This window comes from Lissotriton helveticus, chromosome 8, assembly GCF_964261635.1.
Source record: "Lissotriton helveticus chromosome 8, aLisHel1.1, whole genome shotgun sequence".
Lineage (NCBI taxonomy): Eukaryota > Metazoa > Chordata > Amphibia > Caudata > Salamandridae > Lissotriton > Lissotriton helveticus.
The window spans coordinates 573,907,764-574,196,121 of record NC_136069.1 but is presented as its reverse complement, the minus strand read 5'-3'; positions in this window follow the sequence as shown (position 1 = coordinate 574,196,121).

Genomic DNA, 288,358 nt, shown 5'->3' with positions numbered 1-288,358 from the left:
AGAGCCATCAACCTAACAGGTGCCAGCGCGCTTAACTCAACGGAGCTGTAACATTCAGTATAATTTCTTCATTTGTCTTTGAAACTCTGACACTCACCGTCCTGTTTGGAGATGACGGTTAAGTTGTCAGTTGGTTTCCAGAGATCCTTGCATTTCCCCTGCTTCACGCTGTATGATGACGTCTTCAGAGTGTCCCGAGGAGTTGGCGAAAGGGAGCTCTCCTCGTGTTCTATTTCCGTGATGTCAGCCTATGACTCACCACCTTTATTTCAACACATCTTCTCAGCCTATGAGTCATTGCCTTTCATCAAGAGCATTTTCATTGTGAGCCATCGGGGCGAAGACATGACAGTGTGAAGGTAGCTGCGTGCCATCATCATTTTCCAAGAGTTTTCCGATGTAAAAGACAATTAATACGCTAATGAGTCATGGATCGAGCTTTTCATTTCCAACAGCATTTCTGACATGAAGTTTTTCCTTATCTGGGTGTCTGCTTTTGTTTTCATCATCGTGTCACAGCGATTGACACGCTATGCTAATTTAAACCCTGCAAGTACCTGAGATATTTTCATTTATAATTCAAGTGACAAGGTACTGTTAATATTCAAGCCTCGCAATTCATTACAATTAATATGACAACGGTGACTACTTTTATTATTTTAAATTCTTATTTTCCTTCAGTCACTGTTATATAAACATTAATGTACATGTTATGTTCTGGTAATTTATGGAATAGTTATGTACTGCAATTGAGAAATTGGTTTATTGGTTAATTTGAATTCTAAATGATTTATTTATTTATATACAACTTGGATAGTTGAGTACTGAAATTGATAAATTAGTTTATTTATATTATTTTATATAATGCTTGATTTTAAGAGTCAGGTTTACTATGCTGAGTTCTGACAAAGTTTGAATTTATTGATGTAAATGAACCACATTAGTGCTCAATTAATTTGAGGTGTTCATTAAGTTATTGAAATTTATTGATGAACCACTTAATTAATAGTGCTCTATTATAAAAATAGAGGAGTTCACAATTTACTGCAAGTTATTGAAATTTATTGATGAACCACTTAATTAATAGTGCTCTATTATAAAAATAGAGGAGTCCACAATTTACCGCAAAATAGTACAAAGTCTATATATATTGCTTAAACATTGAGGAATTCAATATATATAAAATTTTGTTGTGGAGCCACATAAGTGCTCATAGATTGAGGAGCTCCTATATTTACAGAAGTTTAGTTCTCCAGTTGGAATTATATGATACATATGTTACGGAGCCACATACGTGCTCATGGTTTGAGATGCTCCATTTCTTAGTGATCGAAATATATGAGGCTACAGAGTCCTCAGTTATGTTTATTATATGAGGCAACAGTGTCCTCAGTTAAAATTATTCTCGTTTTTATTATTGAACCACACAAGTGCTCTTTTCAAAAAGAGGTGTTCAATTACAGAGAGTTGTTAGGAAACCATATACCCATGCATTAGGTGTTATGCGTAATTTTCATTATACTTTATATAAAAGTGTTTGAATAGCGTGATAACTCCTACGTCCTAAAAATGTTATTCTATAGGGACGTCACCTTGTTTAGTTTATTTCCCTTTTGTTGCTGTTCATGACAGTCTGGCCAACTGCCGTGATTAGTGATAAGTTGGGTTTTTATTTGTAATGAGGAATGGTTGTATATGATTACTCTCTGGTTTTATACGAGAAGATTTCACAGTTATTTATTTATATGTACTGCTAATTAGTAATCCTGATATGATATAATTTCACAGTTATTCATTTTCTATGTATTGCTAATTAGTAATCCTGAATTTACCACCATCAGGACATATTGTAATTAATTTCACTTTCTCTCTTTTATTTTCATTGTTATGAGAGAGGGAGATGTGTTACATCCTGATAATATTATTCCCTGCTGCTCAGCCTAAGTATGTATGATGTCATTGGAATGTTACTGTGTGCATGATTTGAATGTGTGGTCAGTTTTGATTGAGTGGGCTGAGCAGCTGGATGCTGCTCCCGGTGGGGCCTAATTCCTACTCCTAATTCTTCCTTTTAACCTAATTATAATTAATAAATACCTTCTTAAGGACACCTACGTCTACAGGATTTTATTCATTATAAAATACATCATCAACATGCAATACACTGGTTAGCTTGATTTGGATCAATAACAGTGGTTACATTCTGTACAAGTGGGGAATCAACCTTATTAGTACTGGGTGCAGCCTGTGCTTCCTAACCACTAACATTCTCGTTCCCCCCTGTTAGTACCACTCAATTGACTACCTAAGTCTCAAGCGGCACTGCCAACTTATCAACCCGTTCTATCAACAATTTGTGTTCATCCTTCACAATAGCCCTTACTTGGGTTTGTAAATCCGCCACTAAATTTGTGACCCATGTTGGTTGTTCGCTGTCCATCATTAGGCTACTAGATGTTCCTCCCTCCCCAGTGTCACTGGGGACCCCTATTTCCTCAACACCCTCCAATTGTTGTACCCCTGATCTCACAGGTGCCTTAGGTTTTCCTTTTTTCAGGGGGGCGTGTTGAAGCAACCCCCATATGTACATCAGCGTTGGATAATTCATCTGCAGTTGTCTGTGCATTGGGTAGATCACTAGCCAGGGTTGCTGAAACGTGTGTGGCATTCAAATCTGTCAGGGGGAAGTCTAATTTCATGGTTAGTGGCTACCGAAGTCAATTCAACTTCTGTAGCCGTCCACTCCTATTGCTCTCTGTAGGATCCGGTCAATAGAAGTGGGACGAGCTTTGGACATTGGTTGCAGGATTGTCATTTGTTTCTCATCAAAGCATGTTCACTTCCACATTATTGTACTTGTTTGGGGTGTTCTACTTGTTTTATGTTCGTAGATAATGTAGGGTCACCATTTTTATTCCAAAATGTCAGCCGGGCCCGCCCTTGGCCAGGGCTTTGCCTGGGCACGCCCACACGCGTCCCGCACTGCGGGAGCCCTGAGCAGTTTTTAAATGCCTCGTCCTATGTCCAGGCCGCAAGCTTGGTGTCCCTGGCGCTAAACTTGCTGGGAGGTGTAGTTTCCTACCTCCCAGCAGCGGTAATGTGGATGATGGTAGCAGTGTTGGCTGGGGAACTAAGTGCATGGGTGGGAGCCCTGAGCAGTTTTAGAAACCCCTCCCAGGGTGTCCCGGCCGCAAGCACAGCGTCACTGCTACTAAGCTTTTTGGGAGGTGTAGTCTCCTACCTCCCAGCCGCGGTGATGTGGATGCTGGTAACAGCGTTGACTGGGGGACGGAGAGCACGGGCTCTGCCGGCTTCCCTGTAGTGGCGGCTGGTGGCGGGATCAGGCAAATTAATCAGAAGCAAGGAGATTCTACAGCCTGCCCCCTCTTGTGATGACTAACAAATTGTTCGCACCCACTACCACATTGTCCTCTTGGCCTGCACCGCCAGAGCCATTGAAATTAATAGAGTTTTGTTAACTCCTCCCAGAGCCACGGTAAAGGCACTCTAAAAGCAACCCTTTAAATGGCATTGTTTCTAATTCCCCACAGACTATGATATGATGTCATTGCTGTAAAGTGTGCCTGCATGTCGAAGAACACTTCGCCCGGCTTGCACATGTGCAGCAGGACATTTCCAAAATTCATCTCCCTTCCCTACTAATAAAAACACTCAAATTCAGCTTACTTTATCACCGAACAAGTAGTCATTTCTTTCTAGCTGGTATGTCTTTTTTCTCCTCTTATGGCCTCTTCTTGCCTTAGGGTGGTAGGGCAATGCCTGTTACACCAATCAACACCAGCCGTCCTGTCCCAGGGCCATAAATTAGGGGTGGGCAGAACTTGCTGAGTTTCACTTCACAGAGTTTCATGAAGTTAAAATAAAAACTCTGCAAGTTTCTGCAAAAGTCCACTGTAATGAAGTTGACAGTCTAGTAGTTGGGGGGGCGGAGCTAGTTGGGCTGAGGGGGAGAGGAGGGGTCAGGACAGGATGAGGGCGGATAGAGTAGGGACAGGGAAGGTACTGGGCGTGTGCAATAAAGCTCCAGTCACATACCAAGCAGTGTCTGTATTTATTTGTAGCACGATGCTACAACTGGCGACGAGGGTGGGATGCTAGACTCACTGCGTGCAACACCCTGAGAGAACACCCTGTCCCAGGCAGCGTCGAGGAAAACGCTGCCGCGTGGAGCCAAGCTGCCGCCTGAAAAGACGAGGCCAGCAGCCGGTGACCCTGCCCCTCCAGAGACTGGGAGGGAGCCGAGAGGGGCCGCAGGAACGAGCGCTGAACCGCTCGAAAGAAAAGAAGCTGATCGCGCTGAAGCGCGTCTCACGCTGGAAGCGTGTGCCCTGGGTGAGTGGTACGAGTACAGAGATTGGGAGCCCACTCCGACCCTGTGTTGCGCCCAAGAACGAAGAAGAAGTGCCCCAGCGCAGTGGACATCGTCCGTGAAGTGCTGCTGGCAAGCGCCGCTGAGAGCGCTGAAGTCGGGGCTCGAGTGCTCACCGACGGTGAAAACCTCACGCCTGATGCGTGAGTCGTGGCATGCTGTCGGCGAAGAAGCGCGGGAACCTGCGAAGTAAGGTGGGAGCCCACCCCGACCTCACCTGGTGGCAGCAGTAGTTGAAGAGAAGTGTACCCTGACGTGCGCCGCTACCTGAAGTCGCCTGCCGGTGAGTCCAGAGGAGATTGGGACTGAGTGAGCCGAGAGAGAAAGCCTCGTGTGCATGCAGTGACGGCGGCCATCTTGGAGTCAGGCACCTTTCGAGACAGACCCCTTAGTGATTGTGGGGCGGCCATTTTGAAGTCAGGCATCCTGAAATTTCACCAAGCACTGACAAGAACAAATAAACAAGCATTGGCAGAAAGAAGCAAACAAGCATCGACAGCGGCAAACGTGAGTGAACTACCGGAACAAACGTTGGTAAGCGACAGCCGCATAGTGAAAAACAAGCAGAGGCATAGGAAAGAGTGAGAAAGAAACAGCAACACGATGGTGACCCCCAACGTTTCACCGCAGCGGAATGAAGTTAAGCCCCTCGTTGCGGGAGGATCACACCTGCGAGCTCCAGAACCACTGACTGTGACCACGGGAGGGAGCATGGGCCCCAAGTGGCAAGAATGGCTAGAAGACTTCGAGGACTATGTCGAGGGATCCAAAGTGGCAGTCGACAAAGAAAAGCTAATTGCCCTCCGCAACCTAGCAGGCCGAGAGATAAGCAAGATTATTAAGGACCTTCCGCCTGCTGATGCGGGAACATACGACAAAGTACGTGATGCATTAAACAAAAAGTTCCTCCATAAAAGGAATGTGGACAATGAACGCCATGCATTTCACCAGGCACGTCAAGGGAAAGAGGAAGCGATGAGTGCATTCATTACCCGGGTACGACGGCTGTCCAGACACTGCGAATTTGAAACCTTCTCGCCTGACGCCGCCATCAAATCACAAATCATAACCGGCTGCCACTCAGAAACGCTCAGGAGGCGACTGCTGAGGAAGCCCCTCGGATTGGAAGAAATAGAAGAAATGACTTGTGTCTACGACCAAGCGGAGGAACATGCCGCCACCATTGAAACAGGACACAGTGTCAGTCATGAGCAAGCACACCGGGTTCAAGAGCGACCCAGTAGCAGACGCAAGTACTTGCAAGAGAAACAGTGGAAGCCAAGACATTCACCTCGCCAACGACGCCCGGAATATAAGAGGAGAGATCCAGGGCGAAGGGACCGAAAGCCAGAAAGAACTAGACGATGTTATCGATGTGGGTATGACTATCCTCATATAGACACGTGTCCAACAATGGGTCAACGATGCAGGAAATGTGGGTGATCAAATCACTTCGAAGCAATGTGCGGAGACTATCACAAAGAAAGGCGAAGTGAAACAGCGAGACCGTCTCGCTCTGATACAAGGAAGCATCACATACGAGCTGTTCAAGGAGAGCCCATGCGGTCCCCAGGCTCATCGCATTCCAGCCGGGAATCACGCAGGTCACGTTGGGAACGCAGATCCCCGTCGCGTGACTCAAGATCATCTTCGTCCAGGGACTCTGCCTACACTGTAGAATACTTAAACATGATAGCCGATCCTGATCAACTCAAAAGGTACCCACGCCTACACATTAAAGTGGGAAACCACGACACTAAATTCGTAATGGACAGCGGGGCTTCGCTGAACTACATCCCGGTCACAGAACACGAGAAAATGATCCCGAAGCCCCCATTGACTTTTGCACCAGTCCGTGTCTTCACGTGGATGTCCAAAAAACCACTCCCTTGTCTGGGCAAATTCCACACGACACTCACCCACGACAATATCACCATACCTGCGGTCATACACGTCATCAAGGGGCCTGAAGCCGACTGCCTACTCAGCCTCCCCACCGCAGAGCGTCTTCGTCTGGTGGAAATTTTGTTCAAGGTCTCCGACAACCAGAACTGCGTCAGCAAATTTCCCAAGCTATTCCAGGGCCTGGGCAAGCTGAAAGGGCGTCAAATCCATCTGCACATTGACGAACAGATCAGACCCGTTGCACAGCACCCGCGACGGGTTCCATTTCATCTCCAAAGTGCCGTCGAGGACGAACTTCAAGAGCTCCTAGCAGCGAACATCATAGAGCGCACAGATGGCCCGACCCCATGGGTGTCACCGGTGGTCATCGTACCTAAGAAAGGGACTCCCAACAAAGCGAGACTGTGCGTTGACATGCGCCTACCCAACACTGCGATTGCAACGAGGCAGTATGTGAATTTCCAGAAAAATCAGTGTGAACGTCGCAATGCATTGTGCCAAGTTGTGACCATTCTAGTTAGTTTTGCTGTCACTCGAGTAGAAAATCTACTTGAACGTTAGCTAATCTCACTCTCCAGCTCACATTTCGTAGAGCCTCCTGGAAGAAGAATTCTGCAACGTGATGATTGGCAGAATTGGGCCAGAAATCCATGGTACAGAGACATGCAGATGACCATATTTCCACCAATTCCATGGGAGGAATGGAACTTCAACTTGAATGGTTGTGCGCTATTGTGCATTGAATGGTGCAGTTTTTGCAGATTTTTTGGTGCTGCTGGCACTACTGTAGCTCAATTGCAAGGCAAGCAGCATGACATTCATATTTTCTTCCCATTGGCAGAACTCTGTGGAAGCTCGTGGAATTTTGATGTTACTCTACAGAATTTCATGGAGTGAAATTTTGCAACATCGCTAATTTTCATGTAAATCTGCAGAATTTCATGGAGTGAAACTACGCTAAGTCCAACCCCCCCTCCTCCTCTGGAAGTCTATAATTAATAAAAGTCACCAGGCAGTGAGATTTCTAATATATCTTATTCAACAGCTGCTGAAGAGATAGATGCCTTTATGATCTGCTCAAAATACAGAAGTTAACATGAGTTTTTATAGATTAAAATGCATATTTCACATATTACACAAATGGGGTTATCCCACTCATTTATACAATCATTAAACCGATAAGTTCTTTAGCTGTAGATGGGCATTCATTTATTAAATCAGCAAGAGAAGCATAGCAACAGCTTGTCACATACAGTTGTGACATGGTCATTTTTCAAGTCTTTGTGGTTACAGCAAAAGAACAGACAGTTCAAAATCCGTTAGGTGCCAATGGGCCTGTGCATCTTCTGCAAGCTTGCTCTTATTGAGTGTCTCAAAATGGAAAGCTGAAATAAAAATAGATTCCACATTTTCTCCTCTGACACTCAATAGTGTCATTTAGTCAAGTTCAATTTCCATCATTTTCCTGGTTTCCTGCTAATTTGGAAGCTTTTCTCTTTGATTTCTGGGCCTACACACTATAGTTGGGATGCACTGTGGTACAGCTGTCATTATTATGTAAGGAAGTACCAAGATACCATGTCCCATCGGTATTTCTTCCAATAAGCATTCTCCCCATTCGCCCAACCAGGCAGCCATGGAAACCTAGGGCCTTATTTATGAAGGCCTTGCACCGCCGGTGCGCCACTTTTAAAATGGATACAGCTGAAGGTTTTACCTTCCCAGGTTTTGTGCCAAAAGTCCCGCTCATGTTGTAGAAGGCTGCAAGGAGCAAAGAGAGCATCATGGAAGGCTGTCGGCATGGTGCGAAGAGTATGATGGGCCTTATATACAGGCAGGCTGGGGCTTCAAATTGGCAGTAAACATTCTATGGCACTGCATACACACAAGTCATGCTCCTTATCACTGATCACCAATGTGACAAATTGGGATACTGGCTGACTGAAGTGGGAACCCTGGTCAAGCAGCAGCAACAATCCCTTTCAGGGCAAGGCACAAGCAAACCCCAAATTAACCTGTGCTCAACCCCCTGGTAGCTTGGCACAGAGAAGTCAGGTTTAACTTAGAGGCAATGTTCAAAGTATTTGTGTAACACGTCGAACAGTAAAACAGTGACAACACCACACAAAAAGAATCCCACACCAAGTTAGAAACATTAGACCAAAAATGTGATAAATACAACAAGAACAAAATGACAAAAATGTCATCAGTAAAACCAGAGTCATCTTCATCTGGTGGCTAGGAAGAATAGGAAAGAAGAAGGACAGGGGTGAAAGATTAGGAAAGCAGTGGGTAGGGGTAACGTGGAAGAAGGAAATAAGCAATGTTCAAACAAAGGGAGAGGCCAATTCATCTCTACTAGTGCTTGATCGGTCTGTTATATGGTTCCTATGAATTTAGTATGACTGTGTATTAAGTAAACAAAAGTTCACAATGTAGAGGCTGAGGGGTATATTTATAATGAAATTGTGCTGCAGTGCTGCAGCAAATTTAGCAGCGCTGTGCTGCGTAATTTAAAAAATGGAAGGATGCACCATACTTTCAAGAATACAACGCACCACAGTGTTTTGCCATGCTCTATAAATAGCTGCCTAGTGCCAACACAGACACCCATGCGCCAAAGTGCAAGGGTGTTTGTGTTGTATGATTGTTTATGTGCAGGAAGAGACACCTTCCTGCACATAAATAATCTGTAAAGGTGATTTGCTCTTTCTATGTGTGCTGCAGAATGCCACTGCTCGTACATACGGGGAGGGCGAACGGCCGGGTTCGATCATAGCTCGCCTCCTTAAAAAACATTCGGACAATGCCATAGTAACTGAGATCAAGTTAGCTGAGGGAGACATACTGACAGAAGAAACCGCTATTGTGAGCAAGTTTCAGCAATATCATTCTGACCTACACTCCACTCACAGTAGCGGCACAGAGGCGGAAATCTTGAACTACTTAACACAGATAAAGTTACCTTGGCTGATGAACAAGCACCGTGAATGTCTTATGTGGCCTTTGGAAGTTGATGAGATCACCACGGCGATAGCGGACATTAAATCCGGCAGCACGCCCGGAGTTGATGGCCTCACAGTAACTTTTTATCAAGCTTACAAGGACTTGCTAGTGCCACATTTAGCTACACTCTTTGACGAAATGTGTGTGACAGGTAGTATGCCTCCCTCTATGAGAGAGGCGATAATAGTCACTATCCTGAAGCTGGACAAGCCGCCCGACGAGCGTGCCTCCTATCGCCCGATCTCGCTGATTAACGTTGAAACTACATTTTTTGCAAACCATCTTGTCCCTCTTATCCTGCTGCTGGTTGCACCGGAGCAGGCTGATTTTGTTCCAAGTAGAAATTTAACTTACAATCTCAGGATGGTGTTTGGTGCGATACAGCATACCCGCCCGGAGGTACCGGGGGTAGCGTTTTTTCTCCCCATGGAAAGAGCTTTCAATTCTGTTGAATTGCCCTTTATGAAGGTGGTCCTAGCTAGGATGGGGATGAGGAGTGTTTTTCCTACATTTGATAGGGGTGCTATATAACAAACCCAGAGCTAGAGCCAAAATAGGCAACCTAGTGACAGATACGATTCGCGTTACTAGAGGCACGCAACAAGTTTGCCCTCTGCCGCTGATATTATATGCCCTAGTGGCCGAACCTTTGGCCTGTCCATTGTGTGAATACCACAGATAACGAGGTATATGTTTCCCTGGTTATGAGCTGATCGTTTCAACATACGCATATGATACACTATTATATGTTCGGGACCCGGAACGCCACCTTTCCCCAGTATTGCGCGAAGTGGTGAGATTCGGGGTGGTGTCTGGCCTTCGCGTTAGCTGGCCAAAATCTATAATATATCCCTTTATGCAGGCCACGACCCAGTCGACCGTGACTATCCATTGTGGTGGTCCACAGATCCGTGAGGTACTTATGTATTAAGATACATACGGTCTCAGAAGTGGTGTTCAGGGAAAACTATAGAGTGGCATTCAGCAAGTTGGAAGATGATGTGGAACGATGGAGTCTGCTGCCGCTGTTCTTGCTGGACAGAGTTTCCCTTTTGAAAATGGTAATATTGCCCAGTTTTTTCTTTTTCTTTACTAATATATCTTCATGCTCACAAGGGTGATGACCAAGTTGGCTTGGGCTGGAAAGCAAGCGCGGGTCGGCTGGAATTTGCTTACGTTGCCATACAATATGCAGGGGTTGGGGGCACCTGACTTTGACCTGTATTACAGAGCAGTGCAGAGCACACACGCTTTCCACTGGATGCACGGCTCGCCAGACACGCCCCACCTCCGCATAGATCGAGTTGTGGCATCCCATCTTCCACAGCCAGCACTCAGGTTTACGCCCGTGGACCGGAGAACGGGGATACTAGACTCAGTTAATGCGACAAAGCATGCTTGACCCACCTTCTAAAACTACAGCCGTCTTATATTCCCCACTCACGCCGCTAGATTGGTGTCGCTGGCTACCCCCGTGCAGGGAACAGGGAGTTACACGAGCTCTTCATTACATATGGGTCCAGACAATAAGGAACCTGTTTGAGAAGAGCTGGGAGGAGATGGAGATAGATGAATCTGGAGTACCTCTCCTCACTAAATTTCAATTTCATAGAACACAACAGGACTGCTGAATATTCTAAATAGCGACTTGGTGACTTGGCAGAGCCTCCGGAGCTAGTCTCCCTTACCTATTTCATCAAAACCGACTCGCCGACCCGGATTGTGTCTAACATTTACAAGCTAACCATAGGGAAAATCATTACATTACAGTAAAGCCCACCTCGCCTGACAGAGGGACTTTGATAGAGACATTGATGACGCTATGTGGAAATATTGCTGTGACAGCACGAAGCAAATTTCTTTAAATGGAAGGCACAGACTGGTCCACTTTAAATATCTAAATAGGACTTATTACACCCCTGAGAGACTATGTTGGTATGGTCTGCGGAACAGGGCGGACTGTGAATATTGTGGTGCGCAGTTAGTTGAATTTTTACACTTAGCTTTGCTCTGTCTGGGGATCACTACCTTTTGGGACTTAGTCTTTAAAGAGCTGGGACAGGTGATTGACTTGCCACTCTCCCCAGATCCAGCGCTGACTCTATTGGGCTACTCTAAACCAATACCGAAGGCGCTGGGTGGCGATGTGCTGGATGCGTGGCCTGACTCATACTATTACCCAGTGGTCGAGAGACATGGTGTACTGCAGCATGCAAACCGAAAATGTCAGTGATCTTCTTCTACCGCGTACAAAACATATATGGCAAATAGAGAAGAGGTCTCTACATCATATGAGACTGGTGACCAGGAAATGAGTGCAAGCGGTTCCACCGAATAGTTAAATGAGGTTTGGTCTGGTCTCTTCAAGCCATTTTGAGGATTATATGCTGATCAGTTGGGGGCGAATTTGTCTGGTTACTTCTGGATTTTACTGTTTATAGGTTCACCCTGCTGTGTAGGTAATGGAGAGGTAGAAAATATAAGACCATTGACAGGATGATATCTGATGTATTTAGCGTACTAAGCTTTGAAACTGTGCACTGTGTTGTCTGAAAAGCATATGTCATAGCAATTGCCATGTAAAAAGAAACAAGGTCTCATGTTTGTATTGTAAAATCAATAAAGACAATTTATAAAAAAAACCTCCTTGGAATGACACCTGGTGGCTAAGCATGGGCGTAAAATCCGTTCCGCTCGCGGATTTTGCGGATTTTCGGTAAATTTGCAATCCGCGAACTCTCGCGAACTTGCCAAAAATTCGTAAAATCCGTGCGAAGCGGATTTTTTGCTTGGTCGCACTTGCAACTAGAATACTATACAATTTTGCGGGAGTAAACACTTGCGAACACGTAGATGCGGCGGGCAGGAACAATCTCACAATTGCGAGATTGCAAAATTTGCAATTTCGCACAAGAAATCCACCAGCAGGCAGCATAAACCTTGAAAATTATGATTTTTATCAGAATAACTCCTCAGGTTGACATTTGCCTGCACTTTTTCTTTGCAAGGAGTCCATTTTAGGGGGTGGGGGTGGGAGGAAGGAAGTGCCCCACAGTCTCCAACTTCCTGTTCCTGTCCACCAGGCTCCTCCCAGTGCTTTCTTCATGTGCTGGTCACTTTGATTTGGATCTTGACCTGGAAGGATTACTTTTTGTGGATGCTGCTGGATATTTGGATTTTTGCAAAAATGAAAGCACTCAGCAGGTGCAAAAGTTCAATCTTATCATTAGTAACCATTCCCTGTAGTGCTTCCTGACGGGCCCCTTCAGGGGTCATTTGCCTACTTGCAACTATTCTATGACCCTGCTCTGACCCTCACAGCAGGCTCAGAGAATAGCTACAAGTATACAACAAAGGTCCTGTTAAAAAAATTACACTGCAACAGAAAGCAATTACAGACCAAACTGAAAGCACTCAGCAGGTGCAAAAGTTCAATCTTATCATTAGTAACCATTCCCTGTAGTGCTTCCTGAGGGGCCCCTTCAGAGTTCAGTTGCCTACTTGCAACTATAGGCCACAAAGGTCCTGTGAAAAAAAAAGTGCACTGCAACAGAAAGCAAATTACAGATAAGGAAGCAGGTGCCAGCCAGACTGGAAGTTTAAATTCAGTGACACATTAATCAACCCCAAATTAATTCATGTCAGTTGAAGCAGGGCAGGTGTGCTTGCTTTTTTTCACCCCCATAATCTACAGTGATAAACCAACCAGAGGGTGGCAGTGATGTACCTGAGGGTGGCATGGGTTACCAGAGGGTGGCAGTGGTGAAACAGAGGGTGCTGTGAACCTGTGATGATGAACCAGATGTAGAAACAACATAGTCGCGGCCGTTGCGAGCCGACAAGTAAGTTCGCAATTGCGAACTGGTACAGAACCCTCGCGAACTGGCAGAAATCCTTGCGAACACAAAAAAAAAATCCGCAAATTCGCGAGAGTTCGCGGATTTTGCGGATTGCGAATCCGTAAATACGCAAGTTCGCGGATTGCCAATTCGCAAAATCCGCCCATGCTTACTGGTGGCCCTCCGAACTTGTACTCACACTTAAAACAAGAGACCATGTCTGCAACCCAAGCATTAACCTGGAGAGCAAACTCATCATGAAATGCCAGATTAACTCAGTCTCCTACACCTCCTTTCACTCCCTCCGCCTGCTCTGAAAGATTTTCAGATGGCTCCGAGTCAGCACCAGGAAAACAATCACTGAGTCACTAGTCAGCTGGACTACTGTAATGTGCTCTACATAAGAATCAACACCCAAACCCTGAAGAGACTCCAAACAATAGGGAACTCATCGGCCAGACTCATTCTCGAGCTCTCCAAATTTGACCCACATCACCCCTCACATCAGAAACCTCCTCTGGGTCTCTATTCAGAAAAGATGGCAATTCAAGATGCTGATACACGTCTACAAGGCCCTCCATGACCAAGGACCAGCATACATCAACCTCTATCCAAACTTCCACAAGTCCTGTAGACACCTGCGCTCTGCATCCCTCTCCCTCGCACACACTCTCTGCATCCACTGAAGCTACAGTAGAGGACACTTCTTCTCCTACTCACTGACAAGTCCTGGAACGACCTTCCCCTCCACCCCTGAACATTGTCCTCTCTTACATTATTCAAACAGGAGCTTAAGACCTGGCTTTTCAACTCAACCTACCAAGATTATCGCATCTGATACCTGTTCAGATGATTAGCTGTGTTTTACAAATCTTACTTGATTGATTGCATGATATATATTATCTTAGGGAGAACGGTAATTTTTATAGCAGCTATGCAGCCCAGCCAACATCGACCTTTACCCCTCCAGGACTGTAGATCAGTTTGACCACAGTTAAAAGTCTACATGGTTGTGTTATATGGTTGCACCGACTCTGGCACAAATATTTAGCCCTAGATAGGTGACCCAGGAGTCCTCCCATGGAAAAACAAATTGGTGCTCCATGGGAAGCTAGTCATTCTTTGGAATCATAAACCTGAGAACCTGTAACTTCTGAATATTGATTTTGAATCCAGTGCTGAGCCAAGCTCTCCAACTGCCCCACCAGAGCAGGCAGGGATGCGAAGGGCTGTGTAAGGGTCACTGTGACATCATCGACGTATAGTGCCAGCTTGTGTTCCTGGTGCCCGAAATTGATACCAGTAATCTGTGGGGCTGTCCAAGTCTTCTCCTGGAGGGGCTCCATGTCCCTGCCTCCTACCTCTGGTCATACAGAATGCATGCAAGGTCAAGCTGTTAACTCTCCCCTGGGCCATGGGTCTTGCATAGTTACATTGTACCCAAGTGCACAACCTTGGGCCCAGGCCTAGTTCCTCAAGAATCCACCATAAGAATGACCAGAAAACCATCAATAGGTGCATGTGTGGGAACACCCCCACACCATCCATGGACAGCCTCCCTGGGGCAGAGTAACGCAATACAGCTTTTTTTCACAGTGTTGCATTACTTTAGCTTTATTAAGTCAGTCAAGGCCATGCAAGGTGGCCTTCAGAGGCTTGATTAATCTCACTTTAAATTTGTGTCGCTCTTGTGCCCCATTGCATTGCACAAGGGTGACCCACGACTTTAATATACATGCCCCTAAGTCTGTAAGCATGGACAACAACACCAGGTTTTTTAGGGGTGCATTCAGGCCTCAGACATTGAGGCTAAGTATTTGAACCACAGGCAGAGCAAGAGGGTGCTCATTCAAAGGTACGGATGAGAAGAATAGGACTTGCCTAGGTGAGGGCCCTATGGCCTAAGTGCAAAGAGTATGGCACTGAACAAATGTGTGGCCTGATTTGGAAAGGGGGGCAAACAACAGAGTTAAAGTGTGAGGTAACTGCTCCCTGGGGTTCAAGGAGAAGTGAATTCTAGTAGGGTAGGAGGTGGGTGAGTATTGGACCCTTACCGGCCCAATGCTGTGGTGTGCATAGTGAAACTGCTGTCCCTGTCCTCCAGAAGTGGGAATCGTGGCACCAGGTGATAGCGAGCACTGGAGGTTATCAAGACCAGTCATCTTCCCATTGGTGGCACCAGACAGGCAGGGCAAGGATGCACTGTGTCAGGCTGCGTGCATTGAAGCAGGTCTGAGCATTCTTTGTGGCGTTCATATGCATGTGGTTTGTGTATATTTCTCTTGAATACCTGCCATTCTCTTCTGTTGCCTTTCTACCACAGTGTAAGGACTCGGGTCCGGGTGACGGCTCCTTTCGTCGAGGGGGTCTTCCAAACCCAGGATTGTCTGAGCTTTTTCCATAGTGCGGGCCAACCATTTTTTATTGTTCCACACAAAAACAAGGCAGAAGAGGGTTACATTTCCGTACTTTACTCCCCTTTCACGCAAGAAGGTTGTGGTTGCTTTAAGCTAGCAAAGTCTCTGGAGAGTGAGTGATGACAAGTTTAGGTAGAGCCACACCTAGCCCACATTTATGTTGGCCTATTTATGAATGCAGTGGTGGACACATGTACGCACGTCTTGGGTGGTCCCTTTGGCTGTGGTTTGATGGCCAGCTCTATGAGTGCAGTCTAGTTCTAGATCTTTGATCTTGAAATCTGGCAGACTGTGGCGGAAGAGTTGGATGACATATCCATCTGTTTCACCAGAACCTGCCAAAAGTGGAATTCCCCTGATGTTGAAGAAGTGAAATTTGTTTTCTAGGTTCTCCAGGTATAGTTGAAGGTCCTCATTTAGATATTGGAGCTCCAGCAACACCTGTCTGAAGGTGTTGAGTTCCTCCTCTTTAGCATCACTGATCTGTTCCAAAGTGTGTACCCAGTGACCCAGTTCCACCATGTCATTCTTCACTTCAAGTTCTGGTAGTGAAACCCTTCTGGAGTGCCTCAATGTCTTCTCTGAGGTTCTTAAAAAGAGCTTCCATGTATGCGTGGGTGAGCGGCCCCTCAGTGCCCATCTGCCCAGGGCAGGAGGTCTGCCCCGCGGTTTTGTTTTGGCTCTGCAGGTATGTTGTCTCCTGTGTCGTGTTGAGAAGAAGATCTCTGAGTGAAGTGTCTTTTGTGTCTCTAGGTGGACACCGCGTGGGCGAGGCAAGTACTGGACCTGAGGGACAGGTACGCTTTTAAGTGTATGGGGCAGAGTGAGTACTCATCTATCATGGAGTTGTTTGGCCCCTCTCAGCACAGGTCAGTGTTCCTTTCTCATCCAAAGCAGTGGGGAAGTGCATTCTGACGACAAGTGTCCAACTATACCCATAGCCCTCTGGACACAGTAGGCCAATATCTACTGGATGTACTACCCCAGAGAGCCAACCCGCTTCCCATGTGGGTCCCCTCTGATATCCCTCCCAACAGTGAGCTCTCACTCAGCGAGGGCTGCGATATGAGATGCATGGTGACAGGACAAGGTACTTATGATCCTGGGGCAGCTGGGTCAAGGCAAGAGCTGTGGCAGGCATGTGTGTAGGAGACCTTGTCAGAATTGATGGGCTTGTTGAAGGTGATCGAAGAAGGTATGGTCAGGGCACCTCATCCATTGATCAGGGTCCCCTGATGCCAGTCCAATAACATGTGGTGCCCTGGTCAAATTAAGTTGCGCCTCATGGATTCAGGTTTTTTGGGGAGTGCTTTGGTTCTCTGAGGGCCGGGGCAATGGGTTTTACATACCAATGCCGACTATGGTCAGGGGGGAGACTGCAAAGGGCATTACCAGCAAGGTGACCGACTTCGTTTCCTCATGCTGTGAGCGTTGGAGGCTTGCTCTTCTCTCTGGTGTGTCGTGTGAACCATCCTGCTCATGGCTGGTTCAGGGTCATCCCCCAATGGATAGCTGCACAAGAAAGAGGTGCAGGGGACCACCAGGACTGCTGTTCTTTGTAGTCAGGGGTGTAGCATCAAAGGAACGCTCCTACTTGACCGGCATCTTGGTAATGCACTGAGTTAACAATTTTTAAAGAATGAAGTGTAAATTGGCACCCAAAATCACAATGCGCCAACTGCCAAAATCACAAAGTGCAAACTCCAACCTGTACCAATTCAAAGTCAACAGTTCAGGCTGACCGCAATGAAGCGCAGGTCAGACACAGCCCCAGGTTAGTCCCGGTGAAGATTTTACCTTCTTACGTTTTGTGCCAAGGGTCCTGTTTCCATTGGAAAGGGCTGTAAAGAACAACAGACAGCCAGCATGGTGTGAGAAGCATGCTGGGGGTCTCGGATAAGTGGTCTGGAGCTTCGCGTTGGCGGTCCCCTGAAAGGGGTTGATGTTGCAATGTGAAGAAGATGGCTGGCGGTGCTTCGCAATACTTTTTGGTGTGAGTGGCACAGTCTTGGTGTGAACGTGCCCATTTGCGGCCATAAAAAGCCCAAAAGCTTGATTTCACTGTCCTTGAGCCACACCAAGGGTCCAGAACCTGAAAGGCACCACTTGGGGATCAGGAACTCCTGCAGCTGGGACCAGGAGCTTTTTGATTAGCCGGCTATGTCATTGAGGAATGGATAGAAGGCCAGCAGACCAGCCCTTGAAGTCACTCTGGGGTCCTGGGTTCAAGATGAGGTTGAAGGTCCAGTTTTTCTCCCCAGGAAAGAGAGCAACAGACAGCAGGTCATCACAGCAAGACAGTAGCTCCTTCAGAGTAGCAGTCCAGAAGAGTGGCATTCTTTTCAGCAGCACAGCAGTCCTTCCTCTTTGCAGAGGTTATACAGGTCCTGACGTTTACTGAAGAGTTGGTGCTTGAGTTCCAGTATTTATACACAGATATGCCTCTGATGTGGGCAGAAGCTTCTAAAGGCATGCCTTTGAAGTACACAGATGCCCTGCCTTCATGGCTTCAGACAAACTACAGGGGGTGTGTGGAGACAGGACACAGCCTATTCAAGTGCGCCCAGCTTCTACCACCCATCCTGCCAGTGATGTCCCATCCAAAGCTCCCCACTGTGTGTGGCTGTCGATTTATTTATTTTAAAGGTTTTATATAGCGCTGGCTAGACCCGGAGGTATCAGAGCGCTTTACATGAGTTTCAGATCATAGTTACAGGTTACATCGTTACAAAGGTTACACAGTGTAGTGTAGTTCCTATATTCCCAATTGGCTCTGTGCATTTTGAATAATCTATCCTGTAGCTTAGACGTAGGACTGAGGTCGACTAGGTCTCTACCGAAAATATTAGACTTAATTGTGAGTGCCAGCTAGCTCAGAGGTCACTAGAAACTTTCTCGAATTCACAAGAAGCGATTCGTTTCTGACAACCGCATAAACATGACAACTTTGTTTCCCAAGAATAAGAAATCAATCTCTAGAGTCGCAGAAACTATAGATATCTATTTTACTCAGTCAATCATGTATGCTACGTTTCACCAGCGGTGCTGAGAAATAGAGAGACGGGCGTTTTCAATAAAAAGTATTTATTGAACAGTCTTCTTTCTCAAGCATAAGAAATGTACTGCTACAATCGTAATACTGGTTATAAAGTACAAGGCATATAATACGAAAAGTATTATAAAGTAGTACTGTAAAAGCATGGTATGGTTTCTAAGCCATATAAAATAACATATAATACTAAATACATTCAGTGATAACTAATGACTAAAAGTACTCAACTGGTGCTTCTAAAATATGCCTACCCCGGTGTACCTAACCTAAGTCTAGTACAAGGGAAGAAGTAAGTGAGGTGTAGCTTAAGTTTTAGTATTCTTTGCCAAGAATCTATTCCATGAATTCTCTAGGGGTTTAATCAGCTCCGTACCTTGGTTTTAGAATGAAGGAGGCCTTGTATCTCTCTCTTAGGACTCGATTTCCCAGCAACCCGCAAGGGTAGCCTGGAAACACTGGAGCTGGATTTCTCAGCACGAGAAAAGACAGCATCTCTCAGTGCGTCAGCTGGAGGGTCGGCTTCCTTCGTCACTTGCTACTTCAGGGCGCGTCGGGCAAGTAGATAGTCGAACTGCTCCAAACCACCGTGGTATATAAATAAATAATACCGGATCTATTTTTGACTGGATATAGTAATAACAGATAGCTCAATAAATAAGAGTCAAGATTCGAGGTAGTAGGAGTTTGCAGGTTTAATACAGCATAAAGGACAGGAACAGGACAACCTGCACAGGAATAGAATGGCAGCGCTGCCGGGGGCAGGATCGGCGTAACATTTAATAATAATGCACAAGTATATATACTAAAACAATTGCATTACAGTACATACGGTAGGCGGAGCAGTGGGTGTGGTCAATAGCAGTCGCGAAAGATAAGGATGAAAGTAGGTGTAACAGGAGGCGTATACATAGACATGTGATGTAAACGTAACAGAATATGTCATAAATGGGGCGGAAACATGGAGGGGGCTACCTAAGGAGCCGGGACCTCTAACCTAATGGTGCGCGCAAACTAACAATGACGTGTTACTAGGAGGAACTGGGGGCTATGACTTCTGCGCTAGGAGCAGAGACTGAAGTCTGGAGAGTCAGGGCGACATGTACCTAAACACTATCTAGTATCTGATGTTTAGAGAACATGTTGATAGAATCCAAAAGTTATCGGGGTAAAGGCTAACAGACTCTAAGACTGGTGCATGCATTATTCTACATGTAGTGCGTGTTGAGGAATATTAAATGACCATTAATACAGTATTTCTCTTACATGGAGACGTAAAGGCTAGACGATGACGGAAACTATTGATGCGATTCAGTAGCTTAGGAATGCAGAGAAGGAGGGCTGGACTGATAACTAGAATCATAACATACTCTTGGCAGACTGGCAGGCAGAGCCAGGCCGAGCCGGGCACTGTGAGGCAGGAAGTAAGTGAAGGGTCAGGAATACAGGTGGGGGCTGTATCGCTCCTCAGCGAGGGCTCAGGAGACAGGAGCTGAATCTGGTGTCCGGGCCCTTTTGAGGCCTAGAAACGGGGACTTTTCAATGAAATACCGTGCACACTGAGAAACGTGGCAACGTAACTTTACATAGGCCTAATACTCGTAGCTTTCACGAGAACTGGAAACTGGCATACTAGAGATGGACACAACTATAATTGCGTCTTTAATCGAACATGGGGAATACATATGCATATTAATCATGCACACATAACATAAGATGGGGGACACGTAGGGACACAGAACATGGCAAAATTTACTTTTCCACATTCCCTCCTTGTCACTACGTTTCCATCAGGAAACATCAATATTCATGATACCATCTATCATTTCATATAGTATCATTTGCTCGTCTCGAAATTTCTTGGAACTGGATTTAGAACGAGACTTGGGACTAGGAATACAAGAGGTAGCACAAATGCCGCAAATCGCAGGGCCACATTGTATACAGAGGCAGCAACTGAATATGATCGCTACTGCAATACCTAGAAAGGACAATACTTTCCATCCCCAGGCAGAAATTATATTCCAGAACCAACCGGACCATGTCCAGGTGCCTGGATTTTGGTGTAACATATGGGCAATTTTATGGAGTCTGGTTATAGCTGAATAAACAGACGGCGCGTTATTAGGAATGAAAATGCAGCAACTAGATCCGATGACTCTACATGCTCCTCCTCTATCGGCCAGTATGACGTCAAGAACGAGACGATTCTGGAGCACGACAATTCTCATAAAAGATTGCTCTTCGGTTAAGTTACCTAGAGCAGAGGTAGTCTCAATCACTACTGCTTCAAGGGTTCTGGTTAATCTACGTATCAGTTTACTATTCACGACAGTACCTAAGTAGGGAAAGAAACCTTTATTGAGATCTATATATTGTTCTAGAGCAGTTTCAGTATAATCGACAATCGGGAGGTCTCTCTTGTGTCTAGTATGTACTAGGTGGGAATTCCTATGATAGTCAGGTGGGGCTAGAAAAACTGGTGGCAGAAGGAATGCAATGTAACAGGTTCCCTCCCAATCAAGGGGCAGACGAACATATGCGGTCTGACCACAAACAAAATAAGAATGACGTGAAGCTTTGAAAATAGATTTCCTACTGTCACTATACTTGACAATAGTAGTACAATCACTATGGCCTACATGTACGGAACCATTATTTCTGACACATAATTCACCTTTGACTGGTAATACTGACATAGCAGGTAAGTCTGGAGTAGAATCAGACTGAACATTCAGGACCATGAAATTCGAAGAATAATTACCCAAATTATAAACTTCATTTTCTAGATCTAACCCTGTTCTGTGGGGAAGACCTTGCTTGTCTGGAAAACATGTACTGTTCAGAAAGGACATATCTGTTAAGGATGACGTTAACGTGGACCATGCTCCACACGAACCGTTATGTGAAAATGGATAAGGAAAGAGTGGCAGAACTCCCTTAGGTGTCTGGAAAGGGGGGAGTCGGCCACACACCCAACAATTAGTGGCATTGCTGGTCTGGTGTGAATAATGTAACATGCGGATAAAGGAATTATTTCGCATAGCAAGACGATAAGATAGTTCATGAGGAGGCAGATCACTAAACGTGTGCTCTACTGTAGCATTAGAAGTCTTATTTACATGAGAAACCGGAAAACATAAATGCAATGCATAACTCGTGCAGGTAATCATAAGGCTGAAAAACAATATGAAACTTAGAAAAACGATACATCGGATTGAGTTTTGACTAACTCTCTCACTATGGGGGTCTATTTTATACATGTCAGAAACCGGTCTAACCGTTTCACCTAGGGGAGGACTTAGACAATCAAACTGGCTGACTTATTTTACTAGACCTTAATTTCTTCTTATACTCCTGCTGCGGAGTTTTCTCTAACAGGGAGGAATTTGTATCAATGTCTTTTGCGGGACAGTCCTTAAGAATAGTACTTTGGCAGTCTTTAAAATCCTCGGAAATGTTCTTGGAAACAGTCTTTAGTCCATAAAATTTCTTTACGTGAGACAGATGGACCCACCCCTTCCTGCCTTCCAGCTTGACGGCAGTACGGGTGGCCAGGAGGACCTGCTTTGGCTCCTTCCAGCGAGGCTCCAGCGGACTTGAACGATCAAAGTTCCTTACAAGAACCAGACTTCCGGGAACGATTTCATGCGGTGCCACCTCGGTATTGTCTGGAAATGCGGCGGCAACCTGTGAACGACAAGAGTGTAGGGCAGACATCAAGGAAGCTAGGTAATCTGTCAGCATATTACTTGAAACATCTGTAATACTTCGGGGTCTAGGTGTACCCCACATATTAGGGGGGCGGCCCTAAACGACCTCATACGGGGACAGACCTGATCTGGAATGTGCGACCATGCGCATATAAAACAGAGCGACTGGCAGAGCTACCAGCCAGTCCACACCTTTCTCTTTACAAACTTTAGCAATGCGGATTTTCAGGGTTTGGTTATGTCTCTCTACTAGACCGGCTGCTTCAGGATGGCGTACACAATGGAACTTCCACTGGTATCCTAACAAAAGGGAGATATGTTTCATGAGCTCAGATGAGAATGGCTGGCCGTTATCAGAATATACGACCCTAGGGAGTCCATAGCGGGGGAAGAATTCACGAACCAACTGCTTGGCAGTGGTCGCGGCTGTGTAATCTGGAACTGGGTATGCTTCTGTCCACCTGGACAAAGCGCATACAACTACAAGGACATACTTGAAACCTCGACATCGCTCCATCTGAATATAATCCATCTGGAGGACTTCAAAAGGGTGGTCAGGGGGCTGGAATCCACCTTGTTCCACCGGGACACTTTTACCTGGATTAAACTGGCAACATATCATACAGGTACGGACTTTCTGCTTGGCTGCAGCTCGTAAATGCTGGTTAAACCAAATGTTCTGGATACTGTCTAACATAGCTTTTTCTCCTAAGTGTGCTGGACTATGTGTGGTATTGATAATGACTTGAACCATTGAGTCGGGGAGAAACCATGTGGCTTTTCCCTTCGTCACCCATCCCTGATCTGTCTGGACCCCTCCTTGTTCGGACCATTTCTTGGTTTCATCGGGAGTAGCATGTAACTGGATATCTATGACATCTTGAGTAGGGTCCTTAACTGTCATACATGTAATCGGATCTGGAGTATGTGCCTGTGTCGGATTAACTGAAATGTCTAGAGTCTGTGCTGTAAGCTTGGCTGTGCGATCTGCTAGATCATTACCCTGGGAAATAGTGTCAGTAACTTTCGTATGTGCTTTGCATTTCATGATAGCGATAGATGTCGGTAAATGTATAGCATCTAACAGAGCTTGAATAAGGAGACCATGCTGAATCTTGGTTCCATGAGAAGTCATGAAACCTCTCTCCTGCCAGAGCACTCCAAAGTCGTGTACGACTCCAAATGCGTAGCGTGAATCTGTGTAAACATTGACTTTCAGGTTCTTGGCGTGTATGCAGGCTTGTGTCAGAGCAACTAGCTCTGCTGCTTGAGCAGACAGGGTGTCAATACGGTGTGTTTCGATAACTTCAGTGTCAGTAGTCACTGCATACGCGGCTACTAGATCTCCTGTACTTGTTCTCATACATGAACCATCCACATAAAGTGTCAGGTCAGGATCTGGTAATGGAATATCTGTCAGATCTTGTCTTGGCTTAGTCATGGTATTAACTACTTCCACACAGTCGTGTGTGGCAGGATTCGAATTAACTGACGGTAACAGTGTAGCAGGATTTAGAACGTTGCAGCGTCTGATTTCTATGTGTGGCTGGAACAGTGTCAGTTCATAACCTGTCAAACGTGCAATTGTCAAGTGCTGAGTCTGTGTTCGGTTTAAAAGAACTTCCACGGAGTGTGGAACTTGTACTGTCAGGGAGTGTCCTAATACTATGGAATCACTTTGTCTGATAGCTAGTGCTGTGGCTGCAACTGACTTGAGGCACGCAGGCAGAGCCTGGGCTACAGGATCTAATGTGCTAGAAAAATAAGCACAAGGCTTGTATTGTCCTGCTTGATCTTGCGTGAGAACAGATAATGCTGTACCATCACGTTCTGTAACAAAAAGTGTAAAAGGCTTACTGTAGTTCGGTGTAGCTAGAACAGGAGCTTGGCATAGAGCTTTCTTTAACTCATTGAAACTAAGTGTATGTTCAGATGTCCAAGGGAGGACAGTCGATACGGCTGCCTCCTGTGTCGTTAACTGTATCAGTGGCTTAGCTAGAAATGCATACTGAGGAATCCATTGTCTGCAGTAAGAAGTGAGGCCAATAAAAGCACGCACCTCCTTCTGTGTCTTGGGCTGAGGAAGACTCGCTATTAACTGGATACGGTCTGGTGTCAACTGCCTACCCCACTTGGACAGTAAGTGGCCTAAGTAGATCACTTGCTGGACACAGAATTGAAGCTTCGAAGGGGACACCTTGTGCCCCATCTCGGCTAGGAAATACAGAACCGTAAGTGACGCTCGCTCGCAATCACGTTCAGAACAGGCTGTGATCAGTAGATCATCGACATACTGGAGCAGGGCAGTATCAGTTGGCATGTGAATGTTGTCTAGTTGTCTCTTAAGTGCTTGACTGTAAATACTAGGACTTTCTGTGAAACCTTGAGGAGCTCGTGTGAATTTATAGCTCCTTCCATTTAAACAAAAACCGAAAAGGTACTGGCTGTCTGGATGAATGGGGACACTGAAAAACGCGTTCTTGAGGTCTATGACTGTGAAAAATGAGGCTTCGGAATCAATGGCTGTCAATAGGGAAGAGATATCTGGAACAACTGGGTACTGGGGAATAATACATTTATTGAGTTCTCGAAGGTCAATCACTAATCGATATACTGGGGGTGCATTTGGATCAGTACGTTTCATGACTGGAATGATCGGAGAATTACATACATTGGAGTCAGTTTCTACAACTACTCCTTGAGCAATGAGCTCGTCAATTATTTTGGATAAGGCTGCTACAGCCTCAGGTGGTAATCTGTACTGTCTGATTCGTGGTAACACTACACCTGGTTTGAGAGTCACACGGTGGGGTGTGATTTGCATGAAACCAACATCAGTTGGACCTTGCGCCCATAGATGCTGCGGAACATTTGACAATCTTGGATCAAAATCTCGTAATACATAGTGACCCTTGAAGTCACGTAAAAACAAACGTATTCCCTCTGGGGAACAGCAAATAACTGCACCTAATTCTTTCAGTGTCTTAATGCCTAACAGATTTTCTGGACATGACTTCGTAAGTAATAGATCAGTAGTGCGGGACAATGGACCTACGTCTAGAGTAACTGGCTTAGATATCTCGTTTACAATAGGCTTTCCTGAAAATCCAAGGGAAACATTTCTAGAGCCTGAGAGCGGAGCCCCTGGAACTTCGGCGTGACTTATGGTAGTCCTACTTGCCCCTGTATCAATCAGAAACTTTCTGTCTTTCCCTAGTACTTGACTATGAACATAGGGACCTTCTTGATCTACAGGAATCTCGATGAGAGGCAAACCTACCTCCCTCTCTAGGCTGTTTCATGAATACTGTTGGTACTCTGGATACTCTGTCTGAGCATACTGGTACATCTGCTGTGTAACATGCTGTGTTGCAGCAATAGGCTGCGGTGCTGTAACTGTCTGTTGTGCATTCTGTGGCTGAGAAGTCTGTGAAACTTGTTCTTGTCTAGGCGGACGTGGTCTTTCTTTAGTCTTACCAGTAGCTATATTATGTTTCAGAACTGCACACTCGTTTATGAAATGACCTGGCTGTTTACAATAATTGCATGTCCCTTTAACGGGAGCTGCAGGATGACTGGCTTGATTCGGACCCCTCTTCTGACTGTCTTGTGGAACAGATTGTGCAACTAGTACTTTCATTTTCGTGTCTTTCATACGTTTTCTCTCGTGTTCTTGCTCTTCTCTGATTCTATTCTGGTGGTACTGGAGCATCTGTAACATCTGGGACGGGGTACTAGCTTGCCATGTACTTTCGACTTTTAAAACTCTATTCTTAACTTGTGGACTGGAATTCTCGACTAATTTAGTAACAAAAAGATGAGGGTATGACTCGCTACTCGTCTTCAAGCCACTGTTTATAATGAAACATTTCTCAAACCTAGAATAAAAATCACTAGTGTCTTCGTCTTGTTTCTGTTTACAGGCTGAGATTGCATCCCAGTCTTCCTTTTTAGTGGCTAATAATCTAGGTAAAACTTGTATTAACAGTTCTGGTAATTCTTTACATTTCTCTCCAAGACCGGTACCTGGTACTCGTATCTTATCTTCAGCTTCTAGAACTGCCCAATCGATCTTTTTCTCTCCCACCTCCCATTCTTTTTCCTTGAGTTTTTCGTATACCCCTGCGGGCAACAGGACTTTCAACATTTTAATAATATCCGGATACGTGTATTCTCCCATACGGAGCATGTCCTTTAATTCTCGGTGGAACCCTGCTGGATCTTTGTCATGACAAGGAATTAATTTCTTCATCTCTAAGAGTTCCATTTTGGTAACTGGGGTGTAAACAAATACTCGTTGCATTTCACCATCTGCTGTCCTGACTGGGTGTACTTCTCGTAACGGATTCTGTCTATCTATGTAAAACGGTTTACTTTCTGGAGGTGAGACATGAACAAAATGCGGGTTCAAAAACGTACTATATTTGTGACGCTGTTCTAGAATGACACTAATTAAATCGGTACCTAAACCTTTCCATCTATACTGGAGTAACTCGTTCAGGACATCATGTAACGGACCTGGATCAGAATGTTGACCCTCATACAATGTAATGAGGTGCTGGATCATATACATACCCACCAGTCGCTGCTCGGCTGGGGGCAGTTTCAGAAACATTTGTGCCACTATTTCGTCTGGAAAAGTGGTAGAATCGGTAGTCCATCGGACTGCTGATCGGACTAGTTCTTGTTCATGCATAGTACTTAACTCACTATAACCAATTCGTGATTTCAGGATATGATCGGTAGCTTGAAATACTTGTTCTAGAGAGCCTTGTTCTGGTGCTGGATGATGAAAGACTTTCTTGTGTTCCAGACGTGAATGTCGGTCGGAAAGTCTAGTTCTACCTACATACGCTATTCTGGCGGGATTCTCGTCCTCTACCTCTTCTGTAGGAGAGTCATTCTCTTTCCCGCTTACTTGTGCTGTTTTACGTTGTTCGTGTAACCTTATTATTTCCTTACGAATTTTCTTGTACATACTCTCTATACTACTGATGGTTCTGTGCTTACCCTCGGCTATATTATCACTCCACCTTGTCAGGGTTCTCATTTCTGTCGGATCTTTGGACGGGTAATCTTGTTCCCTTATTAAACAATTAATCAGAAACTTTAATATCATGAGCTGGATCTCAGCTTTCCTTTGGGACATGGTTTCGCCAATACTTTCTGGATCATCCCCTGTACGGATGAAACGATATATTCTGTCTAGATCTTCTTTCATATCCGGTAGGGTGTCCAAATACCCAGTCACCCGTCTTACACGTATGGAATATATAACCGTACTATCATCGCCTGGGACTGGATCATAGCGGCATTCAGTAAGGGCTCGTCGGATTTCTGCAACGGACTTATATTTGGGCGTACGCTGTAACGCACGTTCATGTAACTCGACTAACGTTACACGTTGGTGTGGTGGCGGGGTACCAGGAGGACCTCCTCCTGCGGCCCCTAAACTAGAATCATCGACTGATACTCTTCGTGCTGGCGCGGCGGGAAATTGTAATGTGGGCTGGACCGGGGGTACCGTAACAGGTACTGCAAAAGGTGCCCCGGTGTCTGGAGGAGGATTTACAGGAGCTGGTGGGACTGGTAGAACAGGATTTGCATATTCTGGGACTGTGTCGTCCAAATAGGACGAAATAAAAATATCAGCTGCGGTCGGTTTGTGACGTAGCTTGATCGGAACTAATGGTGGCGGAAAATTACTGGATGCCTCCGGGGTTGCTTTTGGCAAGCCCTCGGCAAGAAGAGGATACATACCCTTAATGAGGGCATTCCTCTGTCTGTCTGACTGTTCGGTTTTAACTCGTTCACCTATCTCGATTAATTCCCTTTCTTGGGCTCTTTCTATGGATTCTCTACTTAATTCTGACTTTCTGATTTCTTTTTCGGTTCTTTTATGAGATTCTTTGCGCCATAACTCGATGGCATCTTTCTGTGACTGTCTGGCTTTCTTTTTCCATAATGCTTCTTCTACTCGCATGATGCACTCGGCATCCCACGTACCTGATACGGGCCATCTATACTTTTCTTCTAACTCTTTGGTGTACTCTACCCATAAATCTAGATACAATATGGCACTTATGCCATGTTTCTGATACATAAAATGACCTGGACTGTCCCTAGGCGGGACAGGAACTGCTGCTTCTAACAGACCTTTTCTGGTTTTTAACTGACGTAATTTGGAAAACAAAGGCATGACTGAACTGTAATCTAGACACAATACAATACACAATGAACACGATAATTACACCACTTTCATACCACGACATTAAAATACATGAAGAACATTTAAGATAACAGTTTTGACAAAATACTACCTGGAATACTGAAAACAGAATACATGAATTTTCTCAAGAACAGAACTGACTAGAACAGAAACTAGATGCACTGCTAAAACAGTACGAAACTTACCGGTCTCATAAAGAGACACGTCAGGACCCGCATCCACTGGAGTGGACACTTCGTGTTGGGTCTGTGTACCACCAAAACCCACGGACCAGAGTCAATTAGATTGACCCTGTCTAGATACTACCCCAGCAACGGTACTCACCGGGCAGCAAGAACGGAAGGCCTCGGACTGGACTGGACTGCTTCGACGCCGGACGGACGAACTTCGGACTTCAGTTACGGGTGGGCCTCCGGATACCTCGGACCTTGGACTCTCGGCTTGGGCTCTGGTCGGGACTCGCCGCGTTCCTCCACCGCCTCGTCTGGATGCTGGACCGCAACCTCCGTCTCCTCCGTGGGCCTGAGGGATACTTGAAGCAGAAATATCTGCCGGTGCGCAGAAGAGTTCCGTCACGGCTGCAGAGGGTCAGGGGGCATACGTGGCTTCACCGGCGCGTGGGGAAAGGGCAAGTCCCTATTCGGGCGCCATTATGTGGTATATAAATAAATAATACCGGATCTATTTTTGACTGGATATAGTAATAACAGATAGCTCAATAAATAAGAGTCAAGATTCGAGGTAGTAGGAGTTTGCAGGTTTAATACAGCATAAAGGACAGGAACAGGACAACCTGCACAGGAATAGAATGGCAGCGCTGCCGGGGGCAGGATCGGCGTAACATTTAATAATAATGCACAAGTATATATACTAAAACAATTGCATTACAGTACATACAGTAGGCGGAGCAGTGGGTGTGGTCAATAGCAGTCGCGAAAGATAAGGATGAAAGTAGGTGTAACAGGAGGCGTATACATAGACATGTGATGTAAACGTAACAGAATATGTCATAAATGGGGCGGAAACATGGAGGGGGCTACCTAAGGAGCCGGGACCTCTAACCTAATGGTGCGCGCAAACTAACAATGACGTGTTACTAGGAGGAACTGGGGGCTATGACTTCTGCGCTAGGAAGAGAGACTGAAGTCTGGAGAGTCAGGGCGACATGTACCTAAACACTATCTAGTATCTGATGTTTAGAGAACATGTTGATAGAATCCAAAAGTTATCGGGGTAAAGGCTAACAGACTCTAAGACTGGTGCATGCATTATTCTACATGTAGTGCGTGTTGAGGAATATTAAATGACCATTAATACAGTATTTCTCTTACATGGAGACGTAAAGGCTAGACGATGACGGAAACTATTGATGCGATTCAGTAGCTTAGGAATGCAGAGAAGGAGGGCTGGACTGATAACTAGAATCATAACATACTCTTGGCAGACTGGCAGGCAGAGCCAGGCCGAGCCGGGCACTGTGAGGCAGGAAGTAAGTGAAGGGTCAGGAATACAGGTGGGGGCTGTATCGCTCCTCAGCGAGGGCTCAGGAGACAGGAGCTGAATCTGGTGTCCGGGCCCTTTTGAGGCCTAGAAACGGGGACTTTTCAATGAAATACCGTGCACACTGAGAAACGTGGCAACGTAACTTTACATAGGCCTAATACTCGTAGCTTTCACGAGAACTGGAAACTGGCATACTAGAGATGGACACAACTATAATTGCGTCTTTAATCGAACATGGGGAATACATATGCATATTAATCATGCACACATAACATAAGATGGGGGACACGTAGGGACACAGAACATGGCAAAATTTACTTTTCCACAAGGGGAAATGTAGGCATATTTATACCTTGAAGGTGCCAAGTTTGACGTATGATTGGACATAATAACGCCATCAAAGACTCAGTTCTTTGAAAACTCCATGATTTCCTAGATAAATTAGTATTCAGGCAAGGGGGGAGTCCCAAGCTGCTGAAGGCGGGTTTTTCTAAGAAATCATTGTTGATTCTCGGAACTTAGTGGAAGTAGCCATGCCGTATTTGGGCTGCATAGGCTCAGTCTAAATATAGTAATGATTTCTATGCCTATATAAGGATCGGGTCATTTATACCTGTATATGGTCATGAATCGGGAAAATTACACTAGGGTCCTAGATTCCTACACAACACCCACTCCACGATATTAAGTTCAATAAAACTAAATGTATAAGCACTGAACATATCTAAGGAAAGTGTTTACAATCCCACCCAAAATACAAACTGCATTTGAAAGGTTTGTTCACATGAAATGAGTATAAACCGTATGAAAAAGTAGGTCTTAACTGATATGAAGCATAGTATGAGAGCATCCATTCTAACATTTATGAACAACGAAATTACATTCATGAAATGTCTCTTTAAGGTACAGAGAAAAACAAAAGTTGAGACCATCCCATAGCAAAATATTTAAACTGTTTCATTTTTTAGGACAAGGCCAAATATTGCCATTAGGAAGTTTTCAAAAGAAATATTGTTCTCTAAGAATAGTTCTAATTTAAGCAGATTTACTCTGTGCCAACAAGTTCTATTTTGGAAAAAGTTCAAATTTGTTAGACGGTTTGTTTTGAAAAAACGAAGGCCGAATCTCAGAGTTCAGGGAACGCTGTGTGAATTAGTCAAAAGTTATTCTCTGTGTCAGGAGAAAATATCAGATCGTCTAGGCTGGCAAATAAACTGTCTACCAAAGTAGGCGAAAGTGGAACCACTTCAGTTAGCAGGTCATAGGTGCATAGATGAGGATCATCACATCAGTGTTTGATGCATTAGCAATGTCTGCAGTAGGTAGTACCTGTGTGCCTGTAGTGTCACGTATCTCATCCTCAGTTAGACTTGCCGGTGAGACCTCAATGAATGCCGTCATCAGAATGGGTAGCCGTTGGGGGCAACACGATGCATGAGTCGTTACCGAACCTAGCAAAGCGTCAACATCCGATGGCAGGACTGATGGGAGTGCAAGACAAATGTCCAATAGGTATTCTTCTCCGCAAAGCAGGCATCTCAGAACAGGTAAGATGCAATCTTGCCAGATTGGTCTGAACGAAAGGAACCAAGTTGTGTTCAGATCCCTTAAACGAGCCAAGCCAAGAATCTGTGTAATTCTCTCACGATACCTCATGGCAAGGAGGGCTTCTTTCATGGTAATCTGGGTATTGCTGGTCACTGGACTTGCCATATCAGAGCAGAAGGAATAAAACCAGAATTCCTGCTACGAGTCCCAAGATGAGAGGCAGGCCGCCGAACACAGATTGCACGAAATTTGGAAAAATGCAGAGGACTGCTTCAAATGGTGCTAACAGTCCTGAAAAAAGTGTCTTAAATACATGTGCGATGTCACTGGTATCAGACATATTTAAGATTTGACTTAACATTTCTGCGAAATGTACTGGCCAGTTTGTTGATAATAATGAATGTATCTCTGCAGAAGTCCTTGCAACTTGCAGATCATACGTTTCTCTAGACGAGGTCAGTGGCACATTTTTTTGTAAAAGAATGACTTTCATTCTGCTTAGAGTATCAATTTGTATAGAAGAGATATTCAGTGAAGGCCATAACGCCGTCTCTCTTTCTGTCTTACTTTTTGGATACAATACTTGCATACAACAAGTGACCCTGGATGACCCACCAACTAGATACGCTCTTCCTGGCAACATGCCACAACAGCTGTGGTCATTGAGCATAACGTAGCTGCCATTGGATAGCTGCCTGAAAATTGGTTCTATTACTGTGGAGGGTGAACCGTGCCGGTGGCAAGAGAGGTTATTTGCAGAACCTTTGCAGGCTCCGTATAAATTAATACCTTGGCACAAAAGTGTACCACTTAGTGAGTTCTTACAATTTTTACCACTAAGGAATACCTCCTTTCCCCATTCCAACATTTGTGTGTGTAGGGTAAATGCCAGGTCGACTTAATGTATTCTTTACAGAAACCTTGCATACAGGCCCGCTGGTATATGCTGTAGACAATACTGAAATTGGAAAATCGTCACTGGTATCGTGATGGTGCCATGTATTATCCATTCAATGACAGGCTTCTTGGAAACTGTCAATGGTAATATTTCCAGTTTCTCAATGCTCAGTACCGTATAGTCTGCTCCTCTTTGTGCCAAAGAGATTTGTTTATCTGTAAGGTTAAACACAGTAAATAATGACATGGTATTGATTAGACGCCATGGCATGTAGCCTGAACTGAGATTTTTTAACGTCCAGCCTAGCAGCACTATAGAACGTAATTGAGACTGGCCATTTTGTAAAATTAGCAAGTCTTGCTCTATTATGTCAATTGCAGATGATATGATGCTGTCCAAAGAATAAATTCTGGAGGACAGAGTCGTTGTCCCATTGTCCACTACAGACAGGCTATTCTCTAAATGAATACGATCAATTTCTCGTATTATTTCTGCAGTTTCGATTTGCGTTATTTTCCATGCTTCATAGTAAGTAGCGTATATACCGGCGTATATGAAACGTTTTTGACGTGATTTGCGAGGCCCCATTAAGAAATCTCGCAAATCATTGCCTTCTTTAAGTAAAGATAAGTGTTGTTTGATTTCTGGAAGTGTAGATTTATGTAGCCACTCAAGGCTTAGCTTTCCTATACTGTAAGTAGTTACTATCCCTGGATGTTGTCTCTGGTAAGCATGGGCGGATCTAGCGGATCTCGCGTACGCGAACTTGCGGATTTACGGATTCGCAATCCGCGAAGATCCGCGAACTCTAGCGGATTTGCGGATTTTCCCGTTTTTTGTGTTGGCGCGTGTTCGCGCCGATTTTGGGACAAGTTCGCAATTGCGAACTTACTTTTCGGCTCGCAACGGCTGCGACTATGTTGTTTCTACGTCTGGTTTATCATCACAGGTTCACAGCACCCTCTGTTTCACCACTGCCACCCTCTGGGACACCCATGCCACCCTCTGGTACATCCTCACTGCCACCCATTAGGTTTATTTATCACTGTAGATTATGGTGGTTGAAAAAAGCAAGCACACCTGCCCTTCTTCAACTGCCATCAATTAATTTGTGTTTCATTAATGTGTCAGTAATTTTGAAAGTTCCAGTCTGGCTGGCACCTGCTTCCTTCCTTATCTGTAATTTGCTTTTTGTTGCAGTGAATTTTTTTTTTCACAGGACCTTTATGGTCTACTTGTAGCTATTCTATGAGCCTGCTGTTTGGGTCATAGCAGGGTCATAGAATAGTTGCAAACTCTGGAGGGGCCCATCAGGAAGCACTACCTTGAATGTTACTAATGTTAAGTTTGAACTTTTGCACCTGCTCATTGCTTTCAGTTTAGCTAAAATCGTTTTTTTCTGCAATTTCGCGCGTTTTTTGGGGCGCGAATCCGTGCGAGATCGATTTCGCAAGCCGCGAATACGTGCGAATACAAAATTGTTTTTTTTGCGACGTGTATGTTCGCGTGATCTTGCGCGTGTTCGCGAGGCGCTTCTAGCTATACGTTTGCCAAGTTACCCTATCGGTCGTACCCGGGCGCGGCCATCTTGTTGGCGTGACGTAATTCCGTTTCCGCCCGCTATGTGTAATCTCGCAAACTGTGCTGCTCGCTAGTACAATTTCGCGCGTACTCGCAAGGAAAATCTCGCGCGAACTTACCCACGCGGTCGTGAACGGGCGCGGCCATCTTGTTTCTCATTCATTGCTATGGTTCTGGGCATGCTTTCTCTATCCTCTCTCAATCTCTGCCATCCTTTGCTTGTTTGAAGTTTTTTTGATCTAATTTTACTTATTATCTATCCCTCTATTTTTCTAGCTCTATATTTTTGTGTTTTCTGCAGCTTTTAGTTACTTTTAAACTACTTTTTTAAACTCTTTTCTTTTCTTCTTCACTATTCTATTTCTTGTTTATCATTTAACTCTATTTCTGCCCAGACCATGGTAAAGGGAGCCGGGAAGCACCCTGAGAAGGGGAAGGGTCCCGCACCCCGTGCCCGGCTCCCGTGCGGGCGTTTAAGGGGGGAGCAAGTGGTCCCGAGGGAGATCTTCAGCGCGGAGGAAGTGGCGGCACTGATCTTCCACGTCCAGCGCCGCCTCCCCAAGACGATCCTGGGAGGCGGCAAGATCGCGACCGGCTATGGCATCCGGGAGCGTCGCAAGCGGTGGGAGAAGGTGTGCCGGGCCATGTACAAGATCTCTGGGGTCCGGCGCACATATAACCAGGCCACCCACCGCTGGACCGATGTCATGGACCGGGAGCGGGACTTGCTGGACGCGCTCGGCGTAGAGGTCCCCGGGCTTGGTGAGTAGTAGTAGTAGTACATTTACTACTCTGTTTTATCCTGCTCTGTTATTTGCAAATCTTTGTTCTTTACCAAGAGCAATAATGCTGCCGATTACATTGAGGTAAATTATATTTCAAAATCTTCTATGCATTTCAGGTGCACTGCTCTCCTTCTCAGTAGCCTTGCTTGCTACTATGCTTCTTTGTTTTGTATGTTGTGTTCAGAAGCATTTCATTGGCCTGAGAAATTATGTATGAGTGTACTGTAATTAAGAAAAGAACTGCGTAATGCTAGACAGTAAGGGTCATATTTTCAATTACCGGCGCATCCCTGCAAAGTAGCAGGGATGCGGCAGTAATTGTGTGCCACCATGCCACCACCACCCATTGGCAAATAAACGTCACAGAAGCCTTACGCATCTGTGCCGTAAAGGCAGCGCATTGCTGGAGTTGCGTGCCAACGATGGCGCAGCTCCAGCAATGCTCTGGGGTACCCTATCTCCCCAATGCTGCATCAAGCCGTACGTCGGCTTCAAGCGCGCAGGGTTTGAGTCATGCATCATTGTCCTAAAAGTGACTGATTGACATCTTGTAGATTTCCCTCAGCCACTTTTAGGATTCGTTCCTGCGCAGGTACGCCCTCCCTTGCGCCGGAACGCCCCCTGATGGCGCAGGGCTTTACAACGTGATGCATCGCCCATATGCCCATATGTGGTTTTTTTTTAATATATACGCCGCACCAACACCATGGCGAGTCTTTTGTTCTGCCGCTGCGTCATAAAAGACACGCAACAATGGAGGAAAATGAGCCGCAACTTCCGCAAGGGACTTCTAAATCAGCCCCAACAGACTGAAGTCCAGTCCTTCCTTTAGACACATGGCTATAAGAAGAAATAGTGGCGGTGGTGGCGGGTGGATTGATAGTTTGAGTATTCACTGATCTGCAAGCAGGATGGACTTTGTCTGTCACGTGTTGCGCACTGCTGCCTGCAGTGCCAGGCCTAGGCAAACCTCTTTAGTAGTCTGTTTATTGAGTTACATAGGAACTTTCTAAGTCAACGTTCCGCAAATCAGGCAATACGAATAACGTAGTATACCACATGAGATAGATCCCGTGGAATAGTTGTCTATCTATTTGCTATTTTTCCAAAATATGTTGTTATTGTTCTTTTGAAATGTTTGATTTGGTTGAAAAATCTCATCCATGTTTTCTGGTTTTTCTTTCTTTCATGTTGTACATCAGCTCCCCCCAAGGGCAAGAGGACACAGGAGGAGGGTGCTGAGGATGCAGGCCAGGATCGGGCAGGCGAGGGCTCCTTTGCTGGCCCCAGTAAGTTTACATTTTAATAAACAGTACCTATTTTTTCCTAGCGTTCCTCATTCGATTTTTTCTAACTCGTCTTTGATCTTCTTGTAGACTGGATATAAATTCTTATCCTGCCTCGAATATGACTCCCTGTGGTATTACTAGACTATTCTTATTAGTCTGTCTGTGTAGCTAACTAAGATTGGACATTTGGCAATTCCATTGGACTCCCATTATATTCAGCAATACCTCTATGCACTGTCTCCTTACTGACTAGATAGTGTGGCAGAGTCATTCAGCTCCCGAAGTCACCGATTATAGATCCCCAATGATCTCTAGATTATCGTACGCAGGACAAGAGAGTAGTACGGAGTCACAGCTAAGTCAAGAAGTGTCAGAGGCACTCATGCTTGCAAAAATTCCAAAACCTTTAGCTCATCCACTCTAGTCTAGAGGAACAAAAACCACAGAGTCTATTTAAGTTTAAAAGCTTTATTAAAAGTAAACACATTTATTAAAATCTACTTTGTCATAAAACTATTTAACTGTAAACGGAAAAGTGGTTAGTGCTGACGATTAATTGGACACATTTCTTGTGGTCGAGCCGAACTCTCACCTGGTTTGAACTTGATCCTGGTCGTGTTCTTAGGACTCAGGAGTCAAGCTTCTGTCTGTTAGGAGAAAAAGTGGTGCGTGTTAAAAATCAAAAGCAAGCATTCATCAGTTGTGCATAAAAGTGCAGCAAGACAACAGCCTTCCCTGGAAAATGGGACATTTTTACTATGGAGTAGACAGTCACAAATTATTACATTGTATTCTGTTTTTTTAACATTTCTCCTAGACCAAATATTATATAGTAGTGAGTGGTGTATTCTAACATTCTTAAATGTACTTTGTAGGTGTAACATCTGGTGACGGGGCCAGCGCGGAGGTGGCTGTGTTGGACCAGGACTCGGAGGCCTCTGGGGAGGAGGCGGTACAAGAGCCGGCAGACGTTCCTGTGGGGGATCAAACGGTGGTGGCGGAAACAGGTAAGCTATATATTCCTTACTTATTGAGATTGAAGACTGCATAGTGTGCTTTCTGCACGGGTGTATTACAATTACAAATCAACCAGGTAGTAGCCTCCTCGAAATGTACTTCGACTTAGCTGTGAAGTTTTTGGTGAGAAGAATCCCAATAAGTTCTTAGACGAACGTGATGGATGGGATGAACGAAAAGCGAAAGAAGGGTGTAAGTAAGTGGGACGCGAACTTGTATGATGGCTGGCAAAGAAGAACGATATGTGTTTGCTTGGCCCCCGAGGTGGCTGGGAAGGAAAGAATATGGTATGGTGCATGGCTGGGTCAATGATGAAGCAAGGATGGGTGGAAGGACAGCAGCCTGGGTGGGTGAAACAGAAACTGTATGTGTGCGTATACTTTGACTGAATGGATGCCTGGAGCATGGTATTCTCTGACTCTTAGATAGCACATGTGTATCTAGAGAGAGTAGATGGTCGCCAGGTGAAGTAAGTGTTACCTTGAAGAGCATGTACCACCGCACCCGCACGTCCGTTCCAGTGCAGGGAAGGCAAGGAAAAGAAATTGTAAATGTGTCCAATACTACCATGAATAGTAGCAGTACTTTGTATTGCGTTTGCATTCACAGCATATATCTGGTTATTACGGTGGACACTCCGTACCTCTCTTAATAACTTTAGTTTACTTGTAGTACGTCATTCATGTGTGGGTGTATCACTGTTCACTCAATATTAAGCAAAGCACCTAAAGTCATCTCATCTGTCATTAAATACGTCCCATGTGAAGTGATAGATAATCAAATTAGTTAGCTTCTTCATTTTCCTTTTCTAGTACTCATTTGCACTGTAGGGTGAAAGGTAAATTAATTAAGCAGTAGCCCTTGTAACAGAGTATTCTCAGTGCCACCCGTAATAGAAAAGTAATAGCTTCACCACCTGCATGTACTGGACCGGTACAGTAACGCAAGTCTGTCTCACTCATCATGGTGTGCAACTTTTTTTCCCGGGTGCAAGTTCACTGTGCTGTCCATGTCATTCTGCCGGCTTGCATAAGATAACGTACCCATTTCCCTAAACAAGAGAGAAGAAGAAGAATAAGACTGGTGTACTGTCATAGTCGACTGTAATGGAAGTCCATAGTGGTCGTAGAATTAGTTCATTAAACTACCACTACTGTTAGAGCAAGGATGCAGAAGTGGGAGGTTACATAGATACTGTCCTCAATAGTTATGTACTGTGCTTTCAATTTGCTACTTGTACTCTGTGAGTGACCCAACTTTCGGCTCAATCACTTTGTGTTATTAATAAGGAGCATTGGTTACAGACTATGTCTTTCTTTCTTCATATAGTTGCTCCTTCCAAATCAACAACAAGGAGGGAGCAGGCTAGATTGGCCCGGCAACGGAGGCTGGAGGCCACAGTCGCCGAATATCGGCGGCTGGTGGCCCTGGAGGAGGAGGAGGACACGCAGTCGAGCGGGGCAACAACGACATCCTCGACTGTGACCACTGCATCCTCCTCCGTGACTAAGCCAGCGGGACCGAGCCGGGCTAAGAAAGACGACCGCCACCGCCAAGCAACCGAAATACCAGCTGCCCCCCACAGGAGCTGCAAGGAACGCCAACGCCGCCTACGAGTCCGCATGTCCAACCTGGAGCAGGAGGTCCTGAGGTATAAGAACTTGGTTAAGGGCCTCCGCTCCGAGCTTGCCACCCTCCGCAAGGAGTATGATGCCCATGCCGCATCATGCACCAGCACCAGCACCCTCCAGTAGTGGAGTGTCCCTTGCCCTTTTTTTATAGACTTTTGGGGGGTGGGATTTGGGAGTTGGGATCGTTTTGGGACGTTTCAGAGACAATCGTTGGGGTTAGGGTGGGTGAGGGAGATTATTTTGTTAGGGCTAAATAAATATATTTTTCAACTTTATATGACCATACCTGTTTTTTACTGCTTTTCAGTCTGGTGGGTGGGGGGCGGGGGTGTAACAGTAACTTTGTTTTCCTGAACAGTCGTAGGACTTTAGTAGTACAACCGTCAATCTCTTGTCTACTCCGAAATAATACTCCATTATACTACCTCCCACCAAACGCTTATCTTACCTGTAATTTGTGTTAGAAATTAGGGCTAGGCCCAGGGCTGGCTCCAGGTGAAATGGGGATTAACGTTGTCAATCCTGGGTGGGTGACATTTCCTCATTGCGGTGGTACTAGTGGTGTGACACAGTGGCAGTTGCATGCCTATGGAAAAAAAGAAAACGAAACCTTGTTTGTCCTCCTTACTGTAGCATTACAACGGTTACGGTACGATCGAGAAAATAGCAGGTGACAGTACACTAGAACAGTGCCATAATGTAGCCTAACAAATGGTAAAGTATTTGCTTGCAAGTATAACTAGTACTTGCGTTGAATTTATTTGACATTGGCTACTACTACTAGAAGATATAGTACTGAAGCTGAGTAAGTCTAGAAGATATCCTCGTATTCCTTCACCAGCCTGTTGCTGCTATGACCTTATCCTCCCCAGCAAGTGTGTGGAATTATTGATGTCATTTTAGTCAGACATCAAGCAAAACAACACAGCCCGGGGGAAGAGGGTTAGGGTTTGTAAAATGGATGGGAATGGGGGTTTCTTTTTGGGTAGGTTTTGTTGAGAGAAGAAAAAAAAAGCAGAGCATGGACAAACAATAATTGAAGATACAGACAATCTTTGGTTACAAACTAAAGGTAAGCACATGCAGTCACACTCATAGAATAAAAGACAACAATGGATACTGTATCTGTATTGCGTATGTTGTTGGAGTTGTCCTGTTGAATTTGGTAAGTAATAAGCATGCAGCAAACAATTCCTCTTATTGGCGGCACTCCTCCATTCCAGCTGACGCTTCGTCCATCAATGTGGTGACCACTGACAGAAGACACCCTGTCCACTGCCTGTCTGGCGGATGTTGACTGAAACCCGGCCTGTAATTATTGAACGGAAAACAGGAAGTGCTATTACAATACCACTGATAAATAAATAAAAGGTATGTACGCTGTGTGGTGCAAAAAGTCACACTTTGATTTCCCTAATAGACAGTACAATATTTTTGAAATTGCGTGCTCTGTCTGAGTCACCTTTTTAAGGATCAATAAGTATGGCCAAAATATTATAGCGGATCTTTCCCCTCAAGGTAGGTGTACTACTGTGTTTTAGAACAAAATTTGACCTTGAAAAAAAGGCTGTTCCTTATGGATTTTGTCCAAAACACTTCTATCCGGTATTAGACCTTCCCAGGAATGCCCCAGGCAAGACCCGCCGGCGCCAACCCACCCGCAAAAAACCACCCGACAACACCCCCAAACAGCGAAAAAGCTAAATCTCATACTTACAATATCTCTCGGCCTTCGGTCCAAATGCGGCGCTGTTCAGCTAGGTCATCATCATCAATCATCATAACTCCTGTTTTCCACCACGGATTTCCTGAAAAGCAAATGCAATCAAGATTAGACTGTCGCAGCAGTGCTTCGACAGAGACCCCGGCCGCAACCCACCCACGAACAGCAGGAAGCCCCCCAAAACGCTACATTGAGCAAGATGTCAGAAGAAATAGCAAAAAAAAGGCTGTTCCTTATGGATTTTGTCCAAAACACTTCTATCCGGTATTAGACCTTCCCAGGAATGCCCCAGGCAAGACCCGCCAACCCACCCGCAAAAAAACAACCGACAACACCCCCAAACAGCGAAAAAGCTAAATCTCATACTTACAATATCTCTCGGCCTTCGGTCCAAATGCGGCGCTGTTCAGCTAGGTCATCATCATCAATCATCATAACTCCTGTTTTCCACCACGGATTTCCTGAAAAGCAAATGCAATCAAGATTAGACTGTCGCAGCAGTGCTTCGACAGAGACCCCGGCCGCAACCCACCCACGAATAGCAGGAAGCCCCCCAAAACACTACATTGAGCAAGATGTCAGAAGAAATAGCAAAAAAAAGGCTGTTCCTTATGGATTTTGTCCAAAACAATTCTATCCGGTATTAGACCTTCCCAGGAATGCCCCAGGCAAGACCCGCCAACCCACCCGCAAAAAAGCACCCGACAACACCCCCAAACAGCGAAAAAGCTAAATCTCATACTTACAATGTCTCTCGGCCTTCGGTCCAAATGCGGCGCTGTTCAGCTAGGTCATCATCATCAATCATCATAACTCCTGTTTTCCACCACGGATTTCCTGAAAAGCAAATGCAATCAAGATTAGAATGTCACATCAGTGCTTCGACAGACACCAAAAATTACCCACAAACACCCGGAACCCCGCCAAAGAGCACCTCAAAGGCAAGCAAGTCAGCAAAAACGGCAAGAAATTTCCACCTCATATTTGGTCCAAAACACTTTTGTCCATTATTAGAGCTTCACAGCAATGGGCCCAAATCCGTCAACTCACCCGCAAAGAAGTACAACACCCCCACAAGTGCTGAGTCTTTCTTCATTGGGCGTAATCCAGCACTCTGCTTGGAGGGAAATCGCAGTCTGGAGGAGGAGGATAGAGGAGCATGTTCTTCAGAACTTGTGAACCTGAGGAATGTAGACTGCGGCACCTTCAAATCAATAAGCAAACAAGTGAAGACAGTTCTGATGATGGTCTTGTTTTTGGGATTAGGTGATTAAAGTTTGAATTAAATTAACTGTGCAAAACAAAGAAAGAGAGACACAAAGCACACAGGAATAAAAGTGAATAAGGACGAAAAAGAAAGTTCTTGATTGATTGTCTCATTTTCAGGGCTCGGTGTCAGGGAATAAGAACAAGATTTCGTCATCATACTCTGCGAATTCAGGCTGGATGAGGTCAGTGCCACCGAACAGAGAACAAATCCCCTCATCTACGTTGCCGTCCTCCTCGTCTTCATGCGGCGTGCTTTCTCGTACTTTGTAATCTGGTGGTATGAGGTGCTGATTCATCTTGATCATTGTCAGCCGCTCCACATTTTTGGGCGAGAGGCGGCTCCGTTTGGGAGTTACAATGCCACCAGCAGCACTGAAAACACGTTCAGAAGACACACTTGCGAGTGGGCAAGACAAATAGTTTATAGCCAGGTTGAAGAGCTGTGGCCACAATTGTTTTTTGCCATGCCAATACTGCAATGGCTCATCATTAAGAAAGACCACTGTTGAGTCATTCAGATAGTCCTGCACCATCGACTCAAGGTCAGCAACGGTTCCTCCACTTTGCTTACTTTTTGCCGTGCCTGTGACATTTTTTCGAGAACCATACCCCATCAAACTTAGCCAATCCTCCTCCGCAGCCACTGTTAGTGTTGTCATTGTGTGTGGTGCAGATGATCCACTTGCCGGTGTCTTTAACGGCTGAGAGGTCACTTGTGCCCCAGCCACAGGTGCAGAAGTGGATTCTTGTGACTGGGGATGGCCTGCTGATGCTGATGCTGATGTACTGGCTTCTCCTTCAATAACCTGCCGTTCTTTTTCAAACCTCTTGGCTGACCAGGCTAACCAATGTTTGTACTTTTGAACATCTGCATCAGCAAAAGGAAAGAATGCTTCGCCTGCCAGCGCCTTTTTGTAGCGTGGATCCAGAATAGTAGCACAAATGTAATGCTGATCTGACTTGATCTTTTGAAGACGTTCATCACCACGTAGGCGCTCTAATAATTTCTCAGACAAAATGAAATGGTCTTTTTTTTTGCATCTTTTTCAAACTCAGAAGACACCGCCATCAGTTGGTGCTCCAGCATGCACAACAATGGGATAGCTTTTCCCAAATTACAGTCCTCCTGGCTGACTGCACGCGTGAAGAACTCAAAAGGACGAAGCATGTCTGTCAGGCTTTTAACTATGTCCCATTGCGCCGCACTCATCCGCAGGTCCTCCTTCTGAGATGTACCCTCTGTGAAGAAATAGTGATCGAGTACCGTATACTGCTCATACAGACGCTCAAGCATGTAGAAGGTTGAGTTCCAACGTGTTGCCACCTCCTGGATGAGTGCTTTCACTGGCATTCCACGTATAAATAGCAGTCTCCGCAGATGCTTCCGGGCCTTAAAAGAATGGCTGAAATGGTTGCACATTTTGCGGCAGGTGGCCATTACCTCGAACGCTGTACTGTCTTTATCACTCAAGAATTTTTGAACTACCAGGTTGATACAGTGCGCCAAACACGGCACTCTAACATGGTCACCCTTCTGCATGGCCTTAACTACATTGGCGCCATTATCCGTGGAAACATAACCAATCTTGAGTTTTAGGGGGGATAGCATTTTCAAGACCTTTTTGTTAAACTCTTCCAAAAGGTTTTCTGCTGTGTGACTTTTCTCCAAGCCAAACATGGCTAGTGTTGCATGCTTCCGATCAGCTTTGAAAACTTTGTCCGGGTCAACACCTGCGTTTAACTTTGCTAAAACACCTGAAAAAGAGACCCAGTGTCCAGTGATGCGCATGTAATCAGCGCCTGCGCCACTGGTCCACATGTCTGTTGTCAGATGTATTGTGTGAACAGCACTCTTCTGCAAAGCTGCCCCAATCGCCTGCAGCACATCTTCATGTAGTGCTGGAACCGCAACTCTGGCAAAATAGAACCGGCTCGGAACCTTCCATTTAGGGCAGAGCGTTGCCACTAATTCAAGAAAACCTACCGCTTCTACAAAAGAAAAAGGTAGAAGGTCCACAGCTAGCATTTTAGCCAGCTTAGTGTTATACAGACGCGTCAGTGGGTGGTTGCGTTCATATGGCACGTCTGAAGTAAGCATTGTTCTAATGTTGCCCTGGACCAAGCATTTACGGGCTGATAATGACTTCGTTGACCCAATTTTGCTCGCTGGTGAACTTTTGTGCATTGGTGTCTCACTCGCTCCAACACTCTTAGTGTGCCTCACATTGGGTGTGCTGCTGACAGGGGTACTGGGTGTAAGGGAAGTGTTTGACACGTCTTCTTCCTGCTCGTCATCATCAGATGAAACATCAACGTTTCCTTGAATTTGGCCTTTCTTGATCGCATCTAGGTGCGCAAACCATTTGACAGCGTGCTGTCTCCTAAGATGACCTCTCTGGCCTCCGGTACCATAGTTGGTACCTGGCTTACCACGACTAACTGCTTGCTTACAAATGGTACAAATGGCAAACTTTGGATTTTTTGGACAAACAGTAAAGAAGTCCCAAACTGGGGACTTGAAGTGTCTGTGGGACATGGAGGAGGCGGCGATACTGGTGGTGGTGGTCATGAAGCTAATGCCAGATGAAGTGGAGGATGTGGATTGCCCAACTTTTGTACGTTTTGCACTTTCACCGCCACTAATTAAGGTCGAGGTTGACGGAGGTCTCTTCTTGCCAGAAAGAAATATGGAAGCGGGACGAGTTGGTGTACTACTTAACTCCAATGATTGTGGTGTTTCCACTGCCTCCTCATCGACAACATCATCATCACGCTCAGCAGCTCTTCGGGCTAGGGTCAAAATGTCTGTTTGCTGCATGCCCGCTGGGGCTGCAGTGACCTTTATGATGACTGGGTCGTCGTTGGCAGAGTCTTCATCAGCAGCAGTATCCGCCACTTCTTGTTGAGACTCATCCCACTCCATAACTCTGAGACTTTGGACGAGCTTCCTTTTACGCTTAACTACCTTTGTTTGTTCCCAAGTTTGATCCGTATCATCAGAAGGAGGTGTGCTTGAAGAGGATGTAGACACCACCCTTGATCTCTTCCTTGCTAGGGGTGTGGAAGACAATGAAGGATCATCAGGAGGAGTGGCTTCCTCAAATGATACCTCGCCTTGATTGTCGATTTCCTGATGTGCCCCTACTTCGGGAGGAACAACTATTGTGGGCACTTGTTGTGACCCTCCATGCACCTCTGCTTGCGCATCTCCTTGCGCTGCCTCTCCTTCCACATGTACTTGGGCTTGTACTTGCACATGTGATTGTTGTTGCGGCTGTGGTTGTTCAACACTCGTCAGATGAGCTACAACAACCTGTGTTGATTGAGGGACATTGCTGCTGCTTTCTTGCGATGAGCCAACATCACTGGTCGATGGTGATTGAAGAAGTATACTGGCTGCCTCTGCAGCACTCAAGGGCTTGGACTTAAGTTGGCGTGGTGGTGGTGGTGGCACTGAGCCCAATGGAGCGGGGGTGCTGCTGCCAGCTTGGTCCCCAGCAGATCCCGCTGCAGCTGCTGCAGGCATACTTTTTTTTTTACTCCCAAAAAAAGGGGCGGGCGGCACACCAGTGTCCTTGGTAACTTGCTTCTTCTGCTCCTTACTGGCACCTTTCTTGCTAGAGGAGCTACGGGTTACTTTTTTTGGGGCCATCTTCTTCAGAGCAGGTCAGCAGGCAGCAGTTGCACGAGTTGCAGAGGGTTCTGTGTCCAGATGTGACGTCGCGTGACGTTATGCTGCACACACCGCTGCAGGACTTCTTCCTGGCACTGGTGGTTCTATTGAGTCTTCTTGTGCACCTAAAAGCAATGGAAGACAGAGGAACATCAGTTCAGTTATACACCCCAAAAAATCGACAAAACACAGAAAAATGAGCACAATCCCATGCCATCCATGATGTTTACATTGAAGACACCCCACAGAAAGACTAGGGACATGCAAGTATGCAACACTCACTACCCCTGGGCATAAGGGATGGAAAGTAGGCAAAATAAGTGCAGGCCTCAGACACTGCCTCTCCTCAAAATGGCCCCCTTACACCCCAAGCACATGTTGCCTGTACCAGCCAGCACTCAAGATGGCCACCACCACCACCCACATGGCCAGTCCACATCAACAGTACACCCCCAAAAAACAGAAAAACAGCCAGAAATCACCACAATCCAATGCCATCCATGATGTTTACATCAAAGAGAGTGAGACCACACCACAGGCACACTCAGTCCATGCACCACCACCACCCCTGGGCAAGCAAAAGGCCACACCAGCAGCCCCCCAAAAACGACAAAAAACAATAAAATAAGCACAATCCCAGCCCATCCATGGCCTCAATTATGTTTAAATTCAAGAAGACACCCCACAGAAAGACTAGGCCCATGCAACACTCACCACCCCTGGGCAAAGGGCCACACCAGCAGGCCCAAAAAAACGACAAAAAACAATAAAATCTGCACAATCCCAGCCCATCCATGGCCTCAATGGTGTTTAAATTCAAGAAGACACCCCACAGAAAGACTAGGCCCATGCAACACTCACCACCCCTGGGCAAAGGGCCACACCAGCAGGCCCAAAAAAACGACAAAAAACAATAAAATCTGCACAATCCCAGCCCATCCATGGCCTCAATGGTGTTTAAATTCAAGAAGACACCCCTCAGAAACACTAGGCCCATGCAACACTCACTACCCCTGGGCATAAGGGATGAAAAGTAGGCAAAATAAGTGCAGGCCTCAGACACTGCCTCTCCTCAAAATGGCCCCCTTACACCCCAAGCACATGTTGCCTGTACCAGCCAGCACTCAAGATGGCCACCACCACCACCCACATGGCCAGTCCACATCAACAGTACACCCCCAAAAAACAGAAAAACAGCCAGAAATCACCACAATCCAATGCCATCCATGATGTTTACATCAAAGAGAGTGAGACCACACCACAGGCACACTCAGTCCATGCACCACCACCACCCCTGGGCAAGCAAAAGGCCACACCAGCAGCCCCCCAAAAACGACAAAAAACAATAAAATAAGCACAATCCCAGCCCATCCTTGCCCCAATGGTGTTTAAATTCAAGAAGACACCCCACAGAAAGACTAGGCCCATGCAACACTCACTACCCCTGGGCATAAGGGATGAAAAGTAGGCAAAATAAGTGCAGGCCTCAGACACTGCCTCTCCTCAAAATGGCCCCCTTACACCCCAAGCACATGTTGCCTGTACCAGCCAGCACTCAAGATGGCCACCACCACCACCCACATGGCCAGTCCACATCAACAGTACACCCCCAAAAAACAGAAAAACAGCCAGAAATCACCACAATCCAATGCCATCCATGATGTTTACATCAAAGAGAGTGAGACCACACCACAGGCACACTCAGTCCATGCACCACCACCACCCCTGGGCAAGCAAAAGGCCACACCAGCAGCCCCCCAAAAACGACAAAAAACAATAAAATAAGCACAATCCCAGCCCATCCATGGCCTCAATGGTGTTTAAATTCAAGAAGACACCCCACAGAAAGACTAGGCCCATGCAACACTCACTACCCCTGGGCATAAGGGATGAAAAGTAGGCAAAATAAGTGCAGGCCTCAGACACTGCCTCTCCTCAAAATGGCCCCCTTACACCCCAAGCACATGTTGCCTGTACCAGCCAGCACTCAAGATGGCCACCACCACCACCCACATGGCCAGTCCACATCAACAGTACACCCCCAAAAAACAGAAAAACAGCCAGAAATCACCACAATCCAATGCCATCCATGATGTTTACATCAAAGAGAGTGAGACCACACCACAGGCACACTCAGTCCATGCACCACCACCACCCCTGGGCAAGCAAAAGGCCACACCAGCAGCCCCCCAAAAACGACAAAAAACAATAAAATAAGCACAATCCCAGCCCATCCATGGCCTCAATGGTGTTTAAATTCAAGAAGACACCCCACAGAAAGACTAGGCCCATGCAACACTCACTACCCCTGGGCATAAGGGATGAAAAGTAGGCAAAATAAGTGCAGGCCTCAGACACTGCCTCTCCTCAAAATGGCCCCCTTACACCCCAAGCACATGTTGCCTGTACCAGCCAGCACTCAAGATGGCCACCACCACCACCCACATAGCCAGTCCACATCAACAGTACACCCCCATAAAACAGAAAAACAGCCAGAAATCACCACAATCCAATGCCATCCATGATGTTTACATCAAAGAGAGTGAGACCACACCACAGGCACACTCAGTCCATGCACCACCACCACCCCTGGGCAAGCAAAAGGCCACACCAGCAGCCCCCCAAAAACGACAAAAAACAATAAAATAAGCACAATCCCAGCCCATCCATGGCCTCAATGGTGTTTAAATTCAAGAAGACACCCCACAGAAAGACTAGGCCCATGCAACACTCACCACCCCTGGGCAAAGGGCCACACCAGCAGGCCCAAAAAAACGACAAAAAACAATAAAATCTGCACAATCCCAGCCCATCCATGGCCTCAATGGTGTTTAAATATCAACAAAACAGTTGTATCATGCACCCATAACCAACCCTGGTCCTACTGGATACTGTGGCTACCCACAATATAGTTTATTTAATTTTCTGAAAAAGTTCCAAAATTGTACTTGCAGCAACTGTAATGCCCCAAACAAACTTACTTGTGAAAGTTGATTTCTAATCCAAAAGTGATCCAAAGACAGTCAAAAAGGCCTCAAATCCAAATATCCAGCAGCACCCACAAAAAGTAATCCTTCCAGCTCCAGATCCAAATGAAAGTGACCAGGAGATGGACAAAGCACTGGGAGGAGCCTGCTGGACAGGAACAGGAAGTTGGAGACTGTGGGGCACTTCCTTCCTCCCCCCCCCAAAATGGACTCCTTGCAAAAAAAAAGGCCATGCAAATGTCAACCTGAGGAGTGATTCTGATAAAAATCATAATTTTCTGAAGGTTTATCCTGTTTGCTGGTGATTTTCTTGTGCGAAATTGCAAAATCTCTATTTCGCAAGTGCGAGATTGTTCCTTTCCGCCGCAACTACGTGTTCGCAATTGCGAACTCTCGCGAGGTGTGCTGTGCAAGGTGGCAAGCCGCGAGTACGTATTCGCGGGCGACAAACTCCCGCGGGAACACGCAGCAAGATCTAAAATGGCGCGTCACTCGCAAAGAAAAACAACTCGGCAAACGCTAAAATGACGGAAAGTGAATGCCGTGCACCACGCCGCGCGCCGCAACCAAGCAAAAAATCCGCCGCGAGCGGATTCACGGATTTTCGACAAATTCGCGAGCGTTCGCGGATTGCGAATTTGCCGAAAATCCGAAAAATCCGCGAGCGGAGCGGATTTTACGCCCATGCTTAGTCTCTGGGAATATCTTGGATCTGGCCTATTCACTGTGAACCCCTGTGTTTTGTTCAGGAATCTATCTTGAGAATTATTCGTGTATGTGGGCCAGATTAACCATTTTTTCCAATCAGGATTAGTTCTGTTTTGTTTAACCCCTTCGAGGCTGATGACGAGCTGGGCTCGTCATGGTGCACACTGGTCGTGTGCTGATGAGGAGCCCAGCTCGTCATGAGCCCCACCCTCGGGGGAAGCGCTGGCGCTCCCCCCGAGGGTCTTCGATCTCGCTTGTAAGTACGGGGATGGCAGCGGAAGAGTTTCCGCTGCCCCCCCGCCCCTCCCCATGGGAATCCCTGATGACGTCAGCGCGCACAGCACGCGCTGACATCATCAGGGATTCCCAGGCGCTCGGGAAGCCATTTGCTTCCTGCGCGCCGAGGAGAAAGGGAGGTTTCTCGTATCTGGGGGGGTTTGGGGCCGCAAAGAGGCATCAGGGGAGAGGAAAGAGATTTTCCTCTCCCCTGATGCCTCTTTGCAGGGTATTTCTGCCTCACGATCTCGCACAGCGGCGGGATCGTGCGGCGTAAATGCCCCCACTAGCACCAAGGATTTTCAATTTAGGTAACAGGAAGTGACCCCTTGGGCAAGGGTCGCTTCCAGGTGGGCTCACCTTGACTTTTTCATTTTATGCCCCCCCTGGGGGCAAATTGGCCCGTTTTTTCTGCCGTTTTGCTCCCAGGGGTGGCAGAAATTCCCCACTAGCACCAGGGATTTTTGTTGGGGGAATTTTTTTTATTTTGGAAGCGACCCCTTGGGTAAGGGTCACTTCCAGGTGGCCATAAATTATGTTCATGATTTTCTGTCCCCCCTGGGGGAAAATCGGGCCTTTTTTTGGCCGTTTTGCCCCCAGGGGGGCAGAAAATCCCCACTAGCACCAGGGAATTTAAATTTCGTTGGGCAAGGGTCGCTTCCAGGTGGGCTGTGATTATTTTTTTGATTTTCTGCCCCCCTTGGGGCAAATCGGGCAGTTTTTTTTGGCCGTTTTGCCTCCAGGGGGGGGGCAGAAAATCGCCACTAGCACCAGGGTTATTTTTTTGCAAGGTTAGTATTGACCCCTTGTGCAATGGTCACTTCCTGGAGGGGGCTTAATTTTTTATGTATATTTTGTGCCCCCCCCGGGGCAAATAGGCCAGTTTTTTGCCCTTTTCTGCAGAAAATGCCACTAGGCACCAGGGATTGTTTTTTTTGTAATGGCGGCTACCCCTTGGGAAAGGTTTGCTTCTAAGAGGGAACTTGTTTTAGGATTGTTTTTCTGCTTCACCCCCACCCCCCTGGGGGCGAATTGGCCCTTTTCTTTTCTGTTTTTTGGCCACTAGGCCCTAGGAATTAATTTTTGTAGGGTGTGGAAGTGAGCCCTTGGGCAAGGCATGCTTCCAATGGTGGTTATATTTTTTGTTGTTTTTTACTGGCCGCCTCCCTCGGTGCCAGTTGGTCTTTTTTTGTTCTTACTGCCCCCGTGTGAGGAGGGTACTGTTAGGACCAAAAGACCGACTGGCACCAAAGGGGTCAGGCAGTAAAAAACTTTCAAAAAATTAACCAGTGTCTTGATGGAAACCCTCACCTAATCCCAATTGGTCTAAGCCCTATTTGATGGCCCATCTGGGTGAATGTAAATTTGGGGTGCAAATTTGTGTGTTGTTTTTTTATTGTTATATTGTTTGTGAAATGTTGTAGTAATTTTTTTTCTTCTCTATTTTTGTCTCGTTCCAGGCTTTTGCTGTTTGGATTGTTGTAGGTTGTTACTGCTGTTTTTGCAGCTTGTGTAGTTGCATGTGCTTGGTAAGTGAATGTTTTTTGTACTACTTTCCCTAGACGATTGTCTTTTTGAAAAAGATGTACTTATACAGTTTTGGTGGCTCTGTGTTTTTTGTTTGTTTATTTCTTTTCGGCATTAGTGCTTGATGTGCACTTTGTTTTCTAATGTGTAATTTCTTTTTCTTTCTAGTGGGATATCATTTCTTTTTGCTGTGTCTCAGCAGAGTAGGTGCTGGTGAGTGTAGCTATATTTTGTAATAGTGAAATTGTTTTGGATTGTATTGATCTTTGTGTGAAATCCTTACCTTGTTTACTTCCTACTTTGCACAGTGTAGGTTGTTGTTCACTTGTGTGTGCAGTCTTCTTGCTTTGTAAGGATAATGGCTAGTCGCAGGATTACTGCTCAGCAGGTTCTTGGTTTGCTTTTTGAGTCTTCCTCTGACCATGGTTCAGAGACTGACTCCGATTCGGACCCAGAGGTAGGGGAAGAAGATTCAGGCAGTGAGTTTTCTCTTCGCATGGAATCATCGGATGATGAATCTTCTTCTAATGATGATGAAGTGCCTATGGTAGAGGAGGACATTGATGTGCCGGTAGTGGGCCAAGAGGCATCTGGGCTGCTGCCTAGGGCCGCAAGGTTTCCCTTTTTTTTACGTCGGCAAGAGGCATGTGGGCTGCAGCCTGCGCCCAAAAGGCTTCACATTGCTGTGGTGTGCCAAGAGGCATCTGGTGCTGTTCGTCTTCCTGTGGTGTAGTGCAGCAAAAGGCATCTGGGGCTGTTAGGCTTCCCATTGGTGTAGAGCGGCAAGAGGCATCTGGGGCTGCTTGGTTTCCCGGTGGTGTAGTGCAGCAAGAAGCATCTCAGGCTGCTAGGCTTCCCGTTGGTGTAGTGCAGCAAGAGCCCTCTGGGAATGCTATGTTTTCTGTTGGTGTTGTGCAGCCAGAAATATCTGTGGATGTAAGGCTTCCCGTTGGTGTACAGCAGCAAGAGGCTTCTGGGCTGCAGGCTAGGGTGGCTGCTCCTTCCGTTGATAGGGATGACCTCTGGGTTCCCCCTGGCATGGTGCAGCTGTCATTGCCAGATTTCACTGGTGTTCCTGGGAGTAGAGTGAATACTGAGAATTGTCTGCCTATACATTTTTTTCAGTTGTTTTTTGACGATGTGTTTTTGCAAGAGATTGTTGAGCAAACTAATTTGTATGCAGAACAGTTTTTGACGGACAATAGTGCCAGCCTTAAGCCCCATGCTAGAGCTACCCGGTGGACTCCCACAAATGTTGAAGAGATGAAGAGGTTTTTGGGATTAACTTTTTTGATGGGCTTGCTAAGGAAGCCATCAATGTCTTCATATTGGTCCACTAGTCCCTTGATGGCAACAGCTATATTTCCAGCAGTCATGAGTCGTGATCGGTATATGCTTCTTCTTCGGATGATGCATTTTGTTGATAATGGTTTAGCGTTGCCAGGCGATCACCCTGATTGTGACCGTCTATTTAAGATTCGGCCTGTCCTTGATCACTTTGCTGATCGTTTTTCTGAGATCTTTGCTCCTGGTAAAGAAATTGCAGTGGATTAGTCTTTGCTATTGTTCAAGGGCCGCTTGGTTTTTAGGCAATACATTGCTAGTAAGAGGGCACGCTATGGAATCAAACTGTATATGCTGTGTGACAGTGAGACTGGATATGTCTACAATTTCAGGGTGTACACTGGTAAGGAGTCCAGCATTAACCCTCCTGGTTGTCCTTCCACTTTTGGAGTGACTGAGAACATTGTGTGGGAACTAGGTAGAGGATTATTTTACAAAGGCCACCATTTATATGTAGATAACTTCTACACTGGTGTGCGGTTGTTCAAGCAATTGGCCAAAGTGGGCACTGTTGCTTGTGGCACAATGCGCTGTAACCGTAAAGGTTTCCCAAAGGAACTTGTTTGCAAAAGGCTTGTGCGGGGACAGTCTAGTGCATTGCGATGTGGTGAGATTCTAGCTGTGAAGTTTTCAGACAGGAGAGATGTGTACATGCTGACCACTATCCATGATGAAAGCACTGTACCTGTGCCTGTTTGGGGTCAGGGTGCTGAAGTGCGCAAACCTGCGTGCATTTTAGCTTACAATAAGTACATGGGTGGTGTTGACAGAGTAGATCAGAGGTTGGAACCTTATGCTGCTCTTCGAAAGGCTTACATTTGGTACAGGAAGTTGGCTATCCATCTTTTCCACTTGGCATCCTTTAATGCTTTTGTTGTGTTCCAGAAGTCTTGTCCTGAGTCGAAGATGACTTTTGGTAAGTTTCAGGAGTCTATAATAGGCAGCCTTGTACTAGTGGAACAGGCAAGTGTTCCTAGATTTGGAGTGGTGGAGGATGTGGCTAGATTGAAAGATCGCCACTTTCCTGAATACATTCCTCCCACATCCGCAAGAGACTTTCCGACTAGAAGATGCAGAGTCTGTTGGCGAAGAGGCGTGCGGAAGGAGTCTCGTATGTACTGCCCTGACTGTCCTTCTAAGCCTGGATTGTGTGTGTCTGCTTGTTTTAAATCATACCACACGCAAAAGAAGTTTTGGGAGTTTTAATAAGCTGTAAAGTGAATTGCCTGGTCTGTATTCTGTAAAAATGTTTTGTTTGTTTCAAGGATTGGCATTAGTGCAATGTGTTTAGTTTTAGAATTTGTGTTAGCTGATTTGTAGGTATTTCCATTTGATTAGCGTTATTTTGAAAAAAAGAATTCTAAATGTGATTGTGGTGTGTGCAGGCTGGTGCTTGGCTGGCGGTGTGAGTGGATGGTGCTTGGCTGGTGGAGTGCAAGGATTGGTGCTTGGCTGGTGGTGTGCGTGCACTGGTGGTTGGCTGGCGGGCTGTGTGGACTGGCGCTTGGCTGGTTGTGTGCGTGGACTGGTGCTTGGCTAGTGGTGTGCGTGGAGTGGCACTTGACTGGTGGTGTGTGTAGACTGGTGCTTGGCTGGCAGAGTGCAAGAATTGGTGTGTGGTTGGCGGTGTGTGTGGACTGGTGCTTGGCTTGCGGTGTGTGTGGAGTGGCGCTTGGCTGGTGGTGTGCGTGGAGTGGTGCTTGGCTGGTGGTGTGCGTGGAGTGGCGCTTGGCTGGTGGTGTGTGTGGAGTGGCGCTTGGCTGGTGGTGTGCGTGGAGTGGCACTTGGCTGGTGGTGTGCGTGGAGTGGCGCTTGGCTGGTGGTGTGTGTGGAGTGGCGCTAGGCTGGTGGTGTGTGTGGAGTGGCGCTTGGCTGGTGGTGTGCGTGGAGTGATACTTGGCTGTCTGTGCACGGAGTGGTGCTTGGCTGGCGGTGTGTGTGGAGTGGCGCTTGGCTGGATGGTGTGCGTGGAGTGGTACTTGGCTGTCTGTGCATGGAGCGGTGCTTGGCTGGCGGTGTGTGTGGAGTGGCGCTTGGCTGGATGGTGTGCGTGGAGTGGTACTTGGCTGTCTGTGCACGGAGAGGTGCTTGGCTGGCGGTGTGTGTGGAGTGGCGCTTGGCTTGCGGTGTGCGTGGAGTGGTGCTTGGCTGGTGGTTTGTGTGGAGTGGTACTTGGCTGTCGGTGTGCGCTGAGTGGTGTTTGGCTGGCGGTGTGCATGGTCTGGTGCTTGGATGGTGGTGTGGGTGGACTGGCGCTCGGCTGGCGGTGTGTGAGTAGTTACTTTCTGTTGGTCACTACACACACCGCTAGTTGAGTGACACTCCACGCAGTCCATCATTTTGTGTAGTTGCAGTGTCACAAATGTGGGCGTGTGTAAGTGATGGGCCCTTGAATTGTGCTGTCTGCTGGTGTGAGTGTTGCAATGTGATGGGTCCGCGGCTGGCGGTGTGAATGTTTTGTATGTGTCACACGTACGAAAGGTGTATGAATGGCCTGTAAAGAGGTTGGTGCCTTGACGTGGCTTTACAGCTCACGAGATGTGAGTTAGTGGTTCAGTTTATCATACTTTCAATTATACGCAGTGTATTTCATTTTTGTGAAATTACCTGCGAATACAATTGTATGTACTGAATCATCACTCACCCTCGTGCCAAATCCAACCAGTATGTGTGTGTGATTGCGGATTAGATGGCTGTGCAGTAATATTTGTTTTTTTTCTCTCTCTGAAGTAGGGTGTACCTTGTCCCTTTTTGTGAATGTTGTATTGTGTTGCTTTTCCTTCCGGATGGTGTCAATGGTCTGGTGTGTATCAGGTATGAAAGGTGCGTGAATGGCCTGTAAAACGGTTTGTGCCTTGTCGTGGCTTTACAGCTCACGAGTTGCGAGTCACCAGTTCGGATTTTATGCATTTATTTATTGACAGAGCATTTCATTTTGTTGAAATATCTTGTTAATAAAATTTTATGTACTGAACCATCACTCGCCCTCGTGCCAAATCCAACCTGAATGTGTGTGTCTTTGAGGAATAGATAGCCGTGCTTGAATGTTTGACTTTTGAGTAACTCTGTTAAGGTGTACATTATAGCTAAAAATACCTTACTAAATTTAGATATTATTGTTATACCATGGGAGTATATGGTCATGTCTTTATGGTGAATTCTATTGTTTTTTTTATCCACAATCTCCTGCAAACTTGAAAATGTCTGTCACAATTTCCATGCAATATTGTCCCAAGAATCGCACGCTCTCAAATTGAAAATGTAATTCATTCAAAACAATTTGGTTTTGCAAGGGGGTTGCCATGAGTTTTTGGCCCGGGGCTCGGTGGGCATTTTTGGTAACTACCAAACCCAAACTGTTCTGAAAACTAGACACCCGGGGTAGTTCAGGGAGGTATGGCATGCGTGGGTCCCCCAATGTTTTTATACCCAAAAATCCCTGCAAACCTTAAATTTAGGTTAAAAAAACACTTTTCCATACATTTTGGCGTGGGAAGGTTTGCTAGGTTTTCCTAGGTGCCGTCAGAGCTAGGGTTAAAAAACAAAAGGTAGGCTCTTTGCCAAAAAAGGGCACGATTTCACTGCGAAATTGAGGTGCGACCACGTTGTGTTTTGCGCTGTTTCCTGTCGCATGCACTAGGCAGACCCAGGCAAGTGAGGTACCATTTTTTTCGGGAAACCCGGGGGAACGCTGGGTGGGTGGAAATGTGTTGATCCACGCAGATTCCAGAACTTTCCACCACAGAAATGTGAGGAAAATGCGTTTTGTTTGTCAATTTCTTAGCTTTGCAAGGGATTCTGGGTAACAGTACCTGGTGGTAGGCAGTCGATTCATCCCATCCTGAATTCCCCTGTGTGTCTAGTTTTCAAAAATGTATAGGTTTGCTAGGTTTCCCTAGGTGCCGGCAGAGCTAGGGTTCAAAAACAAAAGGTAGTCTCATTGCCAAAAAAGGGCACGATTTCACTGCGAAATTGAGTTACGACCACGTTGCGTTTTGCACTGTTTCCTGTCGCAGGCACTAGGAAGACCCAGGCAAGTGAGGTATCATTTTTTTTGTGAGATCCAGGGGAACGCTGGGTAGGTGGAAATTTGTTGATCCACGCAGATTCCAGAACTTTCCACCACAGAAATGTGAGGAAAATGCGTTTTTTTGTCAATTTCTTAGATTTGCAAGGGATTCTGGGTAACAGAACCTAGTGGTAGGCAGTCGAGTCACCCCATCCAGAATTCCCCAGGGTGTCTACTTTTCAAAAATGTATAGGTTTGCTAGGTTTCCCTAGGTGCCGGCAGAGCTAGGGTTCAAAAACAAAAGGTAGGCTCTTTGTCAAAAAAGGGCACATTTTCACTGCGAGATTGCGGTGTGACCATGTTGCGTTTTGCACTGTTTCCTGTCGCAGGCACTAGGCATACCCAGGCAAGTGAGGTACAATTTTTTTCGGAAAAACGGGGGGAACGCTGGGTGGGTGGAAATTTGTTAATCCACGCAGATTCCAGAACTTTCCATCACAGAAATGTGAGGAAAATGTGTTTTTTTGTAAATTTCTTAACTTTGCAAGGGATTCTGGGTAACAGAACCTATTGGTAGGCAGTCGATTCACCCCATCCTGAATTCCCCAGGGTGTCTACTTTTCAAAAATGTATAGGTTTGCTAGGTTTCCCTAGGTTCCGGCAGAGCTAGGGTTCAAAAACGAAAGGTAGGTTCTTTGCCAAGAAAGGGCACATTTTCACTTCGAAATTGCGGTGCGCCCACATTGCGTTTTGCGCTGTATCCTGTCACAGGCACTAGGCAGACCCAGGCAAGTGAGGTACCATTTTTTCCGGGAGACCTGGGGGAACGCTGGGTGGTTGGAAATTTGTTGATCCACGCAGATTCCAGAACTTTCCACCACAGAAATGTGAGGAAAATGCATTTTTTTTGTCAATTTTTTAGCTTTGCAAGGGATTCTGGGTAACAGAACCTGGTGGGAGTCAGTCGAGTCACCCCATCCTGAATTTCCCTGGGTGTGTAGTTTTCAAAAATGTATAGGTTTGCTAGGTTTCCATAGGTGCCGGCAGAACTAGGGTGCAAAAACTACCGTTAGGCACTTTGCCATAAAAGGGTCAATTTTTAACTGCAAAATTGAGGTGTGACCACGTTGCATTTTGCGCCGTTTCCTGTCGCAGGCACAAGGCCGACCCACACAAGTGAGGTACCGTTTTTATCGGGAGACTTAGGGTAATTCAGATTTGCAAATCAACTGTTATTACCTACGAGTTTTCATGCATGTCTCCTTTCCCAATGAAAGACATTGTGTAAAAAAAAAATATTTTTGAAAAATGACCAATAATTCTCATGCTAGTATGAGTATTCCCAATTTTGAAAATGTGCAAATATATACTGTTTCTAAGCATGGGCGTAAAATCCGCTCCGCTCGCGGATTTTTCGGATTTTCGGCAAATCCGCAATCCGCGAACGCTCGCGAATTTGTCGAAAATCCGTGAATCCGCTCGCGGCGGATTTTTTGCTTGGTTGCGGCGCGCGGCGTGGTGCACGGCGTTCACTTTCCGTCATTTTAGCGTTTGCCGAGTTGTTTTTCTTTGCGAGTGACGCGCCATTTTAGATCTTGCTGCGTGTTCCCGCGGGAGTTTGTCGCCCGCGAATACGTACTCGCGGCTTGCCACCTTGCACAGCACACCTCGCGAGAGTTCGCAATTGCGAACATGTAGTTGCGGCGGAAAGGAACAATCTCGCACTTGCGAAATAGAGATTTTGCAATTTCGCACAAGAAAATCACCAGCAAACAGGATAAACCTTCAGAAAATTATGATTTTTATCAGAATCACTCCTCAGGTTGACATTTGCATGGCCTTTTTTTTTGCAAGGAGTCCATTTTGGGGGGGGGGGGGAGGAAGGAAGTGCCCCACAGTCTCCAACTTCCTGTTCCTGTCCAGCAGGCTCCTCCCAGTGCTTTGTCCATCTCCTGGTCACTTTCATTTGGATCTGGAGCTGGAAGGATTACTTTTTGTGGGTGCTGCTGGATATTTGGATTTGAGGCCTTTTTGACTGTCTTTGGATCACTTTTGGATTAGAAATCAACTTTCACAAGTAAGTTTGTTTGGGGCATTACAGTTGCTGCAAGTACAATTTTGGAACTTTTTCAGAAAATTAAATAAATTATATTGTGGGTAGCCACAGTATCCAGTAGGACCAGGGTTGGTTATGGGTGCATGATACAACTGTTTTGTTGAATTTAAACACCATTGAGGCCATGGATGGGCTGGGATTGTGCAGATTTTATTGTTTTTTGTCATTTTTTTGGGCCTGCTGGTGTGGCCCTTTGCCCAGGGGTGGTGAGTGTTGCATGGGCCTAGTCTTTCTGTGGGGTGTCTTCTTGAATTTAAACATAATTGAGGCCATGGATGGGCTGGGATTGTGCTTATTTTATTGTTTTTTGTCGTTTTTGGGGGGCTGCTGGTGTGGCCTTTTGCTTGCCCAGGGGTGGTGGTGGTGCATGGACTGAGTGTGCCTGTGGTGTTGTCTCACTCTCTTTGATGTAAACATCATGGATGGCATTGGATTGTGGTGATTTCTGGCTGTTTTTCTGTTTTTTGGGGGTGTACTGTTGATGTGGTCTGGCCATGTGGGTGGTGGTGGTGGCCATCTTGAGTGCTGGCTGGTACAGGCAACATGTGCTTGGGGTGTAAGGGGGCCATTTTGAGGAGAGGCAGTGTCTGAGGCCTGCACTTATTTTGCCTACTTTTCATCCCTTATGCCCAGGGGTAGTGAGTGTTGCATGGGCCTAGTGTTTCTGAGGGGTGTCTTCTTGAATTTAAACACCATTGAGGCCATGGATGGGCTGGGATTGTGCAGATTTTATAGTTTTTTGTCGTTTTTTTGGGCCTGCTGGTGTGGCCCTTTGCCCAGGGGTGGTGAGTGTTGCATGGGCCTAGTCTTTCTGTGGGGTGTCTTCTTGAATTTAAACACCATTGAGGCCATGGATGGGCTGGGATTGTGCAGATTTTATTGTTTTTTGTCGTTTTTTTGGGCCTGCTGGTGTGGCCCTTTGCCCAGGGGTGGTGAGTGTTGCATGGGCCTAGTCTTTCTGTGGGGTGTCTTCTTGAATTTAAACATAATTGAGGCCATGGATGGGCTGGGATTGTGCTTATTTTATTGTTTTTTGTCGTTTTTGGGGGGCTGCTGGTGTGGCCTTTTGCTTGTCCAGGGGTGGTGGTGGTGCATGGACTGAGTGTGCCTGTGGTGTTGTCTCACTCTCTTTGATGTAAACATCATGGATGGCATTGGATTGTGGTGATTTCTGGCTGTTTTTCTGTTTTTTGGGGGTGTACTGTTGATGTGGACTGGCCATGTGGGTGGTGGTGGTGGCCATCTTGAGTGCTGGCTGGTACAGGCAACATGTGCTTGGGGTGTAAGGGGGCCATTTTGAGGAGAGGCAGTGTCTGAGGCCTGCACTTATTTTGCCTACTTTTCATCCCTTATGCCCAGGGGTAGTGAGTGTTGCATGGGCCTAGTGTTTCTGAGGGGTGTCTTCTTGAATTTAAACACCATTGAGGCCATGGATGGGCTGGGATTGTGCAGATTTTATTGTTTTTTGTCGTTTTTTTGGGCCTGCTGGTGTGGCCCTTTGCCCAGGGGTGGTGAGTGTTGCATGGGCCTAGTCTTTCTGTGGGGTGTCTTCTTGAATTTAAACACCATTGAGGCCATGGATGGGCTGGGATTGTGCAGATTTTATTGTTTTTTGTCGTTTTTTTGGGCCTGCTGGTGTGGCCCTTTGCCCAGGGGTGGTGAGTGTTGCATGGGCCTAGTCTTTCTGTGGGGTGTCTTCTTGAATTTAAACACCATTGAGGCCATGGATGGGCTGGGATTGTGCAGATTTTATTGTTTTTTGTCGTTTTTTTGGGCCTGCTGGTGTGGCCCTTTGCCCAGGGGTGGTGAGTGTTGCATGGGCCTAGTCTTTCTGTGGGGTGTCTTCTTGAATTTAAACATAATTGAGGCCATGGATGGGCTGGGATTGTGCTTATTTTATTGTTTTTTGTCGTTTTTGGGGGGCTGCTGGTGTGGCCTTTTGCTTGCCCAGGGGTGGTGGTGGTGCATGGACTGAGTGTGCCTGTGGTGTTGTCTCACTCTTTTTGATGTAAACATCATGGATGGCATTGGATTGTGGTGATTTCTGGCAGTTTTTCTGTTTTTTGGGGGTGTACTGTTGATGTGGACTGGCCATGTGGGTGGTGGTGGTGGCCATCTTGAGTGCTGGCTGGTACAGGCAACATGTGCTTGGGGTGTAAGGGGGCCATTTTGAGGAGAGGCAGTGTCTGAGGCCTGCACTTATTTTGCCTACTTTTCATCCCTTATGCCCAGGGGTAGTGAGTGTTGCATGGGCCTAGTGTTTCTGAGGGGTGTCTTCTTGAATTTAAACACCATTGAGGTCATGGATGGACTGGGAATGTGCAGATTTTATTGTTTTTTGTCGTTTTTTTGGGCCTGCTGGTGTGGCCCTTTGCCCAGGGGTGGTGAGTGTTGCATGGGCCTAGTCTTTCTGTGGGGTGTCTTCTTGAATTTAAACACCATTGAGGCCATGGATGGGCTGGGATTGTGCAGATTTTATTGTTTTTTGTCGTTTTTTTGGGCCTGCTGGTGTGGCCCTTTGCCCAGGGGTGGTGAGTGTTGCATGGGCCTAGTCTTTCTGTGGGGTGTCTTCTTGAATTTAAACACCATTGAGGCCATGGATGGGCTGGGATTGTGCAGATTTTATTGTTTTTTGTCGTTTTTTTGGGCCTGCTGGTGTGGCCCTTTGCCCAGGGGTGGTGAGTGTTGCATGGGCCTAGTCTTTCTGTGGGGTGTCTTCTTGAATTTAAACACCATTGAGGCCATGGATGGGCTGGGATTGTGCAGATTTTATTGTTTTTTGTCGTTTTTTTGGGCCTGCTGGTGTGGCCCTTTGCCCAGGGGTGGTGAGTGTTGCATGGGCCTAGTCTTTCTGTGGGGTGTCTTCTTGAATTTAAACATAATTGAGGCCATGGATGGGCTGGGATTGTGCTTATTTTATTGTTTTTTGTCGTTTTTGGGGGGCTGCTGGTGTGGCCTTTTGCTTGCCCAGGGGTGGTGGTGGTGCATGGACTGAGTGTGCCTGTGGTGTTGTCTCACTCTCTTTGATGTAAACATCATGGATGGCATTGGATTGTGGTGATTTCTGGCTGTTTTTCTGTTTTTTGGGGGTGTACTGTTGATGTGGACTGGCCATGTGGGTGGTGGTGGTGGCCATCTTGAGTGCTGGCTGGTACAGGCAGCAACATGTGCTTGGGGTGTAAGGGGGCCATTTTGAGGAGAGGCAGTGTCTGAGGCCTGTACTTATTTTGCCTACTTTTCATCCCTTATGCCCAGGGGTAGTGAGTGTTGCATACTTGCATGTCCCTAGTCTTTCTGTGGGGTGTCTTCAATGTAAACATCATGGATGGCATGGGATTGTGCTCATTTTTCTGTGTTTTGTCGATTTTTTGGGGTGTATAACTGAACTGATGTTCCTCTGTCTTCCATTGCTTTTAGGTGCACAAGAAGACTCAATAGAACCACCAGTGCCAGGAAGAAGTCCTGCAGCGGTGTGTGCAGCATAACGTCACGCGACGTCACGTCTGGACACAGAACCCTCTGCAACTCGTGCAACTGCTGCCTGCTGACCTGCTCTGAAGAAGATGGCCCCAAAAAAAGTAACCCGTAGCTCCTCTAGCAAGAAAGGTGCCAGTAAGGAGCAGAAGAAGCAAGTTACCAAGGACACTGGTGTGCCGCCCGCCCCTTTTTTTGTGAGTAAAAAAAAAAGTATGCCTGCAGCAGCTGCAGCGGGATCTGCTGGGGACCAAGCTGGCAGCAGCACCCCCGCTCCATTGGGCTCAGTGCCACCACCACCACCACGCCAACTTAAGTCCAAGCCCTTGAGTGCTGCAGAGGCAGCCAGTATACTTCTTCAATCACCATCGACCAGTGATGTTGGCTCATCGCAAGAAAGCAGCAGCAATGTCCCTCAATCAACACAGGTTGTTGTAGCTCATCTGACGAGTGTTGAACAACCACAGCGGCAACAACAATCACATGTGCAAGTACAAGCCCAAGTACATGTGGAAGGAGAGGCAGCGCAAGGAGATGCGCATGCAGAGGTGCATGGAGGGTCACAACAAGTGCCCACAATAGTTGTTCCTCCCGAAGTAGGGGCACATCAGGAAATCGACAATCAAGGCGAGGTATCATTTGAGGAAGCCACTCCTCCTGATGATCCTTCATTGTCTTCCACAACCCTAGCAAGGAAGAGATCAAGGGTGGTGTCTACATCATCTTCAAGCACACCTCCTTCTGATGATACGGATCAAACTTGGGAACCAGCACCACAGCCGTCTGAGAGTGAGGCACACCATGATCCAACAAAGGTACTTAAGCGTAAAAGGAAGCTCGTCCAAAGTCTCAGACTTATGGAGTGTGATGAGGCTCAACAAGAAGTGGCGGATACTGCTGCTGATGAAGACTCTGCCAACGACGACCCAGTCATCATAAAGGTCACTGCAGCCCCAGCGGGCATGCAGCAAACAGACATTTTGACCCTAGCCCGAAGAGCTGCTGCGCGTGATGATGATGATGATGATGTTGTCGATGAGGAGGCAGTGGAAACACCACAATCATTGGAGTTAAGTAGTACACCAACTCGTCCCGCTTCCATATTTCTTTCTGGCAAGAAGAGACCTGCGTCAACCTCGACCTTAATTAGTGGCGGTGAAAGTGGAAAACGTACAAAAGTTGGCCAATCCAGATCCTCCACTTCATCTGGCATTAGCTTCATGACCACCACCACCACCAGTATCGCCGCCTCCTCCAGGTCCCACAGACACTTCAAGTCCCCAGTTTGGGACTTCTTTACTGTTTGTCCCAAAAATCCAAGGTTTGCCATTTGTACCCTTTGTAAGCTTGCAGTTAGTCGTGGTAAGCCAGGTAGCAACTATGGTACCGGCGGCCAGAGTGGTCATCTTGACAGAAAGCACGGTGTCCAATGGTTTGCGCACCTAGCTGCGATCAAGAAAGGCCAAAATCAAGGAAACGTTGATGTTTCATCTGATGTTGACGAGCAGGAAGAAGACGTGTCAAACACTTCCCTTACACCCAGTACCCCTCTCAGCAGCACACCCAATGTGAGGCACACTAAGAGTGTTGGAGCGAGTGAGACACCAACGCACAAAAGTTCACCAGCGAGCAAAATTGGGTCAACGAAGTCATTATCAGCCCGTAAATGCTTGGTCCAGGCCAACATTAGAACAATGCTTACTTCAGACGTGCCATATGAACGCAACCACCCACTGACGCGTCTGTATAACACTAAGCTGGCTAAAATGCTAGCTGTGGACCTTCTACCTTTTTCTTTTGTAGAAGCGGTAGGTTTTCTTGAATTAGTTGCAACGCTCTGCCCTAAATGGAAGGTTCCGAGCCGGTTCTATTTTGCCAGAGTTGCGGTTCCAGCACTACATGAAGATGTGCTGCAGGCGATTGGGGCAGCTTTGCAGAAGAGTGCTGTTCACACAATACATCTGACAACAGACATGTGGACCAGTGGCCCAGGCGATGATTACATGTGCATCACTGCACACTGGGTCTCTTTTTCAGGTGTTATAGCAAAGCTAAACGCAGGTGTTGACCCGGACCAAGTTTTCAAAGCTGCTCGGAAACATGCAACACTAGCCATGTTTGCCTTGGAGAAAAGTCACACAGCAGAAAACATTTTGGAAGAGTTTGACAAAAAGGTGTTGTCAATGCTATCCCCCCTAAAACGCAAGATTGGTTATGTTTCCACGGATAATGGCGCCAATGTAGTTAAGGCCATGTCACAGGGTCACCATGTTAGAGTGCCGTGTTTGGCGCACTGTATCAACCTGGTAGTTCAAAAATTCTTGAGTGATAAAGAGAGTCCAGCGTTCGAGGTAATGGCCACCTGCCGCAAAATGTGCAACCATTTCAGCCATTCTTTTAAGGCCCGGAAGCATCTGCGGAGACTGCTACTTCAACGTGGAATGCCAGTGAAAGCACTCATCCAGGAGGTGGCAACACGTTGGAACTCAACCTTCTACATGCTTGAGCGTCTGCATGAGCAGTATACGGTACTCGATCACTATTTCTTGACAGAGGCTACATCTCAGAAGGAGGACCTGCGGATGAGTAAGGCGCAATGGGCCATAGTTAAAAGCCTGACAGACATGCTTCGTCCTTTTGAGTTCTTCACGCGTGCAGTCAGCCAGGAGGACTGTAATTTGGGAAAAGCTATCCCATTGTTGTGCATACTGGAGCACCAACTGATGGCGGTTTCTTCTGAGTTTGAAAAAGATGAAAAAAAAAAAAACCATTTCATTTTGTCTGAGAAATTATTACATCGCCTACGTGGTGATGAACGTCTTAAAAACATCAACTCAGATCAGCATTACATTTGTGCTACTATTCTGGATCCACGCTACAAAAAGGCGCTGGCAGACAACGCATTCTTTCCTTTCGCTGATGCAGATGTTCAAAAGTACAAACATTGGTTAGCCTGGTCAGCCAAGAGGTTTGAAAAAGAACGGCAGGTTATTGAAGGAGAAGCCAGTACATCAGCATCAGCATCAGCAGGCCATCCGCAGTCACAAGAATCCACTTCTGCACCTGTGGCTGGGGCACAAGTGACCTCTCAGCCGTTAAAGACACCGGCAACTGGATCATCTGCACCACACACAATGACAACACTAACAGTGGCTGGGGAGGAGGATTGGCTAAGTTTGATGGGGTATGGTTCTCTAAAAAATGTCACAGGCACAGCAAAAAGTAAGCAAAGTGGAGGAACAGTTGATGACCTTGAGTCGATGGTGCAGGACTATCTGAATGACTCAACAGTGGTCTTTCTTAATGAGGAGCCATTGCAGTATTGGCATGGCAAAAAACAATTGTGGCCACAGCTCTACAACCTGGCTATAAACTATTTGTCTTGCCCACTCGCAAGTGTGTCTTCTGAACGTGTTTTCAGTGCTGCTGGTGGCATTGTAACTGCCAAACGGAGCCGCCTATCGCCCAAAAATGTGGAGCGGCTGACAATGATCAAGATGAATCAGCACCTCATACCACCAGATTACAAAGTGCGAGAAAGCACGCCACATGAAGACGATGAGGACAGCAACGTAGATGAGGGGATTTTTTCTCTGTTCGGTGCCACTGACCTCATCCAGCCTGAATTCGCAGAGTATGATGACGAAATCTTGTTCTTATTCCCTGACACCGAGCCCTGAAAATGAGACAATCAATCAAGAACTTTCTTTTTCGTCCTTATTCACTTTTATTCCTGTGTGCTTTGTGTCTCTCTTTCTTTGTTTTGCACAGTTAATTTAATTCAAACTTTAATCACCTAATCCCAAAAAGAAGACCATCATCAGAACTGTCTTCACTTGTTTGCTTATTGATTTGAAGGTGCCGCAGTCTACATTCCTCAGGTTCACAAGTTCTGAAGAACATGCTCCTCTATCCTCCTCCTCCAGACTGCGATTTCCCTCCAAGCAGAGTGCTGGATTACGCACAATGAAGAAAGACTCAGCACTTGTGGGGGTGTTGTACTTCTTTGCGGGTGAGTTGACGGTTTTGGGCCCATTGCTGTGAAGCTCTAATAATGGACAAAAGTGTTTTGGACCAAATATGAGGTGGAAATTTCTTGCCGTTTTTGCTGACTTGCTTGCCTTTGAGGTGCTCTTTGGCGGGGTTCCGGGGGTTTGTGTGTAATTTTTGGTGTCTGTCGAAGCACTGCTGCGACAGTCTAATCTTGATTGCATTTGCTTTTCAGGAAATCCGTGGTGGAAAACAGGAGTTATGATGATTGATGATGACCTAGCTGCACAGCGTGTTACTTTGGACCGAAGGCCGAGAGATATTGTAAGTATGAGATTTAGCTTTTTCGCTGTTTGGGGGTGTTGTCGGGTGTTTTTTTGCGGGTGGGTTGGCGCCGGCGGGTCTTGCCTGGGGCATTCCTGGGAAGGTCTAATACCGGATACAAGTGTTTTGGACAAAATCCATAAGGAACAGCCTTTTTTTTGCCATTTCTTCAGACATCTTGCTCAATGTAGCGTTTTGGGGGGCTTCCTGCTGTTCGTGGGTGGGTTGCGGCCGGGGTCTCTGTCGAAGCACTGCTGCGACAGTCTAATCTTGATTGCATTTGCTTTTCAGGAAATCCGTGGTGGAAAACAGGAGTTATGATGATTGATGATGACCTAGCTGCACAGCGTGTTACTTTGGACCGAAGGCCGAGAGATATTGTAAGTATGAGATTTAGCTTTTTCGCTGTTTGGGGGTGTTGTCGGGTGTTTTTTTGCGGGTGGGTTGGCGCCGGCGGGTCTTGCCTGGGGCATTCCTGGGAAGGTCTAATACCGGATACAAGTGTTTTGGACAAAATCCATAAGGAACAGCCTTTTTTTTGCCATTTCTTCAGACATCTTGCTCAATGTAGCGTTTTGGGGGGCTTCCTGCTGTTCGTGGGTGGGTTGCGGCCGGGGTCTCTGTCGAAGCACTGCTGCGACAGTCTAATCTTGATTGCATTTGCTTTTCAGGAAATCCGTGGTGGAAAACAGGAGTTATGATGATTGATGATGATGACGACCTAGCTGCACAGCGCCGCGTTTGGACCGAAGGCCGAGAGACATTGTAAGTATGAGATTTAGCTTTTTCGCTGTTTGGTGGTGTTGTGTCGCGTGTTTTTTTGCGGGTGGGTTGGCGCCGGCGGGTCTTGCCTGGGGCATTCCTGGGAAGGTCTAATACCGGATACAAGTGTTTTGGACAAAATCCATAAGGAACAGCCTTTTTTTTGCCATTTCTTCAGACATCTTGCTCAATGTAGCGTTTTGGGGGGCTTCCTGCTGTTCGTGGGTGGGTTGCGGCCGGGGTCTCTGTCGAAGCACTGCTGCGACAGTCTAATCTTGATTGCATTTGCTTTTCAGGAAATCCGTGGTGGAAAACAGGAGTTATGATGATTGATGATGATGATGACGACCTAGCTGCACAGCGCCGCGTTTGGACCGAAGGCCGAGAGACATTGTAAGTATGAGATTTAGCTTTTTCGCTGTTTGGTGGTGTTGTGTCGCGTGTTTTTTTGCGGGTGGGTTGGCGCCGGCGGGTCTTGCCTGGGGCATTCCTGGGAAGGTCTAATACCGGATACAAGTGTTTTGGACAAAATCCATAAGGAACAGCCTTTTTTTTGCCATTTCTTCAGACATCTTGCTCAATGTAGCGTTTTGGGGGGCTTCCTGCTGTTCGTGGGTGGGTTGCGGCCGGGGTCTCTGTCGAAGCACTGCTGCGACAGTCTAATCTTGATTGCATTTGCTTTTCAGGAAATCCGTGGTGGAAAACAGGAGTTATGATGATTGATGATGATGATGACGACCTAGCTGCACAGCGCCGCGTTTGGACCGAAGGCCGAGAGACATTGTAAGTATGAGATTTAGCTTTTTCGCTGTTTGGTGGTGTTGTGTCGGGTGTTTTTTTGCGGGTGGGTTGGCGGGTCTTGCCTGGGGCATTCCTGGGAAGGTCTAATACCGGCTAGAAGTTAGTTGGACAAAATCCATAAGGAAACACCAGTTTTGGCACTTTGTAAGTTAGGGTTCGTTAGGGTTAGCCCTAGCAGCAGGATTGCATGTGTTTAGGGGGGTTCTATTGCAACGCGGTTCTGTTGTTGTAGAGCACTGTTGGAGCGATGCTGGCTATGGATACTTTTGCTTGCAGGCAAGTGGTTTGAATACAATCCACGGTCTGTATTTGGGACTACTGTTACTTTCAAAGTACGTTTTGTAACCATTTTTCTGCTAGGCATCATCAAAGTGTGACTTTTTGAACCACACAGCGTACATACCTTTTATTTATTTATCAGTGGTATTGTAATAGCACTTCCTGTTTTCCGTTCAATAATTACAGGCCGGGTTTCAGTCAACATCCGCCAGGCAGGCAGTGGACAGGGTGTCTCTTCTGTCAGTGGTCACCACCACATTGATGGACGAAGCGTCAGCTGGAATGGAGGAGTGCCGCCAATAAGAGGAATTGTTTGCTGCATGCAACTTACTTACCAATTTCAACAGGACAACTCCAACAACATACGCAATACAGATACAGTATCCATTGTTGTCTTTTATTCTATGAGTGTGACTGCATGTGCTTACCTTTACTTTGTAACCAAAGATTGTCTGTAAACTCTGTATCTTCAATTATTGTTTGTCCATGCTCTGCTTTTTTTTTCTTCTCTCAACAAAACCTACCCAAAAAGAAACCCCCATTCCCATCCATTTTACAAATCCTAACCCTCTTCCCCCGGGCTGTGTTGTTTTGCTTGATGTCTGACTAAAATGACATCAATAATTCCACACACTTGCTGGGGAGGATAAGGTGATAGCAGCAACAGGCTGGTGAAGGAATACGAGGATATCTTCTAGACTTACTCAGCTTCAGTACTATATCTTCTAGTAGTAGTAGCCAATGTCAAATAAATTCAACGCAAGTACTAGTTATACTTGCAATACTTTACCATTTGTTAGGCTACATTATGGCACTGTTCTAGTGTACTGTCACCTGCTATTTTCTCGATCGTACCGTAACCGTTGTAATGCTACAGTAAGGAGTACAAACAAGGTTTCGTTTTCTTTTTTTCCATAGGCATGCAACTGCCACTGTGTCACACCACTAGTAACACCGCAATGAGGAAATGTCACCCGCCCAGGAATGACAACGTTAATCCCCATTTCACCTGGAGCCAGCCCTGGGCCTAGCCCTAATTTCTAACACAAATTACAGGTAAGATAAGCGTTTGGTGGGAGGTAGTATAATGGAGTATTATTTCGGAGTAGACAAGAGTTTGACGGTTGTACTACTAAAGTCCTACGACTGTTCAGGAAAACAAAGTTACTGTTACACCCCCGCCACCCACCCACCAGACTGAAAAGCAGTAAAAAACAGGTATGGTCAGATAAAGTAGTTGAAAAATATATTTATTTATCCCTAACAAAATAATCTCCCTCACCCACCCTAACCCCAACGATTGTCTCTGAAACGTCCCAAAACGATCCCAACTCCCAAATCCCACCCCCCAAAAGTCTATAAAAAAAGGGCAAGGGACACTCCACTACTGGAGGGTGCTGGTGCTGGTGCATGATGCGGCATGGGCATCATACTCCTTGCGGAGGGTGGCAAGCTCGGAGCGGAGGCCCTTAACCAAGGTCTTATACCTCAGGACCTCCTGCTCCAGGTTGGACATGCGGACTCGTAGGCGGTGTTGGCGTTCCTTGCAGCTCCTGTGGGGGGCAGCTGGTGTTTCGGGTGCTTGGCGGTGGCGGTCGGCTTTCTTAGCCCGGCTCGGTCCCGCTGGTTTAGTCACGGAGGAGGATGCAGTCGAAGATGTTGCCCCGCTCGACTGCCTGTCCTCCTCCTCCTCCAGGGCCACCAGCCGCCGATACTCGGCGACTGTGGCCTCCAGCCTCCGTTGCCGGGCCAATCTAGCCTGCTCCCTCCTTGTTGTTGATTTGGAAGAAGGAGCAACTATATGAAGAAAGAAAGACATAGTCTGTAACCAATGCTCCTTATTAATAACACAAAGTGATTGAGCCGAAAGTTGGGTCACAGAGTACAAGTAGCAAATTGAAAGCACAGTACATAACTATTGAGGACAGTATCTATGTAACCCTCCCACTTCTGCATCCTTGCTCTAACAGTAGTGGTAGTTTAATGAACTAATTCTACGACCACTATGGACTTCCATTACAGTCGACTATGACAGTACACCAGTCTTATTCTTCTTCTTCTCTCTTGTTTAGGGAAATGGGTACGTTATCTTATGCAAGCCGGCAGAATGACATGGACACAGCACAGTGAAGTTGCACCCGAGAAAAAAAGTTGCACACCATGATGATGGAGACAGACTTGCGTTACTGTACCGGTCCAGTACATGCAGGTGGTGAAGCTATTACTTTTCTATTACGGGTGGCACTGAGAATACTCTGTTACAAGGGCTACTGCTTAATTAATTTACCTTTCACCCTACAGTGCAAATGAGTACTAGAAAAGGAAACTGAAGAAGCTAACTAATTTGATTATCTATCACTTCACATGGGACGTATTTAATGACAGATGAGATGACTTTAGGTGCTTTGCTTAATATTGAGTGAACACAGTGATACACCCACACATGAATGACGTACTACAAGTAAACTAAAGTTATTAAGAGAGGTACGGAGTGTCCACCGTAATAACCAGATATATGCTGTGAATGCAAACGCAATACAAAGTACTGCTACTATTCATGGTAGTATTGGACACATTTACAATTTCTTTTCCTTGCCTTCCCTGCACTGGGACGGACGTGCGGGTGCGGTGGTACATGCTCTTCAAGGTAACACTTACTTCACCTGGCGACCATCTACTCTCTCTAGATACACATTTGCTATGTAAGAGTCAGAGAATACCATGCTCCAGGCATCCATTCATTCAAAGTATACGCACACATACAGTTTCTGTTTCACCCACCCAGGCTGCTGTCCTTCCACCCATCCTTGCTTCATCATTGACCCAGCCATGCACCATACCATATTCTTTCCTTCCCAGCCACCTCTGGGTCCAAGCAAACACATATCGTTCTTCTTTGCCAGCCATCATACAAGTTCGCGTCCCACTTACTTACACCCTTCTTTCGCTTTTCGTTCATCCCATCCATCACGTTCGTCTAAGAACTTATTGGGATTCTTCTCACCAAAAACTTCACAGCTAAGTCGAAGTACATTTCGAGGAGGCTACTACCTGGTTGATTTGTAATTGTAATACACCCGTGCAGAAAGCACACTATGCAGTCATCAATCTCAATAAGTAAGGAATATATAGCTTACCTGTTTCCGCCACCACCGTTTGATCCCCCACAGGAACGGCCACCAGCTCTTCTACCGCCGCATCCTCCCCAGAGGCCTCCGAGTCCAAGTCCAACACATCAGCCACCTCCGCGCTGGCCCCGTCACCAGATGTTACACCTACAAAGTACATTTAAGAAAGTTAGAATACACCACTCACTACTATATAATATTTGGTCTAGGAGAAATGTTAAAAACACAGAATACAATGTAATAATTTGTGACTGTCTACTCCATAGTAAAAATGTCCCATTTTCCAGGGAAGGCTGTTGTCTTGCTGCACTTTTATGCACAACTGATGAATGCTTGCTTTTGATTTTTAACACGCACCACTTTTTCTCCTAACAGACAGAAGCTTGACTCCTGAGTCCTAAGAACACGACCAGGATCAAGTTCAAAGTAGGTGAGAGTTCGGCTCGACCACAAGAAATGTGTCCAATTAATCGTCAGCACTAACCACTTTTCCGTTTACAGTTAAATAGTTTTATGACAAAGTAGATTTCAATAAATGTGTTTACTTTTAATAAAGCTTTTACACTTAAATAGACTCTGTGGTTTTTGTTCCTCTAGACTAGAGTGGATGAGCTAAAGGTTTTGGAATTTTTGCAAGCATGAGTGCCTCTGACACTTCTTGACTGTGCTGTGACTCCGTACTACTCTCTTGTCCTGCGTACGATAATCTAGAGATCATTGGGGATCTATAATCGGTGACTTCGGGAGCTGAATGACTCTGCCACACTATCTAGTCAGTAAGGAGACAGTGCATAGAGGTATTGCTGAATATAATGGGAGTCCAATGGAATTGCCAAATGTCCAATCTTAGTTAGCTACACAGACAGACTAATAAGAATAGTCTAGTAATACCACAGGGAGTCATCATATTCGAGGCAGGATAAGAATTTATATCCAGTCTACAAGAAGATCAAAGACGATTTAGAAAAAATCGAAGGAGGAACGCTAGGAAAAAATAGGTACTGTTTAGTAAAATGTAAACTTACTGGGGCCAGCAAAGGAGCCCTCGCCTGCCCGATCCTGGCCTGCATCCTCAGCACCCTCCTCCTGTGTCCTCTTGCCCTTGGGGGGAGCTGATGTACAACATGAAAGAAAGAAAAACCATAAAACATGGATGAGATTTTTCAACCAAATCAAACATTTCAAAAGAACAATAACAACATATTTTGGAAAAATAGCAAATAGATAGACAACTATTCCACGGGATCTATCTCATGTGGTATACTACGTTATTCGTATTGCCTGATTTGCGGAACGTTGACTTAGAAAGTTCCTATGTAACTCAATAAACAGACTACTAAAGAGGTTTGCCTAGGCCTGGCACTGCAGGCAGTAGTGCACAACACGTGACAGACAAAGTCCATCCTGCTTGCAGATCAGTGAATACTCAAACTATCAATCCACCCACCACCACCGCCACTATTTCTTCTGATAGCCATGTGACTGTCTAAAGGAAGGACACTGGACTTCAGTCTGTTGGGGCTGATTTATAAGTCCCTTGCGGAAGTTGCGGCTGATTTTCCTCCATTGTTGCGTGCCTTTTCTGACGCAGCGGCAGAACAAAAGACTCGCCATGGTGTTGGTGCGGCGTATATATTAAAAAAAAACCACATATGGGCATATGGGCGATGCATCACGTTGTAAAGCCCTGCGCCATCAGGGGGCGTTCCGGCGCAAGGGAGGGCGTACCTGCGCAGGAACGAATCCTAAAAGTGGCTGAGGGAAATCTACAAGATGTCAATCAGTCATTTTTATGACAATGATGCATGACTCAAACCCTGCGCGCTTGAAGCCGACGTACGGCTTGATGCAGCATTGGGGAGATAGGGTACCCCAGAGCATTGCTGGAGCTGCGCCATCGTTGGCACGCAACTCCAGCAATGCGCTGCCTTTACGGCACAGATGCGTAAGGCTTCTGTGACGTTTTGGGCCAATGGGTGGTGGTGGCATGGCACACAATTACTGCCGCATCCCTGCTACTTTGCAGGGATGCGCCGGTAATTGAAAATATGACCCTTACTGTCTAGCATTACGCAGTTCTTTTCTTTACAGTACACTGATACATAATTTCTCAGGCCAATGAAATGCTTCTGAACACAACATACAAAACAAAGAAGCATAGTAGCAAGCAAGGCTACTGAGAAGGAGAGCAGTGCACCTGAAAATGAAATGCATAGAAGATTTTGAAATATAATTTACCTCAATGTAATCGGCAGCATTATTGCTCTTGGTAAAGAACAAAGATTTGCAAATAACAGAGCAGGATAAAACAGAGTAGTAAATGTACTACTACTACTACTCACCAAGCCCGGGGACCTCTACGCCGAGCGCGTCCAGCAAGTCCCGCTCCCGGTCCATGACATCGGTCCAGCGGTGGGTGGCCTGGTTATATGTGCGCCGGACCCCAGAGATCTTGTACATGGCCCGGCACACCTTCTCCCACCGCTGGCGGCGCTCCCGGATGCCATAGCCGGTCGCGATCTTGCCGCCTCCCAGGATCGTCTTGGGGAGGCGGCGCTGGACATGGAAGATCAGTGCCGCCACTTCCTCCGCGCTAAAGATCTCCCTCGGGACCACTTGCTCCCCCCTTAAACGCCCGCACGGGAGCCGGGCACGGGGTGCGGGACCCTTCCCCTTCTCAGGGTGCTTCCCGGCTCCCTTTACCATGGTCTGGGCAGAAATAAACTTAAATGATAAAGAAGAAATAGAATAGTGAAGAAGAAAATAAAAGAGTTTAAAAAAGTAGTTTAAAAGTAACTAAAAGCTGCAGAAAACACAAAAATATAGAGCTAGAAAAATAGAGGGTTAGATAATAAGTAAAATTAGATCAAAAAAACTTCAAACAAGCAAAGGATGGCAGAGATTGAGAGAGGATAGAGAAAGCATGCCCAGAACCATAGCAATGAATGAGAAACAAGATGGCCGCGCCCGTTCACGACCGCGTGGGTAAGTTCGCGCGAGATTTTCCTTGCGAGTACGCGCGAACTTGTACTCGCGAGCAGCACACTTTGCGAGATTACACATAGCGGGCGGAAACGGAATTACGTCACGCCAACAAGATGGCCGCGCCCGTGTACGACCGCTAGGGTAACTTGGCAAACGAATAGCTAGAAGCGCCTCGCGAACACGCGCAAGATCACGCGAACATACACGTCGCAACAAAAACAATTTTGTATTCGCACGTATTCGCGGCTTCCGAAATCGATCTCGCACGGATTCGCGCCCCAAATAACGCGCGAAATTGCAAAAAAAACGATTTTAGCTAAAATGAAAGCAATGAGCAGGTGCAAAAGTTCAAACTTAACATTAGTAACATTCAAGGTAGTGCTTCCTGATGGGCCCCTCCAGAGTTTGCAACAATTCTATGACCCTGCTATGACCCAAACAGCAGGCTCATAGAATAGCACCATAAAGGTCCTGTAAAAAAAAAATTTCACTGCAACAAAAAGCAAATTACAGATAAGGAAGGAAGCAGGTGCCAGCCAGACTGGAACTTTCAAAATTACTGACACATTAATGAAACACAAATTAATTGATGGCAGTTGAAGAAGGGCAGGTGTGCTAGCTTTTTTCAACCACCATAATCTACAGTAATAAATAAACCTAATAGGTGCCTGTGAGGATGTACTAGAGGGTGGCATGGGTGTCCCAGAGGGTGGCAGTGGTGAAACAGAGGGTGCTGTGAACCTGTGATGATAAACCAGACGTAGAAACAACATAGTCGCGGCCGTTGCAAGCCGAAAAGTAAGTTCGCAATTGCGAACTTGTCCCAAAATCGGCGCGAACACGCGCCAACACAAAAAACGGAAAAATCCGCAAGTCCGCTAGAGTTCGCGGATCTTCGCGGATTGCGAATCCGTAAATACGCAAGTTCGCGGATTGCCAATCCGCAAAATCCGCCCTGTTTCTAAACTCTATAATTTGTACTCAATTCAGAAATACATAGGTGTCTTTTATACAGATTTTTCCATGTACACATTTTCCAAGAATAAGGGTTCTATACCCAGTAAATAAAATAATACCATTGCAAGTTGCTGCTTAGTTTTTGGATCTGGGTTCGTCGGGTTCTTGGTGAAACTACAAGTCCTATATATCCCTACAACCAGGAAGGTCTAACGGTTGTAACGGTATATTGATTTCCAAGAGCTGTCAAAATTACAAGAAGTTATAGGTGAAAACGTTGAGACAAAAGGCTGTTTTTTTCAACAAATTTTTCATTATTCCAATATTTAACTGTTAGTTTCTATAAAGAAACCTTCATGGATTTAGACAAATGACCCCTTTCTGAATTCAGAATTTTGTCTACTTTTTGAAAATGTATAGCTTTCCAGGATTTATTATTGCTTTCAAAAGGAGGTTGAAAGCACAAAAAATAGCAAAATAGGCTAAGTCCCAGAAAAAAGCCAAAACTGTGTGAAAAATGTTGGTTCTCTGACAAAAGACTGTCATTCCCCAAAAGCGAAGAAAATTGAGATTTCAGCCCCACAAACCCTTTTTTGATAACATTTGCAGGGAAAAACTCAGAGGCTTTCATTTGCAGCCCGTTTTTCCAATTTTTCTGAAAAAACGAAAATTTCACTGTATTTTGCTTAATTTCTGGGATCCCTCCAAGGGAATCCACAAACCCTGGGCACCTTTAGAATCCACATGATGTAGGAAGAAAAGGACACAAATTTGGCGTGGATACCTTATGTGGTCAAAAAGTTACAGGGGCATAAGCGCGCGCTACCCCAAATCGCCAAAAAAGGCTTAGCACAGGAGGGGAAAAGGCCTGGCAGCGAAGGGGTTAAAATATATGGTACGTCTACCTCCTCTTCTATAGTGTCATTACTGTCAAATGTGGGCATCGGCATAGACGGTTTGTTTAAATCTTTTATCTTAGCCAGGCCAAGACAAGACGTTTGTTGAACAGTGTCATTTAAAAACATTATTTGTTCTGGGATGATGCAGGCTCTGAATAAGACTTCTAAGCCTTGCACCTGCCAATCTTTTGAGCCCCAGACAGTTTTTGTCTCAATGTTGTCTTTCCAAAAGTCAAATCCTAATGTAGACAGCTGAGCATAACATTTTGCAGAATAAATTTGTTTAGTATTGGTCAACATTGTTTTCATTCCTGTCTTATTTATATTTTTAAAATAAAACGTTCCTGGAATTGTAACATTAAACCCTGAAAAGTACGGACATTTTTCAGAAAATGTTTTTGAGCTACCCCTTGTGGCGTTGGACAATGTTCCCATTGATTATAAATACAAATATTTCTAGGGTTTGCAGATTTATGCAAAACATGGTGACCATAATGATTAAAACAATACATTTGTTCATAATCTGATGAACCTTTTAGGTATTCATGTTCTGTAAATTTAGCTTACATTTCTAAATCTGTCATCATGTTGTTAACAGATTCAAAGTCCCAATCATCAGAAAATGTGCTGGGTGCGACAAAGTCACTTAAAGAAACCTTAAACTGGTGTGGAATCTTCAGGAGTTCCACTGGGCCATAAATATCATAGTCAGTTCTGTGCTATGCTATGCCACCAGGTATAGGAACGGCTGTGATGTTTACCGATGACAGGTCTCTTCTTTCACGATGAGATGATTTGTGAGGTTTCAGGACCAAGTTGATGATTCGAGCAAAAGGAACGGAGTTTGCATCAATCATGTATGTATACGTGAGTGGATAGTTTAGAGGTAACGCTGCATAGTTGCCTTGCATTGAGGCTTTTACTGCTAGTAATGTTTCACCGTCTATTACTTTTTTGAGCGAGTGATTGTAGCTACGGAAGCCGTTTGCACAGCTGTCTTCGCGGCTTCATCAGCCAATGAATTCCCTGCAACGTGAACGCCATCACGTTGATGACTCAGTGTATGTATCACGTGAGTCGTTTGTAGTTCTTTTTGTAACAGAACTACTTGTTCCCAAAGCATTTTATGCTTAATTGTGCCACCTTTTGCATTTTTGAAACCGTTTCAAACCCAGTTTTGCAAGTGCTTGTTGTAAGATTCAACGCAGAAGTACGAATCGCACACTATGAGTGTGGGGAATTCGCAATAAGCATTTTAAAGCACCATCTTGAAAGCCTGTAGTTCAGCTCGCTGAGCTGTACAGTCTCCGAGTGATTGGAAAGGGGGAGACCTCTCGGTCACCCCGAACGTATGGCTGGGTGCCCCAACCGCCTGGGAAACCTTTGCAGGCGGGGGGCGTGTTCCCGGCTGGTATGCCCAAAGTGGCGTGGTTGGAGCACGCCCCCGCCGCCTAAAAGGGTTGTCCTAACCCCCGCCCGGAATTCCGTGCACTTTTGGACGGGAGGGGGATGCCGCCCCGCCTCCCCGTTGCAAGTTAAAAGGCGCGGGGGCCCAGGCAGGCGTCCTCTTGTTCCTGCGCTCTGAAGGCAGCACCACTCATCGCTCGTGAGCCCTCTAGGGAACAAGCAGCAGTTTTTTGAATGTGGTAATCGTTTTCTTTCTGTTTCAGTTGTCAGGGCGTATCTGAAATCCGAGGAGCCGCGGGACAACAGGCATAGAGAAAAGCAGAACGTCGGATGTGCCTGGAAAGAAGAATGGGAAGAGCTCCGAGATGGAACGGATGCTTCGCACACTGGTAAACCAAGTGTCGGCGATGGACAGAAAATTTGGTAAAGTGGACCGATTGGGTCGCGGCTTAGCGGCGCTCCAGAAGAAGGTGGAAGCTCAGGCGGGGCCCTCAGGGAGGCCAAAGAGGGTTGTGGGGCCTGCTTTGCCGAACGTTACTCCGGGGGGGACATGGGGAAGAAGAGGAAAGAGAAAGGGGGTCCTAGCGAGGACCTGGTCCCGAGGGAAGTTCCGCTGGCCCCAGTAACCCCAGCGGCCAACCCGGTGCCCGCACCAGATGGGGGATTGCCAATCCCTGTGATTATCACACTGCTAGATGAGGGACAGGTACCCCCCGAACTGGCGATGCACTTAGCAGCGGTATTGCCTTGGTTGAAGAAGGGAGCGGGGGGATCCGCGGCTGCGGAAGACCCTTTTGAAGAGGCCAGGCAGATTATCGACCAGCTCAGGCGGGCAAGGGCCTCTGGGGCAGGAAACATGCCTTCTATTCCTCTGCAGGTGGCGAACCCGGGCGCGATCGAGGACCAGAATAAGGCAACGGACACGACCAGAGGTACGACGGAAAATGGTAAGAGGTCGCTCCCAATAATGGGGGAGGGCGCTGTGCCTTCAAGGCGGGAATGCCTGGCGCAACATGTTCCGATGGCCACGAAAGAGATGGTGTGGGCCAACAAATATATTAATATGTTTTCATTGTTGACGGACAACCGAGAGTTAGAGTATGCCAAAACCCAGAAGGAATGGTTACACCCAAGTGAATGGAGGGCCAAAATGGCGGAATTCAGGGTGGAGGAATCTATGATGAATTGGATTAGGGCTTTTTCTGTGTTTGTAGCAATTATGGGTGCGCGAACACCAGACTTGTTGGGTGACCTTGCGTGCTACCAGAGCAGGATCACAGGCTTCCATGAGAAATATGGGGGGGACGCATGGAAGGGGTACGATGTGTCGTTTAGAAAAGCGAAAGAGTTTAATGAATCATTGACTTGGGATTGTTTGGACACTGTATCTTGGCATGCGCAGTTCACGCCAGGCTCGGCGTCAGGAACAGGGTCGAGTGCGAATGGTTTCAGGGCTTTTCAGCAGAAAAAAACGCAGCCCTTTCGACCAGCCCAAGTCGGAGAATCTCAGTCGAGATCGGGTTGGAATGGGAACAAACGAGGGGTATGTTGGGATTTTAACAAGGGAACGTGTAGTAGGCCGCAGGGAACATTCAGGTTCAGGCATGCCAGCGCAGGTTGTGGTAACACCTCCCACCCCGAAACTAGCTGCCGATCCTGAGGCAATGTTACCGGGGGAAAAGGGGGTACCAAGCAGGATTGACACGGTGGCTCGGATGACTAAGCAATCACCCGTGAATGAGGCAATCGATGCAGGTATTTGCAGTGTGAGGTATGCATCGTTCGATGACGCAGTGGTCATGTTGAATCGCCTAGGTCCCGGGGCACTGTTAGCAAAATCGGATATTGAATCCGCATTTAGATTACTGCCGGTTCATCCCAGGGATCAACATTTGTTGGGTTTTGCATTCCAGGGAAGGTACTACATGGATATGTGCATGCCAATGGGTTGTTCAATTTCCTGTGCTTACTTTGAAATGTTTAGCTCATTTCTGGAGTGGGCATTCTCAAAGGCCTCAGGGCACCAAAATGTGATGCATTATCTCGATGATTTCATGTTTCTCGGCCCGGCGGGCTCTCGGGACTGTGCACGGGCATTGCAGGAATTTTGCGTGCTCATGCAGGGTTTCGGGGTGCGGTTGGCGCCAGGTAAGACAGTGGGGCCGACTACCTCCCTGGAGTTTCTGGGTATCGAACTAGACTCCTTGGAGGGTTGCTTCCGTCTGCCGGTGGAGAAAATCGCCAAATTCAGGGCCTCCTTGCTGCAATGTCTAAAAAACGACAAGGTGACACTGCATCAACTGCAGCAAACAGTGGGACAGCTAAACTTTGCGCTGAGGGTTATACCGATGGCTCGCCCTTTCTCACGATCCATTGCTCAGGCCATGGTTGGCCTCAAGGAAGGGCATCATCGCACGAGACTGTCGGCCGAGGTTCGCCAGGACATGCTCATTTGGCTGGCATTCCTGGCGGATTTCAATGGCCGGGTAGTCTGGAGCAAAGCCCCGGCCTCATCAGCAGAGTTGGGTCTATGGACTGACTCTGCGGGCAGTGTGGGGTTCGGCGCGATCCTGGGTAACCGATGGTCGGCCAGAAGTGGCCGGCATTGTGGGCAGCAAGTGGTTTAACGAGCAACATTGGTTTCCTAGAGTTATTCCCGATCTGGGTAGCATTGTCGGCCTGGCCAGAGGAGTTCCGAAACCACTCGGTGATATTATGGTCTGATAACATGACTGTGGTAGAATGCATGAAACAACAGGCAGCACGCTGCAAATGGATATTGCGATTGTTGAAAGAAATTGTGTTGAAATGCTTGAAGCTAAATGTACAATTCAGGGCAAAACATGTGCCGGGAGTACTGAATAACGCAGCTGATGCGCTCTCTCGTTTCAAAATGCAGGCATTCAGGGATTTTTTACCCTCAGCAGAGCTAGTGGCAGCGCCATTTCCCGAAGCACTATGGCAAATCGGCGCTCCGGACTACAAAACCTCGTGGCAGCCAGTCTAGTGCCCAGGACAAGGAAAGCTTATGAAGGGGCATTCCGCTCGTACTGCGCCTTTTTGGGCCCTGCATGGGAGCATAGATGGGGTCAGGAGGGGTCCTTTACCCAATTTTTAGTGGCACTTCATGAGTAGGGCCGTTCGGCGGCAACCGCCAGTCGGTATAAGGCCGCCATATCGTTTATGGCTCAGCTCCAAGGGATCAGGGACCCGACGGACTCCTTTATAGTCAGAAAGGCGCTGCGCGGCTGGCGGCGCCTAAAGGGGCGCAAAAAGGATACCAGGCATCCGATAGGATTTGACAGGTTGACCGCCTTGCTGGCTAAGCTAGAGAAGACATGCTCCTCACCTAGTGAGGTTGTCCTATTCCGGGCAGCATTTGCACTGGCATTCTATGGGGCCCTACGGGTAGGCGAACTAGTGGCTGCCAACAAAAGGGATACCGAGGGGGGTCTGCATAGGGACCACACGCAAGTGAGGGGGGATTCCCTGCTCATCATGATTGCCAGGTCGAAGACAGACCAGGAGGCCCAAGGGAGTAGCATTGTGTTGCAGCGCGCTCTGGGTAGTCCCTGTTGTCCAGTGATGCACGTTGAGGCCTACCTACGAAAAAGGGTGACGACGTGGGGGGGGCCTTGCTGCGGCATGCTGACGGCACCCCGTTAACAAAGTTTCAGTTCCAAAGGGTGCTGGCAATCACGATTGCAGCTGCGGGCTTGAACCCGAGGGATTTTAGAACTCATTCATTCAGGATAGGGGCCGCTACAGAAGCGACGGACTGGGGTCTGCAGGCAGACAATGTTAAACAGTTGGGGCGATGGTCTTCAAACTGTTTCAAACGTTATGTGCGGTTGCACATGTTGTAACTTAGTGAAGATATGCACTCACGCTTGTTGTCTTTTGTTTGGATTACAGTTTCACGAGCCTGTGACGCAGGGCGGAAATTGGGACCGGCCCAATATCAGCTAACCACCACGTCAGGAGCAAGGAATGGACGACGAGTGGTCTGGGTCGTGGGCCACTCATACGTGAGACGGGCCGGGACATATTCAGGGCAGGTGATGCGATTCACACATCTGAGGAATATGGTTTCAGGGTGTCCTTCCATGGGAAGGGCGGTTTGTGTATTGACCAACTACAATGTTTTGTCGAAGAATTGTTGGGGCGGCACAGGTCACCGCCATCAGTAGTCATAGTGCACATTGGGGGCAATGACTTGGTGAGATTGGGCAGACGGGCTTTAATCGAACACATACTTTCAGCAGTCAGTTGGTTAGCAAAGACACTCTCGGGGTGCACAATAGCTTGGTCACACATGATTCTGAGGAGGGTATGGAGGGGTGGGTGGTCCACGACAGCGTTGAACCATTCGGTAAAGAGGGTCAACAATAAAATGGAGAAATTGTTTCGATCTAACCACCTTCAAAGTATACCTCACGGGTGCATCTGGGGGGAGACCGTTGTTATTCAGACGATGGGGTACACCTGTCCAGGGTGGGGAATGACATATTGATAGGAGACATCATAGCTCGGCTAGTGGGATTGAGGAGACATGACCTATAGGAGTTGTGGGGGGGCCAGATAGTCGGTCAACTATCTGGCCTGTGGCGGTAAGGTCATGATCGGTGAGCAGTGATTTCAAGGTCCCTAGTGGGGGCGCCACACATTATGGATGGGAGCGCCCGGGGGGAGGCGGCCATTGGCCCCTCCCAAGGGGGGGCGGCACCCATTACGGATGGGATCACCCAAGGGGAGACAGCCATAGGCCCCTCCCAGGGGGAGACGGCTATATGCCCCTCCCACGAATTTTCCGGGGGCCGGATATCCGCTGCGGCGGAAGAGAGTGCGGGGAAAGGGGGGGAGTCCACGCTGTCCTTCTTACGGTTACCCCGCACGGGAACTCGGACGACCTTAAGATGGCGCCGAGTGGAAGGGGGCCCCCATGGCAAGGAAAGTTACGGTTGGCTACGAGGGTAAAGTCCTCTGCGCATGCGCCACTCGCACGAGAGGGCGGAAATTTGGTTATAGGGATCTGACACCGGTTAAGACCTTGCCGTTGGCCCCTAACGATAGGATGTACAAAATTCGTATGCAATGCATGATATTAGACTCGGTTAGGAAAATCTTTGTATTAGAGATTTGTTAAGGTTAGCCTGGATACCTGTCTTCATCAAGTGTAGTGAAAGTTGAATTTTGTACATGATAAATAAAACGTTTTCAATTTAAAGTTTTAAATTTCATAGTTTCCTTTTTTAATAAATACGGCCGGTTGAAGATTGGTGGTGGAAGGGGTGGCGGGCATCCCGGACCATATGGAAAGGGGGAGACCTCTCGGTCACCCCGAACGTATGGCTGGGTGCCCCGACCGCCCAGGAAACCTTTGCAGGCGGGGGGCGTGTTCCCGGCTGGTATGCCCAAGTGGCGTGGTTGGAGCACGCCCCCGCTGCCTAAAAGGGCTGTCCTAACCCCCGCCCGGAAGTCCGTGCACTTTTGGGAGGGAGGGGGATGCCGCCCCGCCTCCCCGTTGCAAGTTAAAAGGCGCGGGGGCCCAGGCAGGCGTCCTCTTGTTCCCGCGCTCTGAAGGCTGCACCACTCGTTGCTCATGAGCCCTCTAGGGAACAAGCAGCAGTTTTTTGACCCACCCACCTGCCCATGTTGCAGAAGTTTGGCAAAGTGGTGATCTGCAATTGATTGTGATACAGAAACGTCTTGTCTAGGCCTTTTTCTCCCATTGTAGATGGATTCCAAGATTGTGTATGCAACCGACTACTTGTCTACAGATGGTTTCTCTGTCATAGGAACTTTTTCTCCTTTTGTAGCAATGTTTATAATATGTTGGGTACTACTCTGGGACTTCCGCTCTACAAGGACGGGGGTAGCAGTGAGGAGTATATCTAGCTGTGATATAAATTTTGCATAGGTTTTTTTTTCCCCACTAGTAGGTCATTAATTGTCATATTTATTAGTCTTCTATCGGGCGGTAAGGTCATGATCGGTGACCTGGACTATTCTTGAATCCCTGGGGGAGACGGCAAAATTGTTCCTGTGTCCCCATGATTGAGAAAGCGGTCAAGTGCCTGCTTTCAGGTGCAATGTTTTGACAGAAAAACCCATTTGAAATATCTAATGTGGTTTTATATTTTTTACGCACAAAGTTATTCATCAGTGCTGCACTGTGTGCATTTTGTACTGCAAAACGTTTGCAACAAGAGTTTAAGTGTCTGTAGTCCATAACTAGACAATATGTATTGTCTGGTTTGGAGACAGGAACCAAAGGATTGTTCATTGATGAGGTGCATGTTTCAATCACCCCTTGGTATTCAAGTTGATCTAAGATCTCCCTGACTTGTTTTTTTGCTTCTTGCTTAACTGGATACTGCCTTTGTGCAGTAGGTTGATTTTTTAACTGGATTTTATGGTGAGGAGAATCCTCATCCCATTCTACGTGATTTTTTTATAATGCATGGAGCCTGGGCTACAGCCCATTTTCTGGCATAGGTGTATTTTTTATGAATTGAAATGTGATTAGAGAAGGCTGGCATAATTATATCTTCGCACTGTAAACATGACAGAGTGCACACCTTTCTTTCTTAACTTTTGTTTTATTTATTCCACGATGATCTCTTCTATCCCGTGCTCCCCGGAAAGCGCGGACAGCCCGAAGCCGCACTGATAACGATACTGCACTAAATAGGGGCGGATCACAAGAGGGACAATTGTATAAACATATGTTCACAACATTTTTCATAAGATTTGTATTTGATGCATCACATATAGAGGATGACTTATGTTTTAAAGTGTCAGGTACCCCACAAACTCACCTGGGCTTGTGAAGTAATTCTACAGAGACGACACAAACCACTGCCTCTGGTCCCAACACCCGACAAGGATAAGATGGATCCAGGGATGGGGGCCAAATAAACAAGAGGAGTGGCCTTTGGTGGTAGGGACGTTGGGTAGGGTCTTGGCACAGCTGAGGGAACAAGAAAGACCCAAATAGGACTTGGTACTACTCCTGCGCCACAACACCCCACAAAACACATGCAAGAGGGAGCCTCTATCTCCGGTACTCACCAAGACACGCTATTCGTGTTGAACCAAGGAAGAGGTCAGCAACTTAGCGTCCAGGAGCCTTGATGCCTTGGTGAGGAAAATAAAAGAAGGCGCTCCTGCGCAAGAACCACCAAAGCACCAAAACAAACAAGAAGAAGGCACTTCTGCGCGTAAAGGTGCTATTAACAGGAACTCCGGGGTAAGCACTATAGCGCGGCCCAATGCATGTGTGTGAAACGCTCCTGCGCCACATGCAATAGCACGACAGTGCTCCCACGCTTCATGCGTTATGTACACTAGCAGTAGCGCTCCTGCGCAACCGCCAAACGGGTATCCCAAGAAAAGAAAGTCACCGCGCTCCTGCGCTTCCTGATAGAACAGGCATCAGCGCTCCTGCGCCACGGCCAAACGAAAGTACAAAAGTAAGGGAATGCAGCAGCGTACCCTCGCAGCTGCCACTGAGTCCTGTCCAAACAAAAGAAACCAACCCAGCTCTCTCGGCGCTCAGCCTAACGGTGCAAACAGCAGCGCACAGCGGCTGTGTAAATGACGAAACGAAAACGGCAATGAAAAGGTCACGTAACGCGTGAAGGCACAGGAAGCGTTACCGTGACTCGAAGAGTAGCAGACCTTCCAGGAGACTCGAGGAGCAGAAGACCGGTCCTCTGACATCTGCTGGGCTCTGTACGTACTTCAGAAACAGAAGCACGGTTCCGGCGGTGCTCCACGCATTTAAGCGTATTCCCCCGGAAGTGCTTGGTGAGGAGGAGGACTAGACCGGGACACCACTTCCAGCCGGAAGTGAGTATCCCGATGCCTGCATGTGTCCTGTGGTGCCTGGATCGGTGGAAAGCCGCCACATGACAGTACCCCACCTCAAAACAGAACACCCCCCCCCCGGGAGTCAGAGAGGGGAAGCAGGGCGCGGGCTCAGGGGGTGGCTCAGATGGAAAGCACAGACCAGAACAGGGGCATTACGAACATGGGACTGGAGTTCCCAGGACCGTTCCTCAGGACCGTAACCCTTCCAGTCTATCAGGTAGAACAACCGCCCCCTGGTACGGCGAGAACCCAGAATGGCTCTGACCTCGTACTCCACATGGTCCTCCACTACCACCGGAGAAGGAGGAGAGGGGATGGCACAGTCAGGATGGACCGCACGCAGAAGAGAGCCATGGAAAACCGGGTGTATCTTCATATGAGCCGGGAGCGACAGTCTCATGGCCATGGGGTTGATCACCTTCTCAATGGCAAAAGGACCCACGAACCGAGGTAGCAATTTCTTGGGACCATGCACGTTGAGGTGACGAATGGAGAGCCACACCCTGTCGCCAATGCGATACACGGATTCTTTTTGCCTGTGAGCGTCTGCGTGTTCATTGTAGGAGTCCTTTGCTTTGGCCAGCTCGAACCGGGCTTGTTGCCAGAGCTGACACAGTGTCTTGTGATAAGCCCGTACAGGGGGCAAAAGGCTATCTGCCGGAACGTCCCACGCCGAGGTGAGGGGGTGTTTTCCTTGTAGGCAGAAAAAGGGGGACATCCCAATGGCCGAATGCTTGCGTTTGTTTTAAGCGTACTCCGCCATCCACAGCACATGGGACCATTCCTTCTCGACCATGAGCAATAAACAATGCAGGAATTGCTCCATGGTGTGGTTGGTCCTTTCCGCTTGCCCGTCTGTCTGGGGGTGGTAGGCGCAAGAGAGACGAACGTCCATCTCCATGATTCTGCACACTGCTCTCCAGAATCGGGACACGAATTGCGACCCCCGGTCCGTTATCACCACCTCAGGAACGCCATGGAGGCGAACCACGTTGTTCACGAACACCAATGCCAGCTCTGCCGCGGTGGGTACTTTGGGCAGAGGCACGAAATGAGCCATCTTGGTGAGGTGGTCCACCACGGTGAGCATTGTGGTATGGCCGGTTTTGGTCAGTGGAAGCTCCACCACGAAATCCATGGAAATGGTGTGCCAAGGATACGGTGGTACCGGGATGGGACGTAGAAGGCCCACAGCGGTTTCCGACCTGTTCTTGCCTTGTAGGCATATGGCACAACGGGAGACTTGGTTTCTTGTGTCGGTTTCTACTGTTGGCCACCAGAACTGTCTTTGTACTAGATCAAGCGTCTTGTGGTATCCCGGATGACTGGAGAGAACATGGTCATGACACATACGGATCACTCGTTGCTGATAGGGCTCCCCAGGTAGGTACAACTTGATTCCTTTGACCAGGAATCCGTTCTCACGAACCACGCCTTCGTGTCCTTTCTCTAGGGCCGCTGGATCTATTCCGTCCGTGTCCTTACGTAGCTGGGTCATGAATTCCGAGGAGGCCACTACTCCCTGGAAGTGTTGGTCCGAGATGACGGGAACTGGTTCAGTGTTTTCGGCGGCATCCTCAGACTCATCCAACCTTGAGAGAGCATCCGCCTTGGCGTTGTCCTTACCGGGTTGGTATTTGATGGTGAAATTGTATTCATTAAAGAACAGGGTCCATCGTAACTGTCGGGCGGTAAGGGCGCGTGCTGAGCGTAAGAACTGCAAGTTCCTGTGATCTGTGTAAATGGTGACCATGTGTTTTGCGTCCTTCAGGTAATGACGCCATTCTTCGAACGCCGTTTTGATTGCCAGGAGCTCCCTATCCGACACCGTGTAGTTCTTTTCTGCAGGCTGTAGCTTCTTGAAGTAAAAGGCCACAGGATGTAGCCGTCCGGTGTTGGCATCCCTCTGTGATAACACGCCTCCCAAGGCATCCTTAGAGGCGTCTGCCTCTACCACGAAAGGCTGATCGGCGTCTGGATGTATAAGCACCGGGGCTGTGGTGAACGGCCTCTTTAGTTCCTGGAACGCATTGTCTGCTTTCTGGTCCCAACAAAAGTGCTGTCCTTTGCGCAACAAGCGCGAGATAGGTGCCACCATTCCGGAGAATCCAGAGATGAAACGTTGATAGTAGTTGGCAAACCCCAAGAACCGTTGCACCCCTTTCACGGAGTCCGGAGTGGGCCAAAGAAGGATGGCCTCTACTTTCTTGGTGTCCATCTGTATTCCTGCTGGAGTGATGATATGTCCCAGGAACTCCACGGAGGTAACGTGGAAAACGCTTTACTCCAGTTTTACGTATAGCCGGTGTTTTCCCAGTTGTCGCAGAACCGAACCCACGTGCTGTACGTGTTCGGTGATGGTCTGTGAGAAAATCAGGATATCGTCTATGTACACGATACAGAAGACATTGAGGAACTCCCTCAATACCTCATCGATGAAGTACTGGAATGTTGCGGGGGCGTTGCAGAGTCCGAAAGGCATGACCTGGTACACAAACAGGCCGAATTTTGTCCGGAAGGCGGTCTTCCATTCATCACCCTTCCGGACCCTGACCAGATGGTAGGCACCCCGCAGATCCAGCTTGGTATAAACTGAGGCGTTCTTGACTAGGTCCAGGAGGTTGGAGATGAGCGGGAGCGGGTATCGGTTTTTGACCGTAATGGTGTTCATCACCCTGAAGTCGATGCAAGTCCTCAGGTCCCCTTCCTTCTTCGACACAAAGAAAAGGGGAGATGACACCGGGGACCTGGAATGGCGGATGAACCCATTGTCCAAGTACTCATCTAGATAGGAACGTAGGTGGACGTTCTCCTTTTCGGTAAGGGAATAGATCCTGCTACAGGGCAATGTAGAGCCGGGTATAAGATCAATCCGACAATCGAAGGAACGATGCGGTGGTAAGGTGTTGGCTCCCTTTTTATCGAACACTTCTGCCAGATCCTGATAGTCCTCAGGTACTTCGGCTTGGGATACCATTCCCATGCCTTGTACCAGTAACGATTGAGCTTGTATGGAACGGATACCATGCAGGTTGTCCTCCTCTTAGCAGGTGCTACAGCAGTGTTCGGAATCCAGACAGATAACCCGAGACACCCAGTCGACTCGGGGATTGTGGTTCACCAGCCATGGTAGGCCCAGAATAACTTTGAACTGTGGTGCGTCTATGACGTCAAAGCTGATGGATTCGGCATGGTTGTTCGTGAAGCACATGGTCATGGCTTCGGTCTGGTGCCTGATGAGACCGGATGTCAGGTCCGTACCATCAACTGCTTTTACAGTTTCTGGTTGTTTTTTAGGCACCGAGCTCATCCCCAGGGTTTGTGAATAGGCGGTGTCGATGAAATTGCCGGTGGCTCCGGAATCAAGCATAGCGATTACCACCCAAGCGGCACCTGTTTGGTTCCGCAAGGTCACTTCCATGCCAAGTGGTGATTGCCATCGAAGATTGCAGGGATCGCTGTAGTGCAGGAAGAAAAACCCAGAGGACAGACCCCCGTGTCTACTGGGTTGTCTCGTTTCCTGTCTTGTTTCCTTTGTCGATGGGCAAGGCGAAGGGCCGTTAGTTCCGGGTGCGGCTTGGTTTCACTGGGCATTCCCTGACGAAGTGACCGCTCTTACCGCAATAGAGGCACTGGTTTTGCTTTCTCCTTCTTTCTCTCTCTTAGCTGGTTAGGGCCCCTCTGATGCCCCCAATCTGCATTGGTTCCGGGGTGTCGCTTGGCGGGGCTGCTTGGTCTTTACCTTTTTCTGAGGCCTTCTCCGCAAAAGGGAGGAAACGGTTGTCGCTGTTTTTCCCTTTTTCTGTTTTTCTCTCTTGCAACCGGAAGTTCATCCTGACCACCATGTCGATAAACGGCCCTATCATGTCTGGAGGGTCGGGGAGTTGGGCAATAAGGTCATCCCGCAACCCTCGGTAAAACACTGACACCTTTTTGTCCTCCGTCCAATGCGCCTCGATGACTAGTCAGCTGAAGGTCGTGATATAGTGGAGAAGGTCACTGTTTCCTTGCCTCAATCCGAGCAGCTAGTTGTCTGCGGCTTGTACAAACGTGTGACGGGCGAACATCCGTCGCCTGGTCTCTTTGAACGATGGCAAGTGGCTTAGCATGGGGTCATCATTTTCTACCAGCGAGATGGACCACTGCGTGGCGTCCCCGCCCATGTATGACAGTATGAATGCCACCTTTGATGCATCGTCAGGGAAGGCAGATGTTCTGGCCATGAAATGCAGATAGCATTGGTGGATAAAGACGCCATACTTGGTGCTATCGCCATAGAAGCGTTCGGGTGGAGCCAGTTGCACCGGGTGAGGCGTGATGACTTGTATAGCCGTGTCCTGACCGGTGGCAGGGGAGGACCCCCCCAAAGGTGAACGTAGGTGGTCGAAGCAACCCCTCTTGTCTGGCTCTGGGACTAGGAATGGTTCCCCAAGGGTTGGTGATACCAGCTGCCACTTGGCCCTGTAGGGCCGTCATTTCCTGGCGTAAACTGAGGTTCTCTGCTTGCATGGCAGCTATGTCCTGCAGGGTAACCTCCGGTTCTCCCCATGTCGTCTGGGCAGAATGTAATAACGTGGGCTTCTGATTCTGTCAGGTACCCCACAAGACTCACCTGGGCTTGTGAAGTAATTCTGCAGAGATGACACAAACCACCGCCCCTGGTCCCAACCAACCCCCACGGGGAGTAACACCCAAAAACGATAAGATGGATCCAGGGATGGGGGCCAAATAAACAAGAGGAGTGGCCTTTGGTGGTAGGGACGTTGGGTGGGGTCTTGGCACAGCTGAGGGAACAAGAAAGACCCAATTAGGACTTGGTACTACTCCTGCGCCACAACACCCCACAAAACACATGCAAGAGGGAACCCCTATCTCCGGTACTCACCAAGACACGCTGTTCGTGTTGAACCAAGGAAGAGGTCAGCAACTTAGCGTCCAGGAGCCTTGATGCCTTGGTGAGGAAAATGAAAGAAGGAGCTCCTGCGCAAGAACCACCAAAGCACCAAAACAAACAAGAAGAAGGCGCTTCTGCGCGTAAAGGTGCTATTAACAGGAACTCAAGGGTAAGCGCTATAGCGTGGCTCAATGCATGTGTGTGAAACGCTCCTGCGCCAAATGCGATAGCACGACAGTGCTCCCGCGCTTCATGCGTGATGTACACTAGCAGTAGCGCTCCTGCGCAACCGCCAAACGGGTATCCCAAGAAAAGAAAGTCACCGCGCTCCTGCGCTTCCTGAAAGAACAGGCAGCAGCGCTCCTGCGCCATGGCCAAACGAAAGTACAAAAGTAAGGGAATGCAGCAGCGTACCCTCGCAGCTGCCACTGAGTCCTGTCCAAACAAAAGAAACCAACCCAGCGCTCTCGGCGCTCAGCCTAACGGTGCAAACAGCAGCGCACCGCGGCTGTGTAAATGACGAAACGAAAACGGCAATGAAAAGGTCACGTAACGCGTGAAGCCACAGGAAGCGTTACCGTGACTCGAAGAGTAGCGGACCTTCCAGGAGACTCGAGGAGCAGAAGACCGGTCCTCCGACGTCTGCTGGGCTCTGTACGTACTTCAGAATCAGAAGCACGGATCCGGCGGTGCTCCACGCATTTAAGCGTATTCCCCCGGAAGTGCTTGGTGAGGAGGAGGACTGGACCGGGACACCACTTCCGGCCGGAAGTGAGTTTCCCGATGCCTGCATGTGTCCTGTAGCGCCTGGAACGGTGGAAAGCTCTCTACTGAAACCGCCCTACTAGGAGTTACCGAAAACATCAGGAGACTCCTGGACGAAGGCCAGACAGTCGCACTCATTTTACTAGACTTGAGTGCGGCTTTCGACACCATCTCCCACGCCAAACTGCTGGCCACTCTGGGGAGAAATGGCATCAGGGGCAAGGCACTAAAATGGATTGAGTCCTTCTTGTCACAGAGAACCTTCCAAATCACATCCCCAATAGCCTGCTCGGATAAAATGAGCGCCCCCCATGGAGTACCACAGGGCTCTATCCTAAGCCCTCTGTTTTTTAATCTCTACCTCCGGCCCTTGGCTGATCTAGCGGATGAATCTGGCCTCACCCTCATGACATACGCTGATGATTCCCAAATCATCTTCTCCCTGTCAGAAGCAAACCCACTTCTTCCATCTCGCCTTAATCAAGGTCTCCAAAACATCTTCAGCTGGATGTCCGCACACCAGCTGAAACTCAATGGAGACAAGACCGAGGTCCTCCTTTTGGGGAAAAACAAAGACCTCTGGAACGCTTCTCACTGGCCCTCTGAGCTCGGTTCCATCCCTACTCCCGCCACTCAAGTTAGAAATCTGGGAGTCATCATCGATAACACCTTGTCCATGAAGCAGCAGGCAAACAGAGTGGTAGGCCTCTGCTTCACCATCCTAAAATGGCTAAGGAAGATCCTTTGGATGTTGCCCCTCGACACCCAAAAGTCCGTAGTCAATGCACTTATTACATCAAGGATTGACTACGGCAACATTCTCTACTTGGGCTCAAACAAAGCTGTCATTAACCGATTACAAGTGGTCCAGAATTCAGCGGCTAGGCTACTCTGTAATATCCCAAAAACCTCCAGTGTATCCAGCCACCTAAAAGACCTACATTGGCTCAGGGTTGAAAGCCGTATTAGGTTCAAAGCCCTGAGCTATATGTTTAGGATCAAATCTGGTACCGCCCCTAAATATCTCCAAACCCTCGCCACTCCCTACACTCCGGCGAGAGCACTACGCTCGCAAAATGCTGCAAACTTTTCCATCCCAAAGTTCAAATTTGCAAGAATGGGAGGTAGATCCTTTGCTGTCATAGGGCCCACACTTTGGAACAAACTCCCCCCCCATATCCGGAAAGAAGACAGGTATAACATCTTCAGAAAACAGCTAAAGACCTGGCTCTTCCAGAAATAATCCACCATCACTTACCTTCCTTCATAAACTTGCTTAATTTCTGTCACCGGCGCCGGGAAACCCTTGTTGGGTAGCTGCGCGCCATACAAATGCAAAAAATAAAATAAATAAATAAAATAAAGCCGCCACATGACATAAAGTCTGTAATACAACTTGAATACGTAAATATCGGTGCTGCATAATAGTTTGGTTTGGCAAAGATGTTTGGAATATCGTGGCATGTGTATATCAAATAATCAACGTTAGATTCAACATCTGCGGGAGGGTGGGGTATTAATGATGGGTACTTAGTGAGACCATGTGGATAAAGTTAGTAGTTTAGCTACTAGAAGGATAAATGGTGCCTTACATCGAAGGGATAGGTTAACACACGGAATTCATTGTCAGTTTTGGAGGCGGTGGTTAAGTGGTGAGGGAGAGAACGAAGTGAGGTGACGGTTGAGCAGGTGATTGATTATGAACAGGTGCATTAGAGGGGCGGATACAAACTGTGGTATAAGAAGCTCGTTTATGGTGTGAAAAACATTAGTCTGATACCGGTTTGGTGAAAGAGGAGTTGAAAGAACGAGAACGCGAACATTTTGAAAGGTATGGACAATTCACAATGATGAAGGAGCTGGGAAGTGTTTACAACTGAAAGTATACAGTCGTTTGTAAGGTGGAGTGTTGCAGAAAATATAGAGGTGGCACTTGATCAGAGGGACTGCTGGAGAGGAAAAAAACATTGGAAAGGTGGGGGTTAGGTAACATTGATGGAGGTTGCAATGTGAGGGGCACGAAGGGTGAAAGGCACTTAGTAGAGTAGAGGTACTCATTGTAAGGTGTAGCATTAAGTTACGTTTTTTAGCGGGAAAACGTTGATTTGGGAAAGCGCCATGGGTTGTTATGTGCATCTAGTATTGAGTGGGATTGGACTAAGCATAGTCTAAATAATGTGTTTTGCATTTTAGATAAACAAACCCGTGACGAAGGGCCAGACAGAAGGCCCGAAATGCATTGGGTAAACAAGTTTTATGGATGTGGATAAAAACTTACGCACACTTTCGTGGCACAGAATAAGGCTTGGATTAGCATTTCTGCCTCATTTAGAATTCAGTGAAGATGTAAGCGTCTCCCTTGTGTTTTGCGCAAGAGCATGAAGAAATAATTACATTTTGATTTCTATGGAGAAATAAAAGAACTTGGAGAAAAAGGATTGAGTTGTTGGCATTTATGGAATGCAATGGACATTAAAGCTGTGCACCTGGCACGGGGTGGAATCAGCCCCTATTCAGTGCAGTATTGTTATCAGTGCTGCTTCGGGCTGTCCGCGCTTTCCGGGGAGCACACGATAGAAGAGAACATCGTGGAATAAATAAAACAAAAGTTAAGAAAGAAAGGTGTGCCCTCTGTCATGTTTACAGTGCAATATTAATACTTTCAGCCCATTGGACAAGGAGCACCTGTTGGAAAACTTTGAAAAAAACTCGATAAATTTGAAAACCTTACAAGAGGGACAATTGTATTAACATATGTTCACAACACTTTTCATAAGATTTGTTTTTGATGCATCACATATAGAGGATGACTTATGTTTTAAAGTCTGTAATACAACTTGAATACGTAAATATCGGTGCTGCATAATAGTTTAGTTTGGCAAAGATGTTTGGAATATCGTGGCATGTGTATATCAAATAATCAACGTTAGATTCAACATCTGCGGGACGGCGGGGTATTAATGATGGGTACTTAGTGAGACCATGTGGATAAAGTTAGTAGTTTAGCTACTAGAAGGATAAATGGTGCCTTACATCAAAGGGATAGGTTTACACACGGAATTCATTGTCGGTTTTGAAGGCGGTGGTTAAGTGGGGAGGGAGATAACGAAGTAAGGTGACGGTTGAGCAGGTGATTGATTATGAACAGGTGTATCAGAGGGGCGGATACAAACTGTGGTATAAGAAGCTTGGTTTATGGTGTGAAAAACAATAGATTGATACTGGTTTGGTGAAAGAGGAGTTGAAAGAGCGAGAATGCGAACATTTTGAAAGGTATGGACAATTCACAATGATGAAGGAGCTGGGAAGTGTTTACAACTGAAAGTATACAGTCGTTTGTAAGATGGGGTGTTGCAGAAAATATAGAGGTGGCCCTTGATCAGAGGGACTGCAGGAGAGGAAAAAAACATTAGAAAGGTGGGGGTTAGGTAACATTGATGGAGGTTGCAATGTGAGGGGCACGAAGGGTGAAAGGCACTTAGTAGAGTAGAGGTACTCATTGTAAGGTGTAGCATTAAGCTTTGTTTTTTAGCGGGAAATCGTTGACTTAGGAAAGCGCCATGGGTTGTTATGTGCATCTAGTATTGAGTGGTATTGTACTAAGCATAGTCTAAATAATGTGTTTTGCATTTTAGATAAACAAACCTGTGACGAAGGGCCGACAGAAGGCCCAAAATGCATTGGGTAAACAAGTTTTATGGATGTGGATAAAAACTTACGCACACTTTCATGGCGCAGAATAAGGCTTGGATTAGCATTTCTGCCTTATTTAGAATTCAGTGAAGATGTAAGCGTCTCCCTTGTGATTTGCGCAAAGCATGAAGAAATGATTACATTTTGATTACTATGATGAAATAAAAGAACTTGGAGAAAAAGGATTGAGTTGTTGGCATTTATGGAATGCAATGGACATTAAAGCTGCGCACCCGGCACGGGGTGGAATCCGCCCCTATTCAGTGCATAATTATCTCTTCGCCATGTTGGCACTCCCTGACAAATTCAGGTGGCCAGTCTTCTTCAGCTAGAAGAATGTCATAACCCTTAGAGAGCTTCTCCTAAAAGAGTGCTTTTATTTTCCTAGTAATGTCCCCCTCCATCCGGAGTGTTACTTCATATAACTTGTGGGGTACACTAACCCTGGTATCGGCAGTTTCAACTTGAATGCATTAATTTAAGTCCACTGTCTCCAGATGATCCTTCAGGATCTTGCGAACTATGGTTACTTCAGCTGCGCTGTCTAGCATTGTCTGGGCCCATTCCAAATTCTTGAGTTGTGTCCTCAAGATCCTCGGCATGTCTGATCTTTACACTTGCTACCTTCTTCTTTGTGAATTGAGTTTTCTTATTTTTTGGAACGTGCTGTTCGTCTTTGGACTTCACGCGTTCTTTTTTTTGTTCTGATCATCCTCTTCTTTCTGATTTCTGCGAGGAAGTCTGAAAGGTACGAGAGGAACGTGTATCAGTATCTTGATATCTATCAGGTTTTCTTAAGTTATCCCTATTTCTGAGGTTGTACCTCTTTTCAGAGGGTTCCCGTTGAGGAGACCTACCTCCCCATTGGGGAGATCTTCCTCTGGACTGGGAATGCTTCTCTTTAGGAAGTGTTTGTTTAGTGTTTTCCCACTTCTTTTTAGGAGTAGTGAGATTATTTTTAATGAAAACTTTTTCAGGATTTTCTGTTAGTTGTGATTTTATTGGTTTCCCACCCACACTATCTCTACCTAGTTCTTCATAGGATTTTTCAATAATTCTGGCAAGCTCATATGGTTGTTCAGTAATATCTGTTTCTTTTAGCTTTTTGTGGATTGCCACAGATGCTGCTTCACCTTTGATATTGGCTAATAGTATAGCCGAGACCTGTTTGAAATCTTTTAGTAATTTCATACCAAGATTCAAGGCTGGTTCTGGACCGTATTCATTTTGAATTTGTCTCAGAACGTCTGGTATTACCGCCATAGATGGGACACCATGTGTTTTTGTGTAGATTGAAGCAAAGACTGTACCCCAAGTGTCGCAGTCCTCTACGTGTGGTCCAATCCCCATTGGTAAACAGATTGTCAGAATTCAGTGTTTCTCATAAGGTGTACTATCAGGGAATACTGCCTCAATTTGAGTTATTTTTTGAGCTAACCAGAACGGAATTTGTTCTCTTTTTGCTGGTAATTTACCAATGACTGATTGTATAGTCTGTGGTGTGATTTTGTTTGTGTTCCCCTGGTCAGGGGTGTGCTGTGGAATCCTCACAGTAGGTTGGACTGTTAAAGTTGGCATGACATATTGAACCAATTGTGTATGTATTTTAATTAATTGTTTTAGCTGTACTAACAGTTCTGGACCTGTCATGTTTTCAACATCAGGATGTGGTGTATAGCTGGCTAGTACCGGCCATGTTGCTCCTGGTCTCCCTAGTGGACCAAGCCTGGTTATGTGATTTTGATGTTGTAGGGCGCCTTTAAACCAGAGCTGATGCTCTTGGTAAGTTAATGGAATTTCAACGTCCTCATAAGGAACGTATTCCATTGGAGGTTCCTCTACTTTGTAGTAGTGAAACTCGTGTGTTCCTGCATCTGCTGGAAGAAACTCAATCCATTAATAGAATACTTCTGTCTGCCGATATTCATGTGCCTCTATAACAAAGATTACCTTACCACCTCTCGATGATACTCCATTGTTTATGAGTTTGTAAGTTATAGTTTTTCTTACATTTACCGGGAAGATTTTAACATCCGGGTCATTCTGTAGGAGATTTCTGTCATCTAAAGCTGCTTGAGCTGCTGCTGCAAATCTTTCTAATTCTTCGTCACTATCCATCATTTTTGTTGACTGGAAGTGTTGCAGAGCAAGTTTCAAGGAAACAAAGATTAGGTGCACAATATTTTGGAACACTGTATCCTTCAACGCTGAATAAACCAAAAACTAATACATAGGATTTTTGTCCTACTCATTTTTGGGGGATATTATCCTTTAACCCTCTCCAGACGTCTTTTGGAGTTTTTACGGGAAAAAGGGGTCTGTGTGAAAAGCACGACTGAGTTACTCTAGTATCTAGCGTTAAATTATTGCCTTACCAAACGTTGGGCGCCATGTAGTGTAGTTTCTATATTCCCAATAGGCTCTGCCATTGGAATAATATATCCTGTAGCTTAGACGTAGGACTGAGGTCGACTAGGTCTCTACCGAATAAATTAGACTTAATTGTGAGTGCCAGCTAGCTCAGAGGTCACTAAAAACCTTTTCAAATTCACAAGAAGGGATTAATTTCTGACAACCGCATAAACATGACAACTTTGTTTCCCAAGAATAAGAAATCAATCTCTAGAGTCACGGAAACAATAGATAGCTATTTTACTCAGTCAATCGTGCATGCTTCGCTTCACCAGCGGTGCTGAGAAATAGAGAGACGGGCATTTTCAATAAAAAGTATTTATTGAACATTCTTCTTTCTCAAGCATAAGAAATGTACTGTCTGCTACAATCGTAATACTGGTTATAAAGTACAAGGCATATAATACGAAAAGTATTATAAAGTAGTACTGTAAAAGCATGGTATGGTTTCTAAGCCATATAAAATAACATATAATACATAAAATACATACAGTGATAAATAATGACTAAAAGTACCCAACTGGTGCTTCTAAAATACGCCTACCCCGGTGTACCTAACCCATGTCAAGCACAAGGTAAGAAGTAAGTGAGGTGTAGCTTAAGTTTTAGTATTCTTTGCCAAGAATCTATTCCAAGAATTCTCTAAGGGTCTAATCAGCCCCGTACCTTGGTTTTAGAATGAAGGAGGTCTTGTATCTCTCTCTTAGGACTCGATCTCCCAGCAACCCACAAGGGTAGCCTGGAAACACTGGAGCTGAATTTCTCGGCAGGAGAAAAGACAGCGTCTCTCAGTGCATCAGCTGGAAGGTCGGCTTCCTTCGGCACTTGCTGCTGCAGGGCGCGTCGGACAAGTAGATAGTCAAACTGCTCCAAACCACCGTGTGTTTGTCTGGGCAAATGTAGGCATATTTATACCTTGAAGGTGCCGAGTTTGACGTATGATTGGACATAATAACATCATCAAGGTCTCAGTTCTTTGAAAACTCCATGATTTCCTAGATAAATTAGTATTCAGGCAAGGGGAAGTCCCTAGCTGCTGAAGGCGGGTTTTTCTAAGAAATCGTTGTTGATTCTCGGAACTTAGTGGAAGTAGCCATCCCATATTTGGGCTGCATAGGCTCAGTCTAAATATGGTAATGATTTCTATGCCTATATAAGGATCGGGTAATTTATACCTATATATGGGCATGCATCGGGAAAATTACACTAGAGTCCTAGATTCCTACACAACAACAGTTCTTAGAGCATGGCAACATAGTTACTTGTAAGGTTGAGATAAACAATAAGCACAAATATGTAAGGGGAAAATCAGGGAAGGGGAGAGATTCAGGGGAGGGGGATAGGAGCAGGGGAAGTAGACAGATAATGAAGGCGGCTAAAAGGAGGCGAGGGTAAGACACACAGCATGGGAAGAGGAGGGGAAGTGTGACGGGGACACAAACCGGTAGATGAGTCAAAGCAACGTCCAAATTCCAGTAAGCTGTGATCCCAGGGGAAGTGGTATCACTTCCCTAACTCAGTTGCGAGAGGTTCCCTTTATGCAGTGGACTCTCTCAGAGGGGTCTCTGAGACTCCAAGGCCTACATACTGGATCCTTCCCCAAAAAGGGGAGAGGGAGTGCTTTGGCAAGGGGTGCCATACCATACCTCAAGTGTGAGTAGCTCCCTTGGCACAGTGGACCTTCCCCAACAAGGGGAGAAGGAGTGCTTAGTCAAAGGGCACACATAGCAGGGGGCTAGGCAGAGTACCAGGCAAGGGGAGCGATTCAGGGAAGAGGGGATAGGAGCTAGGGAAGTAGACAAAGAGAGAAAGAGTACTAAATGGGAACATATTTCATTAATGAGTTTTGTATACCGCTGGCTAGACCCGAAGGAATCAGAGCGCTTTACATGAGGAACAATAATGTTTGCTGGTGATGGCATGGGGGGAAGTCCACAACCAATCTCCTCTTTTAGCTAGCTGGTAGCTCCACCGGGCATCAGCCAAATCGCTTGGTCTCCACAGTCTGGGGTAAGTTCCACAGGTTTCAAGTCCAAATGTGTAAGCAGGTTAGGGGATAGGTTCAAGGTCTGGTCAATGTCCAATTATTGTCCCAGGGAAGTAAAACAACGTGGAGGGGACCACTATGGCAGCCATCTTGGGGTCAGGCAGGGGACTATTGACCTTAGCGTTACATTCAGCCACCCCTAATTATATCTGTTGTTCAAGGGGAGGAGATTGAAGAACAATGGAGCAGCTAGAGGCCAGGGTCAGTGTCCGCAAGCCTCTTATGGAGGAGAGTATTGTTGCGTGGTGGCAGGTAAATGTCCACTCCAGGTGGTGTCATATTCATATCCACTGTACGGCATGATCAGCCTACCACTATTCATCTCACCTGCTGACCTGCAACTGGAGACTCACCTTTCGGGGTACAGCCTCATCAATTTGTTGGGATTGAGTTATTACTACGCCAGGAGCCATCTAATAGTCTGGTAGGCTAGGACACTCTCCACAGACCTTTTCTCCAATGAAAGTCGACTTCCAGAGGGGTTAAACCACCCCTAGATCTGCTGGTGTAGGCTCGATGGGCCAGAATACATGGCCTTTCTCTTCATCAATAGGGGAACTCTGAAGGGACCAAAAAGTTGTGGGCACTAGAAAACGTAATATGAAGCCATCCTGGGGGTTCAAATTCCTCACCAGCCAATTGTGGTGTTTCACAGGAGGAATGGGGGAAAATACACGGAAAGGTCAGAGGGCTGCAGAGAGAATAAGCCACTCACCCAAGTCACGATGTGGGATCGCATCGTTCTCATAGTACGCCATCTTGAATATATAAGACGGTCCGATCGTCGCCATTTTAGGTATCCGACTGCTGGTGGAAAATTGTCGGATCGAGATACATCCTTAGGACATGGTGCTCGGGCGTCAGCACAGCAGGAGTAGGAGGCAGCTCGCTGTAAAAGCAAAGAAGTGGCAGCTAAATCACCAGAGAGGCGGGACAGAGGTCAAAAAGATGAAAGGACTCGGGATTAGTGATGAGGCAGGGCCCAGAGCAATTCCCAGTGTTCCGGAGGCTGACACATCACAGAAACGGGGAAGGCACATCCAAGAGTAAGCCAGAGTATGCAGGCGCAGCTCTGCACTCGGAGCTCCGGAGGCTGCTCAGGAACCGGGAGGCTTCCTACAGCGATGGTATCTCAAGCAGGATTGGGAGGCCTCCCACAGTGGAAGCAAAGCGAGGTCGGCAATAACAACCCCAATCGAGGCGACACATGATTGAAGGGCTCCTCGAGGCGGCACTGCAGTCCCACAGTGTTGCCGGTGGCTGTGGGGTGGCAGGGCCCAGATCGACGCCCAGAGCTCCTGCATGGATCCACACAATGAAGCGGATTTGTGACTGGAGTGTAGTGCGACGTGGTGAGCCAGCGCAAATGCCCGCACTGTCTGTCGTATCAGAGGGGGACCCTGGTAGGTCACGACAATGCGGCCCCTCAGCACCCACCATGATGAGAGAACGGCAATGAGGAGAGGCAAGTCCACCCCAAGGGAAATCTGTCCAGCCGCGGCGAAGTGCGTCCGTTGGCTGTGCAGCCCTGACTCGGTGCATCCGAGGATGGAGCAGTCATTTCCCACCACTAGGTTAGTCCCCCCACTTCTTTTTTAAGACTTGTGCCCTGCTTGAAACAGTATTAAGCAGTCAAAGTCTGGAGCATGCTGTGGGGGAACCCGACTCACCCAGCTGCTGCGGGGTCGAGATTCCAAAAGATGCAGCAGAGCTCCAGAGTTAGAGGGGGTCCCAGGAGAGCGATTTTGCCAGCAGGGGTCAGTTTCCAGAAGCCTGGGTGCAATCAGCCTCGGGGAGCCTAGACTGCTTAAATGCACCTGCTGGACTCACCAGTATCAGTGCCCGGATTCGGTCGTATCCAATCTGTTCACAGGACCAACTTAGTCCCTGGGATCATCAGCGTCTTTTTCGGGCACTCGGGTCCATTGCAGGGAAAGCGTCAGCACACACGTCCATAAGCCTGATTGCGATGATGTGACCGTCCACTCCCTGGTCAGCATCAGTATAGGGGGAACTTCGTCACCGTGGTCAGCTACTGGACAGTGTGCCATATTGCCACAAAGCGTAGACAATCCTCTCTCCGGCGGTGTCGAGCATACGGGTGGGCGTGCAGGCATTAATGGGATTTTCACAGAAAAGTGATCCCTAGCCCAAGACCTAATTCACAGAGCTCCAGCCCAGCAGCCATCTTGGCTAACAGATAAGAATGCACAAAGCCCAGCTGTCAGCCACACTCAGTCATGTGAGCCAGAGACAGCCAGTAGGCATTTAATGGCTATGGCAAGAACATGCCATATTTCTAAAAGTCATATCTGCTGATTTCCTCAATAATTGCTGCCTTAAGCAGGCATCCTTGGTTTGTTTTGCCTCAAATTCCTCTCATGGCAGTTTATACTTTTCTGACAATTTATTGTTTTGTATGCATTGTGACAATCATTTCCTTGTTTACAGACTCCCCAAATGAAGGGCTATTGTTTAAAGCCCGAAATGCAATGAGACTAATATCTATGAAATGTCTGTGACTAACCCACGCAAGAACATTGATTTTTTCCTTTTGATCAATAAATATATTGACGAGTCACCTGCAGAGTTTGGCTCCAACTTCTTGAAGATGAACCCTTGTGGAAATGGACATGCATAATAATGTTATACTCTGTTCAATCCACTTTGTATGTTGTTTAAATTGTCATTTGCACCCTTTTTTGAGTGATTTCTTGTAGTGCACCTGATGTTCAGGACCTAGTCCTGAACATCAGGTTTCATTCTCTTTTTCTGAATCAGGAGGTTTGGGCCGACCCTCCTCTGAGGGTGCACACAGTACTATTTCACTATGGTTACCATTGTTTACTTGGCACCACACTTTACAAACAGGAGTGCATTTTCAGAAATGCAATTTAAAATTAGACATCACCATAAGATAGGATTTTAAACTGTGATTCCAGGGACACCACACATGAAGGGGTTACCTGTTCCCATTTGAAAATTACAATTCTAAAACTCTATACGGCAATTAAAATGTTATTCATTGGGAGAGGTAGGCCTTGCAGTAGTAAAAAACAAATTTGATTGTTTTACACTACCTAGGGTCGTATTACACATTATCACTGTTTGCGCCCGGCATATCTTTCACGCCCATTGCGCCCCAGGGGCACCATCTGTAATACAACCCCAGGACCTATAATACTTAAAAGTGCATGTGCTACTTTTTAAAGGCATCGTACCGTGGCTCCTGGGCTGTCCAGAGCTGACCGTATGGGTGACTTACTTGTATTAAAAAGGAAGGATTGGGTCTGTCGAAAGGTTTACTTTGCCAGGTCGAAATGGCAGTTTATAAAACTCGACACACAGAGGCTGCAATGGTAAGCCTTAGACATGTATAAAGGTGAACTTAAGTGGGTGGCACAATCAGTGCTTCAGGCCCACCAGTAGCATTTAAATTACAGGCCCTGGGTACATGTGGTACCACTTTAATAATGATTTATAGGTAAATTAAATATGCAATTGGGTGTAAGCCAATCTAACATGTTGAAAGGAGAGAGCACAATGACTGTAGCACTGGTCAGCAGTGGTAAAGTGCTAAGAGTCCTAAGGCCAACAAAACGAATTCAGGTAATATGAAAGGAGAAAACGCAAAATGTTTGAGTTCATGTGAAGTACGTGTCACACTTTATTTATTAGGTTTACATTATCAATGTAGAGTGTTTCTTTTATGTCCATTATTGTATCACATGTATTCTGTGGCACGCACCTTTTGAAGAGAATGTTTCTCTTCAAAAGGTGCATCTCTCGTGAGTTGCGCATCTCTGTGCCATCTAACTGAAGAATGTCTCATTCGTCGGTTGGATGCCACTGAAGATAGTCGTGCTCCAGTGAGTTTGCTGTTACCTTCTTCAAATAAACCACTGACCTAAACCGTTCATTCAAGATTCAGTCATGCATCCTTTCTCTCTACTAAATGAAGGATCTTCACTTTACATTTAGCGACGATGGACTAAAGTGAGAACAGCTTCTCACCAATATTTGCGCGACCAAAAGAAGGAAATAGTCTTTCACCCGAGAATGATTCCAGCATCATCCCCGAAATTCCGGATGGAAACTACAACTGGATCATCTCAAAATGAATTTAGGGTGTTTTCTACTGTTTGAAGGGATTTAATTGGCTTCAGTTGGTTCACGTGACATGCTGACGCACAGCTCCACGTCACCGACTAACACAAGGAAGACTGAGAGCTCGAATTCGTCAGCACGTTTACCTACGTCATCACGTCCCGGAGGCCATTTTATTTCTTCTAACACATCGTTTCCATGGCAACAGTCCTACGATCGGGACTTTCGTGGAAAAAGGCTGTTTTCTTCGACGATACACACGTCCGTGTGCAACTTTTGGCAGTTTGGAGTGAGCGCTTTCAGAGATACTTTATTTAACAAGTATTTATTCTGAATTTTAAGCAAATGTTATTTAGCGCTTCACTTTCTATTCAGAAATATATAAAGAAATACATACAAGGAGCCGCAAAGACATAAGGTACATTATTAAATTATTTTGTTTAAAATTATTTTAATCTTTATCAAAAGATTCAGTTATATTTACAATTTTAAACCTGTTTTGTATAACAAGGCAACAGGTCACCAAATTGTAAATTTAAATCATTTTCTACCTTCACCTGGCAAACCTAAGGAAACATGGAAGTTATGGTTTAAAAGTTTTGAAAGTTATTTGATCGCAATAGGAGCAGATTAATACTCTTCCAAAAGGAAATTAGCTATATTATATAGTCACCTGGGGAGTGCAGGACGACAAATCTTTGATAATCTACCAAATTCTCTGCCTCCTGGGGATGGATGGAATGAATATACGGATGCGATCTTGAGACTTAATAGAAAATTTTTAGAACAGCCAAGCGTCATGCTAGAACGGTTCAATTTCAGGAAGAGAAAACAGGAACACAAATTACACTGGTTTCCTATGAAACAGAGAGTGAAATTCAAGAGCCTCTGTATAGCCCATAAAGCTATACATGGCCTAGCACCTGTTTATATAAAAGAACGTCTTGAGGTGTATACTCCTGGACCCTCATTAAGGTCTTCTAAGGCACAACTGTTGTCGTATCCTTGGTACAAATTTTCCTCTAAAGGTGGTAGATCTTTCTCAGTGTTGGTTCCGCAGCTCTGGAATAAACTACCTGAGCATCTCCGCAAAGAATCCAACTTGCTCTATTTTCGGAAATCGCTCAAAACTCTCTTGTTTAAAGAAGCATTAAGCATAGAATAACTCCTGATGGTCCGTGTGTTTTACCATCCACTCAGCTAGCCGTTTCTACTCCCCTGGTTCCAAGTGCTAAGAGACCTGTCGGTGATTTGGCGCTGTATAAATCGCAATTAACAATAACAATAACAACAACAACACGAATCTGTTGAAGAGTTCATATCTGCTCTTAGAAATCTTGCTGCAGATTGCAATTTTGGAGCATATTTAGATACTGTACTCATGGATCAGTTTGTTTATAAGTGTTGTCACAAGAAAATTCAGGAAAGAATTTTGAGTTGCCGTGATCCATCCTTGTCAGAAGTATTGGAAATGGCAAAGAGCATAGAAAGATCCATTGTATCATCGAAATGCATAACTGAAAGGAACACCTCTCCCTTCCAAAATGAGTTAAATGTCAATGCTGTGTATTCCAGGAACAAGGTTACTAAACCTTTTAAAAAAAGAGCTAATTCATTTTGCTACAGATGCGGATCCAAAATACATCTTGGAAATAGCCCAGTATGTCCTGCTTTGGGCAAAAAGTGCACATTTTGCCAAAAAATGTGACACTTTCATACTGTCTGTAGAAACGAAAGAGCGATTCAAGTTAGCACAATATCCTCTGTAGGAGACAATGATATTGATGTTCCTTTCATTGAATCCACTTTGGGGAATACTAATGTCAATACTGTTGATTTTAAGGATCTTCAAAATGCACTTCCTGAAACTTTACATAAGAAAGATACTTTTCATTCACCTGGTTGAAACTTCTTCTAATATAGAGCGTGTTAAAGATCCTACGTGTGAAGTTATCATCGATCATATTCATCTGGACATGATGGCAGATTCTGGTGCACCTATGACCATTATATCTGATGTTCTATTTAATATGCACTGGTCCTCAAATGTACAATTAGAACCTTTAGACATAATCCCCAAAGCATATGGTGGCAAAGACATTGATATGTTAGGGTTCTTTGTCACAAAGATTTCCTGTTTGGGTAGGAGTGTTCACACTAAAGTTGATGTTGCCATTGGTGGCAAGTGTATCGTTGGTTGGCAGGACCTTGCCAAAATGGGTCTTAAACTAGTTCTAGGGTCTGACTTTCCCATTCAAATAAATGAGACTTCCATCTCCTCTGTTCATAGTATAGATAAAGGAGTCATTCATGACATCATTTCTGAGTTTCCAGAAGTCTTCAATGACTCTGTTGGAAAAATCTGAAATTTTGACCATCTTATTAAACTCAAGCCCAATGCTATTCCAGTCATTCATAAATTAGGAAACGTTCCTCTTAATGTTAGAGATGACTTAAAAAAGGTTTTAGATAAAATGGTTTGTGAAGGCATCATTGAGGCTACGGACTCATCTCCATGGGTCAGTCCCATTGTCGTGGTTAAAAAGAAAGACTCCAGTATTCGCCTATGTGCAGATCTTCGTTCTTTAACTCAAAATATATTAACTGACTGCCACCCTTTGCCGAAAATTCAGTAGTTACTTACTGGCATCTCTGAGTCGAGATTTTTTACACTTCTTGACCTCAGAAGTGCCTATCATCAAATTCCTCTTACAAAGTGTTCATCGGAACTTACCACGTTTATCACCCCGTTTGGTGTGTTCAAATATTTGAGACTCCCATTCGGGTTGGCATCCGCGCCGAGTGTCTTCCAGAAATTTATGGACACCATTTTACATGACATTCAATGTGTTCAGGCGTACCAGGACAATGTTTTGATACATTCAAAAACCCAACATGAACATATTCAAACTCTAAGGAAAGTTATATCACGTTTTAGGGATGTTGGTATAACTTTGGGTGAGAAGAAATGTAAATTTTTTGTAAATGAATTGGATTATCTTGGGCATTCAATCTCTACTGAAGGAATTAAACCCAAGCATTCACTTACCCAAGCTATTTCAAATGTTCCCGTTCCTAAAGACAAAGATTCCTTGAAGTCTTTTTTAGGTCTAACGGAATATTATTCCAGATTTATTCAAAACTATTCCCAACTTGTGCAACCCCTTAGAGTCTTGCTTAAAAAAGATGTGAAGTTTTTGTTGTCCCAAGATTCAGATCTAGTGTTCAATCTTGTTAAAAAGTTATTTTGGGTGCACCTGCCTTATCTTCTTTCCCTCCAGGATTAAAATGTAAAATTTATGTTGACGCCAGCCAGAAAGGTTTAGGAGCTGTACTCTGTCAATTGAATGGTGCCAAAGAAAATACCATTGGCTTTGCGTCAAGATCTCTCAGTGGTGCAGAATCCAATTATAGCACCATTGAGAGAGAAGCCCTTGCCTGTTCTTGGGCTGTTGAAAAGTTTAAAACTTACATTTGGGGTTCTCACTTTACACTTTGAAGTGATGACAAACCCTTACTACACCTTCTCAACGGAAATGGCACGGGAAAGGCATCTGCGAGACTGGTAAGAATACTTTCTAGATTACACGAATACAACTTTAATATACAACACATTTCAGGAGGCAGGAATTAAAGGGTGGATGCTCTTTCTAGGTTACCCTTAGAGAATGATAGAGATGAAAATATTGATGATGTAGAGTGTGTTTGTGGCCTCTGTAGAGGAGTTGGTTCTTTCACCTTTTTCCATTTCAGAAACTGACTGGATAAAAAGCTATTCAGATGATGCAGTTTTAATGGCTGTTAAGAACATGATTATTTCCGGTTGGCCTAAGACATGTTCGCTTCCGGCATCCCTGAAATCTTTTGCACAAATTTCTGAGGAACTCTCCATATTAATGATGTAATTTTCAGAGGTGACCGGTGTGTTCCTCCTCTAAGCTTGTGGAAAAGACTATTTCAAGCAGCTCATCAAGGTCATTTAGGAGTTGGAGGTACATCACGTAAACTGAAAGAACACTTCTGGTGGCCTGCCATTGATAAAGATGTCACACAGTGGATACATTCATGCAACACTTGTTTAATATCAGATAAACACTGGAAGATTCCTCATTTACCTTTCCATAAAGTTCCTCTTCCTGAGGAGGCGTGGGACAAGTTAGCCATTGACTTTGCAGGTCCTTTTGAAATTTTGCCTCAAGATAAACGCTTCATTATTTTACTTATTGACTATCACTCAAAGTGGGTTGAGTTTGAGTTTTGTGAAAAACCGAATTCGTCATCAGTCATTAATTTTTAAAAAAGGGTTTTTCTTTCTGAAGGTTCTCCTAAAGAGATTGTGAGCGACAATGGTTCGCATTTTTGTTCCCCAATTGTGGAAGAATTTCTCAAGGTACATGATGTTAAACATCTGAGAGTGGCGCTTTATTCACGGTTTAATTGAAAGGATGAATAGGTTTATCAAAGAGGGTGTACAAACTGCTATTTCTTGCAATATGGATGTAGAAAGTTTTCTGAAAGATAAGGTTTGGTCATATTTAGTTACCCCTCATTCCACAACAGGTATCTCTCCTTTAAGATTGTTAAAAAAAAGGAATCCAAATAGAAACATATGTCCATCTTGGATCAAAGACTTATCTGCTGATAATAAGTTGTGTCTAGCTTGTTGTGATAAAGACACAGTCAAAGGAAATGTGCTGAACCAACAGAAGATTCAAAAGAGAAATTTTGATTCAAAGATCATTCCTGCATCACAAACCTTACTTATGTCAGGATTAAAAAAGGTTTGTCTAAATGTTCCCTTACCACTCAAGTTCTCAAGGTTTCTAAATGTTCTCTTTTCCTTGGTAAAAAGGGGTGGTGGAACAAACATGTAATTGTCAAACTCACTCCTGAACAGGCCAACAAGGTGTTTAAAACTAAAATTGTTGATGATGGTCCTTCTTGTTCCTATTTTCCTTTTAGGGACTTTGTCTGATAATGTTCATCCACAAATGCTACAGGACACACACATTTTGGATGATATTGCCTTAATTTGTGATGAAATGTTGATTCATTGGAAGTTTCCAGCCCTTCCACTTCCTCTTCTGTATTGTCAACCAGAGGACACAGGAATTGTTCTTTTCCTTCACGTTTTAGAGATTATTATTTAAGCTAAATACTTTTGTGTTATACTCATTTTATTTCTCTGTAAAAAAGGGAGAAGATGTGAAGTATGTGTCACACTTTTTTATTAGGCGTACATTATCAATTTGGAGTGTTTCTTTTATGTCCATTGTTGTATCACATGTATTCTGTGGCATGCACCTTTTGAAGAGAATGTTTCCCTTCAAAAGGTGCATCTCTCGTGAGTTGCGCATCTCTGTGCCATCCTATCTGAAGAATGTCTAATTCGTCGGTTGGATGCCACTGAAGATAGTCGTGCTCCAGGGAGTTTGCTGTTATCTTCTTCAAATAAACCACGGACCTAAACCTTTCATTCAAGCTTCAGTTGTGCATCATTTCTCTCTACTAAATGAAGGATCTTTACTTTACATTTCACCACCTGGTAAATGGGTTAGCCCAAATGCACAGTGACACTACTTCTTCTTTTTCTATTCTCAGTTTGGGAATCCCGCGTTTCTTCTGTGGTGCTTTTAACATCCCAGGCTACTGTTCCTCAGCCCAATCACATAAAATATGTCATACTGTTTTTTAGTGATATTTTGATTTGGAATCCCTTGTTATGCAAGAGACGGTAGTTATTTGCTTACGTGGTCTCTTTTAACATCTCCCGATATGTTTTTACTGATATGCTATACTGCCCTAGACCAGAAAGCATTTCCTGCAAATAAAAACACAACTCACAGCTCTTTATAAAGGCACCACATTTAGGGCCAGATGTAGGTAATAAAATATTTACCACCCCTTAAATACCGTTTCACACCGACTCGGTATTACCGAGTAGGAAAATGAGATGTAGGTAACAATGCCGGTAACAAATACCGACTCGGAACCTGTCGGTAATCGGAAACGGTATTTACCGACTCGGAATATACCTACACGGTAAAATCCAAGACGGAAAAACCCAAACTGATCCACCGGTGCCATGGCCCATAGGAATGAATGGCAACTCCCGACCCGGAAAATACCGAGTCGGTAAAAACCGACCCGGTATTTACCGTGTCGGAAATATCCGTCGAAGATTTTGAAACTGACAAACATGTGTGCCTGTGAACCAATCAGGTACTCCAACCACACCCAAATCCAAAGCCACAGGGGAACTAACCAATCAGATCCAAGCACCACACCCCAGTACCTGGGACCGGCCACGCCCATGCAGGTGCAGAAACCAACAGTCAGGAGAGCAGGAGGACAGAGTGTGGAGCAGCCTTTCCTGAGACAAACAACACTGCAAGATGGAGAGCCAGGAGGCACAGAGAGATGCTGCAGAGCGCAAAAGGAAGCAGAAGTTCAGCCAGGAGGAACTGCAGGTGCTAATTTCGGAGATTGTCAGACATTATGGCAAAATTTTTGGAAAGCAAACTCTGCATGTTGCAGAATCAATCAAACGCAGCACCTGGTTGGGCATACAAGGCAAGGTAAATGCCATTGGTGTCACCCACCGTGACCTGGAAGACCTAAAAAAACGGTGGTATGACATCCGCATCATCACGAAGAAAAAACTTGCTGCCCACCGCAAGGAAAGTGCTGCTACAGGGGGAGGAAGAAACAGAGCCCCCAGACTCACGGACATCGAGGAGATGGTGGCATCCACCCTTGAGAAGGAATGTATTCACGGAATTGGAGACGCTGACAGCTCAGCAAGAGGAGCACAGAAACCAGGTAAGATGCAAGCACATTATCATTTACCCATTTACCTATTCCTCTCACAGGACAAATCAGACTCCACAACAGGTTTAACTAATGTCCTGCAATGCATCCTGGGAAATGTAGTCATGTGTAGATACCTCAGAGCAGTCAGCGTGCATTGCAGCAAGGGGAGCAACAGACAACTAGCATAGGCAAATGAGAGACAGGCAAAAGTGCAATAGAAGTGTATTTTATCTCATGACACAGGTGAACAACATCACTGACACAATGTCCATGTCTGTCCACAGGAGAGTCAAAGCGCAGCACAGCAGAGGTCAGAGAGAAGAGGAGGGAAGGAGCCGGACCTAGCACATCTCACGGAGGGAAGGACCAAGAGCAGGCAGCCCCGATACCTGAGGAGGCAACTGCAGAAAATCCACAATCCCCTCTCCTATTCGGTAGTCAGGACACAGGAGCGGCAGAACAATCACCCACCCCCACATCACCATCCCCAGTGCTGGGAAGAGTAAGGTGCCATGATGTGCCCCCTCGCAGAATACTGCAAACATCATCGGAGGAGGAGGTGGAGGGTGACACACAGGACAGAGGCAACACCGAGCAGCAGCCCAGTCCCAGAGTCACGCGGGCCAGTGTCCGAGGGCGACGGCCACGGGAGGTAGAGGATGTGCGTCAAGTCCAGGGTGTCTTCTGCGGACTGGAGGCCACCATGGTAAAGGTGCAGCGCCTGCAGGCAAAAGCGATGATGGGGGTTCAGAGGCAGGCACGCACAACAAATAATAAACTGGAAGCAGTAGGCAAGGGCATTGGGGAAATGGCAGAAAGCATGCAATCCATGGCGTCAGGAATATCTGATATTACACAGTGCATGACTGTCCGGTGTGACAAGTTGGACAGGGACCATTTAGAGAGACGCAAGGCCCGTGTGGATGTGCGACAGCAAACCAAGGCCCTGAACAGGTTTGCCACTGCTACCACTGTGCTGTGCAGACGGTCAGTTACGATGCAGGATGCCATAGTGCAGTGCTGCAACAATTTAACAGAAGGTATGGCCAGGATGACCTCTGCTATGGAGCTCGTGCTCGCGCATCAGACTGGCACTGGAGGCGACACTTGTGCTGCCGAAAGCGAGGGGTCCACCAGCAGGAGTGGTGCAAGCACTCCTGTGCATGACTTACGGAGGAGTGGCAGGCGTCGGGGAAGTGTGACAGGCCAGAGTGAGAACATTGATTCACAGCCACTGCAGCCCCGCCCTGTGGCCCGTGGCCACAAACAATGACTTTGCCCTCCACCCAAGGCTGTAGTCACGGTGGTGTTAACCGTGACAACACACTCATGGATTGTTTGATATAGTGAGCCCAATGTGAGCTAGCAATGCTGTGGCGTAGTGAATATTAAACTACTTACACAAAGTTACATTCATGCCTGTGTCTCTTTACTCACTCAGAAATATTGTTGTGTAACCTCTTCCCGTCTCAGTCTCCCATCTGTAGCTGCTGCTGCCACTGTAGCTTGGGGCTCTGCCTCCTCTGGGTCGTCATCAATGTCCTCATGATATGTGAGCTCCACCTCAGTGCCTTGCTTGGTGGCGAGATTATGCAACATTGCACAGGTCGCTATTATTTTGCAGCAGATGATTGGGGTGTACTGCCGTGCACCTCCACTCTTGTGGAGGCAGCGAAACCTGCTCTTCAGGAGTCCAAATGTGCGCTCAACAACGTTTCGTGTGGATCTGTGAGCCACGTTGTATCGCCTTTCACTCCTGGTGGATGGGTTGAGGTAGGGAGTGAGCACAAAGGACCGCAGGGCATATGCACTGTCGCCTAGGGGGAGAAAGATAGACATTAATTGCAAGTACATGAGACGTAGATGTGATGTGGGTGTCAGGGTGTGTCATTGTGATTTACCTAGCAGGTATCCATTTCCAAATTCTCCGGCAAGTAGGCGTGTGTATATTCCACTATTCTGGAATATGTAAGAATCATGGGTACTTCCGGGGAACTTGGCTACGATGTCAGTGATGAGGTTCCCTGCATTACATATGACCTGGACGTTGATGGAGTGCGTCGATTTGCGATTCCTGTATATGTGCTCTGTGGCTGCAGGTGGACAGAGTGGGACGTGGGTGCCATCGATGCAGCCTATCACGTGAGGGAAGTGTGCCAGTTGATAAAAGTCAGTCTTGGTTTTGGCTAATTCTGCCGGTGTAACAGGGAATGAAATATAATGCCCCATCCTCTGCATCATGGCGTCAAGAAACCTCCTGAAGAAGCGGGACAGGCAGCCCTGGGACACGCCACCCACTACAGCTATCACACTCTGGTAGCTCCCTGAGGCCAGCAGGTGTAAGCTACATAGCACCTGGACATGAGGTGGGATGGCATGGGCCCTGGGTGTTGGGTGGTCCAGGAGAGGGTGTAGGTCCCTGATGAATTGCTTGATGGTGTCTGGGTGTAGCCTGTACCGCTGCAGTATTTCAGGCTCTGTCAGTTGGAACAGTGTTATCCTCTGCCTGTACACTTGTTCCTCCCTTAGCCATTCTCTCTGTCCTGCTGCCTGTAGTCTCTGCCGTCTTGCTATGATGTAAAAAGCCGCCATCATGGGTCCTGAGGTGCATTTTGGGACTTTTTTTATAGCCCTCCCTTGGTTACCACCTGCTTTCAATCCATGGTAAATACCGACTACAAAATACCGTTTTTCTGCAGAATCGGTATTTTTGGGCTTACCTACATCTCCAAGGGCAATTATTACCGTTTCTTATTTTCCGAGTCGGAAAATACGAACTCGGTATTTATGTATACGGTAGATTCCGACACGGTAATTTTACCGGGTCATTTTTACCGAGTCGGTATGTTTCCGACTCGGGTTTTCATTAATCGGTAATTAATGGCCTCCTACATCTCATTTCCTGGATTCCGGTCGGTAACGGCCGATTTTACCGGTTTTCGGCCGTTACCACCCGGTAAACGCCTACCTACATCTGGCCCTGTATGTCCTCTCAGTGCAAGATTTAGAGAGATTTCTCACTGCAACATTTTTTCTAACAATCTAACATACATAAATCCATCACAGATCTGTCTCAACTGGGCCGATTCTTTTGAAATATCATACTATATTTCAGACGCCTTCAAATTTCCTTCGCTGTCACCAATGCCCTGGCTCTTTATGTGATCTTTTAACATGATAAGTAGTACTGTTGTTATTATTGCAGGCACAAAAGAACAGGAGACTACCAGAATCCAAGGCCATTTTTAAAAAACATTTTTCCTTGTGGTCTCAGCCATTAAGCTTAGAGAGGTTACCAGTACATCGGGGCCCTTAACCCAGTCTTCCTGGACTGGTGGTTGTGGACAAGAAGGTATCCTAGACCTTACATTGTACCCTGTTTTGTGGTCAAAGGAACAGGCAGCCTTCCTTGAAATTGTTGATCTGTTGTTGCTGTACCAATTGAACAGTGCACTCAAGTAGCCTGGAGGGGCCTGCAACAACTGGAGATAAAGACAATACAATACTCTGTTGGTTCCTTGCAGTACTGTGGTAGCAGAGCATCAAATACTGGTCATGGTAATAAAGGCTCGATTTAATAATTCAATCAGTATCCTTCTTATTGCCAGCAAAGTCAATGGACGTGCATAAACTCAAAAACAGTCATGCAGTCAACTTTCTACTGCACCCAATACTGCTTGATGATGCGCACAGTAGAGCTTCTGCATCACCCCAAACTTGGATAACAGTTTCTAGAATTGTGACCCAACTGTAATGATGGGACATGATTCTAGAATCTGTTATCTGAGTTGAATCAATTATTTGAAGAATCATTTCGCAATAGGTTAGTTCTCTTGTTCAGCCTTCCTATTCAGGAGGGGATCAAAGAGTGCATAACAAAAAAGTCTTTAATGGAATAAGTAATTGGAAAACATAATTCTACCGGTACTCTCCTCTGTTTGCATATATCCACCTTAGAATCCATAGAGTACCTCATTTGGATCAACCTATCTATATTTTGCAGTACACAAGTAATTCATTTTTATGTCGTTCAAATCGGGGCTGTGGGACACTTACACTCTGAAACTTACAATGTAGACTGTTTTTTTCTAACTATATTTGTGCCTAATATGTAAATGCATTACACGTGTGGACAATGTGTTGTGCATTTCATAGGGACCCTTTTGATGAAAATAGCAAATCCTGCATGCTATATTTTGTGACACACCAGGTAAAGTTTAACATGATGAAACACATTCCAGTGGAATGAAGTATCTTGAACAATTGGTAAACAGCAATTGTGTTCAAGATGGTATGTCCTTTGTTAAACAAAAAGGTGATGACAGAGCAAAACAATGATATGGGAACTGAAAATAGATCAAATGCATTATTTCCTTGGCTTTCAACCATATTTGAAGTACGTCGGGAACCTGTAAAACTCAATAGGGTTAAGATGGAGCTTGACTCATGTGCAACAAAAGATAATACTGGGAAAAAGTAGAAACAGTCAACAAACCCCCTTCTTATAGTGTATGTTTAACATAGGACATACATTCTGAAATGAATTGTAAAATCCACAGAAAATGTATGCAAATATCGGTTGCTGTTCCTATACACAAAGTTATCTTTCATGATGTGACCAATGCATATAACAATTTCTGTGAATACATTTCAAGACAAACAGCTACTTTATCACAGAACACTAGCTTGGAATAAAGTAAATAACAAAAGGTGCAATTAGATAGCCTTTCTTATCTCGTAGGCTAGAACAATCTTAGAAGAGAATCAGCATCATTAAAAATTTAGTGAAATGCCCAGCGCCATTGAACTTATAAAATTGTTTAATCTCTTAACATAGAAATAATAAATAGACAAGAACACTGTATTAACGCATATACTTTTAAATTGGAAAAATACTTTTAAGTGACTGCATTGGTAAATGTTCAATGTTGTCACTAGCCTTGTGTCCCAGGCACAGACCTCCTTCTCTTCAACACTGCTCCAAACCTCTTCACATGCTATTGACTTTCACCATATGGATTTCAACCGTCCATTCATTTGCAAGTAAGAGCCACAACTCTTTCGTGTACTTCAACCAGAAATCCTAAATATCACCTGCCTTACTCTCATTCTCTTATAAACACAAGCCTATTGGTCTTACAAGACAACACTGGAAAACACATCCTGCACAAGTTTATTCGGTGCGCCATTCATTTAATAGTTCTTAATGTGTCATACATCTGTATGATCAGTAGGGAGTAAAAGGAAAACATTTTGGTATGTTTCTATACCATAGTGAACTAACCAAACACAGCATGATCAAAGCTATAATTTTCCTATAGAAAATAAATGAAAGGAATCTTCAGTTCAATATATCCTTAGTGAACTCTGGATGTTAGGGGGAAACAAAGGTGATATGTGTATATACAGATATAGTTAGAAGACAAGATTGCCTCTTATTAATGTTTTTGGTACCTCGCTTGCTTAGTGGGAATATTTTGTCATTCTCTCACCCTCCCTTTTTATAGCTTTGTTCCCTCTCATGTATTCCTTTCTTGCTATTGCTGACTGTGCTCCAGACTGAATAGTTGCAGCAACGCTTCAGGGGCTGAGGTGTGGCAAGCATCACTATTGTCAAAAGCCACTTTTCATTTTCAACAAGCATGATGTTGTGAAACCAAATGTTCTTTAAAGAAAGATATGGCCAGGGCAGGGGGGCACCAGTCTTGACTCTATCCCCAGAGTATGTGTTTGTCATGCAGTTAGACTTTTGCATACTGCAACAACATAAAATAGGAGGGGGATTAGGGAACTGTGACTTGGCACCCTTACTATCAACAGTTGGTGAGTGTTCGCTTCTGCAGTACCACATTCACACATTGTGAAGCATGAACAACTATTTTATGTATTCTTAAAAAAATATTTAGAACTTGAACACTGTGCTGATTATCACAAGTGCCACACATAATTACATTCACCCCTTTCCCCATACCAAGACATTCAGCAGGATAAAACAAAATATTGCAAGCACAGCAAACACAGTTGAAGCTTGATCCAGTACAGAAAAACACATTCCAATAATTCCCTTTGTCGAACTGTTAACAGTAATGCAAGTGCAGTATGCCCACTCTACATGTTCTATCAACTTCAAAATGAAAATAGTGTTCTTTTCCATTAAAAAGTTAGGAAAGGAAAGCACTTTGGGTATGTGAGTTCACTTTCTTTTGCCGTCTTTCAAATTTGATACTAATTGGACAGGAGATATGAATTGTTTTATTTGCAATGGAATTACCTGGCCATTAAGGTCCCGAATAGCCTTCCTACACGTTTGTATTTGAGTTACAGCCTGTTTAAAATGAGATAGTGGTTTTGATGATTCCCATGTGTACAACTGGCTCGCAGTAAAATGGAACAGATTAAAGGACAGTGATACTTATAAGGTATGTTTTGGTCTCCAACGCTACCTTCTAACAACATACCCAACACTCTAATGTAGGGGTCATAGAGCCAATCGAAAAGAGAAGAGTCTTCGTACCTGTAGCGCGTGAGAAGTAACAATTAATCTAGCTGGTCTTGGGAACTCACAGAGAGGAGCCATTGCAAAATTTCAAATTGTAAACCAGTTAATTTATCAAACAGTTCAGCACGTTAATTTGCGGCTTTACTTGTATGCATTATTATGGTAAGAGGGTTTCAAATCCCATTCTGGTCCCTTTTATTTTGTAGAGCCTCTTTCAACTTCTGAAATAAATTACAATGATGCGTTAGTCACTCTCACACTATAGTAGCCATATTTAAAATGAGATAATTGAGTGAAGAGGCCGTCATGGTGGACAGGAAATAAGTGTTATCATATTTCGGAGGACAGGCAAGGCCATATGTCACACAGGAGGGAACTCCTACACTTTCTTGTGAACACTGATGAATAATTGTAGAGAGCTTGATGAGCATTTGTCAAGTCAGGACGAACAGCTTGAAATGGTTATGCAATTTAAACTTATGCATTGCAGGTTGCAAGCTCTTTATGAGCTAATTGATAAAATAAATTTGATTGATTTAATTCTGTCACTGTAGCATGGGTGGCAGTCTATTTGATGCCACCAAACGACCGCTCTATTCTTTTCCTGCGAATTCTGTGCATGTGAAATTAGAGAAGAACAGAGCTTTGTAGCAATTTTCTCTTTTTGCCACATTTCTTTACAGTTTTGAAATTCTCCATTAATCAAATGAACAGTGCGCCATGTTTTCAGAAAATTAGCAAATATTAATCCACCAGCAGCTAACTCATCCTGCAGCTTTAACAACTGCTTACACTCACATCAAGGTGCAAGGTCATCAGAACTACCCTAAACTCAAAATGATTAAGAAGGGAATTATATAAAGTACCCAAGATAAAGATAGAAGGACAAAGAAATGTTATCGGCCTGATACAACACAGGAGGAAGAAGAATTATAGTAATGATGCTCCCCGCAAATAATTTAAGACTCCACACCCCATCACTGCAGTGTTTCATCTCACAGAAGGGGTAGATCTATCACAGTGGATCAGATACATTAAGGAAAAACTAAAATGAACCCTCTGGAGAAAGGCATGCCTCCGCATGAAGCAAGTCTAGGCAAGCCACCGATAAAGACAATTCCAAATATCAACACACATGTTTTCCACACATTACAGTGTGCCTTTCTGCAGCAAGGGTTTGACAAGTCCAGTCAAGTGTAGGACATCCAGGCTAGCTGAACTGAGCAATGAAAGATAATCTGTAGCATGGAACCAAGCACTCTCAGGCACTAGCAATGGAGTATCCATAATTCCAAGATATAAATCAGGCCCTAGGTGTGGAAAACCTTTGAGCGGGGTAAAGCCAAAAATATTTTATTTATTTATTTATTTTTTATTTTTTATAGCGCTGGCTAGACCCGGAGGTATCATATCGCTTTACAGAGTATCAGAACGAAGCAAGTTACACAAAGTTACAAAACAATTTCACAATGTTACACAATGGAAAAAAGAACACGAGTTAACGATATGAGAATACTCGAGGATGGCAATGAGAAGATGCATGATGAGGCAACAAACAACAAGAGGAACAAAAGTAAAGGCGGAGGTTAAGCGGTGGCAAGAAACAGCCTGAGGGGCAGGGGAAGAAAATGGGGGAGCACAGAATGGAAAGGGTAAGGAAAGCAGATAATGACAGGAAGGAGAGAGGGAAACAAAAGGGAAAAGGCACCAGAGATGTCAACAAAAGCAGAAAAACAAAGAGCAGGGCCGTGGCGAACTAGAGACAATCGCGATGCTGCCAAGCAGGAGACCAGTGGGAATGGAGGATGGGACAGGGATTGCTAAAATGGCAGATCGAGGGTAGGAGAGGCAGTGGAAGATAGTTCCAAAATGCCGGGACGCAGAAGGATCGAAGTCCAGAAGCCCAGGTGCTAAGTCCAGAGGAAAAAGAAAAATAAGAGCTGATTTCATGGAGAGGCACTAGATAGGGAAAACAGCCAGATAGTCATGGGGGGCCGCAGTCTATTTTTGAGTCACAGCTGTGCCATCCATCAGCAAATGTTCTGGGCAGCGGTGTCCGATCCGTTGTCAATAGGTCACGGGAGGAACTGTTACGGCCAAAAATATATCCCAATGTTGAAGGTACCTTAGTATGCACATATTACAGCTTTGTCCCAGACAGGGCTTTTGATAAAAAAATCCAATGACTTCAGAAGGAACTGACAAGGTGCCTAACTTTGAGGTGCTCTCAGTGATTTCAGGCTTGGACATCACCCCACAGGATCATTCTGACTTCCAAAAAAAAGCCTAAGTCCGAAAGTAATAACCTTTACTCAGATGGCCAACCTGGTGTATTCATGGTAACGAGCCTGAAATTGTCCCTAGGTCCCGGTCAACCATGATCTGTTATATTTAAATGGTGCTTTACTTTTTCTTAGTGCTTTCTCCATTAAGATAAATGTCTCCAATTCCCCTCATCCAAAAGTAATTATTTTTGTGTCTCTTAGTTTAGTATTTTTATGTAGATTTGTACATTGGATTGATTTTGTATTCTTGGTACCACGTGAACTTAAGACACACACTTCTGTGGCAATTGCCTTGCTTCCAAAAACCAAAGCAGAGTTTGTTATGACAGGGTGAGAGGTGTACTCCTGCCCTGCCATAGCAAACAGCAATGTCCCCGGGGTGGGCACCCCGGGACATTGCAGGAGCCGGCCCTGGGGGTTGGCGGTTCCCAGGGCCATCAAGGGCCCTCCCTTTCTGTTTAAAGCCCCTGGGAGTTGGTGGTCCCCGGGGCTCAGGGGTCCGCAACGGACCCCCGCATTATATTAAAGAGTGCCCCGGGGAGGTGGTGGTCCCTGGGGTAGTGTAGGGGGCAGGATCCCCCCACACTTCATTTTATTTATTTTAAGCCCCGGGGAGGGGGCGGCCCCCCTCACATTAAAAAGGATGGCCCCGGGGACGTGGCGGTCCCCAGGGCTGCGGAGGGGCGATGTGCCCCCGTGCATGAACAATTAAGCTCCGAGGAGGTGGTGGTCTCAGGGCTGCGGGGGCCCCAGCGGGCCCCCACTACATAAATAAGCATTGCTCCGGGACCTGGCCCACCCTGGGGCTATCAGATAACGATGTACGGAGCCCGCGCTTCGTTTTTTTTAAATTTTGTCATCCTGATTCACGCACCCAGTGCAAATTCGGCCATTTGTTTTTTTTAATGCTTTTTTGGGACCCCCTGAGCAGGCCTAGGGGGTCAGGGTGTTTGTGTCCTGCCACCTTTTCTTGTTTTTCACCTTTTTCTTTACTCTTTTCTTGTGACTCGGTTACCAAGTCACAAGATGGCTGCCAACACTTCCTGGTTTTGAGTGCTGGCAGCCAATCAGAGTGAAACTCATGCCCGGGAGGAGTCACGACTCCTCCTCGGTGCTTAGTTATCGATATTTTTATTTGTTTAAATTGCTCACCAACTACTGAATGGATTTACACCATTTAAAAAAAAAGGCTCTTTCTGAACCAAGCAGTTCGGGCTGTAGCTTTGTCTAAAATTCCTTTGGAAATTAACATGGGGAAAATGCGTTTTGGTACCCCCCTTTTTCTTGGTCCCCGCTTGACGACTCACCCCAAAAGACAAGAGCTGAACAGAATGGGCCATCTTTTTTTAAACTTTCGCGAAGATTTGTCAAACGGCGCCAAAGTTATTAGCAAATCAAAAATTCTTTTCATATGGAAACTAGGTTCTAACTATAACTACCTACTGGCGATATATATATATATATATATATATATATATATATATATATATATATATATATATATATATTCACTGAAAAAAACATAGGTTTCAGGCATATTATAGTTAGACATTAGCATTTAAAAAGCCTTAGAAATTCACCAAAAAAACATAGGTTTCAGGGGTGTTATAGTTAATTTGACATTTCAATCGTACAAAACGATATAAATTAATCCGTTATAGTTAGTTCTGCTGACTATAACATGCGCCCCCGCAATGCACTGCTGATGACGTCACATATTACATCACTCATGACATAGTCAGTGACGTCACTGATGACATCATCCAGTGACTGTGTGTTTCTGTGAAAGTTAAATATGTTTAATATATATAGGGAAAGGTGTATTGAAGAATGAGTGGGTTTATAAGTGTCTAAATGGATGATTTAGTAGGTGCGTGACTGACTATAAGTGAGTGATTAAACGTATCTTACTGAATGCATGGGTTAGTGACTAAACTGTGTGAATGTTTGTATCTTTCTGTCTGTTGGTGTGTAACTTGCTATATGGGTTTGTGAATAGCTACATGAGTGACTATGTGTGTTATTGATTGGTTGTATGGGTATCTGTATGGGTGCCTGAGTGTTTATGTGGGTATGGTGTGTGTGACTCTGTGCATAGATGTGTGAGTGCGTGATTCACTGGGTGCATGATTTTAAGAGTGCATCTGTGATGGACTGTATGGGTGGGTGAGTGTGTGTATGGGTGTGTTAGTGAGTGAATGTATATCTCAGTGGTACATGTGTGAGTAACTACATATGTGAAATGCAGTATATATGTGTGTTGGAGTATATAAATGGCTATAAGTGAGAGTGTATGATTCTGAGAGTGGATGTATGGATGATTGTGTGCTTGTATCAGTGATTATATAAGAGCGTCAGAATGTGCTAGTATTTGTAAGAGTGATTGAGCTGGTGTGTGTATAACCGTATAGGTGAGTAAATGGCAGTGTGATTAATGATTTGCATGACTGACTAGGCGTGTGAGTACCTCTATAGATGAGGTGCTATCATGTATATTGGTCCCAAGATGGCTGCCAACACTTCTTGAATGAAGTGCTGATAACCAATGTGTGGTTAAGCTCTGCCCAGATATATGAATTTATTTTTCCATTAATATGTAAACAAACTACTGAACGGATTTACATCATTTAACAAAAAGGACTCTTTCTGAACCAAGGGCTACCTTTTTGCCAAATTTGGTATAATTCCGTTCAGCAGTTCGGGATGTAGCCGTATCTAAAGTTTCCAATGGAAAATTGCATGGGGAAAACACATTTTGGGACCCCCCTTTTTTCTCGGCCCCCCTTGACGAATCACCCCAAAACTTACAAGATAGGAGCTGACCAGAGCAGGCCATACGTTTTGAAAATTTCTCAAAGATTCGTCAATCGGCGCCAAAGTTATTGGGAATAGAATATTGCAATTTTCCTAGGTAACATATATATGTGTGTATATATTACCTACTGGTGGTCGCCAGTAGGTAGTTATAGTTAGGATTGGCTTCTATAGGAAATCCGCAACATTCTATTGGGAATAACTCTGATGCCGGTTGAGGAATTTATGTGTAATTTTCCAGAATTTTGGCCAGCTCCGCTCCGCTCCTTCCCTGAAAGTTTCGGGGGGATTCGTGAAGTGGGGGCTGAGAAAAAGGGGGGTCCCAAAACATGTTTTCCCCATGTTAATTTCCATAGGACTGTCTGACAAGTCTACAGCCCGACCCGCTGAACAGAATTACGCCAAACTTGGCAAAATTGTAGGGACTGGTACGGAGATGTGCCTTTGCTATATTTGCTGAACATTGCTCCAGTGTTTTTTTTTAAAATTAACTTCAAAAACACATATATATCTATAGGCGCACTCCGAGCGCTCACAGGTGCCTGTACCGGGGAGCGCATCCGGCACGCTACGGGAGTGCGCAAGCGGAAAGCTGATTGGCTGTCGGGTGTCTGTCAACATTCCAAACAGTCCGGAGAGTCCGCCATCTTGTGTCTCGGTAGAATCGAGACACAAGAGGTGAAAAAGAAAGGGGGAAATAATTAAAAGGGGGCAGAGTAGAGACCACCCGACCCCCTAGGTTTTATGAGGGGGGCCTAGAAGGAGGGGTAAGCGCTGGGTGCGTTCCCAGGTGTGCGCTCCGGTACGCGCACCCTGAGTGCACCAGGGGGAAAAACAGTGTTAAAAAATAGAGTAAAAAAATAAAGTAGAGTGTTTAGAGGAAAGTGATGCATTGCTGGAGTGTGTCACAAAAATGATGCAACTCCAACAATGCATCCTTTCACATGGGGCCAGTCCCATGTGAAAAGGCCTGCGTCAGTCTTACGCCTGCTGTGAGGCAGGCGCAAGATTTAGACGCAACAGCGTCGTAAAAGTGACGCAGTGAAATCTCATAGATTTCACTGCGTCACTTCTACGACCCTTCCTTATGTCAATACGCCCCCTTTGCATACATTACAGCTGGCGCAGGTATAATGTGGTGCAGGGGTTTACAAAGTGACGCATCTACCTAGTGAAAGGGCCTGCGTCAGTCTTACGCCTGCTATGAGGCAGGCGCAAGATTTGGATGCAACGGTGTCCTAAAAGTGACGCCGTGAAATCTCATAGATTTCACTGCGTCACTTCTACGACCCTTTCTTGCGTCAATACGCCCCCTTTGCATACATTACACCTGGCGCAGGTATAATGTTATGTTATGTTATGGGGGTGACTTATAGAGCGCACGGCTACTCAGACAGAGTGTCCCAGCGCTGAATAGATCTGTAGAGGATAAGCAGAAACACAGCAGGCTAAAGGCCATAAAGCCAGGTCTTCAGGCCCTTCCTGAAGGCCAATAGATTGTCTAATTTCCTAAGAGAAAGAGGGAGCTTATTCCAAAGCTGAGGTGCCAGTAATCTGTAGGAGCGGCACCCAATACGGGCACGCTTGATGGTAGGAACAATGGCCAAGGCTTGGGTGGCCGAACGCAGTGATCTAGAAGGAAAGTAGAATTGAACACGTTTCCTAAGATAGACAGCAGCAATGCCATGCAAGGATTTGAAGGTCATGGTCAGGGTTTTAAAAAGTATGCGCTTTCTCAATGGGAGCCAGTGGAGCGAGTCAAGAAGGGCTGAGTTGTGAGTCCTACGACTAAGGCCAAAAATGGCTCTGGCAGCAGAGTTCTGAACAGTTTGTAAACGAGCTAGAAGATACTCTGGGAGCCCCAGATAGAGAACATTGGCATAGTCAAGCCTAGAGCCGATCAAAGCTCTGACAGTATTTCTGACATATCTGTGCAAAAGTGATGCATTGCTGGAGTGTGTCACAAAAGTGACGCAACTCCAGCAATGCACCCTTTCACAAGGGGCCAGCCCCATGTGAAAGGGCCTGCGTCAGTCTTACGCCTGCTGTGAGGCAGGCGCAAGATTTTGACGCAACGGTGTCCTAAATGTGACGCAGTGAAATCTCATAGATTTCACTGCGTCACTTCTACGACCCTTTCTTGCGTCAATACGCCCCCTTTGCATACATTACACCTGGCGCAGGTATAATGGTCTGAGACTAGTGACGACGGCTGTCGGATAGAGCCCTCCGCGTTTACTTTCACAATCACATATCTTGGATTGTAGACGAAGTCAGAACCACGCTAATAACGGGCGTTTTGAAGTTTGCTCTACGTTTAGATTTGCAACTTCATGGGCTTCAACAGCATTTCTCTGTTAGACTTTGCCCTGTGGGCGTGACGACGACCGCCTTTTAGACAACCCAGCGGCGATATCCATACGCACTTTATAACAGCTGAACCGGTTCCGGTTGCAGTTCTGCCATAAGTAGATTCCCGCTAATTTGAAGCAAAGAGGACTGCCCCCATATATCTTTTTTATTTACTGTTGACTCCTTCTCTGCATTCGGCAGTATCCACACACTGATTCATTGTCTACAGCTCGATAACCCCTACTGCCAGTATTTTCATTAACAGATCCATTGCCCCACCTCCTACAACCCCTGTCCTGATGAAGACCCTCTAGCAAGGTCCATCCACGCCTGCATTCCAACTGGGTCGAAACGTCGACACTCCCTCCTGTGCTCAGCCTCCTTTATCATTTATTATTATTGATTTCCTCTGAGGCATGATTGTCCAAAGTATTTGATCAATTAATTGTTCTGTTGTGTAATAATTCTGTTGTAGTTTGGTCTCACTGACCTTTTCTTAAGTTCTTATCTTTTCACCATCCCAGCACTACCCTTCCCCATTTTCATTCTTATAGGGGCACACTAAAAATGTGATTTAATATGTATTCCTTTTTATGAATGATTCTTATACAAAACACGTTGTGATTAAAAACAATGTTGTTATAATCACCTGTGTATTTATTTTTATCCTTGCTTACAACTGTGTTTATTGCATTCCTATCTGGGGCCACTTTGTTTGTATCAAGGGGTTTACAAAGTGACGCATCTACCTAGATGCGTCACTTTGTAAATATGACTCAACAAGGTGCATTTTTTACACCACTGGTGCGTCACAAAAAGTGACGCAACGGTGGCGTAAAAGTGATGCATGGCCTCATAAATGAGGCCTTCAGTCTTCTACTCATGCGTCATATTTAATGTATGACGCATTTTGTCGCAAGGAATTACAGATACGTCAGTATTTCTGACGTATCTGTAAGCGCAAAAGTGATGCATTTCTGGAGTGTGTCACAAAAGTGACATAACTCCAGCAATGCATCCTTTCACATGGGGCCAGCCCCATGTGAAAGGGCCTGCGTCAGTCTTATGCCTGCTGTGAGGCAGGTGCAAGATTTTGACGCAATGGTATCCTAAAAGTGACGCATTGAAATCTCATAGATTTCACTGCGTCACTTCTACGACCCTTTCTTGCGTCAATACGCCCCCTTTGCATGCATTACACCTGGCGCAGGTATAATGTGGCGCAGGGGTTTACAAAGTGAGGCATCTACCTAGATGCGTCACTTTGTAAATATGACTCAACCAGGTGCATTTTTTACAGCACTGGTGCGTCACAAAAAGTGGCGCACCGGCGGTGTAAAAGTGACGCATGGCCTCATAAATGAGGCCTTCAGTCTTCTACTCTTACTTTTTCTTTCCCTTTCTCTGTTTCTTCACTGCCTTACTCACCTTGTCTCACACTCAGTTGTTTTTATCCAGTCTGTATCTCCACTCTTTCCTAAACATCACTGCTCTTTTCTTACCCTTCCACACCACCGTTCTTTTACTACATTTTCTTCACTTATCCACATTCCCCATGTTCACTCTCCTTCTCCTCACTCTCCTTCCCCACACCCACCTTCTTTCAGTCCCCCTACTTCACTTTCCTTCCCCTCTCGTCCCTTTCTTTGCTTTCTCACTCATTTTCCTCTCCTCTCTCACTGCACTCCACTTCAGTTACTCTTTTTCATTTTTTTAAGAATACAGCTCTTTGATGAGAATTGGAGGTAGTTCTGAAAAGAACTTTTTGTTTTCTTCTTTTTTTCTTTTTTTGAACAAAAACAAAAACAAGGAATGGGAAACTGCTCCACAGGAGCAAAAAAAAAAAAAAAAAATTTGGACTGGGAACGGCAGCGGTGGTTCTCTAATGCTCGAACCATGAGCATAACACTTTGTTCCCCATAACAAAGTAGCTGGTCACATTGTCTGCATTTAATTACGGCTTCATTAAAAGCAGGCTGAATATTAGGGATCAGCTCTTCTGGTCGCCCCCTCACCGATGTAGTTGGTCCTCCGGTTGAAGTAGAGGCACCATCCCTGGGAGCCTCTCGTGCCAGAGCCCTGACACTCTCCCGGGCATAGTTCTGGGGATGCCTTCTCGGCACGTGGCGAATCATGGGAGAATTACCAAAACTTTACTTCCTTGTGGGGTCTCCTCTGGAAAGCACAGTATGGCAGATCTTACACTCCACCTTTGGAACATTTACTTTCTTACGTCCCTCAGGAACATCAAAAAATTTCCAGATAAAATGCTCCTTAACCTCTTCATCTATAAATCCCTCTGTGTCATCACCGCTGCTGGATGCTCTGGCAGCCATGATAATCCAACAAAGATTCAAGAGCAAAAAGACAGGTCTTGCAGTCACAAAAGTGAAAGAAGAAGTGAAGGAAATGGGTGGGGATTTCATTTTTTGTAAAAAAAAAACTGTTAGCAACCAATGAAAAGAGTTATTTTAAGGTCACATGACTTGACGCACTTACGCTGCCCCACCGGAGCGCTTCCGGGGGGCGCTTACGCTGCGCGAACGTAGGCGCTTCCGGGGTCGCTTACGCAGCGCGCCTGTGTGACGTTTTGATAGCTTTAAGGAAATACAAAATCATTTTCATTTCGTAAATCAAAAATACTGCTTTTATAAGTATGGTACTAAATGTCTTGCATTATTATTTACTTTTCATACATATTATTTTTACGAACGCAGAAATAGCGCTCTCGGTGCGCTCTCGGGAGAGCCTACCAGTGCGCACACCCTGAGCGCTCCAAGACAAAATGGTACCGGTAAGCTTACCGGTGCGCGCACCCTGAGCGCACCAGGAAAAAATGTAAAAAAAAATATATACATTGAACAAATAATTTTTTTAAAAAAAAGAATATAATTAATTGTTGTAAAAAACAGCTAATAAAAAAATCGTAGCTTACAAAGTCGATATACAAAGGAATTCGCTTTTAAAAAAACTATGAAATTCACTGAAAAAACCATAGGTTTCGCAAACGTTATAGTTAGGAATTAGTTTTTAAAAAAACTTTGAAATTCACTAAAAAAAACATAGGTTTCACAATCGTTATAGTTAGGAATTAGTATTTAGAAAACCTTTGAAATTCACAGAAAAAACCATAGGTTTCACACTCGTTATAGTTAGGAATTAGCATTTAAAAAACCTTTCAAATTCACTGAAAAAAACATAGGTTTCACACCAGTTATAGTTAGCTGAACATTTTACTCATACAAAACCATTGAAATTCCCACGTTATAGCGAGTTGGACTCACTATAACTCGCGCGCCCGCAATCCACTGCTGATGATGTCACATATTACATCATTCATGACATGGTCAGTGACATCACTGATGACATCACTGATGCCATCTCAAATGACATCACCGATGACATCACTGATGACATCGATGATGACATCACTGATGACATCATCCAGTAAATGTGTGTTCCTGAAAATTAAATATTAAAAATGTGTTTAACATATTGTAGAATGAGTGAATGTATAAGTGTTTGGATAATAGATTTAGTAGGTGCATGACTGACTGTATGAGTGGGAGATTAAATGTGTCTTACTGAAGGCATGGGTTAGTGACTAAACTGTCTGAATGTGTGCATCATTATGTCTGTTGTTGTGTAAGCTGCTGCATGTGTTGATCAGTAGCTATATGAGTGGCTATATGGGTTATTGATTGGTTGTCCAAGTATTTGTATGTGAGGGTGAGTGTGTGTGTAGGTGGCTGGGAGGTGTGTGACTGTGCATATATGTGTGAGCAGTTGATTCACTTGGTATATGTGTTCAATAGTGCATGTGGAAAGAGCTGTATGGGTGGTTGACTGTCTGCATGGGTGTGTTGGTGAGTGAATAGCTATCTCAGTGCTCCATGTCCAAGTAAGTGCATATGTAAAACACAGTGCATGTGAGAGTTGGCATATATAAATGACTAAACATGAGAGCCTGTGATTGCGTAAGTGACTGTATGGATCAATGTGTACTTGTATCAGTGATTGTAAAAGAGAGTAAGTATGTGTTAGTATATGTTTGAATAAGTAAGGTTTAGTGTGTATAACTGTGTAGTTGAGGAAATGGGAGTGTGATTGATTCTTTGCATAACTGACTAGGTGTTTGAGTAACTTTGTGGATGAGTGTCAGCATGTGAGTGTCTGTATAGGTGTATAAGTGGATATAATAGTGTTCTATTGATGAGTGACTGTATGTATGAGTGATTGTATGGGTGAATGAGTGGATGTGTGTGTAGACCTAGGAATCAGTGAGTGCGTATGTAGTTACGGGTATTGGTGTATCAATATTTCAGGAATGGTAGTTTGTATTTAACACTGGGTGTATCAAAGGTTAGATTAGAGTGTGAGGAGGTGCATCGTATTATCACATGGATGATGTCATCAGTGATGTCATCAGTGATGTCATTTGAGATGTCATCAGTGATTTCATTTGATATGTCATCAGTGATGTCATCAGTGATGTCACTGACCATGTCATGAATGATGTAATATGTGACATCATCAGCAGTGGATTGCGGGCGCGCGAGTTATAGTGAGTCCAACTAACTATAACGTGGGAATTTCAATGGTTTTGTATGAGTAAAATGTTCAGCTAACTATAACTGGTGTGAAAACTTTGGTTTTTTAGGTGAATTTGAAATGTTTTTTAAATGCTAATTCCTAACTATAACGAGTGTGAAACCTAGGGTTTTTTCAGTGAATATATATATATATATATATATATATATATATATATTCATCACAAATGACCCAAGCATTTTGAAGAGCAACACCATCCGGCATTGTCTGCAGCTCGCCAAAATCGTCCCTCTTTTGTTAATGTTTGCCAACGAGTTTCAAGGCACTCAGGCCCCTTCTTCATGGGCAGCTCATGAATACCATTGAAGCCTGCAGTGTTTTGTTATCCGGTTTTTATTCACACCACATGTTCCCGCTGCAGCTCCTCCCATTACGCGTTGCTGCGCTACCTTCTGGGGCATGTAGGCACCACATTGCAGGTAATATTTCTGCTTTAAGTAAGTTCAATGCATATTTACAATATTTGAGCATATTAAAATCCTTTAGTAGGTGGGGGGTTTGTCAATTGGCGAGTTTCGTTCGCACCTAGAGAGAGGTGCCGTCAGAGCGGATCAGTTCAGCTCCCAGCCTCTCCTTGCTTAGCTGGAGATGGTGCTTCTTCCACGGCAGGGACCGGCCGTGTATTTCGATATTCATCACAAATGCCCCAAGCATTTTGAAGAGCAACACGACCTCTCTCTCACCATCCGGCATTGTATGCAGCTCGCCAATATCGTCCCTCTTTTGTTAATGTTTGCCAACGCATTTCAAGGCACTCAGGCCCCTTCTTCATGGGCAGCTCATAAATACCATAAATAATGTGGTGCCTACATGCCCCAGAAGGTAGCGCAGCAACACGTAATGGGAGGAGCTGCAGCGGGAACATGTGGTGTGAATAAAAACTGGAAAACAAAACACTGCAGGCTTCAATGGTATTTATGAGCTGCCCATGAAGAAGGGGCCTGAGTGCCTTGAAACGCGTTGGCAAACATCAACAAAAGAGGGACGATTTTGGCGAGCTGCACACAATGCCGGATGATGAGAGAGAGGTCGTGTTGCTCTTCAAAATGCTTGGGGCATTTGTGATGAATATATATATACATATATATATTACCTACTGGCGGTCGCCAGTAGGTATATATAGTTAGGATTTTTTCTCTATGGGTTTTTTGAAAATTCTATGTCTAATAACTTTGCCGTTTGTGGACGGAATTGGCTGAAATTTTCAGGAAAATGGCACATTTTGTTTCTGAGCAGCCTTTGAAAATTTGGGGGGGGTTCGTCAAGGGGGGGCCGAGAAAAAAGGGGGGTCCCAAAACGCGTTTTTCCCATGTTAATTTCCATAGGGCGGTTGGCCTCACTTTTAGCCCGAACGGCTGAATGGATTTGCACGAAACTTGGCAAAATTGTAGGGACTGGTAGCCCGATGTGCCTTTTGTAGGTCTCAATATATGTGCTCCAGTGGATTTTGAGAAATTAACGTTTAAAAAAAGATATATATCTGTAAGCGCGGACCAGGCAGCGGTCTGGTTCGCGGACTTTTCGCGCAACGGAGCTTTGTGAAGCGAAGCTGATTGGTTCTCCGGCGTCTGTCAACATTCCAAACAGTCCGTAGCGGCCGCCATCTTGTCTCTCGGTAGGATCGAGAGACAAGAGGAGGCGAAAGCGAAGGGGCAAATGACCATAAGGGGGAATAGTAGATCCTCGCTGACCCCCTAGGTTTGATGTGGAGGTTTTAAAAGGGCCCCGCGGGGCAAAAAAAAAAATAATAATAATAATCGAACGGCTGAATGGATTTGCACGAAACTTGGCAAAATTGTAGGGACTGGTAGCCCGATGTGCCTTTGCTAGGTCTCAATATATGTGCTCCAGTGGATTTTGAGAAATTAACGTTCAAAAAAAGATATATATCTGTAACAGCGCTCCGCTTCGCGTACTTTTCGCGTTACGGAGGTTTGCGAAGCTGATTGGTTTTTCGGCGTCTGTAAACATTCCAAACAGTCCGTAGCGGCCGCCATCTTGTCTCTCGGTAGGATCGAGAGACAAGAGGAGGCCAAAGCGAAGGGGCAAATGACCATAAGGGGGCATAGTAGATCGTCCCTGACCCCCTAGGTTTGATGTGGAGGCTTTGAAAGGTTCTCGCAGGGCAAAAAAATATATACCGTTTTTTTTGTTTTTTTGCGTGGGTAGCGCCCGGTCCGGGAACCGGGAAGCTTTCTGGGCAGCGTACTGCAATGAAAAATGAATGATAGACTTTTCAAATACTGTATGTTAATTGATTGTTGGTTTTGTTGATTATTTTTTTTTTTTTTTTTTTTTTTAAGGATTGTTTATTGTGTTTCATAATTTATTAAACTTTCTAACGCGGCGCGTCATATGACGCATTACGCGACAACGCAGGTCCAGAATATAGTCAAAATGTCTCCACCAACCAGCGGACGGCACACAACCCCTTTCAGCAGGCTAAATAGTTCTGTTAAATGACAACAGAAGGGACAGGCAACAAGAACCATCAGTCAAAGAGGGGAGGGCAAGTTCTTCTCTACCGGGTCACGTTGGAGCGCTACCGGAACTGATCGAATTGGTAGTCTACAGTGTTTCTGGATGTTTCAGACTGAAGCTGGCGTTAGCATGAGAGCACCACCATTTCGTAGCTCCGTCGTGGCCATTCCACGAGCAATCATGCTAGGCGCTCCCCACCAGAAGCCTGCGGGAGTCGGGGGCCCCCAAGACTTTTGTAGAATCTTCAAGGATGAGGGGACGCTTTCGCGAATGGAGCCCAAGCTCTAGCAGACAAGCGTCCGAGTTCCAAGGTGTCGCAGGCCCATTTAATATTAATCGAACGGCTGAATGGATTTGCACGAAACTTGGCAAAATTGTAGGGACTGGTAGCCCGATGTGCCTTTGCTAGGTCTCAATATATGTGCTCCAGTGGATTTTGAGAAATTAACGTTCAAAAAAAGATATATATCTGTAACAGCGCTCCGCTTCGCGTACTTTTCGCGTTACGGAGGTTTGCGAAGCTGATTGGTTTTTCGGCGTCTGTAAACATTCCAAACAGTCCGTAGCGGCCGCCATCTTGTCTCTCGGTAGGATCGAGAGACAAGAGGAGGCCAAAGCGAAGGGGCAAATGACCATAAGGGGGCATAGTAGATCGTCCCTGACCCCCTAGGTTTGATGTGGAGGCTTTGAAAGGTTCTCGCAGGGCAAAAAAATATATACCGTTTTTTTTGTTTTTTTGCGTGGGTAGCGCCCGGTCCGGGAACCGGGAAGCTTTCTGGGCAGCGTACTGCAATGAAAAATGAATGATAGACTTTTCAAATACTGTATGTTAATTGATTGTTGGTTTTGTTGATTATTTTTTTTTTTTTTTTTTTTTTTAAGGATTGTTTATTGTGTTTCATAATTTATTAAACTTTCTAACGCGGCGCGTCATATGACGCATTACGCGACAACGCAGGTCCAGAATATAGTCAAAATGTCTCCACCAACCAGCGGACGGCACACAACCCCTTTCAGCAGGCTAAATAGTTCTGTTAAATGACAACAGAAGGGACAGGCAACAAGAACCATCAGTCAAAGAGGGGAGGGCAAGTTCTTCTCTACCGGGTCACGTTGGAGCGCTACCGGAACTGATCGAATTGGTAGTCTACAGTGTTTCTGGATGTTTCAGACTGAAGCTGGCGTTAGCATGAGAGCACCACCATTTCGTAGCTCCGTCGTGGCCATTCCACGAGCAATCATGCTAGGCGCTCCCCACCAGAAGCCTGCGGGAGTCGGGGGCCCCCAAGACTTTTGTAGAATCTTCAAGGATGAGGGGACGCTTTCGCGAATGGAGCCCAAGCTCTAGCAGACAAGCGTCCGAGTTCCAAGGTGTCGCAGGCCCATTTTAGTGGACCACGCCCAAATCTGAAGAGATGGCCGCCATTTTGAGAGTCCTGTGGCAGCCGCCTATCGCTGCGCCGCAAGAGCGGGAGCAACTCAAGTACATGGTGAGCGAGACGCTGTAGTCGAAAGAGCGGGCGGTAAACAGCTGAATAGCGGAAGAGGCACAGTGTAGCAAAAGCGGGCTGAATGGCAAATGAAACGGAAAAGGGGTGCCCCACTACAGCGTGTCTTTAGGTGAAACGGATTGTGGGACAAGGTGAAGAATGGAAGAGTCACCAAAAGGAAAAAAGTTCCGCTTGACCCCGGGAGCCGGCCACCTATGTCGGGGGCGATCTCAGGCCACACCAGGGCAACACGACTTGGGGAGGGGGCCGGAGCCAAGCGCCCCCTCCGAGTCCGCGACATGACACCGTCCCTCGGGGGCCTCCGTCAAGCGGTTCAGGGTGGCACCGCATCACAACAGCCCCCACTTACTTTAAGAATAGTGAAGATGAAGCAATTGCAAATAGGCTTCAGACAATGTTACAAGCACTCCTCAAAACTTTGAACTTTTCAGAGTGCATGAGTTGGGACAGCGAGGGGTGATTTGGTTTCTCGGACTGTTTTTCTGGTCTCTCACCACTGGCATACTTTAACGTTTTCTTGTTTCTAGGACATTAATAGGTTTTATCATTACGTTATGTTATCGTTTCTTTGTTTGTTGTTTAATAAAAGTTCATGTTCATCAGTGGCCTACTGATTTTCGTTTTCCTATTTTTTTCTTTCCAGGTTGTTTCATGGTAAAGTTTCTGTTAACAGGATACAGTGATCACTTCGTTATTATTGCATATGTCCTTTTCACTAGGGGTGCTCTCTGGTCGGGCCAGATGACGTATCTCTAGTAAATGGTCCGGGTGAAAAAGGTGCATCAATCAGTGGGGAGTGGATAGGCATGACAGATTACAACGGGGGTGAAAGGTCCGCATTACGTACCCTTTCACTACTTGCAAAGATTTTCCTACGTTTATTTGCAAACAGGGAATACCTCCAAAAAGAACTAATTCCCAAACAGTCAATGTTCGGACAATCAATCAATCAATGAGGAATGAAATAGGTACGACGTGTTGAAGGCTTGCGTTACCTACCCTTCACTATCTGCAAAGGGAGAGAGAATATTCCTATTCTTCCTCGTTTGCAGGTAGAGAAGATCCTTAAGAGAATTAACTTCAAACAATTCAATGCTCGATTGAAACAATCAACAAGGGGTACTGTGAACACAAATGAACGCCGCTTATGTACATACGCATTGCTATTTTCAACAGTTTGTTCCTAATGTTTCTATTTTAGCGAGGTCAAAAAGAGATCCCATTAGTGGCCTACTGATTTTGCTCGATTCCTTTTGTTTTTTTACACGATTTTTCGCTGTCTGCAAAGACTAAACAGAGTATTGCGACTCTGTGTTTGTTTGTAAATAGAGAATGAACCAAAGAGAACTAATTCTAAAACAGTAAATACTTGGATAACAATTAATCAAATGGAGAGAGAAGCAGGCACGACGGATTACAACGGGGGCAAAGGCCTGCATTAACTACCTTTCACTATCTGCAAAGAGAGAGTACTCCTAATAGAAATGAGGGTGGGGGGCACCATTCAAAGCAGATCAGTGTGCATAAACACGAAAATGTTTTCACTTACCACGTACTTGACATTCGACAGCTTATGATATTTGCTATTAAAAAACCATTGAAATTCACTGAAAAAACCATAGGTTATAGACCATATATAGTTAGGAATTAGCATTTACAAAACCTTGAAAATTCACTGAAAAAACCATAGGTTATAGACCATATATAGTTAGGAATTAGCATTTAAAAAACCTTATTTTACTCACACAAAACCATTGAAATTCCATATATAGTTAGTTGCACTAACTATATATCGCGCACCCGCAATCCACTGCTGATCATGTCACATATTACATCATTCATGACATGGTCAGTGACATCACTGATGACATCTCAAATGACATCACTGATGACATCACTGATGACATCTCATTTGACATCATTCTTGTGCTAATACGATAAACCTCTTCAGACTCTAATATAACCTTAGATACACTCAGTGTATACAGACACTCACACACTGCCACTCATCCATGGAGTTACTCACACACCCAGTCAGTCATGCAAAGAAACAATCTCACCTCCATTTCTTCAACTATACAGTTAAACACACCTTACTTATTGAAACATATACTAACACATATTTACTCTCTTATACAATCCCTGATACAAGTTCACAATGATCGATACAACCACTCACTCATTCAGTGGCTCTCATGCACAGTTATTTATATATGCCAACTCTCACATGTACTGTGTTTTACATATGTACTTACTATGACATGTAGCATTGAGATATCCATTCACTCATCAATACACTCATGCACACAGTCAACTGCCCATGTAGCTGTTTCCACATGCACTCTTGAACTCATACACCTAGTGAATAAACTGCTCACACATCTATGCATAGAGTCACACACCTTCCAGCCACCCCCACACAAACTCAATCTCCCATAGAAATACTTGGGCAACCAATTAATAACACATATAGCCTCTCGTATAGCTAATGATCAACACATGCAGCAGTTTACAGAACAACAGACATAATGATGCATAAATTAAGACAGTTTAGTCACTAACCCATGCATTCAGTGAGACACATTTAATCACTCACTCATACAGTCAGTCATGCACCTACTAAATCCTTCATCCAGACACTTATACATCCACTCAAGACATATTTTAACTTTACAGAAAAATACAGTCACTGGATGTTGCCATCAGTGATGTCATCAGTGATGTCATTTGAGATGTCATCAGTGATGTCACTGACCATGTCATGAATGATGTAATATGTGACATGATCAGCAGTGGATTGCGGGTGCGCGATATATAGTTAGTGCAACTAACTATATATGGAATTTCAATGGTTTTGTGTGAGTAAAATAAGGTTTTTTAAATGCTAATTCCTAACTATATATGGTCTATAACCTATGGTTTTTTCAGTGAATTTTCAAGGTTTTGTAAATGCTAATTCCTAACTATATATGGTCTATAACCTATGGTTTTTTCAGTGAATATATATATATATATATATATATATATATATATATATATATATATATATATATATATATATATATATATATATTTTCATAGTTTCCATTATGTTAAGCTCCATTAAGGACATTTTTGTAAACAAATAAAACTGTCCACTTTGGGCACTCAGCCATTAGTTGCAAAATATCATAAACACATTAAAATTAACATATAATGTATATGTGTATTAAATCACTGAATCACAGTAATCATTGAGTCCCATATATGTAATGCAAAAACAATACTGTCATAATTTTGCTTATGTTGTAATTAATATCTCAATAGTTCAAAGTTGTTATGTAACCATATGCATATGTAACTACATTTCCCAGAATGCTTCATAACAAGCAGGACGGGCAATTTGTATAAATATTGACACAGTAAAGGGACTCACCGACTAGGAGCAAGACTCAGAGGAGTTGAAACGCATAGGTGTTTGCTACGTGTAAATGAATATAATTGGAAAACTCTCCCTGGAGACTGGAGTGCAGCGTTTCTTTCTTCTATCTGTGAAAGTGGATGTGCGATATATGTACATATATATATATATATATATATATATATATATATATATATATATATATATATATATATATATATATATATATATATATATATATATATCCAGCTCCAAGGGGAATATCCAACAATTGAGCCGCACTCTGACATGAAACAGCCTTTCCCCAAACAGCTTTTATTGGTACAAAACTGTCCAACTTTCCAGCGACTTTAAAAAGCATCAGACTGCTGCCCGACGCATTTCGGGAGTTCCCTTCCTCAGTGGCAATGCAGTCTCACAGCGCATGTCAGTCAACGCCTCCCTATAAGCCATATCATACGCCAATGATTGGACGCTCTGTATGAGCAGTATGTTGCCTTCTGGGAGACGAAGTCCGTTCTTTCGTCTTCAGATAGTAGCACTGCGAAAATGTCATGCTGATAAGACCCGGCATGGGCCCCGGACAGTGGGCAGTTCTTTATGCATGGTCCGTGTACCACGAAATGAGCCTTTAAAAGTGCAGAGCTCCGTGGCCCCCTTCGTTTGGGGAGGTGCGGATTCGGCGGCAGGACGGCCGCCTAAATATCCAGCTCCAAGGGGAATGTCCAACAGTTGAGAAGCATTCTGACATGAAACAGCCTTTCCTCAAACAGCTTTTATTGGTACAAAACTGTCCAACTTTCCAGCGACTTTAAAAAGCATCAGACTGCTGCCCGACGCGTTTCAGGAGTTCCCTTCCTCAGTGGCAATGCAGTCTCACAGCGCATGTCAGGCAACGCCTCCCTATAAGCCGTGTATTATCAGCATGACATTTTCGCAGTGCTACTGTCTGAGTCTTTGAGTGAGTCTTTCAGTGGATTGGCAGTGTCTACGTCCATCTGTGAGTCTTTGAGTGAGTCTGTGAGTGGTGTGTTAGTGTCGGTGTGAGAGTGTGACTAAGTGTATGAGTCTCTGCATGACTGTTACTGGGAGCATGAGTGTCTGTGAGTGAGTGTGTGAGGGTCTAAGTAAACTGAGGGTGAGTGTGTAAATATATGTATGTTTTTTTCACCAGTATTCACTGGGACTTCACAATATTTTCAAAATTGTCATGATATTATACCGGGGGACGGCGCTGAAAGTCCCGGCACATTGGTAAATATCTCAAGTGGTATAAAAAATGTATTTTTGAAACATAACTTTTGGTTTTGACATCCCCATTTGTCAAACATGGAGTCAGAGTACCTCTACATTAACCCTCTATATCAGCTTTATCATTAATTTTCATCCCCAAATCAAAAAAATTGCAGCCGCAACTTTCTCTGCACATTGCGACCAGTCACTAACAGTATTCCTGTTGGCATGCGCATCCGCTATTAATCGCAAAATCATCGCAAAATGTCTGTGGCACAGAGAAATCACAAACTGTATTCTCTCAAATTTCTCAGCAACTACTGAACAGATGTACATCAAATAACAAAAAGCACAATGTGTGTGTGTGTGTGTGTGTGCATGTACTTATAAAAGTAACAGACTTTCTGCAAGAAAATGAACAAGGATGTCTAACTTCAGATCTGAAGAAAATGATGACAGAAATTAACATGGACACAAAAATGAAACACTTCTCAGAAAGATTTAGAAAAGTACTATCAAGAGATTTAAAAAAAGAAAATCAATATGAGCTGCAGGACAACAAGATGTCCAGGAGTTTATGATGAATGTTTTCAGTCAGTTAGAAAATAAAGGGATGACCTCTGAAAAAAGTTTACAAATAAAGGATGCTTGGGAACAATTGTTTCAACTGTGGTCCAATAAATGAAACAGATGTTTCACAAGAATCGTTTATCTATATTTGTTTTCCAGAGGAAAGTGAAGTGTAGTTACTAACACTGACTAGAAGTGAAATCCACAATGTTGCATGTATGAACTGCAGAATAGGCACTTAGACAAACCCAAGGATTAAAGTAGTTGGCAATTATCTTAATCCTAATATTGCTGAGTTAGAATGCATACGGGACTAAAAACTGCGATTAAATATTATTTTTCAACTGCAGTCAGATATCTGTCGATGGCAAATCAAATACAACGGGAGTCATCAGAGTACAACATTACCTCAGTTCACAATATTCTTTTTTTGAATTACTTTGGCTTGATTAAGTTTAATAATGAGTAAATCATGGTAAGAGATCGCTAACCGTGGAAATTAGCAAAAGCATATAATATGTTAACCTAGAATTTAAAGTTCCTACCCATCAATAGGGTACATATATTGTAAGGTTGCATATGAAGTTACTTGACCAACAGCGCCTCAATGTAATCTAATCTAAGATTTAATCTATAATAGGGCTTTTTAAAATACAAATATATTATTTTCCCTCTTAAAAATGAGTTATGTGATGATGTAAACAACCAGAGGCGTCCACTTAGCACCAAATTGATCTGCTCTACATGCTGTTGCACCTGATAACCCTTAAAAAGCATCAGAAAAAAAGTATTTCTTTTTGACCAACGTGAAGCAGACAGTGATATATAGAGAACACTACTAATTGCTGAAACGTCCTTCGTATTACTTTTAGTAGCAGTTAGTAACCAATAAGTAAAATATAATGAGAAGAAAGATAAAAGACAAATACAATAAGGCAAGGGGCAGGTACGGTTTCAATGTATTTCAAGAAAAAAGTGAGACAAAAGGTGACTACAATAAGGTAAGGGGCAGGTATGGATTGAACGTATCCTAATAAAAAGTCACATGAAAATGAAATTGCTAATTTGACAGTAACCTTTCAAAAATGAAAATTCACTATAAAGATACAGTTAGAAACTGAGTTATAGTTTTGGCTTAACATTATAAAACCTTTAAAATTCATCAGATATAGTTTGCAGGGCAAAGTATAACTCTCCAGCTGCCCATTTGTGCTACACATGACATCATTGATGACATCACTGTAGATATTAATAATGACATCACAACATCCCACTGACATCACTGATGCCTTCCCTGCACTTAACAATATTAATATTGTAAGATAACCACTGTGAAATAAACACACATGCAGAAGAACAGAGAGGATAAGGTCATGGAAATAAATCAGAACAAGCACTGACACCAAAGACACTGTCAGAAAGAGGAAAATAAAACCCACGAAAATAGGAATTTAAAATCTGAGAAACAGACAGAAAGCAAGAATTAGAGAGAGGCATATATAGGAAAACAGTAGTAGAGAATCAGAAAGTCATTATTTGAATAAGGTAACACAAGTCAAACAAGTCAAGGTAATAAAAGAATGCAGACATCAAAAGAGTAATGTGCATAACTAAACTATATGTGATATCATAGTGCAAAGCAGTGTGAGACTTATGGGTTGTGCCACAAAGCATAGATGGTGAAATTGAGAGGGTTTCACTGTCAAGGCTGAATCATACCATTACTCCGTTTCTAACAGTTTTTAGTGACAATGATTTACGGGATTCCTCATGAATGAAATACAGCACTTTGGAGGTGGTGTTCAAGGTTTTACTGAAGTGAATGAATGAATGAAAAAATTTGAATTTGTAGAGCGCAACTAAACCCGAAGGCATCAAGGCGCTGAGAGATGGTAAGGCAGTATGAACAGGTGATGTGCAGATCATAGGTAAGCTTCTCGGAAAAGCCAGGTCTTAAGTGATTTACGGAAGAGGGGGTGAGGTAATCAGGGAGCGTGTTCCATAGTTTGGGTGCGAGGGAGCGGAAGGCCCTTCCACCCCATCTGGCCTTACGGACTCGGGGAACTGTCAGAAGATTTTTGTCGGCAGAACGGAGAGCCCTGCCGGGAACATAGAATGACACGAGGGGACGAATGTCTTCTGGCCCAGTCCCATTTAGGGCGTGGTGCGTAAGGCAAAGGGCCTTAAAGTTGATCCTGGCCTGGATGGGGAGCCAGTGCAGGTTCTTTCTAATGGCAGTGCCTGATGCACACTTCGGTGCATCTACAACAAAGCGGGCTGCTGCATTTTGCACAATCTGAAGGCGTTGGACCAGGCCGTTGTTAATGCCTAGGTATAGTGCATTGCAGTAGTCCAGCCGGGAGGCTATAAGAGCCACCGCAACCTGTTTACGTGCTTCCGGGGAGAGGTAATGGGAGATTTTTCTAAGGATTCTTGGAGCACCACAGCAGGTGGAGACTGTCCTATTTACCTGTTTGTCAAGAGTAAGGGTGGTATCCAAGATAACACCCAGGTTTCGGGCCGAGGTGGCAGGAGTGGGACAGGTGCCGAGGGCAGCAGGCCACCAATCCATTGACCAGGTCTCATGTTTGCCTCCAAAGATGAGGACCTCCGTTTTCTCCCCGTTCAGCTTGAGGAAGTTCTGAACCATCCATGCTGCGACTGCCTCCATACAGTTCTTGAAATTTAGAGCCGCTATGTTCACCGATTGTGATATGGAAACCACAATCTGTGTATCGTCGGCGTAGGAGAGAACTTCCAGCCCAAAGGATCTTACAAGCCTGGCGAGTGGGGACACGTAGATATTAAAAAGCGTGGGGCTCAAGGAAGAGCCCTGGGGTACCCCACACTTCACAGGTTTGACAGGCGAAAGAAAGTCGCCCAGCTTCACCCTTTCCTTTCGCTGGTCAAGAAAGGATGTAAGAAGGCTGAGTGCCGGATCGGCTACTCCCACCTCACTGAGTCGGTTAGCTAAGATGGAAGGAGACAGGGTGTCGAAGGCCGCAGTAAGGTCTAACTGCACCAGTAAGGCAGTCTGGCCACTGTCGACCTTAGTGCGGATATTGTCGACGACCACTGGTAGCGCCGATTCAGTGCTGTGAGCCTTCCGAAAGCCGTGCTGTGAAGGATCCAGAGAGCTGGAGCTGTCGAGAAAGGTGCTCAGGTGATGATTCAGATGTGCCTCTAGTAGCTTGGCAGGGGCCGGGAGAAGAGAAATGGGGCAGAAATTTTTCACTGTCCCGGGATCCAGGGAAGGTTTCTTCAGCAGGGGCTTGACAATGGCCAATTTGGAGGGAAGAGGATAGACGCCTTCCGAGATTGCCAGATTCATGACCTCAGCAAGGGGGGGTAGAATTATATCCCTGCACTCTTTGAAGATTTTAAAAAGACAGGGGTCAAGAGGGGATCCGGACTTGAGTTTGTCCAGAAGGGGACTAAGAAGCTCGGGAGTGAGGGGGGGAAAGTGAGAGAGGAGGCAGCACGATTCAGGCATCTGGCTTTCCAAAGGCGGTGCAACGGTCGTGACGAGACTTCTAGGACTAAGGTTGAGAGCTTCCAAGTCTGTGTGAATGTCCATGATCTTAGTGTGGAAAAAGGTGGAGATCTGATCACACAGTTCTTGGGAGGCGACTATGGGGTCGGGTGACTGAAGGAGGGACAGGGTGTCGACTATTTTAAACAGGTCCCTAGGGGATCTGAGTGAGGCAGTCAATTTGGCGAAATGCGCCTTCTTTTCTGTCAGAACCGCGGATTTATAGCCCTTGAGGAGTCTTTTGTGTTTGTCCTTCTCTATAGGGTCCAGGTGCAGCCTCCAAAGTCTTTCTTGTTTCCTACATCCCTGTCTAAGGACCCTAAGGGAGTCAGAGAACCAAGGGGCAGAAGGTCGTTTCCTGGCACAGCAGTGTTGCTTGACCGGCGCTAGAGATTCAATGGCACCTGCCAAGGTGCTTGACAGGTCAAGGGTGGCGGCATCGACACCACTTCTTGAAAGAGGTTTGATTTTGGCCATGAAGGGGTAGAGTGTATCGTTGCTTAATCCCCTGAAGTTCCTCCTCGATTCCCACTTGATGTTGTCCAACTGGAGCACAGTGGGAAGGGGAAGAACAAGATCAAGGGGAACGGCCAGATGATCCGACCAGGACAATGGGAGGGGAGAGCCAATCTGAAGCCGGGGGTCGTTGGTGAATACCCCATCCAGCATGTGCCCAGCTAGGTGGGTCGGACTGCCCACTACCTGAGGAAGTCCACAGGAATCGAGGGCGTCCAGCAAGTATATAGTTTCAGGAGAATTTGAATTCTCCAAATGAAAATTGAAATCCCCTAGCACTGTAAGGTTGGGTCTATCCATGTAGGGTTCCAAAGTCTTGAGAAGTCCGAGACTGAAAGCGGACCTGGGGCCTGGGGGCCTGTATATCAGGATCCCAGTGAAGGTCACAGTGGGAGAAGGGTTTAAGGCAAAGTATAGGGCCTGGAAGGGGTCAGACGGAGAGGACAGGTGATCGATTCGACATCTTGTCGAGCTGTGATACACGATCCCCAGCCCCCCTCCCCTGCGGCCAACTCTTTCCATTCTAGCCGAGGCATAGCCTTCTGGACTCGCATTTATTAGGTCGGGCTCGGAGGAATCCGTAGCCCAGGTTTCGGCGATAAAGACCCAGGTAGGGTTTTGTTCCAGGATAAATTCCCTAAAAGTGACATTGTTTTTAACTAACAAGCGGGTGTTAATAGGAAACCCCAAGTAGTTAGAGGTAGGGCGGGGACCTGGCATCTTGGGGGCAGACCGCTTATGGATGGTATCGGAAGAGTGAGGATGATTGCCTAATTTGATGCATCCACAATCAGGGTCGGTCAAGAGCTGGTCCGGGAGATAGGTGTAATGGCAAGACTGCCTAGGAGGTTTGAGGGATTTTAAGGCAGATAGGGTATACAGAGATTCGCATGGGGCTTGGATGTGTGTAGAGCCAGCCTCCCAGGCCCCAGGCGCTTCCTTGGAACTGACGGGCACACACGGGCAGGACTCTGGCATGACTCCGGCACAGATCCGGCGCGTCCGCTGATCGCGTCCGCTGCACGGAGACATGACTGTCCCTGTTTATGCGCAGCTAGAGCGCTTCACAGCGCTTGTACCCACCCAATATGGCCGCTAGTATTCCTCGTCTACCCGAGACCGGACTGCTCAGCGTCAACACTCGGCTGAGAGTGGCCCAGGTAGCGAGGAGGAGGGGGGAGGTGATGTCAAGTCAAAAGCTTTGTTAGTCAAGCCGAGATGATAATTTTAAAACACAGGTAAATTTTAAAAGCAAGTCAAATCAGAAATCGCGGCACAGGAGACCTCCCGGCTTCCGCCTCAGGAGGGAAATGTTCGCACAGCCTACTCAAGCGCAGGGCTCAGGGATGCCCCTTTTATGCGCAGCTAGAGCGCTTAACAGCGCTTGTACCCACCCAATATGGCCGCTAGTATTCCTCGTCTACCCGGGACCGGACTGCTCAGCGTCAACACTCGGCTGAGAGTGGCCCAGATAGCGAGGAGGAGGGGGGACGTGATGTCAAGTCAAAAGCTTTGTTAGTCAAGCCGAGATGATGATTTTAAAACACAGGTAAATTTTAAAAGCAAGTCAAATCAGAAATCGCGGCACAGGAGACCTCCCGGCTTCTGCCTCAGGAGGGAATGATCGCACAGCCTAAACAACCAAAAAAAGCGTATTTGTCTTATTTTTGACATTTTTTGAAAAACAGTAAAACCTTCAACACTTCCACAGTACTGTATTCCTTATATATATAACCCAGAGGCAGTCACCAATAGTTTGTTATAGTCAGGTCAGAGTTTCCATAGGAAAGGCCATTATTGTTTTGCTTATAACAAATGTTTGATGAATCTTCACAAAACTTTCCACAAAGTACTCTTTTGCCTAGTTTGTGCAAGGAAGGTTTTAGGGTGAACCGTTAAGCATGAGACGAGAAAAAAGGGTGTGCTCCAAAAATGCTAAATCCCCATGCATTTTCTATAGACTTTTTTAAGAAGCAGTAACGCAAAAATTGCTGAACGGAACTATGCCAAATTTGGCAGGGAGCTGGATCTTGATCCATAAAGTGTGCCTTTTGTGATTTGATGTAAATCCATTCGGCAGTTTTATGTGTGGTTGATTGTCACCATGAGCTTGGTTACCCTGAAGTGTATTGTATAGAGTCAATGTTGCACATAGCAGAAACGTGCTTCACCTAAGGGGGGTTGATGTGTAATGGGAGTAATGATGATTTATATTCCTGTGCGTTATTTTCTACCTACTTTCATACCTCTAATATCATACTCCTTTATAGGTTAATGTGTACAAAAGTAGCTTGGATGATGTCATTAGTGATGTCATCTGTAATGTAATCAATGAAGTAATTTGAGAAGTCATTGTAATGTCATCAATGATGTCATAGAACGAGTCATGAGTGATGAAATATGTGAAGTTATAAGCAGTGTATGGCGGGGGCACAAGTTATAGTTAGCGCTGCTAACTATGACTGGCGATTTTCTGTTTTTTTTTATTCAAAAGGTTACTTTGGTTCTGAAATCTTCACATAACTATTACATCACATTTGTGAAAATACATATAAAATATGTGGTAAATGTATGGTCTCTGTGTGAGTGCAAATTGAGCTGGGTCTCTGTGAATGCGGGGTGACAGGTGTTTCTATGTGAGTCAAGGGTGAAAGGGGCCTCTGTCTAAGTGCAGGGTAATGGGTGTCCTAGTGGATGATGAGCAGAGTGTGTTTGAGAGCAGGGTGAAAGGGCTTTCTGTGTCAGTGCTGGGTGAGGTGTGTCACTGTGTCACTTATGCGCTATACAAATGCAATTATGCGCTATACAAATGCAATTTTTCATTTCATTTGCATTTGTTTGCTAAATCCTGCTGATCTGCCCCGAGCCTGTACTAAACCATTTTATCTTCAAGCGCTGCGAGGCCCTAGGGCAGTTATGCGCTATACAAATGCAATTTTTCATTTTTCATTTCATTTCATTTTTTCATTTCATTTCATTTCCTTTCACTGTGAGAATACAGGGTGAAGGAAGTGCTTGTGTGAGTGAAGGATGAGTGATGCACCTGCATTTCTTGACTATATAAATACAGCCTGGAGGATTTGCCTAGATAAGCACAAGATGAGCCTTGTGTCTGTATTACTGCTGGTTTTTCTGTATGCACAGAGTAATCAATGTGCCAGTGTGGATGTTGGGTGAGCACTCTGCCTGTGTGCAAAAAGGATGAAGCACATTATACTCAGACCTAATGTCATTTCCAATACTTGCCTTATTTTTGTAGTATGCAGCTTGGCTGGTATGAAACAAACCTAGAGGAAAACAGCCAAAAAAATACTAAAGCAACCACACAGAACCTTTTAATATCTGTGCACAATGTGAAAACGTTTTGGAATTCTACAGAATCTTACTGAGAAATGGTGAATCTGCTATTTTTTTAACATTTTAAATACTTTCTTTTAGTATTAAAAATCTATTAAAACTTGTGTAAATTTCAGAAAGGCACATTCCAATACTTCTTGAAACAATCTTAATCAGAAAACGTTAACCTTGTGTTTTTCCTATTGTAGACGTGTTTAGTAAGTGTTTGCTGACGTTGAACAATATTGACTGAAGTAAAATGCATGAGAGCACTAGGGCCCAGATTTAATAATATTTCACCTAAGGCAATGGAGCACAGAAACTTGCTACGCTGCGTTGCGTGAAATGGAGAGAGAAGAAATGAAGTGAAGTGAAAAAGCGTTTATTGTTCAATTATTTAAAATCATTACAATATGCTAACTGTATATAAATAATTATCTAAAAGAGAAGCGTAAGTTATATTCCCTAAACTTTTTCCTCCAGTCAGTTAAACGTAAAACCTTCATGAAATGACATATTGTGACTATGCAGTTTAAAAACAAAGTGCAATAATGTTTTTAAATTGGAGGTGTGTCCGCCTCTCTCCTCCATCCAGACCGACAGTTTCCTTTTTACAGCGCAGCGTTTGCGGATAGTCCCGCACAAATTAGGTCTGTAAATTTCCCCAGCCGTGCTACAGTTTGACTTGCTGTAGACAAAAAACACAAGTCTGAAATATCGCAGCATCGGTTGAGGCCCTGAGCTCTGCAAATTGGGATTACCAAATGTTGCCTCTCTCTAGCTAACTTTGGGCAGCAACACAACAAGTGATACCAGGATTCCTGGTGGTAGTCACAAAGTCTGCATGCTACTGATTTGTCTGGACGGGCCCAGCTTGGGTTGAACTCCACTATGGGTAGTGCCATGAGCCTCATGTGAGTGATCTTTTTTTCAAGTTTGAACGGAAAGAGCTTGTTCAAAGTAGGGCTGTGCTTTACCCACTTTATAAGAGTCATCCAGTGAGGAGAGGTTTGGGTGATGATGCAGACTAGCGAGATGTCTTGCGAATGATTTTTGCTTTACCTGTCGGTTCACTGCTCTTTTCCATGCTGCAGTTGTGATGTTCGTGTTGGCCAGGTTTTGCACCTCTATTTCCAGCGATTGATTGGCTACTGCCAGTTGCGCTTGCCATGGCGATCCGCTTTCTTCAAAGAATGTTTTAATTTGCGCTTTCAAAGCCGTTGCTGGTACTCGCAGGGTGCTAATATAATATTTTATTGTGTCTCCCAGGCAAGAGATGTCGGGGCGGGAAAGCCCCAGCACCAGCCTTACTCTAGCTCTCCTGGCCTGTCGTGGGATACCCAGCCCTTTCTTAGATGCAGCAATTTGAAAATTCATATAGAAGTTGGTAAGGGCTCTGGGAAAAATTAAATGGCCATAGTTGACTGAGGGCAATATTTTTGCTTTTAAGACTTTCAAGATGGAGTCCGTGGATGGACAATGTAATTTTCGATTGAGGTTTCCCAGACTGCAGATGATTCCTGCCCCTTTACTTTTTAAGTGCTTCAGATGAGCTGTTGTCTTTGCCCCCTCCGTTAACCTTAGGCCCAGGTAGTTATAATTTTTGCAAGATCTAATTTGCTGGTCACCCAGGCGCCATTGGGCTATGTGTTTTCGAGAGCAGAAAAGTTTTCAATCTTTTTTTTTAACTTTTTTTTCGTTTTTTTCTAAAACACAATACAGCAGTTAGTGGAGTGTGATGTATGGTACACGAAGGGTTTAACATGAGAAAGCATTTCCCTACCATCCATCACTCACTTGTTGTATCAAAGTCACCCCAAGTTTTATCACATTACCCCAAGCTTGAAAGCAATTCTCATTGTCGTTGTTAAGTCTAAATCCCACTCGCTCCTTGACCTGAGTTATCTCCCATGCTCTCATCGGTGTTAGGGCTGTCAGTTGATTCGGTGTTAGCATCTGGTTCTAGAAGTGTGTCACATATGTCTCCCAAATGGATAGGTCCTCGTCTATTTTATTTTGTCCCGCTTCCTAATCTTAATAGGTGTCTCCTCTGGTAGTGACCACACCTGTACGACCCTGTGTCAATATCTGATCCCAGATGCTAGCTGGCCCATGCAGATGATGGCTACTCTATTTTTTTGGGGGGGGGAGAACAATGGTTTTCGGTGGCCTAAAAAGGTCCTTATATATGTGAGAATTAATAGATGTTATTTGAATTAATCAAAAGATGGGAGAGGGCGTTCTTTTGTAGGATAGCGTATAAAAAGCAACTTTATTCTATTTATATACATATATTTTTAAACATATATTTCAGGTGCTCACATTGGTGACAAGGTGCATAAGGTGACTAAGTGAACATTTACAAAAACTATATACAAATGTCACACAAACAAGGATATATTCCACATAAATATATGCAGTGGGGCAAGGAATTTCCTTGATGGGGTCGACGGCGTTTCGATCTTGTTTCTTTTATTCTGAAACGGTTAATTTGGCCTCGTCCCGGCAGGAGTTAATCACCGCGTCCGGGGTACGATTGCTCTGCCTCGCTGATCCGGCGTCTTGTGCCGGAAACAAGATCGTCAACACCTGGCTCGCTTAATCTATGAAATCTAACCATTTGAATCTGGATTGTGGCCGCCATGAAAACCTAAAACCTATGGAAATTAAACTAACACCACTGTTGGAAGACACTAGATATCATATTTTATAGTTGGCAATCAAATTAATTATTCCTTTGCCTAAATTGGATGGAAGATTTTTCCACCAAACTAAGAAAGCTCACCATGTCCTGATGATGATCTAAATTGATATAGATCGAAACGCCGTCGACCCCATCAAGGAAATTCCTTGCCCCACTGTATATATTTATGTGGAATATATCCTTGTTTGTGTGACATTTGTATATAGTTTTTGTAAATTTTCACTTAGTCACCTTATGCACCTTGTCACCAATGTGAGCACCTGAAATATATGTTTAAAAATATATGTATATAAATAGAATAAAGTTGCTTTTTATACGCTATCCTACAAAAGAACGCCCTCGCCCATCTTTTGATTAATTCAAATAACATCTATTAATTCTCACATATATAAGGACCTTTTTAGGCCACCGAAAACCATTGTTCTCCCTCAAAAACGACTTTAACCCCAGGTTTAACTATTGGGGTACCCTTGTTTTCTCAAACTACTGATGATGGCTACTCTAAGCCTGGCTAGCACCAGTGCCAAACATAGAAATGTGTATGCCATGATTCAGCCCTTCGGCCTTTTAACATTGCCCATTCGACAACTCAGAGGCGCGTGTTCTATTCTAAGGGGTGTAGTCCTCTTTAAGTAAGCCGCCACCTGTGTCCAGTAGCCCTGTACTGCCTGGTATTGCCAGGAAGGTGCAGACAGACCACCCTGCTGACACCACAACAAGGGCAGCTGTCCAGCTGAGTTGGGAACATGCTGTGAAGATCTTTGGGGATTAGATAGGTCCTATGCAACAAATTGTAGCTTAACAGCTTAAAGTGGGCATTGCAAGAGACTCTGTAAGTAAGGTCACAAACAGGTGCCCTATCACCATCGTCCAGTGGAGTGTCTAGATCGGCATCCCAAGCCATATGGGCATGTGGCGAGTAACCTGCCGCATCAGCTCACATTGCCTTATATGGCAGTGTGATCCAATGCTGTCCTACTCCACAAGGCAGCAAGACCCCCAGAGTGTGGCAAGAAGGATGCAGTGGGGCAAGAGAGCGAGGTCATCTTGGCTATCTCAGCTAGAACGGCATGATGTAAGAAGTACACGGGTCCAAACGCAAATTATTTGCAGGTCTGTTTGAAGGTTTGGAAGGTTTCTCGAGGGTATACGTCTCCAACTATGGTACAACCACCCTTCCTACATGCTTGGAAGGACATATTACCCATCATTTGTCTAATTGGCATCAAAGTCCAAATCAGGAGTTTGCAGTGGAATGGGGCCCCTTTCAATGCTGTCTCAGCAAAGCCTTTCCACATCTTCGCTGTCTGTCGGACTATGTATGGCACTTCTTTTGAGACTTCCGCTGCCTCCATTAGTAAATTTGGTAGTCAATCTGATTCTGACAACCCTTTTAAAAAACGATTTTCCCAGTTGTTTCCCACGTCCAAACATTGGGCTGTGTGCTGTAGGTGTGTGGCATAGTAATACAGGTTGAGTCTTGTTACCTCTGGTCCCCCCTTTGAGTAGTGTCTGGTCAGCATTGCCAGGGCCACTTTGCTAAGCTGGCCTGCCCACAGAAGCAAAATAAAGATGGGGTTTAATTATCTGAATAACTTCATGGTTACAGGGCATAGCGAGTTTTGTAGTTTATACATAGAAATGTGTCATATCTACTAAGATATGGCACACTTCTGTTCCCTACATGAGCCTGTGCACTGAGCAAGCCAAGATGCTTGGCATGGAATGATGTAAAATTTGACCTCGACTATCTAACATGGGTCTCCTCTAGAACGCAGCTGCAGATGAGGGAAAGGATGGGAGAAAAAAAAATATTGGATGGGAGCAGAGGGCATACATCAACACTTCCATTTAATCCTCAGGCTGCTGCAGGTATGTAATCATATGTAAAATATTTTGCAAATCAAACTACTTTAGAAGTAGCTTTTGCTTACAATGAAAGCTGCAGTTAGTCTGTTAGAATAGGTTTTCCTGGTGATGTTTGATTCTTTGCACATTCACCGGTGCATCCTGCAAATTACAATTTCGCAAACCTCAAACATCCCTACCTTTTCTGCTTATAAAATGCTGGCATAGCCATCACAGCTCAAATTAATACATACCAGTCTTTTTCTGATACCTGTGATTGTGCAACTATGTTGTGTCTGTGTAATATTATTAAGTTTTACATTTCTGGAGCAAGTTCCATCGCTCTGGTTTCACATCCACTGACAGACAAACAAACAGAGTATGTGCGAATGTGGCTTGGAGTTCTTTTATTTCTGCTATCTTTTATTTTTATTTTTCATGCAGCCTCTCCCCCTCTGTCCCATAAAACACGCAAGCTTTTACTGGCTGCAATTAAATTAGCAGAATCAGATTTGTCCCTGTTTATGCCAATTTCTGTCTACCGTTATACATCAAGCCTATACTAGATCTTTGATGAATGTTATGCTCCTACTGACAGCATGCTAAATGGCTGCCAGAGAGCTCAGCCCTTAACCCTACCCATACCTGAGATGCAAAGTCATCAACTGAAAATCCAGAAAAATCCATTAATTACTACAAATCAAGCAAAATGTATCTGTAATTCACAAGCCAACAAAGTTGACACCCAAGACATTTCATCTTGCAACTGTTTTGACCCTGTTGCGAGCCACTCACCTGAATCCCAGGCAGTTCTGATAGGGCGATGCTAGATCCCTGAATACCTCCCAGGGTCTACCTCCAGTGACAGAAATTATACTGTATCAGTGGCAGGTCCCAAGAGGAAAGGGGTTTGGGGTTGAGAAAGACAAACAAGATGCTGTAAAGCTCCTCTGTGACAGCTACAGTGGGGTCCCAAAAGGCCTGTCACCCACATTTTATGAACGTCTGGTGTGAGAAATATCTGCGAATTACAAGAACAGTGATTGACAATGTAGTTGTTCAACAAAATCATCAAAACGTATTTGTATGTCATTAGTTCATACCCCAAACAGACACCTAGTAGTGCTCTCTCCTTCTGGTCAGAAGGCCTATGTAACCTTGGAGTTGGATTATTGATTCTCGAATTATCGCTCAATGAATGTTGTCGCAATTTAACTGTAGTGTCCCAAATGCAGTGCAAGTAATGCCTTGGAGCCCACTTGTCATGCGCCATGCCTAGGTGTCCCAATTGTAGTCCATGTGTCAAGCCGGCATCTATCCATCTTGTACTCCTAAAGAGCGGAAACGTTTTAGGGCTAGAAGGGAGTATTCTTGACGGAGCCCTGTCAGTTGTGAGAGTCTACTGAGTCCTTCATACATTCCAAGGATTATTTAGTTTCTTAGATAATCAACCCCTACTGAGCTCAGAGCACAAGCAACAATAACAGTTTTAATCAAAATACCTGATGTCAGCTTGTTTCTTTGTTGTCTTTTTCGTTCTCTAGGAAATCTGATGTGGAAGCAATCACTGGGTTAGGACAAGGCCAACAAGCTGCTGCAGCCTGAAGTGAAGTAAAGATGACCGAAACGGCAAGCGGAGGCTCCACGAAGGGAAGCAGGTGAGTGCGGGACAAAGAGGCAAAGCAGGAAACCAGGTTGGGAGCAGACTTTAAATAGAAGCCTATGGCTTGCTTCTAGAAAACGACACCTGTTGGCAAGTACACCTGATGCTTCCCCCAGGGTCATGGAAAGGTCAACCTGAGCAAAGTAATTAGACTTGGAGTGCACCTGCTGCTGTCCCCAGGGTCATGGAATGTTCAACTTGAGCAGAGTAATTAGTCTTTGCAGTTTCTCCTCATGAATTTGAGTAAGAGGTGCACCTCTCACTGTTACCAAGATGCTGGAGTGCTCTAATGGATTTTTAACAACCAGATTATTGAAATTTTGTCAACTGTCTATTAAGACCAATAGTTACCACCATGCCGCTGAGGAAGGAACACACAGCAACCCACAGCCGAGAGTGAACATGCAATTTGGGGAGGGAGGAGGGAACAAGGAAAAAGGAGAAACGTCTACTTGAATCATAGGGGAATAGAGATTCATGCAATGGCTGAGAATATGACAGCTGACGTTTCCACTTAATCAAATTATATAATACCTGGTAGATGGCTTTTATTTTGTTGAAAAGAGTTGATTTGGTGTAATGGCACGAGTTGGGGAACCAGGTTCAAGTCCTGGCGTCACTCAACAAATTGTGATTTTAGGCAAATCCCTTAATTTTCCAGTGCCTAAAAGATTTGACCTTGGGCAATGGAATTTGGTCTTTATGTAAAGTGCTAATATGCCCATTGATGGACTTTAAACTATATAAAACTGCAAAAAAATGATGGCCCTATCTGTGACTCCTTTTTAGGAGTGAGTAGTGCGATTGAGGCACACAAAGAACTCCACCTATGGGAAATTTGGCAATACCTACTTGGATTCTAGCATGTTGCTTAGAACTTCCAGTTGATGTTCCTCTCAGGGTCTTCATAAGTGACAGGTTGAGACCGACTTCTTGAAGTGTGCTTAGCAATTCTAAATCAAACAACCAAACATTCACCCTCTTGTGTTTTGCGAAGCATAAGACACCTGGTCTAGTTCTGTTCGGCTGCGTAGGCCAGCTAATTATGATGGGCAGTTATGGTGTAAAGGTACACTGCTCAAGCATGTTAAGACTGCAGTGTATGTATTTTAAAGCACTTAGGCCCAGATGTAGGTAAAATAGATTTACCGATTTTTAATTACCGAATTTTACCGATTCGGTAATTTAAAATCGGTAAATGTAAGGGGTGGATATGTAGGTATTCCAGATGTGCTGGAATACCGATTCTGAAGAATTCGGTATTTACAGATTCGGTAAATACCGAATCGGTAATGCCATTCATTTCTATGGGCTTTGAAGCCCATAGGAATAAATGGGCATTACCGATTCGGTATTTACCGAATCGGTAAATACCGATTTGCACAAGGGTGCAGGCGGTGTCACTTTGACACCCTCTGGCACCCCCAAAACAGGCTCGGGTGCCATGTGGCAGGCATACATGCCCTAAGGGCAGGTCTGCCTGTCACATGGCATAGGTGTGCATGCACACATGTGCATGCACACCGGAATCGGTATTTTACCATCAAATTGGATTTGATGGTAAAATACCGATTCTGTAAGGCCTCTGGGACTCTGAAGAGTCCCACCTACATCTCGGTGCCTCAGAATCGGTAAATTTACCGATTTTTTATTTTACCGAATCGGTAAAATTACCGAATCGGTAATTTTACCGATTCGTTAAAATAATGCCCCCTACATACCTGTCACCCATATACCGGTCGGTAACGGCCGAAAATACCGATTTTCGGCCGTTACCGACCGACCTACATCTGGCCCATGGTCATTTATAATCAGTATGCATGTATTCCATATATCCTTGTACACATCACTCATTCCACATTCCCTTAAACGCATATCACTCAATATCAATAATAAGGATAAACACCAGTCAATTGAGTGTCCAGAACTAGCCAAACGGTAGCACGTAAGGAACATGAAATTAGAAGGAACAGTGTTAGTGGAATCTGGTGATTTAATTTGCTCGTGTTTCATTCAATTTAAAACTGCACAATGTCAACTCAGAACAAGACTAGCAAGTCTGTTTCCCCCCTGCACAAATTATCCTGTTTGTTTTTTGCTAAGGATAGGTCTCAAACTTGTATTACAGAAGGCGTCCTTCAGTATTACTGAATAGATGTCCGCTATTTCAGCACATGAACGATCAAATGAGGGGGTAACCATCAGTTTCATGTTTGAGGGGGGTGCTGTCTGTCACCCAGGAGGAGGACAACATTTTCAACTTTTCCAAATGTACCTTTTTTGAAGAGGCATAGTTGGTCACAGTAATGGATCTGGAAGCCTCCACCCCTTTCTCAAATGAGAGCAGGTTGCACAAGCAGAAACCATTTAATTGCATCAATGGAGAAGCTATCACATTGTGCACATGAGTTCCACAGAATTTGAGGCTAGGAGGAAGGACAACAAAAGGTTATATGGTGAATAATACTGCACCCAGAAACACAAAGCGACAACGTGATGGCCTCACATTTTAAAAACCACCCCAACACTGTCAATCTCTTGCACATGCTTTAACAGTCACCACTCTATCCGGCTTTGTTGGTGTCTGCACAGTAAGTAGACTGTTCTTTGTAGGTCCTACCTGCCAACAGGTTTCCTTATTTCTAAAGACATCATATTACTGTTATTCATGGAATCTTTTGGCGTGGTGTTTCCTGTTTTTTGCTTCCTATTATCTCCTGCTTTGGAGTGTGTGATGAACTCCATTTTTGCTGTTTTTTGGACTCTGGGCACTTTACCACTGCTGGCCAGTGCTAAAGTTTGTGAGTTCTGTGTCTAAAGTATGGCTGTAAATGGTTTCTCAATGATTAGCATATTTGATTTACTAGTAAGTCCTTAGTACAGTGCACAATGGGTGTCCAGGGCGTGTACAACAAATGCTACCAGTGGGCCTGCAGCACTGATTGTGACACCCACATGAGTAGCCCTTCAAACATGTCTCAAGCCTGCCACCTTGGAGCCTGTGAGTGCAGATTTAACTGCCATGTCAACCGGGCGAGTGCAGCCACTTGCCAGGCAGAGTACCCCTAATGTAGGCCCTGGGCAGCCCTAAGGGCATGGTCAAGTGTAATTAAAAGGTAGGACATGTATGTTGGTGTTTAACATGTCCTGGTAGTGAAACATTACTAAATTCAGTTTTCACCACAGCAATGCCTACCTCTCCAACAGGTTAGCATTGGAGCTGAATTGTAACATTTTACAAGTGTGCCTTCCAATTGGGAGCTGATAGAAAAATTGAGTTTGGTGTCTCTGAACTCACAATTTAAAAATACATGTTTTAGTAAAGTTGATTTTTTAAATTGCAGGTCTGAAAATGCCACGTTGAGAAAATTATACCAAAGGGCACATTGCTCGCGCACCCATCTGTCGCACTGCGGTGTGGGAAATAATCCCTCGCAATAGGCCACTTGCTCCTAAATTATCAATTTTAACCACAAGATACCAGTAATTATGCAGTTCCTTGTTTCATCAATCTTCCATACATATGTAATCACTACGGAGACCGCGTGATTCCACCTTAATTCTTTATTCAACTTTTACATTTGCCTCCTCCTCGCCCATCCAGGCTTTTATCAGTGACACGTAAAGGTCAATCATAAATCAGAGTAGGCTCATTTAATTATACCCATAGCTTTTCGAGCCCAGAGGCTCTTCGTCAGGGGTCTCTGGAACATATAAAAGAGACAGCTCAGCTGACTGCTCAATGCTAACCTTCAAAATGCAAAACATTGATGCAACACCCAATGTCACCACCCTCATCAACCCTCCATGCACACCCCTACCTAATCTCAAAAACCTTTTCTGCTCAAACCTAAAAGGAAATCCCTTTTCCTCTACTTACTCAACCCCTGTCACCCAAAAATGTATCTACTACATGTCATGCTGCTAAAACTAATACAAAAAAACTTGTGTACAACACCCAGTCTGCTAATTCAAACCCCTCCACCCACTGTCAATTCTCCCTAATTCACTATTAACTCCACCCCACTATCCCTTCAAATCCACTTTCCCGTGTCCCTTCCAGTCTAAACTTCACAAATTACCTTGAAACGCCGCAACCGGCAGCCTGACCTCCTTGTGCACTTCTCTCCATGTTCACAAAGATTGTTATCTCTCTCCCTGCCGCTCGATCTGTGATTTAAACTGTGCTCAACCTCGTGTACCCAATCAATTGTGGTGCTTCACTAATTAGCTCTAACCCTGTGACCTATTCCCCCTATGGCAATGCTTAATTTATCAAAAAGCATGAGGAAAACTCAAAATCCCACAATGCACTCCCCAGGACCAGAAATCAAATGAACAAAACCATGTGCTCATGCTCCACCCTCCTGTATACCCACACATATTAATGGCAAAACCACAATGTTATCTGTGAAAATAAATATCTTTACAGTGGCCAACAATTACATACACAAAGCCCATTAATAAATCTATTAATAAATCCACTACAACTGAAAAATATATGCTGGTGAAAGAAACCAATGAAGGATCAGAGTTCAACTGTCACGTAAATCAGCTGTTGTTATTCAATTTAAATATGTTCAATCGTAACTCCATGGAATCCACTCCTATTTTTTACTGTCTCCGAGTTGATGAAATGTTCTTTATCTTTAATTTTGAAAAGTTCAACTTCATCCATGGGTTGCAAACTCATTGGTACTATGAATTGCAAAGCAGGAAAAATAAGTGTAAGAATGCACTCTTTCACTTAATTTTATTTCATTAACATTCGAAGACAACTGTATTCTATTAGTGCGTGAGATCAGAAGCGGCGAACCACCCCAAATCACAGTTCATACCAAAGTATACCGAAGGGCACATTACTCGCGCACCCATCTGTCGCACTGCGGTGTCAAGCCTGTCTGCACCTGATGACAACCCGATCGCGACCAGTGCCAGGGACCCTGGCTCTATGACCACTCACTGCTATGACTCAGCTGCCATCCTCGCACTCAACCCTGGAAGGAACAACACTGTCAGCTGTCCACACCGAGCACCACCCACTGGCAGTTCTCCTGCTGCCACTGCCGCTGAACCTTCACCACTCTTTGCACCACCACGGCCACCGTCCCCACGTCAGACGCCAACACCACCACAGCCCTGAAGTGCATCACTCTAAACATGTGCTCCCTGCACAGATACGCCCTTGAGATCTGGGACCTCCTGGACACCCTTTCGCCAGACATTGCCTTCTTTACAAAAACCTGGACCAATGCCTCCTCTGCCCCGACATCGCCACCGCGGTCCCTGAAGGATACAAGATCCAAAGGATGCTTCGTCCCAACCACCCAGGGGGAGGACTCGCCATCACACACAAGATCTCCCTCTGACTCTCCACCTTCACCACAAGTGACTCCTTCTCCACCACTGAACACCTTTACTTCTAGGACCAGACCAGCCCTAGAACGACACTTCATGGCTGCCTCGCCTACAGATCCCCCAGACCTTGTGCTTCGTTTGCCACCACCATCACTGACCTCATCACACCCCACACCATCCCCTCCATGGACTACATACTCATCTGAGACTTGAACTTCCACCTTGACACGGCCAAAGTATCTGATAAGACCATCAACACCCATCTGACAAACTTCATCAAAGAAAACGCCATCCTCAATCCTTACCAATCCAAATTCCGCAGTAATCACTGCATCGAGACCGCTGTACTCACTGCCACAGACGACCTACGCACCTTCATCGACAAAGGCCACACTTCTGCCCTGATCCTACTCGACCTCTCTGCAGCCTTCGACACAGTCTTCCACCGCACACTCACCACCAGACTCCATGAAGCTGGCATACAGGGAACCGCCCTTGACTGGATCCGCTCCTTCCTCACCCGCAGAACCAAAGAATCAGATTGACACCCTTCCTCTCTGAACCCACGGAAATCCACTGCGGAGTACCACAAGGATCGTCTCTCAGCCCCACGCTCTTCAACATCTACATGGTCTCCCTCTCCGCCATTGTCAGACAGTACAGACTCAACATAGTATCCTATGCCGATAACACCTAGCTCATTCTCTCCCTTACCAAGGACCCCATCCCCACTGTACTCAATTTTCAACAAGGAATAAAGGCAATTGCATCCTGGATGAGCGACAGTTGCCTGAAGTTCAACTGGGAGAAGACAGAAGTCCTCATCCTCAGACCCTCCCCCTCGGCATTGGACAACACCTGGTGGCCCACTGCCCTCGGCAGCCCTCCCACCCCCACGGACCATGCCCAAAACCTTGGCATCATACTTGACTCCTCCCTCTCCATGGCCCAACAGGTCAGCGCCATCACTTCCAGCTGCTCCAACACCCTCCACATCCTCCAAAAGACCTTTAAATGAATCCCACTGAATCAAGGAAAACCGTCATCCACGTACTCATAACCAGCAGACTGGACTACGGAAATGCCCTATATGCCGGGATCAAAAACTATCTGCTACGCAAACTCCAGACCATTCAGAACACCGCAGCCAGCCACTGGGTCCCGTTGAAAAGAGAGTGACTTTCAAGATACTCACCCACCCCTACAACTGTCTTCACAACACCGACGCCAATATCTCAGCGAGAGGATCTCCTTCCACGTACCCAAGAGAAACCTCTGATCCGCCGACCTCAACCTTGCCGAAACCCCGTGCATCCGTAGAGCTCCTAATCGACATTAGACATGCCCCCTCCCTGAACATCTTAAGGAAGGCACTCAAGACCTGGCTCTTCAACGGAACGGAGCTGCTTCCTCCCGTCCCCGCACCTTGAGACCCTCGCGGGTGAGTAGCATGCTTTACATCCCCCTGATTGATTGATTGATTGACTGATTGATTGATGTATATACCCAGACGACTTCTAGATTGAGGGCATTCTGCCAGGAAGAGGAGCCATGTTGCTGTCAAGAGGGACTGCCACTTTACTAATTACTTTGTTATGTTAGCCTGCTGCTTGCTGCTTCTGTCCTGGGAGTGAAAGTACTGGACTTTGCTTTCCATATCCTGCTTTCCAGGTTCCTCCAAGGGCTTGATTTGAGCTTTCTTCTTTTTGGAAGTCTCAGGGTAATTAAAGACTTCATCTGCCAGCACCTGTGCTCCTCTGCTGAGAGCCCTACTCTACCAAGTGGTGCCAATTCCAGTTCTGGGCCCTTGGAAGTGAGTTCTGGTGCAACAAGAATGAAAATCAATGCATCAACTCCAAGTGTCATTTGGAATCAGTGCATCATCATAAAACTAGTTGCATTGCTGCTGCCTGCACCGAAGCATGGTCCCCGCTCGACGCAACGACTACAGTTTTCAACACAAGCTCTGACCTTTCGACTAAGCACCTCTGAAGAACCAACGCTTCACCGAAGTCTGTGAATGCACCACTCTGACTCTGACGCAGTGGCAGCTGCGATGATGTGGAATCGATGCAGCGAGACTTGACTTTGATGCAGCATTAACGCATCATCTCTGTGCGCCGATTTCATCATTGCACTGCACTGCAGTAAGGAACTGAGGGATCATGCACATAAATGATGCATCATCTCCCCTGCACCATGCATCATCCCCAGACATGGATGTCTCAATGACTATGCACTACCTCATAGAACTAAAGCATCCCTGTCTGTAGTGGCGCATCACCTTTTCTGCCTAGCACACTGTCCCTGAGCGTCACAATGCCAATGGCCTCCATAGCCGTAGGGAAGCGATGCATCGCTAGCTTTTTCCACGCAGCACCTCCCTGCGCCACACATCGTCTTAGATTTTTAACTCATTTAAGGTACTTTGTCCTGGTTAAGCTCAACCATGGATGTCTAAGAACTATAACTTTATTTACCTCTCAAAATTAATATCTTGAGTTGTGTTTGTGGTATACTATTTCTGTCATTTTTGTCTTGTTATAGTCAGATAAATAATGGCTAATTTTCTAAAGTGGTGTAGAGTCCTTTTGTGGTGTTTTTACTGTGTTACTGTGTGTGTATGCAAACAATGTACACATTGCCTCTAGGGATAAGCCTGACTGCTCTTGCCAAGCTACCAAAGGGGTGAGCAAGGGTTATTCTGAAGGTGCAACTAACCCTGACTATTTTGAGTGTCCCCACTTGAACAGGGTGCACATCACTGCCAACTACAGACTCAATTTCTAACATTAACAAATACACATACATAAATAAATGGAGCACTGAAGAGTGGGCTTTTGTCCAGGTTTTTTCAGCAATTGACTGCTGGCATTTTTTAAAAGTTGTCACTGCCTGAATGGGATATCCGACCAGCCATGTCAACTCATGGAAAGCAAAATAGATCTTTAGGTATCCCCTTTAGTATCTCTGCACTATTCTGCCATCCCCATGTGCTGTCTCTGTGCTCCACTTCCACCGACCATTTGCACCCACCAGCATAGGATAGAGGCACCTGCTGCCTCCCTACCATAGCCTGGTATGTGGCACAGGCACACTTGTGTTTTGGCTTTCTCAATATTTGGGGAATTGCTACACAAACATTGGAAAAACGAAACAATTTCAACCAACATGCACGCAAGCACATGCTTGTAAAGGATTTTTAATGTCCTTTTGAAACACCATTATAAAGTGGCAACCATGCATGCACAATGGCATCTCTGGGAGCAATATAAGACATAGTAAATAGAATATTTTGACACCCGATTACAAAGGGGAGACCGATTTACTTTGTGAGTGTTGTTTCAATCCCTTCATGTGCACATCACACATGCAGTGTGTTTGTGTACTGAAGCTGTGAGCCCTCTTCTTAAATTTAGTTTTAAAATGTTAGTAAGTCATCCATAAATAAGCCTTGTAGCTCTCAAGGTAGGGTGCATGTTATTTAAAAATGTGATACGTAGAAAATGTATGTTAAAACGGCCCTACAGAGACAGGGCTCTGACGCGATTTTCACTGTGGTTAACCTAGCTGCACTATGTTGAAAATTAGAGTACAAATTAAAGTACTAATACTGTAGTTTAGGGATGGGACCAGCTGGAAAAAACTATACAACTCACAGGAAAGGAAGCAGTTTTAAAATGTATTGAATATTAAAATATTGGAATGTTGGGAGCTCCATTGCAGACAATGGAGTGCTCCCTGCTTCTACGGGCCGGTAAAGGCCCGCAGAGCAACATTCCAATGTTCTACAAAGGCTTCTCAAAGTTCGAGGGGATTTATATCCCCTCGAGCTTCGAGAACCCTTTATTTAATTTGTTAGAACATTCTGCCCTCTAGTGGCAGAATGTTCTAATAGCCTTATAGCCCTTCGTAGCAGGGCTATACGGCTATTAAAGTCCCGCTGTTTCGTTAAAGTAACGATTCAGCGGGCCTTTAATAGCCGGTATAGCCCGCTACAGCGGGCTATACCGGCTATATTCTTATTCTTAACCCGCAGTCCTATTACAATAACAAAATATGTAAATATTTTTTGGGGAAAAAAATAGAAACTCTTCAGTATGAACTTAAGGGATAAACAGCTAGATTCATCAAGCTTAAATCCGCTCGCAAAGGGGCAGATTCTCAGAATCTACCCCTTTGCGACCGGTATTTTTGCATTTGGGATGCATCATCCCAAATGCAAAAAGCGCTAATTAAGAATTTGCACAATTGCGATTGTTTGCATTTGAGGATTGAGATTCCTTAAATGCAATGCATGAAAGTGAAAAAAATAGCGAAATCGCTATTAGGGCACGCAAATTACCATGAAGTACAACTTCATGGTAATTTGCAAAAACTTTGAAAAATGCGCTAAAGTGCATTTTTCAAAGTTTCATGTTGCGCACACACATGCCCTACGGGCATGTGTGTGCGCAACATATGTGCACACATCAATTTCAGGGGTGCAACAGGGTGTCCTTTGGACAACTCTGCACCCTTGAAATCGCAATCTCAATTTGCGAATTGCTAATTGCGATTAGCAAATTGAGATTGTCTTCCCATTCAATTTGCGAGTCGCAATTAAGGAATTATTAGAAATCGCTATTTTTTTAGTGATTTCTTGATGCATAGCATTTTGCTATTCCTTAATAGCGAATCGGTATTTTTCGCTATTAAGGAATAGCAAAATGTGCTCTTGATGAATCTGGGGGAAAGTGTTTGAGGATTTTCCAAGCCGCCGTGCGGTGTGCGCGCGGAGTGGGTGGTTTTGCCAGTCTATGCCATAATTTGCATAAATAAGCTCTCTATATCCAATAGAAATCCAAGGATAATGGAAACAGGGTGTTGCGTCTTGACACGTCAATCTCTGATACAAACAGAACATGCGGTGGTTCATATACTTACCTGTGGTAGACAGCACGGCACCTGCTAAGCTGCTGCAATGTCATGTCTAACATGATTAGTGTACGCATGCATACGTTTAAGTCTCTGATTAGAACCTCGACGTATACAGTCCGAGAGGAGCTTTTCCTGCAGAGGGCCGAATGACATTGAGTGAAGGTAATCCCATCCGTCTCTGTCTGGGCAGGCCTCGGCACCACTCTGCTTCGGTCCCATTCATTGTTTTGTTGGTGTTTCCAGCGACAGCTAGAAATTTGACAAATAATCAATTATTGATCTCCCCTTAGTGTGCTGCTCTGATAATTGCTTGAATATGATTGAATGAAGAAGACTGCAGCTATATCATAATGTACAATGTGGTGCTTGATAAAAAAAAGACTTGTCAACTTTTATCCAATTTAGTCTGAAGCAATCTCGTGTTTTGCAGGGCTCTGTAAATGCAAACCAAACACAATCGTTCAGGGCTTGCTTCACTTGCCTTTGTGTCTGAGCGTTCTCACTGCAGATCCTGTTTTTTTCCCCTTGCCTTTTGTCAATGGCATTGTAAATGATTTGCCTTAATAGGCTAAGCAGGTTATTTGTAGATCTTGGAACATTTCCTACACACACAAAAGCAAATTGGCTGGGAAATGCTCTGTACTCTGTAAAACAGCTTGTTTTCATCACAGTCAATGAGATATAAGGGCAGAAATAATGCAACATAGATTTGATGTACTGTATCCCGTTCTTAATGATAACAGTTTTTGCCAAACATGCTTCTTGCTTTCCGCGCCATTAGTATTAATTCTTCATGTGTTTCCCATTTGGCATTGATTTCCATTGTTTTGCAACACAGTTATTCATGTCTGCACTGTGGCAACCGAGTCACACAATCAAGTGCTATAAATAATGTGAGGGTTTAAATAATGAGAAACTGAATCATGGCCCACTATTTTACTCAATTAAGGGTCGACAGTGATTGAATATAGCTGTGCTAATGTCCTGCATTCAGTTGTTGACAATGCATGAATTAAAAGAAATGAGAACTTCAAGTGTTATACATGCGACAAAGTCATCTAAAGATGTTTAGAAAAAAGTATAATCCTGAACCATGTTGTTGAAAACTTTACGTTACACTTTGTCTGTCTTCCTGGTCACAGGCCTCATATAATTAGGTGAGTTCTGGACCCAGGACACAGACAGACCACTTGCCAATAGAAATACAAGAAAAACTCTCTGCATTAAAAAAACGTTTTTTAAATCCCCTTCTTCCTGGTTCCATCCAATCCAACAATCTGTTTTATTTGTGTCCACTGCAAGCATATACGGTTTACTCCCTTCTTTTTCTTGTGACTTTAGTTGTGTGTAATCTGTATGGTGTTTGGTCTTCTTGTCGTTCACTAGCCAGGAGCACCTTGTAAAATGTGGTGACCTTAATTAAACGGATGGTTCTATTCAATCAATCAATCAATCAATTCCTTTATTCGGTTGTCATAGGATATAGAAAAACCATAAAAGTACAGTAAAAAATACAATTTACAATTCAAAAATTACACTTCATTCGCTATATACAATAAATCATTTAAAATATCGACTCATTCAGGAATTGAAGTTCATTATAACGGTTAAAAAGGAGATATAAACAAGATCTAAAAAAAACGGCAGTTAAGAGCTAGTAACAGCTAGCTTAAAACAAACCTTATTCGTGTTAAGAATATACAATGTAGATTTCTATTTAAGATTTTTCCTATGCCTAATGCAGATTTTCAGGAATTGTGCAATATTTTTCGCAAAACACTCTGTTCCCAGATATTGTAAGGCAATGAATGCTGGGCGACATGATCTCAAACCAAAAGTTCTTAAAATTGGTTTTATCTATCTTCCCCTCCACTCCTTATAGAACTTGCAAAACAAGACCACATGCATTAGCGACTGGACTGATAAGTCGTCACAAGGGCAGAAGGACAAAACCTTTGTCCAGTCATTCACTTTCGGAAAGGATGTCAAGTGATGTAACGTCTTCAGCCTAAACCGTTGTATCAATAGAGTGGTTTGGATCATTAGATTATACTGTCCCGAACACTTATTTGCTTCAGTAAGCAATCTAAGCCCCTCCAGATGCCCCATGCACTTCTTTTTAAACGATTTCGTTGGGATCTGAGCTATCAACGCTGATTATAATAGTACACTGAAAGGCCCAAGTCAAATAGAAACTTTTTCACATACATGAGCCACCCAATCTTATCAACATTATCGAGGGCGAGGCAATCCTTCAGTATCTCTCGGTTAAATTCTGTTTTTGGAGATGACCATATACAATGCCATAATAGAATTGGTTGTGCTTTTATTGTGTCAGAGATGTAAGGTATTCCTAGTTCCACATGGCAGTTATACGATGATGTGCCTCGGGGACCTGCCAACAAATACCTCAAAAAAGCATTTCCCACTTTCTGTATAGCGTCTACCCCACAAAAGCCCCAGATTCCAACCCCATATATTGCCGTACTAATGCATTTGGCTTGGTATATCTGAAGCATTTCTGTCGGGGGCCTCTTGCCTAGCCTTTGTGCAAAATTGGCCAATGAGGTGGTAACCCTCACAAAAAGGAGTTTCCTTGCATTCATTGCTTGTCTCCAGGAGCCCTTGTTATCAATTAAAAAGCCTAAATAGGGGTATGTAACAGTTGATTCTAGTTTTGCATTTTCTATAAAGATGTCCTTATGCTTTGTTCGCCCAGCCCCACAGCTCATTACAAATGTATTTTTTATATTGATTTTTAATTCTAAGTTAGCCATAAATACATGATACCTATTAAGGGCGCGTTGTAGTTCTAGGAATGTTCGTGCTAAAATCACAACATCGTCCGCATGGAGTAGGGCGGGTATTGGACGCTTCCTTAACAGCGACAGGTCCCGGCTCCCCTCCAGCATGGCTTTTTCAAGACCATTAGTATAGAGTGTGAAAAGGAAAGGAGCCAGGACACCACCCTGCCTAACCCCCCTCTCTACTTTGAACGGTGCACCAAACCGCACCCTGGCCCTAGCATTTGTGTAAGAATCTCTGATGAAATTAACTATATATCCACGCCAATTTCCACTAAGATACTCCAAAGTTTGGCGTGACTGACACAATCAAAGGCAGCGGTCAAATCTACATAGGCCATGTGAAGCTTTCCCCCTTTGCTTTCACATATTTTCCTACAAGAAGTGTCAGATTGAGGCCTTGCTCCATGGTGCCCAGGCCATCCCTGAACCCAAATTGGAGATCAGACAGTACATTGCTATCTTCTGCCCATTGCTGTAGGCATTCAAGAAGAATACGGCCTGCCACCTTACCCAAAGAATCCAATAAGGATATGGGCTGATAACAGGCCGGATTCTGTTGATCTCCCTTCTTAAAGTTTGGGACTAAGATTGAATTTGACCATGAATCGATAAGCCCTTCTGAACAAGTAGCTTGTAATACTCTTGTCAGTATTGGTGACCATAAGGCCATATTACATTAGAAGTGATCCACTGGAACCCCATCAGGGCCCGGGGCCTTTCCTCCTTTACTGGCCAATAGAGCATCTTCAACATCTGATAGATTAATATCAAGGTCTATGGGGAAAGATACAGGACTAGGAAGGCAGCTTGTCGTGGAGTTATTGTCTGTCACAGAATTTACATCCATATTTAAGCTAAAAATTTTGGAAAAATTTTCTATCCAGTGATTTTCGTCCATAGCAATTTCGACTGTTGGCCCTTGACCCCCTTCAGAAAAAAGGGGTTTTTAAGAACTTTCCAAAAGGCAGCACTGTCCTTATTTCTACAGCTTTTATGTAGTTCTTCCCAGAGTTCTTTTTTCAGCTCAGCTTTTCGTGATTTTATGGCCTGGTTGTAGGCTCTTCTTAGCTGTATAAAACTATTTCTATCCCTCTCCTCAGCATGTAGTGCGGTTTTTAGCTCGTGATATGCCTTGGTGCAGGTCTTGTTAAACCAACCCTTGCTCTTCCCATTACTGATTTTTTGTTTGACAAACAGTATTTTATTTATCTCCTTAGTGATTACCAAGAAGTTGCTTAGAACCTCCTGGTGTGAGGATGAGGGATCTATACATTTACTTATCGAATCGAAGGAGTTCACTACTACTGCTTTGGTAGTTTGCTGTGGGTCAACTTTAGCCCATCCGAGGGAATATCAATTAATTCTATCGATGGACAGATTTATTGGCCCTAACTTTCTTTCAGATTTATTGCTACCCATATTAGAGGGGCAGGAGAGAGAAATGCTATTTGGAAAGTGGTCACTGGTTGCATTTTCGTGGATCTTAAAGTTTGTCAAACAGGGGGCAGCCCTACTCGTTATAAATATGAAATCTATGATGGTACTGTCACCTCTTCCATTAAATGTTTGCGAAAGAGGAATTGGTGGCGAAATTAATTCATTAGCAAATCCCATTTCAAGTAAAAATAGTGTCTCGTTTAGGCATTCACCACTTATAGTGTGAGGGAAAAGAGTTAAATTACCACTGTTTTCATCAGATAAACCACATGTCAAATTTCTGCTTTGATTGCATGGCGATAAGTTAAAGTCGCCCCCCCCCCCCATATCACTAAAGGTGGATTAAAACTCCTACTCTGAATCTCCAAAAGGGTGAAGCAAACTTCTTTTAGGATTGGAATCAAGTGTTCCTTGTGCATATTATTATAAAAATTAATCAGAACTAGCTTTTCTTGCTTGTTTTTATTAATAATTATAATTTGGTAATTAGGTTCAGATTTCGTAAAAGTTATTGACCTGGACCCCAAAAGGTTTGAGATATAGACTATCAGACCTACTTTAGCCCTGCCATAAGTCGAAGGAATAGCAGGCAAAAAATAAGACTTATACCCCTCAATATGGATTGTTGTAGTAGCCCATGACTCCTGTGAGCAAAGCACCTGAAATTTAGCAACAAAAGCGAGCCATATATTGTTACTAGTTTTTGATCGCAGCCCGCTACATTCCAAAATAAGATGTTCCATATTTCTTCATTCGTTTCTTCCAGGTGATTGCAATCTGGGACATTCTGCCTCAGAGAAATATCTGAATCAATCCCCAAGATTTCTAAACCATTCTCCGTAATAGTGTGCAGGGCCAAGTCTACATCTACTAATGTTCTGTTTGAGTCAGGGGTATTAAACTCTGTGTGATGATCCGATATGATATGTGGCACATGTGAGCTAGGGTTTGTAATGATCTCTAAGCTGTTCAGCCTGAAAAACGCAGGATTAGCCTGAGTCCCAGAAAATAAAACTTGTTGTTTGGGTGACATTGCCAAAGTTGGTAGTGTATGACTCAGTCAATCTATTTCCTCCAAGCTTGAGAAAAGATCAAATATGTTATAAACAGGGACATTGAAATCATATGGATCTTGCATCTGAGGCCCGTTCCTACAGTAATCCCTACTAGAAATATGCGACATTGTATTGCGATAGAAGAACCCAAGTGGCAATATGGAAATTCCATCCTTACTCAAATGTCTCGCACATGCCCTTTCTAAAATGCTTTTTACAAATTTTGGGGACCTAAAATTCAGAACCACGCAATCGCCATTGCCTACTTTTTGGGAAGACCCGACCCAAGGAGTTCTGCAAATCATTTTGAATTCCTGGAAGAGGTAGCTACCCAGCCCAGTTCTACTGTTTAATAAATGAAGGGCCTTGTTTCTAAGTGCTGACCAATGTTCCTCCAGACCCGAATGAAGTGGTGGAGCATTGGCAAGGATAACAGTATAGGGCGTGGATTCTGGTGGTAATTTAAGGGAAACCTTAACATGGTGCAAATCATCTCTGAACTTTCCTGGGTCATTACCCTTCGCCAACTCTGAAGGGGTCCTCGCCCTAACTCCTCCCTGGTTGATTTTTGAGCTCTCTGGATTCCATCCTCAGCGCCTTGATGCCTCCGGGCTTAGTCGCGCTCTCTGCATATAAATTTTCTTTAATAATAATAATAATAATAATAACTGTTGTGGCTTGCGTGTTACAACTATTTGCAGAGGGTGCACCCACTACTTTACTAGAGCTAGCTACAGCGTCAGCAAAAGATTGCTGGCCCAAGCTCCTGTGAGCCTCTAATGCTATTGTTATTTGCATTCGATTTCAAAGGGCAAAGATATTTCTCTATTTTCCCCAGCCTTGTATCAATGTCTAACAGTTTGGTTAGTACAGGTTGAGCATTGCGGCAATCTTCCCCTCCAGTTTTGTTAACATTTAGTCTTCAGAAGCTGGCTCTGTCTGACCTGGGGGTACCTGGACACAATTACCAGAGGAGCCTGCTTCTGTTTCTACCAAAACAATTTTTTTCTTCCCTCTAGCCGCCCCTCCTGTTTTTGCTATTTTTTTGCTTCATGTAAAGATAGGAGTAAAGTGCCTGCTTTCTTTTTTTTTGCCTGAGTGGCTAGAGTGACACCCTCCCTCTCTTTCTCCTGCACTAATTGTTGCTTACGTGTGCGAACCTGCCCTACTGGAGGAGGGGTGGGAGTAGGTATTATGGATGTATTTGAGATAGTGAGTGCAGGCGATAGGACAACTGCTTGTGATTGTTGGGACCCGGGGGAAACATGCAATGAGCGATCAGAGATGGGATCAGTAACGGGAGGGGGGCCAACTAAAGGCTCTTTACTTTAAAAAAAACGAGGTTCCATGGAAAGTCTCCTTTGGGTGAGCTGTATCTCATGGTTGAGAACAGACGCAGCCCGCAACAGAAAGGCATCTAAGGTGCCCAAAACCCCGGGACGTCCTACCCCCTTACGAATACCTTTACTCATACTTGAATTGGTTTGAATTTATATAGCACAAGCAGAAAAATAACAATTAATGCAGTGACTCCCAAACAATATTCAGCGTAATGTTAAGGTTCACACTAACCAAGTCCTTGATGAGTCCGAATTGTAAATGTAAGGGGGGTGGCCCTGCCCTGCGTTCTCCTGGCTTCGACGGGTGCAGGAACGGCCCACGCTTTGCCCGGGCAGTGCCCGGGCACGCCCGCGTGCATCCCGCGCTGCGGGAGGCGCACTGTTGTTTTTAGCGTCTCCTGATGCTGGTGAGTGATGCGGTCAAAGGGCGCCGCACAGGGATGCTGGGAGACCGAGTCCCCCGCAGGCCAGCAAGCAGTCCCTAGCTTCGACACGCAAAAGGAGGTAAGTCCGTTTCCGCCCGCTGTGGAATGATGGCAGCAGAAATTCAATAAGGTTCTATTTGTGGCAGTATAATTTGCTTTGCAACACTGGTGATGATTAAAAAGAGAGAGCAGCTTGTGGAATCTCTGCTGATCTACACTGTGAAGCTAGCTTAGGAGTTCCTGCCAACTGTAGAGCTTTAAAATAGGGATGTGTGGTTTTTAGGAATGCAGTATTTGTGTGAACTATTCTACATTCGAGCTAGCCATCTCAGCTTGCCATCAGAGCAATAACGTGAGTCATCTGTTCCTGAGAGTGGTGGTGTGGGTCAAAGAATGATGATTCTGTTAAAATGATTGGTCTGGTGTAATAAAACAACTGTCAGTGCATTCCAGGCATGGAGCATGTTGAATATAATGTCACTACGCCACAAGTAGGTAAGTATCACTGGAACTCACTATTTCAATTTTCAATTTATTTTATTTATGGTAACGGAACTCGATTGAGATCCACATAACAATTCTGTGAGAAACAACAAAATTTCATTAAAATAGATAAAAATATCAATATAATGCTAAGAAACATTTAAAGAAATAAAACAATTTAAAACAAAACATTTCGTTTGGAGGGTTAAGCATTGCTGTGATAAAGTCAAAAGCAGTAAAAATACCCAATTGAAGGCACATAGGTTTTAACCATTTGCGCCTATATGCCATAAGGGCCGGACAAACAAAAACAACATGGTACATATCCTGGAGATTAGAATTACAAAAATCACAAATATCTGAACCACCATACCATTTGGACAAAAGACAGTTCAGAGGGAGTAAATTATGCCTTAGCAAAAGGATAAATCGCTTAACTCCATGTGGGAGATTCCAACATAAGTATGGCTGGGGTTTTTTTATTTCACAAAATTTACCAATAGAGAGCATTCCTCTCTTTGCTTTACTTGTCCTACTATCTAATCTGAAACTCAGTTCCCAAGATGCAGTCTTTAAAGATAACTTTAATTGGGCTGTAGATAATAAAAAGAGGCTTTGTTCATCTAGCTGTAATAAAGTGACAGCCTGTCGAAAATTCCTTACAATTGAAGAATAGGCATTAAAGGAACCCAACAGCTCATTTTTTATTAGGTACCTTAATGTGCCAGGCATTCCTCCAGCTATATTAAAAACCCAACGCACCACACTCGCAGCTGCCTGAGCCCTGGAGCTACGCAGGCCAAATTCTTGTCTTAATGAAGACGTAGAATTTGCAGTATTTACAGAAGCTAAATTACGTAGTATTTTTCCTTCGGTAGAGTCCAAAACATTCCAGCATGCCATGTCCACTATTTCTAGTCCGTAGAATAGGGATGCGGGGATTTTTGCTAGGAAGACCTCGAGCAGTATGGAAAAGTGCCTTCTACCTGTCGCCTTGTAAAGTGAGATAAGACTCTTCCCTTGAGCAAGAGCTTTCCTGCTATTGTTCTCAGTGTGGGTTTTTTCATTTAAATTACTCGTCACTATCTTTCCAAGAAAGGGATAGGATTTGACTACTTCTAGTCTTTCACCCCCAACGGACCAATAATAATTTTCATATTTGGATTTTCTCTTTCCCCGAAAGCACATTATTTTGCTTTTTAAAATATTTATTTTTAGAAAATGAGCCTCGGCGTAGAAGAACAGAGCTTGTAAGCGGCCATTCAAGCCTTTTGGGGTAAGGTCCAAAATTAAAATATCATCTGCGTACATTAAGCACGCTATTGGAGATCTCCCCAAAACGGGTGCAATACCATTACTAGATGATAATAGAGCCTTGGGGAGGTCAGCAATATATAAAGAAAATAACAGGGGAGCCAATAGGCAGCCCTGTTTAAGTCCATTATTTGTGGGTATAACCCTAGATAGTCCTCTCTCGCCACCCATTAATACTCTGCACCAAGTGTCTGTATGTAGTGCAATAACTAATTTTAATAAGCTGGGGGGCATCCCTAATTTAATTAACTTATTCCACAGTAAAGATCTGTCCACCTTATCAAAGGCCGTAGAGAAGTCAATGAATGCCCCATATATACCTCCTCTACGAACTGTGACATATTTTTCAACCAGGATTTGAAGAGCAGTAAGGTTGTCTAAAGTACCATGTTGTTTCCTAAATCCAGTCTGCTCTAATGGAAGTATTGCGGACACAGACACCCAGTCATTTAAAGAATTCAATAAACATTTAGTAAAAACCTTGCCTATGGCATCTAAGAGGGCTATTTGTCTATAATTTTGGGGTAGATCTCTAGCCCCCTTTTTGTAGAGAGGGATTAACAAACTCCCTTTCCAAGAATACGGAACGATGCCATTGGTATAACAAACTTTAAAGACTGGATAAAGGATTTTCCCCCATAAGGTACTATGTAATTTTAATACTGAGATCGGAATTTCATCTGAGCCTAATGCGCCGGAAGAGCGCAGAGCTTTAATAGCAGCAACGATTTCCAATTCAGAGGGAGGATCATATGGAAACAAGTCTTCCTGCAGCTTACCGAAATCAAACTTCTCACCATTATTGCTATAAAGATGCTGGATAAAATCAACCCAAGTCTGCTCATTAATAGATATCGGAGAGGGTCTGGATCTTACCCCACATCCCTCCCCAATTAATGACCAGAAGGTCTTTGAATGCCCACTCTTAGATGCCTCCCGAAGTTTAATCCAAAGAGCATCTTCTTTCTCACGTTTTAATCTAACCTTCATCCTTTTTATCCTTCTTCTTAAAAGGGATATTCTTTGTCTACGTTCAGGGATAAAGGAGAGATATTGGGCCCTAACCAATTTATTTATTTCTGTATTTAGGTGACGAAGGTCAGAGGGGGTTTTAGGTATTATCTTTCCTGAGGGAGGCTTTTGAACTTTAGATTTTAAGGTTTGTAGAAGGGACACAAAGCAAAGTAGCTCTCTACCTTCCCATAAAATTAAGTTCTCTGCTGTGTATTCTAATATATTGGTCAGACTTCTAATGGACCCTGAATTCCAATAGCATTTCCCTTTTTTATTATGGAAGTACAATAAATCATCCCCAATATTCCATAGGTCCCTTTGAGGAGATGTTACATTCAATTTTACAAATAAGACATTATGATCACTAAGATCAGTAACAAATACAGATAAATCCTTCAGAGAGCTAAAAAAGGTACTGTCAACTATCACATAATCCAGGATCGAACCACCATTCCCTGATTTGTGTGTAAGATGAGCAGGACTATCCGAGGGAAGCCTTCCATTGATTATTATACAATCTGCTTCAGCTAAACTCTCCAAGATTAATTTCCCTCTTTTATTTGTTTTAATGTTCTCTGGAAATATAGCTTTAGGGATCAGGAACGTTTCCTCCTTTGCCTTATTCCTAAATAACTCTAAGGCACCATTAGATATTTTACCATTTAAGTCACCTAGTAATAAAATGTGAGGGGGGAAAGTAGATTCCTGCAGATTTAATATAAAAGAACAAATCATCTTAATTCCATAATTATAATTTGTGTCTGGAGGTAAATAGGCATTTATTATTACAATTGATTTCTTGGGGGCATCCTTAGCAAAATTTTTTAAAGTTATTGCCTGAAATAATTTGTTCAGATCTAAATAATGAGTATAATTCCAATTGACTTTGTTTGACAAAAGACAAGCTAGCCCGCCCTTCGCACGGCCTCTTGTAGAGGGAGTAGCATTACTCTCCAATACATAATAGTCTTTTACAACCGGAAAATTCCCTACCAACCAAGTTTCCTGCAAGCAGATGATGTCTGCCTCTAAAGAATGCAAAAATGGCAACTTTGCGGCGCTCTGGATTAATCCAGCAATGTTCCACGAAATTATTTTTAGGTTATCGTTAAAAATCTGAATTCATTCTAGGTGTAATACCAGATTTATCTGACAAAATAGCGGGCAACCAACTCCACTCCAGATCGGCGTCCTTTACCCTAATTTGTTTTATAGATAGCGGATTATTTACTATCACCTGTCGCTTATTTTTTGATATACGTATTTTTAACTCTTCAGTCGCTACAGGGACACCGCCTGAAGAATAAGATTTTGCACCCTGGAAGATTAACATTTTTTGGGATCTTTGGTTTTCCATTTTAACTGGAATGAAAGGATCGACATCGATTCCTCTTATTTGAAATTCTTCTGCCCATTGTAGGATGTGATTTATTACCAATTTGGAATAAAATTTTACCCGTGCTATCTTTCCATTCTCCGAGTTTATTAATGTTACAACATCTATATCTGCAGATTGGATCAATTTTAAGCTCTCTATTTCATGAAAGCAGTTAACTAATGCAGATCTATTTAAAATAAGATCTGGATCGAAAATGGGTATAAAATCAAGAAAAAAAGTATTCACATTTTCTCTAATGTTAGACACTGTCTTAGATACATTTTCAGATGCAACTACTTCTGAGAATGGAGTAGCCATGGGGTTAAGAATTAATTTTGGTTTAGGATCAGAAATTGGAATTAAATTTTGATCATTCACCAATTTGATCTGATCATCAGAGTACTGTTGGTTTGTATGAGATAATAATTCTTGTTGTATCACTGTGGGAATCAGCTTTGGAGTTCCCACTTGCTCATAAGATGAATTAGAGTCCAAATCCACAGGATTGGAATTATCCAAAGAAGGCTCTTTTTCATATTCAAAAGTAATTTTCCTTTGCCTTTTTTTATAGAATCTACGATTTGTTTTTCTTTTTTTGCATCGTTGTTTTTTTGATACTGTTATTTCGGATTTCTTCTCTTTTAACGAGGAAACTTTATCCGATGAAACAGGGAAGTTTGATGTGTCTTTATTTGTTTGGGAAATGAAAATAGGAAAAATAGGAGGTAAAGTATTAGTCAAGTTATCCTCCGTAGATGGTAATACCTCGATCTCCTGGCTAATAAGGGCTACACAATTATTATTAATTGGGTTCTCATTCCTATATATGGAAGATTTAGCAGGGACTACAGTATCAGTGTTATTTTTAACCAGGGGATCAGACGGAAAAGATACATCAAGAGTTGTTTTTTCCTTTACCTCCTTATTTCCTCCCTTATTTGAATTTTTAGATGGAGTAATTATCTTTGAATGGATGACACCTTCCAATCCTGTGTTGTGGCTCAATAGTGCCTTTAAGATCAAGGTTACTGTATCAAATACGTTATCTGACCCATTAACTAATTTTTCCAAAAGCTGTAAAATAGATGAAATAAGCCGCTCTAAAGAGGTTAGAGAGTTGGATATTACATTATCTTCTCGCGTATAAAAGTTTAGGAGATCTTTATTTTGAATATGAGTGGGGCTAGGGAATAAGTTCATTTCAGGGGTGGAAAACTCAGAGTTTTTTGAAGGGGTACTGCTAAAAAGATGTAGCCTAGGAGTAGCTACAATGTCCTGTGAGATAATAGAGTTCTGTGCTTTAATTAAACCTTCTGGGACTCAAAGTTTATATCAGGAAGGGTATAGTCCTCTGGGGGGATATGCAGAGAGGTAGAGGTACCGGGATAGATTTTTTTGATCAGCCTTTAGAGGAGGGGGAAGATTATGAACTGCAGCTATAACAGGAAAAACAGAGGAGTTACCTCGATCTACAACGTTTATAGCTATTTTTTGGGCTTCCGGATGATGAGGAAGGTCTTCCTCTTGGTTCTTATAAGATATATCTTCTAAATGGGGTAGGGCAATGATACCTAATAAGGTACTGTCACTTTTAGTAACAGAGGGGTCTCTCACCTGTTCTTTACTGCTGATATTAATATTTTCAGTGAGGGCCCCTTCCCGATCTACTTTATCTTTACCCTTATCCCATAAAGAATATAGTTGACATTTACTTTTTACTTGTAAGGCTGACCCATCTCTATTTCGCAAGGGGTTGGATTTGGTTTTGGAACAAGCTCTACCAACTACAACTCTTCCAGATCTCAATTTCTTAGTAGTCATCTTGTCTAAAGGGGCAATAAACAATGGCACCCTACAACTAATCAGTTTGTATCAATATATGAAAAGAGGGAAACACAATATAGTCTATTAGTTAGCAGAAAACATTAAATACTCTATCGGTTTTGAAAATGAGAGACTAAAGGGGAGTGGCCCAGCCCAGCCTCAATCGGTCTCTGTCGGTCACAGTCGGTCCCGCCCTTGTCCCGGGCTTCTCCCGGCGCGCTCCCGCGCAGCGGGACTGGGCAGCCAAAAATGAGCTAACTGGGATGTAGGGGGAGGAGCCTGCAGGGAGAGCGTCCCAGCTGGTGACAATTGGGGGTTGCGGGCGCTCCTGGGACTAGTAGTCCTGCACCAGCAACGCGCTCGCAGCCCTGCACGACCAAGCTCCCACGACGATGTTCACGTGATGTACTTCAAAGTCTGCCCCACACGATGCGGGACCCGCGCAGCAGGTTCCGCGAGCAGTTTTCCAGAGATGCAGGGAAAAGTTCAGAGGCGTAGCAGACTCAGCGTTTACACAGCAGCAAGGTAGAGGAATCCGCTTTAGTTCCGGAGCCGAGTCTGAACCACACTTTCCCTCTCTCGCCGGTTACTCGGCGGCGGCGGCGGCGGCGGCTTTGCTCAGCCGCTCTGGAACCGCGGAGAAGGTGCTCCGTTAACCTCACCAGCTTCCAGTTTAAGGCGGTTTCTCAGTGGACTCTGAGGCTTCAACGGGTTATCCCAACCGATAATCCCAGCAGATAAATAGTAACCTACAGCCGGCAGCCGGCAACCCGTTCTCTCCGCAGCAGCTCGCCGAACCGAGCCGTTCGGAATGGCGTTTGCTGGCGTTCAACGTCCGCTGCTCTCTAGCGCTCTCTAGTGGCTGCCAGCTGAGGTAGGGCCTCAGCTGTTGTGCTGTCTCTCTGGGCCGGCCACGTGGTGCGGCAACGGCGTGCGCCCGTGGGGGGGGGGGTTAGATGACCGTTTCTTGCGCCCCCACTCCTTACTGTCTGGGTCTTGCTGTCACGGTCCGTCCTCTCCTTTTTCTCACTCTCCTTGCCCTCTTCGCCGGTGAGCAGGGCCTCTGTGGCTACTCCTGCGCTGTCTGTGGAACCGCTAGGCCACTCCAGTGGCGGCAGGATGGTGTTGTCTGCTGAGCAGGGCGGGTGGGCGCCTCCAGCAGCCTGCCCAACGTCCGCAGGCTGTCTTGTGCGCTTCTGGAGCACAAATTCCGAATCTCACGTGAAATACGTGAGATTCGGCACCCCTTCTTTCTCCTCGCACGCAAAATGCGTGGGGAATGGCACAGCGTCGCACAGCGTCGCACACCGGCCGGGCAGCGTGTGCGGGGAGGAGGCAGGCTGCACCGGGAGAGCAGCGGAGGCAGTGCAGGTGAGGTCTGGGTGGCGGGAGGTGGCAGCAGGTCCACAGTAGACCCCCAATTAGCTCTCGGCAGGGGTAGCAGGCCACACCACGAGGAGGCACTGGTAGCACGGTGAGGTGGTGCGGAGCCGCGCAAGGGAGCGGAACGCTCCGGTGGCTATGGTAAGGCACGGGCGAGGGTTGGGCCCCCTCCGCTCATCGCCAGTGTTATGTGGGCAAGGCCGTGGGTGACTGCAGGCCCGGCTACCGCTAGGCTGGATAGCACGGGGGCAGATTGCTCGGCAGCTGCAGGACAAGTAACTCAGCCCAGGCTTAGATGCTAGCCGGAAGTAACTCACTAGTAGAGTGGCTGTTCTCACTGGAAAGCAAATCAATGGTGCTTTCCAGGCTTGGTGGGTGACGACCAAGACATCACCCTTCTTACACATCAATGGCATTGCTGGAATGCCCAACTGAATTGATTATCTGCTGCATCGACATGGGAAGCATCGTGACTCACCCTAGTTTCTCCTGAGGATGAGAGCACTAACGTTGCAAGAAAGCTGTGGAACACACCGGTGAGTGACACATGATTGTTCTTTAGATTGAGCCTAGAGTCAGCGCGCATGCGCTGCTCTGCGAGATTTGCGGTACTGGAGTATGGAATAGAAGGTCCTCCCACTCTCTGCCCATATTTGTCATTTGCTTGATTCATTGTCCTTCGTAAATGCTGGCTTCTGATTCATTGCTGTACTGGAATATGGAATAGAAGCACCGCCCACTCTCTGCTCATATTTGTGATTGGCTTGTGTCATTGCCCTTCCTAAATGCTGGCTTTTGATTCCATTATAAGCTTGTTAGTCCCTCCTTAGTACCACCTTTTCTTCATTTGCAATCTCCCATGACGACTGGCCCCTTTACTTCGGTTGTTACACGGTACGTGTTATTTAGTCTTGTAAGCACTATTTTCTTGATTGAGTTTCTCCTACTTCAGGCACTACGAGGTGCTGTGCTTACATTCAGTGCACCATGTGCGCTTTCACTTTCCAAGCAGCCGGAACAAAGGCAGCAGCTTGTTTGCAAGGCCATAGGTCTCCCATTTACAAGCGAGACTTATGGCATTGCAAATATTTTTTACACATTTACTTTTTAAGGCAGTGTAACAGAATGCAGCCCTTACGATCACTGGATCCTTTCCGAGCAGCATGCAACCCTCACTTTTACATACACGGCGCCCGCTTTCACTTTTACATACCTAAGCAAAGCGCCCGCTTTTACTTTTAATTACTCATCGCAGTACCCACTTTCTCTTTTAAATGCTCTGCGCGGGCCCGCTTTCATTTTTACTAAGTGCAGCGTCAGGTGCCTTACGTGGTTATGTGAAGATAAAGTCTGATGATAAGGGGACGGACGTATCTCTGTGGAATCTCTGACAAAATTTCGATTTCACTAAAATCGACCTACACAAATATCGTGTCTTAAATATAGATTACTATTACATCGACATCCTATACTTATTTATAAATTTACTAAAACATCAATCTCACTATATCGATATACAAAAATCTCGAGTACACTAATTTCTATTACACTTATATCGAAATACAAAATATCGACAATCATTAATATACATACCACTATACAAAAACATCGATTACCAAAATATAGACATCAATAATATCGACATTACCTAAATATCGACTTTTCAAAATCATTCTTACAGTTTATATAAACATTATACACATTAAATATTTTAAAATTATACTATTAAATAACTATATATCTCTAAAAAAAATATTATTAAATTACGAAATCTATGGTAACAATCACATATTACATTTCTTATATATACACATATTTATTTTATATTATAAATGTTTTAAAGCTATACTATTTAATTATATTATATTTAAAATACTTACTAATACACAAACTCTCTAAACAAACATTTCGAATTCAGCAAATTAAACTATTAAAAATAAAAAAAATAAAACTAACCAATAGGAACTGTTTTCTATGCTTCTAACCAATCACAAACTAACACTAATTAAACATACCCTATAAAAACAGCTACAATTAAGACTCAAAAACCAGCAGAAATTATTCAGCTTCAAAGAGAAATGCACTTATTTCTCCTACTCTAAATATTGCTCTCATACAAATATACTACAAATCAACAAAAAGTAAGTAATTTTATGTTTCAGTATAAAAAGTTACATTATTTGCAACCTGCCGTTCATTCTAAATATCTAAAACTGCTTTTCTATCTATCTCTACATATATCCTAAACAGATTCAAGGTTAACAAACAGATGAACATTTTCAAGAAAAGTACAACAACAAATTTGATAAGTAAGTTTATTAAATTACCTTTTTAAACACTAAATAAATGCCAAATCAATAGTAAAACATGTTATAACTAACTCATACATTCCTACTTAAATGTCTAATTTTTGTTTTTTATTAAACAGTTTTCAAAGACTTACAATGTGAAATGCTTGTTTAAAAAAGTGTTACTTCTATTATAAAAACTAAACTAAAGTTTCATCATACTATAACTTTTTTCCACAGATACCTTTACTAATTAAAGCTGCAACATAACAACAAACATTCTACCATCAACAACTAAAAATAAAAAATAGGTAAGCATCGAAAACATGCCCAAGTACTAATATTTGTATTTTAAACACTCACAATGTTTAGATTTAACTGTTTGTATATTTAAAACTGTTTTTTTTTTAAATGATATATACATCTGAATAAATGTTGCTAACGTTTTCATAATAAAACATTGTACATTAGCAAATGTGTTATAAAAATACACATATAAACATTCACTAAAATATTCTTCATTTTCTTTCAACAGACCACTACAATCTATTAAAGCATCAATCAACAAAAAGATCTCCTTTGAAAAGATACTACTTTGGAATAGGTAATTACCCACAAATGTTACATATGTATTTTTTTTCCTCTTCTAATAAAATGACTATTTCTAATAATATTTAATACACCTTTTCTAGATTTAAGAAACCAACAATGACAGAAGATGCAAGATTTATCTCATCTCAGAAAGGGAAATATTTGTTATGCTTTATGGGGTATACTTATACTCAGGAAAAACAAAAAGACATTAAAGTTAACTGGAAATGTACTAAGTATTATTCCAACAAATGTTATGGTCGTGCAACAACTAGAGAGACAAGTGTGATTAATACTACTGAACATAACAATCCACCTAATATCTCAGCAATAGAGGTTAGATCTACCCTAGACAATATTAAGGAATTAAGCAAAACCTCTGACTTACCGACTAGTGTAATACTTAAGGAATTAATACCTAGAGTACCTAGAGAGGCAAGAGGTCAGTTACCAACGATAGCTGCTATAAAAAGAACTATTGCTAGAACCAAAAAATCTAGTAGACCAACAATAGCAACACCAAAAACTTTTGAAGAGGTCATAATTCCACCTGAGCTTAGCATAACTCATAATGATAAACCTTTTATCTTCTACGACAACAACAACAAAGATAAAAGGATAATAATGTTTGGAACAAACACCAACCTCAAAAAATTAATTGATAGTCAAACATGGATGATGGATGGCACTTTTAGCATATGCCCTAAACCATTCTATCAATTATATACTATACATGGCCAATTCCACAATACCTGCATACCATTCATTTATTGTTTGTTACCAAACAAACAAACTTCTACATACACTGAAATATTAAACAAAATCAAAGAAGAAACAAGAGACTTCGTTCCCCTAAAAATTATAATTGACTTTGAACAAGCTATGATAAATTCCATCCTTAAAATGTATCCACACACATCCATACAAGGATGTTACTTCCATTTTAACCAATGTATATGGAAAAATTTGCAAAAATTAACACTTAGGGGCCGATTAGGATGGCGGACGGACTTGCGTCCGTCCGCCACCCCTGAGTAGGAGGGACCGTCCGCATGGGCAGCGGCGGTCCCTCCATGGCAATTAGGATGTGACCGCCAGGGTGGCGGTCACATCCTCTATTATTAACATTGCGGCGGGTGCAGCTTCAAGCTGCACCCGCCGCAATGTTAAAAATGCATGTGTTGCATTTACATGCACAAAGCGGCAGGCACCGCACGGTGCCTGCTGCTTTGTGTACGCAAATGCTGGGGGGTACCATAGGTACCCCCCATGTGCACCCCCCACCCCCCATTCACCCAGGGGGCCCGCAACGGGCCCCCAAAGTGAATGTCTGTATGCTTTTCCATGGCGGAAAAGCCGCCGTGGAAAAGCATATTTACACAAACATCATAATATGGCGGACGGTGTCTCATAGACACCGCCTGCCATGTTATAGCTTTTCCGCCGCGGTCGGAAGCCGACCGGGGCGGAAAAGCGGCGGACGGAATTCCAGACCCACCAGCCATCCTAATTTGGCGGTGGGTCTTTGGAGTCTCCGCCGTGGTTTTTCCGCATCCTCCAGGCCGGCGGACACTTCCGCCGGCCCGGAGGATGCGGAAAAACCGCCATCCTAATCGGCCCCTTAGTGTTGAATATGCAACCAATATTACCTTCGCATACCAAATAAAACACCTCATTGCCCTAGCATACGTGCCAATAACCGATGTGGCTGAACACTATAATCTTTTAATAGAAAGTCCTTTCTATACACAAAATGAACAAAAATTGTCTCCACTTTTGGATTATTTTGAGGATACCTGGGTGGGGAGACTTCACCGGTCAGGCCACAGACGACAGCCTAAATTCCTAATTCCTTAGTGGAATGTATATCTACCAACCCTAAATCAAGAGGCCAAAACAAACAACGCAGTGGAGGGTTGGCATAATGCCTTTCTATCTTCAACTGGGCGAACAACTCCTACACTACACAAGCTACTAACAGCAATACAAAAAGAACAAAGTTTCCAAGAGTTAAGAATGGAGCAATCCGTTCTACAATTAAAACCCAAACTATCAAGACAAACAGCCCAAATGTACCAATATTTACAACAACAAGTACAACTTTACCCCACAACAAGAGGACTAGAATACTTAAAAATGATAGCCAAAACACTAATCTAAAAATAATGAGTCACAAAAAATCTGAACATTTAAAAAAGCCTTAAATGTAACGAAACCATCTTATTCACAAATTATAAGATATTATTATTTTCTAAAAATTATAAATATATAATAATTTTTAGACAAATAAAATATGTAACTCAACCTTTTTTTTTTTTAAATTGAACATTTCCCAACACACAACATTTAATAACATAAATGCATTTACCTTTTGACAACAACGTAATTAGCAAATCCAATGATCCATTACAATCCATGCTGTAATAAATCCACAGCATATAAAAAAAAGGGGCCCAATACAATGCAAAAATACTACTGTTCGAAATACATCTGAAATCCCAATTATTAGATAACTCTGATTCCCGAAAAAGGCTCTAGAATGTATGAAACGCTCCAGAAACACAAATAAATCAACGAAGTCTAAAACACATAGCAGTTACAACAACTGAAATGCACTTATTTTTTTTTAATAACGTAACAACTCGGAAACGGAAATGGGTGTTTCCAAAAACGTACAAGAGAAAAAAAATAATACCCACCTACATAAAACTTAGAATAACACATTATTAATAACTAGAACATACATATATGTAACGAAAAAATCATAAAAAGCCACAAACACAATAACTCCAAGGCCGTTACTGAGAATACGCTAAGAAAATGTAAAAACATTATTAACGAACTACATAAGAAGTTAACCCTAACATAGTATACCACAAACAACAAATAACAAAGTACTACCTTCAAAATTACCTTAAATTAGTTAAAATATAACAAATAGCACTCTTACCTTCTCAGACGTGAAGTAGCTTCCAACCGCGAGCTTGAATCTTCCAAAATGACCCAAAAAGACTAAGAGCGGTTACAAAATGAAACTCCCAAATGATACTATTATCCAAATAACAGTTAAATAAATGTCAACTTAATTTGTTTTAGTAATAGAAATTTGTTAAAACTGTATAATTATTTCGGCTGTATTTATCCCATGTATTATTAATTTTTCTACAAAAATATTAATTTGATTTAATTTTTTATTATTACATTAATTATTAATATATATTAATATTTAATGTTATAATAAAACAAACAATATTTACTTTAAATTATTGAAAATAAAAAGTGTTATTTTTCATTACTTATATACAAATTGTGACTAATATGTTTAATATATTAATATTAATATATAAAATTAATATTAATAAATTAAAAAAATATAACAGATATTATAATTTAACATGTTTGTAAAATATACATTGTATGATATGAACTATAAATATTATCAATGTTGTTAATTCCAAATATATCTACATATATAACATATATTGAAGTTCACATGTATATGTAACAAAAATATTACTATATCATTTATTAACAATTGTGATGTATTGTAATTTCTCTTAAAATGTATATACTCTATATAGTATAATGTTCAATGTTTTATGTTTTACTATATAATTTACATATACCACAAATGTAAATTACTGCAAAGATATCGAAATAAAAAAGAAATTGGTGCTAAATTAGATATATTATTGTGTTTAAATTGTATAAAATAATTTTTTATACATGTATTATTTGCTTTAATTACTATATGAACAAATAAAGAAAAAATGTGTTTAAAACTGTGTCATTTTTATCTACTACCCATTATTAAATAAGTAATACCAATATATAAATTTGTAAAAATGTTTACAATATATAATTATTTTTATAATTATTTTACATATATAATAAACTATTACTATCAATTTACTATTCACACATAAATATACAATTTATTAAAATCGATACTAGACACTTAACATTAAACATTTACTTTTCCAAATCCAAAATACATTTTTTTATTATTAATAATAAACACTTAAACTATCAAATTAACAATTGTAACTCAAATATACATTTAATTAGGGTAGTTGCTGTACACAGAACCTATTTAATTTACTATGCCAACTGCTATCTACATTTAATTAGGATATATGCTGGACACTCAACCTATGTCTAACACCTAAAAATACCCCTGTACCCCAAAACCCAAACCTAGCCCTGAAACCTAAAAATACCCCTGTACCCCAAAACCCTAACTTAGCCCTGAAACCTAAAAAGACCCCTGTATCCCAAAACACAAACCTAGCCCTGAAACCTAAAGATACCCCTCTACCCCAAAACCCAAACATAGCCCTGAAACCTAAAGAAACCCCTCTACCCCAAAACCCAAACCTAGCCCTGAAAACGAACAATACCCCTCTACCCCAAAACCCAAACCTAGCCCTGAAACCTAAAAATACCCCTCTACCCCAAAACCCAAACGTACGCCTGAAAACTAAAAATACCCCTCTACCCCAAAATCCAAACTTAGCCCTGAAACCTAAAAATACCCCTGTATCCCAAAACCCAAACCTAGCCCTGAAACCTAAAAATACCCCTCTACCCCAAAACCCAAACGTACGCCTGAAAACTAAAAATACCCCTCTACCCCAAAACCCAAACCTAGCCCTGAAACCTAAAAATACCCCTCTACCCCAAAACCCAAACATAGCCCTGAAACCTAAAAATACCCCTCTAACCCAAAATCCAAACTTAGCCCTGAAACCTAAAAATACCCCTGTATCCCAAAACCCAAACCTAGCCCTGAAACCTAAAGATACCCCTCTTCCCCAAAACCCAAACCTAGCCCTGAAAACTAAAAATACCCCTCTACCCCAAAACTCAAACCTAGCCCTGAAACCTAAAAATACCCCTGTACCCTAAAACCCAAACCTAGCCCTGAAACCTAAAAATACCCCTCTACCCCAAAACCCAAACCTACGCCTGAAAACTAAAAATACCCCTCTACCCCAAAACCCAAACCTAGCCCTGAAACCTAAAAATACCCCTCTACCCCAAAACCCAAACATAGCCCTGAAACCTAAAAATACCCCTCTAACCCAAAATCCAAACTTTGCCCTGAAACCTAAAAATACCCCTGTATCCCAAAACCCAAACCTAGCCCTGAAACCTAAAGATACCCCTCTACCCCAAAACCCAAACCTAGCCCTGAAAACTAAAAATACCCCTCTACCCCAAAACTCAAACCTAGCCCTGAAACCTAATAATACCCCTGTACCCTAAAACCCAAACCTAGCCCTGAAACCTAAAGATAGCCCTCTACCCCAAAACTCAAACCTAGCCCTGAAACCTAAAAATACCCCTCTACCCCAAAACCCAAACCTAGCCCTGAAAACTAAAAATACCCCTGTACCCCAAAACCCAAACATAGCCCTGAAACCTAAAGAAACCCCTCTACCCCAAAACCCAAACCTAGCCCTGAAAACTAACAATACCCCTCTACCCCAAAACCCAAACCTAGCCCTGAAAACTAACAATACCCCTCTACCCCAAACACCCAAACCTAGCCCTGAAACCTAAAAATACCCCTCTACCCCAAAACCCAAACCTAGCCCTGAAAACTAAAAATACCCCTCTACCCCAAAACCCAAACCTAGCCCTGAAACCTAAAAATACTCCTGTACCCCAAAACCCAAATTAAATAAATGTCTTACTTTTTTTTCAATTTTTTAATTTAACATTTCATATTTAAAATGTAAAATTTCATATTTCAATTTTAAAATTTCGAAATCTATTTTATATAAATTTATTTCCTAAAAAAATATTTTATTTTATATTTTTCATACACTCCCCACCCTTATCCCCTATAAACCCAACATCCCGCTGCAGAATTTTTAAATTATTTTCTAATTTCAAATTTAAAAATTAATATTTCAAATTTCTAATTTAAATTTTCGAAATCTATTTTATAAAAATGTATTTGATAAATTATTTATTTTTATTTATATTTTTCATACACTCCCCACCCTTATCCCCTAAAAACCCAACATCCCGCTGCTAAAATATTTTACAATTTTCTAATTTCAAATTTCAGATTTGAAATTTAAGATTTCATATTTCCAAAATTAATATTTCGAAATTTATTTTATATAAATTTATTTCCTAAAATAAATATTTTATTTTATATTTTTCATGCACTCCCCACCCTTATCCCCTATAAACCCAACATCCCGCTGCTGAATTTTTAAATAATTTTCTAATTTCAAATTTCAGATTTAAAATTTAAATTTTCAGATTTCAAATTTAAAATTTTGAAATCTATTTTATAAAAATGTATTTGATAAATTATTTATTTTTATTTATATTTTTCATACACTCCCCACCCTTATCCCCTATAAACCCAACATCCCGCTGCTAAAATTTTTATATATTTTCTATTTTCATATTTCGAATTTCTAATATTTAATTTCGCATTCTAATTTCTCTAACATATTTTTTAACATTTATATTTTTAATATTTATATTTTTAATACACTACCCACCCTTATCCCCTATAAACCCAACATCCCGCTCCTAAAATTTATAATACTCTATATAAATAATTTATATTATAATTAAATATTATAGCACATTTATATAACATTTTTTATTATTAATATATTAGAAACATATATTTAAAAATGTCGATATTTTGACATTTCGACATTATATATGTCGATATTTCTATCATCGACATTACTTATCTCGATATTAATGAATATACATTCAAATCGATATTTTAGACAACGATATTTAGAACATCGATATTTCTTACCTTCGATTTTTCTGACTCGATATTAGTGCAAATCGACATTGTTGACTCGATATTTTGACTGTGCACCATCTCTGTGATCGCTGTGTGCTGTTACGCAGCCACGGCCGGCAGTGGGAGTACCTGCAGGGTGGTGACGTGGGGGGGAGGGGCAGGGTGAGTGGTAGTAATGTGTGGAATACTGAGTTTTACATGTAAGTAAACATTAAAATAAATAACACGAATTTCGTTGGGCACACAGCATCACATTTGGGGATGCAGTGCACTCAACAAAATCCGTTTTATATATTTAAATGTTTACTTACTACCCCCCCCCTTCCTGCCCCTCCCCCTCTCCACGTCACCGCCCTGCAGGTACTCCCACTGCTGGCCGCAGCTGCCGTTTAGGTGAGCCACTCAAGAGGTGTTGTTTGTTCTTAAGATCTGTACAATATTTATGCTCCTCCGGTTCGGTTTTGCCAAAAGACAAGAGGCAAGGAACTTTATATCACTTGAAAAACACTAAGCAGGGCTACAACTATCTTCCCTAAGTGCAATTATTAACTTTTATTTCCTGCTCCTAAAAACGCTTCTGGTTACTGGTCTAAAATGTTCTTTTAAAAACCCTATGTAATGTTGCGAGTAAAGCAGCCAGCAGATATTTTGTCTGAAATTGCGGCACTCACTATATCTGTGGTGTAGCTGCATTTTGTCTATTTTCCTGCTAGAGTACCCATATTATTTTTTTAAATAATCGCCAGGTTAAAATTGACCGTGACTGGGAGTTTAGTATGTCCTTCAGATTCCTGTAAAAGGCATGTTCTTAACAATACTGCACAGACTGGTAATCGGTTTCATTTTCACAACAGCATATACATTTTAAAAATAATATAAACTTCACGTTTTATTTTTCACTATAACCTTCGCAGTGCAGGTCTCTCTCGTTTCCCAGTCCCAGCGGTAGTAGCGAATACAATCCAGGGTTTTGCTCTGCATTCGTATCTTCTACTCCTGCTTTTATAATTGAGTATATAGGACTACATGGATGTCCCATAATGCAAAGCATATGCCTGGCATAGATGCGCTGGTCACGCACAGATTAGGAAAACATTAGCGCTGTATATGGCTGTTCCTGTGTTACAATTGAAAGATATTCCTTTGTAGACATTACTTTCTTTATTACCGACGTCTAGCATTATTTCTGCAACGCTTACCTCATCTACAGAGGCGCCTGAAGAGAGTCTGTACCCTCTCTCACTCCTACCCTTTCCCCTTCACCAAACACAGTGACAACTGTATGGATAGATTCCATGTATGACTGGGCACCAGGCATGAATCTAAGCTTTATGCCTTTGAAGCCATTGTTGCTAAGTTTTGAGATTACTTATTTCTGACATGTCCATGGGTTCAGTGTGCTTATGTGTAAAATTCCCAATGCCTTGTGTGTTGTTTTCTTTCAAGAAGAGGACCACCATAGTGTCATTCTAATGGTATCTATTTCACAAATTAATTACTTCAGTGTTAATAATATAAAAACTGCCTTAAAATAGTGCAACACTCCTGGTCTACATATGCAAGGGGCAGTGTAGCACCATAATAACCATAATAACCAATATTTTTTAGGCCAGTTCTATTGTTTTAGGAGTTTGTATGTTATACCAGATATATATTTTTTGACTACACCACCAGAGGCAAGTGGGAAAATCTGTGTCACTTTTTCAAGATGCTGACATCAGAGACTAGTAGCACTGGGGAACTCTTCCACACACAATAGGAAACCCTTATATCTGTGCAAAATATGCAGTGTGGAAAATGGCATGTATGATAGCCCTGGCCAGGCTGCATTCTTGCATTCTGTACTGCTGGCAGAAACAAATTAATCATAGCATATATTTTTCTTTAGTTGTTCGGTGAATAACTCTCTACCTTAGGTAGAGGATCTTTTGCTACCCTTGAGGTAACTCCTTACACTGATATATGATTTATGCACAGACAACTACTTTATGTTTTTGAGTATGGCAATAAACATCACAATTTTCTTTCAGATGAAAAATCTAAGCGTGTTAAGATGATTCAGTTTGATTGGTAAGGAAGATTTGAACACTGATCACATATTCTCAGATTTTCCTAAGTCACTGAGATGGATTTTGGAAATCGGAATAAATAAAGTTAGACTTCTAACTAATACCAGCCACCTGCATGATTAAATGGGCATTTACGAGACTTACGATGAGTTCGAGGGAACAGATCAGTTAAAAAAAGAGCAGTTTGTTGTTTTGCCAGACATACTTGTCGTCGCCAAAGAAAATGTTTATGGGGCTAAGTTTATTTAGAAGGTGGGAGTCATGCTTCCTTCATTGTTTGTGATGGAGTCAGGATGCTCGGGGTTCTGTTAGCTTGTAACGTTGAGGATTGGAATGTCTGTCATGTAGTTCGATATACGGGTGGATATTGTGAAGACATATAACCCAATTATGTTCAATTTGGGCATTTAGTAAATTAGCATGGCTGGGAATCTTGGTAATGTCCATGTAGAGTGGCGCATGGTAAAATATATAAATTATGAGTAAACAAGCGCGCTTAGTCACATCTATTAGAAAGCATAGCACCTGCGGGGAATACTTGCATGATGTTGGGATTTGGTGGTAATATGATTGAAGGTTTTGACAAACTGAGATTGGTGCCTTTCTAAAATGGTCCTCTCTTTGCTCTAAGAGATATGCAGTATTTAAACTGCCTCGATTGACTTTGACATGCTTTTTTCAGACTGCTTTTGCTGAAGTCTACCCTCACTTCATCCGCATTGTGACATCGCCAATCGCTATCAACATACATTAGAAATTCTACACATATTTTTCTCTAGTGAGATCTTATATCCAATTGGTGCCTTCCAGACATATTTTATTGAATTCTTTCAAATTGGTTGTAAAATAGTGACATATTCTTACAGATCACTGGGGTTGGATCTCATTCGTTGCTACTGCTTATTAGCATTACCATACATTTGGATCCTGCTGTGTACCGCGTTTTGGTGAGATTTTACTTTTAAGCGGTACCTTTGAAGTAAATTTGCAATGAGCTTGATGCGTACTGTTGACATGGTATTTACCATATTTCTGTGATATATTCTTTTTGATTATTTGGGCCGGATTCTAAGAATATCTAAACGTCACTGTGGGACCCTTTATACTTTTTTCTATATAGTTGGAGTATCTAGTCGATAATACCTAAGTGAGATTTCACTTGGATTTTAATGATATTATGTGCGTGTATTGTACATTGATCGTTGGGTGGTATTTATTATTGTATAGTTCTGCTTTTTGAATAAGTATAGTGATTAAGAATGGAGGGTCTATCTAAACTGGAATGAATAGTACTGATGTACTAATGTGACTGTGACTGCAAATGTGTGATATATGTATATCTTCTTAGATCGCTCTAGCCAGAATTTATTATTACTATGCCCGCATCGTGTGACTGATTATTCCCTTGACGTATACAGTGGGACCTTGTTTTTACAAGACTTTTGGTGAGATTACTTTCCCCCCTTCCCTCCTTTGTTTATTAATGACATAATCTGTTTTATATCTTGGATGAATTTAGATTCCGGCGTAACATCTGGTTCCGTTCTATTTTCATAAACAGACTTCTCGCTTTTTTCTTTCCTTTCTTCACTTAGTTTTTTTTCTCTTTTACTTTTTTCTTTCTTTCTTAAAAGAGTTACTTTGGATATTGCTTTTCCACTCCCCTGTGTTCTCTTCCCTTTGCTCCCCTTCTTTTTCCCTGTATCTATGGATTGGTGTACGTTTAACCTTTATTTGTATAATTTGTCACAATAGGTAGATTGGTCTAATTTCAATCTTTTATATTTTTTTTGTATAATGATATATATGTTATTTAATAGTGATGATTTGCCCTTGACATTGTATTTGTAAATTATGTTTGTGAAAATATTTCTTAAGTTTTGTACTTTGACAACATGTTCTGTCTTTGTGCCCCAGGAGTAATAGTATGTTTTGTAATTATGTATATATATGGTATGTGGTTTATATTTGTGTGTGCTTTTGGTCTTATGTATTTTGTATTGTGGTTATTTATGTATCGTTTTATGTTGGTTTCAGCCCTGATAAAGTTCCTTTAGAAGGAACAAAACGCGTTGGCTGTTTTCCTGTCATCTACTATCTTAAATAAGAATAAATAATATTGAGAAGACCATATTGACTTAAGTGTGACTTCATCCCTGGTGCTACCTCCATCTTATTTTCAATTTATGTTTCGGGATTCCAATGAGACCCAACTGTGGCAGCTCTCTGAGGTTGATTACACAGGTCTAGTTTAATATGTAGACATTATGATTGAGGTGCTGAACGTTTAGTCAGCTGCAGTATCTATATCCATTGGCAAAACTTTATGTGTCTATCTGTATTTCTTCCCTGGTTCAAGGAAGAGTTATTAAGAAGAATTTTTTGTAATAAGGGTTTGGTCTCCCTTTCATATTTACAGGAGGATACGGTGCCGAATGTGACTCCTCTTCCTTTACTTCGCACACTGGGGAGCCTAGATTAGCTTGGGGAAAATGTTTTTTTTAAGCTCATGACTGTGGCTCGAACTTGAGTGACGAATGGACACTTGCACTTTTAACAGAACGTCTGGGCAAGGAGGGTCAAGAGGTCCTGGTAGATCTACCTCACTTAAGTCAGAAGGAGGGATATGGATTAAATGAATTTGGGATTGTTTATAAAAAAAAGAAACTTGATCTACACCATCTTTCAAAGGTCAGTACTATTCTAGAAAGATGTCACTTTGGAAAGATTACAAAGCATGATGACGAATCTGTGAAAGAGTACATTTTTCCCCTACACAGATTTGCTACAACTTGTACATTTTGTGCTCTAATCGAAAGACAATTAAAGACCAGTCTATTTCGCACGGTTTAAAGATGAGCCACCCATCTCTGATGATTTGGCCACTGTCAAATGAGTTGAGCACATGATGTGTTGTGTAAAGTAGTCGAAGGGTAAGGTGAAAAAGAGAGCAGAAGTTTGTGCTGTTCAAAAAGAGGGATATGAAATATCAATGCCCATTAAAGGAGAACTGTTTTCAGGGTGATTTAACTGTGCATATGGTTAACATCATAGAGTGTCGAGCTCTGAAATCTATCTGCAACAAATGCATAAAAATGGGAGGTTTTGTTTTATGCTACAGGAGTGAAGTATAAGTGAGTGAGTGTGTTAAATATCTATGCAATGAAGTTGTACCTCAAGTGGGGAAACACATGTTGTAAATAATTCTGTCAAGGGTAAAATTGAGCCTGTGGAGTTGCAATTAATATTTGATTCTTCGTAAAGGTAAGCATTGTTTTTCTAAAGGTATAACCTGTGGTTGGCAAGGGTAGAAGAATACCTTTCAACATCCAAGAAAATGTGAAGGAGGAGTTTCAAAGACAGGATGAAGGAATCCTAATACAGTGTGAGGTCACCTAATGTTTGGCACCAGTGGTTGCTGAGAAGAAAGGCGAGTAGTGATATACAACTGTGTGTGGCCATAAGGGGGTTGAACTGTGAGGTATTTGTGGATAAATTCCCTCTTCCTGTTCTAGTTGAAATGTTGTTGGGATGTTATTTACTATGCCTGATCTGGCATCTGCTTACCACTAGATTGGGCTACTCAGAAGTTTGTAAGACCTCATGACTTTCATCATTATCCTCATGGGCTCATTTAAATTCTTCAGCATGCATTTTGGGCTTATCTTAGCGGCATCAGTGTTCTAATGGGTTATGTACAATCTTGTGGATACCTTGGAAGGGGTAAAATGTTTCCATGATGATGTTCTTATTTGTGATACAACCTGGCAGGAACACAGTTCCAAAGTCCATTAAGCTGTAGCATGTCGGAATGACCTTGAAAGAGGAGAACTGCAAATTGAGTAGGGAGAAGATCACAGACCTGGAACAGGTTATTTCACAAACTAGGGTGTGATCAAAGAAGAAACTTGTGAAAGTGATTTGTAATCTAGAGATACCTAAAACAAGGTGGAGGAGATGGTCTCAATTTCATGAATGGTAGATTTCCATAATCACTTTTTAAACTAACAATTGGCTGAGTGGAATGAAATAGATTATGGTGTCACCTGCTTTCCTACTTTCCTGGAACAGCAGTCATATGTGCAGCAGCTGCCTTATAATAACCTTCGTGGAAAGGAGGGTGTCTGGTCCGGGGATGGCATATTGGGGGCGACGGAGGAGAGCAAGTACTTGAGGGATAGGAAGATGCAGGTCTACATTTGACGAATGAACGCAAATAATGGACAATAGAGTTGGCATAGAATCCCTAAGCATGAATGAAGTAGGAGATTGCCAGAAGTTAATGAAGAAAACTATATCTGAGAAAAGTGGGTGATAGACCATGAGAGATGGGCAAAGGATTAAGCACTATACAGATGTGGTGGAAAGAGTGCTTCAGGAGGATGAAGGAAAGAAAGAACTTGAGATAAGGTGGATGTAGGGACACCTGGGAAGAATTAGTAGAGATAAGCTGGTGATGGGGCAGACAGAATTACTTGAGCTGGGATATAGCAAAGAGAGGATGGAGAAAAGAGCATCTATGGAGAATGGTGGAGAAAGCTTGATGCATTGGCACTAGAGAAAGTATCTTAGGGGAATACCTAAAGATAATGGAAGAGAATTTACTGCGAGATGCGGATTGGTTAGAGAGCATGAGGGATTGGGGAGAGAGAAAATACCTATGTGTATGATGGATGGAGCTTGCCAACATGATAGAGGTTAATGATTTTGTGAAGAGAAGCACAGCATAAATATTATCACCGAGATAGCACTTTGTGTGATAAAAATGGATTTATTTATTTCACCTTGACTAAAACATAAATACAGTTGCTATACAGAACTCATAATAGTGTCACCTAAAGCGTCAAGCATAAGATATAGACATTTCTCTCATAAACACACTCCAAGCATGGTAATGGGGCAAATAAGGTAGTTGAAAATAGCACAGCCTTGATAATTTGGCTTTTTCCCATCAAAAGTTCCATTTAAATGGTAATATAACCGGCAGACGTCTGTTGCTTCCAAACTGGTGGCATGTGTGCTCCTTTTGGAACAGAAGTGAATGTTGCCTCGACTGCTTCTTTCTTCGTGATATTGGCATTGGTACCTTGCTATAATGTATACAGGTGAGTTTTCAAGATCTGCATGATTATTTATTGCTCATACTGCTGTCTTTGTAACAGAGGTTCTGGGCTTTAATTCCTGATTTCTGAATATTACTTAATGGTGTTGGAATGAATTGTTTTATCCTTTGAGAGTGCATACATTTTGTTGTGAATAGAATAGTTTGTGTGTGACTTTCTTGCATTACACCTGATTGTGCTCTTTGCAGGCTGACATGTTTTGGAGAGGCCATAGAAAGTGCTATCTTCTCGGATAAAACTGCTGAACGCGGTTTGGCAAAGTTTTGAATAGGTTTTCTGTTCCGCCTTTCTCTCCTTCATCCTCTGGTATTTAGGGCGATATGTATGAAAGTACAGAATTGCGATTCTGAATCTGCAAAATTTACCGAATTGCACAATCAGAATCGCAAATCGAAATGTATGAAAGAAATCGCTAATTAATAGCGATTTCTTAAAAATCGCTATTTAATAGCGATTTCCCCATATGCGATTCCTTAACATGTAGGAATCACATAATATGAGAATTCGCATTGGAAAATCGCAATTATAGCGAAAAATCGCAAAAAAGAACGAAAAATCGCAATTTTGCGATTTTCTAGAATGTTCCAATCAGGAACTCTGGTGCAGCATGATGGCATCACAACCAGGAAGTGATTGACTACCCATGCTGCACCTGACTACCTGATTCATAGGCAGAGTGAAGGTGTGTTTGGAACAGTGCAGTCACCTGGAGAACCATGGCTGAGAGTGGAGCCACGCCCAGACAGGAATCCCAGCAGCAGGAGAGTGAAAGCTCAAGAAAAAGAAAACAAAAGTTTTCTGAGGCTGAATTGGAGGCTCTGATCCATGAAATGGTGACAAACAACGAATTACTTTTTGGAAGGAAATCCAGGGAGGTGCCAGAGAGTCGCAAAAGGAGGATCTGGGAAGACATACAGCACAAGGTGAATGCTGTGGGTGTGACACCCCGGAGTGTTGAGGACCTCCGAAAGCAATGGTATGACCTGCGGCTGCGCTCCAAGGAAAAACTAGCTGCCAGGCTGGAGCAGTCCAGGCTAACAGGTGGTGGGACATCATCTGTTTCTGATTCCACACCCCTGGAGGAACTGGTGGAGGGGACCCTGCAACCAGAGAGTGTGGGAGGAGTAGCAGATTTGGACAGCTCTGACCAGCCAGCATCTGCAAAAGGTAAGAACCATGCCCTCTCACCCTTAACACCCCCCAACACCCCCCAGCAGTGAGCCAGGGTCAAGATACAAGATAGGTAGTCCAGAGCAGGCACACAGGCAGACCCAGCAATGCATCATGGGAGATGTAGTCACACGTAAATCAAAGTTTAAAATTTGCAGCTAAAATAGTCAAACATGTATTCTGCCAGGCTTGAGAGTGATACAAGACACCAATGTACTTGTAAGAGGTGTGTACATTTTATTTATACAGTGCAAGTCAGTGAAGTTAATTAATGTGTGCTGTTCTGTCCACAGCACCATCTTCGACACAGCCCTCAGCCAGTGTGACAGTTACTGAGTCAGGAGAAGCAGGCCAAGATGTCGACACAGAAGGGGAGGACAGCCCTGTGACCAGTCACAGACGAAGAAGGAGACACATAGTCAGACCTCTAGCGCCAATTCAGGATGACGCTGAAGAAAGTGGGGAAAATGTACCAAATGTGGACACACAGCCAGAGCAACAGGGACCAGCAACACAACAGCATGTCCCATGAATCAGTTTATGCAGAACTAGAACTCAACATGTTGCAGGTGCAGCGCCTGCAGGCAAAAAACATAAAAATCTTACAAAGAGAGGTGAGGGAGGGCTTCCGTGTACTAAGGAATGACATGAAGGATGGCCTACAGGCCGTATGTGAAGAATTGCGTTCTGAGGGTAGTGCTAGGCGCAGAGGTTGGCAACGCCAAGACAGGTTCACCCGGGCCATCAACCGCCTGGCGGCTACATGTAGCATCCAGGCCAGGCGCAGCATTGAGATGCAGCGGCAATTCAGCCATGCTGCACACGACATAGCAAATGCGCTCACGCAAGTGACCACTGCTGTGGATGAGTTGCGCCAAGTACGCACAACTGGGTCAGGAGTACTGACTCCAAGCGAAAAAGACAATCAGTCAGTTAGGAGCAGCACCACCCCACCGCCAACCTTAGAGAGACGCCGTAGTGGCAGAACCAATAGGGCTACACCTTCCGCTGAACATTAGCCTGCGCATCATCCAACTTGTGAGGCACACCCTTACTGTTTTGAGCACTGTGAATGTAACATGTGCTAAATATATCTTGTATGACTACTGTACGTTTTGAGTTGAGACATATCCTGCTATTAAGAATTAAAAACTACATTCACACTTACATGAATTGGCATTGTGTCGTTTGTCCTTACCTAGAAATAGTTGCGCGTAATCTCATCACACCTCTGGCGCCCAGCCGCTGCAACAGCTCTACCAGCTACCATACGTCCAGGTCCAGGACCCTCCACATCAGAGGATCCTGAGTCACTCAGCTCCACTGGTGTCCCTTTTCTCGTTGCAATATTATGGAGCATGGAACAAGCCACCACTATTTTACAGCACATAATGGGGCTGTATTGTAGTGCACCTCCACTTTTATGGAGGCACCGGAATCTGCTTTTCAGGATCCCAAATGTCCGTTCGATGGTGCCTCTGGTAGCAATGTGTGCCCGGTTGTACCTGCATTCACTTGCATTGTTGGGATTGAGGTAGGGAGTCAAGATGAAATCCCGTACTGCATGAGAACTGTCAGCTGTGGATTAGATAAAAATATGTTAGCCTGTGACATGCACATGGTAGTTTGTATTAATGACCCCTATGTCTGAAGGTATTTACCGAGCAGGTATCCCTTGCCAAACTCCCCTCTTGAGAGTCTACGATATATCCCACTGTGTCGGAAGATGAATGCATCAAGTGTGCTGCCAGGGTACTTTGCTACGATGTCTGTGATGATGTGTTGTGCATCACACACCACCTGAATGTTCAGTGAGTGGTAGCATTTACGGTTTCTGAAGATGTATTCATTGCTTGAGGGGGGGGATATAGCAACATGTGTCCCATCTATGCATCCTATCACGTGTGGGAAATGTGAGATTTGATAAAAGTCCTGCTTTGTCTGTGCTATTGCCTGTGGTGTGCTGGGGAAGTAAATGTGATGTGGCATCCTCTGAACCATGGCGTCTAGGAAGGCATGGAAGAATCGCGATAGGGCACTTTGTGACACCCCTCCTGCTGAGGCAATCACCCCCTGAAAACTTCCAGATGCCAACAAGTGTAATGAACACAGGACCTGTATTTCTGTGTAGATGGCATTTGTCCTGCGTGTGGGGTGTTCAAGGTAGGGTCTGAGTTCTGCTATTAAATCATTTATGCTGTCTTCATCAAGCCTATATTGTGTGTAGAGCTCCTCCTCAAGGCGCTGGGAGATGGTCACGCGCAAACGGAATATCCTCTCCTGCCGTAGCCTCCTCTGTGCAGCAGCTCTCAAACGCATTCTCCTTGCTATGATGTAAAGGCCCGCCATTGTGGTAAACAGTTTTTTGAATTCTGTTGCTGCTTAAATAGTTTGCACCTGGTTACCACCTGCTCCTACTTAGTGGGAATTGCGATTCTGTATTTTGCGAATTTCCAAAAATCGCTATTTGCGAATTTTTTATACATCTCGTTGTGATTATTATTTTGCTAAAATTGTTGATCTGCGATTTTTCTGCGATTTCCAATATTTGCGATTTAGCTTTTGCGATTTTCGCATAATTGGAATTCGCAAATGTGCAATATCGCTATTTATTCGCAGAATGGCACTTCTCGCAAACGTTGGAATCGCATTTTTTCTGATTCCTTAATTTTCAATGCGTTTTGCATTCATACATGCCGATGAGCATTTTCGCATTCGCAAAGACAGAAATTCTGCAAATTTTGGCCTTTGCGAATGCGAAAATGCTTGATACATATCGCCCTTAGGGCCATATGTATCATATTTCCGTTTTGCGAATTCTAAATAGCGATTTTTAAGGAATCGCTATTTAGAATTCGCAAAACGGTATGTATGTACAAAATCGCTTTTTTATAGCGATTCCTTACCATTCCTAATTTGCGATTAGCAAATTGCTAATCGCAAATTACCCATTCATTTCTATGGGCCAGGAGGCCCATAGGAATGAAGGGGGAATTTGCGATTAGCAATTTGCTAATCGCAAATTAGGAATTATATCAAGGGTGCAGGGGTGTCTCAAGAACACCCTGCTGCACCCCTGAAAATGACATGTGGGGGCATATGGCGCACATACATGCCCTAAGGGCATGTATGAGCGTCATATGGCACCTTTGGTTTTTTTGTAAAAAGCTTTTTTATAAGAATTCGCAATTTACCACCAACTAGAAGTTGGTGGTAATTTGCGAATCCTTATGGGCATTTTTTGAATATTTTTTCTTTGATACATTGCATTTAGGGAATCGCAAAATTTACGATTCCTTAAGTGCAATCGCAAAATAAGGAATAGCAAATTGTGCGGTTCCTTATTTTGCATCAAACATGTTACATACATACCATTTAGCTAATTAGCATTCGCAAAGGCCGGAATTCGCAGAATTTCGGCCTTTGCGAATGCTAATTAGCTTGATACATATGGCCCTTAGTCTCTTACATGCATGCAGGCTTTTTTTGGTTCTAGCTAGATCCCTCATCCTTTGGTGTTTTTGGTTACAAAGTTCTTTTTTATTTCAGGAAAGGCAGAGGAAGCCACCAACTCATCTAAGACCAATATCCACATCTTGGCTGTTTGACTCATTCATAGACATTCCTGGGTGTACATGGTTGTATGCTGTGCCACATTCACAAACCTCCCCGTCACCACCAACTACGACACACCAAATCCCTTCAAAGTGTGACCTTAAGAACGAAGCCGCCTGGTCATCCTTTGACACCTATTTGGAAGAGGCTTTGGGCAAGATTCTAAATGCCTTGAAACCTTCGAATAGCCTCATTAATCCGCTCCCCGCTAACGCTGTTAAAGACCTAACCCCATAGCTGCTTCCGCTATGGACCAAAATCATCAACAGTTCACTCCAACAAGCTTGCATTCCGGACACCCTCAAAGTCGGTCAGGTCTCAACCATCCTAAAGAAACCAACAGCTTATCCCACGGATCTTAACAACTATCGCCCTATGTCCAATAGCCCTACGCTGGCCAAATTGCTTGAAAAATGTGTTCATCACCAACTAACTAAACATATCGTTCACTTTGACCTCCTTAACAACTACCAATCAGGCTTCAGAGCAGGGCACAGCACGGAATCAGCCATGAATCACATTATTGATGATGCACTTCAAATCCTGGACCAGAATGGATCATGCCTACTCATCCTGCTGGACCTATCTTCAGCTTTTGATACGGTCAAACACGAGAGTCTGCTTGATCTTCTCAGGCTTAGGATGGGTCTATCAGGATCAGTGCAAACCTGGTTCACCTCCTTTCTACATAACCGAACACAACAATTCAAGATCAAAAACACTCTTTCCAACCCAGTACCAGTAAGGCTGGGCGTCCTGCAAGGTTCCTCACTATCCCTGACACTGTTTAACCTGTTCATGGAGCCACTCACCGAAATTCTACAAGCGGCTAACGTGCAATATCATATGTACGCTGATGATACACAACTGTATCTAAAGATTAATACCTTAGAAGACATGAAACAGCTTAATCCCACGCTCATGAACACCCAAACATGATTGGCAGAAAATCATCTCAAACTGAATGCTCTTAAGACCGCATTCCTCCTTATAGCCCCGCTAAAATCCACTTGATGCAAAACTTAATCCAACATCTCACTGCACTAAACGTTCAACCAACTATTGTGGACTCAGCAAAATCCTTGGGAATAACTCTGGAAAGCAATCTCACTATGCAGAAACACTTCAGCAGCGCTAAAAAGTGAGCTAACTTCCAGATAAACCTTCTAAGGAAGTTGAAGCCATTCTTGCCAGTCAACGACTTCAAACAGTCTGTACAAGCGCTAGTTATCCCTCGTGTGGATTATGGTAGTGTCTCTTTATGCGGCCTTCCAAAAGCGACTACAAAAGCGACTGCAGCCCCCCTTAGAGCCTCAATAAACTCTGCAGCAAGACTCATCACTGGCTCAAAAAGAAGTTTCCACATCTCCCCTGACCAAAAATACTTGAATTGGCTCCCGTTTGAAGCAAGAATGAATCTAAAAATAGCTTGCACCCAGCTGCTTGAGACGGTTGGATAATTTGTCTATATGATAATGAAACTTAATAGTTAGTCTGGATATGAACCCAATCCGCGAAGGAACAAAAAGGATAAGTAAGGATCTTTTCTATATGTGATCAACATTTAGGATAAGGAATAAGAGAAGACCGTTCCCATTCAGTATTGACTAGGTAATTTCAAGTGGTAGAGGCACAGATAGTCATCATTAGAGACCAACAATTATAAACTCCCACGGGCTGGGGGCCTCACAGGATTATGAGGTCCCTTAGTGCACCCACTATGGTTATCCCTCATTTTCAGCACTGTAGAAATGAGGATGTCTCTGCTTGCACATTTTCTCTTCATGCCATTATTTTGAAAGCACACTGCAATGTTGATTGTTATTCTTTGCTTCCTGGGATTCTGTCTGTACATTCTGCAAGGGTGAATACTCAACAACATCATGTATTATTTTTGTTCAGTTAGCAATAGCTTCTAGGATTTCTTTAGACACAACACGTTAGCACATCTTTGAAGCTTTCCACTGTACAATGTTTTCTTTATAATCCAAAGCCCATAGTGTTTAGCTCAGAGAAGGGAATTCCAGCAGAGCTCACCGGTCCTGGAACAGTTGCCCCCTCGGGCATTCAGTCTATACACCCGTAGATGCAGACCACTTGACTACGTACACCAGAAATGGGGTTTGTTGCTTCCAGATATCACTAATAATAAGAAAAATTATAATAATAGTCTCCCTAAGCATGCAGTCTACGGATGGGCTTAGCCCACTAGATTTACATCATGGTGACATTATTTGTATCGTCAGATCCATAATAATGACAATTGTGTTAATTTCTATAATCAGTATAATAATCACATCCAAGACCACATTAATTCCAATGAATATATATTGTGAACTTTCTTTATGTCTTGTTTACTGTTTTTCTGTGGACATGTGCGAGTCAGTCAGTGAACGAAAGGTGATGTTTTTTTTTTCCACAGTTCCCTGAGGGGACTAGAGTGTGCGTGCTTTTGGGTTCCCACAATTACCTGTTGGTTGTTCTTTGAGTCTATGAGCACGTGTAAGGTGCTGTGAGCTAGCCAGGAATTTGGTGTAATAGATTCTGATTTGGCAGAGTGATCCAGTCCTTGCATCCTGACGTTTTGGTGTCCCAAGGCACAGTTCTGCAAAAGCAGAATCCCTGCAACAGCACCACAAACAGTGCCCTACTACTATATATGTATCACACACTCACTGGAAAAACAAGCAGTCTACATACACTCTGAATGCCAACGTAAGGGTATGGGGCTCAAATAAATGAGGACATTTCATGAAAGGGGTCAGTAGACCATACTCTCTGTGACACTAGGAAAAAGGTCTGGGCATACTAATTATTCATATAAATACAACAGAGCATGCTTCCATCAGTGCATAATGTGACTCACCCACTGTGTAAACAGTAGTCCTATACTCGCAATGAAGGCACAGTTTGTCCACCCTTTAAGCCAGTTTCCTGTCCTCTTTTTGTCACAGAACACATTCTGGACCTCACATTACCTTGGACAGGCCTATGCCTCTATATACACATGATATTAAGATGTTGCTAGGGCCAAACAAAAGATGAGGATAGCACTCATGTGCAGGGCATCCAAATAACCACAGATGAATGAATGAGGGAAGACTTGTAACGCGCAACTTAGCCCAAGGGCATCAAGGCGCCAAAAGATCGTACAGCTTAGAGTTCTCCTAGTGCAAAATTATGGGTAAGCCTCTACAAAGAGATGGATTTAAGTATTTGAAAATAGTTGCATCCAAAGGTGGGGATGTGTTTATAACCCCCAACCAGGATGGTCTAGTGGCTAACTTCATGCTGTGCACTAGGAGATGGAGGAAGCTGCTAGTGCCACTGCGAGAGCAGGCTGCCATCTTTTAAGGGATATTGCTACCAAATCTATGGTGCGGTCTACATAGCAAACCCTACCTGGTACAGATATGTTCTTCTGGAAACTAGAACCTGAGATACTCTTCTTGCTGTATGATGGTGGAGCATCTTGAATTGTTCTGTCCTTTCTAAATAGAGCTGTTTATCACGGTGCATTTGCACTTTTAACATAAGGTTGAACTTATGTCCCTTTTAATTCCTGGTCCTTAATTATTGTGCGTATGTTCCTACAGACTACTCCTCAATATATTTAGACATATAGGCTATGCAAGATGTCATTTATTTACACTACTTGTATAAAGGGAAGCTTCACTCAGGTTGCCACAAGCACAGGAAGGTCATTAAAGAGACTCCCCTATGAACAGGCTCAATGCTGGCAGACATACCCAGGCTTAAGGTCTTCCAAGAGTGGCACTCTATAGGCATCCACAAAATAAAAGATATTCTTGTGGAAGGGGCAATGAAGACCCCCAGGCAGCATATGAATTGTCCAACTCTCAGGAATGTAAATACACACAAATAAAACATACCCTAATCATGTCATATCGATTTGCATAATTTACCATAGACAACCCCCTAGAATACAGGGTTCTACAGAAAGAATGAACAGGCAAAGAATATCAGACGCAAGTAAGATCTTCATAAATAATGCATCTCATTGTCTGAATCATACTAGAAGACTTTCCAGAAAAGACATTGGCTAGCTAGAATGCGTAGATTAGGAGTCCATCCCTAATGAAGCTAAGAAAGGGGGCACTTACTGCAGATCTACACCTCAAATAGCTGACAATTCTACATAAAGATTACTCAGTCAGAAACAATTTATCTAAGATTTACTGACTTCAAATTATGGATCTCTGCACCATAAGGAGGGGGAAAGTACATTCAAGCACATCTCTGGATGTTGAGTTATCATGGCATACTGGAATGAGATAATGACTGAACCCTCTTCCATACTGGATGACAGAGTTCCAGTGACACAGCAACTGATTATTTTGGGCATCTGTAATGCCATTAACCTACCCAGACACTAATTTTAATGAATGTTCCCTGGGAATGAAGATCGCAAAATTAGACATTGCAAAAGAAAGGGGGAACCAATTATGTCCAACAAAATCGAGGGTGCTCGAGAGTCAGGACCAATGCATGACAGCCGAGCAGATCATATGATAATACAGATTGTCCAGGAAATTCCTGAAAATGTGAGGGACATTGATTTACTATAGATTTGACACCCTTGCGTTGAACACACCCTCACCAATTGAATTGCTTACACAGGAGACGTTGAGCCAAGGGTCTGCCCTTCCATTGGCTATAAGGGGATTGGGTGTTCATAAATCATTGTATCCCTGTTGACTGCTGTTACTATGTCGTGAGGAAATGCCCTTTTGGCAGCATCACACCCACCTTTTGCTAGCTTTAGTGCTGATATGCTGACCACCACCCCCTTTTGTACCGCTTTGGCCGCCATAAGTGTGGCAGGGTATGCCGAGACGTGAGTCCCTTGCTCACTTTGCCACTGGATTCAAGCAAGCCGGGCTGAAGACCACTGTAATGCCAGAAACCGGTCCTCGGAAGCTTGTTTCCGGTCCAGGGAAGGCATGGCTTGGCAGTTCGGGCTGGACTGTTCCCATGAGGCACAGGGTCAGACTGATTTGCATATGGCCATGTCTGAACTGGGGTGGCAGAGTGGGCTAAAGAACGGTGATGGATTAAACCCAGATCTTTTGACTGGGTGTGAGTGTTTGATTGGTTCAGATGCTCTGTCCATCACCACCCCCTTTTGTACCGACTGTAAACACTGGGGCATTGCCATCCAGTGCTCAGTGTACGTAATCTGAACCTGAACCTATATTTCCAATTAATTGATTGGCATATTGAGCTAACCTATAAGTCCCTAGTGTATGAAACTGTGTGTACCGAGGGCCTGTTAGTTAAATTTCATTTGTGGACTCCATCACTGATTGTGCCACCACTACAGTGACACAATGAAAACATGACTCTAGGCCTGCCACTGCAGTATAGCATGGCAGTTTTAAAACTGCAAATTGGACAAGGCAAAGTAACCCCAATGCCAGACCTATACTTTCTTTTTAATACGTATAATCACCACTAAGGTAGGCCCTAAGTGCCCATAGCGCAGGTTGCATGGCATTTATAAAGTAGGGGATGTGTACTTAAGTTGTACGTGTCCTAGGACTGAAAAATCTCAAACGTCTTTCTTTACAATGGCAAGTCTGGCTCTGCCATAGAAAATAGTTACAATATAACACACTTTATAATGTATAACTTTAGTTTGTAATTAGCTAAAACCATGGTTCAGGAACTCAAATTAGTAGTAAATTAAATTGCAAACTTGTGGAAATGTAAGATTTTAAATTACTATTTTAAAAACGCCACTTTTAGGACGTTTTTGTTTTCTGCCTTATGCCGCTAATATCCCTTTCAGATATAATCCCCAGCTGTCACCTGGCAGCCTGCTGGGAACTGTAATTTGCTCTCAGGAAAGGGAACAAAATGCCTTGGCTGGGAGGAGGTGTGACCTCCTCCTGACAGGATGGCCACCAACTGTACCAGCTTCAAAGGAGCAGCCCCTTTCACAGGCAGATGCAGCTCACACCTCGGCCGGCCCCTGCGGATGTCTAACTAGCCAGAGTGGCACCAATGCCAGGGGCTGGAAACCCTATCCTAGAACTTGTATTGCGTGGAGAGTTCTCCACCTCCCTACACAAACCTCAGGAGTGTTCCCATGGCTCTGACCCAGTTAAAGAAGAATCTGACATTATAAAATTGGGCAGAGAGAAGCACTGTGGGATTGTTTAGTGCCAAACTTCCAGGAAGAGTGGGTAGGATTGTCCATGGATATTTTACTCCTATTGGTCAAGTAGTCTCCCTCACCCACAAGCTAGTGTCAGACATAAAAGTAGCACCCCCTGGCTACCTTCTTCAGAACCCTGTTAGACCTCTTAAAAATAGAAGAAGCACTGCACCTGTTGAACCAAAGGAATACAAATTCAGAAGAAGGACTGATTCCTCTGTTTTACCTGTGAAGAGACACCTCAGGGGCTGCCCTGCTCCCACTTGAACCCTGGATAGAAGAATACTCTCTTAGAGCTAGTTGGTCAGCTTCATGTTAAGCTTCAGGAACACAAAAGCTGCAAGAAGCCTGCAACAAAGAAGAGCCCAGCTTACCAATTCCAACTGGATTTGTCTTGTACCCAGCTAGACGATTAAGTCCTCTCTGTACTCGCTCCTCCTCAAGATTGAAAAATGGACGCTTGTAAACTTTTTCTGAACATTTTCCAAAAAGAGCCAGAGGCTACCACAGGAACAACATCAAACCACAGCAGCAATCATCGTATCGCCAATCACATTAAACTTGCTAATTTGCCCCGCTGTTGGAAATGGTCTCCATGTTGCTGAATTTGTTTTTGTTGGCTTTAGGATTCTGGGCTCTTTACCACTACTAACCTGTGCTAAAGTGCATATGCTCTGTTCTCAAACATGGTAACATTAGTTTATCCACAATTGGTATCTTTATTTACTTTTAAGTCCCTAGTAAAGTGCACTATATTTTCCCAGGGCCTGTAAATTAAATGCTACTAGTGGGTGGCCTGCAGCACTGCTTGTGCCACTCACTCAAGGAGCCCTTTAAACATGTCTCAGGCCTGCCACTGCACTGCAAAGCCCGTGTGTGCAGTTTTAAACTGCCATTTCAATCTGGAAACTTAATCTACTTGCCAGGCCTAAACATTCCCTTATATTACATATAAGTCTCCCCTTAGGTAGGCCCTGGGAAACACTATGGGCAGGCTGCAGTGTACTTAAAAGGTAGGAAGTTTACCTCTGAGTTTTACTTGTCCTGGTAGTGAAAAAACATAATTTAAGTGTAATTTCCAATTGGGAAAGATAGAGAATTTGAGTTTGTTGTCTGTGGATTCACAATTAAAATTACAGCTTGCGGTGAAGTCGGATTTTAAATTGTAAATCTGAAAATACCACTTTTAGAAAGCTTGTGAGGGGCAGTAGTTCTATGGTCCAAGGAAATATATCGGACTGAAGGTAGGAGCCATGTATACAACCAAGAATGGTAACAACAGATTCCACAGGACCCTACTAGAGAGATCATGCATGAGATATCGACGATTGTTATCGAAGCTTAAGAGCTAGGTATGCTTGGAACCTAAGGAATCAGAGTACTTGATGAGAAAAACACCCTCGCACACCTCATTTGTACTTTTTACAGAAGGTACATAAAGACGCGTCCCACCTCCGGGTCGCCCGATTGTGTCGTAATGTGACTCAATTTTGAAACCACTGTCCAAATTTGTCGATGTGTTCCTCAAACCGTTCCTGCCCAAAGTCCCCTCGTATTTGCGGGTCACCATGGAGTTCATCAACAAGATGTTAGGTTTTGCATTTGATCCTGATACTCAATTTCTTGTGACAATGGACCTTGCATCTTTGTACACCCAAATTCCTCAACAAGATGGGTTGGAAACAAGACCTCGGCCACACCGAGTTCCAACTGAGCTGATCATTAACTAGCGTCTTTAGCACTCAGATGCAATTTCTTCAAATTTGAGGAAGAGCTGTTCCTGCAAGTGAAGAGTACAGCCATGGGTTGTCCCTTCGCGCCGGAAATGGCTGTGTTGTATATGGCTCAATATGAAGAAAAATACGTGTATTATGACAATCTGTACAGTGCCCAGATTAAGCAGTGGTTAAGATATATTGATGACGTGGATCGATTCCTGTATTAAAGGAATTTCATGCTTGGCTTAACAACCGTTGCCCCGACATAAAATTCAGCCTGACAAATGATTCAAAAAATCTTTCATTTTTGGATGTGGGGATGAAATACACTCCTGAAGGATTGATGTCTACCCTTCATTTAAAAAAGACTGATAAGAACAATGCGCTACATTTCCTTAGCTATCATCCAAGGAATCTTAAAAACAACCTTCCCTAGGGACAATTCTTAAGAGTGAGGCGGAATTGCTCAAAGATAGAAGATTTCGAGTTACATGCAGAAGCTCTATTCAATAAGCTACTCAAGAATGGGTATCCACGCAAGCTCCAGAAACATTCCATGAAAAGAGCAGGGTGTACAGCAAGAGACCATCTCCTCACCCAAAAACAAAAATCCCCTACACAATGTATTTTTTGCGTCTCTACATTCGGGCCACATACTCACCCAGTACCGAAAATCATTTGCAATAACTGTCACCTGGTGGAAGGAGCTATTCCAAATGTCGGACCGCCGCTGTTTGCCCTGAAAAAGAACCAGAGTATTGGCCAGCAGATTATTATTACATCCACAATCAAAAAGAAAGACAACCAATGTACCTTGTTCAATCTTCAACCAGTACAGTGCCGCCAAAAGTGTGGGACATGTTCAGCCTGTGGATCAACAATCGAGGGAACCCTCTTCATAGATGGCAACAAATTTTGGCGACATAATGATTTCACTAATTGTAAGTCAAAAAATGTGATTTATGGAATTATCTGTCCCGTGGGAAAAAAGTCCCAGGAGGTACGAAAAAGGATAATCCAACACCGTTCAACTTTTAAGAACGAAATAGTGCCTGCTCCGCTTGTGAACGATTTCATGCAAATGAATCACACTCCAAGCTATTTCAAATGGACAATTCTGGCAATAATTAAACCCTCACCCAGCTGCCCAGCCCTCCGACAGTCTCAAAAGGAGGAATTTCTTTTAATGAAGTTTGATACAGCGATTTGAGGTCTGAATGAACTGTCTGCATTAAGCAATCTGTGAAACTTGAACCACATTGCCCACAATGCACTGCGGCGATCAATCCAGTCTGCTTTTTATTGCAAGCACTCTCTGAAATAGATCATTGGGTGAGTGCGCTAGTGCATCTAGCAGTAGAAACGTGATGGCGTGTGAATGATTGAAGATCCAGGAAACTGAGGCAAGTGGTATGGGCATGTGAAACGCGCAAAGAAGTCACAAGCGCACGCCGTGATACAGGCGCTGGGGGCTACACGCACCATGTGCTGTGTTTGAACTGCTTCAAAGGTGTTTGCCCCATATATAACAAAAGTGTTTCTGACCTCCCCAGAGCTCCTTGTGAGATGTAACTGCTTTAAAGCACCATGCAGGGCAGTCCCACGAACAAAGGAAGTACAAGCCTCATTAACAGAACAGGCGACCATGAGGTAGGCTAACACGCTTTGCCTGAACTCCATTTAATACAAAAAATATAGACTGTCAGTACTATTGGCATTTGCATACTCAACTCAAACTTTCCCTTTTCATCATGGCTTCATCGTACATTTAATCCTCGACAATCCCATCACATTGATTCACTACAATTGAACTGTAAATTCAGAGACTACATTGTCCTGAGAGGTAGGAATGCAATTTCCTTGGTTACACAAATAAGCTCAGAGAGGCGAATTAGGATATGCCTTTGTTCATTCCTCCCCCACTATGTGTTTATTCACTTACAGAATCGAACTCCAATGACTTTTTCCATGGAAATTCAATACTACATGGGAGCATCTGATAATTGCAGGTACCATTCATTGGTCAGTGGACTAAGATAGGTACCAGCTTTGAATGTAAGGTTCTTATATTAAGTGACACCAAACCCCCTTTTGTTTTTATGTTTCACAGTTAAGGCCATTTCCAGTCCATGTCCTGAGGAGAACCCTAGAACAAGACAGGGTTTGAAAACCTAGCTTTACCTGATACAGATTAGTGATATTTTTAGTTAGTGAGGCCTCACAACCGCCCTTGGTAATAATCCACTTTCTGACACATGCTTATTTTGATCTGAACTGTCATTCCTAATGTTGTGCTTCAGTATGTTTTTGGTGTAAATATTATTTTATTTCATGAAGCAAAATGGAATTTATTTTATTTTATTTGGAGTATTTTATATGGCACAAACATCACCCATTCATGTATCAGAGCACAGTACAAATAGCAAATAAACAAAAACATAAGACTGTAAAAAGGAACAAGCAGTAGACAGAGAGATAGGAACAACAAATGCTGTACAAATAGCAAACAAGTTAAACATAAAATTGCAAAAAGGAAAAAGCAAGAAACAGAAGTATATGCAATGTAACAAACAGCTTAGTAGAGTCAGGATCCAGAGATATGTAAAGGAAAAATAGTCAAGTTGAGTGACTTCAGGTCTATTGTTGAAGGTATCTATTCAGCAATAAAAGTTTACTTCTTTTTTGAAGGAGCTAGTTGAGGGGTTATATCCAGTTTCCGGAGGCATTACATTTCATATTCCAGGGGCAAGACCGGAAAAGGAGCGGTTATAAGTTTTCTTTTTATTGAAATTCTGTGGCTTCGACAATAAAGAGTTACTACTACTTAGGGAATGACTCTCACCAGATAGTTCGAGTTTTTTGCCAGGCAGACGGGGGTGTGATGATAAAGAGCCTTATGCGTTATGCCAGCTATCTTTAATTGATTTCTTGCTTCAAACGGGAACCATTTGAGATGTTTTAGATCTAGTGTAATTTGGTCACAATTACTAGAACCCGTGATGAGCCTCACAGCTGACTTCAGAGTGGCCGTTACCTGAGCCACCCTAGCTTTGGGTGATCCTGCAAGCGTGACAGTCCCAGGGATTGGACAGTTAACTGAAAGTCATCTGGAGCAAGAAGGGTTTGATTTTATTTAGTGTGTTCAGTTTGTAATTGGCTCCTTTGGTGGTTGCACTGATGTGATCTGGTCCAATGTTATGCCTAATGATTTAGTGGAATAAACAACATGTGGGGCATAGCTGAGCACTGTAAGTTGTTTGACCCATTGATCTGTAGGGGCAGAGTGATTTTGGAGGGTGATTAGGAGAAATTCTATTTTGCGTTTGTTTAGCAAAATGTGATTGTGGGTTAACCATTGTTGGGTTTTCAGTAGGGCGCAGTTATTATTTTTAATATCTTCAAGTGAAGATATTTTCGGTTAGAGGTAGTGTTCCACCTACATCTTATCCTGGAACCTAACTTATAAGTCTCATCAGCTCCATCAGAGGAACTCTCTAAATAACCTATGAGCCCATTAGTGTTACAATATGTTAGCAGAGGATAAGAGAGGTCCGGAAGACAGGAGCGGTCCGTGCAGGTAAGAGCAGTGGGGTCGGGTGGGGAGGGAGTAAACAGACAATGACGAGTGAAAATTAAATAAAAATAAAAGAAAACCACTTACCTTGGCTTGCCACATCACTGACTTGGCCATGTAGCGAGCGCAAGGTACGTGGATTTCTTCTTTTTAATTACATTTTCACTCACCACCCTTCACTACTGCCCCACCAGTCTTACCTGCACATGCCGCTCCTGCCCAAAGATGAAACATGCAAACTTACCCAGGGAGAGAGTTCAAGGTCCTTTTAAGAGATGGTACAGTATATCCTTCCTCTTAGTTCTAGAACAATGTAGGAACACAAGGACAGATTACAAATCTAGTTCTATAAACAGGCTCTGACCCAATCCTAGATTATTGTTTTTTGTGTTTATGGATTTGGGAGATCTACGGTAAGTAGTTTCTCTCCTTGCTTTTGAATTGCTCCTTTGACCTTCAATTTAAACTTTTCCCTAACCATTCTCCACCTATCTCTGCATTTTCTTCTATGTATATTCATTTTATGAAGGGCTGAATAATTACTGAGATGCAGGGCTTCTGCCCAGTTCAAGAATTGTGTATCCCCTTCCTTAATGATTCTGTCCCTTGCCTCTTCCACTTACTCCTCTTCATGGATGACAGCCTATTGTGAAGCCACTCTTTACTTCCCAATTAAATGAGCATGAGGATCCACTGTGTTCTCAAGGATGCTCAATTGCTTTTGTACTTGGCCTAATATTTCTAACATCAAATCAACATTAAAACAACATAGTCCTCTTTCTGTGATGTCTTCACTGCTCCTTTGTCAACAGAACTTATTTATCATTGACCAGCCCTGGTGGATTAATTTTTGTATTGGCCTCCCCCATAACAGTTATGAAGATGGCCCTGGTCTTCCAGGTTTCTACAGTGCCCTGACCAGAGCACCAGTCTAACTCGATGTCTGATAACTTTCCTGGGTGACACATCAACTGGTTGGTGGTGAGGTTTGCATCTTTGAGGACTACAACATCTTGCTCCCTCATTTGGCATTGATACCAGCTATCTTCTACTTCAGGCTGCCCCCTCTGCCAAAATAGGTGGGTAAAGATATCCAAATAGCAAATGAAGAATTTTGGAGGAAGGGGCATTTGGACAGTTGGTGCTCTCTCTGTCTTGTCATTCATAGCTGTGGAGGCTTCATTGCTTTTCTTTTTCTGCTTTTCTGTCTTGCTTTCATAGAAGAGTGCTGCCCTACTTAAGTATAGCCCCCTTTCACTGCAGAAATATCCCCCGTTATGTGTTTTGTGTGGAGGGATGGTAGGCTCTCATGCTGGAGAATAACCAGGAGTCTGGGCTTAAAATATCACTCTTGTTTCTGCAGTCAGTTTAACTACGGTGGCAAGATATCATTGTGCACATGTAGGTAAGCAGAATTTGTAAGCTCTTCTAATGACACAGAGTGAATTTGTTGTCCTGAAGATATAAGTTCATGTTAATTAAATTACTGTAGATTGCAAATGTCATCTTTGCACATGTTTGACTCCTCTCATGTCTTTGAGGCAATAGATGCACATGAGCCACTATGTCAAATCTAATGTGTGGCTGTACATAGAGGCCCAGAATTATCATACCTTAATGCAACACAGCAAGCCACCTCTATTTTGCTACATAATTCACACTCTGATCTATAATACATGAAGAAGCTGCACTAATAAAATGTGGAGGTGAAAATATGTTTGCTTAAATGTTTTGCTCATTCATATTAAAATATACAGACTGAGCAGGGGATACTTTTTTCAGAGATGCATAAGTAAATCAGTATCCCCTTTGTATAAACCACGTGCTCAAGCTCAAACCACACACATATTGGTCCTCAAAGTTGGAAATGTATTTCTATACACTTTCTCTGCCAATTGAAATAAACATTCTAACTATTATCATAAAAAGGCTTGGGAATTTGAATTTTGAATTTGAATTTCAATCAGGATTTCTAGAGCGCGTAGCTACCCTCGGGCGTCCCAGCGCTAACGTAAGGCTTGACAGTACTCCTAGGGGTGGATTATTGTGGGAACAACCAGGTTTTCAACAATCTGCGAAATGAGAGGCGATTGTTTTCTTTGCGGATGTTAAGGGGGAGGCTGTTCCAAAGCTTGGGAGCTTTATAAGAGAAGCGGCGGCCGCCCGGGCGAGCTTTCCTTATTCTGGGTACGCTCGCCAGAAACAGGTTGTCCAACCTGAGTTGTCGGACTGATTTGTGTGGCTTGATGAGAGGTCTCAGTATTGGAGGGCCCTTGCTTTGTAGAATTTTATGGGTGATGCACAAGGCTTTAAAAGAGATACGTTCTTGGATGGGAAGCCAGTGGAGCGCCTTGAGGGAGGACTTGGCTGAGCATCTAGATTTTGTTCCCGTCAGTAGTCTTGCTGCGGCGTTCTGGGCGTGCTGAAGTTTTGTTATGACAGCTACAGGTGCGCCTAGATATAAAGCGTTTCCGTAGTTCAATCTTGATATAATGAGGCCCTGAATCAAAATTTTCCTAGACTGGGGAGGGATAAGCGGAAGGATCTTACGGGCTGCTCGCATGAGCCCAAAGCAGGTGCCAGCTGTCTTTCTTGCTTGGGCTCTGAAGCTGAGGTCTTGGTCTAGCCAGAAGCCCAGACTTTTGATTTCTTGGGGTTTTGGGGAGTTTGTTAGGGTTGCCTAGAAGCATGATTTCAGATTTTTCTCCGTTGAGCTTGAGCCTGGAGTTGCCCATCCATATAGATATGTTGTGCAGGCAGGAGACTAGGTTCTCCATTGAATGATCGGCCTGGTTAATGGAGACGACTGGTTGTGTGTCGTCGGCGTACATGACCACCTTTATGCCGAATGGGGAGGCGATGTCGTCCAAAGGGGCCATGTAAACATTAAAAAGCGTGGGGCTCAGGGAGGAGCCCTGAGGGACTCCACAGTTCAGGGGGAGAGATTTAGAGTGACTGTGGCTGTCGGCCACTTGGAAGGTCCTGTGTTCCAGGAATGACTTTAGCCATGCCAGAGCGGTCTCCGAGATGCCTGTTTTTCGGAGGCGGTGGAGCAGGATGGTGTGGTCCACCGTGTCGAAGGCAGCACTCAGGTACAGGAGGATCACTGCCACTGATCCCCCTGCGTCCAGAATGGACCTTGTCTCCTCTGTTACGGCCAGAAGGGCGGTGTCAGTCCCCTGTCCGGGTCTGAACCCTGTCTGTGAGTGGCGAAGGAGGTTATTGGTTTCTAGGAATGTTGAGAGCTGTTCATTTACAATTCTCTCTGCCACTTTGCTAATGCCTGGGAGGAGAGAGATGGGTCTGAAGTTTGAAGGGTCCTGTGGGTCTAGGTGAGGTTTCTTTATGAGAGCCCGAACTATCGCACTTTTCCAGCTGGCGGGGACTAACCCGCTGGAGAGAGTGGCATTTATCAGCCTCGTGAGATGGAGGGATATAGTGGGGGCTACTAATTTGAGTTTACTCATAGGAGCTGGGTCATCTGGGGAACCACTCTTCACGCGGTTGAGCGTGTCCAGCAGCTTCTCGGTGGAGATGGGGAGGAAGGCTTTCAGAGTTGGTGTGTCTGGGTCGATGGTCCCAGCTGGGAGGTCGATTGAGGGATAGGTGTTGGGGAAAGTCATTATGATTTTTTGAATTTTAGCTGAGAAAAACTCAGCGAGTTGGGTACACCTGGCGCCAGTGGGATCAGCGGCCGGCTGTGGTTCAGGGATTTTCATGAGACTTTTTACTATGCGGTAAGTCTCCCTGGAGGAGTTGGAGGCAGCCATGATTTTCCCTTCGTAGTATGAGGCTTGTGTATTTTTGATGAGAGTTTTGTATTGTTTAATGGCCGATTTATAGATTTCTTTGTTGTTAGGATTCCAATCTTTCCTCCAGAGACGTTCCAGTTTTTTACATTTTTTTCGGAGATCTCGTAGTTCCGAAGTGAACCAGGGGGATTTATACGAATTCCTCTTACTGGGGAGCTGTTTAACAGGGAGAACCGCGTCCAGAGACGATTCTATCCAATCTCGGAATTGGATGTCTGCTAGTGAGGGATCCGGGTTCAAGGTAGGGGTGGAGGCTATGAGCTGGTGGGTCCAGGTATCCGTGTTAAGTTTGTTCCATGCGCGCGAAGGTGCTTGGGGTGGGAGGCTGGGGCTGATTTGGCTGGTGATTGGGATTTTGAGGAAGATCAGGTGGTGATCTGTCCAGGGGATGGGAAGGGGAGGGGATGTGGAGAGTTCTTGGATGTTTGAAAAGATAGGGTCCAAAAGGTGGCCCTTTTTGTGAGTGGGCAGGGGGTTTTTCAGGGAGAGGCTGAGTGCGGAGAGATCTTCTTTGAGGTCTCCCGCTGTTTTGTTCCCTGAGTCATCAAAGTGGATATTGAGGTCTCCTAGCACTGTGAAGTTGGGCGATAAACAGGCCAGGGAGGTGGCAGTCTCTACAAGAGAGTTAGGGAACTGTCCAAGTGTTCCCGGGGGTCTGTATATGAGTAGACCTGACAGGGTTTTTTCCGGGGAGAGATGTGGGGAAAAGTGAACGTTTTCACAGTTAAGGACTGGACTGTCCTTGAGATGGCAGATGAGGTGGGCTTTCGTGATTATTGCTAGTCCGCCTCCTAATCCTTGCGGTCTGTCCAGATGTTTAATTGTGTAGCCCGGAGGGAGGGTTTGGACTATGTCTGGGTCGGATGCAGAATTGATCCACGTTTCCGTGAGGAACAGCACTTCAATGTCGTAGTTCAGAATTAGTAAGTTTATTTCGGTGCTGTGCTTGGGGAGTGATCTGCAGTTGAGCAGAGCCATTTTGATTGTCCGCACTTTGGGGGGGTGGTTGCAAAGTGAGTTTGTATGCACAATGATTGCATTTGTTATGATGCTCATCTGGAGAAATTGAGTGAAGACAAAGGTCTGGGGTGTTTATTGCCAGTTTCCGGAGAGTTTCTGATGAGTAGATAATGGGGGATGAAGCAAGAGAAACAGGGGGCCTGGGCCCTGGGCTCGCACTGGCGCGGACGGGCGCAGACGGGCTTACCTTTGGCGCGCCCTCGGCGCGTGGCGGCGCGTCCGCTGCGCGTCCGGCCAGTGCACATCCTTTTAAGGGAAGTGGGGGGCGTGGCCTCGGGCGGTGGGCGTGGCCTCACTTCCCTTGCAGGTGGCGGCGATTGTTTGTCAGGCCCGCGGCAGCTTTCACTCGGCTGTGCGGTGACTGTGAGCAGCTCCAAGGGGGGGGGAGTGCTCCTGGTTAAAGTGCAGGACAGACAGGTATTATAAAATCAGTTTACAACAAAATGCTTAAAAACGAAGATTAATTCCTCCCGGCTTTCCGCCTCAGGAGTTCTCTGTATCAGCTAATGCGGGCAAGTTTTAGAGCGACTTATATAGTCCAGGGGGGGGCGTGGCCTCGGGCGGTGGGCGTGGCCTCACTTCCCTTGCAGGTGGCGGCAATTGTTTGTCAGGCCCGCGGCGGCTTTCACTCGGCTGCGCGGTGACTGTGAGCAGCTCCAAGGGGGGGGGGGGAGTGCTCCTGGTTAAAGTGCAGGACAGACAGGTATTATAAAATCAGTTTACAACAAAATGCTTAAAAACGAAGATGAATTCCTCCCGGCTTTCCGCCTCAGGAGTTCTCTGTGTCAACGACACTACTCTTTTTAGATCAAGCATTCCAGACCTCTTGTATATACTTATATGTGTATGTAATTTGTGGGCTCTGGAGATCATCCCTAGCATTTGTCTGCTTCCGCTTAGGGAGATTTTTTTCTGTTGAACTGCCTCTATTTAACTGTCTTGATAGAAAACGACCAGGAGAGGTCAGTAAAATACCAGAATTTGCTTTCTGCTTGTTCAACTGCCTCTATTTAACTGTCTTGATAGAAAACGACCGGTAGAGGTCAGTAAAATACCAGAATTGCTTTCTGCTGAGGGACTTTCTTTTTTTTTTCTGGCAACTGCCTTCATTTTACTTTCTTGATAGAAAACGACCAGCAGAGGTCAGTAAAATACCAGAATCACTTTAGCATTCTCTATATTCCAGTCCATAAAAATTGTCTTCCGCGAGCACCCGTAGACAATAATACGTTTTTCAAATCTTGTATTTTCAGTGATATGACCATCGAAGGCCCTGATTTTATATTAAAAACAGAGCTTTGGACTATACCATTTCCCACTGAAAGGCAATATTTCTCTCCATGTCTTCTCTTTCCTGGCGTGTCAAGCAGTTTGGTGCTTACTTTCCCTCCATGTTAAAGAACTGTAGATGTTTCAGCACCGAGGCTAATGTGCTGCATAGCTAAATACATATAAGGTCCCAAAGGCTAGTCCGATTGCATTGCAAATGCAAGTTTTAATTTAGTAAGCTGATTGCATGCAGGGTGGCCATTCCCCTGGAATGCTCTTCAAGCACAAATTAGATACATTGAAGTTAAAAATGTTTCTATTGAACTGCTACCTGAAAAGATTGGTAGTCTATTCTACCTGCCCCTTGAGTTTTGCTTAATCCAGTCCCCTTTCTAAACTCCACTCATAACTGTCTTTAGTTCACCCTCTATGACTCCCACTCGCCTTCTTTCTGCTTCTGCTAACTTATCCATTTAACCTAGTTCCACTTCCTCTTCGCTCATCAATTTTACTTTATCCCATACCTTCAACTTATTTGTTGCTGAATGTCAGTCATGTATATAGTCTGTTTCTCTCCTACTGATTCAGTGAAAGGCAAAACCTTTGGCTTTTGTGTTTTGATAATACTATAAAACGTACTGGCACCCCCTGGAAGAGTGTTGCTATTGTAAATGAACAAATCTTGTAAAAATATGCTTTATGGAGTGCCTCTATCCCACCGCCTCTTTGGAAACACACTTCATAATTTTTGGTGGTAATCTCACAGTGTTTGCAGGGTCGGGTGGCTATGAAAAAATGCAAGGAAAACCCACATATGTGCATGTTCCTGAGCATTAAAGAGAGGGTAAGTCGCCAAAGGTTTTGGGTACCAGGTGGTGAGCTAGCTAACTTGTAATGGCTGTTCCATTAGTAGGCCAGCAAGCCCGTGCTTTGAAACTGATTCCCTGAAAATGTCCAACTTCTTTTAGATTGAACTCTTTTCAAATCTGCTAAATTAAGTGTTTCTTGGTAAGTCCAAAGCATTTTTTTCCAAATAGGCACCGATTTGCATGGTGATTTTCTGCACTTTTCCCAATGGTCTGTCTCATAAAACTGTGAATTATGCTTATTCTGCTTGGTGTAAAATATTACAAAATAAAGTAATATGGATACAGGTATAACAATACTTTAACTTTTAACTCTTTTTTTAATGATGCCTGTTTATAAGTTTTATGCAATGCGTAGGTTGTGAAAAATCTATATTTCTTCCTTTGACTGGTGCTCGGTCTTAATAAATCCAATCCCTGTTAGTTCATCGTGCCAGGTTCATTTGGCGTGAGACAATGGCAGGAATATTCCGAACTAGTCAACAGATTCTCCTGTGAATAATGGAGACCCACTGTCAGAAACAGCAAATCTAGAGTAGGCCTTGTAAAATATTCAAATTAATGAAGCCATTGTTACCTTTAACCTGAGGAATAATTTGTCTTCTTACTGTCAGACAAAAAAACCCGGATACAAGCATCGAACCTTGACAACTGTCTCTACCCTTGTGCACACAAATACGGTTTATTAATGATTTTTGTCACCATTGTAATTAAACCGTACGTTCCAAAGTATTGTTGCTAATTCTGACCTAACGCAGAAGTAACATAAGTGTGTTTCAAATGTTCTAATGAACAAGTTCCCGATTAATTATGCATGTCTGTGTACAGCCACTCACACTCAGAACACCTGTGCAGAAGTAAAAGCAATTGACAGTCTTGGAGGAGCATCTGGTCCCCTGCCCTTTAGCTGTGTGCATGCGACTTCCCTAACATTTAATGGGAAACCTGAAGGCGTCCACAAGGGCGGGGGTAGTCTCAAACTGTTTTCCCTCAGTAGGATTCTCAGACACTAAAGTTAGACTTTCGTTTCTTTTTCCCTTTGTGAATAGGGCCCAATGTATTTGCCCATGCACACCATTAGTCTGACTGCAGCCACACAATGTATTTGCTCATGCAGAAGATAATCTCAAATACTTATTGAGTGTCTGAGAATCACACTGAGGGTAAAAGAGTTTTGGACTACACTAACCCTTGTGGACGCCTTCAGGGTTCCCATTAAGTGATAGTAAATGCCCTTTGTGAATACTGAAAGTCTTAAAGTTCAACGTTTTGTAATCACAAAGGGCATGTACGTGTAGTAAATGCCCTTTGTGAATACCAAAAGTTGTAAAGTTAGATTTTCGGCTCAGTTTACATTTGTGAATCAGATTCATTGTGTGGCTACCGTCACACTGGTAGTACCTATGCACCGAACCTCTATTTGGAAGGTGTTCAGGTATCATATTAGGGGGTTTAAGTCCATAACGCCTGCCTCTGCAAGAATTTATGGTTGGGCTGTAGGACCCACAATGGCCACACAGGGAAAGAGGGATGCAACATGTCCTCCACATACCTAACAGTGGATTTTCTAAGTGGTTTCAATTCTAAAAGATGCACATGGCCAAATGAAAGTCCATTCTCTTATCTGAATTGACACCTACTGCAGATATGAGTGTGATTCATATTGCAGAGGACCTTATGGTGTGTTCTGTTAAATCAATCAAAGGCGGTTTTTGCATAATTGTGTAGATGCAATAATACAGGCCGAAGAGTAACAATAGACAATGGATTACATAGAGCCACACTTGACATTTAAATAGGATTCCAATTTAGGAGACAAACTTTTATGTTAACAAATAAATACTATGTAGCTATGAATAAGACAACAAAAAGAAAACGAAAAATGTCCATCTGAGCAACTCAAAACTAGTTCATTAAATTGTATAGCCATTAACTACTTATGTACATATATGAATCTAATTTTTCCTTATGGCAAACTTTATGTCATTGAATACATTCTATTTATAATTCAAAATACCAAATTAAAAGAAAGAAATGAGTCTTTACGGTTCATCAACGCTTTTCACTGGATTAATTAGATGTAATCTACCGTCTTCAGAACATAGAAATATTTGATCTTCCTCATCGCACTCAGAGTGATTAAAATATGGAACCAACTGTAAAATATGGAGTGTGCCTTAAAAGCAAACACAACTCAAACATTACCCCCAAATGAAATAGAAAAATGTTATGACGTTTAAAAAAAATATTTTGACAACATTTTTGCCAAATTTTCACAAGTTGTTTTTCACAGTGATTGGTCACAGACTGAAATTAAAATACATCCTCTGACCCATCCTCAAATTTTAGTATCAGACTAAGGAACAAAAATACCTAACCTCAGACAGTATCTATGAGGGTAATAGTGCATCCCAGTGTTTCTCTATGCAATACTCAGCCTTGCGACAGTGAAAATAGCTTTTAGGTGCTGGTCATTGTTACGTCATGTCTAATATAACATTTCTACATGTCTTACTTGTATATACAATGCACCCACCCAGCTGTTAGACGTGTCAGCATTAGTGAGTCTTCCCTCACACATTTTGGGGCTTATTTACAAGCCCCTTGCGCCACTTTTGCGTCACTTTTAACATGAACAAAGTGACACAAAAATGGCGCAAGGGGCTTGTAAATAAGCCCCTTTGTCTTTACTTCTCCTGTTTTCTGAGTTTCATTTACGTTGCCATCAGGACTCTGTGCATTTTACCACTGCTAGCCAGTGCTAGAGTTATTGTACTCTCTCCCTTAAACGCGTTAAGATTGGACTAAACCATATTGGCACATTTAATTTACATGTAAGTCCCTAGTAAAGTGCCACTACCTGTACTCAGGGTTAACAAATTCATTGCTACTAGTGGGCCCGCAGCCCTCATTGTTTCACCCACTAAATAGCACTTTAACACATCTCATGCCTGTCATTGTAGACTGGAGTGCAGTTTTAGACTGCCATTTTGTCCTGCCAAAAAAACCTTTTGATATGCCTAAACCCTCCTTTTTAATACATATGTCACCCCTAAAACAGGCCCTAAACCACCTAAGGAGCAGAGTGCAGTATATTTAAAAAGTAGGACATGTATTTTTAAGTTTTACATGTCCTGGTAGTGAACTCCTAAATTAATTTTTCATTACGGTAAAGCCTATCTTTCCCACATTTTATAAGTGCTAACAGTGATTGGTAACAGATAGGAATGTCAAGTTTGGACTCAAATGACATGTAATTTAAAACCCTTTTATTGGTAAAGTCAGATTTTATGTCACAATTCTGAACATGCCACTTGAAAAATATGCATTTTCTTATCCTAACCATTTGGTGCTTGCAGTCTGTGTCCTAGTTCACATGACTGTGAATAGATTGGCAGTTAGTCTTTGTGTCTTCCACCCAAGCAAAGGGAGACTAGGTGTTGGGAGTTTGAATTGGGTGGAGGTGTTCCCTGCCACACTTACATTTCAAAGGGCTGCCTCCAACACATTCACAAAGGAACTTGATACCAGTCTGTCACCCCAGACTACTTGAAGCCATGGCAGGAAAGGGCAAACTTTCTGGAACCAGATATGCGGGTGGTCAGGATGTCACCCCCACTTCAAAGACTTGCATCAGGTATACATATTGTACTTTCTGTACCACCTCTTCAGTACCCTCCTGGACCTGTGGACACTAGGGAAGAAAGTCTGTCTTGTTGCCGAGAGGACTGCCCTGATTTTCTCTGTGAAGAAAGACTGAGGCTGCTCCCTTCATCCCAGGCTAACCTGAGTGAATCCAAGGGTCAGTTGGTTGACCTGATGTTCTGAGCTACAGGAACACAAAGAGCTCCACAGGCCCCCCTGCAACTGCCCAGATGACCTGCTTCAACTGGGCCTGCCTGGACGTGATCCTACCTGAGCCTTGCTGACCTCTGCTAGAGTGAATCCTGGACCCTTAGATGGCAACAGAGTGCACTCAACTGGAACAAAAATAAAAATCCTGAAGTTTTTGGGTCTTTTCAACAGTCCCTGTATCTGGCCTGCACTCAATTGCCTTTTGCCTAAACTTGTAACTTTTCCCTGAGCTATTCTCCAACAGAGGTGGGGTTACCACCATTCTGTCTCTCCCCTGTGGCGGAAAGAATGTCTGGAGCTCATGGGGGGGGCAACTACATGACTGCAAGTGGCTCTTTCTGCTTTTCTTTGAAATTGCGTATCTCCGGGTCTACTGGCTGAGTTTTTGTAGTCCTGGTATCTTTTTAATAATTAAAATGTACTCTACTTTTTTAAATTGGTGCAGGATTTTTCTTCAGTTGTATTTTCACTATCTTACTATTTGTGTGCTACATAAATATTTTACATATTGCCTCTAAATTATTCCTCACTGCTTTTGTGTCAATCTACCAGAGTGTTACGTACAGTTTAATTTGGGTACTTTTGTGGTTCACCATGACAAAGATAATGAGTGTTGCTTGAATAAGGTTTTTACCCCCCTCAATTAATAACCCGATTTCTTAACCTGCCTTGTTGGGATTAAAGGCCTACTTAGCGGTGTCTAATTAATATTTATAAGGAAGATTTAGACCTGTCAAAAGGATTTATTTTGACAAGTCGAATTGTGTTTTAGTCAGGCTACAGTGGTAGACCTAATGCCAAGATTTACTTTGTCACTGTAGTGGGTGGCACAATGGGTGCTGCAGTCTACTAGTGACTTTTTAACTCATAGGTTTTGTACCATCTGCTACGGACAGATCGGCAGCTTAAAAATGCCAGTTAGGTGTTTACCAATTCCATAATGTTTAAAGGAGGATCACAGGCTCTCTAGTACTGATTAGCAGGGGTAAAGGGAATAGAGCTCTACAGGCAATAAAAGAGATGGGGTAAAGACATTCTCAGAGATCCACCTTCAGGACTTAAATATCAATTTCCCAGACACTTCAGTGGTGTGGCTGGGGCTGTCACTGGGCTTCTTTCCCTTTGCCTCTGTATAGCCAAGCCATAGAACACCCTTTGCTGGGCCCCCAGTCCTGTCAATGACGCATTGCACCATCAGGCCTGGCCTCTCTCTTATTGGGAAGGTAGGCCCCATGACATTCCTCAGGGTGAGGCAGCATTTGAATTAGTAAAAGTGACTTTGGCTTCTGACGCTCATTTCTGAGGACTCCGTCATAGAAATGAGGAGTTTTCTACCTGCCTGCTATTCCTGGGTGGGCCAGAATTCCTACCAGACCTTGAGGGTAACCAAAATAAAAGCAGAATGTGATGCAAAGTTTGAAATCCTAGTACTGCATTGTTTGCCCCTTCACCCCCATGAGCTCCAGACATTTTTTCTGCCACAGGGGAAAGACAGAATGGTGATAACTTCACCTCTGTTGGACAATATGTTAAAACTCTGCCCATAAGAAATCTAATTTCCTTTTGCTTGTCATGGGGTGGGGATATGCAAGGCGGCAGACAGACTATCTGTGCATCCCAGTGCCAAGATGGATGATCCACCACCCTTTTATTGTATCTATACCTGGCAGTACATGGGCTTTGTGCCCCCAAGCAGATTGGAGGGAAAGGTTTGATTTCCCACAAGGGGGCTGTAAGACAGTGGAGCCTTCAGGTTTAGGGGACTAAGGCCTGGTGCCTACATAGATAAGTACCCCACCACATTTGAAAAAGATAGAATCTATCCTGGGTGGCTAGTGGACATTCTGGGCCCTCAGGATGGGCATATTGGGATAAGACCCTCAATACGCTCCCAGGGGCTTACGACTTGGGGAATAGCCCATTGTCTGGGTGAACCATCCCACCCCATTCTTTATATATATTAAAAAAAAAACCTGGTGTGTAGTGGTCCTTTATACTCCCTGGGGATGGCAGATTGGGTGGAAATCTTGCAATCCTGCCAATGGGGTAAGAAAAGCTCAAGGGTCCCTTAAGAATGGATGTATAGCCCAATGGTTAGTGGACAAGTTCTCTACCCAATTTCTCTGTCATGAATATAAATCCTGGCATCCAGTGGGGTTTGGGACCCCTGAGGGCACACATTTTATGTAAGCCCCAGTATTTGCCCCTCCCCCCCATGGCGGCAGAAAGACTGTTGGGGTATTTGGGATGGAGATACAACCAGATGCTTAGGTGGGCCAGCCCCCGGTTTCTTTCTCATAAATATAAACAGCATTGCTCTCTAGTGTGCTTTCTGCCATCCTCTATGAAGGTACATTGAAGGAACCCTTTCCCAAAGAGCCCCCTGGGGTTGCTGAAAAGCTGTTGAGGCCTTTAGGGGTTGGGGTAAATTTAGATGCCTGTGTTGGCTGCCATCACCCAATTCTTCATTATGAATTGCCTAGTGAGTTTTCTGCCCCCCAAGGTGATGGAAAGTCTATTGGGGCCATTAGGTTGAATGTACAACCTTAGCCCGGATGAACCCCCAGGCCATTTTTTATAAAAAAATAAAAAACCTTGGCTTTATGCCGCATTACAGGGTAGATTATAGGTAATTCCCAAAAGATTGTTGTGAATTGTATGACTGGGAAATTACACTATGCCAGGCCGGCTGGCCTTCATCTTATTTTTTTTCTATTAATACAAAAATCCTTGTTGTTTAATGGCTATTCAATCCCCCTCCTGATCTTCTTCGATCCCCTGGGGAGGAGTAAGACTGTTGGTACCTTTAGGTATGGAGGTGCAGCCCACTTGCCAAGAATAGGCCACCCAACCCATTGATTTTAAGCACAAAATAATCCCAGAGTCTCCTTGGCTTTCTGCCAACCTGGAGAGGCAGTTCAATCTAAAATCCCAGCTCCCTTTCCCAGGGGTAGAAAAACTGTATAGTTCCATTATGATGTGGCAGCACTTTTCCATGCCTGGACGACCACTTCACATGCATGCCAACCCTATTGGCTAGTATGCGTACACTTGCTTGGGGATTGCTCTACTGCTGTGAACCCAAGCAAGGGAGAGGTACCATTGCAAATGGGACATTTTCCTCTTCCAACAATACTTCTCCTGTAAGGATCACAGCTCAATATTTGTAAAAAAGAACAGGAAACATTTCTGGGGCTAAAATCAGAAGGATTTTCTGACTGCAGTAGAAAGTTGAGATGTTCATTTCCTCCACACTAATAAATCAATATGGAGAATGTGAATGTCTCATACTCCACACTGTAGGGATTAAAAGAATAAGAATTCCAGTTGTGGAGCCAGGCATTGAATGCAAGTGCTTATTGGGCCATTTAGAGATGCAGAACTCGCTCTGTGGAATGAAGCAAATGCCAGATTAAAGCCCCCAATGTTGGTGCTTATCAGATTTCAGAAAGGTGTTGGTTGATATAGACAGCAAGAGGGTGCCCAAAGTAGGGACATTTTCTACGGATTGTGTAGCAACTCACTTGCTGAATCAATTAGCCTTGAATATGGATGGTGGTGGAGTGTAAGGCCCATGCCTGGCCATCACAGAATTTGAGAGCTGCATGGGCCAAGCCTTGAAGAGTAGAAGGCTTACTCTGATACTCATGGAAGTCTTGGGTGAGGGTCCAGATTGAGTCATCATAACTGATCATCTTAATGACATTCACATGAGAACTTAAATGGGTGAAATTGCAAAGGGGTCTATATGGACAGCAGTTGAGTATATGTCAGCCAGTCCTAAGACATGGTGATGACTATTCAGAAAGGACAGGCAATGTCCTCAGTTTCCCTCAGCCGATTGAAAGGGAGTCTGTTCAGATCCCCAAAGCAGGAATCGCAGAGATTAGCACTTTCTCAGTTTCCAGTACAGTAAGGAAAATCATCCAGACAAAGTCAGTAGGATCCCTGGAGACAATTCTCTTTTATTTGTGAAGGGCAAAGCACCCTGAACATGATTAACCCTAAGAAAGTGACCCAAGCCTTGGAAAACATTGCACTTCCAGTGGCACGGAGTAAGCTCTAACTTGTCCATGAGCATTCAGGTGAGATGGTGGAAAACTCATGCCTCGCTGTATTCACATCTGCTGCAGTCCTCCTAGGTGAAAAGCCTCTGGCATGTTGGACCAATTTAGATAACTTAAGTCTTCAAGTCAGATCTGTAGATTTGGGGTAGGATTAGGTTTAAGGACAAGCTGAGTCAGGCTGGGGCATGTGTTGCAGCTGGATGAGCCATTGCCCTGAAACGTGACAATGACTTTGTACATGAGACAGGCTATTTCTGTGGCTCACACAAGCTGCAGTGATTGAGTCTGTCCGTGCCACTCCCTGCAGCCCCAAGCCAGTGTTCTGGTTGGCATCTAGCAACAGTTAGAAATTGTTCAAAGCAAATGTGATTCTCTGAATGTCAAATAGAAGAAATTGAATGAAGAGTAGGTAAATGGAGAGAGTAATTATGACTCTCTTCACCTCTTCTCAGTTGTAGTGGCCTTTACATCTGAGCGTTCCCACTGGCAACTTTCTCTTTATCCCTAATCTCTTTGAGGGGACATCTGTAGAGATAGGCCAAACAAGATTTCTGTCATGGTTGTGACTACGAGAGCGGAGTGCTGTTTTCTACACAAATCATTAGCCTCCTTACCAATTTTCTTTGTGAACTCTACACTCAGCTCCCACAGTACAATTGGGAACAACAAAATAAATATAGCTATGTTGCCTTGTTCACCCTCTGTACTAATTAATAATGAGGACGTTTTCAATCTCAGTGAAAGTTTTGAATTTGCTGCCTAATCAGTTAAAAGTGCAACAGAAGCATCCAGACTTGAACAACTGCCAAATGTTTATGAGGTCGCTGACAATTCCATTTACAAGAATGCTGATTTTACTGCAGAAGTCACTTACTGAAAATACCCCAACAAGAGCAACAAGTTCAATCTATATGACAATATAAGGGGAACCTTCAAAGTACTTAAAAAAATATGTCTGCAACAAACACAAAAGATTCTACCTTAAAACGGACTGTTTAAAATGTGACAAAGAAGCTTCATTTTGCAACATTGCATTTCACTATGCCAAACGCAAAGGTAGAAAATAGAAAGAAGAACTGAAATGCTTGAGATGTGCTACAAAAATTAGAATTTTGAAAACATTTATAAACAAAAGCACAAACCAACGTAGGCTCTTGGCTCTAGCAATCAGTAAACCATCATAATTATGGAAAAGACAAAATATTGCTGCTATTAGAATTGTAAAACATATATGAAAATAAAAGAAATATTAATGGACGTATTGTTCTACACTGTGATGATAAAAGCAGCAAATAGAGTGTAGAAAAAGACGAGACCTAAGAGAAAAGGAAAACATTTTGAAATTGAAATGCAATAAGTTGTACCAATGATGAAAGGCACTTGAATAATGAAACAGAAGAAACAAAGGGAAAAATAAAAGAAAGGCTCAAAGACTTTATAAATTGAAAAACAGCAAATAAAACACAAACATTTGTGATCGGATGGTAGAATGAAAAAAGTGCAAAAATACTCAAAAAACCTACAACATCACAAGACTGATAGACACTGTGATATATATCACAGAAAATACTAGTGACATCCTTCAAGACCCAGTAGAGCAAATTCTAAATGAAACACCTAATGAAAGAAGTGCTGAGAGAAGGAACACTGATGAAAATCAAAATGTTTCAGCCCAAAGCAACATACGTAAGTAAAAATGAAAGGTTCTGAAAAATTCATAGGAAAAGATATGCAGAATCAAAGAGCAGATATAAAGAATACCAGGCAATGTTCAAGAAAGACAAAACTAAAATCCTCAGAATCATCATTGATGTGGCAGAAAACGCCACATGGCAGATCAATGCAGATGACATCTATAAATATTAAAATGAAAGTATTGATAAATAAAACAGTAAAAATCCAGAATTCTGACTAATTGACGGACTCATAGAGGAATGGGACTATGAATATGTGTGTAAATAAATCACAGTTCTTGAAATAACAAAGGCGTTTGAAAATGGAAAGCAGTAAGTCCTGATGATGTTAGCTTAAACAATCTGTACAATGGTTATGTCTAGGATTCCTGTCCAGAAATGCATCAAGTGGTTTAGAAATGAGAAATAGTCCAAGAGTGCAAGACCGCGTCAAAAAGACAGATCAATAATAATTGCCAAGAACATGCACATAGACAAATTAATTAACAGGTACAACGTTCATAAAGTTACTGACAAATATCATTACAAAAATACTTGCATGTTTTGCAAAATTTAGTAAAAGACACAAAGGCTTCATGAAAGTGAGAGGATGTTTTTTAAAACCTGACACTCCTCCAAAACGTAATTAACGGGTAGCTAAATAATAAACACTCTCTTCCAGTCCTATTCAAATACATTTCAAAAACATTTGATGGTCAGCCATCATCAAATCATACGGAGTCTCGACAGACAAAGGGTCTGATCCTCAAACTGCACTTTGTAGTATGTTTTGTATTACTACAAGATTTACTACAAATTGCTATTCACAAACTATGTGCAGAGTTTACGATTTTATTTCCAGATATTGCGTCCCACATGATGTCATCTTGCATATGGTTGCTAAGTGGGAGCAGGAGATGGATTCAGCTAAAGGTCACACATACACTATCCCAACCTCTGTGAAAGTAGTAACTGCACTACATTTTTTGCCACTGGATCTTTCTAGAGGATGTCCTTTGATATTGATGGTATCTCACAGACAAGCCAGTTTCAGTGCTTGAATCAGATCCGAAGTTGTCAAAGCCAGTGGCTGAAAGGCAAAGATTAGCTTGACAAGTTTATTTAGTTGTGCACTTCTCTGAAGGGTTAGACACCATTGACTGCACCCAGGTGGCGCTTCAACCACCTTACCACATAGCACACCTTTTCAACAGCAGACACGGCTGACACTCTTTCAATGTGCAAGCTGTCTGTGATAACCGGGGCTGCTTCACAGATGTGAATGCTGCCTTTCCTAGAAGTTCACACGACAGCGTTATTTTCCATCAGTCACTTCTTTCAAATAGTCCGGCTGACGGTGATTTTGGTGACATGTGGCTTCTTGGTAAGTAGAAAATAACCACGAAGGGCTATAATTTTTTGGTGAATTTGTAACATTAATACTAAATTTATTGCATACAATCAACACGTTCTGCATGTAGTTAGTGATGCATAATGAATGGAGAATCAGGTACACATTGCCAAGTTCTATGTACTGAGAGAGGAGACTCCATTATGAAGGCTGAGCCTCCATCAGTCCTAAAATCAATCATTAGTTAGATGTTGTAACTTTATGACCATAATGTACAATTATCCAGACACTATCACCGCATATAAAGAGGTGGTGACATGTAAGTTAGACTTTTGTAGTAAATCTAAACAGTGAGTTTGTGAATACCAAAAGTAGTAAACTTACTTCTGTGTAAACTTACTGCAAAATTGTAAGTTTAGATTTGTGAAACAGGTAAGCAAAGTTCTTTCAATATACCTGAGATCTACTAAAAGACTAATCTCTGTACTTGAAGTGAAAGAACTGTGGATGAACACCAGAAAAAATAATTAAGTGTAAGACTTGGCATCCTTTGTGTGGTTTTTGGATCTACCTCCTGTATTTTTGATGCTGTGCTGGAATTTGTTTTTACTGGCTCAGATTCTTTGGGCACTTTACGACTGCTGATCAGTGTCAAAGTGCAAGTGCTTCCTGTGTAAATTGTGATTACAATTGGTTCTCCCTGATTGGCATATTTGATTTACTGGTAAGTCCCTAGTAAAGTGCACTAAGCATGCCAGGGCCTGTAAAACAAATGCTACAAGTGGGCCTGCAGCACTGATTAAGCCACCCACATGACAAGCCCTGAAAAGGTATCTCAGACCTGCCACTGCAATGTCTGTATGCAGTTTGGTAACTGCTTGCCAGACCCTAACCTTTCCTTTTCTTACACGTAGGGCACCACTATGGTAGGCCTAGGGTACTCCCATGGGGAGGGTGCAGTGTATGTGAAAGGTAGGACATGTACTGGTGTATGTTGCATGTCCTGATAGTGAAATACTGCCAATTTCATTTTTCACTATTGAAAGGCCATCTGTCCCATAGGATAGAATGGGAAATACTTTGTAACATCTTACAAGCATTACTTCCCATTGGGACAAGATGGAGAAATTAAGCTTAGGCTCTCTGAACTATTTAATATCGCATCTTTTAGTAAAGATGGTTTTCAAATTGTGTGTTTGAAAATGCCACTTTCAGAAAGTAGGCATTATCTTGTTTAACAATTCTGTGTGCATCTGCCTGCTTATGTATTGACTGTCTCATTTTGGAATGACAGGGTGTAGGAATGGGCATTCACTCCAGACAGACACTGGGGGGTTGAGGTGTGCCTTGCCCTTCCTGGATGACTCAGAGCTGAGCTGAATAGACCTTTGCTACATTTAGAGTAGTGGGAGGAGATTTTCTTGCACCTGAATAATGCCCGTCTCTCTTGCACAATGCTGTCTTGATCCCCAGTGGTCATACTTCACCAGGGAGGACATATCTGGTTTGGACTGGGCTCAGAGACCTTTGAACAAAGAGAACAAAGACAAAATGCAGTATAATTAGTAAACCTTAAATACCAGAACTTTAGATTACTTCTGTACTCAAGAGAAACCTTTGTTAAGGAGAAGAGCTGTAAGGAGGTGCACTACCCCTTTGCTGTGTGCTGTGTGGGGTTGGCCTGCAGTTGCTGTTTCTGCCAGGGAAAGGACAAAGATTGGAACTTTGATGTGAACCTGCTTGAAGAAGATCTCCAAGGGCCTGTGTGTGCTGGTCTCCTGTACTGAAGTCTCAGGGAAACAATGACTTTACCCTCAGCTACTCTGAACTCTGCTGCTGATAGTTTTGACCTGCCCGGAGGGCCCTCTTCCAGTTTTGGGCCTCTGGAGGTCGTTCCTGCTGTTGGGAGCTGGAAGACGAGAAGAACCGAAGAAATTGATGCATCGCTCTTCTTGCTGCTATTTTTCCTGATGCAGCCCCACCGTGCGAGAAAAATCTCCTTGTATCGATGCGCCATTGTCAAACCGATGCAGCGCCGCTCGCCGCCGCCACATCAATCACCAATGCATCCCGGATTTCTACGCAACATACTAGTGCAGAAATAACCCACAGGCAAGAATTGTCTTGGAGTTGACGCATCACTTCCACCTACAGACCCGAATCGACGTATCACTTCTTCGTGCAGCAGAACTGTTGCATTGTCTCCCCAAGGTCTCAGGAACTGACACATCTCTTTTTTTTTTTGCTCTTCCCATCTCTTCCGCTGTTTGGCCTTGTTAATTTTGGACGTATCTACAGGTACTTTGTGAGAAATCATGCATCCATAGTTTTCTATGAAACAAATTGTTTGAAACCTTTTCAAAGTCATATTCTTATTATATGTATGTTGGATTTTTGTTGCTTTGGTCTTGTTGAGTTTAGATAAGGATACTTTGGGCCATATGTAGGTGGCCAAATACCGGTCGGTAACGGCCGATTTCGGCCGTTACCGGCCGGTATTTGTAGTTTCAGATGTAGGGGGCCAGATTATTACTGATTCTGTAAATTTACCGAATCTGTAAATTACCCAATCGGTAAATGTACAGAATCGTTAATATGGGATGTAGGTGGCACTGGAAACAGTGCCACAGGCCCTTAGGAATTCGTTATTTACCATGAAATACTATTGCATGGTAAATAACGAATTCCTGTGTACATGCACATCTGTGCATGTACACCTGTGCCATGTGGCACACATACATGCCCTTTTTAACCTATATATTGAGTAAACCCTAAGGGCATGTATGTGTGTCACATGGCACACAAGCCAGACTCCCTGTCCCCTTGACAAATCGGTAATTTTACTGAATCGGTATTTACCGATTCGGTAATTGCCATTGATTCCTATGGGCCTAAATACCGATCTTAACGATTCGGTAATTGTTACCGAATAATTACCTACATGGCATTTACCGATTTGTAAATACCGAATCGGTAAAATTCGGTATTAACGATTCGGTAAATGCCATTTACCTACATATGGCCCTTTATTTCTCTAAACTGGTATGGTGTCTATTTGTGGTGTTATCACTGTATTACTGTGTGTTTTGAGTACACATACTTTACACATTTCCTTTGGGGCAAGTCTGTCTGCTCGTGCCAAGCTACCCAAGGGGTGAGCAGGGTTATCTAAAGTGTGTATCCCCCCTTACCCTGACTAGAAGCAAGTGTCCCTATTTGGACAAAGGCACCTACCACTGCCAACTAAAGACCCCCATTTCTAACATTACGACTGGGATTAAACAAGGGGACTCACTATCCCCAATATTATTTCATATTACCATAAACCCTCTACTTTGTGATATTTAAAAAATGGCAAAGGCTTTACATTTTGGTCAGATGGACGTATAGAGCAAATTACTGCTCTGGCCTTTTCAGATGAAGTAGCAGTGCTGAGTAATACATGGGAAGGCATGAGTGCTAACCTGAAGATCATTGAAAAAACAAAAGGCAAAATGGCACATGAGTTCTTTTAAAACCATCACAAAGGCAACATTATGGTTAATAGTTGCAAACCATGGAAATTTATATAGCAAACCATTGAAAACATGTACCATGGTGACAGTTAGAGGTACCTCAGATTGAATGTTGATCCTCATAAGGGCCATACAAATAAAACCAACAAAATACATGAGCTACTGACAGAATTTGCTCAAAAGCTAGATGATCTACCACTCAGGCTAAAATGATTTAAATACTCTGTCAATACAGCCCCTAAACTGTCATGCAAACTGTAAATGCTAGGCATAGAAGCAAAGATGCATTGAATTAGACCTAACCATAAAGAAATATGTCAAAAAATATCTTCACTTACCTGCCCACATAGGTGATGGACTGTTGTACTCAAAAAGATCATCCATGCCAAAGTTGCTTGCAACAAAAGGAAATAACAAGGTATCTAATAGAGGATCCAGGCTTTTATATGGTTCAAATATATACAGGAGATATAATAAATGATTGAATATATTGTATTATCAAAACCCACAACCAAAAACTAGCAGACAATAGGTTATTGGACTGCGCTTTGCAATTACTAGTATCTGAAGGTTGTTGAAGGCGTCCTCCTTCCCCTCCCCTTCATTCTCTGGAGTTCACTCTGCCCAAGCCTTAAGGGACCTTACCATCTCTGCATTTCTAATCCTATTAGTAGCTGAAAGCCCCTAGACCTACATTGAACCCTCAGCTCAGCCACTGTGAATTTGTTCAGTTCATTAAGATCTAGCTCCCTGATATCCCTAATCATGGGTCACAAACTTCACAAATCAGAAATAGAACACATTTCGAAAAAAATATATATTAAATATCAGAATTAGTCCAAATTAAAAAATAAATTAATAGTTTTGTTCTAAGTCAATGTAGCAGATTTTTAAACATCTAAACTTAATTGACTTTATGTTGTAATTTAAACACAAGTATGTATCCCACCGCAGCCACCAAAAGTTGGAGGGTGGGTTATTGGTAGGGGTAAGTATGTATCTACCACTAGCAACAAGGCTACCAATGCAATATAAGGCTAAGTCAAGGTCAAATAACTTATTCTCTTGCTCAACACCTGGTAGTTGTCAATGAGCAAGCAGCTTGACTTAGGAGACCGGCGTGTGAGCATATAAAAACACAAAGACATTAAATAAGTAAGAACAAACACACAATAAAAATCCACAATCAATTTATAAAAATAGAATACCTTTTATGATTAAAATGACACCACACCGACAAAAAAACAATATAGGGAACTGGAGATATGAATTTTTAAAGACACTTTTCAGTGCTTCAGAACATATAGCGTCACTTTGGGACAACTTGTCGTGCTTGACTAGGACAAAGTCAAAATGTGAAGCCAACCTCGATGGAGCCCTAGTCAGATACACTAATTGGGAGGCCTTGGTCAAAATGTAGCCTTCGCACTTGAAAACATTTCTGGAGGATTGTCTCTCGACGTAGAGCGGGCCTCTACAGCAGGTTGGATTTGCAGCGGCTTCGCCGCCTGTTTCAACGAAAGAACCTGGTCAAGCCCTAGACGTCCTGAACTCCAGAACTTTAAGCAGGACGAACCTGAAATTCAGGTTAGGTCATGGCATGAGGTAGTCGACTTGACTCGACGTTGGGTCAGTCACCATATGGCACTTTTTCCAAAAGTTGCTCCAAACTTCCAGAACTTCTTACTGAAATTCCTCTTGAGGGTTCAAAGTATTCACAACACAAATACAAGGTTCCAGAGTCTCTGAGTTGCTCTTCAGATGTTGGGAGTTTCCACAAATCCTTAAATTCCGCTGGATTCACTCCAGGCTCGGAACGTTTCGTGGCAGATGGTGCAGGTGAGCCCTGTTAACCAGCTGCTTTCTGGGAGTCCACTCCTTAATCCTTTTTGAAGCATGGCAAATACTTCAAGCCTCCAGTTCCAAGTGTGCAGCAGGAGCAGTCTTTCAGAGTACAATTCTTTAGGGACATCGCAAAATAAAATAAAATGAGATTAAATGAAATGATGGATGGAGTGTTAAAACATTTCAAGCACTCAACCCCAGTCATAGACCTGGGTTTAATCCATTGCTTGACCCTACTCCCCATAGGAACAGTCTAGCCTGAACTGCCAAGCCAGGTCTTCCCTGGACTTGAAACAAGGATCCTGTGACTGATTTCAGGGTATCATCCCTAATCAGCCAGTCTAGCTTGAATCCAGTGGTGCAGCGAGCAAGGGACCCACGTCTGGGCATACCCCGGTCATTTAGGGTGCACATAGCAACATCAATGATGGGCGTAGTGTTAAAACTTTTCAAACACTCACCCCCAGTCACATATCTGAGTTTAATGCATCTTTATTTTGCTTGCCACGTCAAACCAGTTTGGACTCAGCCATATGCAATTCAGTCTTGACACAGCTCACTGTGGGAACAGTCCAGCCCGAACTGCCAAGTCAGCTCCTCCCTCGGCCATAAACAAGCATCCTGGGACCAGTTTCAGGGTATCACCCCTCATCAGCCAGACTAGCTTGAATCCATTGGGACAGGGAGCAAGGGCCCAATGTCTGGGCATGCCCTTAGTCACTTAAGGTGCACATAGCAACATCACTAAATAAAATGATGGACACTCATCCCCAGTCACAGATCTGGGTTTAATACATCATTACTTTGCTTGCCATTTCACCCCAGTTTGGACTTGATCACAGATCTAGGTTTACTCAATCTGGTTTTAATCCATCGTTATTTTGCTTGCCACGTCACCCCTGTTTAAAATCAGCCATATGCAAATCAATCTTGACTCTGTTCCCCCCCAAATGAACAGTCCAGCCTGAACTGTCAAGCCATGCTCTCCCTAGACAGGAAACAAGCATTCTGTAGTCAGTTGTGGGGTATCACCCCTTATAGGCAAAGCTAGCTTGAATCCAGTGGTGCAGCGAGCAAAGGACCAACATCTGGGCCTACCCTTAGCCATTTTGGGCGCACATAGAAATAGCACAAAATAAAATAATGGACGGAATATTGAAAAGTTTCAAACACTCAACCCCAGTAACAGATCTGAGTTTAAATCATCGTTATTTTGCTTGCCAGTTTTGACTCAGCCATATGCAAATCAGGCTTGCTCCACATGGGAACAGTCTAGCATGAACTGTCAAGCCAGGTCCTCCCTGGACCCAAAACAAGCATCCTGGGACCGGTAATGGGGTATCAGCCATGCTAGCTTGAATCCAGTGTTGCAGTGAGCAAAGGAACCAAGGTTGGGCATACCCATCCCACTTAGGGCGCACATACATCACAAAATAAAATAATAGATGGAATGTTGAATCTTTTCAAAAACTCACCCCCAGTCACAGATCTGGGTTTAATCCATTGTTATTTTGCTTGCCAACTTCACCCCAGTTTGAATCCAGGCACATGCACATCAGTCTTGACCCTGCTCACCATGGGAACAGTCTTTCAGAGTGCAATCCTTTCGGGGCATCACAAAATAAAATAAAATGAAATGATGGACGGAGTGTTGAAACCTTTCAAACACTCACCCCCAGTCACAGATCAGGGTTTAATCCATCATTACTTTGCTCAAAAACGTCACCCCAGTTTGGACCCAGCCATGTTCAATTCAGTCTTGACCCTACTCCACATCGGAACAGTACACAGTTATGGGGTATTAGCATTATCATTATTATCAGTATTATCATTATTATTATTATTATTATTATTATTATTATTATTATTATTATTTTAGGGGTATTATCAGTACACAGTTTAGGGGTATCACATCGGAACAGTACACAGTTTAGGGGTATTAGCCAGGCTAGCTTGAATCCAGTGGTGCAGTGACAAGATACTCACATCCAGGCATACCCTTAGCCACTTAGGGCACACATAGAAACATAACAAGATAAAATGATGGATGGAGTGTTGAAACAAGTTTGGACCCAGCCATATGCAAACCAGTCTTCATCCTGTTCCTCATGGGAACAGTCCAGCCCAGACTGCCAAGCCAGGTCCTCCCTGGACTGCAAACAAGCATCCTGGGACCAGTTTCTAAGTATCAGGCCTCATCACCCAGGATAGCTTGCATCCAGTGGTGCAGCAAGCAAGGGACCCACGTCTGAACATACCCACAGTAACTAAGGGCATATATATCAAAATCACAAAATAAAATAAAAAGATGGACAGAGTGTTGAAATTTTTCAAACATTCACGCCCAGTCACTGATCTGGGTTTAATCCATCATTATTTTGCTTGCCACATCACCCCAGTTTGGACCCAGCCATATGCAAATCAATCTTGACCCTGCTTCCCATGGGATCAATCCAGCCCGAACTGCCAAGACAGGTCCTCCCTGGACCAGAAACAAGCATCCTGTAACCAGTTTCTAGGTATAACCCCTCATCAGCCAGGATAGCTTGAATCCAGTGTTGCAGAAAGAAAGTAAGAGTCCCATGTCTGAGCATACCCATAGCCACTTAGGGCGCACATAGCAACATCACAGAATAAAATACAATGATAGACGGTGAAGTAAGTTGCCCCTTTAGGGTCATCCGGGTAAATAATGACCCCCTCTTAGCTTTCCATTCCATACCAAATGAAGAGTTGGTCAGGCAGTAGAGAATACAAACCAAGAACTGTCAATTCATATACACTCAGAGCAGAGCCCCATCTGCCCAGTCGCTAGGAGTGCTGCAGAGGGAACTAAAATTAACAAGCAAAGAGATACAATATGTACGTTTTGTAACCGGGCAAGAACATGCCCACAGTGGAATTTTCCAAGCAGGTGCAGTTAAACCGCGAAATACAGAAAAAATGGTTTCAGTGCTCATATCTTTACACAAAGTAACAAAGCCCAAGGTCGTTCCATCCGGAGCTCGCCACCAGACAAGGGAGAGAGGGCCTCTATCTAGTGAGAACAATATGCACTATTAAGAACACGCACTCATTACGGAGACAAGCCTAACGTGGCAGAAATAAAACTTACAGAGGAACATGTCTCGAAATTGAACCAGATCAGTTTCGAACAACTAAAAATGGCACTCTCATAGATAAAGGCGCAGCGAATGCTAACTTAATTAGAAACAGCATATGGTAAACGATTTCTTTTCTAACAGACCCTCCTTTTAGCAAGAGCTAAAAACTTTTTCTAGCAGCAACAAGAGAGATAATACAACTACAAACAGTAACAAGAATTCTCAGTAATAGACAATTATGAGCACTCCATATTGTAAACATCAGGCAGTGAAACAGTAAGCAGGGACATACGCTTGAAAATCCCTTCAACAATGTGCATCATATCTTCTACATATTTTTGGATCAGCATTGCAGCATTTGTGTCATGAATTGATATCTTCTTCTTAGGGGTGAGAATAGTGGTGCAACAGGAGCCACAAAAGGGAAAACACTGTATAAGTACACAGCAGAGCACTAATATCACAATTAGATAAATCCATTTTTCCAAGATCCAGTCCCAACTACCAAAAAGACACCAACTCCAGTTCCCACTTTCCATTCCTCTCACATTGTCAAGAATATCTACAATGTGTTTATTAATATTCTTTTCCGTATTCTTGATCCTGACTACGCACTGATCACCAATTACAGCACATACAACACCACTCTTAGCTAGAATAAAATCAACTGCATATCTGGTCTGCTCTGAATACATTTGCATACTTTCCAACTGAGTGGTGATGTCGCGCAAAGCTGCTACTGTGGTGTCAGACAAATTTTGCAGCTTACACCCAAAGCTTTCTCACCCATGGCCATAGAAGTGTCCCCCAATGTGAAAATAGAAGAAAGGATATAAAAAAGGTGATCCCATTACTATAATTATTGCCCTCTATATTGGTCACTCCCTCACAGAATTCCTTTGTCAAAGTCCTTTTAACCCAGCTTAGTGTATTTTCAAGGTACACCCAAGGACAGTACCATTCCAAGAGCTACATCATCTGTACCATTATAAACATTAGAATACATCCCATTAGACAAAAAGAAAAACCCTGGGTGTGCATAAATCGGTCCCTCATAGTCCACTGCTGCATATCTAGAGTTCATTCCAAAAGTACTGGGGTCCGCAGTATTTACCAAAGGAATCGTATTTTTGTATATCAATATTTCTGAGCAATTTATATACAGCGAAGTATCAGTACTATTCACAATGGTGCAAGAAGCAGGGTAATAAACAGCCTCTCTGGTAACTATCAATTCCATGTAATGCCAACCCACCAATGTACTATTCTGTTTTTCCATATAAAAATTATTGAAATATGTATTATTGTCACAACCTGGATAACCTGTTCCCAGTGGCTTTCTATAATATTGACATGGCCACGGATAACCAAAACCAAATACACCCTTCACTTCTGTGAACTGGGATGGCTGAGTGTAAGTATAGTTTACAAGTGACAAGGGATATGGTGTCCACAGTCCACAAACTAGTGACAGATTCAGTTGGATAACAAGTGGTCCCTTCTCCAAAGAGCCTCTTATGAGTCTCTGAAAATACATTGCTTAGGGCTGTTCTTTTGCTCCATTTCGGGGAGGAATTCATTCCCTTGCTCTTAAAGGTACACTTTGATCATTTTCCAAAACCCATGACACCCCAGTATCCCTCAGCCAAGGGCGCAAATTGAACCTGGTAGCCCCAGGCACCGTGTGATTAATCAACAGAGGCTCTTGGATAGCTCGTATTTCTGGGGGAACAGACTCATTTAACACATCCTTGTTCTCTTTATCTGTCTGTGTCCAGATCAACGGAGCGTCGCTGAAGGGACCAAACCTGGGCCTCTGTTCACACTCCGTGATGCTTACCCCCTCGTTGACCCATTGATCATATGGCACTAGTAAAGAAGCCCTCCGACAATGCCGGCATGTATCCAGTTCTCTCTACCAGCAGCCTTTACAGCAGTCTGTCTCACCAACTGAACTTGCTCCGGACAAACTTTTCTTCCTCTGAAAGTTGCAGAGAAGCACATAGGGCCAGATTCATCAAACCAAAATCCGCTCGCAAAGGGCCAGATTCTGAGAATTTGGGATGATGCGGTGGGCATCATCCCAAATGCAAAAATCGCAATTTTAGAAATCGCTAAATTGCGATTATTTGCATTTAAGAAATCTCAATTTGAGATTCCTTAAATGCAATGCATGAAAGTTTCTAAAATAGCGAATTCGTTATTACCATGAAGTACTACTTCGTGGTAATTTGCAAAAACTTTGAAAAATGCACTAAAGTGTATTTTTCAAAGTTCCATGTTGCGCACACACGTGCCCTAAGGGCATGTGTGTGCACAACATATGTGCACATATCAATTTCAGGGGTGCAACAGGGTGTCCTTTAGACACCCCTGCACCCTTGAAATCGCAATCTCAATTTGTGAATCGCTAATTACGATTCGCAAAGTGAGATTGTCTTCCCATTCATTCCTATGGGCTTCTAGGCCCATAGGAATGAATGGGGAGGTATTCCTTAATTGCGACTCACAATTTGCGAGTTGCAATTCAGGAATTCTAAGAAATCGCTATTTTTTAAGTGATTTCTTGATGCATTCCATTTTGCGATTCCTTAATAGCGAATCGGTATTTTTCGCTATTAAGGAATCACAAATTGGTTTGTTGATGCATCTGGGGGATAGTCACCTGGCTGAATGTCGTGGCCAGGTCTCTCTGGTGCAGAAGATAGGGACATCCCACACCTGTTGGTGAATAGAACGTGAACTTTCTGTTAACTAGCTATGGTAATCAAGCAACACAGGATATTCAATATCAGAATACCTATAAGGACGAGGGACACCCCAGACATTTGCCAGGTATGCAAACACGACCTCGTAGGGTGGCAGTCCTGTTCTAGAATGAGCTGTAGTTCTTGTTGACAGAAGAGTTAACGGTAGAGCATCTGGCCATTCCAACCCCGTTGTTTCCTGAATTTTTGCCAATTTCAGTTTGAGAGTACCATTGTACTTCTCAACCAAATCCACTGATTGTGGATGATTGGCAGCATGAAATTCATAATCACTTCCCCATTGAAATGACTTCCGTTGTCACTCCAGATAACACAGGGCAAGCTGAAATGAGGGGAGAACTCCTTAAGGAGTACCTTCGTAGTCATAATGGCTGTATTATCTTTAATGGGATAAGCCTCAACCCATTTACTAAATGCACATACAACCACCAAACCGTACTTGAGATTATTGCATCTTTCTAACTCAATGTAGTCCATTTGGAGGACTTTAAAAGGAAAGGTAGGTGGTGCAAAATTACCAGGTGGTGTCGGGGTACTCTTCCCTGGATTGTGCATCATTCAGACCATGCAGTATTTCACCAAATGCGCACCATCTTAGAAATGTTGTCATTATGCCATACAGGGGCTAACAATTTACAAATCTCTTTCGCACTGATATGACCTGGACCATGTGCCATAGTAACCACTGGAAGCACATATGCATCCAGTAACATCCATTTCTGCTCTCCGGATTTATCAATCCAACTCCTTTCTCATTCAACTGTGCTGTGCTCTCCTGCCATTTGTTCCAATTACTCTATCTTGTCTTCACTTTGTCTCTCCTTACACTCTCCAGGGTATTCTCAAACATGACAACCTCAAGAATCCATCTTGCTGGACCTGCAACAATCATGCGTTTCATCTTACTTCAGGCCGTCTCCTTAGCTGTCTGATCTGTCTCCTTAGCTGTCTGATCTGCAAAGGCATTCCCTCGACCCACATTGTCATTAATCTTTTTATGGGTGCTACATGTGATTATTGCCAATTTTCTGGGACGTGTTAAGGCAGACAGAATCTGCAATATAAGGTGCCCATGCTGAATCTTGGTACCATGGGAGGTAAGAAATCCTCTCTCAGCCCAAAGTGGCTCAAAATTGTGCACGACCCCAAATGCGTACTGGCTGCCAGTATAAATATTGACAACCAGTCCTTCACTCAATTTGCAAGCTCAACTAAGGGCAGCAAGCTCAGCAGCTTGAGCCAACTGATAAGGGACCCGTGATGTCTCTACCACTGAATGCAATGTACTGATAGCATAAGCTGCAGTGGTGGTGCCATCTGCTAATTTGAAACAAGAACCATTAACATATAGTTCTCCTTGAGGTTCAGATAAGGGAACATCAGTCAGGTCTACCCATCCTTTTGTCTTTTCTTCTGCCCAGAAGATACAGTCATGTTTATCAACTGTTGCCATTCTGACCTCCAGGGCACCGGCTCATGCACTGCTTTCGTTGTTAATACAAGCAAAGGTTTAAGTAGTAGCGAGTAGTTGGGGATCCACTGGTGACAGGATTAAGTAATACATATAAAGGCACGTACATCTTTCTGAGTTTGTGGAATAGGCATTTTAACAATAGTACTTATATGCTCGGGTCAATCTCCTACTCTCCTTCGACAGTAGGTGACCTAGGGAAGAGAAAGCTTATGACCATGATGTGCAAGTGCAATAACAGTTTCACTGTACTATCTCTGCAACCCAGTTCCGTAACAGAAGAAATCAAGAAATCATCGACATATTGAACCAATACATTATCTGGAGGAAGCGATAGTGAATCCAATTGACTTTCTAATACCTGACTATTGATACTAGGACTTTCTGTATAACCTTGAGGAGCGCAACAGAATCTAAAGCTTGTGCCAGCCAGAGTAAATCTGAACAAATACCTACTGTCGGGATGGATAGGGATACTAAAGAATGCTTTTTTCAGATCAATGACAGAAAAGAACTTAGCAGTAGATGGAATCATCATTAATAGCGTAGTGATATCAGGATCCACTGGAAACTGCAGAACTACTATTTTATTAACCTCGCACACATCAATTAAAAAGCAGTAAACATCATCAAGAGTCTCAGAGCTAAGACCTCACTCCTTTTCCATGGAGTATAAATCCATTGCTCATAGAAACAAGCAGCTACACCCACTCTAGTGATATTACTGAGTTGCTCCATTAACTCAGGTATCTCTGAATGATAAATCGGATGAACTTCACGCATAGGAAACTAAGTGATTGTAGTGGTATTCTTATCTTACAATTGACCTCTATAAGAAACAATGGCAGCAATATTTGCAAGCACCTGACCTGGAGCCAAATCAGCAACATAAACATGATCCTTAATATCAAGTAACACTTGTGGGGCCTCCATCTTGATGTGTGTGCACCAAAGACCAATCAATATAGCGAAGATGTGTTGAAGAACATGCTGCTGTAAAAAAGGCTCAAAATCACATACGGCCTGCCAAATATCCTCAGTACCATAAACCAGATTACTAGCCCACTTCATAGCCTGTTTCACTAATACATCTTTCTCATCCTCATTCACTCCAGAATGCACCAACAGACCCATTTGTTCTCTTAAGTTCACCCAATGCCTGTCCTCAAACCCTCGTACTGGCGTTCCAGCATCCAAAAATACCAGAGGATGAATAACCATAGGAGGAGAAACAACAGAAGTACAACCATACTCAACGTTTGCACTGGAGGAGAAGAAACAGAGGACACAACAGTTGAAATAGTGAACGTACTAGAGGGCACTGTCATCAAAGATGGCAAGGGCAAAGAAGGAGCAGGGGGTGCCATAGTCAAAGCTGTGGAAACAACAGCCATAGACACAGGAACAACCAAAGCAGATGAAACAGGCTGCTGTGACTGTAACGGAACTGTGCGGGGCATAGGGATGCCGGGGTCAAGTATCTAACAACTCCTCTACAAATGTGTTTTTTTCCTCTGTGGCCAAATAAGACTTATCAATGTGCAACCAAACCTTCTGTCTTCACATTCTATTCCTGTCTCCTGTTTTTCTTTATCATATGCAACAGCTTTCTGTGTCAATGTTTGCATTCTCCCTTTCCATGCACCTCTCTCTATCTTGAAATGCCTCTGCTTAGCCTCCTTCTGCCAAGTTCAGAGAAAATCAAACATTGACAGCCTACTTCGTCTCTTGAACAACTGTTCCTGTAAAAAACCAATCGTCTGCTCATCAAAGGTGCCCATCAAAGGCCACTGCAACTCATCATTGTCCCTGGTATATTTGTGCCATAACGTACTAAACATAATAGGGCCAAGGCCTTGTTTCACATACATATTACAATTAGTGCTGCCCTCAATACACGGCTGAGCTTCCTCTAACTGGGCATCTGCAGAACAACAATGGCAACACAGATTCCAAAGTTTGCTTAGGGCAGGTATTTTGAAAGAAGAACAAAATCACCAGTTCTCCACTGCCCACTCTTCAATACCCAATCGTCAGATCCAAGGGTTTCCCCTTTCAGGACTCCAGTCGGGATGACCACTGGGCAAGGCACCGTCCGGCAGGACAGAAGGGGCAGCTGCGAGTAATAAAAACTCTTTGTGCCAACCCAAAGATGGTCTCAGTCTCCCCTCCATCTGTAGAAAAGGGATGGATCAATCACCCTAAGAAAGCCCTGTTCAGGCACCGACAGAAGGAAGTTACCCGTTTAGGGTTACCCGGATCACTAATGACCACCTCTCAGCCTTCCATACCAAATGAAGAGTCGGTCTGGCAGTAGAGAATACAAACCAATAACAGTTTATTCCTATACGCCCAGAGCGGAGCCCCACCTGCCCAGTTGCTAGAAGTGCTGCAGAGGGAACTGAAATCAATAAGCATAGAGATACATCATGTATGTTTCGTAACCGGGCGAGAACATGACCACAGTGGAATTTTCCAAGCAGGTGCAGTTAACCAGCGAAATACAGAAAAAATGGTTTCAGCACTCATATCTTAACACTAAGTAAAAAATCCCAAGGTTGTTCCATCTGGAGCCCACCACCAGAAAAAGGGGAGATGGCCTCTATCTAGCAAGAACAGTATGCACTAATAAGAACACGCACTCATTACGAGAATAAGCCTAAAGTGGCAGAAACAAAACTTACAGAGGAAAATGTCTCGGAATTGAACTAGATCAGTTTTGAACAGCTTAAATGGTGCCCCCATAGAAAGTGGCACACCAAATGCTAACTTAATTAGAAACAGTATATGGTAAACGATTTCTATTCTAACGGAGTGTTGAAACTTTTCAAACACTCACCCCCCGTCACAGACTGAGTTTAATCCATCATTATTTTGCTTGCCAAGTTACCCCAGTTTGGAACCAGTTATATGCAAATCAGTCTTGACTCCTCTCCCCATGGGAACAGTCCTGCCTGAACTGCCAAGACAAGTTCTCCCTGAATCGGACATAAGCATTCTGGGACCGGTTTTGGGGTATCACCCCTCATCATCATGATTCGGAAAGATCCTCATGAGCGCAGTCCAGTTGAGGTCCTAAGGGTTGTTATTAGAGTAATTTGTTCATCAGAAGCCTTTCCCTTTTTATTTTTAAGGCGGCCTCGAGGGGTTAGACGTAATTGTGGGTGGCAAATTAATGCATTCCAAATTCTTGGGGCTAAGCCAGAGAAGGAGCGGCTATAAGTATACTTTTTTTGAGCTTTTGCTGTATCAGAAATAGGGAGCTGGTGCTTCTTATGTAACTGCTGCCCTCTGACAATTCAAGTTTATTGACCAGGTAGAAGGCAGTGTTGTGGTGAAGGTCCTTATGTGTCATGCAGGCTATTGTCAGCTGGATCCTTGCTTCAAACGGGATCCTATTCAGAAGTTTTAGGTCTGAGGTGATTTAATTTTCTGAATCCTGTGACGAACCTAGCAGCTGAGTTCTGCACGGCCCTTAGTGGTGCTAGCCTTGCTTTGGGAAGACCTGCAAGAGTGGGAATCGCATAATTTAATCGGGAAATGGCAAAGAATTGGACTGCCAAATGAAAATCATCCCAGAGCAAGAAAGGTTTGATATTCCTTACAATGTTTAGTTGGTAGTTTGCCCCCTGGAGGTTGTGCTGATATGGTCTTTCATACTCAGGTATTTCTCCAACGTTATACCAAGTATTCAAGTGGAATCAATGATGCTGGGAGTGCAATTGAGAGCTGTAAGTTGTTTGAGCCATTCATATATGGGGGAAGAGTGTCTGTGGGAGGTGATCAAGAGGAATTCTGTTTTGAGTGTGTTAAGCTTGATTTGTTTGCAGAAGTGTGCAGTTGAGAGTATTATCATCCTCGGGTGATGACATTTTCAAGTATTATTGTGTTTCATCAGCATACATGTGGTAATGAAAATTATAGTGCGTTAGAATTTCAGTGAGGGGTCCCATGAATAGATTGAATAGCGTAGGTGAGAGTGTGGATCCTTGAGGCACTCCGATCAAGACCGGAGTAATGTCAGAGAGGGTTCGATTGACTTTTATTTGTTGAGTTATGCTCTGAAGAAATGATGCAAAACATTTTGAGACAGACCCAGATAGCCCCATCCTTAACTCCACAAGGTCAGTCATGCTGTTATGTTTGAGGGTGTTCAATGCCGGGGAGAGATCAAGAAGTATAAGTGGGCACAAAACGTTCTGATCAAGCAATCTCAGGGCATTATCTACAATGTAAGTTAGAGCTGTTTCAATGCTATGTCCTGTTCTAAAGCCGGATTGACAGAGGTCCAGGAGATGACATTTGCATGTGTATTCATTTCTTGGACCTTAGTTAGAGTCGGGAGGTTGGTAATAGGATTGAAAGTATTGAGGTCTGACTGGTCAGTGTTAGGCTTTTTTAGGATAGGAGAGACATGTCCTATCTTTAGACAATCTGGAATCAGGCCATAAGAGAGGATTGCGTTAACAATCATGGTCTGGAACAGGAGAATGGATGACTTAAGCTCTTTGGTGAGTTTGGCAGGCAGAGGATCATGGAAATAGTTGGAGGTTTTTAGTGATGTTATTATATTGAGTATGTCGGCTTCGTCTAGAATATTTTATTGCAGTAAAGCAGGATTGGGGGGGTTCTCACCAGATGTTTTACAGGGAGGCAACTGAGTTGGAATGGTTTAGTAGACGCTAGGAGGCATGTTGCAGTTCTGATTCAATCTTCTTGGTCTTTTCCACAAAATGGGCTGAGAAGTCGCTTCCACAAGGTAACGATCCCTTTCCTTCCAAATGGGAATTAGAGTTGCAAGTTGCTTGTTGTTTCATGAGTTCGAATAGGTTTTTGGGTCTGTTATCGGCTTTGTCCAGCTGTGTCCTAAAGTATTCTGTGTTAGATCTTTGGATGGGGATAATGTAGGCTGTTCTCGTCGACCTCAAGTGCAGCAGGTGTGTGAAAGAGGGAAAGATTCTCCAAGTTCTCTCAGCAAGCCTTAAGTTACTTCTTTCTTCATAAAGTTGCACTTGATCCAAGGTTTGGAGTGTCTATTGGGTAATATTTTTCGCTGTTTCAGAGCAATTTTATTGAGTATGTCAAACATGGATTGAAAGTAGTGATCTGTAAGATCATTAACATCCTTCATGTTTGTAGGGGGTTGAAGGAGGTTGTTGCTAATCAAAAATAACTTGTTAGGTTGATATTTCTGAGGTTTATGGCCCATTTGTTTGGTTTTAAGCAATTGACTCTGTCTAATCAGCATTTTTCCCAAGATGAGGAATGAGATTAGATAGTGGCCAGACCAGGGATGTACGTCATTATGACGCACACTTTTACAACGCGTTCCATTACAACGCGGTTGTAACAATGCAAGTCGTTACAACGACTTGCGTTGGGGGGCGCAAATTAAAAAATTTACATTAAAATTTAAAAATTGTAATTTTAATTTACTATTCCAACACCAGTCCCCGTGGATAGTAGGGAAGGTGTTGGGATAGTAAATTAAATGATTTAATCCTTGAGCGCCCCCCAGCGCAATTCGTTGTAACAACTTTCGTTGTTATGACCGCGTCGTAATGGAACGGCGTGGTAATGGTTGCGTTGTAAACGTCGCATACCGTTTATTATGTATTGGTCCATTACATGATTGTGTGAGGTTGAGGTCTGAAAGGAAGGCTTTGAAGGTATTCAGTATGGGATAATCAGATTTGTTCCAACAAATGTTTAAATCCCTAAGGAAGAACTGATTGGTCTGAGGAAGAAGAGATGGCCTCTATTCATTGTTAATGAAAAGTAGTTTGTTGCCCGGGAGGTGGTGGAGTGCATACAATCTTATCATTGATCATATATCAATACTTGGATGTTCGCAAGAAGGTATTGAAGCAGTTTGTGTATGTTTTAGGGTGAGCGAGGAGTGAAAACTGTATCCTAAGTCACCCCCAATTTCTCCAGATCCATCCAATCTGATGATGTTATAGTTGAGTGGAACTTGAAAGTCCATAATGGAAGAGGAGGTATCATTGAGCCAGGTACAGTTAGGATGAGGAGGCCAAGTTCTTGCGCAATTATGAGATTGGCGATATCCACAGTTTGTTTTACAGCTTGTTGCAGGGTTTCTGTTCTCACACAGAACTGTGCACAGAGGAGTGGAACCTCGGTAAATTAGGGTGTCCCAAAACTCACCTTAGTATCCAACTCACCCCTTACCAAGCTAGCTACAGTGTCTCATTGGACATATCAAACTCCCAATGTTTAGACAAACCAGAACATGAACTTACTGTACCTCAGGGTACGTGGAACTCATGAACACTCTTTCGTTATATTATCATTACAAACCAGAACATGGAGTAAAGAAGACACATGTGCATTTGAAATGTTTATTTACTAATGCCGTCTTCTCAGGCGCAGTATCTTAGATAATACAAGTATACTTATTATCAGTAGCAAAATTACCAGCATAGTTACTAAGGCATAAAAGGCGAATGGTGACAGCATGTTACCATGCTGTAATGAATAAGAGTTAACAACACTTATATCTCACCCTCCCTAACACATATACTATATTGTTAGCTAAGAAGGTCTCTTTGGGTTGTTTTAGGGCGGGCCCATACCTTAGTGTCCTAGCATGAAGGAATCACATCAGCATACACCAGCTCTCTCTGCATGTGCATCGCATCAAGTGTGTTCTATGTGCCTCGTGCAAAGCAATATCAATCCCGCCTGAAGCCAGAGTTGGCAAAGGCTGCACTTGTGTTATGACTATGAAGGCGTGGAGATCAGACCTCATAACAATTCCATATCGTGTTGTTCCTGAAACTTCAGCACTCTTCGTGCAGACATAGTTTATTAAGCAAAGCTGATATCAGAGCAATAACATATTATTCTCACATAAACCACGGCAAACTACTAGGTTGAAAGCTAAGTCAACAATTAAGTGTCGTGTGCAGAAGTTGCAAGAAAGAAAAATGGCGTTTAAACCTCAAATGCACCTATGCTAACTTAACACGATATAAGGATATACAGGAGCTATATGACACCCCCCCATGATCCGAGAACGGACTAAATATGATAACAGAAGTGCCATCACATGAGAGCAGAACTCAACAGTAAACGAGCATGAGTCGAAACCAAATTTTAAAAAGTAATGCTAAAAAAATAGCCCAAAAATATAACGTGGCTCAAGCCAATAGGCTGACGAAAACAAAAAGTTCTTGACAAATAAGTCAATAAAATCAATGAAATGCTATTAATCAGCACGTCAATCCGAAGCAGTGTCTATGACAAAACTGTATATGAAAAGTAAGTAGCAACAGCCTCCAATAGGAAGTCACTGTCCTCATCCGAAAACAGTTCAGCCATCCAATTTAAAAGATGAAAGGAACATACGTGTTCTTCCAGCACCGGATCCTCTATAACCATCAGAGGACAGCTCGGTGGGTTTTCAAGAAAACTCAGTTCCAACAAATTCCGTGCTGCCGACAACACATCCCAGGGACCAATTAGTCCATGCGCCACTGCTAAGGCCATAATCCTCTCGTCAGAACAAACCAACTCGTGAGCAATGATAGGACTCATCAGTTGATTAAAATCGACGTCAGGAGAAACCGGTCCGCAGAGACACAAATCAATGGCCCACTGGAAATCACAGGTCAGGCAGTGAAAAACAGGTTGGACACAGGTGAAATAGGAGAATCGAAAAGATAATCCAAATGCCGTGCTCAAAGTCGCCAATGGCAGTGTGCCATAATATTCAAGCATGCGATTGCGGAACCGCGTCAGCAGCAGTTGCGCGTGGTCTTGCACAGGATGGGCATCCATATTTAAAAAGACAGAAAACCACCAGAGCGCCAGCCGCTAGTGCAAGTAAAAACGGGAACCCTCCAAACAAGGATGAAAAGATTGAATGGAAGAAAGCAGGGATGACTCCAAAAATTTTCTCAAAGGAAGTCACGAGACCACTGCTAACAACTTTAAAAAAATGTGATAGGCCCTTTGTGGAGGATGCGTTAAAGATAGTACGAACCATTGCTCCAAAATGCAAAGGCAAATCAGTATTTAATAGAGCCTGAACTTCTGTACGTGTGTTAGCAATGTGAAGCACGAAAGTTTCACGGGCCGAGCTCAAGGCCACCTCTTTCTGGGACAAAAGAGCTCTTATTCTTGCCATGCCGCTGAATTCTGCTCCCAAGGTTGGTATTCTTGGCCAGATGGAAGAATCTCTATGTTCATGTGTGGGAGGGTAAAGCACATTTCTACAGCAAATAACCCGCTCACTTACTGTAACTATGAAAGGGATACCTTTAATTAACCCACAACAGTCTTCATTATTGAGCATTAAATAACTTCCATTCCCTAATAATTTAAACGTGGGGATGATAGCAGGAACAGGCGTGCCCTGTAAAACGCAAGCCATATTCGGCCTGTCCTTGTTGCAAGAACCGTGTAACTGTATGTGTCGACACATTAAAGAATGATCTGGCGTCTCAGTACACTCCTCCCCATTCAGATAAACCTCCTGTTCATCCTTAAAACATCTGTACGTGTATGGGAGTGACCAGACTTCATGAAGGAAACCGCTACCCAAAGGTTCATAACGACCTATTGGCACATATTTCATACAATTTGAAAATTTATATAAAGCAAAAGGCAGTGTTATTAAACCGTGGATAAGCCACGTTGCAGCAGAGGCTTCTGCCACGGAAAAAGGCAAAGATTCCAACCTCTCAATATGTAACATAGAAAATGAAGCATCCCGCATTGAAAGCAAGCGTTGTTTCTCAGTCAAATTAAAAGGGGCAAATAAAGAAGAAACGTTCATGTAACCCCAGGGTACTTTACCCATTTTCAGAGTTTGAAGGGTCCACGCAAACTGCATGATTGATCGTAATTGATTCTGACCATGGTACAACACAGATATTTCATCATGCACAATATCGACAACTGACGACACAATATTATCCAATGTGTAAATTCTAGAGGAAAGCACATTAATGCTATTGTCAACAACTGCAAGCACTTTCTCAAGATTAGCCTGATCAATAGCCCTAAGGCGTGTAGCAGCCTCAATCTGTGATAGCTTCCAAATTTCATTGTAAACTCCATATAACCACCTTTTCGACCTGCCACTAGCCGGGCCTTTAATGAAATCATTCAAATCCACTTCTGCATTCAATTTGGAAAGGTGATTCTTAACCGCAGGTAAAGTTGAATGCTTCAGCCAATTTTGACACAACTTGCCTACGGAATACGAGGTGACAGTATGACCTAAGTCAAACCGGGGATCAGATCTAACAGTCTTAAAACCGTCAGTAAAATTTAAAAATCTCATTTGACAAGAATCTGCACTACGGTGCCAAAGCAGCCAACCCTTAGGATTCATACTGGAAATGTTAAAGGAGGAATTGAGAAGCAGAGTCTGTAATTCTCTAATTGATAATTGAGTAAAATTACTCCACCCATCATATTCCTCCAACTCCGGGAAAGACGGAGTGTTTAACCTTTTAGATGTAGCCAATCCAAAGCATGTGGTCTGGGAAATTGTTTCATTTAAAAACAACATATGATTCGGGATGAGACATGCACGGTGCAAAGCCTCAGTGCCTTGTACCTGCCAGGCCCTTGAACCCCAAACCGATTTAAGGTCAATTGTTTCCTTCCATAGCTCATAGCCTCCAGTAACTAATTGATCTAGGAAGGCCTTCGAATACAACAATTGTGTATCGGTAAGTCTAACCTTGGACAGTGGCTGTTTGTGAAATTTAAAATAAAAGGACTCGGGATTGGACTGGTTAAAGTCAGTGAAATAAGTATACTTTTTAAGAAATGTTTCTGAACTCCCCTGTGTAGGTGCTGGGCAATGTTCCCATTGAGTAAAATTAACAGCATCCCTACGGGATGATGTTTTGTGTAAAAAGTGATTGCCATAATGTTGGTAACAGAACAATTCACCATAATTAGCAGATTCTAAATATAAATCCTCAGCATCAAAGGCAGCATAGTATTTTAAATCAGAAAACAAACTTTCCACAGCATTAACATCCCAGTCATCAGAACGAATGTTTTGTTTCACCACATCCCCCATATTCACTCTAAGTACATTAGGAACATTAACGACTTCCGTGGGGCCATGAATCTGAAACCGAACTGCATCCCACACGATTCCATCAAGGACAGGCCATGCTGTGATGTTAACCAAAGTCAAGTCTCTTTTTAATCTGTGTGTAGAATGTGAAGAGGAGAGTGGGGCCAAAGTTCCATTTAAATGAGTAATGCATGTTCTTTCCTCGACATAATGTCCATTGATGATTCGAAAAAAATAAAACACAAAACCAATCGACATAAAAAGGTAAATCGAAACAAGGACTAGCCAAATGTAAGTCCAAGGCGGTATCAAAAAATGTTTTTTAAACAGGCTTGCATAAACTGCAACACGAGAGGGTTCCTTTGAGGCAAGAGAAACAGAGTCAAAAGAAAATCTGGAGTCTGTGGCTAAACGTGCTTGCAGGTCAGGCATGGACAAATCAGTGGGATAAGCATAGTCTGTCTCATCAATGTTAGTTCCAGGTAAATTATTTAATAAAGGACTGGAAAGAGCAGGTAATTCGATGGCCACTTCAGGTTCATTATTAGAAGCAGTAGGCATAACTGAATTTCTCACAATGGAAGGACAGGAAACAGCCGGTGTCATGCTAAGAAGAATCGGCCACTCTGTGTATCTTGACATTGTCAATTGAAATAAACCTGTTTTCCTTACGACCAGGAAGAGGTGGTAAAATGACTGTTCTTGTACCCTTCACTCCAACGACGGGAACCGGAGCTCGATAGGAAGGACCAAATTCTTTCTTGCTATCGATCTTCTCCCGAACCAGTTCTCCAACTTGGGGTAGCCAGCTGTTAGAAACGAGACCCTGGCCGGCCAAGACTCGCGTCGAGGTCAGTCAGGGATCACCATTTCTAAGGTCAGGGCTAGGGAGTCACACACCAAGATAACCCCCGCTCACCCTCTAGGTAACGTGGCGCGAGCAGCAAGGCTAATCCCAGAGGCGATGTGTAAAGCGTTTGCGCGCGCACCCCAGCGACAACAACCAAAGGCCCACCACAAAGGAAACTCCACACAAGGTTATATCAAAAATAGCCTTTGTATTATAATAATAAAAACACATTAGATAACACACACACTTTACAATGTGCCAACAGGCACGGGCAAGATTTACAAGGGATTATGTACAGGACAGGGCCACCTGGACCACTGTCAGGGGTATGCACTTGTTAGAAATAATACTTGTAGGTATAACACTTTAGCACATAAACATACAATGACTGTAACACAGAAATAGTAAATGTAGCATACAACCAGTAACTACTGGTAAAGAGAAAATACCTCCTACGCCACCCTAGTCTCTGTAGGGAAATCACGCAGGGAGCTAGGACCTTATCATCAGGACCTATGGAAGGAAAACCTATCACCTCCTACGCCACCCTAGTCTCTGTAGGGAAATCACGCAGGGGGAAGGAAACCTAAAATAATCACCTAGGCAAGTAACATTTAGCAAAGGCAATCAAACATCAACATTCCTCTAAGCAGGTTACTTTTAGCAAAGGGGAATAAAAGAACAAGGCATTACCTACGCAGGTCACTTTTAGCAAAGGTAATGACACCAACAATCCTCTAAGCAGGTCACTTTTAGCAAAGGGGATAAACACATAAAGAATTACCTAAGCAGGTCACTTTTAGCAAAGGTAATAACAAACAAGAATTGCACCTGTAACATCAAAACACATTCAGAGGTGCAGGTTAGAACTTTTGCGCAAGAATCATATAGCAAAGAAATCACAATGCGCAGGGTGCATGTAGCACAACACTCAAATGTCCCTTAGGCCAACTGGCCTCGAAAGGGGCGGAATGCCCTGAGTCTCAGTGTCAGGGAGGTCTGCGCAGGCAGCACAGACACAAAAGCCTAAACGTAGCAACTGTCCACTAAGTGCTGGACAGTTGTGAATAGCAGGTAGGCAGACGTTGGAGCCAGGTGGGCTCAAGAACAATGGTGGGGAGACACAGCCTGGGAGCCTCGGGGCTGCAGCCAGCTAGCTGCCTGTGTCCCCCTAGAGCCTCTGTGGCTCGCAAAGCAAATGTGCACTAGTGTAGAGCTTCAGCGCTCTCAAACAATTAAAATGCCCCCAGAGCCTCTCTGGCTCGCAATCGATGAGGGCGATGAGCCTCGCTGGGCTCGAAGAACCACTGTGCCAATGAGCCTCGCTGGGCTCTCAATGAACAAATGTGGCCAAGGAGCCTCTCAGGGCTCAAAGACAATCAGGCCGGTCGTTGGAGCCTCGCTGGGCTCAGCACACCACTTGCCCCCAGGAGCCTCTCAGGGCTCCACCAAGAAATGCAGCAGCGTTGGAGCGGCCCGCTGCCAATCGGGGCCGCTCGAAGAACAAAGGACCCTGTCCCCGCACTCACCGGTACTTCGCTGGTGCTGCGGGGGCAGACACTGCCGGCTCCTCTCGCGCTGCTCTTCTCTTTCTCCCGGGGCTCCTCTCTCCACTCGGGGAGCCTCGGGGACAGGCGATGGCCGCTTCCTGCTTTCCGGCGATCTCCGCCTCCCCCGCGATGACGCGGAAGGGGCTCGGCCGGCTGGGCCAATCCCAGCGCGGCCTGGGCCTGAAGGCGGGTGCTGCTTCCTCCGGGCTGCGGCGGTGATTCCCTGGGCAATGCCGGGTGGCACCGGCTCGAAAATAAATACAGACCACGGGGCAATGCCGGGTGGCACCGGCCTTCAAAATAAAGGTAAAGCGAGGTAGGCACTCGCTATGCCAAAAAGCGGCAAAAAGCGCTCCAAAGCGCTAGAATCAAAATAAAGCGCACCCAGCGCTTAGGGGGGAAATAAAGCGCTCTTCAGCGCTAAAAGCAAAACGAAGCGCTCCCAGCGCTGGGGACAAGGGAGAGCGCTCCCCCAGCACAGCAAAGCTCCAGCAAGGTCTGGAGGCAGACAGGGGGGCAAGGCAGGGCCAGAGCCAGCACACTGGGTCTCCAGGCAGGGAGACAAGCCAAGTGGCGGTCCTCCTGGCCCCAGCAGCAGCAACAGCCCCCTCTGGCAAGGATCCACAAGTAGAGCCATTTCTGTGGGGACGCAGCCCCATTTTTATACAGCGAAATCCTTTGTTAGGAGGTGCAGGGTGGGGGGAAACCAGTTGCAGCTGGCTTGGGAGTACCCTTGATGGCCCAACCACCCCTTTCATTCACTGGGGAGGCTAGGGTCATTAGACAAACCACAGGGGGGCGGAGCCAGCATTGTGTGGGGAAAAACCCAGCCCATCCAGGACACAGATCTACTCCTCCCACACATCACTCATGCTGATCTCACACTCACCACCGGGCAGACCCATCCAGACTTCCTGGAGCCTGGCATGCCAGCCAGCTCCAGCCAATCACGCTCCACTATCCTCACTGCACACATACATCAATGTCCAGAAGTAGCACTTCCCTTCTAGACACATACAAGCCGCACATACCATTGCGCAGCATTCATTCTCACGAGTTCATACATACTAAACTCGAGCCTGCACTCCCCACACATCAGGAACTACCAGGGCACACACATTCCCCATGCATTCCTATGGGAGGGCAGGCCAGCCATACTACACGCACGCACTTTCACTCTGGGACACAGGGAAAAAGTGCGCCAAGACCCAAAAATCACTACACAGGGTCACAAATAAAAGCAAAAAGATTAGGGGTGAACCTGCCCTAAGGCCCAAGTCTAACACGACCCCCTTCCAGCCAAAACGCAGGGCAGACCGATCACCACCGTGATGGGCTTCCCTGCTTGGGGCGATAAAACAAGGACGCGGGCCCACAACTGCAGGGACACCCTCCTGTTTTACGCCACGGTGAACCCCTAGGGTTCCTTCTAAAACTACTGTAGGGACTAACTGGGGTACCCCACTGATACTCTCCAGCTGCCCTCGGCCAGGACCAGGCCCTAGGCCATCCAGGTACCACTGGATCCTGCCTACTCATAAAGTGGGGGGTAATAACCCCTGGCACATAATAGCCATGCTCCACTCTTCCTGTCTGCAAGACAGGGCTAGACTGCCACTGGTTCTCCAGCCTGGGGTCTACAACCTCAGGCGGACCAGGAGTCTCAGGGAAGGCTCTCCTCCCCTTACCTCTTCTCCTAGGGTTCCTCCTCCTCCTGCGAGGGGTTCCCTCTAAACAACATTCTCCCAACCTAGGGTTTAACCCCTCAGGTGGTACCGGGGTCAGAGGTGGGCTCTCCCACCCTCTGCACCCCCTTCCAGAGTCCTGCTCCCTCCCAACCGGGGCGGTACCTCTGGAGAAAGAACTGGTTAGGACACTGATTACAGTAGTCCCACCCTTCAGGTCAGGCTGATCCTGAACCTGGCCATCCAACCTCTGGTCTAAAACCTTCGGTGGAACCAATGCCTGGCACTCCAGGACTTCTGGGGACTCACACACCATCCCCCTGAGGCTAGCAAATGACACATATGTTGGGTGACTGTCTGCCTGGCGCAGATCTCCCGCCTCCTGTCCACCTGACAGTGCGCAAAGATCCCCCAGCACAGAAGTGGTGTCACCATGGTCACTACACGGGATCCTAGCCCCACTGGGTAGTCCCTGACCCACTGGTTCTTCCACTGGGGAACTCCCCCAATCACTCCTCACGCTGGACTCCGGTACTCTCCCTACTGGAGCAGTACTGCCAGACTCTATAACCATGGAAGCTCCGCTTACAGATGCTCCAGGTTCTCTACCCACTAGGAGATCTCCCTCAAGTGAACTAACAGGCAAGTCTAGGTTCCCTTCCTGGTGTTCCCTAAAGGAACCATCCAGACTCTGTGACAAGGCTTCGGGCGTTTGGGGACTCTCGGTCACACACTCACTCCCGCTCCACTGAGACAGGCAGTCAGCCCCTACACCCTCCTCACTAACCAAGGACCTAGCTGGGCTACTCTCACCCTCCTCCACCACACTGGGCTGGAAGACACCTGACCCACTATTGTTGGAATCACTCACTAGTGACTCAGAAGAACCTCTCGCACTGTCCCATCGCTCTGCTTCCGCTGCCAGCTCACATGCGCCAGACAATCCACACCCCAACAGGTGTGTGCGCAACCCTGGTGAACAACAACTGAGCAGGTGCTCTTTGACAATCAAATCAAAAAAGATGTCAAAATCATCTTCCGTGTGAACCTTTACCCAATCAAACAGTGTCCCACAACATTCGTCCTCAAAATCTTCCCAAGACTGGTGAGGCAGTTTTCTAAGATTCCTGAATCTCAACCTTAACTCCTCTTCTGGGAAAACAGGCACCATACTCGGGGAACTGAGAGTGGGACTGTCTACACTTATATTTAAAAAGCTGCCACCACTGGACTCCACCCTCTCTGGGGAATCCAGACAATTACAACTGTGCGCAGGGGAGAGTCTATCCTCTAGGGCTGCTCTCTCACGGATGATGGCCCTTCTCTCCACCTCTATCCTCTCCTGCGCTAAGAGTCTTTCGATCTCTAGCTGCGCCATAGCCTGGGCATGCTCTAACATGAGCTGTTCCATCGCTAACTGGTGCTCCCTTTCTTTCTCCCTATCTTCCCACTCTTCTGGGGACAGGACAAGGGATGGGGCGCTGGTACTGACACTGGGCCCAGCAAGGGACTCCCTACCTATGGGGTCCTCACTATCTGCTGGGGCCCAACCACTGTCATCATCCAACTCACATTCTTCATCAGAATCTTCAGGGCTCCCCACAGACTCACCACCCTCATGGCATGTGGCCTGGGCCCTTTCCTCGCTGCGCTCAAGATCCCTTTGATCCTTATACCATTGGATCAGGTGGTTCCTAAGTTGGTTCTCAGTATCTGACTCATCCACCCCTATGTCTCTCTCTCTACAGAACCTTTCCAACTCCTGCATACTGTACCAAACTAGATCACTGAGATCAAAAACAGGCTCCATTTTGGCAGACGTTCTAGAGACGAGATCACACAGGGAACCTGGGGGTCTGAGCTAAACAGGAGTACACAATTAACACAATTCAGCAAGATTCCTATCTCAGAACTTGCACTCCACTGTCCAGCGTAACACACACTCATTCACACACAACCCTCCCCTCGGACTGGTAAGGCAGTTTCTACCACCCCTGATTATCTCAACCTGACCACTAGCGACACAGGTACCAAACTCTGGGAGCAGGGCGGGGAACAAGGTACTGGACAAAATACAAATGACACCTTTCAGGAGAAGCAAAACTGAACTTCCCTAAAAACAATAATCCCAAAAATGTGGTTATCTAAAATTGCAGAGTTTTGAAGTGTGGCCTGTCGCCACTGTGGTACAGCGCAAACGCAAGTCCAATCCGCACCGCTAGCCACCAATGTTAGAAACGAGACCCTGGCCGGCCAAGACTCGCGTCGAGGTCAGTCAGGGATCACCATTTCTAAGGTCAGGGCTAGGGAGTCACACACCAAGATAACCCCCGCTCACCCTCTAGGTAACGTGGCGCGAGCAGCAAGGCTAATCCCAGAGGCGATGTGTAAAGCGTTTGCGCGCGCACCCCAGCGACAACAACCAAAGGCCCACCACAAAGGAAACTCCACACAAGGTTATATCAAAAATAGCCTTTGTATTATAATAATAAAAACACATTAGATAACACACACACTTTACAATGTGCCAACAGGCACGGGCAAGATTTACAAGGGATTATGTACAGGACAGGGCCACCTGGACCACTGTCAGGGGTATGCACTTGTTAGAAATAATACTTGTAGGTATAACACTTTAGCACATAAACATACAATGACTGTAACACAGAAATAGTAAATGTAGCATACAACCAGTAACTACTGGTAAAGAGAAAATACCTCCTACGCCACCCTAGTCTCTGTAGGGAAATCACGCAGGGAGCTAGGACCTTATCATCAGGACCTATGGAAGGAAAACCTATCACCTCCTACGCCACCCTAGTCTCTGTAGGGAAATCACGCAGGGGGAAGGAAACCTAAAATAATCACCTAGGCAAGTAACATTTAGCAAAGGCAATCAAACATCAACATTCCTCTAAGCAGGTTACTTTTAGCAAAGGGGAATAAAAGAACAAGGCATTACCTACGCAGGTCACTTTTAGCAAAGGTAATGACACCAACAATCCTCTAAGCAGGTCACTTTTAGCAAAGGGGATAAACACATAAAGAATTACCTAAGCAGGTCACTTTTAGCAAAGGTAATAACAAACAAGAATTGCACCTGTAACATCAAAACACATTCAGAGGTGCAGGTTAGAACTTTTGCGCAAGAATCATATAGCAAAGAAATCACAATGCGCAGGGTGCATGTAGCACAACACTCAAATGTCCCTTAGGCCAACTGGCCTCGAAAGGGGCGGAATGCCCTGAGTCTCAGTGTCAGGGAGGTCTGCGCAGGCAGCACAGACACAAAAGCCTAAACGTAGCAACTGTCCACTAAGTGCTGGACAGTTGTGAATAGCAGGTAGGCAGACGTTGGAGCCAGGTGGGCTCAAGAACAATGGTGGGGAGACACAGCCTGGGAGCCTCGGGGCTGCAGCCAGCTAGCTGCCTGTGTCCCCCTAGAGCCTCTGTGGCTCGCAAAGCAAATGTGCACTAGTGTAGAGCTTCAGCGCTCTCAAACAATTAAAATGCCCCCAGAGCCTCTCTGGCTCGCAATCGATGAGGGCGATGAGCCTCGCTGGGCTCGAAGAACCACTGTGCCAATGAGCCTCGCTGGGCTCTCAATGAACAAATGTGGCCAAGGAGCCTCTCAGGGCTCAAAGACAATCAGGCCGGTCGTTGGAGCCTCGCTGGGCTCAGCACACCACTTGCCCCCAGGAGCCTCTCAGGGCTCCACCAAGAAATGCAGCAGCGTTGGAGCGGCCCGCTGCCAATCGGGGCCGCTCGAAGAACAAAGGACCCTGTCCCCGCACTCACCGGTACTTCGCTGGTGCTGCGGGGGCAGACACTGCCGGCTCCTCTCGCGCTGCTCTTCTCTTTCTCCCGGGGCTCCTCTCTCCACTCGGGGAGCCTCGGGGACAGGCGATGGCCGCTTCCTGCTTTCCGGCGATCTCCGCCTCCCCCGCGATGACGCGGAAGGGGCTCGGCCGGCTGGGCCAATCCCAGCGCGGCCTGGGCCTGAAGGCGGGTGCTGCTTCCTCCGGGCTGCGGCGGTGATTCCCTGGGCAATGCCGGGTGGCACCGGCTCGAAAATAAATACAGACCACGGGGCAATGCCGGGTGGCACCGGCCTTCAAAATAAAGGTAAAGCGAGGTAGGCACTCGCTATGCCAAAAAGCGGCAAAAAGCGCTCCAAAGCGCTAGAATCAAAATAAAGCGCACCCAGCGCTTAGGGGGGAAATAAAGCGCTCTTCAGCGCTAAAAGCAAAACGAAGCGCTCCCAGCGCTGGGGACAAGGGAGAGCGCTCCCCCAGCACAGCAAAGCTCCAGCAAGGTCTGGAGGCAGACAGGGGGGCAAGGCAGGGCCAGAGCCAGCACACTGGGTCTCCAGGCAGGGAGACAAGCCAAGTGGCGGTCCTCCTGGCCCCAGCAGCAGCAACAGCCCCCTCTGGCAAGGATCCACAAGTAGAGCCATTTCTGTGGGGACGCAGCCCCATTTTTATACAGCGAAATCCTTTGTTAGGAGGTGCAGGGTGGGGGGAAACCAGTTGCAGCTGGCTTGGGAGTACCCTTGATGGCCCAACCACCCCTTTCATTCACTGGGGAGGCTAGGGTCATTAGACAAACCACAGGGGGGCGGAGCCAGCATTGTGTGGGGAAAAACCCAGCCCATCCAGGACACAGATCTACTCCTCCCACACATCACTCATGCTGATCTCACACTCACCACCGGGCAGACCCATCCAGACTTCCTGGAGCCTGGCATGCCAGCCAGCTCCAGCCAATCACGCTCCACTATCCTCACTGCACACATACATCAATGTCCAGAAGTAGCACTTCCCTTCTAGACACATACAAGCCGCACATACCATTGCGCAGCATTCATTCTCACGAGTTCATACATACTAAACTCGAGCCTGCACTCCCCACACATCAGGAACTACCAGGGCACACACATTCCCCATGCATTCCTATGGGAGGGCAGGCCAGCCATACTACACGCACGCACTTTCACTCTGGGACACAGGGAAAAAGTGCGCCAAGACCCAAAAATCACTACACAGGGTCACAAATAAAAGCAAAAAGATTAGGGGTGAACCTGCCCTAAGGCCCAAGTCTAACACCAGCCAACTACCGGGATCTGCAACGCATCATCCGACGTGGAGGGCAAATGTTCCTTTGCAAGACTGTCTCTGGTCTTTTGTAGATTCTGTAAAACATTGCAATGTTCATCTGCGTCAAAGGAAGTGGCGCGAACCACATAGTCTAGACCGTCAAGGTCAGGGACGTACATCTTGATTCCAAAGAGCATTTCGTATGGGGTCCGCCCACCGAGAGACCTTCTAGGGAGATTATTAAGAGCACGCTGCACGCCATAGAGGTGAGCCAGCCAGTTTCTGCCAGTGCCTATAACTCGGGCTGTCAAAGATTGCTTTAAATCACGGTTCATTCGTTCAACTACACTATTACCCTCAGGTCTGTAGGGTGACGAAAACTTGACTTGGACCCCCATCGAAGTCATGGCATCCTTATACGCCTTAGAGGCGAAAGCCGGACCCTGATCCGAATGGAAGGTACCACAGGCAAAAATCCCTATAAAGACACGCAAATCTCTAATGACAGTCCGTGAATCAGCGCTGCGATGTGGCCAAACCCACACAAAGCGTGTGCATGAGTCAACTGCTACTAAGATGTACTTATACGCAGTATCAGATGAAAAAGGACCGCAGTGATCTAAATAAACACAACCTAGCGGTTTATTAGAAATGTACAACTGAGTCTGTGGCGGACGCGCAGCAGTCGAAGGTTTAATCTGCTGGCATATGTCACAAAGCAGGACATAATCACGCGTCTGTTTGTACAGTCCCCGCCACCAGAAACGTTGTTGTAATTGAGTTACAGTGGCTGAGACGCCCGCATGCGCAGACGCCACACCTTCATGTGCCGCTGTAATCAAGTCTGCTCGGCGATCCGAGTTGGGGATCAGCCGTTCCCCAACATCAGGAATTGTCACAAAAGGAACCTTTTCGGGACTTAAGTGGTATTTGTACTTCGAAGGGAATCCCGCAGGATGTTTACTTCCCTTCTCAGAGGCAGCAATCGCTGCCAAGATGTCGCTATAAATCTTGGTTTTTGACCTAGTAACCGCTGCAACTAAGTATGTAGATACTGCTGATTTCGCTGCTTCATCAGCAAGCGAGTTGCCAACAGCGTGAACTCCCACACGTTGATGACCGAGAGTATGAATCACATAAACGAGAGGCAACAGAGCCTTAAGCTCTGCCACTCGAACCCAGATCATTTTGTGTTTTATTGTGCTACCCTTGGAATCATGAAAATCATTTTGAATCCAAAAGAACAAGTTTTCATTGTAAGACTGGACACAGTAATAAGAATCACTTACAATCAGAGTAGTAACACTTGGATCCGCGTACTCTAACGCTAGTAAGAGTGCACGAAGCTCTGCCAATTGTGCAGTGCAATCGCCAAGGGGCAAGGTGTGCACTCCCCTGGAAATGAACTCATCGTTCAACATAGCACCTACCACAATAGCGCATGCGGAAACGTAGGCATGTTTAGAGCCATGCGCAACCTGCGCTGACCCATCAGTGTAAATGATACAATGGAAGTCCTCCAAAGGTCGCATAGCCAGAGGAGCAGGATGAACGAACTCATACTGCAAGTACTCTTGCGACCGTAAGGAAGCGTCAAAAATGAACGTGACATCCGTGGATGTCAATGACGCAGCCCACTGAATCCACCGAGGGTGCAAAGCTTTTGAATTCGGTACACTGGCTTTCGTGACTGCCTCCAAATGAGGACAGGGTGTTACCACTAACATGCGCTTCCCCTGTGACAAAGCTCGTTCTTTAAGAATCGCCATCTGTACAGCAGTTAAAACTTTCTCCACAGTGGGAAACCGCAATTCAGCCGAAGTGTACAAGTGTGACTTGTAAGCAATAGGCACCGTGTCACCTTCATTAAAAGTCAGGTACGTGAAACCCACCGCCCCTGGGATTATTCTTATCACCAGGTTGGTGTGGTTATCACGAGTCAGTAAGTATTCAGAAGCAAGCAGATCAGCCTGCAAGGATTGCAAAATGGCTGAATGCTCAGGCAGCCAGCATGATTTTGAGAAAGTAGGTTGTATTAACGCATACAACGGCTTGACACGCTGGGCATATTCTGGAATGTAAGTCCTTCCGAAATTTAAAAAGCCCAGTAAAGATTGTAATTTTTTCAGTGTTGTAGGAGCGCGCCATTGTGCGCACTTCTCTAAGAAGTGAGGAGCCAAACCTCTACCTTCATTGTTGAGCTCATAGCCCAAAAACAACACTGTGTGTTCAGCAATGTGCGATTTTGCAAAGTTAAATTTGTAACCCATGTCAGCGAAGTTGCAAATAACAGAATTTACACGACACAGATGCTCCCAAATATCGTCGTCTGTGAGATATATGTCATCCACATACGAAAAAGCATCAGGGTCGAGTGTCTCCAGAATAGAGACAATGCGAGCGGTAAATATACCAGGACTATTCTTATAGCCCATTGGAAGACGCCGGAACTGCTTTTGGACTCCAGCGCTCGTAAAACTGGTCCATTGGGAGCTAAAGCTGTCCAATCTGTGGGCATAAAAACCATTGGATATGTCAAGCGTTGTCTTGAAACGCTTACGCACGAGACTATCCACTAGGGCAGAGCCGTGGGTATTCTGTACAGCACAGTTACGGCAATGCGAGTTTAAATGCCGGTAATCCAAAACCAAACGATATGATCCGTCAGGTTTGTTCACAGTAAAAAGGGGATTATTCATCGGTGACACACACGTTTCAATAACTCCCTGATATTCCAATTGTTCAAGGATTTCCGCGACGGAAGATTTAGCTTCACGCCGAATGGGATATTGAGGTTGAGGCTGCGGCTGAGACCGCAACGGAATTTCGTGGCAAGGCGACAATCTATCCCAACCACATTGGTTACGGTACAGAGCCGGCGCGAGAGCCCGAGCCCACTCTTCTGCAAAATGTTGCGCATGCTCTTTCGAGACAGTGTTCGCGAAACTGGGTAGGATTACCTCCTCCCCTCGCGGCGCCGCGAGCACAAAAGGTGGGGGCCAGTCAGCCTCCGAAAGTAAAATATCATATGTAGAAGACAGATTCTCCCAAAATACACCTTTAACGGTACGCTGTATGTCACCTTCAATTAACAGGACAATTTCATATAGTCTTTCAGGGGGAGCAAGTCTCGTATCCGCTGTTTCTATCACAACGTAGACATCAGTCGCTGTCACCCTCAGTAGTGGACGCAGCGCCTCTCTGACTATGGTTATCTCCGCCGCGCTGTCCAGCAAGGTCAGAGCCCACGTCAGATTCCGAAGCCGCGTTCTCACTATCTGTGGCATATCGATGCGCTGTTAAGGCTGCGACTTTCTTTTTCGCAAACTGCGGTCTCTTAGGCGTAGAATCTTCCTGCTTCCAAGAGCCCTCTGTCTGGCGGGGCTGGCCACGTCCCTGTTGGCCACCACGTCCCCGTCCGCCTCCTCCTCCACCGGTCTTCTGGGCCGATGAGTCCTGTAAGGAACGAGGAGAGCGTTGATCAGAAACCTGAAATCGATCAGGTGATTTAATCATCGCGCGATCGCGCAAATCATAAACTTTCTCAGACGGCGCAGGGACTTGTGTTGCAGGATAAGATTCCTGCGTTCGCTGCTGTTGCTTCCCCTGTTTCTGTTACTGAGGCCAATTTTGCTTTTTGGACTTTGGTTGTACATCTGCCGCAGCAGATTGCACTTGTGGTTGTTTTTTATCCTTAACCGCGAAGTACTTTAACCCTTTACTTGTGCGACCGATAGTTTTGTAAGCGGCCACCACAATCTTCGCTAACTGGCGGGGCTTTTCGGCATCGGGTAACGCTGCCAATGCATTAAAAACCTGGAAGTTCACTGCATCTCCCTTGATGTTGGAGAGTATGAGATCACTCACAATCTCAAAAGAACCACACAGGCGCATACCCAATTCAACCGCTGCCTCAGGACCGTGATCATCCTGAACACGTTTTATGATCGTAGGCAGTACAGCCATAGATGGGGTGCCGAAGCACCTCGCATAAACAGCCGCAAAAGTCTTACCCCAGATTACACAGTCAACGAGTTCGGGAGTGATATCCTTAGGTAAAGTAATCGTCAACATTCTATGTTTGTCAGCAGGAGTAGAATTGGGAAACACGGCCTCCAGTTGGTCAAATTTCTCGGCCAGCCAAAAAGGAAAATCATCTTTATTATCAGGGCGTTGACCAAAAACAGAATTTACCATAACTGGATTAAGCCGTAAACCACCACGTTCCGTTTGAGCGGCCGGACCCCCCGGGGGACCACCCGGGAGATGACGACCAATGTATTGCACTAGTGCACGAATCACGGAAATAGACACAACATGTAACCTTCGAATTTCCTGAAGGGTACAAGCACCGTGATTCGGGTGCGGGGTAAAACCACCCAACGCAGGCAAGGTAGTACCCGGAATCGAGAGTGGACCTAACCTCGCAGCGGACAAAGAGTGGGGGAGGGCGCCATCAAACCAAACGCGATGCTGCCAATGATCAATAGGTATTTCCAGTGCCCTGTACGGTGTATATTCAGCCGGGACAGCTGAGGCGGTGTAGGAATGGAACAACCCAGAAGTTGCGTCCACCGCCGGAAACGTAACCCAAGAGTAAAACAACTCGTAAGGGAACGCCGGATCTGCACACACCACTAAAACCACAGCCATCCCATCCACCGGTACCTGGTACGTCTGAAGATGGTTGCGCACCGCCACGCGACTATGTTGCGCAATGGCCACCGCCGCCATGACTACACTGGAAACAAGAAAACACAAAGAATACTACGTAGCACAACTGGGTAGTAATTCAAAGAAACCGTTTTAGAAAGAATCAAGCTTGAAAAAGACCTATCTCAAAAAATAGGTAGGTTTCACCGACACCCCGTTTTCCGGAAACGGATGTGAAGGGGTTAAGGTTCGAACGATATACTACTCGAGTGTCATGATATAAGACCACCGAAACCGTTGGGCGCCATGTTGCAGGGTTTCTGTTCTCACACAGAACTGTGCACAGAGGAGTGGAACCTCGGTAAATTAGGGTGTCCCAAAACTCACCTTAGTATCCAACTCACCCCTTACCAAGCTAGCTACAGTGTCTCATTGGACATATCAAACTCCCAATGTTTAGACAAACCAGAACATGAACTTACTGTACCTCAGGGTACGTGGAACTCATGAACACTCTTTCGTTATATTATCATTACAAACCAGAACATGGAGTAAAGAAGACACATGTGCATTTGAAATGTTTATTTACTAATGCCGTCTTCTCAGGCGCAGTATCTTAGATAATACAAGTATACTTATTATCAGTAGCAAAATTACCAGCATAGTTACTAAGGCATAAAAGGCGAATGGTGACAGCATGTTACCATGCTGTAATGAATAAGAGTTAACAACACTTATATCTCACCCTCCCTAACACATATACTATATTATTAGCTAAGAAGGTCTCTTTGGGTTGTTTTAGGGCGGGCCCATACCTTAGTGTCCTAGCATGAAGGAATCACATCAGCATACACCAGCTCTCTCTGCATGTGCATCGCATCAAGTGTGTTCTATGTGCCTCGTGCAAAGCAATATCAATCCCGCCTGAAGCCAGAGTTGGCAACGGCTGCACTTGTGTTATGACTATGAAGGCGTGGAGATCAGACCTCATAACAATTCCATATCGTGTTGTTCCTGAAACTTCAGCACTCTTCGTGCAGACATAGTTTATTAAGCAAAGCTGATATCAGAGCAATAACATATTATTCTCACATAAACCACGGCACACTACTAGGTTGAAAGCTAAGTCAACAATTAAGTGTCGTGTGCAGAAGTTGCAAGAAAGAAAAATGGCGTTTAAACCTCAAATGCACCTATGCTAACTTAACACGATATAAGGATATACAGGAGCTATATGACAAGCTGACCTGAAGTTGAAAAGCAGACTTGATATACAATTTCGTTATTTGAACCACTTGGTGCGTTGTGGGGACCTGTAAGAGATTGCACTTTTTCGTTGTTCTGAGGTTGAGGCTAGGCTCTCTAGGAAGGCTGGGGGATGGTCTGGATTGTGATCTGCGAGGGAGGCGAAACCTTAAGAGTAGTGTTGTAAGGTAGAAGAAGAGAGTGAATGTCATCCTCAGATAGATATTCAGCGCCCCTCTGAGGTTTGGTAGAGGGATTACTGTGGAGTCTAGATCTCCAGCGTATGATAGCCGGGTTCTCAATGATTAATGTCTCATGCCAGAATTCAATTGGCCTTCCAATGATGAGTGGGTTGGATTGATTTGAGTGTCAGTTTCTATTGATCTTACTGACCAGGATGGGGTTCTCAAGCTTCGAGATAGTGAGTTTGAGGTCTGGAGATATGCTTTGACTATCTGAAGGTCTTTATTCAGAGCAACAAGTTTGTCCTCAAGGGAATTGGGATCTATAAGATAGGTTTGAGAGCAGGTTGGGCTGGAGCAGGAAGACGTGAGACGGTCCTCCGGGGTTGGGGACTCTACCCTTGGGGCACCTAGGATAGACCTTAGGGCTGACTTATATGTAAAAATAGGGTAGTTTAATACTTTGGAAGTACCTTTAAATCCAAAGTCGAATTTGCATATAATTTTTATTTAAAAGCAACTTTTAAAGAGGGCTGACTTTTAAAATGACAGCAGGCAACACAGCAGTGCACATGTAAGTTTCTCATAGCTGCTGGGCCTCAACACCTACATACCCTACAATATACTAGGGACCTACAAGCAAGTTATCAGTGCCAATTGTAGTTACACTAAATTACCATATACATTTTTAATCAGAGCACTGGCCCTGGTTAATAGAGACCCGAGTGCGGTCAGAGTCAGTTACCACCAGTATCGGTCAAAACATGGGGGTGTTCAGGACAAAAAGGATGATGTTCTCACACCTTATCGATGCTGTAAGTGATCCCTATATCTCAGAAGGAGATAATGGAGAAAAGTAAGGGTAGTTGAACTGTGTGCTGTGTGAACGAGCCCTGCACATCAGGAGGGAGCTGTAGTCCAGGAACAGGATTCTCAAACAAGGACAACATGTAGTCATAATCGGCTAGCAAATTGTGATCGGTGGAGTAAGAACCAATTTTCGTCTGCCAAGGCCGGGAGCAGTGAAGACCTACCCCCAAACAAATAAAAATGCTCACTACCAGATCGGAGAGGCGCGGAAGTCTGTTGCCTCATCCTCAGACACCAAAGGTATGCTTACTGCCAGTTTGGGAACACGTGCCTAGAGACTTCAGACCGCCATCCCTGCGAGTGCAGATAAGACTCACATTGAGCCGTTGGTCCCAGGGGGATCTTGCTCTGACTGACGCACCAAGGCCTGAGACACGTGGTCTTTTGCTTTAAGCACTTGTAGAATTTCAAATGTTAGAACTCACTAAAAGTCCCGAGCTTGGATGTTGCCACATGTGCATGAGGAATAACCATCTTCCATAGATGGTGGAAGTAGGACAAGAGCTGACCTCAATAATGCTAGCTGGTCTGCCTTAGGAATACTGCACAAATTGTCTGGAAAGTTTTGTATTGTACTTTGTGTTACATGATAAACAGTCCTTTTCTCATAAAAGTGTTTGACTGATAAATCACTTATTGGAGCTACTTACTGGAGCTGCTGGGTTGGGTTTTGAGTCTGTGATCGCTTTAGAAATACCTCCTACCTAAGAAACCTTGGGCTGCGCGACCTATGCTACCACTGAGAGTCAAGTCCTGAAGGGGTACTAGAATTAGTTGCTTAGAGCCCATAATAGGCTGGGCCCGGAGAAATAAGAAGCAAAAGACCTCAAGCACCACAGCTGGGTCCAGCAGCTCCTGCTTGCCACATGGCCCTCTGAAAAGGATTCTGACACAAAGATGTATGCAAAACAATTCAACACTTATTAGGTGCAAATCCCAAAAGAAAGGACATTTAATGAAAGCGCACGATATACTGGAGCATCTCGCTAACAGAGAAAAAGAATGTGAATGACTAGCTTAAATTAAACTTAATTTGAAGAATAGCCAAATTGATCCAAGAAACACAAATGTAGTATTCACCAAAGATGGGACTACTCTAATGATCAATTGTAAGAAATTGGGTTATTGGTTAAGGGAAGTGGGAGCCCCACACAGACAGCAGCCTCTATTCTTGTCAGAGTGAACCACAAAAGCCCCTAAATTAACCTGTGCTTACCCATACAGTAACTTGGCACAAACGCAGTCAGGCTTCACTTAGAGGCAATGTGTAAAGTATTTGTGTAGCACACATACATTCCTACGTGAAATCACAAAACAAGAAAAATTCAAAACAATTAAAAAACATAAAGTACATTTTAAGAAATAAAATGACACCTAAAAGTATTACTTTTAATCAGTAAAATTGGAGTTATGAATTTTGAACATTTTGTAGTGAAATTTAGCACCAAAATGATCAAAGCGCCAACCGCTGAATACAAGGAGTGGGTTAGGCTGAAGCAGGGTTACCTTCGGACTTATAAAAATTAATGAGAATAGTTCTAGAGAAGTTAGAGTGTCAGCGGGGCAAGGCTGCAGCCTGTATCCGAGGACGTGTCATTAACAACGGGGAGCTGCTGGACTAAGTCTTGGTAAAGCCGTTGACGAGGCCTTCTTCAGATAGTAGGGCAACAAGGCAATCCTTTCGGCAGCAGGCCACCAGGGCAGTCATTCTGGTAGCGGGGCACCAGTGCACTGTAGAGTGATTCTGAGGGTCCAAAATTTAAATCTGGTGCCAGTCTTTGTGTGTGTGTGTGCGAGGACACTCTGTCCTGCCCCCACATCTGATTTCAGGAAAGTTCTTCCATTCAACTGTTAAGACTCCACCCTGTCTGGGGTGACAATAGGCTGGTCCCAGGTTCCTTTTTGTGAACTGGAACAAGACCTTTGAAGTGCAAGTAGAGCATGGCACAGATCCAATCCCAGCCACTTAGCAGGATGGTCATCTTGTCCACACTTAGTTCCCTTTGTGTCACTTTCTGGGAGGAATACACAAACCCCAACTATAGATTTATTCACAATCACGTAACATAGGACACTGGCAGAGTACACACTGCTCCAGGCAGAGCACTTTGCTCCTGTAGGCAGGTTTTCCTCCTCCTGCTGCAGCTCTGGCCTGTGGCCATGCCATCTCCTTCCTCATCCTCATCTTCTTCCTCTATAATCATCTCCTCCTCCTCAGTGCCAGTCCACTCCAGATCTCTAGTGCCAGCAGGCATCCTGCAGACCTCCTTATAGGTTCTGAGGGCTGTTTGAAAGTCCACATTTATGGCCCCCTTATCCAAGTGTATCCTCCTCTCCTTGAAGAGTTTCCTTAACACCACCATCTTGCAGTTTTCAATGATGCTTGGGTCCAACTCTATCTTCTCAAGCAGGAATCACAGGTGAAGCAAGTATAAATCAGTAATTACATGTGGCAAACATAGCCAATCTAGGATAATTTAAAAAAATTCAAATCTGATGTCATATTATTTATGGGATTTTTAGTTTTACCTAAAATCACTGAGTGGCACTGCACTGAAACTAGTACTGGATCCCACCACTGATCACTAATGAAAGAAATTGGGTTAATGGTTGAGTGGGTTGCATCCACATTCACACAGTAACCACAATCCTTGTCAGAGTGAACCACAAAAGTCCCTAAATTATTCTGTGCTTACCCTCTGTTAGCATGGTACAAAGGAAGACAGCCATTTTCAGAAGTGAGGCACCAGAACAGTCTCTCTGGCGACAAGGCAGTCCTTCTTCTGAATCTTCCACAGTTACAGGAGTGTACTGAAGAGTTGTTCAGGGGGTCTAACATTTATACCTAGTGTTAGTCTTTGTATGTGTGGGGAGCACCCTCTGCTACCTCTTTATCTGGCCCTGGAAAGTTCTCCCCTTCCCCTGTCAAGGCTCCACATTTGTGACAATAGGCTAGTGTCAGGTTTCTTTGTGTGTACTCGAAGCAAGGCCCTTTGAAGTGCAAGTGTGGAGGGCACATCTCCAGCGCCAGCCAACCTAGCCACATGGCCCATCCTGCGCACATCTAGGGGCATATGTACAAGCCGCTATTGCCACCACAATCTCATTTTTTACAACAGTGTAGTGGCGAAAGGGGCATTGCCTTATTTAAAAGGCAGAGTTAAGCTACTTAACATGGCTTAACGCTACCTCTTAAATAAGGCCCCCTTTCACGCTATGCTTAGCGTTAAAGGGGTGGTCAGTGGGTGTTGTGGTGGGCATTCCACTGCAATACCCATTGATTTTAATGCAGCCCCCTATTTACAAGGACAGCGTAAAAAGGAGGCAGCGCCAAAATTAAGACCAGGGAAAACCTTGTGCAGCACACATGGAAAATGCTAAATGCCTTGGATTTTTTATGTACAGGAAGGTCCTCCTTGCTGTACATAAACAATCTTTAAAAAAATATACTATTTTGTGACTTCCATGTGTGCTGCATTAAGCAGTACTCATAAATGTGACAACATAGCATTTAAAGATTGTTTATGTATAAGAAGGGGGACTTTCCTGTACATAAACAATCTTTCCCTTGCACACAGACACCCTTGCACTGTGGTGCAAGGGTGCCTGCGTTGGCGCTACACTGCTAAGTGTAGCGCCATCGCAGGGGGAAATGCAAGGCTGCACCATATCGTTGTAAGTATGGTGCAGCCTGGCGTTTCGGAAGTGGCGGAGTGAGGCGTTAAGCCATGACGGCTAACACCTCACTCCGCTACTTCCTTGAACATATGCCCCCTAGTCCCTTCTTTGTAACTATCTTGGAGGAATGCACAAACTCCAACTGCAGAGCCATTAACAGTCAGATGACCCAGGATACTATCAGAAGGCACAAATGGTTATTACAAGAAAAATCCAGCTTTCTAAAAGTGGCATTTTCATAACTGTGACTTAAAATCTTACTACCATTAAAGATGATTTTACATTAGAACTCATGTGAGTCTAAACAGCATATCTCAATATGCGTATAACTCAAAGTTAGCACGTAATAAATGTAATAAAGTAATCCTATTTTATCCTATGGGAGATGTAGAACTCAAAACAGTGAAAAACTAATCTGTGTGTCTTTCACTACCAGGACATTTGAAATATATGTCCAACCTTTTAAATACATTGCACCCTGCCCTATTGGGTGTTTAGGGCCTATGCTAGGGATGCTTTACATGTATTAAAATGGGAGTTTCGGGCCTGGTAAAAAGTTTATTTTGCCTGCTCAAAAGTGCAGTTTAAGATTGCACTACAGGCTACAGTGGCAGACATGAGACAAATTTTATAGTGGTACTGCAGTGGTTGGCACAAACAGCGCTACAGACCCACTAGTAGCGTTTAATTTATAGGCCTTGGGTACAGGTAGTGCAACTATAGCTGGGACTTGCAAGTAAATTAGATATGGTAATTGGGTATAGGCCAATTGTACCATGTTTTACGGAGAGAGCACAGCACTGGTTAGCAGTGGTACAGTGTGCAGAGTCCTAAGGCCAGCAAAATCAAAGTCAGCAAACACGAGGTCTTAAGAAAAAATGTTTGGCGGAAAAACATGTTACGGATACCATGTCTAACACATGTCCCTCCCAGCTGAAAGTGGGAAGAACTACTCAACCCCTTGAGAGTTCTCTTCAGTATGGTGGAGAGATCTAGAGAGACCATCAACATTGGCATGGTCTGTTCCAGGACGATAAAGTCTATTACCTGTAGGGAGATGGACCACCTCAGCAGTTTGGGATTCTCACCCTTCGGCTGCATTAGCCATCTGAGGGGTCTGTGGTCTGTCTGAACTCAGAATTGAGTACCAATCAGGTATTGTCTCAGCTTCCTCAGTGATCACCCACAGCAAAGGCTTCCCTCTCTTTTGCATTCCACCCGTTTCTGAGAAGTCACCTCCTACTAATGAAGGTTACAGGTTGATCTAAGCCCTCTTCATTTAGCTGTGAGAGCATGGCCCCTATGCTATGCCTTGAGGAGTCTGTATGGGTGATAAATTATTTGGAGAAGTCAGGGGCCTTGAGTACGGGGGCAGTGCACATGGCCTGCTTCAGGGTATCAAAAGTGTTCTGGCACACCTTGGTCCAGATCACCTGTCTGGACTGCATCTTAAAAGTCAGCCCTTCAAGGGTGTAGCAATGGTGCCATACCCCTTTACACATCTCTTGTAATATCTGGTGAGTCCTAAGAAGGCTCACACTTCTATCTGGGCTTTGGGAAGGTTACCAAATCAGGATGGTTTGGAGTTTCGCCTGGAGGGGCTGTACCTTGCCTTCTCCCCCTTGGTATCAAAAGTAGACCAATGAACCCTGACCTATCTGGCACTTACTGTCCTTCATAGTCAGACTTGCCCATTGCATAGCCTGAAGCAATTTACTGAGGTGGTACAAATGTTCCTCCCATCTAGAACGAATGATTGTCTAAATGAGCGGCAGAGAAGGCTCCTAACCCAGCCAGGACCTGCTCGACCAACCTCTAGATGGTGGCAGGGAAGTTCTTTAACTTGAAGGGGCATTATCTAGAACTGGATGTGCCCTTTAGAGGCAGAGAAAGCAGATCTCTCTTTGGCCCCCTCAGTCAAGACAATCTGCCAGTAATCAGACTTTCAATCAAACATGCTGGGGAACTTGGCTGCTCCAAACCGATCTATAAGCTCATCAGCTCGGAGGATGGGGTAACCTTCAGTCCAGGTGACTGCATTGAGCCCCTGGTAATCTATAGAGGCCCCAGGTTCTGGAGTGGTACCTTGATGGGCTGCCTTTGGGTACAACACCACTGGGTGGACCCAGAGCAGTTTGAGAGCTCAATAACTCTTAACTCCTTAATGCTGACTCTCACCTTATCAGATAGCCTGTAGATTTCAGTCTTCACAGGCTTTCTATCCCCAGTATCCATTCTCATGGGCACATCATGTAGTGAGTCCAGGGTTAAAGGATAAGAGTGAGGCAAACAGCCCTAACAAATGGCGGCAGTTTCTCTGTTGATCTGGGAACAGGGTAGGGGAGAGTCTGACATCCTCCACTGACCCATCTTACTCCTTGAAGGAAAGGATGTTGGGAGAGGTTCACTCTCCTCCTCCACTCTATCATCTGTGACTAGAAGCATGGTTACTTCGGACCTCTCGAAGTGAAGTTTGAGGCGATTCATATTCAAAAATCCTTAAAGGGTTCCAGGGAGTCTTGAGATCTAGCAGGTAGGTTACTTCATTTGTGTACTCTTTTACCTCCTAGGACCCAGACCAGTGGTCTAGCAGAGCCCTGGGTACCACGGGCTGCTTCACCCACAGTCTTTGGCCAGGCTGAAACTTGACCAATGTGGCCTTCTGGTCATACCACTGTTTCATGACCATAAAACAACGGTTCTGACTCTTTTAAGGGAGCCATTATCGCCAACACCATTACTTAACCACATAACGCCTCACCATAAAGTCACAAAATTGGGAAACCCAGACAAGGAGCAATCTCATCCAACTGACGCAATATCTCAGGCAACTGCCACAGAAAGTACTGCGCAGTCAGCAGTCCCGAACCCTGCGGGACACACAGATCACTCACATCGGTTCTATGAGCTAATGGCAGCGGTATTGGACATAAAATCCACATTAGGCCCTAAAATATATTTGCTCTGTGTCCAAATAGAGTTCTTGAGAAACTAAAGGACAGAGTGGAAGAATCTGAATCAGCGCTAGCGTCTTTGTGACCCACTGTGTCTACGACAACGGATCAGATCAAATCTCTCCAGGAAGAGGTGGAATACCTTAAAAGCCGGGTAGAAACCCAGGAGGGCAGATCCTGTAGGAACAATGTATGCATAGAACGAAGATTAGAATAGAAGGTCTAAGCATGGAGCTATCCTATACCTTGAGACCTTGTTCTCCACAGATATCCTAAATGGCAATTTCTCAAACATTTTCTCAGTTGAACAAGCACACAGAGTGCCGGAAGGTCCCCCTAGGCTGGGCAACACCCGAGGCCTGTGGATGCGAGGCTGTTGAATTACTGTGACAGGGATCACATCCTTCAAGTAACCAAGGCCCACGGTCAATTGCAAATTGAAAGTACTGCAGTATACATTTATCCGGACTACATGCTGTCAGCGCAACTTCACAGATCCTCCTACTTGGATGTAAAAATATGCCTCCAGGACCACGAAATGCAATATTCGTTGCAATATCCTCCCAAGTTACGCATCTGACATAAAGACAGCAACATCCTTTGCTCTTCTCCAGAGGATGCCTGGTCCTGGAAGACCAGAATAGATTCGCACATGCCCCAATCACAATCTTGGTGAGTCCCCGACCGACATGGAAAATTGCAGGCATACGCAGAAATCGAGGCGTAGGGCAAGTACAACAATCAACAAAAGCTCAGGCGGCAAGAGAATGTGAGCAAGCCATTAAACAGGCAGAACACCTTGGTAACCCCGCATCCCCTTCAAGATTTGAGTCTTGCACAGACACAACCACAGACTAAATACTCCAACTAACAGAATCACAACACGTGGCATTGATGGAAGGAGACCTGATAGGCACCCCACAAATGGCAGAGGTGCGTGGGTGACATCCCTTGCAACAATTAAAAGGCCCTACAGTGTGCTACATGTACATCACTAATACAGGGCCCTGTGTATCTTACTCTGGGTGTCAATCACAAGAATGAAGCATGGTTAAAGCAGGCACAAACTGTTATGGCGGCCAACATGCAGATGAATACTGAGAGCTGTTACTCCCCTGTGCACGATAAGTAGCTGATACAGCATCCCTATGCTTTTCTTTTTTTCTCTCTGTGCTCATTTACAACTTATTCTTTACACAACATATTATCGAAAATATAATTTTTCCTTTCCTTTATTGTTATCTCTAGTTTTGACTAATTGCATTTCAGTGCAGATGGCCTATTGCCCATTGGCAAGCCGGCCTGTGGTGGGGAGTTGGGTATTTCAAATGTTTATTGCAATCTGTCTGTCTCTCTATGCCATACATGCTGTACAGTACATGTATTATTACTGCGACAATAATTGGGGTGGGTGTTGGGGAGGACAACTGGCAGACATAGGGAGCAGTCTGGATGCAGACATATTTTCTCTCTTTTAATATTTCTAGCAAGTATATGGCAAGCAATAAGTATCTCCTATTTTCCTGGAATGTAAGGGGGTTAGCCAGATGTGTTAAATGTCATAAGGTCTATCAATATATATAAGTAGTCATAAGATCTCAACAGCATTGATACAGGAAACACATCTTACACACAAACACTCACATCACTCCGCAAGTGTTGGAGGGGCACATTGGTAGGAACCACATATGCAGGATACGCTAGGGGTACCCTGATATGGGTAGCACCAGGAACCCCCCTACAGATCCTCAGGGCCAATGCTCAATCCTGGAGGGACTTTTGGACATTTCCCAATGACGTTAGTTTCCTTATACACTCCAAACTCAAGGCAACCTTCATTCTTACAAACAATTACATCGTCATTACTCAGCGACTCAATGGTGCCAACATTCTGGGGTCGGGATTACAACTGTATTCACAATCTCGTATTAGACCGCTCACACCCACCGCTCCCGGGAGCCCAATCCATTAGCCTAGCACAACACATGAAAGACTGAGCTGTCAACATGCAATTAAATGAAGCCTGGCATTGCAAACATCCCACAGCTTGTATTTATTCACACTACTTGGCGATTCGCGTCATTCACACGAAGATAGATGCAATATACTTTTCTAAAACTTCCATATCTAGGGTGTCATATGCGGAGTACTTGGCCCGCACGATATCGGACCACAGATCACTGCAATTGCAGGCTCTCGTGGGGAGCACAAAGAGCCAGGATTCCGAACTGGTGCCTCCCCCTAGCAGCCCTTAAAGATAAAGCACTGCACACCTCCTTAAAGCAATCTATCAACTCATACTTACAGATGAACGCTGGCTCTGCCTTGTGTGCAGGTATAGAGTGGGATACATTTAAGTCTTTTCTCTGTGGACAGGTTAACAAAGCAGTCTATGGATCCCGCATGACACTCATAGAGAAACTTCAAAAACATGAGACGGAGGTGCAGCAATGTGAGTGACTCTCCCCCACAGACCCACATATTATCCCCTCACTGGCTAAAGCTCGCCTAGCATTTAAGGAGACATTGGACAGTCTTGTTCTTTAGATTACAAGCAATACTTGGCCCAACAGCATACAAAAGGGAACAAAGCGGGCAAAATGCTGGCATGATTATTAAAACCTGATTCCTCACAACCTCCCATTACGGTGATATAAACCTCTGATGGTCGCTTGGTAAACACTCAAGAAACAATTAATGACTCTTTCTATAATTACTACACTTCTCTATACAAAGTTTCTGATACTGGTGACCCCTCATTTATTAAGCAGTTCTTATCCCACGTCAATCTCCCACAGAAACACAAAGCCAATATGCACTGTTTGAAGCTCCTATATCTGCAGACAAGATCTCAGAATCTATCAAAGAACTAACTACAGGCAGGGCCCTGGGGGCAGATGGATGGCCATCGGAATTCTATTCAACCTACACTGAACAACCTACGCCCGATTATCCACAATGTACAGAGAGGCATTTGAACGGGGGGAGCTACCGCCCTCCCTGTGCGAGGCGATATTGATGGTACTACCAAAGCCAGGCAGGGACCCACTCCAAATGGGCTCGTACCACCCCTTTTTGCTGCTGGATTCAGACTACAAAATTTTAGGCAAGAAATTAGCTAATAGATTAATAGACACAGTACAAATGCAGGTTCATGAAGACCAGAATGGATTCATTCCAGGGTGAAACATCGGCCTGATCTTCCATCACCTTTTTATACTACTGGAGAAGTAGAAATACCATGGATAGTTGCCTTAGACATTGAAAAGGCATTTGACACCTTGGAACTTCAATACTTATTAGCTGTGTTGACTAGATTTGGCATAGGTCCTAACTTCCCGAGGTGGGGGAGGATACTAAACATAAAGCCGCAGGGCAGGGTCAAGACTGGTCGTACCATTTCTCTGTCTTTCTTAATAGAACCCGGAACAAGACAGGGATTTCCTCTATTGCCTTTTATATTTGCGATCACCATAGAGAACCTGGCATGCTAGCTATGCCACTGTATTTTAGACTAGGGCATACAAGCGTACAATCAATGGCACATACTTTTTCTTTATTCAGACGACGTGTTAATTTATCTACAGATTACAGTTTTACAGGAGCTGATGGAGTTGCTGGAGGAACATGCCTGAGTCTCTGGCCTACTGGTAAATTGATCCAAATCAGTAGTATTTCCAATGAACCTCCTTTCAATGGATCAGAGACTCACTCTACTCTGCACACTGCTGGCATAGGTCTTTGGCACCTTTAAATATTAGGGAGTTCAAATTTCTCACTCTCAGGCAGATCTGATAGATGGCAATTTGGGAAGGCAATTACTAGAGCCTGTAACGCCCTCCCATTCTGGACAAATCTGCCTTTGTCCCCTATGGGTTCAGTTTCCATCTCCAAGATGCTCTTACTCCCCCAAAAGGTTTTTAAAAGCTTAGAATCACTTCTTGTCTCCCTGATCTGGGGGGGCTCTAGACCCAGAGTGGCACTCCAAATATTTTACCTCCCCCTTTCTGAAGGAGGGCAGGGGGCGCCGGATTATGAACACTAGTACACAGCTGCACAGTGCAGTAGCCTATGAGGTGGCTTAGGAACAGTAATCTAATCAAATTAGACCCTTGGGAGGTGGCACTGCAACAGGCAGTCATAGAATGGCTATCAGGCTCTAAAACATCACTTCAGAAAACACAGGGCAACTTTCTAATGTTAGCTGCAAGATGCAGCTAGCGGAAATATGTATTGCCTAGTGGTCAAACGACACCATATGACCTCAATTTGCCTCTGGAAGTGCTCCCAGGACCCAATACCTGCCACAAGAACCCAGAGTTCGAAAGGTGGCGGGCAACAGGACTGGACATAAGGGGGATCTATTTGTAGACTCAAAATTATCTGACTTTGAGAGTCTAATGGATGACTATGGGGTACCACCGGGGACATTCCTGCTTCACGCAACACTGTCACAACAATTCCTCCAGATATGGGGTAAGGCGTGCACTGAACCCACTATATCTCAGGCACTGCAAACTTTACTAACACACTGACGGGGCTGTAGTGTAGTTCCTATATTCCCAATAGGCTCTGCGCATTGGAATAATATAAACAGCAGTGTAGACGTAGGACTGAGGTCGACTAGGTCTCTACTGACTATATTAGACTTAAGGTTTGCCAGCTAGCTCAGAGGTCACTAGAAACTTTCTCGAATAAACAAGGAGGAGTTTAACTTCCCTGGATAGACAAGAAGGGATTAGCTTCTGACAACCATAAAACATCTCAACTTTGCTCCCTCAGAATAAGAGTGTATCTCTAGAGTTGTGTGAAAACAATAGACAGCTATTTCACTCAGTCAAGTGTGCATACTTAGTTTCACCAGAGTGCAGAGAAAAGAGAGACGGGCGTTTTCAATAAAAGGTGTTATTTATTGAGCAGTCTTCTTTCTCATGCAAGAGAAATGAATTGCCACAATTGCAATGCTTATAGTAAAGTAAAGTGCGTACAGTAAAAGGAGTATTATGAAATAATACTGTAAAAGCATTGATATGGTTTCTTAGCCATATGATACTTTAAAATAGATAAAATATATACATACCAATATACATTGACTAACGTACTCAACTGGTGCTTCTAAATACGCCTACCCCGGTGTACCTGACCTAAGCCTAATACGTGGGAAGGAGTAAGTAAGTAGCAGTTTAAGTTAAGTTGGTTTTGCCAAGAATCTGAGTCAAGAATTCTCTTTAAGGGTTTAGTCAGCTCCGTACCTGGGTGATAGAAAGCAGGAGGTCTGGTATCTCTCTTTCAGGACTCTATATCCCAGTAACCCGCGAGGGTATCTGGAAACACCGGAGCTGGATTTCTCGGCAGGAGAAAAGACAGCGTCTCTCTCAGTGCGTCAAAGGGGAGGGGCGGCGTCCGTGGGCTCTCGCATCAGTTGGGCTCTCGGGCAAGTAGATAGCCGCTCTGCTCCAAACCACCGTGTGTTTGCTTAAGGCAACGTTGGTATATTTATACCTGAAAGGTGCCGGGTTTGACGTAAGGTTGGACATAAGACGTCAATAAAGATATCACTAAGAACTGGCCGTTCTTACAGTGCTCACAGGAGTTCTAGGACGAAATCAAAACAAAAGCAATGGGGAATTCCCAGGTTGCTGGAGGTTTGGTTTGGTTATAGAACTCGTTGTACTTTCTAGGAGTCTGGGGAAGTAGCCTTGCTTAATGTGGACTGCATGGGCTACGACTAAATATGGATATGATTCTTATGCCTTTATAAGGATATTATTTATTATAACCACGTAAGGGCATAAATCAGGAATATCGAATTAGGGTCCTAGATAGAATTACAACACCCACTCCACGATCTAATGTCCCTCATTACTTAAAACTAAGCAATAGTAAACATATAATGGTGCATGCGTTTTCCAACCCACCCCAAAATACATAAATTTGCATTTGAAATGGTACATTGTAAATACAAGAAAATGAGTATTGGTACTGTACGCTTTTCAAGCAGTGTTATCATTCAGAAAAAAGGATTGCATATAATTATCAGCTGAGTGATTTGCGAAAATTACACATGAAATGGCTCTTAATACAGAAGAGAAGGTCGAGACCATTCCATCACATAATAATACAAAATACTGTATATGTGCTAGAGGCTGAGGTAATATATTGTCTCTAGAGTTCCTAAAATAGAAGCTCTGTTCTCTAAGAATAGTTCTACTTTAAGCAGAGTACATGTGCCAGAAAAATGTAAATATTTTGAAATTGGAAAAAAATAATGTTGTTTTCAGGGGAAAAACAGTTCCAAATGTTTTCAGTAGCTTTTGTTTATCAAAGCTGAAGGCCGAATTCAGAGTTCAGGGAACGCTGTGTGCTCGTTGCTTAAAAAAGTTATTCTTTCTGTTCAGGGGAGAACATCATTTCAGACAGACTCTCAAGAAATTGGTCTACGGCTTTAGGTGAAAGTTCGACCAAGTTTGAAAATGCCGCAACAGTACAGTCGTGAGAGTGATTGCTATCATCGATGTCAGGATCAGCAATGCTCACAGAAGGTCATACCTGGGTGATGCTGCTCTCATCTCGCACTTCACGGCCACATAATTGTAGTGATGAAGTCTCAACGAATGCCGTCATCAGAATGGGTAGCCGCTGGGGACAACACGATGCATGAGCCGTTACAGGACTTAGCAAAGTATCTGTATCCAATGGTACTTCTGATGGTAGTGTAAGACAGACGTCCAACACGCATTCTTCTCCGCATAGCATACATCGAAGCACAGGTAAGATGCAATTCTGCCAGATGGGTCTGAATGAAAGAAACCAGGTCATATTCAGATCTCTTAGCTGGGTAATCCAAGGACTTTAGTTATGCGGTCCCGATAGCGTATAGCTAGGATCGTTTCTTCCATCGTTGCTGGAGTCTTGTCTGTGACTTGGCTTGCCCTATCGGAGCAGAAGGATCAAAAATAAAATTCCTGCTACGAGTCCCAAAAGAAGTGGTAGGCCGCCAAAGACAGAATGGACAAAATTAGGAAAAATGCCCAGAACTGTTTCGAAGGGTGTTAACAGTCCCGTAAAAACTTGTCTTAAATACATGTGGGATACCACTGGTATCTGATATATTTAGGATTTGGCTTAGCATTTCTACGAAATACACGGGGCAATTTGTTGATAAAAGGGTATGTATCTCTGCCGTTGTCCTTGCGACTTGCAGATCATACGTTTCTTTTGATGACGATAAGGGCACAGTTGTCTTTAAAAGAACAGACTTTATTCTGCTTAAAGTATCAATTTGAATAGAAGAGATATTCAAAGAAGGACAAATTGTTGCCTCCGTATCTGGAGTGCTATTTGGATACAATACTTGCATACAGCAAGTGACCATGGAACTCACGCTGACGAGATAGGCTTTTCCTGGCACCATGCCACAACAGCTGTGGTCCGTTATTAGAATATAACTCCTTTTAGAAAGTTGTCTAAAGAATGGCTCTATCTGTGTTGCAGGAGTGCCGTGCAGGGGACATGAACGGTTATTTGAATACCCATCGCAGGCCCCGTGCAAATTAATGCCTTCACAAAGAAGTGTAACTCTCAGTGATTTTTTACATTTGTTACCACTAAGAAATACATTCTTTTTGTTTTCACTGTAGCATGTGTGTGTATAAGGTAATTTCCATGTTGACTTGATGTACCCTTTACCCAATCTTTCATACTGGCCCGCTGGTATATACTCTTGGCAGTATTTAAATTGGAAAGTTGTTATCGGAATTGTAATTATTCCGTGTATTATCCATTCAATGACAGGTCTTTCTGACATTGTCAATGGTAATCTCTCAAGTTTTTCAATGCTCAGAATCGTATAGTCTGCTCCTTTTTGTGCCAAACTGATTTGTTTATCAGTAAGGTTAAAGATAGAGAATAAAGACGTTGTGTTGATTAAACGCCATGGTACGTAACCTGAACGCAGATTTTGCAACGTCCAGTCAAGCTGTACAATAGAATGTAATTGGGACTGACCGTGTTGTAACATTAGTAAGTCCTGCTCTATTATATCAATAGCAGATGATACAACACTGTCCAGTGAATATATTCTGGAGAACAGAGTCGTTAACCCATTGTCCACAACAGAAATTGATTTTTCCAAATTAATACGATCAATTTCTCGTTTTTTTTCTGCTGTTTCAATTTGCATTTCTTTCCAACCTTCGTTGTACGCAGCGTATATACCGGACGCTATGAAACGTTTTTGATGCTGTTTGCGTGTTCCCATTATGAAATCACGCAAGTCAGCACCGTCTTTAAGTAAAGTCAAGTGTTGCTTAATTTCAGCCAGTGTGGATTTTTGTAGCCACTCAAGGCATAGTTTGCCTACACTGTATGTTGTAACTATCCCTGGATGTTGTCTCTTGGAGTATCTAGGGTCTGGCCTGGTCATTTTGAACCCCTGGATTTTGTTCAGGAATCTATCTTGACAGTTATTTGTGTCTGTGGGCCAGATCAACCATTTTTTCCAATCAGGATGTGATTCTGTTTTGGTTAAAAATATGGGATATGTCTATCTCAACGTCTGTAGTCCTATTACCGTCAGGTGTTGGCTTTGGAATAGACGGTGTGTTTAAATCTTTTATCTTGGCTAGGCCAAGACAAGTAGTCTGTTGAATGGTATCATTCAAGAATATTATTTGTTCTGGGATCATGCAGGCTCCAAATAATGCTTCTAAACCTTGGACCTGCCAATCTTTGGTACCCCAGATGGTTTTTGTTTCAATGTTGTTTTTCCAGAAATCAAAACCAACCGTTTTCATTTTTTCATAAAATGTTTCCGAATAGATCAACTTAGTATTTGTCAGCATTGTTTTCACCCCTGTCTTATTTAACAGTTTGAAATAAAACGTTTCTGCATCACTTGTGTTAAAACCTGAGAAGTATGGGAATTTCTCGTAAAATGTTTTCGAACTGCTTTTAGGTGGAGTTGCACAATGTTCCCATTGATTATAATTAAAAACATTTCTAGGTTGAGCAGATTTATGCAAATAGTGATGTGCAAAGTGATTATAACAATACATTTCTTCATAATTTGATGAACCCTGTAAGTAATCATGTTCTGTAAATTTTGCTGACATTACTAAATCTGACATCATATCATTAATACTTTCAATGTCCCAATCATCAGAGAATGTACTCGGTTTTACAAAGTCACTTAATGAAACCTTGAACTGATGTAGATATTTCAAGAGCTCAGCCGGGCCATAGATTTCATAATCCGTTTTGTCCCATGCTACCCCACCGGGTATTGGATTGGCTGTGACATTCACTGATGATAGTTCTCTTTTCTTGATGTGAGATGACTTGTGTGGCTTTAGGACCAAGTTGATGTTCTGACTTGCTGTGTCCATTGTACTGTATTTTCCCTCAATGAATTTTCCCAAACAAAGAACCATGATGAGCCAAAGCAGGAGGAAAAGTACACCTAACACAATCCAAAATTCAATCCATGGAGAAATCGGATAGGTTTCTTTGAGTTGATGAAAGAGTTCTGTTACTTTATCTTTGAAAGTTTTTGTTGCTGGCGTTTCTTCAGGTTCGCTTGGATCTTCAGAAAAGTTATCGAAATTGATGAAATAGCCAGATGCAGTTCTGTCAATTGTTGGAATTGCTTCCGAATTTTCAGTTGCTTTTGGATTTTTCTTTGTTTCACTAGCATAGTCTGAGGCTATATCGTTGTAGACTGGTGTTTCTTGACGAACTGTTGCAATTTGGGTTTCAAGAGGCACAAGTTCCATGGCATTGTTGCATAGTCCTTTTTTATTCACTGCAGGTTTATCGAAAGTGATTAGTCTCTCAGTTTGAACCTCTTGTATTGTAGCAAATTTTGGTACTCTGCTATTTCTTGGGAGTCCACTGGGCCTACTACTTATTATTGGCCACATGATTGTGGTTTTACCAGGTCGATGGATACAACTCGGTTCTCCTTTTTACCAGCAAGGGGCAGTAGTACAACTGATCTTGTTCCACTGACAGCTAAGACAGGTACTGCTTTTCTGTAAGAAGGCCCACATTCCTTCTTCACCGCAATCTTCTCTCTGCCCAGATCCCCAATCTTTGGAATCCAGACAGGTCTTGCTGGGACAGGTGGTTTTTCTTCAGTGGCTGTTGGCTGTTGTTTTAACTTTACGTTACTCAGGCCTTTTCTTGTTTCATTTAAGTCCTGTAAAATAGCCAAACGATCTTTGATATCAAAGCATTTTTCTTCTACCACTGAAGTCTGACTATCAAGGTCCTAAATATGCATTCTAATCCCAAACAATAGTTCGTACGGACTGAAACCTTTCAGAGAATTTCTTGGCAGATTATTAAGACTACGTTGGACACTTGTTAAATGTTGGACCCACCCATCATCCAAACCTAATACCCTCGCCGTTATAGATTGCTTTATGTCCCGTTTTTTTCTTTCCACTACCGCATTTCCCTCAGGATAGAAGGGTCAAGAGTACCGCAATGCAATGCCCATGCTGGTCACAGCCTCCTTATAAGCCCGAGAGCTAAAAGCAGGACCCTGGTCAGAATGTAGCATGCCAATTGCGTATGTGCCGATATGGACTCGTAAATCTTTGTATAACTGTTCTGGCGTCAGCCGAGTGCTGGTGTCTGCATTTTAAGTAAATCTAGTCTTAAACATTAATGGGACGCATTTCTCCTATTGGATTTCTGCGTATAGATTGCCTTATGCTTTCTAAAAGAAGGGTCCTGGCAATACTCCGGTCGGTTCGCTACTGCGATCTCTGTTGTAGTTTGGACAGTCCATTGCAAATTTGTAGTTATGCAGGCTCATCCCCGGCCACCAGTATTCTGATTGTAATTCTTTCAGAGACTTCAAGATCTCTTGGTGCCTTAGACCCAATCCCATATGTGCTTCTTGAATCAAGAAGACTCTCCGTTTCGTGTTTGGAATTACTCTATCCCCGACTCCAGGGATTCGAGCAAAAGGAACGGAGTTTGCATCAATTATGTATGTATAATTGAGTGGATAGTTCAGAGGTAATGCTGCATAGTCACCTTTTGAAGACGTTTTTACCGCCAGCATGGTTTCCCCGTCTATGTATTTTTCTGAACGCTTTTTTGTGGCTACGGAAGCCGGATTAGTTGCTTCCGCTGTGGCTCTGTGAGCCAATGAATTCCCTGCAACATGAACGCCATCACGTTGATGACTCATTGTATGTATCACGTGAGTCTTTTGTAGTTCTTTCTGCAAAAGAACTACCTGTTCCCAAAGTGTTTTATGCTTGATTGTGCCACCTTTTGCATCTTTGAAACCGTTTCGAACCCAGTTCTGCAAGTATTCATTGTAAGACTGAACGCAGTCATATGAATCTCACACTATTAGTTTGGGTAATTCGTGATCCGTATTTTCAAGCGCCATCTTAAATGCTAGTAGTTCAGTTTGCTGAGCTGTACAGTCTCCTAGAGATTGCGTTTTAGTGACCAATGGTCTAAATTTCCCTGCGTGCCAACGACCTTTAACAATCGCGCACGCAGCACTATAAGCTTGTTTACCCCCAACTGCGGGTTGTGCTGATCCGTCTGTATTTATTATACAGCCGTTATGTTCCAGAGGCAGGATTTCGGTTGGCAGAGGACATTCATATTCATAGTGTAGAAATTCTTGTGTTTTTAAATTAGGATCAAATTCGTATACTACGTCTGTTGCAGCAAGAGAATTAACCCATTGTATCCATCTTGGATGTAGTGCTTTCGCATTTGGAATGCTTGCTTTTGTTACTGCTTCTAGGGCTGGTACTGGTGTAATGATTATTATTTGTTTACCTTGTGCTAGGGCTCTTTCTTTTGCTACAGCAGTTTGAACCGCAGTTAGAAATTTTTCAGTAGAACTGAATTTCATTTCAGCTTGTGTGTACAAGTGTGATTTGTAAGCTATTGGTACCGCTTCTCCCTCATTAGAGGTCAGGTACGTGAATCCGCATCTTCCTGGGATGACTCGGATTACAAGGTTGCGTATGTTTTTGCGAGTTTGTAATTTTGTTTTAGCTAACATGTCTGTTTGCAATGATCTCAAAATTTCTGTGTGTTTTTGAGAACTAACTACAGGCAGGGCCCTGGGGGCAGATGGATGGCCATCGGAATTCTATTCAACCTACACTGAACAACCTACGCCCGATTATCCACAATGTACAGAGAGGCATTTGAACGGGGGGAGCTACCGCCCTCCCTGTGCGAGGCGATATTGATGGTACTACCAAAGCCAGGCAGGGACCCACTCCAAATGGGCTCGTACCACCCCTTTTTGCTGCTGGATTCAGACTACAAAATTTTAGGCAAGAAATTAGCTAATAGATTAATAGACACAGTACAAATGCAGGTTCATGAAGACCAGAATGGATTCATTCCAGGGTGAAACATCGGCCTGATCTTCCATCACCTTTTTATACTACTGGAGAAGTAGAAATACCATGGATAGTTGCCTTAGACATTGAAAAGGCATTTGACACCTTGGAACTTCAATACTTATTAGCTGTGTTGACTAGATTTGGCATAGGTCCTAACTTCCCGAGGTGGGGGAGGATACTAAACATAAAGCCGCAGGGCAGGGTCAAGACTGGTCGTACCATTTCTCTGTCTTTCTTAATAGAACCCGGAACAAGACAGGGATTTCCTCTATTGCCTTTTATATTTGCGATCACCATAGAGAACCTGGCATGCTAGCTATGCCACTGTATTTTAGACTAGGGCATACAAGCGTACAATCAATGGCACATACTTTTTCTTTATTCAGACGACGTGTTAATTTATCTACAGATTACAGTTTTACAGGAGCTGATGGAGTTGCTGGAGGAACATGCCTGAGTCTCTGGCCTACTGGTAAATTGATCCAAATCAGTAGTATTTCCAATGAACCTCCTTTCAATGGATCAGAGACTCACTCTACTCTGCACACTGCTGGCATAGGTCTTTGGCACCTTTAAATATTAGGGAGTTCAAATTTCTCACTCTCAGGCAGATCTGATAGATGGCAATTTGGGAAGGCAATTACTAGAGCCTGTAACGCCCTCCCATTCTGGACAAATCTGCCTTTGTCCCCTATGGGTTCAGTTTCCATCTCCAAGATGCTCTTACTCCCCCAAAAGGTTTTTAAAAGCTTAGAATCACTTCTTGTCTCCCTGATCTGGGGGGGCTCTAGACCCAGAGTGGCACTCCAAATATTTTACCTCCCCCTTTCTGAAGGAGGGCAGGGGGCGCCGGATTATGAACACTAGTACACAGCTGCACAGTGCAGTAGCCTATGAGGTGGCTTAGGAACAGTAATCTAATCAAATTAGACCCTTGGGAGGTGGCACTGCAACAGGCAGTCATAGAATGGCTATCAGGCTCTAAAACATCACTTCAGAAAACACAGGGCAACTTTCTAATGTTAGCTGCAAGATGCAGCTAGCGGAAATATGTATTGCCTAGTGGTCAAACGACACCATATGACCTCAATTTGCCTCTGGAAGTGCTCCCAGGACCCAATACCTGCCACAAGAACCCAGAGTTCGAAAGGTGGCGGGCAACAGGACTGGACATAAGGGGGATCTATTTGTAGACTCAAAATTATCTGACTTTGAGAGTCTAATGGATGACTATGGGGTACCACCGGGGACATTCCTGCTTCACGCAACACTGTCACAACAATTCCTCCAGATATGGGGTAAGGCGTGCACTGAACCCACTATATCTCAGGCACTGCAAACTTTACTAACACACTGACGGGGCTGTAGTGTAGTTCCTATATTCCCAATAGGCTCTGCGCATTGGAATAATATAAACAGCAGTGTAGACGTAGGACTGAGGTCGACTAGGTCTCTACTGACTATATTAGACTTAAGGTTTGCCAGCTAGCTCAGAGGTCACTAGAAACTTTCTCGAATAAACAAGGAGGAGTTTAACTTCCCTGGATAGACAAGAAGGGATTAGCTTCTGACAACCATAAAACATCTCAACTTTGCTCCCTCAGAATAAGAGTGTATCTCTAGAGTTGTGTGAAAACAATAGACAGCTATTTCACTCAGTCAAGTGTGCATACTTAGTTTCACCAGAGTGCAGAGAAAAGAGAGACGGGCGTTTTCAATAAAAGGTGTTATTTATTGAGCAGTCTTCTTTCTCATGCAAGAGAAATGAATTGCCACAATTGCAATGCTTATAGTAAAGTAAAGTGCGTACAGTAAAGGAGTATTATGAAATAATACTGTAAAAGCATTGATATGGTTTCTTAGCCATATGATACTTTAAAATAGATAAAATATATACATACCAATATACATTGACTAACGTACTCAACTGGTGCTTCTAAATACGCCTACCCCGGTGTACCTGACCTAAGCCTAATACGTGGGAAGGAGTAAGTAAGTAGCAGTTTAAGTTAAGTTGGTTTTGCCAAGAATCTGAGTCAAGAATTCTCTTTAAGGGTTTAGTCAGCTCCGTACCTGGGTGATAGAAAGCAGGAGGTCTGGTATCTCTCTTTCAGGACTCTATATCCCAGTAACCCGCGAGGGTATCTGGAAACACCGGAGCTGGATTTCTCGGCAGGAGAAAAGACAGCGTCTCTCTCAGTGCGTCAAAGGGGAGGGGCGGCGTCCGTGGGCTCTCGCATCAGTTGGGCTCTCGGGCAAGTAGATAGCCGCTCTGCTCCAAACCACCGTGTGTTTGCTTAAGGCAACGTTGGTATATTTATACCTGAAAGGTGCCGGGTTTGACGTAAGGTTGGACATAAGACGTCAATAAAGATATCACTAAGAACTGGCCGTTCTTACAGTGCTCACAGGAGTTCTAGGACGAAATCAAAACAAAAGCAATGGGGAATTCCCAGGTTGCTGGAGGTTTGGTTTGGTTATAGAACTCGTTGTACTTTCTAGGAGTCTGGGGAAGTAGCCTTGCTTAATGTGGACTGCATGGGCTACGACTAAATATGGATATGATTCTTATGCCTTTATAAGGATATTATTTATTATAACCACGTAAGGGCATAAATCAGGAATATCGAATTAGGGTCCTAGATAGAATTACAACACCCACTCCACGATCTAATGTCCCTCATTACTTAAAACTAAGCAATAGTAAACATATAATGGTGCATGCGTTTTCCAACCCACCCCAAAATACATAAATTTGCATTTGAAATGGTACATTGTAAATACAAGAAAATGAGTATTGGTACTGTACGCTTTTCAAGCAGTGTTATCATTCAGAAAAAAAGATTGCATATAATTATCAGCTGAGTGATTTGCGAAAATTACACATGAAATGGCTCTTAATACAGAAGAGAAGGTCGAGACCATTCCATCACATAATAATACAAAATACTGTATATGTGCTAGAGGCTGAGGTAATATATTGTCTCTAGAGTTCCTAAAATAGAAGCTCTGTTCTCTAAGAATAGTTCTACTTTAAGCAGAGTACATGTGCCAGAAAAATGTAAATATTTTGAAATTGGAAAAAAATAATGTTGTTTTCAGGGGAAAAACAGTTCCAAATGTTTTCAGTAGCTTTTGTTTATCAAAGCTGAAGGCCGAATTCAGAGTTCAGGGAACGCTGTGTGCTCGTTGCTTAAAAAAGTTATTCTTTCTGTTCAGGGGAGAACATCATTTCAGACAGACTCTCAAGAAATTGGTCTAC